The sequence below is a fragment of the Leuresthes tenuis genome, unplaced genomic scaffold (genome assembly GCF_036924035.1).
Source record: "Leuresthes tenuis unplaced genomic scaffold, fLeuTen1.0.hap1 SCAF_8, whole genome shotgun sequence".
Taxonomy (NCBI): domain Eukaryota; kingdom Metazoa; phylum Chordata; class Actinopteri; order Atheriniformes; family Atherinopsidae; genus Leuresthes; species Leuresthes tenuis.
This window is the reverse complement of record NW_027325362.1, coordinates 10,238,600-10,442,913: the sequence shown is the minus strand read 5'-3', so window position 1 is coordinate 10,442,913 and position 204,314 is coordinate 10,238,600. Positions and strand designations below refer to the sequence as shown.

Here is a 204,314-nt window from a genome sequence, read left to right as displayed (position 1 = left end):
AGTTTTTCAAACAAGACAGCCATCTTTACTGGTTTAACCACAATATGTGCAGGGCTGTATTATATTAATGAAAATGCTTAAATGGTTGCTTTCAGGAAAATACAATTTTTTTTAATTAATCTGGCCAACTGCTCAGGCTGTTCCAATTAACAGCACTCTGCAAGCAAGTCAATTATAAAGTTTTCAATGTTTTTTTTTTTTATTTTGGAGAAAATTATTCAAAACTCTCTCTGCTATAATAATAATATAACAAACTGTGACCCAAAACTGAGGTGCATATCAAATTGTGAATTTTGTTGCTCTCTATGGAGCAATGGCTTTGGGAAGATACCATCCATGTAGTCAGCCAGAGGGTATCTCCTTTTAATGCAGAATCTCCCACCTGCTTTCTTTCTATAGTATAAAAACTGTGACTCAAGTGTCTCTGCTGGAGAGTTTTTGTCCAATTCATCTTCATGAAAATATAAAATCATACTCCATTACTATTTTTACTCAATAGAAAAATCTGCACTTTGATGTCAACACAATCGTCTGGAGGAAAATGCCTTCGCCTGTGCACGTCATAAATCTAATGTGAAGTATGCAAGTTATGTGTTAAATAGAAGTATGTGTGGATAGGTGTGTTGGGCTGCTGGAAAGTTGAGACTGATGGCAGTGGTAGTCAACCTAATTAATAGTTATAATACTGATGTGGTTGCACTGCTCTGCTCATATATTAGCAGGCAACACAGAAGAAGCTGTCCCTTTGGAGACGAATCAGCAGCTGTTCCTGTTAAGTTGTACTGGAAACCCAAAGTTCATGTGCATAAATTTCTCGTAAGACATTAGGGACCTGAGCTCTGACACATAGGTAGAACTCATGTACTGTTTTTTCTTGTGTTCACACAGTGAGCTGACAGCAGAAATTCCAGAACAGAGTTATACTTCACAACCTAAACTACATCCAAACTGTTTGGCCTTGGCAATACTCAGCCATGAGGGGAAACATCGTGAAGACTAGAGGGGGAACTCTGGTAGCTACAAAACAAACATCCATCTTAACCACAATATCTTTCATCCAGCAGATGGGACGATTATTAACAGTCGGTTTATTTAATTTGGGTTACTTTGGAGGAATGATTCAATCTTTCATACGGACAGTGTTCTGGAAACTCAAATGCTTGAAGATAACTTCTGAAACTTCACCGAGTTTCCACCAGATCTTTTGGTGTGGAAAAACTGAAAAGAGGAGTTGGATGTTATGATTTTTATGCTCACAAGAAGAGGATGGATTTCCAAATTAAACAGGTTTTTGATGAGCGGTTTTCCCACATTTCCGTTCCTCTGGTCACTGGTGGACATGGCTGCTGATCAACTATGTTGGTCCTGTAGTTCAGGACCAGGTAGCAAAGACCCTTACGAAAACTCACTCCCAACAAAGTCTTAAAGGTGCTACTTCTCAAAGACAACACTATTATTGGCATGTTTAGCAATACAAGAGTTCCGATGCCCATTTAGAGATTAATGATATATTAGGATCCACTAGAAAAGTCCTCACATAAGTCAGTGTTAAAAAAAGAAAGTCTCTTAAAGACTGTCCATCTGAAAGACACAGTCGGTTTTGATTATTCAATTTGTGGGTCAAACATGACAGATAAAGATGCAGGTGTTTATACTTTGTTTCAGGGTGTGTATATCAAGCCACTATGCAGGTATAACACACACTCAACTGGTGGCGATATAAAAGATATCTGGTATCTTAATTCAATTTTCATCTCTACATTACAAATTCAATCCAAACAATCTTGATTGTGACTATTAATATGATTGTCTGCAATTGGGAAAGTGTATTACCGGGGATTTTATAGATTTTATAGATCCATGCAGCTGCAAATGACTTAGTAAGAGTTCTGTTTATCCAAAAAAAGCAATAATCCAATAAAAAAACATCTAACCTTTTATCTCAGCACCCATTTTTTTCCCTGGCTTTTCAGAGTTTTTCTTATAAGTCGTATTCAAGGCTGTGCATATTAGAAAGCTTAATTTTGTGGGCTCAGCATTCGACACACGTATGAGGACAATGTCTTTCAGTGGATCTCGCTTGGCCGTCATCCTGCTGTTAGACTCAGTAAATTCCAACAATTTGACAAAATATGCAACACTATTTTAGTCAATAGGGTACACCCGAGAAATCCCAAAAGCCTTTCTTGGCCATCAGAGAGAGCTGTCAAACTCATCATTAAGCTCGATGATCCATTTCCATGACGGTGCTTTGACCTGAGCAATGGCACATCTGCAGGCAAGTTACACGGTAGCTGATAATGAGAAAGGAAAAGATTTGAATGTGAGGGATGGGAGCAGAATGAAGAGAAAACAAGAAATAGGCACAGGAGGAGAGGAATCCTGAGGAGAGCACAACAGAGAAGAAGAAAGAGCCTCTGGAGACAAAGGAGAGTAAAAAGAGTAAATGCAACGGGGAGAATATTCATCTGGATGTCACACAGAGGGAAGGGATGGTAAGATGTGATTAAAGAGAAAAATCAGCTCTTTCAGAAAACAAAAGATGCATCTATCTAGCTAAATAAAGTGGGCATGAATTTGGATAGATGGCTTTGACTGTAACATTATGTACTGTCAGATTATGCCAAATACTATAACAGAATTAAAACTCGGAAATGAGGAACTTCAGAACATAAACACATGGTTGTAATTCTTTTATTTCCAAGTAATTTAATGGCAGTTGGAAATATTTATGTTCAAAGAAAAACAATCAGTCCAAAACTTAATATGTGAATAATATAACTCACTAAAAGTTAAGGTGATTTCCGTGAGTCACAATCATCAACCAAGACAGCTTCTGTGTAATATCACTATCTGGGGAGGCTTTGACTTCTTAGATTTCCTTTCATCCCAGTTGATCCTCGTATTGCTTACGAAAACAGTCTCCCACAGGAAAGAATTCCCAGCAGCGCTCCTGATACATTTTCCACACATAGGATTCCTGGCAAAGTCAACACGATATGGTCATTTATCTTAAAGTCACATCAAATGTATACAATTCCTGACGATGAACTAAAATAACTGTCCGAACAGTCCAACGGAAATGCAACTGAATTTAATTTCCCTTTTTTTTTTCTGTCCAGCAACCCTGAGAAACATTTTACAAATTCCACCAAGCAGCTTCCCTTTGATCTGAGAAGAATAAACCACTGGAGGAAAATACACAATATATCTCAGAGCAAGTCCCAATACCCAATTCAATTTGGAAATATAACCCAAATGTTCAGAATGTTTCCGGCTGATAAAACATTTTTTCTATTTTCTTCCACTGATCAATTGTGCAGCATAATATTGAAGAAGCATTGTGTGGCAGAATTCAAATTATAAAGGGAGAAAAGAAAATGATTTATCATTCTTCGTCTGAAAACATTTAGAATTAAGCACGTTGTTATCTTTCCTGATGCACATCCCTTTCATGGATAAACAAACGACCTGCGAGACACGTTAGAAAGAAAAATACACCTCTCTAAACGGCAACAAAACTGATAATGTTTGCTGCACTGAAGCTCTCATCTTTACCCTGTGCAACAGGTAGTGTGCAAGGTGTGACAATAAGAAGATAAGGGGCATTATTCATTAAAGTACCAGCAAACTTGCATTCTGAGCCCCCATCTTTACTGTCAAACTTAAACAAAGCAGCTGTTTATGAGTGCAAAGAGAAGCTGTAATCATAAGGAGTCTGTCTGTCGTGTGTTTTATCATTAAAAGTGCATACCAAGAGTGATATGGCTTCTTAGAGTCAGTGCAAATGCAAATTTTGCCTCATTTGAAAAGGTTACACTGCAGCTTTGTCATCATCATGGAAAATGCTTGAATTAATAGGTCACTGAGACACGAGGGAAGTGCTGCGGATGCATATATTACCGGTGTGATCTTTCCACGACAGTTAAATTGTTTCGGAGCAATTAAAGTGCCCCCCTAATTCTTGCCTTGATTGGATCAAGCAGTATAACAGCAGAAATAATTATCATACCTGCCCCGTGTGTTCAGTTTCATCTTTGTTAATAAGATACATGAGAAAAAACCTGCAAGGACACAAGAAGTGAGAATAAAGCATCAGTTGTAAATCTCCCACTCACACTTGAAAATAACACAGAGTAGAAAACATTTGTGCAAAAAACATCTGATTGAATATTCACATTTTATACAAGCAAATATTAGATGACTGACCAGTAACCCTGAAATTTACTGATCATTCTGTTTACCAAAGAATGAATACTGATGATTGAGACTGGAGACCTTTGCCAAAAGAACTCAAAATGTTACATGAAGCATCTCCAAACATACTTAGTAATGAGCAGGGAAAAGTCAATCACTCAGAGAATGCAAATGCTTCTTGCAGGATTCAGAGTAATTAAGCACAGTGAGCTCCTGCCCATGACAATTATTTGAGAAGAAGAACATTTTTAAGAATTAACTTTTAATGGAAAAAGGAGATCCTTGACTGGGTATAATCTGAAGTTACAATACTGTAATTTGTAATCTTGAAACAATTGATTGCTCTAATTCTTGTCATAGTTCAAACATTTTCCAATTTTTGTAGGTATTTCATCTAATTTTGATGATTTGTCATCTTTTATTGAGTCTTCATTTTCCATGTGCCCTGTTTTGTGCACATGTATCAGTTTCCCCCATCACATCAGGTGAATTCTACCGGCTTGTTTCTATATCTACATGGAAGCAACAATTTAGCCACAAATGCAGATAAAGACGTACTGTTAATCAGCCAGGATGACAAATAATGAATAGAATGTATAACAATGCAGGTTTAACAGCAGGTTTTAACATTCTACACACATTTAGAGACAGTCACTCTACAATGCTTCATTAGGCTAGGACAATTGCAAAGCTGGCCACAGAAGTGTCAATCAACTCACAGATAGTTGGCCAAGTTGTGCTCCTGCAGAGTGTGAGTCTCGAAGCCATGAGGGATGGTATCAAAGTACTCACTTCCTATTCCACATATAAAACATTTGGTCTGCAGAGGGAAGATGTAGGAAGTCATTATTCATGAAATATATATATGAATGAAACAGAGTGCATAAATAAATCTAGCCTTTAGTTTCCAAGTCCAAAAATCACATTACTTCTTTTGATCTTTTTTACTTCTTTTTCCTACTATTCCCTTCAGTATAGACGTGTAAAATGTTTGTTTAGGGTTTAATGCAATATGTGTGTTAGGTCACTTGTATTTTGAGACAAACTACGGGAGGATGGAAGTCGCAGCTGAACCCCATTAATCACTGCTGAGTGCGGTAGAGCATAATGCTGTCGAAACCAGACACAAAGGTGTAAAATCTCTTATTTTTGAGACACAGTGACAAAGAGAAAATGTGAAAACGACATGAAAGCAAATGTGAAATACTTGTGCCATGAAGGCCCTGACCAAACTGCACCATATGCTTAACATGATGCAGTGCTACTCATCAACATTTCAAAGCCCCTGCTTGTTTCTGTTTTGTTTAGCTCCCTCAGCAGTCTGTGAAACACTTTGGTTTTGCTTGAATTCCTTTTGAATCTGTTTTGCAGTCCACTGAACCATGGCTCAGTACTATTTCTCATTCGTTATCGTTTTCTCCGAGAAAGTAAAATGGCAGATGCTGACGGTTAAGAGTCGGCCAAATGTCAGTGACCATTACTGTTATGCATTCGGTGGCATAATGCGACTCGTCCTTGTAAGAGTAGAGCTAACCACTGGTTTGTCAGACCATCCCTACTGCACCGTTTCCTTTGATTACATGCCTGCCTCTCCTGCACCTTTTTTCCCCATTTGAATGTTACAAACTGCACCCGCTACTGAGTGTCAGCTTTTCTCTCTCTTTCCACTTGTCTTTTTTTCTTTTGCACAGTCTGATTCAGGAGGGTTTTATTTACTGAGGCTGCCTGGTCCTCCTGCTCCATCATAACAAACCTTACATATAAGTCTGGTTTAATGGCTGCAGGCGATGCAATTTTTAAGATCACTATTAGGAAGACAGGCATCTTTCTATATATTCGACTGCATCTACATTGTAAGTGCTTAACTCCAGCATTCAAACTAGAGTGAAACAAAATGTGAGATACTTAAATATACCAGCAATTAAACAGATGACAGAAAAGGATTATTAAAAAAATATATAATTTTCTTTGCATACCAATTACACTTATGCCACGTTTAAAAACACCAAGGATGTTGTTTAGAACTCTGTATAATGATTAGCAGCTAATTAACGTGAGAACGAGATTATGGTAATGTTTCATTTAGACTAATTGTGTGTAGACTTACTGTAACACAAGCTCTTAAAACAACTCTATTTACTTAATACTTTGCACGCAGGCAGCTCAAACTTATCAGGGACTCAAATTAAGTGAACATGCTTTTAAATCTAATGGTTACGTTAGAATAAAGAAACAATGGACACTGTCTTTTGTAGTAGTCTTTTGGAGTTTGACACATTAGAGAGTTGTGTAGTTGCAGGATGTTTATCCTTCAATTGTAATGAATATTGTTCAACTTTGACAGCAAGCTAAGGTTACAAAAATTGTTTGGTTTTAAATTAATTCGGTTTTGCTTGAGAGAATATTTGTGTGAAAGTAAATGTCAAAATCTCACCTCCATATCTTCCTTCACTTGTTCTTGCTGGTCTCGAAGTTCTCCAAAGGAATCAATGATCAAGCCTGGAAAAAGTCCAAATTGTGTGTTTGTTCATTATGTGTATGGCTGTACTTGCATGTAAATGACAGCTCTCAGTAAAACTGACAAAAAAATAAATAAATCTGTGCCTGTTTTCCAAACCCATATGAAAAATGCATGAAACAGTGTGAGCAAAACATATTTATGCCTGTTGCTTGTTCTGGTAAAAACACGCAGCATGTGTGTTGAGGCGTGCATTTCTTCAAGCTCAACTGTCTACGCAAAACAAATTCAGTGTGGGACTCACCCTGGATGATGGCCAAGAGGATGACAATGACGAAGAAGAAAAACGTAATGTCAAAGACAATTCGTTCCACCTCAAATTCATCTCCCGCAGGATCCTCGATCTCGTCACCGATGCCACCGCCTGCACGCACTCCCACATACATGTGAAACATGTAACACTAAGGGAAAAAAAGGTGCAAGGTAAGTGTTTGAGGTAAGGAAGTTATAGTGTAGTGGTGGAGTACAGTGTGTGGTGTAAGTCTGAGCTGGAGAGGACAGCAGGGGTAGATGAGATGAACTTTTATGCCGCCTGATTTTTGAGGAATATTTGAGGTACAAGCAGTATTTTTACACAATCTCATATTTTTCTTTTTTCTTTTCCAATCAATATTCTTCACCTCACACAGTGGTTACTTGCAAGGAATTAAGCAGTGTGTTTTTAAGTACCATGTTGATATTTTCCGCAATGGGATTCAACAAAGAAGAAAACAACATTTCCATTCAAAATATAAAAAGTCTTCTTTTTGGATTCATATTTGTTTTGTCCACTGTCTAAAAAATGTTCCCAATGATAGGGAAAGGACTTAAAATCATTCTAAATTAAGTGTAAGCAACAGTCAAGTATAAACAGAAATACAATGACTGTGACTGAGGATTCAATGTAATGTCCTCTGCCTCTAATGAATGTCACTATTTTTTTAAAGCTATCGCTGTCCACCCGCTTGCATATTTGATTGACAGTGAAATCCACATTGGAAAGGAGCAGGCAGATGGGTGTTAGCATTGTGAATAGGCAAACAAAGAGCTATTCAGAGGATTCACCAGCTGTCTTTTATCCATGTGTCCATCATCCTATGAAAAAGTATAGGCAGGACAGAAAGGCTGTTTTCACTTTAGAATTGGGATCACCATCAGAATCCTCCTTTACCTTACTTAATCTGGAGTCAGAAGATGAGGTCAGTGGCAGTGTTTGTGTTGGAAAGATAAACACAGAGAGATCATGAGGGTAGATGAGGGTAGAAGATAGATGTGTTGAAGTGTGTCAGTATCCACATTTAACTCACAGTGAGCATGTCATTGCACTTCATATCTTGGGTGTCCTTGTCATCGTCCTTATTGTAAAATTTCCTGAAGAAATTGAAGGCTACAACAGTGTAGAGATACACCACAACCGCCAACAGACCCACAGTCAGGACCAACTGATGAACACACAATTAGGAAAAAAAAGACAGACACAGATGAGCTTGACATAACACTGCAGCTTGGAAGAGAACATCAAGTGCATTGTAACTCCACCTATGAGCACACATTGAGCCAACTGGTACAGAATTAAGACTGAAACACACTTGCAAACACACGCACACACCTGTTTCCCATTGTGTGTGACAGAAGAAAGGATGGTACGAAGCGTCTTAAAGCCCATAGCAATATCCAGAAGGTGCGCAGCAAAGAAGAAGTTGTTATAGTGACCCAGAACCGACATGAGCATATACCAGGCCAAGTACAAGAAGGACTGAGAACACACACACACGAGCACAAACAGACACAACACAGCCAATATTAGATTAGGAAAACAAATGGAGACAAATGTGTACTTTAGATAAGGTGAAATAACAGGATATTGCCAACATCACCTCTGCAGGATGTGCATTTGTATCAAACAAAATCTTTGCACAGAAGACAGGTGGATTCAGTCATAAAATGATGGATATGTTTTATACACAATACTTGGTCTAATTACTTTATTAGTTCACATAAATCACAGGACGTGGCACCTTTACATCTGCATTGACAGAACAATGTGGCAAAAACAATCCAAGGAAAAAGCATAAATAATTTGACACAACCAAACTTACATTGTCAGTAAACACAACTCCTAGTTTCCAGATCTGGTACTGTACGTCAATGGAGTTATATCTGAAAGAGACAGCATTACCAAAACGACACATGATGGTAAGAACCTGGAAAATAAGCTGAAAATGATTATGCCTAAAATCATACCCTTGAGCTACAGTGTCTGTTATGTGGCTTCTTCTCAGAATGTCCTGTTCTTCTTCAAGAACAAGATAATGTTCTAATACCTTCTTTTGTCTGGCCACCCATTAGGTAACACGCACACACACACACACACACTGTACGCACATCCTCACAAATGCATCAACCAAATCAGTGAACTATAAACCCAAGCCAACACAGCAGCCTGAGGTGTTTATGTACATTGGAAATGGCCATTATGGAGTTCCATTCACCCCCACAGGAAAATGCAAAACAGAAGAGGTAGCGTTGATCTTGTCATATGGATGTTGTTTTTAAATAAATATCAGTTTGTCTAACACATTAGTAGCTACCCTCCACTGCAAACACAACTGTAAGCTAGCTGCTTAACTGTTTACTTCAATTAATTGTTTTTTACCTTTATAAAAAAAAAACAAGCATTTTTTACATGGAAAGCTAAGGACTAACTTCTGACTGTTTGAAGATCAAGTCCTTTCACATGTCATGATCACAACTTTGCCTGGGACAACATACTACAGACTACGACTATAAAAAAAAAAAAAGACGTGAGCATTTTTAATACTTTCTCTACTCACAGAGCACTCCAGCCACTGTCCTTTTTGAGCCTTTGGTCTTCTCTCTCAGAGCTGAAGTCTAAGGCAGCTTTGTCCAGACCTAAGAGTTCACTGATCTTCTCACAGCCATATAAGTTAGCATACTTATCCATCACCTGACAGAGCAAGAAATCAGGTTTAAACAATAGCTTCTTTAGTGTGACAAGAGATGGCAGAGGGTAAGTGGCTGCACTCTGCACAGCCTGTGCCATAATGAGACGGTGGTTTACTTCAGAAGATGGAATGATGGCGCTGCCCATAGAGTAATGACTACTTAAAAGAAAAGACTTTCTGATGTCCCGACTGGAGATACATGATCACAGTGGTTGCACACCATGTTGCAATTTTCACTGGGAGTAATTTCTGAAGTTTATCCTGTTCTCACAGCATTGATCCAGGCTTTTCTTTTACCCTTCATCATAAATTTGTTTGCACAGCACATCTTGGCACAAATTGTTTCTTTAATCTAATTATCTCATAGGACGGAGATTCCTTACTGAGCTGTCGTGGCTCTATGAAAGTTAATGTCACTTGATTAACTGAGTAAAATGAGAGCCAACCAAAGTCTAGCTTTATTACAGAGCCCACTTTGTATTACAAACAAAATTAATTTAAAATGCTGTTAGTCAATGCTGTTAGTCAACTTTTATGCTTAAAATGTGGATAACCAGAAAGGCACGAAAACATGATACAGTACCATCTAATTTACTGCAGCCTCTTCCCGTGATGCAATGCAAGTTTTTAAATGCAAGGTGTGGGGGATAGACGTACTTTATATGGACTAAGAGTCCAACCTTGTGGCAAAATGCCAAAGCCAAAGTGGAAGCTCCCTCAGATGTCAATCCAATTAGATTCAAAGTCAAAGCATTTCGTTCAGAGTACATTATGGGCCAATTCATTACTTTCACTCCTTTTAATGCAGGTCTTTGTAAAGCAACAAAGTACAGTATTCTACTTAAGACAGATTATGTCTTCCAGGAATAGTTGTGAGCTATCAAAATCAGTTATGGCAGTTGTTCCCCCACAGGAGCCCCACTCTGCTTAACTGCTTTATTACTGCCAACAAATACCAAAACATCCAGCTGACTAAAAGACACAACACTGTGTCTTTGCATAAGCTTTGATACAGACCAAGATTTTCATGTCTAGTTATAGGTCGGTCCTGGATATATTATTGAAATAATATACTTTAAAACTGCATAAATGCTTAGCTCAGTAGCACATCACACTTTCAGGTTTACAGGATTATCTTCCACTGTGCAAGAAAACATGATCACTGATTGTTTCCATATTGCATAGACCAGGATTGTCTTAGCTACACTGTACAAACAGCCTGCAGGCCAGGTTTTAAAAACATAATCAAAAATCTAAGCCAACCTATACATGTTTAATACAAGAACTACACACCTTAAGGTGGAAAGTTAACTTCCAACTATGACCTTTGAGTATCTATTTGTCTTTGTGCAGCTTGTAAAGTTGGACACTATACATACTACTGAATTAACAATTAAGTTGCATCGATAGAGTAATAACTGATTCTATTCAGTAATCCACTCGGAATGAGGGTGACTAGTGGACTGGGGACTTTAGAATTGAAAAAAACATTTATTATAAAACGTGGTATTTTAGGTTTGAATTAACACACCGACAAGCTGTATTTTCTAAAAAGGTATTATAGTATAGTAGGAAAATGTCAAAGTCAACTAAAATGGACAAAGCACTGAAAAGAACTTTTAACACAAAAGACAATCTAAAGGTGGAGATTTAGGTTTCTGAAGACAATAAAATCATACTGGTACTTGACAGGGGAATAATTACACCTGCCATTAACATACCTATCAAACTGGAATTAGTTAGTTAATGCACTGTGCACTGTACCTCAAATATGCATAATTACATAAATGTTAAAGCACTTTAAGCAATGCTGTAGTCAACGGGATACCTTACCTTCCTCTTCACAAATTTATCCCAGTAATTGCTCGGAAATGATCTGAAAAGATAAAGAAATGGTATTTCAAGCATTTATATGGAAAACATATTCTGTACAGCACCTTGGTTCTTGTGGTAATGTAAAAAATGTTTTTTAAATAAAGCTGGATTGGATTGGATGCAAGTAGTAATGATTCAACCTGTCAAATGACTTAAAAAGCAGGTTTCTCAAATTTTAAGTAAAGAAAATATAACTTTACTTGATATTAATATGACCTTAACTATAAAGTATATATACTATAAAGTATGTATAAATACACATACGGTGTATTTATAACCAGTCGGTCCCACTGCCCTTTGATGTCTTCCTCCGGAGGCTGCTCTGTCACATACAGACCATCAAACTCCAACCTTCGAGCCACGTCTTTCTCGCGTTTGAAGATCACCAGGGGTACCTTTCAGTCAAATAGACCAAAGTAGTCACTTGTAAGTTCTTAAGTAAACTTAAGAGGAAGGTAGTCAAACCTTGTCTTGATAATGATGAACTACTCTGCATTTATTCTAGAGTTTTAAAATGTGATCAACGTACAAGTGTTGGAAAAAAATACCAAGTAAAGGCAAAAGAAAGTTCATTACAGACGTGTTTCACCGAACTAGTATACCTTGAGGCAGTAATAACCAATAATACAGCAGAAGGAGATTATTGTGTGTGCAATTGCAAGAAGCCGAAGAGAAGGCTCCATATAACCACTGCTCTCTTCCAGCACAAAATAAACTCTGCCCCCGCTGTCGTCTTCAGGAGCAGAGTCCATCTCCTCCCAGTGAACAGATGTGTTCACTCCTCCGTTCTCTTTGGGTGCAGGCAAGGATGCTACCTGAGAACAGTGATAGAATGCAATGAATAATAACTTCAGCATCACAGACTGCAGATAGGAATACCAATTATACATTCATTGCAAAAATATAATTTTATTCAACAAATGAACCTTGTATCTCTGATATAATGGTAGGCTTTGACTTTTTAATCAGTTAATATCAGCAGGTTAATTATAGTTAATTAAAGGCTCACAACATCACTGTATTATATATACATATATATATATATATATATATATATGTGTGTGTGTGTGCGTGTGTAAATATTGCGCACTTATAGTTGTGTAAGAAACACTAAGAAGTCCTGCAGTTTACTTACACATGGTTAGAACAACGTTAGGAGAAAATGTAACTCGAGGATCAAAAGCAGAAGAACATATTATGTGAAAAATAACCCTTGTAATTAGCATCTTATTTAATTACAGCTTAGTTTGGTCAGAATGCTGCTGAAAACTTTCAAAGATGATATATAAATATATATATATATATATATTTGTCACTTGATGTTTGATTTTGTAGATAAAACCATTTCTTAAATAAAAAATGTCTGTGTTTGAATTCCGTAAAAAGGTAAAACACTTTTCTCTGAACTTCAACATCTCAGTAAGAGGTAGCATCTCAGAGGCATGCTCTCACCTTGTAGAAGAGAAGAATGAAGTTGATTGCAAAGGTGACAAACAGAGCCAGTAAGCGCATGTTATAAAAGTTTCTTGCAAAGTAGTTCTGGAAAAAAAGGGAAAAAACATTCATGTGTCTTCTGCCTTTACACTTTTGTGCTTTCGCAGGGAACCTGAGGTGTAAATAAGTATGAATCCTTATCGGTGTTGTTCATGTACATGCATAAACATTACCAGCAGGCTCTTGTTACGCCAGCTCATCATCTCCCAGACAGCAGAATGTTGGCTTGGTGGTTCTTTTGACTTATTAGAGGATCTCCTAGTTCTCCATTTTGCCTCCTCTGTCACATTCCCAGTTTTCTTCTCAGATTTCTTCCTTCTGCAAACAGTCCAAACACAAACAGACGAGAGGTCAAAGAGCTTTATTTTAACAAGGGAATATTCAGGATGGTGAAATTTTATGTGAAAGTTTATGTGAAAGTTAATGTGCCATCGGGTTTCTTTTTATATATATATATATGTATATACACATTATACTATTACTTGCACACTATTTCCACTGCTAATTCACACTTAACTGACTTAGAATTTAAAAAAACTCACACTGTGCTCTCGAACTCCGGCGTTTTCTCATCTTCAGCCGTGTCCTTGGTGCCCAGATTCTCCTTAAGCTGCTGTCAGGAAAATTCATGAACAACAATTAGGTTAAACTCAAAAGCACACAAACAAAAACTCTTGTGAGCACAGCGAGCATAAAAGATGAAAATACCAATAAAAATAAATCATACCGTACTCTGATGCTTCTCACAAATATCAGTGGTGACAATTGCTCTGGGGGCTGTGTTGAATAGGTCACTCAGACTGGCAGTGAGGTCTTGCGTTACAAGTCGGTACTGACCTCCCTCTTTCTTCAGTTTGAAACCAAATATATCTGAGAGTACGTCCACCTCTTTGGGGGAGGTCACGGTTGCCATCTGCCCAATTTCCCGCAACTCTGTCTGAGATGAGAAAGTGGCAGAGTACTTCCTCAGTCGATCCACACCACTTGGCACCTCCATGACCTCATCAAGAGTTGGTTCAAGGATACCACCAAGCAAGTCCGACATCCTCATCCTTTTAGCTCCCTCTATGAGCCCACCACTAACAAAAGCTATGTACAGCACATACATGATGCTGTGAGTGATGGCACAAATGCACCGGACCTGGGCCATGCAAATCCATCTGAGGAACAGAACAACTGACATGAGGATATCCTTTAAGGTCATTTTCATCAGTGCCCTCAGATTTTTTACAGAAAGCAGAGATGTAAGCAATAACCACCAGTGAAACATTAAAAACATTCCTTTGTGATCCAAGCCTTCATCTTCTTCATCTTTACTCTTTTGCTCTTCTTTTCCAGCAGCCTTCTCTCCAGTGTTTGAACCAGATATCTGAGCAGCAAGCTGCATCTCAAAGATGGTGTCCTCACAGAAGTTGACAAACATTTCCATTTTCTCCTTCTCTCCACCCTCATTCACCACATCAAAAATGAACTGCCTCTTAGACTCTTTAACCTGTGGTTTCTCCCACTGTGTACGACTATATTCACTGATCTCAAAGTAGACGCGTTCAAAGCGTTTCCCACTGCCAAGGATTTCAATCCGTCCAAGATAAGGCTGGAAGTAAGTCAAGATACACTCTGCGAGCTCCAAGAAAGTCTTCAGCCTAGAATCTTTGGGCATGTGTTCGGACAAATTGGTGAGAAGCACAGTGATGCTGAAACCAATGTCTTTTGCTGGCTCATGAAAGCGATCTACAAAGGCCTCATAATCCACAATTTCACCATCATTTGTCTCCATGCAGCAGAGCAGGAAGTGAATCTCAGCTTGGGAGAAACGCTTGCAGTTTTCCATGGCTTTCTGGAAGTCTTTCCTGGATATGCTGCCCTTACAATCGGGATCATACTCCCTGAAGGCATCTGAGGAGGTGAGGGCTTTAAGTTTGAGAAACATGTCAAAAAACTTTAGAATCATCTCCACATTTCCTGACGATTCCACCAACATATCCACCATCTGCTTTCCGATAGTTCCACTGATGACATTACCTGCAAGGAGGAGACAACTTGTAACTGATAAACAGTCAACGACTATAATGAGTACATAGATGACTGCCGCAGTCATCTGCTATGGAAAGTGAAGCCAGTATTGAAAGGCCAAGTACCAAATCTCTGATGCCTCTTTGTTGGAGGAAGGAATGTTTTGGAGCCAACAACTGACTAAACAACTAAAAGAATACATTTTCACACATGTCTTCACAGTGTCTTTCATTCTGATCAGTGTGCTGGAAGTCCTTTTGACCATAGTTCCCTAATCAGCTCGGAATGTGCCCTCACAGATGGGTGTTTGTGGTGTCACTGACTTAGCTTTCAAGCCTGGTTTGGGTCATGACTTTTATTTAGTCATCATTTGTTGGTGTAGCAGCTGAAACATATTCCCCAGACAATGCTGCTGTGTTAGATCGTTTTTTTTTTTTTATCAGCTTTCATTTCATTGTGTTTGTGACTGATTTGTTTAATTGGACTAAACAATTTCTGAAAAGATTATTTATTTCAAGGTATTTTGTTTCCTAATATCAATTTAGTGTGTAGGTTACTTTAGCTTTTAATTAGACAGTGTATTATGCACCCTGAATGTTGGTGTGTTTAGAGTAAAGAGTAAATTAGCATTGACATTGCTGTTAATTACAGAAGGCAATAACAACCAAGCCGCCACCAAAGTTTATTAATAACTAGGGTCTCCTCCCTCTCTTACAAATGTACACACGTATGGTACCACAAACCCACAATGCTTATATCGTTGTAGATAATTCTTTTAACATCGTAAAGGGAAAAAAACAGCAGCGGTTTACCTTCTAACATAGAAAGCAGAAAGACAACCATATCCTTCTGTAAATCCATCAACTCTTTCAGTAGTTCAATTTGCCTTGAGTCCTGCATAAGAGAAAATTTCTTGAGTTACATTTAAAAATGTAACGTTTTACTTCATATATTGGACATGTATCGTCAAAATACCGAGAGCTGCTGGAGTAGAAACCCTATAGCACCCAGAGCATCATCAACTTTAGGCTTGGTGTGTTAAAGGGAGAAATAGCTTGTACCTGAGAGAGCTTCATCTGCAGGTGTGCAAAGACATGGAGGAATCCCACCACAGCATCCCAAAGACGGCTGTGAGCCAGACTCTGTTGATTCCCAGTACATGGACCCTGATTGAAAATATAATGATGTAAGTAACTAGCCGATATACTGCAGAACTCAGGTTGCAGAAAAACAGATTAGTGACTCCTGTAAGGGACTTTAGATGCTTAAAGTTTGGACCCTTCACAGTTTTACCCAACAAATCGTTCAATCAGGGAGGCATCTTATAAGCCTTAAACTTTTCAACAGTGTTACATATATATGGTAGCTATTGTGCTTAATAGCATAAATAATTATACAGGAAAACCACTTTACGATGATCATATGTGATGGAGACTGACCTGTATGTACTCAGTGAGTGTGTTGAAGACCTGTTTGGCTACTTCGATGGCCTTTGAGAAGCTACGTTGTCCTTGTGCATCAATCACATCCTTCCCTGAGTAGTACCAATAGAAGTCACTGATAGACTCCTGTAGGCACACAAAAATGTTTGTGGTTCATGAGCATTAATATAAACTATAATAATATAAGAGATATATAATTAATATAAATCTAACTTAGATATATAATTATTAATTAAGTAGTAAATCTAATAGTGAATATAAAAAATGTAATGTAACTAATGTAGGATTAGATCATCTTTGATCTGAAAACATATTCATATGGATGCAAATAAAGAGTGACAGGGTACAACAACTAAACTTGGTCCTAAAATATTGGGCCGATTGCACAGTAATTTGATTTTCTTATTCAGACCAGCCTGACAAAGGAAAACCCATCACAAGAGGCTTACCTGTACCCTCAGTAAATAGTCCACAGTGGATATAATGATGTTGACAGTGGTGTTGTTCCCAGTTTGTGTTCTTAAATAGTTCTGGAAATCTAAAATATAAACCAAATTAATATAATGATCAGAACTACATAATTCATAATAATATTAATGCCCTATATGGACAATATAGCTGGACAAAGGACTTCAACCTGAGTTAAGACAAAACATTTCCTAACGTGTTACTTGATATAAGAAAGGGCAATTAACCTGCATTATGTCCTTCACAGAGAAGTTGCAGGAAACGGAATAGGTCACAAGTTAAGTCTTTGTCAGGCATCACCTTCTCTCCTAGTAAAAGACAGGCAGATAAAATAAAAATGGTGAAATTAGGGAAATACAACCTGAGAGGTTGACAGAATGAATGAAAGAGAAACAGCTGCTGATGATGTTGAAGATGAAGGAAAAATAATCTTTTACACTTTGAACTGAAACTATGTTCATGGCCAGGGATTTTTCAGCTTGCTCTTCTACTGTGACATGGATTACCAGTAATGGATTTTTTTTTTTTTTAATTTCCATTTGAATACAGTACCTGAGCTCTCTTCCGTGGCCATGCCTAATCCCTCTGCTTTGTTCTGCCTCTCAAATGCATTCAGATCCAAAACGCTGGATGGCAGAAGTCATGCATGCACACACACACACACACACACACACAAAAGGATAAGTAAAGTCTTTCTACTTTTACCATTTTTATCAAACTATTATAGTTCACCACCCTTTGTGACATCTGCCAGGACTTTTTTTTCTGCTGTCATTCACCTGCAAGACCGCATGAGTCCAGCCATGCTCTGAAAAAAGTCAACGTCTCGCTTCTCTTTAAGATAATGTAGCATTTTCTGTCGGAAAAAGAAGAGACATCAAAGACAAGGTCTGAGAAATGGTGGAACATTTCATATTCCAGTCATGAAAGAGTCAGCATGGCTTCAGTAATTGCAGTTTTAATATGTCGGGCTATTAGTCAGTTCATTCGGACAGCTAGCTGATCCACTGCTAGTAATTACTTTAAGATTATCATTTTATTACTGCAACTTTTGCTGCAGTAATAAAAGTCTAGGTCTAGGTTAAAAGTTCCTGAGATGAATTATACATGTTGAAGAGAAAGTGATTATTATTTATATTTTAGGTCTAAGTCCTCTATGTACAGATGATGATGAGCTCTTTATTAAATGCACACGGATTAACTAAAATATTTTGACCACTCACAGACTAACAGCAGTAATAGTGCAAGTTAAATCATTTGTTGTTTTAAAGGTGTTCGGTAAGAGCAAATGTGCATTTTTATAGACTTGAGGAATTTTGAAAAAACCTAAATCATTATGAACAGAAAACTCAGCTAGAAATATCTCTGAAATAGTAAAGTTTGTAAAGTTTGTAAGCTGCTCCTAGTCAGGGATGATTGGCATCTGGAAGAGGTCAAGGAAGGGCAAACCATGAACCAGTGACAAAGTGTGTGTCAGAGCCACTTAGACTATTCTTGGAAGTCAAAGAAGAGCAGCAGGTCTCAGCAGACCAGACATTATGGATCAACATAATAGGTAAAGATAGTCAAAATGTTTAAGCACACAAGTAAATGATTCATCATTCATGTTTGTAACACAGCTGCAACAATTTGTACTTTAAGATGTATGTTCACTCCAGCAATCTTCAGAGAAAGAAGAAGGGTACAATGTCAGAGGCACTAAATGTACCTGAGATGTTGATGAGACACTGCGGCCAAATAGCTTCAATAGTTTCAGAACAAAGCATTATATTACCTGCTGAACAGTGCTGTTCCCTCCATTTAGAATGGAAATACCCAGTTTTAAAGTGGGGGCAATCATTGAACCTATGGAGCCTGAAATAAATAAAAAAAACACAGAATGTACTGTATTTACTCAAATGAATAACTGTGCATGATTCACATTTAAAGGAAGGCATGAAGTTAAATTAACAAAACTCTTCAGGAAACTGAAAATAAGGTACTTCAAAGAAAAGCTTCACTGTCTTAACCACTGTGTGTCAGTCTTTATTTTCATTTTACTTTATTATCAACAGAGTAGCAACAGACCAATCCTAATATGAGTGATTTATTTCAGATGTTTAAGTATTTCCCACCTTTGCTGGCGCTTATAGTTTGCAGGACCATCTCTGAGGCTCCACGGCAATGCAGCCTGGCCTGCTGGTAGAGCAGCTTCTGTTTCTCCATCTCCTTCTCCTGAGACAAATAATATGTAATTTTAAAATAGAATAAAATATTCAGTGTTGTCATCTGAACAACATATAAACTCAGGATAAAAACTCAAGGCTAAATACTTAACAGAATGTCACATATTTACATTGAAATTGAGAGTCCATTTACTCACTTCAAAGCTTTCCACCTCCTGCTCTTCTTCATCATCAGCTTTTCTACAGCAACTCTGGGAAACCAAACATATGAAGCACGGCAGAGAATGCAGTAAGTCGATACACAAGAAATAAAATATTTACAAATGCACAGCACCATTTATTTCTGACTGGTATTATTACTAAGATTATTTTGTCATATACTGCTTGTGACATGCACCGGGACATCAAAGCAGACCTAAAAGCCCACGAAGACCTGATGCAACATTTGAAAGTATCTGTGCCAAGGTTTACAGAGCCCCTCGGATCTGAATGTGTTGAAAGAAACAGTAGTATATGGTTTGTGTCTCTGCAACGGAATTTATCATAGTTAGGAGCTGGTAACTGGCCTCCAACTCAATGTGTGGACATTTGAGTCCTTTCTATAATGCGTCTCGTCTTCCATGATGAGCTGAGCATTTCTCTCGCTTCCAGAACAATTATTTGAAACAAGATTATCACACGATTTCCTCACACGGTAATGCCACAATACAGGCATGGAGCCCAATCAAATGATTTGACACAACTAATAGGTTCTCCATTTGCAATTACCTTGGCCATAATAGCAGCGTAGGACTTATAGAGATTGTCACTTCCATGCTTACTGTGAACAAAAAAAAAAGGAGATAATATTAGTGTATGTAAGGCTATGGTCAAATGCATTCTGGATATATCTGATCAGTAACAGGGTTCAACCCATATATTATCCTTAAGATTATACTGCTGAGCATGGCATCATATCAAACATCCAAAGCAGTGTGCGGCACTGCACATGTTTCCTAAACATGGCCTAAATTATTTGATTACACCTCTGTAGTAACAGTACAGCAGTGCTTCCCAAAGAAGCCAATGGATTGACACCATCTTACTCTCTCATGACATATCACAATGATATTCCTGAGACTAGTCAATCAAAGCCCGATGGATTAAGCGGGTATAGAAAATGGATGGATGTATAGTCAATCAAAGCATGCATGGGGAAAAAAGACAATGCAAAGGAAATCCTCACAAATACTTCTTCTTGTATTTTGTTTTTATCGAGCAGAATGAAGCTGAAAAAATAACAGCAGTGAAGATTTCTACAAGACTGATGTTGATGCATGACTAAGCTGTAATCAAACATACAATTGGTTTAAATGGTATTGGCAGTAATTCAAATGGGTCTATTGTAAAAAAAAAAAAAAAAAACATCTCTACAGGGTGAACCAAAACTCAAGGCCCTTGAGGGACCTGAGTAACATTATAGATTCCTGGCTTTTAGATAATAATAGGTAAAGCTATAGAACAAAAAAAAAAACACTTTGGCCATTTTGTATTGACTTTCCAGGGGATGGATTTGACTAGTAATAAAAGCAGACTGGAGTTTTCACTGCACGTGATCTTTTATAATGAACACACACCTGCTCTCTGTCAGGGCGCTTCGACTGAAGAGTGTAATGAGTTGTAGGAGGGGATCGATCGGCTTGGCACCTTCATCCACATCCTTTACTTCCCCTTTGTCACCCTCGCACTGTTTCATCACTCCCCCCTTCTGCAGTCCAGGGAGAAAGGGTAGAGCAACTAATGTGTGGCCTTAAATGATATTACAAACCGGCTATCCAGTTTCCTACGGCTGACTAGAATTTACAAATAACTACTTTACTCCAATTCAAACTCAGCATATACAGAAAGATGCTTTGCATGATAATATTTATGTGCACAGGGAAGATACCAGCCATAATTTAGGGCTTCTGAAATATACTCAAAAGTAAATGGTTGAATTGTCATAAAACAATGCTGCATGTTGGTCACGGTAGTGAGGTGGCTCCAAAATTTGAAAAACAAAAGCATTACATATTTAGAAAAGAGAGCCAAGTTTTTCTTTTCTAGGTTTCTGAATAAAAGTCTGACTGGAAGCTTTTAAACATTTGAATAATTTCCTTTTGCAGCACAGTGATTTCACTAGTATAAAAACTGTTAAAGCTTTACAGAAAGGTATTAGTATTTAGTGTAATTGTGCTTAGTCTACAGTGGCAACACATATCAAACCCCACCACATGTCTATGAAAACACATGAAAAGAACATAGATGTTCAAAGAAAATGTGTATTTCACCTGTTAATTCTAAATATAAGGCTGGTTTACTCTTACAAGTTACAATAATATCTTTAACTGAGACGGATGCCAACAAGCCTCCTGTTTCAACTCACAGCTAAATCCCCCACAAGCATCTCCTCAAAGCTGTGGTCTTCAGTTGATATCCAGGATTTATTGTAGCCTTGAAGAAATAGGTTGACAGCTCGGTGCCTACAGGGAGGAGGTGAGGGTGAAGAAATGTGAGGGAAAACTTAAAATAACAGCAACCAGGACAGGAGAAAATTATTTATTGACAGAAGGGCTTTCATTAGATCCATCAGTACTCGTTCCTCAAGAGCTCAAGGGTGATTGTTAAAAAAGAATTTGTGCAAAACCTCTCACATACTTTAGCCCACGCAGAGCTTCATTGATCAGTTTAATGCATGAAGTCCCGAGTGTTTTTACCTGGGTAAGTTGTAGAGGGGAGTCATCCGAAGACAGGCCACCACTGCACGTTTCCTCTGTTTAGATAGCACCTTGTGCCATGCAGGTTTTTTATTTCTCTGTGGGTGTTCCACCTGAAAACCAAGAGACATTTAAAGTGCCCGTGACCCTAAAGTAACCTAATATGCTGTCGTAAATTAGGGCTCGGCGAACAGACGACACCATTGTCCCTTACCAGTTACTGACTAACATCATAATGTGCTAATTAATAACAGTGTATAAAAGAGGCTGTATACTAGCAGCTGTGCAACATATGTAGTGCATGAAAATACCGTGCCATGACTGCAGTCCACAGTGGAGCAGCCAAACAGAGGTTGCTAGGAGTCAATTCAAGAGCCATGTCTCAAGGCATGAACATAAACACATACACAAGAGGACTATATTAGCAGAAAACAAAAAAGGATGGTTTTACCACTGTAACAAACTGCAGGAAACCCGCTATTAAGTTAGCAAAGCTTTGAACTGAAATATAAACTGTGTCTGATCTGGTGCTGCTTTCATAATTAGCCACATTGTGCTAGTTTATGAAAAAAATCAGTTTCATTAGAAGTTAAATATAAAAATATGTAGACATCTAAACCTTTAAGCTTGATGAATGAGACAGGAGAGATCTGAGGTATTGTTGGGATGTCAATAACAACACCCCTCAAATTCAATCAGAAGTGAAGTGTTCTGTCATAATGACAATGCAGTTTGTACATAAAACACATTTCCATAAAAAATAATTGTCTTGACACTGCTGGATGTTGAGAAAGGCAGTTCAGCAGCACTTATTGCTTGCTTCATTTCACTTGACTTCACTTCACTGATCAAATACAATTCACTTCACAGTGTCTAATGATTGAGGAGGATGGATGCACTCAGTGTCACTGTATTTTCAGAGGCCAGGGAGACCAAGAACAGCCTTAATAAGGATTTTTTCTTTATAGAATGAAAACGCTCACCTGATCCAGGTAATAAAGGACACGAGCTATTTTTAGAATCCTGTCAACAGTTCTTTGTGTCTTGTTCTCAAGCTGGTTTTCTGCATTAAGTATCTCCTGCCCGATTCTGTTCGATGCCTGTAAAAACAGAAGAATGGCACATTTTCTTTCTATTGTTCCAAAAGAAAGGCTAATGGAGAGGTCCTGTTTATTGATCTATTGCAAACAGAAAAGAGAATGAACAAGCACCGTTACCAAGAAAACACATTTAAGAATAAATGCAAGAGTTTTGTATGCTGAAAAAAAAAATAAATAAATAAAGGTGTTGTTCTAAATCTCGGTTTCTTAAGTGCTTTTGACTTCCTGAATCATATCATCAAACAAGAAACAATAAAGACTCACTGTGCACAATCTAACAGAAAACATCAGTTCATTCAACCAAAGGATGAACCAAAAACCATTCAAAACTAGGATAACATTTTCGATTAAAAAGTTTAATTTTCTTATTACAAAGGATCGATTTTGATCACTGACTTATGAATAAAGATCTTTATTAACGGCTTATGCAAGCAGAAATGATACATGCATAATGTTGCATAAATTAGTCTCATTAATGTCACGTTAAAATCTCTGGTGAGGAATGAATCACTTAGTGATATCATTAAAATGACAGCTTTGGATTTCACAGGCTGACAGAGCAGTTTAAGATGCTATATATAATATAAGTTAAATGCATGTTAAATGCATTTCAGTAAAGGAAAAAAAAAACATTCAGAATATTGCGAAAATCAAACAAACAAAAGCCCAAATAATCTTTAGTCATACAAAAAATGAAAAATACAGACAAATGTTTATAAAACCAACAACAGAAATGATGTGACGGCCAATACCTGACTCTGAAGATGTCCAAGGCAACTTATAATATGCTCTCGAATCTCATCTTCATTGTTTTTCTGTAAGGAAGAAACATTGTTGACATTAGACACACAACTGTGTAGTGAAGATGCATTAGGTTTGAATATGTCAAAACCAAAATCAAAACCATGTATATGTGTGCATTTGATCTTGTATGCACTTCCCTGACATCAACCCTTCATTTACTGTGGTTTTTCTATGATTACATACATTTATGGCCATTTACATACGTATTTCTATGTCTATTTATGACTTTTTCTGAGTTTCCGTGTAATGTAAAGAGCGATATAATTACAATTTCCATTGTCATTCTAGTGAAAAATATCAATGTGCAAAGATCTTAACACATTTACATTGAACGAAGCAAATTTCTGAGACGGGGATTTTAATATGTTGATATCATCCTTATCTCCAACTGACCTGAGAGAAGCTGTCCTTAGCCAACACGATAAGACTTTGGTCACTTGGAAAACAAACCCTGAGGCCCACAGGGACCAGCCTCTTCATGGAAGCTACAATGAGAGAGGTGTGTATAGAATAACGATCCCCCTTCCTCTTCATCCTCCTCTTCTCAAGGTTGAACTAAGCAGCACGAAGCCATGAAGACATGCATGTTTTTGTTATTTCAACAGGACTACAAGTACTGTCAAAGCTATTAGAGATGCAGTTCCTGCAAATGGCTATATGCATAGCTCACCTTCGACATTTTGTCTTTGGAGACCAAGAAAGCCAAGTTGTTGATCTCATTTTGGACCACATAATTCTGTTCCTCCCATTTGAAATGCTGTTGTAAAAACACAAGTGAAGACAATGTACAAGGTTTATGTAGCAGAATATTCGCTTGCATTTTTCTGTAATGGCAGGTGCATGAATAAATAACACTGTGTGCCATTCTCACATGAGATTTGGCCCAGAATATAAAGACCTCTGCCACCATACTGAACAGCTGCTCAGCCTCAGGGATCGGATCTTTCAGCCATCTGGCTCTGGGACAAGACAGAACAAAACATATTAACATCAGAGAATTTACTCCTGGTAAAGCTGAGCCAAGCATCAAATGATAACTTAAATAAAAAATTTTTTAAAATACATCTTTAAAAAAAAGTTTGCTGAATTTTTATATAATTCACTACTAGCTGCTAAACTAATTCTACAAAAATGGGATTTTTCTCAATGAATTGCAGTCTTATCAAATGGAAAATTTGCTGTTCTATGGGTATCTCAAGGACTTCAGAGGACAGGCAATTATTACTGTAGAGGTAATATCATTATGTGATAGTAAATAGGTTTCATGTTCCACTGAGTCTATAAATGCTCCAGTTTACTCTTGAAAGTTTTACCCCCAGAAGGAAACCATGCTTCTTCAAACCTTAACCTCTCTTGTTAAAAACTTACCGATTAGAATCCACAAATTGAATGAGGAGTGGATAGAAGGCATAGAGGTCTCGGACCAGCACTGTGTACTTCTCCTGTATCTGCAGCTCTTCTTCAGATGTACAACAACCTTCTGCTTTCATCTGCTCCTCCTCTAGCAGAACACATTCTGTCCTCTTCCTCAGTTTCTCCATCAGTGGCAGGAAGTGGCTCTTCAGCAGCTCAGTTTGTGCTTTGCATATGATTGGCTGAGAAAAAACTGAGATAGGAATGACAGACTGCTTAACTGACTGGAAATCATTAAACATATCCACACAACCAGCACGACACTGTATATTATGGCAATACCTGCAAGCTGTTTCATCCAGTCCCCCTTGCTAGCACCCACATGGTTGTGGATGATGCGGAGGATGTAGCCAATTAGATCACTAGCATGCTGAGGATTGACAGAGGTGAAAACATGGCTTTCTGGCAGGCCTTCAGGGCCCCTGTGCCACCAATGGGAAATGTAGCTACACAACATGGGTAAAGTGACCTCGGCAACATGGATGTAGTGAGCCTGGTGAGCTCCAGCTCCAGCACAGGCCAACTCCTCTGCTTCTCCCAGTGCCTGTCCCAAAGAAGGCAGGAGGGGACACATGTCCTCCACTTGATCTGGCAGTCCCTGATCTAATGGAAGAGGGAGCTTATTGACAGTGCCGTTGTGCCCTTTAACTGGACAAATGTAAAAGTATCAATGCTTTACCTTTTATCTCAGTAGCATTCATGGTATTGTAGATGGAATATGGGTTATTTTGGTTTAGGCTTGGTTCCAGAAAGCATACAGGAAAAGCTCCAGTCAAGGCTGCAAGACATGCACCTGCTGCTGACCTATGCCTGTATGGAAATGAATAGTTAGGACTCAGATTTCAACAACCATATCTTGGACAATATAGGCATAGGCCCAGTTCCAAATCTTCTACCTGGCCCTTCCACATTCTGTTTTGCAGCAGTAAAGCGCCCCTTCTCTTTTGGGATCAAGCAGTATTGTCATGTAACAATACAAATGGCTCAGTGGAAGGGCAAGATGATCACAGCTTGTTGATTCCTTAAAGAGAAGGGGCACCTTAAGGAGAGAAATTTGGATTTGGCTAAAACTGTTCAGCTCATATCTTATGAGGTAGCTGTTCTAGAACAAAAGATTGTAACAAAAGCGACATTAGCATATCTTTTTTTTTTTTTTTAAATCATGTAGCAATACAAGCAGTACCCCTCCATGTAGATGCTGCTATTGGTTCCAAGAGAGTAGAGGCTGTTCAAGATCCTGTAACAGGACAACTGGATACCGTCAACTGGAAAGATAAGATAATGTTGAAAAGTGAGAAGTTTTCTCTCAAAAACAGCCAGTGACACTGAGCTAGCTGAATGCCTGATGGTTCAGGTGAGGAATGATATGTCGAGGGTCAGGATGTTAGTGATGGAGATGATATGCTCCTGCTGCTCTGTTGCCATGACTGAAACTCTTAATGAGAACTGATTTCAAAGACGAGGAAGGTCCCCAAATAATTTCAGGGGTGTGGATACCAGCTGTTCATCTTACTCCTAAGCATACAGAGGTAAATGGATGAGAGTAATGAAATCACATGAGGCGGTTGCATGTTTGTTATGCTGAGATGCTATACTAAGATAACTGAAGGTGTCTTTACAAGCTGCATTTGGAATTGTGTGTTTATGGGTGTAAACAGAATCTTAAACATTTTAAGAAATTCTTCCAACAGCAAAGCCAACACAAGAGTAGTCCTTACCCAGGAGGTCCACTCCATAGTTTTGGTTACCAAGATGATGGAAAAGGGAAGTGAGGGTGGGGAGAAGAATGGATGTTGTGTAACTGAGAACCTTGGCTACTCCTCGAGCCAGCTGGCCTCTACTCTGAGGAACGGAGACCAAGGTTTCAGAAATCTTTTCCACAGTCATCTCTAAATCAACAGCAGCTGCCTCAAAAAATGAATGCAGAGATGTCTGGATAGACTCTGGGGCTGACTTCACCAATGCCCTAGGAACAGAGGGTAAAAAACAACCTTTACCTTACAGAAATGTCTGGATATGGCGTGGTAAAATGAAGAATAATTAATTTAGACAAAAGTAGATATTGTAAAAGGAACAACATCAATGAAAGATGTGGAAAATTGAAATTCAAAAACCTATCATGTGGAGAAAGTTTTGGATTGTGAAAATGAAACCAAGTAAACTGACTAAAATAACTTGCTAATCTATTCATCCGACAAGTCTTAATGATATCAATCTCTGCTGAGCCAAAATTGGGCAAAGTCATGCTTCAGAGGCGTCCTTAGGGGGTTAAAGTGATATCCACCACATATAGATACCATCAGTGTATCAGTGGCTCAATTACACCAGACATGGTGGTGCAAAACTGATAAAACCGCAGGCAGAGTGAAAAGACCGATTTAGGCAGTGTGACAGTCGTGCCATCTCGCTACCTGGCATCCAGAGCCTGCGCCAGAACACAAAGGCAGCTTGCAACTGCTGGGGTATCAGTACCTGAGAAGACATTGGTACCCAGTACATTCAAATCATGAGAGAAAATACACAGACAGACTTGAAAAGTAGGACCATAGTGAACAACTGATGTATAAACAAATAAAAACAAGTGGGTTTTTTTCCACACCATCCTTACCAATGAGTGAGATCCTGTGTCTTACGAGAGATGCGAGCTTACAAAAGAGGCTAAATGTAAGTAAGTAATGAGAGAAATGGGAAAGTTATTACAAGGCACAAAATCAGAGGGTTGGCAGCACAGAATGATCAAATCCAATAAATAAATAAAACTGCTCAATTACTACGTTTTGTGCTTGTGTTAATCATTATGTTGTTCGATGACAACATAACAATGACAACTCAAGCACAAAACATATAAAATACTGCATTGTGCAATTTTAACTTTTTTGGTTAGGGGTGACGCATACCATGCAACCATCTCCTTTTCCTTTTTTAAGGCATGGCTTCTGTTGTCACTTGAGAATAATGAGTCAGACAGGAAATACTGACGATGGTTTTTCACATATTGTTCCAAAAGAGGAAGGACAACCTGTGGAGCAATGGAGTAACAGCCAACAGTCACTTATCAAATAAACATGTATTCCATGCATCTCCTTTGGATTTCTTCAAATTGTAAAAATAAATAAAACCACTATTTGACGACATCACACACATTATCTGCCAGTTTGCCCCACTGACGCGACACATTTTAAACACTTGATGAGAAATCACATTCTACAATAATTATTTTTTCAGGATTTCACCAAAACATCAAATAAGTGCTAAACACATCTGGAAGAAAATAGCTCATATTCTCTTATTAGATCCCCCATTTAAATTTGTCAGCTGAAATTGGCTGAATCCCAAACTCCAAATTAACAAGGCTCCCCCTTCTTTGGCATTCATGGTTTTGGAAGGGAATCAAAGTGTTAGGGGACCTGTATTATGACGATACTTTTAAATCCTTTGAAACACTCAAGCAATAATATAATTAATCACAGAATCAATTCTGAAAGTGCCTACAGATGAGACACCTGCTTGATGGAGGCAGCAGCCTTCCAGACGTAAACATAATTTTGTTGTCAGACCCAACATGTAAAACGCGCTGAAAATTTACAGATGAACAGAAAGAGAGACTAATTTAGAATATGCCTATTTGAATGCATGCGAGACTGTGACTGAGTGGGAGTTGCAGGGTGTCGAGATGAGAAGCATGACTGCTCACAGTCTTGGCTGGCTGGGTCTGACTCAGGGGGTCCCATCAATGAAAAATGAACCCATTTCATTGCTGCCTACTTGGAGGCAGAGAAGTGTGGGAGGCTTTAATCTATGTCCTGATGGCAATCGAAACGCCCACATGGATTTCCAAAATGGTTAAATAAATTATACGGCCACAAAGGGCTTTGCTTAGAGGGGTTGCCCGTGGCAACCATCTAACAAAACTAATTAGACGACATAAATGAGAAAAAAAAGGTTAATGAGAACAAATAAAAGGGCACTGGAAAAATTTAATTGAGGGGAGCTAAATCAATGTCAGAGATTTCTTATCACACAGTAGACTTTGACTGGGTTTAGATTTGCATTTGAGATGAGGCAAACCTTCTGAAAAAAAATGACTGGTTGTTGGTCTGGAGCCCTCTCTCCTTTAGAAATCTGACCTCTGGCTTGTATCACCTCTGAAAAGAAAGTCAGGACGATAAATAAGAAAAAAAAAGTATACATGACAGCATTTACAGTAGGTTTCAATGTAATCTTCTTAGATTAGCATATTCAGATATTACCCAAACTGCACAAATCAAAACAACCCTGGAGCAAACTTAAAGAATGAAGACTGAGGAGACAGTTCCCTAATGTTCATAAATAAACTGTGAAGCTTCAAAGCCCAGGCTTTTTACAGTATGCTGTAATCATACAGTACCACAAAGGGTGGTACAAGTTGATCGAATATATTGCAAAATTACTTTCACATTTTTCATTCATCATCATTTTTTTTTTTTGCCTTAACAATGCAGACTATCTTGTTACCAAGCTTCAACATGTTTTCTTGGGCCTCCTCAGTGTGAGACAGCAATCGTTGCAGCAGAGTGTATCCAAAGCAGTTAGCCATGGCTGGAAAGTCCTCCACAGTCTTCCGATCCCTGTAGAGGGGGTGCATTCAAACAGGACTATAACTGAGCGCACACATTCAATACTTTATAATCTGAACCGTGTGCTTTATTACAAAAAAATATGTATGTACAAGAATTTCAGTGCAGTGTTGCAGTAGGGGGACAAAGAGTCAATTAATTTATCTGATGCAGTGGTAGTGATTTAATTCAGCTTGTGACCTGCACAAGAGGGTGCCAGGAGTCTGGGATGTGATTGCTATTGTACCTGCTTCACAGTATTGTTAGGAGAGCAATACATAAAAATGGAACACCTTGCTTCTTCCCATTTCACACTCAATCATAAGCTTATTCTGTACAGCACTCACCGCCACACAGAGTAGCCATTGAGCAGAAGGAACCTGAGTATATCCTGGGCTCTTTCTCTAAACTTGGCCTTCTCCTTGGCAGTAAGGGTATCATAGGGTACCAGCACTGAATGGCCACTCCCTCCTGAAATGGGAATGGGTCAAAAGGAAAGAAGCTTTAATAGCCCTTCAGTGATTCCTGAGAGGAGAGGAGATTACAGGGACATTGTGGTTATTTGAAGTGGTGCTGTGTGAAGTACTTATGAGGAGTCATTGCTTACTTGTTGTAGACAGCAATAAGAGCACTCTTAGTTGGAGAAGCAGGAAGGGGAGCTGATAGTTTTTAAGCAAGCAGCAGCTCAAAACAGGAACAGTAGAAAAGGGATTTTTTTTTCATCTTCCAAAGCAACACAATTATGGATTTTCACTTCACCTCACCTTAACTTCTGGCAGGTATTTACACTGGCACTGTATTTCCTCAACTCAAGAATGTCCATGTTGCATAGATAATACACAGCCAATGTACAAGCAATCACTGACCAGTAACACCGAGGTTCACGGGTTGAGAAAATATTCTGCCAAAGAAAACAACCATCTGTTGCAAGGGTTTATGAGGTTTTACTCGTTTTAGATATCGGAAAATAACACTATTCTCCCGTCCCCATCAGAGTAGCTCTTAGCTGGGCTACGCCATCACAATTCCTCCGTTTCATCAAACCGGGAGTGCTCTGTAGGCTGTCTTCTGTAGCCAAGACACAGACTAATCATAAGTATTTCACATGATCCCATTTCAAAAAGAAATAAAAAAAAGAAAAATATCTTAATGATAATATCAAAGGCCATGATATACCTTTACTCTCAAGTTCAGATTTCTTAGTCTTAGCCCAGGCATTATGGTAGTTTTCAGCTAATTGTTCAGCCATAGCCTGGAGACAAGAATATTATTTTGCTAAACAACACAAAGTATACATTTCTTTTCAAATAACAGAACTTGCAAAAGGGTAAACATTACCCATTCTGCAGATCGTGAAGTAGAATTAAAGCAGGACCTAATTTCAACATGATTTTAAATTGAATAAATGGCAATTAATACGTTTAGAGCTTACACACTGGTCCCATGATAAGGTGATGCTACTCATGTCCAATGGTTTAGGGCTGAAGGTTGATGCTCCTTGAAAAGACAGCTTAGATAGACAACAAGCGGCTGGTTACTTAAAAGAAACTGGAGGTTAAATAAATGTGGCCTAGGGGTACACACACCTGTCCAGACTGGGAGACCCTGCGAGTACAGGTATGCAAGCCAAATGAATCTCCTTCTTTGGTCCTCTCTATGGTCCAACCAAAGGCCAGCATACTCTTTATCGTCTCTTTTATTGCCCAACGATATGCCTCCTTGTCCTGGTTTAGCACATAAAAAAATAGCAACTCTAATACATACAAACTAAAATCAGTGGTCATTAAATGACAGCCACCGAGCAAGACTCATTTAAACTTAGAATTTTTTTTAAAAAGTGCTGCTCACTCCTTGCAGCAAGTTTTGTAAAGATGGCAGGGGGGTAATAACTGAAAAACCCTGAACAGCATGAATATTTTATATAACACGCACCACATTTAGTATGCAAGTGCCTCTGGGGTAATACAGTTCAACACTTTCATTATTGAAGTACATTTGTCTATATGACAAACCATAAAACTGACTTCTCAATCTACCTTCTCAGCTAGAGCCCTGTATGGCTTGAGGAGTGGGTGAACTTTGGTGGTCTCACACAGCTGCTCCCCATGAACCCAGCCATTGGCAAACTGTCAGGCATAACAGATTCATTAAAAATAATACAAAACCAACACATAAGTTTTGACACAGTTTTAGTAAAAAGTTATTTTAGAAATGTATTTATACGTGGTTCAGGGCAGTCTATAAGATCAACTGTTAGCTTCTTGCTAAATTTAACATACTGTTAAGCTCTGAAGAACAGTAACTGAGATATTACCTTGTCAAGAGACCATTTCTCGTGAGTATGCTCTGCATACTTGTTCACAACAAACTCCAGTCTCTCTGGCACAGACACACTAATGCAGGGTAAAATACAATACAGTATTTAGTCCTATTATACAGCAACAAATCCGATGGCAATTGCACGTTATGACGGTCAAAGCACAATAAAAATGTTTTTAGTCACATGCTGTGACAAAGTTAATTTGGTCTAACAAATCTGAGCTTCTACTTCTAAAGCAGGTCGGGTTTGCTTAAAAACATCTTATAATTAACATGATCTCTCTCGTCTGCAGATAATGAAGATTTCTGGTCTGTATCTTACTAGGAGATATCTACAGGTTGGAGGTCGAAGTGTCCATCTGTGTCTATGGAAGATTTTCTGTCCATTTCAGACAAACAGCTTGGGTCCACATGGTCAGGAGGCAAAGCTCTGGAAACTGCAACAAGGCACTGCACACACAGCCTAAACAACTGAGGCATGTAGGGCTTCAGTCAGACAGTTTGGAAAGGAAGGGAAGAAGAGAAAGAACAGGGTAAGGTACGACAATAGAGGATACAATGGAAAATAGGTTTAACTTAAACACATACAGAAAGTTTAGATCTGAAAGATTTTTTTTACCAGTCTGTCATCTTATTCTACTATCTTTGAAACGGGGGGGGGGCATATATATTATAATTTGCAATAATAATAAGTGTTATTATTAAAAGTGTTCTAATAAGAACACTTATTAGAAGCTGATCAGTTATCAGATTTCTTCCATCCATCGACTCCTTGATTAGAGTTTGGTTTACTGCAGAACAGGAATACACATGCACAACACCATTAAAGGGATAAATGTGGGGTCATTTATCCATTTGGGTTGTGTTGGCCTGCTGATGAAGGCAATTTATTTAACTCGTGTTTATTAGGCTTTTGATTTCATAAACCTTTAAATACTTCTTCTAATGAGGCCTGTCAAATTCACATACTGGTATGCAAAAGTAGGGCTACATCATGTAGCAATCAAGGCATGTGGCCAAGAGTCTCATTTCTACTCTAAAATTTAGCTTCAACTCCTGGAACTTAATATGAGAAATTTCTCATGTTGTCGAGAAAAAAAGAAGTCAGCTTAAAGCAAAATGGCAACACGCTTTTTAACATTGCTGTAAATGCACAGCAGGATACCAGCTAACATAATTAGATAACAAATTGTCAAAGTTTTCCTCATCATTCAAATAAATAATAAGTTGAGCTTTAATCAGTACAGTACAAAAAAAATACCACACATCTAAGCTAAAGAGCATGGAAAAACCTGAGTGGAGGGAGATGTGTTACATCTGTTAGTTTTGTTAGGTGTTTAGTTCCTGGTTGAAGTCATTAGTTTTGCCGTAGTTTCCTTATGTCACGTCTGTTAGTTTTATTATGTGTTAAGTTCTTGGTTTAGTCATTAATTTTGCCATGTTTTCCTTTGGTTTCTTGTGTTCACTCACTTCACCTGTGCTTTCCCCCTCAGCTGCACTCCATCACTAATCACCTCCCTTCAGTATTTAGTTTCCAGGTTCCCTCATGCACTCTGCCAGATCCTCACCGTCAGGTTTTCCCTCAGTTACAGTCAGGTTTTCCTCAAACTCGCAGTCAGGTTTGGTTTTTGTCACAGTCATAGTTAGGTTTTTGTTTCCGTCTCAGCCGTGCCTCGTGTTGTTTTTGTGTTTGAATAAATCAAGTTTTACTTGACTGAAAAATATCTGCATCTGGGTCCAACTTTCATCACACCACGCCTTGCACCCAACCCCAGCATTTGTGACAGTATGGTATAATAATCAAACTTCACTTTGGTGTTTTCTTGTTCTGAGTCGTTCAAGTAAGCATCTGTCAAAATATTTTATTGTGTGCTTACTGTGAACTGAGAGAGCATTCATTGATTATTCCTCTCACAAATCTCCAACTAGTCCGTTTTAGAGTCAAGAGGTTTCATACCAGCATATGAATAATTGACATTCTCAAGAGTGTTACATCTCCCTCCACTCAGGTTTTTCCAAGTATGCTAAAGGAGAACTTTAGAAGTGCATTTTTGTGTTTCTCCTGAAATAAACTGGAAAAGGAGGAGAGCTGATGAATTAATGAACAGATCACTTTAAAGAGAAAAAAATATAAATGTTTTGGCCTCCTTTTTGGTGCTGAAATAAAATATTCTAATTTAAACTTATTTCGATACCATATCAATATCTCGTTAGGCATTAAGGATGCTTACCTCCTTTGCTAAGGCCTTACACACTCCCCAGAACAACTTTCTTGATAAGTGGAGTTCTTCTTCAGAAGCCAGAGTCTGGTCACCCTGCCTGCCAGCCTGGGAGTAGTACTTACACCTCTGCTCAAAATGACTGGTCAAGAGCTGAAAGATGAAAGAAATTATCAAAATATATGGGGGTTTTTTTTTTTTGGTTTTTTTTTTTTAAACCTGGGCAACTAATTGACATTTATATAAAACTGTAATCGAGTCCAATTTAAGTTTCCACCTTCAGCGGCAATTCACTGTGGTCTGTGAGATGAAGAACATCAAAGACAAGCCTGCGAAGAAGAGGCTGCATCATAGATGGCTGGAGTTTACTGGGAATATCAAAGAATGCAGAATTAATCACACAAAATCCATTTCCATCCCCAACACAAACACACGCAATGACACAATGAATAAGCGTAATAACCATATCTCTGAAGAGAGACAAAAATATTTTTAGCCGGACAAGAAGCTAATTAATTCAACATGTTTATTACATTTGCTATCTGAATTGTGAAAAACAGACTTCACAGTGACTAATTAAATATAATGACTGGATTCATGTTGGGTCACATGGGAAGGGGGTAATGTTTCCAGAAAGACTTGAAGGATCTAACAAATCCATTATGAAAAAGGGAGGATTTATGGTCAAAATGCATAAAGATTTATGAAGAGAATCATATATCACTGGGAATAACGGTGTACTGTTATGCTTAGATTGTTTTATCTGGTGGTGTTTTTTTTGTTTTGTTCTCTTTACGGCAGAATGAGATCAATGGAAAAAAAGAAGGTAACAGAATAATTCCTAATTGACAGGCAGCAGGGGGGGAAAAAAGAGAGATTATATTCACGGGTGCACTACATAATTATTCTTCAAAATGTTAGAAGGTTTCATGACTTGAGAAGGAAGTGTCCCGCCACAGATATATCATATGGTGTGACCTGATGCCCTTCAACCACAGCAGTGGCCCTTGTTTTGTCATTCAAGCTTAAGACCCTACCTGCAAAAAGCCAGCAAACAATCTTCAGTAGTGTCTCTCTGAGCTTTAGTCAAGCTAAGAGCCCTTGAGAGTTGGTAGACTGCCTGGATGAGAGAATCAACCAGCAGAATATGATCCTCTAAATCGTGGAACAGAGCTGAATATTTGGTGAGCAGGGGAAGGACAGCTGTGCACAAGTATCTATTGAGGGCCAGGGCCATATCAGTGGATCCCAGTTCAGCCTGCAATAAAAGAGAGGTTGTGTTGACAGGCAGTCCCATTGACCAAGAGAAACTCAATTTGCGATATAGTGAAAAGGCAAATGCATAACTGAAAACATAATGTTTCCCCATGTCAGATATAAATGTTGTATTTTATATACATTTATCTCAATCAGGTGAAAAGAGAAACAGAAACACTCACAGTATCAAGAGAGACAGCTGCCTGAAGATCAGGCAGAAAGCCGACTTCCAAAAGGTGAAGAAGAAAACTCTGGTTCTCAATGCCATAAACCCGATCCAGGAACAAAACCATTGCTGCCTTGTGGTCTGGGCAGAACACTGTAGATAGGTCCGGCTCCACCAACAAACCATCTAGACAAACAACAGAAAGTCACTTTGAGCGCATGCCTTATCTCCTAATAACTTGTAATGGCAATGTTATCGTACACCTCGATTAGACTTCCGAAGAGGTCATTTTCTGCGTACCCCTCAAAACTCCAGCATATTATGTAGCCACAATAATGTGGATTGTAGCTTTAATATTCAAAGACAACAAAATTAGTGAAATCAAATCAAATCAAATCCATTGATTCCAATCGGAAATCACAAAGACAATGATAAAAGGTAAAATGCAGGTCATTTCTTATTACAAACTAGTTTGATTGGCTGATTGGGTCCATTTAACCTTTAGATACTGAAGGCAGTTGAAAAGAGATGCTGATGACTCCTTCAAGATCCTGAACAGGGATGAGTGACCTCAGAATGGCCCTGATGCGTATGGCTTCTCCTTTGCCTCCTTGAATTAACTGGATAAAAAAAGAAAAAAGAAAACATCAGTTAGTCTTTTGAAGTCTAACGGCAATACAGAATGTATCACTGTCATATGCTAATGTAGTATCTTCACTGTTAATAGTGTATAATACTTAATAATAATGAGTTATGATCCTTTTTGCTTTATTGCCTTGTTTTCTGAAATCTTGTGTTCCGCCTGAAAGGAGTTTTTGTGGAGCACTATGGACTGCATTCTTTTATCGTTTCTGTGCACCTTTAGAGCCACTGCAACATATTGGTGAGAAAAATATAAATCCTGGCAGAAGATAGATATTTTTAGACTCTTATTCTAACAGTCAGTTACACATGCTCACAATCCCATTTGGGTTTAAGAATCTGACATACTGGACACTGCTACAATATGGGGAAGGTTTTCCAGGCTTAGGCTTCATGTAAGATCTATATAAATAGCCATACAAGAACAGTACATTGGCTGATATTTCCACATACAGTACTGTGCAAAAATCTTGAGCCGCCCAACATTTCTTTGTATTTAACCTCCAAGGAGACAGACTTTCTCGTCATCTATAACTCATTAACATCTAAAGCTTTGTTTAAAACCGATGTCATGAGAATATTTGGAAACCTTAACTTAAAAAAAGCTTTTATTTTATACAAGTGGATTTGCCCTAATGTTGCTGCCACACATGTTTCTCCAGGTCATAAAGGGTTGAAGTAGTTTTGAGCAATAGTCCCTCAGGCTTTCCAAAAGTCTGTGACAGTTTTTCTTTGGACATTCATTTTTGACAGGGGCTTGTACGTGACCACTTTGAGAGGAAGGCACCTTTTTGTTAAACAACTTAACACTGATCTATGAATCATTCGAGCATAAAAATCAACAGAGATGAACCAGTGATGTCTTCATACGTAACATTTTCTATTGTGTCTTTCGACAAATTTCAAGGATAATGAAGGTGTAAAGTTGCAGTTTTGCACCAACAATGTGATTCTTAATGAGCTGAATTGGTGAATAATATTAATTGCAGGCAATTAAACTGTATTATAGTATATATCTAACAACTTATATTTTAATGTGAACAAAAATTCATTCTGGTCACAGGTTGATGGTGAAAATAAACTGCACCAAAAAGCTTTGACTTTTATCTCAGATTTGCTATAAATTCACAGTACTTTGACACAATATACTAAATGTGTAAATATTTGCTCATCCTTAATTATTATTAACGACCCAAAAAAAGCTATTTTAATAGTCGACTCAAGGAAAAACTCACGTGCATCTCTGGAGCGCAGCACCCCAGCAAGTCGATAAGGGCAGAGTAGAAGGTCATGATGGCGTGGCCCATGTGAATGAGGTCGTCATCATTGTCCTGGACACAGTCTCTGTTACAACAGTCAATCATATCAGCAAAATGGGTTTTTTTGAGAGGCAAATAATTTGTCTCGATTTAAAAAGAATAAATCAATAAAAGGAGTCAGCCTTTCCAGTTAAATAGGTAAGCAGGATAGTGTGTGTGTGATTTGAAAAACTGTTGACACCTTCTTTACGTTCAGATCTTACATTATCTGTTTGCGTGTATCTAATACTGACAGTGTTCTGTTGGACTGATGAGTGGGCAAAGGTCCGTCCATCGAAGGGTCCTCAGAGATCTTGATGGCCTCCTCCATGGCTGCTAAGAGTCCATTTCCCCCATCTCCTCTCAGAGCAGGGCCAAAACACTCAGGCCGGCGAATCAACAACCTCAACACCACATAAGCATTCTCCTCTACGCTTTCACCTGCGGTCAAGAAGAGCAGAGCATATGACGATCAAACTCTGATGACCTTGTGAATTGTGTGTGAGAAAACAGTTTGAGTTTGCAATGCATCTTAATTTGTATTCTATATCCCCCAACTCTACCAAAAGAAGATTCTCACTGAGTTTGTTGGATAGGAAACTGATGAACAGAGAGAAGTAAGAAGATGAAAGCACATTAATATCTAGTGATACGGTACAACTCAAAGAATGTACAGATGAGGTAAAGGTTAAATTACTGAGTGGCAATCACTATAGAAAGCCAAAGCTTGGCTTAACTGTAAACACCCTCAAGGGCAATTTGTACAAATTAGTATTGGACGCTGCCTTAGAATGTGGAAAATAAATCGCAGAGTGAATTACTTGCAAATAGTTATGTTAATTGCATACATTAAATAATGCAACATTTTGAGGCATTTGAAAAAGGCTTTGAAAAATGGTACAAATCAAAAGTATAACTAAATGCATAAAGACTGCATAGATATCACAGTTGACTGGAATCATCAGAGTGATATTTTATTTCATTGTCTGCAGAGGTGAGAAGCTTATTTTTCATGTTCCTTTGAATCATTATTTAAATGTACCATTGCAAAAGACAGCAAAACGTAGAAAATCCAGATAACGTTCTCCCTCCACAGGGTTCCATCCAATATCAGTGTAGCCTTTTGCCACCACCATCAGACAGCTCTGGAGACCACAACCAGCCAGGTACTGAACCACCTGGATAGGACATGATAATATATCATCAGAAACTGTGCTTGGGTTGTTGTCATCTACATCCTAGTTTTAGCATTATTAAACATAAACAAAGCAATTTGAATATGCAGTGATCAGTTTCTCAAAGGTTTCTAGTCAGTTAAAGATTCTCACCTTCTCCAGGTCAGGTTCCCTCAGTGCTAAGGCCAGTTCATTGTTATCCATCACTGAGGCTGCTGCCACATCTAAGGGAGTGGATCCACGCATGGAAGGTGAAGCTAAAGGACAAAGGCATAAAATCATAAAAAGACAAACAAATGATGCATAATGTCAGGTGATTGGGGTTTTTTGTTCGATCAAAGGAGCATGATTTTAACATATTCTACATGGTTGTAAAGCCCCTAAATTACCATGGACATAATCAAAACAAATGACATAATTTACCCAGCCCTACACTGCCGTTTTCCAGTAAGTAGCTGAGGTGGTCAAACAGCGCTCCCTGGTTGTGACGGCTGATCCGACAAAAGTAACACAGGAATCGACAGCAGCTGGCCACCATCTTGGGAAAAGTGATCTCCTAACGGGAACAAATAAAGTAAAGCAAAGTGAAAGGGGGTAGATCCTCCACTAATGATGTACGTAATGTGAACTTTAGCTTATACCATCAAAATATGGATTAACTAATAAAAAGGTGCGAGTAACATCTGATGATATGCTTCAGTGATTACTTTTTATCTACATGACTGCATAAAAACTGGGATTAATCCTCACCTTTGACTCTCCTTCTCCAAGAACATTAACCATCACCTCCATCACAGTTTCATGCATTCCCAAAGCCCTCATTAAGTTTGGGTGCTGATAGAAAACTTTGTTATTCATGATGTCTCTGTGTTTATACCAAAAAAAGATTAAAAAACTGTAAGAATACTTTCCACAACAGAGTATATAATGATGAATATGTATTAAGAATTCACTCAAAATAAGCAATCAACGAAGATCACAAGACATGTCAAAGGAAGCAAATAATCAATGCACTAACAATCTTGACCTACCCAAGTCTACTGATCATGAGCTTCTCTTCTTCTTTACCCATGCGGACACTGAGGAGAGAACGGATTTGGCCTAAAGAGGACAATAGTGCCATAGTGTCCTCCACTGAAGACTGGCTGATTGTATATGTCTTTGAGAGTGGTTCCTCCATCTGGCCCCCGAGGCCCTTATACTGGCGATGCAACAACGAGAAGACGGCCCCAACCAATTCAGGGTCTTCCATCTCGCTCTCTTGAGCCCAGCGCACCATTGCCTCAAAAATCAGCTTTGTGAGGGACTCTGTAAACAAACAAGCATGTGACAGAGAAGTAAAACACTAAGATCCTCGTCTTAAAATAAAACAGTTTGGATTATTTATTTTTTGGACTATTTAGATGGGATGCATCCCTGGTGCAACCCTTATTTAATAAAATACAGGTTTAACCTACTCATTCATTTCAGTCATTTAGACATTCATGCATCCAAAACAATTGTATACATGTGTAGAGTTTGATCTTGGACATGCACATGTTTCCAGGTAAATAACAAAATAAAGTGAAACAAAACAACCAAAGCTCACTGGGACTGTGAGATCTACACTCCTCCGTTTCTGTGGATGTCTTTTTAAGTCCAGTGACTCTCCCCACAACATTGAGAAGTCGATCTCTTAAGGACATCTTAGGATCATCTTCATCCTCCGACTCACTGTCTAATTCAATGCCTGTACAGTGACAGCACAAGAAGATGAGATTTCCTTAGAAGCAATTATGTTAAGTACCTCCTCTGAATTTCTCCAAGGTTCCCTGACTCAGTGAAAATGAATACTAAATAAGTGAAAGATTAGCCACGTTCTCACTGCAGTGTGTCTTCAAGAGGTTGTGGAAGTCTTGCAGGAGCTGTTGGATTTCAGCTGGACATGGGCAGTTTTCTTCCTGCTCATCTTCCCTGAAGCTCAGCAGCATATTGATCTTTTCAAAGGTCAGAAATTATACAAGAATATTTCAACAAATACCAAAGGTGTGAACCATAGTGACTCACAATTTCAAATTCTAGTTTTTTTTCCTCTAAGAGTTCAGAAGTTTGGGTATATAGCACAAACAAAATGTCCATTCAACCTGTTCTTGCGGAGGTAAGCGGAACTCCTTGGTCTTGCGAGCAGTGAGCGCTGCGGACATGTTGAGTGCCTGCATGACCTGATTGTAGCGAAAACGTTGGTTGTCCTGTAGCTGATGCACAAAGTTGTCAGAGAACGCAATTACAGCTTCTACCCTGTGGCGCACCTGGCAATCGCACAGGAAGGACAGCAGATGGCAGAGCTAGAAATAAAAAAATATCAAATATTATGGTCAGTTTTTACCTGCTTGTGGAAAAATAACAACATAGCATCTGTTTATAAGTTAGAATGATATACAACTTAGGGAGAAGGAAAAGGAACATATCAAAAATAGCTTCACCTCGAGTTTGACAGCTTCTGGAAGCTTCATTTGAAGAAGTCCTTGTTTAATCATATTATCTTCCTTTTCTATCCATTTTTGCTCTTGTTCATCATTGCTTGCTTGCTCCTCTTCCTCCTCCCTAAGGGTTATGCTGCTTAAGGAGAAAACGCTTGGTTCCATTAGCCAGAGAACCTTCCCAAGGTCCTCATCCTCTAACACCCCCATAACCAAGAGACTGTGCAACAGTCTTAAAAGAGGAGCAAGCAGAAGTTCAACATTGCCTCCTGCAGGATCCCTCACAGCTTCACCCACAGCTGAAACTCCAGCAGTGAGCATCACCACTGTCAGACTCTTCAAAATGTCCAGAGGGATTTCTGGGCTGTACGCACAGGTTATTTCAACTACGCCCTCTCCTTCCATCCCGTCACCCCTGACACAACAAGGAGATGAAAAATGTATCTTTGGTTTAAGGGATGTGCAACGACTCGGGCTGGGAATTCCCTCTGCAGGAAAGCCATTAACAGGACTGAGATAAAGGGAGATTTCTCTGGTTTGGTCAGTCATTGGAACGATGTATTCGTGGTTCATCATAAGACATGCTGTGGTGTGACTGCTTAGGTAAACCTAAAGGACAAAAACAATAAATATTCATTAATAGGTTCTCCAAATAGCCACATTTATAAATTCATGTTACTTAAAAAGCCATGAACTGAGGCACCTGAATAAGCAGCTGATAATATGTGGAGCGGAGCAGACCGGGGAGGTATGGATTCTGAATGGCATAAAAGAACTGAGACTGGTCAACATGACTGCAGAGGGCATGGCAAACTCTGGTGTTCCCAAGCGCACATAATGAGCAGTAGAGAAGGAGGGTATTGTGGTGAAAGGTGAAGAGGTCATCAAATTCTGACAGTTCCAAAATGTCAACAGACCTACGAGAATGTCATCAAAAAGAAGACAATTACACTGTTGTTCTGTGCTCAAAATCAAATAAAAGCTCTTGTTCACAATTTGCTGCATTTTCGTAGATGTCCTCCCGAGTTCTCACAGATCACAGGGGAACAGGAAACATGTGGGATGACATATATTAAGCAAAAACATTTCCTGTCTATGTTTATCTGTAAACACAACTCCAAAAACATGAATTAAATCCCTCTTTAACCTGCTTTCATCTGGGATCTGAAGGGTCATGACTTGCAGGGGTTCATAACATTGGATTCTCCAACCATGGTGCTCATCTGGCCGATCTACCAACACGTTTAAAGCACTGTCTGGTACTCTGGTCCATAAAACAGGGCTCAGATGCTGGACCTGAAACCTTGGAGGACATTGAGGAGTGGGATTCCTTCTTTGACTGCGCAGCAAACCTGATGACAGTGGCATCACGTTCTGGATAGAGAAGATGACAAATACAGCCTTATAGACCATCAAACTATCTAACATATCATCTTACAACATAATCACTAATCTCATCTGTCCACATGTTAAAATTTTAGGTTTGCATATACATTTATGCTGACAAGCAGAAAAAAAGTGAAAAACAAAAATATACACATCTTAGGATCAACAATTACAAGTTTTGTTACCTTAATCCGTCCCAGTTCAAACTGAAACATGTTGCTGGTGGTGGGTTTGACAAAAACAGCAGGGAACAGCTTTGTACTTGCCTCAACCTGGTTTTAAGTGAAACAGTACTTTCCTCAGTTAAACAGCCCGTGTGCAACAAGCAAATCTCAGTATTGGAGTTTATTGTGTTATACAGAAAAATATCAGGTACAGAAAAGTAAAATGCACCAGATCAGATCAGATTGTTGCGTGACCTACTTGGTAGAAAGTCGACATATCCACTCCACTGGAGGTAAAGGTAAGCATTCCAGTAGCTGAGTCAATCAAACAGCCAATTTCCAACCCTGTACTTCTCCGACTCTGAGAAAGGCCCGTTGCCTCGCCAGCACACACCATGTAACAGTTGCATCGCTTCACACTGTGCCAAAGGAAAGGAATATGTACAATTTCTAAAGGTTTTATGCTAATTTAAAGCCCTTTGATTAGCACTGAAGCTAATCAGCATCACAGTAATATAATTCCACAGAAGAGTCTGTGATTTTGGTGTAAGAGGTATAATAATAATAATAATAATAATAATAATAATAATAAAGCTCACAGGCTTTTATGATGGAGGTGTAATTATAATAGTAATAATCTTTATATTAATCAACAACAACTGTGACTGCAATTTGGATTTTCATTTTCAAAGTAAAAATTCTCCTAACAAGATGTCTTTTTGCACACTAACCTTTCCTGAACTTTGCCGCTGTCATCTCCAAGGGTGATAGTCACAGTGTGGACACTGTCAGGGTCAAACGTCATGTCATCATACTGGTGAAAATCAGAGGTCACCCAGCCGACCCACACATTGAATGGCTCCTGACCTGGAAGAACTCTGACTGAGTAGTAATACTGAAACAGAGAGGTCAGTAAGTGTCTGTGTTTAGTATTTGCATCTTTCTATCAAGTTTTTCTGGGTTTTTTTATGTGGCTGGTAAAGCACTGTAGCCCACTGCAAGTGCACAAGCCTTAACACACATTGTTTAAATTTGCCCACTCTGAGGTATTTAAATGACAAAACTGGTGTTTCATCAGAAATTAGAATCCAAAAACTATTAGATTGTATAATTAGCCATGTATAGCATAATCATACCCTTATAATTAGGTATGATAATGAGAAAATCAAAGCCTTACTCTGGAGCTCTGGATAAGGTGATCATGGTCATCTTTATCAACAACAACTTCTTCGAGAAGTCGTGCAGACGAGTTGCTGCTAACCAACCCTGGTTTAGTCCTCTTCAGCAAGAACCTTACAGAGGACATAAACATGTATCAGTTACCACAAAACTCAATCACTTTTTACTATTGACAGTGGTAAAACTCTCTAGCCTGTTCACTGCCTTTGTTTCTTTTGACAGATTTCATTTCTTAAACTGGAGAATTAAAGCTGCAGTGCGTAACTTCTGTCGCCCCCTAGAGGATTTCTGCATTATTACAACAATGCGGCCGGCACCTCCAGCCAGAGCTTCACTAAGTCTGTTTTTTAGAACAGTGGGAGAAGCAGGCAAAGCATGATTGTGGTCCTAGTGGAAAGAGGGATGGAAATATATAGTGATGTTTTGTAACTCATCACTCACTGATGTAGCTGGCCCACATTCTTAATTTCATCCCTCAGTCCCATTGTTTGCACCCTGGATATGAGCAAAGCTGTCTAAGTCTAAGTGACAGGGACATAACACACTACATTATGTTTTAATGTGTACTCGTGTATTTCAGTGTGTCTAAAATGAGTGGCAGAGAGCAAATGCGACACAGGTTCTAATATGACCAGGGCCTTGATGTAAAATATTAAATGCAAATACAACATTAGAATGAGGTTCAGCTTCAGGGAAATGCTGAAGCGTCCACTGGAAGAAAACCAGCATTTTTTAAATATCCAAGCACCCTGTATCATAGCTACATGTGTAACGTTTTTAACAAATCAATTCGTTCGGAAATCGTTCCAAAATCCAGCTAATAATTCTACTTTAAGATTGAGGAGTACCTCTTTCCTTTATGCCCCGGTGCCTCTGCCAGTCCTGTACCAAGATGGCGGCGTTTTCGGCACACCCTTCCACAGTCAATGCAGCGTCTATGTATATATGTCTATGGGTGTAACCCGTGGCTTGGGTGGCTTGGGTGAAATGGATATTTATAGATGTAGAAGCTACGCACTGCAGCTTTAATTTATGACCGTGATGCTGTTACTAGAATCAAATGCAAAGAAAGCTTGAAAAAAAAACAAGTAAACAAAATCACCCTGGCTACCTAAATCTAAAATAAAAGTACAACTCATCTGTATTTGGTGTTCAATATTTCAAATGACCCCAAAATCTCCACAACCCACCGTTGTTTCAGTTTTGATGTTTTGTCATGGCTATGATCCTTATGATTGAGCTCATCTCTTGAGCCAGCAAAGCTGTGTGCTGACTTCATCAGGACTTCAAAGTCAGAGTCTATGTCCTCCTGCTCTTTCCTCGCTAAAAGGACAACAAGCATTAATTATGGCATGGCTCTCGGGAGCTTAATCAGAGCATTTCACCCAAGGTCACAAAGTAATCTAGAGAATGGATAATCTGTACGACTGTGGCAAGATCACACACAAATTGCAATATTTCACCCAACAGATCAACAATCTTTACATTCTGCATGAGGTATGATGACACTTGCTGCTCGATGACCTAAACAAGTTCTCAGGGTGGTCTTTTGTAAAGGCTTTCTTAAGTCCTCTCTGTGCCTAACTTGCACATACTTTCAATAGCATCACTGAAACTGAACCTGGAGTTAGAGAGTTGGAGGGCCCTGGAAGCACACCCTCTGCAGGGCTTCTGAGAACGGGAGCACATTCGATCGGCATGCTGAGTCGGTAAAAGCCCATTTCACTCCCTGCACCATGGTGTGCCAACAACCGCTGAGAGACTCTCAGGCTGGATAGCGAATCCATTGAGCCCCTGACTTTAGTGACCTTGAATGAGATTTGCACGTTGTTTTCAGAATCAGAGTTGTTCATCAACAAACTTATGTTCTACTCTGGGTCCCACAGATGCCTTCATATAAATAATGCAAAAAATACTGCACCATAGTATGTGAAAAGGTTACCAAACTGCTGGGAAAAGAAATGTTATTGACTGCTGAACTAACCTGTAAGTTGTGATCATCAGGCAGTATGGATGTAAACTGAGGCCGTTTCCAACTTATCCACAGAGCGAGGTCTCTGGCCATATTGACAGCAAAAGGTTTATAACCCTCTTGTAAGCCACACACTGTAAAGTATTGCAGAGAGTCAACTTTACGGCCTAAGTTCAGCCTCCCAACTTGGTTCGCCCCAACACTGACCACAGGCAACAAGCCTGGAAAAGACAAGTAGAAAAAGATCATTTAGTCCTTTAGACTTTCTCAATAAAAGGACAAAAATGATTTTGATTAATCGTCTTTCAGTTTAATAGAGTATCAGTATGCTATATTTTGTATGAAGTTAAGGGCGTTTCTTAACCATCTCTGACATCAAAGTCCTTGGCAGCCATCTCTGATCCTCTGTCATTAAACAGCAGCTCTCCATTGAGCGTGACCATCATGGTGCCTTCAACCATGTCAACCAAGCAACCCACCACATCGCCTCTGAGCCACGGACGTCCCAGAGGCTCACTGCCCTGATGGTACCACTGAGCCTGAAAAGGCAAAAAATGGTGGAAGAAGAAGTCACACTCTTCACTTCCATGTGGACTATTTCCATAAGGGCAATGTAAAAATACCCTATAACAACATCAAAAGTGATGAATGAAAAACTCCTCTTAGGTTAAAGTAAATTCAAATATTATTCTAATTAAAATGTGTTTGGTCCCACTGATATATTATCATATTATAATATTGCAACTTAGTTTAGAGTAGAGTATAATTATGTAATCAGTCTGTAACTGTTGCAGTTGCTAAAAGTGGAGCTCGTTTGAACTATTTCACATACAGTGTTATAGGCAGGGATACCAGATATATTTCAATATGTGAAATGATTGAATCAAAAAGGAAAAAAACGCTCTCATACAAAAATCTGTCCTCAATTTTGAGATTTTTTCTCCAATTTCACATAACTTTTAAGTTATATTGAATTATTGGCACATTTATTGAAATTAAATCATGTGAAAAGTTCAGAGGGAAAATCTCTGATGATCGGAGCGGTTAAATCCATCTGAAATGTGACCCTGACCGCCCACTGCTTTTTGTGAGATGGCCAAGCCCTGAGCTGCAACACCCTGATAATCTATTCCTGGTAAAGTAGCTTAGCATTTAAATACTGATGCATTCAGACGTAAATGTTTTGTAAGATCCTGTAATATTTCACACCTGCATACTTTATGAATAAATAAAATAAGTAGAAAGAAGGTAGAGATAGAAATATAGAACTGGTACGAACTAAGAACCATGTTTTATATAAAGCTTTAGAAAAAAGAAGAAAACAATCCAAAGTTGTTGTTTTTTTTCCCAACGTCACACCATGGTTTGGTCAGGGATCAACAACGCTGGTAAATGAGGTAATCGAAGCTCGTCAAATTTGAATGTCTCACCTCAAATCCATCAAAGACAAATGCTTGGTCGTCTGAACCGAGCTCTTTATCAGGAGCACAGCCTGGTCGTGCCCAACCCACTCTCATATTCCCTGTTGTCTGTACTTCATATTCAAAATACCACTTCCCCGAGGTCACGGCATATGATTTATCTGGTCTGAACACTCTGCACTTCTCCACAGAGAAGAGGCATGGCTTCGACAATGTCGCTGTCAGTCAAAGAAACAAAGCAAATACGGTTATCTCCAAAAACAAAACTAAATTGCACTTTTGTTATTGTTACTATTGTTAAACAGGGTGTGCATTTGCAATAGAATGCTGACAAATGTCACAGTGTTATTAAATAGCTTTTTTTTTAACTAAGTTGCAACTAATAGTGCATGTTTGTTTAACTTTATGAGAAAGTAAGCTATCGCTTAATCTAATTTACACTGATTACCTTTTGCTGTCTTCAATAAATAGAAGTGTGATAAAGTGCGCTGGTAATTTATTGAATTAATAGGACTTTGAGACATACTCCATTCCTGGTTGAGTGGCTCCAGGCTGTAGCCGAATGCCAACAGGATACAGACAGCCTCTCTGACACTCTCCCTCCCTGTTCTCCTCGTCCTGTCATCAAGAAGATCGTAAGGCACAAGGTGTGGACTCCGCTTCGCTTTCGCATCCTAAAAATGCAGATGAAGGTTGGAAAACCTGATTGATGTTTGACTTTTTCACATTATCTAAAAATGCTGGATAATACTGAGTGGAGCAACATTACATTTAATATCCAACAACACTTTTAGCATTGAAATACAAATCCCACTCAGCAGTGTCAGCATAAAACAAACACCTGTTGGAGTCCATATGTCCATCCATGTTTGATACGTTCTCTGGCCCACACATTATGCTCATTCTCTGCCAGCAGGTTAACCACTTCCTCATCAGCCACGCTGAGAATAACTTTGCTTAAGTCTATTGGAGCTGGCCTGTAGCCAGTGAGCAGCTCATATCTGAAACAGGACATGAAAAAAAATAAAGGCTTTATTCTGTGAAGATCAGAACTGAACGGAAATAGTAACTAAAGGTTATAAGTGGTTATGATGTGGCTTGGTTTTGTCATATTCACTGAACAAGATGAGAGGTTTATTGAACATGATTGCCCAGGCCCCAAAAATGCAAGGTCACCAAACAAAATGCAATCAAACATGATATTAAATGTTACTTGGTGTGAAGCCGCATGTATTTGACACGTTCTTCAGCGTGGTCATCTGTCAAACCAATATGGAAACCGAGCGCCAGCAAAGTCCTTCAATGGAAGAACAGAAACGTTCATTACTTCGGTCGACATGGAATGCAAATTACTCTGAGCACAAAATCTGAACTGCAGAAGATCTGCTGAGAATCAAGCACAGTATTTTCATTTCTTTTTTATTTGCATGATGCACTCACCTGAGGGTGTCCTGAGCCATCTGAAGATTCTGATTTCTTTCCTGCTCTGGCAACTTAGAGAATTCCACCAGACAGGGATCATGCCGTTTGCCTTCATCTCTCACCTGTAGTCATAAAAAAATATAATTTTTCATGCTGCAAGAAGACTCAAAGCACATGACATGGTATTATCTTCTTCTCTGAGAGGAAGAGAAAGAAAGGATTTCAGTTCTTAAATGTAGCAAATTATCATTGATGTTGTAACCCTTCTCTTACTGGTCCATGTGTCCATCCAAGATCAATCTTATCCATTACCCAGAGCTCATGAATATTCTCTGCCATTTTTTCACGAATGTCCTCCAGTTGTAGAGGCAACACAACCTGCAAGGGTAACATGTGTAAACACACTTCTGTGCATCTGCACAAATAAGCAGCTTCAAATTTGACGTAATATATATATATATATATATATATTTATGTATATTTCCTTTTTAATACTGACATCTATACTTGAAGATGTCTGACTGTACTAATTGTTACCTTGCTGATGTCAGTTGGTGTGGGAGTGAAGGTAACGGGAGTGACTGGCACGAAGGGGCCAATAAGCTCTTTTTTCCCGTCTCCACAATCCAAGACATATTTCTGACATGGCTCTACCTTCAGTTTGACTTTTGGGAGCAGAGCTTCAGAGCACGAGGCGTATCCTGGAGGGGGCAGGAAGCGAAACTCTCCATGCCGTCCACCAAACAGAAAGCGAATCCTGATTTTCAAGGAAAGTAAAGGGAGGGCAGTTACTTTCAAGACCTTATAGAGACAAAAACTTACAAACCACGTTTAATATTATTTGTCATTACTTTAAAGATGAGCTAATCAAATAAAAACAGTTTAAAGAATGTTTTCACTTCTGACCTGACTCCTGCAGAAAAACTGACCACTGGGTAAAGAAGTCCATTAGCAGTGAAGTTCTCAAACATGCCCTGTACTGGCAGACCGTTGACCCGGAATGAGATGCACGGAGCAGTGAGGTCAACACAGCAGCTAACCACATCATTATCTTTCAGCAGGTGTGGGAAGGCAGAGCTGACTTTACGGCACACCGAGCCTGAAATTCAGCACAGTAATCACTGCTTAGACTCTCTGCGCCTTCTAAGGATTATTAAACCTCAACAGCCTGGACAGAATAAAATATCTTTGTATTATTTAGGCGTTTGCATTTTATTCATACTACAGATACCTGTAGAACACAGAAAGATTCAAAAGATTGGTGGTAAATCTCTGGAACATGCCTTTGACCCTTCTGCAGGGCTATGATTGATATGTTGACAATATTTAATTGTGGCATTTACACTAATCACAATTTACAATCAGTGTTGCAACAGTACAGTTCCTACTTCCTGACCTAATCATAATGTTTCATAAACAAATCTAATTTCTGCTAAGTGCTGCTACTCAGAATGATAATCTCTCTCTCGTTTCTCTCTGTGCATGCTTTCAATAACAGATAGTACTGTGTTCCTGGATCTCTCGGGATAATTAAGTGCTGATGAAAAATAGGAGTCACTGCTGTTATTTCAAAAGCAACAAAGATTTCACGTTTTCCAAACAGGCAAATATCTATTCGTTTTGTACTTATGCATGTATGTATGTATGTTTGTATGTATAGTTTTGAATTTCAGCCCATGGCCAGCTGTAATGTCAGCCCTGTGGACACATTAAAGGTGGCGGTACTTCAAGATGTAGAACAGCTATCTACCTATCAGAAGGTCAGTGCTTCAATCCCTGGTTTATTTAATTTCCTTTACCATGACTTCAAATCAACTTTAGGAGGACCGATTGCGTTACCATATCTGATAACTTATCTTATAACTTACATATGCTAATACAAAGACATATGCTGTCATCTTCACCTGACCAGAGATGTAATCCATCAAAGCCATAAGAGCAGAGGTCGTCCCCCAGCCCATTTCCTCCCCAGCCCTCTCCTCCTGTGGGCCTGGGCAGGTAACCTTTGGTGCAGGCCCAGCCAACACGCAGGTGTGTCGGTTCAGATGTGAGGAAAGGGTCAACATGATCCACAACCAACTCATAGTACCACCTCCGATGCTGAGCTGAAGCCTCTCCCATAGCCAGGAAGATGTTTGGTCTCATGCTGTGGTGGAATGGTGCAGAGAGAGAACCAAGAAAACAAACAAAATAAGCAAAGAGGACAGAAGATTGTGGTGCATTATTTCTCTGTATAATACTTTGAAAAATGCAACAATATCATTTGGGTGCACTAATGCACACAGTGAAGCCTGGAGTACAAAACAATGAGGAAGCAGACTCTCACTTCTCGCTTGAAAGCAATATCTGTAACTAATAATAATCATTTTACTTAAAAGTTAAATATGTGGCCTTAGAAAACCACAGGGCGTTGTGCTCAATAAGTAAAATCTAATTACAAAAAACAAGCCAAGTCAAAGCCTAAAGGGAAACCTAACTGGAAGCAAATGAAACATCTTATAGAGTCTTATAATCAAGTAAAAAACAACCTTTTCAATCAGATGAAGAAACCTTTAAACTTTGCTTTCTCTGATAGAGATTGATGAGCACAATCATGCATGTTTGGTCAATGCTACTTTCAAAACATAGAGCTTATAGGCAGGAAATACGAGGCACACAGGGATAAAAGCTCTGGTAGGAACATCAATACACAACTATATCATCGCAAAGCACGCAGCTGTTTACTTATGTTTTAAGGTTTAAAACGTCAAAAACTGGAATTTTAATTACAGGATTAAACTGACCTCTGTCTATGTCAAGTTTGTGTGTTCTCAGCAAGGCTGTGAAGAGTCAGACTTCAGCACAACACCACTGTGTGGTCTCCCACAGAGGTTGATTGTACACAGTGTATAGGGGATACAGTGTAGACAGTGGACAGAGTGTTTGTTTTTCAGTGTCCATCTCTTTCCTAAGCTTCTCTCATTGTGCCATGTCAGTGTCTGCAGTATCCTAGTTCAACTGTTCACATCTTGTCAATAAGTCAAGCAAATTAACTTTGATTTCTAAATACAAATTTGCTACGATGGACATGATTTTTGTTAACCATAAAATTCTGGTTTGTCAGATTTAGTCAAATATAATATAACATAGGAAAAAGACTGGATTCATACAAGAGAGCATCTGGACAAAATTGTCAAAATGTAGTGGGTGAGGTACAAAAGATTAACAAAAGGAAGAAAAATGATGGGATTATGAAAGTCTAAATGAAAGAAGAGGTACTAAATGAACAATTTAGCTGATGATAAAATGGAAGTGAAGGACAAAGAAATGGATACAGGAAGAAGTGAGCTGGAAAATGAACTGAGCAGGTGTGAAGCTCATTATACAAAATAAGAACCAAGAAACCCCCAAAAAATAAAAAGGACTGCCAACAGAAAGGCCTGATAAAAGGATGCAGCTGCTTACACAGAGGGCAAATTGAAAAAGAAAAAAAAAAAAACACCACACAAGCTCAAAAAGAAGTGAAACAGAAAGAGCTTATAAGATCAGACGGGCACAGCCTTTCGAAATATTGTGAGAGAAAGATATGAAAAGCATGAAATCTGTTGGAACTAAGCAAAAAGAAACTGTCCAAAGAGTAACTCAGAGAATTAATAGAATCTCAGGCAGTAAGCACCTTTTTCCAAGGTCTCATTAGAAGAAACTGAACTGAAGACATTATCACTCTGACATTAACTTTGTCTGTCTGATCTATTCAGACAGAAGAGAGTGATGCCTCAGCCAATCAGCCAATCAGTAAACAAGAAAAATAAAACAACATGAAATGACAGACAGATGTCAGAGGAAGTGAGGTGCAAAAAAACAAATAAATCATAAAAAGTGTTATATGGAGAAAACTCGATGAAGTACCTGGTGACCTGATTAACCAGACGTGTTTGGAGAAGCAAATCTCTGTCTGGCAGCAGGCTGTCACAGATGAGGTTCTGATTGGAGCGCACAGCCACACTATCGCACACACACAGAGAGCACAGCACCTCCAGCACCTGGAACACAACCCGTCAGCACTTAATGCAGCAGTGGCTCAATAACTGGAAATGATCCAGCATCAAGCAACAAATTGTAAATAGCTATTAAAGCCGTTACAGCTGCCATACTTTGTGTTGTTGTATCGGCGGAACAACTGCATAAGCTCAAGGGCACATTTTAGGGAACATTTCAATCAAGATAATAACCAGTGTGTCTTTTCAACACAAATCCTGATTCAAATGACTTACTGCACCCAATAAATAGGTAACAAGAACTGCTCAGTTTGCTTTGTTTAGCGATGAAGCATGCATGGTACTTGTCATGACACTCATTCAAAACAAGCTCCAAAAATGTCCATTTACTACCTTGTGGTTATGTCCATGCTTGTCTAGAAACGAGATAATAGATTCAATGTGTCCATCTTTGATGACATTTAGTGCTTCAGGACTTTCCACTAGCACGCAGTGTAGAACCTCCAAGACTCCTGTAAATGCAAATTACCTCACATTACTATATGGAGGGTTCATGGTATTAACCTCTAAATTTTGCTTTGATGCTTCTCTTTGACATGAAAACTGATTCCAAAATCAAATGTTCAAGATGAGACTGAATATCTGGAATATTTCAATACAGAATAATTTAGGTAAAGCTTCTAAATATACATATTGTTTTGCGAGTATTTAAACTTTTGTTGTTTGCACTGTATTCAATACATACCAGAGGAGGCCTCGAGTCTGTCTAGCCGGCTAATGAGCCAGTCCACAGAACTTGAGAAATGTGCACAGTTTACACGGTTTCCTCGGATAAGAGCCGCTGGCGGAGAGAGAAAACTATTTTAAAGATGCTTTAAGTGAAAGCATTTGAATCGGTTATTTACAGATTGATCTGTTTGCATTAGTTTCTATTAAAAAAAAAGGTAGTACTGAACGGCCTATAAACGAGAAATTCTCACCCAGTAGCTCATAAAAACGGTTGAGGATGGCCTCCCACCCTTCTCCTGCATCACTCTGAGCAGCCTCAGCAAAATGAGAAGCACTGCTGTACTGGTGCAGATGGTCAATACAATCTAGGACCAAATCTATCACACCCTGAGAAGAAAAGGATGATTGGTACACTTAACAAACATTTAGAAGTCACAGGACTAATTTGCTCATTCCCACATTCACCTCTTCTTGAAACATATTCTGTCGTTTCTTCAGCGCAGTCATCTTTTTCTGTTTAGCTTCATTGCTCAGCCCCTCCAGTGACGGCTGGAAATAGTTGATTAGATCCTGGAGACTGCTCGTTATCATCTCCATTGGTAGGTTGATAGAAGGAATGTTTCCTTCTTGACTGAAACCATCCAGCTTCCTAAAGAAAAAGAGATTTTTCTTTCTTTTTTTTCACCCCCCAAGTCAAAATCTATCTGTATCATAACAAGACAGATTTAAAACTGTGTAAAAAGACTGGCCCAGGAATTTTATAGCTGGTTGAATCAAAGGTTCACGGACAGAGGGCTCTTTCATTAGTGTAAAATCCTCCCAAGAAATTGTGAGATTCTGGGCAACCAAATATCGTTTTCAATTCAAATTAAAAAACCGAAACAGTATCCGAGCCACTAGAAATGTCATCTTGAAGATTTTTCTCACGATGCACGAGTAGAAAATTCCAGTTTTATCCTTAATAATACTGACAGATTAGGTCATACAGTAGTTACAAGATAAGGCAGCTACTATAGTATGTGTTATATGTGTGTGAGTAGAAAAAAAGGTCAGGAACAAGAAAACCACTCTCATCTGAGCATACAGTGTAATATTTAGTTTCCAAACCCAACTGTAAGAGAAAACAATCCAGCCGTTCTAAAACACTAAAACTTTCATGTTTTCAATATTTCCCTGTCAGCTCGCCTCTGTCGGCGTGCCATCCACAAACAGCTGAACACACTGATGAGGCATCCAGTACCTTATAAAGCGGGAGAACAGGAGGACAGCACTGCGGATCAGGCTGGCAGTGTGAGATTCTTCCCTCTGAGAACGAGACAGTGTCAGTCCATCGTCCATATGACCCTCGCTGTGCAAAATGGCCTGAAAACACAACATTTCTGATGACTTCAAATTGATTCTGTCTTTATGTTATAATGCTGTAATTGTCTATAAATAAATGTCTGTGTGTGTGTGTGTGTGTGTGTGTGTGTGTGTGTGTGTGTGTGTGTGTGTGTGTGTGTGTGTGTAATGAGGTACTGATACTCTTGGTTAATCAGCGATGACTGTCTTCACTAAAAGTAAAATAAGAGTAATGCTGATTTTAGGGTTTACCTTCCGCTGAGCTCCTCCTATGCGACACTTGGTATCAGCAGCTTGGTATGTTAGCCAGAGCCCAGACTCAACATGTTGAACATAACAGACGGAGTCTCCATATTTGATCTCTGGGACTCCCATGCCATCAACAATGGTCTTTGTGCCAGTTTCAAGTTTCTCCTATAAGCAAAAGTGTATTCATACCCACACATTTTTTCTTTTTAATTCATTCACTTTCCAAGTCATAAGATGGAGAACATAATACACACGTTACTCTCAACTGTCCCATTGTGAACTAATAACACAGATCAAAAAGTTCCAAAACTGTGTGTTGCTTTTCACACATCACCCCTGACCTTTGATGATCTGAAGCAAAAGGACGTTGTGCTGATGTCAGCCTTCTCCCGATCAACTAGATGCAGGCCCTTCTCCTCTGTTAGACCCAGGTACCTCCCCGTAGTCACATGGCACAGTCTAAACGGCTGACCCCAACATGTATGTCTACCACTCCAACTAGGGACCATCAAAAATAGTGTTTTTTCACTTGTTTTCTTTTGAAGGAAAATTAACAGTCCAAAACATTTAGCTTTTCATCTTCATTGTTAAAACGCAAAATGGGCAAACAGGCTAAATAAGAGAGTTCAAGTATGAGTCCAGCCACTTCTTAGAGCCTCTAAAGCAAAAACTATATACATTTAATATATATATTCAAATAAATCGACAAATCTTCTGCGCACTTACGCGACACGCAGGATTTCCAGCCTCCAGAGGGAGCGGGCGTGACTGGACACTGATCCTGTCTCATAATGCATGATCCTAGATTAAAAAAGCAGGCATGGTCATAGAAGTACAGTTAAGGACATTTTTTCTATCTGACTTGAGAGGAGGCTGATCTTTTCAGCTGACCTTTGAAGCTCCTCTCCCAGTTCTGTGGAGGGAATAGTCAGACATGCGTCACTATGGCTGTGGAGCAGCCGCAATGTTTCGCCCCCCTTCAGGTATCCTGGAATCAGCACCAGAAAACATAAGCCACACACGTTCTACGTTAAAACACCTCTAACCATTTCATTCTTTACTTATTAGTAACATTAACAACAAAAGAAGGACATCACATCTGCATATATCTGTAAAAGAATCTCTGTGTTAAACAATATACAAAAGATTTTTCCATGTATAGAAAATGGAAATCACAAACTGATATGACTAATTCACAAAAGTATTCCGACCCTTTGCTGTGTGTATTCTAACTATTCTGGAGATTGGTTCAGAACTTGACTGGAGTCTACCTGTTCAATCAATTGGCCACAGTATTAAAAGGTAGATAACGACCAAAGAACTATGTGACAAGTCCTAGATAAGGACAAGTGTTCAAAGGGGCAGAGTGGCTTCTGCAAATATAAAATGGAGAAAAGTTTGCACATCTCAGAAATGCTTGTCTGGTTAAAACTGATTAAACAAACCTGAATGGCTTTGGACAGGGATGTGACCAAGCTCCCAACAGTCACGCTAACTGAGCTTTAGAGGTTCTCTTCAGAGATGAGCGAACCTCCAGAGGGCATGACCGTGTCAGCAGGCATCTAGTGTTTTTTTTATGGCAGAGCAGCTAAAAGCCATTCAGAACAAAAAGCATGGCGGCTCGCCGAAAGCTTGTCAAACAGAATTCATAGAAAGGAGATTTGTAGTTCTTGGTACAGAACATTAAGAAGAGCAGTATATCAAGTGGGCACTGCTCACCACTTGGCTAATATCAAACAAATACAGAGAGGTCACAGTTCATCTTAAACACTACAACCTACAACACTACGCCTCGAAGCACAGAGCAAAAACAACACTGAATTAGCTTTTTTAACCTTCCCCCGACAGCCAAGCTAAAGTGCAAACTTTGCACATCTGGGGCGACACACAGAGATGGCTGCCAAAAAACTTCTGAATGCGCTGAATTAAAGGTCTGAACACTTTTGTAAATAAGAGATTTAGATCTTTTTTCACTGTCTTCACTGTGGTTCACAGACGATAAATCAATCGGAAAAGTGTTACATTTTTAAGAAAAGAAGGTGCGCAAAATAGAAAGGCTTTACTTTCCCAAACAGCTGTATTTCTTCAATAAAACACAGTCAGTTGAACGATATACTTGAGAAGTGGATAGTTTGCTGAGTGACATGTTGAGAGCGAAAAGAAAAGAAACTTGCCTTGAACAACTGCACCACCAGAGCAGATGGGAGCAACACTCCACAGAGTCTGCTGGAAGGCTGCATTGACAATCAGACTGTCGCTGCACTTTTTGTTGTCAGATGCAGTGCCAAAGGACAGGTGCTGGGGGAGGGGGGGGAGTAAGCTAAATGCGCTCATCAACAATAAAAAACAAGTTCTGATTTTCCTACCACAAAAGCTGTTATCATAGACAATTATGCAAAACAACTCATCAGAGGCAGCAGAGAAAAACAGACTGGCATCATCTGAGTGAAAGTAAGGGAAAATAAATGAATTGCAGTTTAACATGGAAAAAAAAAATCAAGTAAAGATGGGGAAGAAATTAATTACAAGAGAAAAAAAACATGTAATCAATGATAAACATTTAATTTGCCAAACTGAATAATTTCTTTAACTGGGTTACAATGTTAAACTCTTGACAACGGTACATCATTTCCACTGGCTTAGCAACATACTTTGTCTTTTAAGAACAAATTAATTGACCTTTCTATTGACTCACCAGATATCTCTCTGAGGACACACTGACTAGTATGAGGTCGTCTCCAACACGCACTTTCTCGCCCTCTGATCTCTGTCTGGAAGCTGGATGGACTGTCCACCAACATGCCTCCCCTGTGCCACACGCAGAATATAGATGAAAGAAAACATTCAAAGCAGAAACACTTCCCTCACAAAAGGGAAGATCAAAAAAACATGCAATAAATCAAGTAAACAACGTACAGTGTGGTAGAAAAATAAGCACATCTCCCAACCAAATACCTGCTTTCTCCTGCTGCAGACCAACATTAAAAGCCAGTTTATCATTCGAAGACTTAGATGAGGACAAGCAGCTGAGATACTGATATTGAAATAAACAAACAGATATTTCAGAAAACATAGGAAACATTTTGATGTTAATAAAACCATTAGCAAACTAAGAGTGAAATCTTTTGAGCTAACTTACCATGCCACTGTATGAGTGCAGGAGCAGCACCGCTTGTCCATAAAGCAGAGTGCGATGGCTCCCACCAGCTCCCACCTGTAAATCACAGCCAGCATACGCAAAGTTAAATAAGAAGAAGAAAAAGAAGACACTGTGTCAGTTTTAATTACAGAAAACACTAAGAAGAAGAAAAGTAAAGCACTTATGTCTGTGTTCACTAGCTCTTTTATGTTAAAACCTGCCAGTACAAATGACACAATGACAATGTTTTGACACATTTTTAACCAATGAAACATACAATAATGAAACAATAAAGATGGACATTGCCCCCCTTGTGACATAAGCCGTGGGTTTGTGAATTTCCACTAAGGACACCCTTTAGCATTTGGCCATCTCCATCCTGATCTTTTTGGTCAGAAGTGACCATATATGGACAAGATGGTTGAACTGGACAGCTTTACTAAAACGCTAATCAGACTAAAATACTCCTCTTTGAGGGGAACTATAAATTCAGCTACAGAAGGACCATCAGCAAAGTGATCAGTAGACTGACTCTAGTAAACAACACCACAATGACATGTGGGGAAAATCTATATATTTTGAATTTCACAAGAGCAATTGATATTTGACATGCCTCTTTATGGGACAATAACAATATTCTGTTTATTGCAGCTTCATACTCTATAATGCATCATCTTGCATAGGCACAAAACATGGCAAATGTGTTTATCACTGGGTGAAATGAACACAACAGACTCTCACCGCTGCAGCCAGTTGTTCGCTGTGGGCCAGCATCTCCTGCAGGGCTCGGACAGAGAGACACTGGGCCAGGAAAAAGCCACAAACAGACAAGTCCGGGGGAACATTCTGGTAGAAAAACAAAGGCAACATACCGTGTTACTCAGATAGCAACACGGCAACTAATGGGAAAAGAGCACAACAAACTGGGTATTGGGAGAAAAAGGGATAAACATGGGGAAGATTCACATAATAACAAAAGGTGCGCAATATATACGTATGTCAGTGTAAATCACCATATGGTAAAAACAGGGAAAGAAACATCTAGGCCATTTAGAAACAATGTTCTCCCAAAAATTTAAATCCAAATTAAAATGAAACAACAATACTTTGACATGATTTTTCCTGGGTTTGAATATACAGAACATACAGCATTTCTTTCAATCACTTTTTACGTCACAACAACAAACAAACGGAATTATCTGGCAATGCTGAAGGACGGTGCCGAGGTGCTCACTGAGGTGGAGCTCTCTACCTTGCAGTTGGACGTGTGCTCAAGCCTGCAAAGTCTGCTGCCAAATCCTTCTGCAGCAAGACAGAGCTTTAAATGCTCCCCTTGGGTGGTGAAGGTACTCTGTAAAACCACCTCATCTCCCTGGGAAAAAAAAGACACACAGAAGTTATCATTTTTCCATTTAGCTTTTTAAGACACCGTCAACAAACCATAAAAACATCTAACGAACGTGTGTGTGGGTTGTATTTCACGCCCGTCACACTGGTATGACTTTCCAAACGGCAAGAAATGGTCTTGTCCCATTGAAACTAGATGTGCAGTAGATTTAAGTCACTTCACATTAATCTTATCTTCATTCAAATGCCACAGGGACCATGTCAAACTAATTAGGTGTCTCTATCTATTTAAGGAACTACCAAAAAAGACAACAGATGACCAGGAATACCAACACCTCTCTGTACCCAGGCTGCAAACCTCCATATTGGGAAGCTACAGCCCTATCTGACCCCTGATTCACCCCTTTCCACTCTTCATATCAGCAGTGCTCTGCAATCAGTCGAACACACCAATGCTGAGGCACTGAGGGCCACTCTGATGCCTAAAGTACTCAGCTCCTCCATAGTTTATGTGGCAAGTAAAAATACACAATGCCACAGGATTTAATCCAAATGTAAAAAGTCCTGACGGATGTAGCAGGCTTTCACATGTCTTAGGATGAGTTTAAGACTGATGCTGTACATTTCGATCGATGTATTTCATGATTTGTTGTTGTTAAAATGAAAATCAGCCACCTTGACCCAAAAAAAGATGACTCCCTCTAAAGATCGCAACTTTTTTAAAATCAATTTTTTTGTACACACATCAGGGAGCAACGTTATTTCAAGCCATATACTTAATTAAAGTATGTGTCTCCTAAATGCATCATGAGACAAGATTTGTCAGGATCCGGTGGCGTCCTGCCACAGCTGAGCCCAAGGGAAGCCCTGCATTTACTGAAATAAAGCATGGCAGGCATTTAATGGATTGATCTCGAAATTGATTTGCTCCCATCTAACTATTTGCACCCCTGATTAAGTGGTCCTGTCTCATTTGCATACCAGTCACCATCCTGTGCCTGGCTCATATCAGAGGGCAGAGATTACAAGCTGTGAGAGGACCATTTATAACTAGGAAGCAATGATAGCGTCGCTAAAAGATGAGAAAAGCCATCTGGAGGTCTTTCTTCACTTTCAGTAACTAAAAAAAGTGATTGCCAAGATAGCCAAGTCAACTACAGGGAACCGCATGCAGAGTTAAATTAGGCAGCATTTGTTATGTTTTTGTTTTTTATACTCATAGCTGGATACAATGTTGTCATTTAAATTATAAAGAAAAACAGGAAATGTACTATTTTAATCTGACAGCACTAGAAATTCATTAAGGTTCACTTATCTCTAAATAAACTATCTTTGTTATTTTAAAGTTAAATTTCACTGCAACATAGGTCAAATTATAAACTTGATCATGGAGTTGAACACTTTGATGAGCAATTTTTTTGTTACTTCAGAGACAATGCAAAAAACATCAAAACTTTATTAAACTGTTTTAAATCAAATTACATGTCAACTCACTTATTTTCTTTCTGAGATTAATAATAACAACAGTTTACATCTCAAAGAGTTGTTTAAATTATCTTACTTAATATAACGGCTTAATTAATAGCTTGACTAAATATTAGCTGTTAAATTTAGTTTGAAACGTGTCTGACTCACCGTTCGTAAAAAGTGGAATTCATCGTCGCCCTCTCCAGTGTCACTCATTGTTTCTAACAAACTAGCCACATTTGACAAGCTGTCACGTCTCTTCTGAGGATATGGAAATGGGTTTGAGGAGAAGGAGCAAGAAGATGCACGGCCTTCGGTGTGTGGGCGGAGTCGACGTTGAGCCATTGAGAGAAACCAGAGCATATATCGACGCCATTTTGTTTTTAACAACTCCTGTTGAAGAACAGCTGATGTAGCATGTAGCATTTTAGCCCATATAATTACACAGAATATCAACAGATTGCATTTGCTTTACTTGATGAAGGTTATTAAACTTAAACATTTATTTCATCTAAACTGCATTTTCCGTCTGGATTATTTTCTATTAATCCATGACAATAATCCATGCACAAAATACAAATAGGCTATAGGCCTACCTACCATATGTTGGGTAAATATTTTTTTTTTGTCTTGAGACTAAATTTGAACCTAATGTTGAAAAAGTTGTTCCAAAACAAAATAGCTCCTGAGCACCCCAAAAATGTAATTTGTCCCTTGTCCAAACATTACAACAAAAATGGATGTCAAATAGGCTATAGCTGTTAAAATTACTTAAGTCACTTTGCCATTAAATTTTTTTTTATATATGCCTTTTAGAATAGTTAGAAAATATATTAATTAACATCATATTTCAAACAACAGTATTTTTTAACTGTAAGGATATGTTTTTAACTTAATGGGATTTATTGTTCAGGTTTTGGAGGAGCTTATTAAGATATCTTGTACCTTTGATATTTAAGCTTGACCAATCTAATTATCTTTGACTGTTTATCATTTATCTTAAATACATAACAGTATTCCTTTCAAATAAAGCGTCAATTTATTTTACATTGTTGAAGCCTGAATTATCCTCCAATTCTGCCATGACCCATAAACATTCCCTCCTGATTATTTCCTCTGCTGACTAAGATGACAGCAGATTTGTGACAAAAAAATCAACTTTATTGACTCGAGTTTTAAATCTATCACTCTTTGTGGACGGCATTTAGCCAAGGAAAGTGGTATGGTTAGTGTAGAGAATTCTGGAAATTTCCTTACTCTATATGCACAATGATGTGCACACAGGGCAGATGCGACTTTCACAGAACTGAGCAAAGTAGCTCAGATCAAGAGACATACACAGGGAGAGTAACTACAACATGTGCTGTTTCCACTTTTATACCTTCACATAGGAAATAGTTGCTTTTTGCTGTGTTAAGGTTTGAAATATCTTACATATAGCATTTAATGAGTCCCTAATTGTCTGTCTTTAGATATCTACATTTTTAAGACTTTAACAGCGTGGTTGCTATTCATTTTTTAAATTTAACCACTTCAGATACATTTATTTTGTCAAACGCTGATCTGATGCTGAACTAGAGTTTACTTTATAAATCTGAACTCAGATGTATAAGTGGTTTAGGTAGATATTTGAAAATTGTATTTCTTAAAATAAGTTCCTTAAGGAGAAGCTCCGTTTTGTCTGTAGACCACACCACAATCTCTCACTTTCTTCGATCTGCTTTCCCAGTGTTCTTCTGTCTCTTCCTGTGCCAACATTATCACTAAAGCCCATCAAATGTGGCTTATTTAGCTGAAATAATTACAGGCACAGGAAAGGGCAATGAGGAATCCCAGACTCTGGGTTTCACAAGAAATTAATTATCTGTGCTTAATTGATTGGAATTACTACCAATTGCACGCTGTGCTAATGCTCCATAACCAGTACCTAATGCATTATTCTTCCCAGAAAACATTTTTGAAATGATGTGGTGAATATCCTGAGATGGCAGATCCAATAAATGATTTTTCCAGGGATATTCATCATCCATTTTGACCATTAAGCCCTGATTAGTGCATTTCTCATTGTCGCAATGAAGTAAAAATTTGTGATTAATTGCTAAATTCATCTAAATACAAAAAAATTAAAAATTGAAATAGACATATTTCCATGTAATTGTTGAACCTATTGTAGCACTGCTGTCTTTGCTGGCTGTAAGAAGCATACCACGAGAAAAAGATTACACTTCTTCACAAAATACAGCAGAATTTAATGGCTTATACCATATTTTTTCAATAGATGATCCCCACCATCCTGCTTATTTGACTTTTCCTCTGTACCTCTGTTGCACCAAAATTCACCAAAACACCAAAATGTCCACTCCTCAAGACATCCTTTGATGTTTTACTTTAAATGACCTGTTCTGTAATTATTTTTTCCGTGATAAGTCAACTGTAAATTAGTCCTATATACATTTCAAGTGTTGTTGGAGGATTTTTTTCCCCAAAACTGTGCTAAAGAAGAAAACAATCATTCAAATTCATCAAATTTTATTTTTTCTTTCCATCCAACAATGACATGTGACACGTTACCATAATCACATTGCACATCTCACTTTTAGAAGAATTGACCACTTTAATTTTGGTCTCTGAACTCAAACAGAATTCATGTAATACAATCAGAGAATGTACTACATGTGAACACATTTTCTAATAAAACTCTACTGATTTGCTATTCTTATACACACTTCTGATGCAAGTCGGGATTGTAAGTTGCTCTTCACTGATGGCCCATGCATTAGAATATCCAGCTTGTACAGGTGTAATAAGTTCTAGAAATCTGGCATCTAATTAGCTTCCATTGTGACAGGGGAATTATGGCTTTACATGCTTTCCAACATTGTGACAAATTGAAAAGGATAGACATAATTAAAGCAATAATTTAGGCTGAAAAAATGGGTTGAATTTGTCAGTTTATTGAATTAATCAATTACCCTGATGTACAAATTTATCAAACTGGTTTATAATGGAGCCAAATTGTTTCTTTAAGTTGCCCAGTGCTGTATTCTGCTCACAAAATACAACTAATCAAAGTTTTCATTAAAAATGAGATGTCGAAATCACTGTTTGTTAGTTGCAGTAAAAGAGATTCTTTAAGGTGAATTTTATTTGTTTTTTTCAATAATAGCCTCACAAAGTTTCTTTAATCAGAAAATAAATTGCAACTAATTGTAAAAAGTTGTGAAATGAGTAAATGAGTGTGTCCTGGCATGGTTTTATCATTACTATCATTACTAATACTGTATATTCAAAAACTCTAATTGTGTATGAAAATTCTTCAGCATTTTTATAACATGAAGAAACTGAAAGGAAACTATGCCAAAACTAGTGTATGTTCATTCAAGTATGTGATATTCTAACACAAGGACTTTACAAGTGTCAACAAGGAAAACTGGGAGACAAAAGTTTAAATGTTTAGTCGGCACCCTTCTTTAAAAGGAATACAACAGCAAGATGAATAATTACGTTTATACACAATCCATCAATTTGGAAGCCAGAATTCTAAAAGCAGCAACATAATAAGTTCTTACATATTAATCAAGGAATGCTATAGTTTGCATGTCATATGAGTAATTAAACATATGCATTACAGACCAGAGGTGTCATACAAATCCTTGCATTACCTAAAATTATGACAAAGCACGGGATGACTTCTTTTGTGTCTATCACTGCTCACTATAGAAAACAAGAAATGGAAAGAGGAATTTGACCTCCTTTGTTCTATTTGATTTTTATTTTCTACTATTGTATTGCTTTTTGGCCTTTACTTGTGTATTTTCTAGACACATGTAAGCACTTGTGCATTTGTTGCTGCCAGAGTAGCATTCGACTTAAATTTCTCCAAATATGAATATGGTACAAAAGACTAAACAATCTTCTGTGCTTTCTGCCTTTAAAGCACTGTAAACATTTACTTTTGCATTCATGTGGTTTCCCTCTGTTGATACTCCATATCTTTGCCCTTTTGGGAGCCCACTGTTTATTGATGGATAGCAGTGAGTCTGAAACTGCTTTTGCAAACTCTAATCCACTTTAAGCAGTTCAAATGCCTTATCAGATTTTTTTTCCAAAACAAAGGCACTAAGTGGAAACATGAAAACAATACAGGATATTAGAGGCAAAAATAGGACTACTTTCCTCAACTGTTAAAGCATGAAACACCATAATCTTACTGGTGTGAGTTTTATCAATTTGTACTTTTTTATTGCAGAATAATTTCCGTCCAATTATCTATATTATTTAATTTGATTGAGCAATTTCACCTTTTACACACAAGGACACAAAGAGTACCAAGAAATATGACACTGCTCGGTATGACAAAATATTGCATCAAAAGAAGAAAAAACTGTCAATGAATGCTTTAATTGCATTGAACATGTTTGATCCAATGTGCGTTATAGATTACTTCATTTCATAGACATATGGACAGCAGGCAGGGTGGGGGTGATGATGCAGGGGAAAGGTTATGGTCTGTAGATGAGAGGTTTTCTGGTCAGGTTAAAGGTCGCTCTCTCCATAGAGGGCAGTGGAGAAGGCAGTGTAGTCTAGTGCTCCTGGTGGTGCTCCAGAGCCAGCGTAAGGTGGCATCCTCATGATGCAATACTCTGCTTGTTCAGGAGGAAGCTCTCTCCTAAGCTCATCCACAAGTATGTAGGGCTGTGGTGGTAACAAGAAAACTGTATTCAGTATTCATCAAAATACTTCCCTTTTTCCATTTTGTGCTCGTGAACAAGATAGATCATAAAAGAACATGGCAAATACTTGGAAATAATAGGTAGACTAAAATAGCATTGGCTTAAAATATCGGCCCATATGTCCGCAAGCCGCAGTAGCCGAAATGCATGCACTTACCTTATCAGTTGCCAGGATACGGAAGGATGCCACAACCTGCTCAGCGGTGTCTGTATCAGCAGTCTCTCTGGTCATAAAGTCAATGAAAGACTGGAAGGAGACAATTCCAGTACCATTTGGGTCTACCAGAATCATTATACGGGCAAACTCCACCTCTCCCTAAGACAGATGTGATTGGAGAATGAGAATATGTGCATGCATGTACAGCAAATACCCTCAAACACCTAGTGTTAAATATCATACCAAGTCATAACCCATGGAGATGAGACAGGCTCTGAAGTCATCCGTTTCCATTGCTCCATTCTTCTTCTACAATCAGATGCCAAATTTCAAGTACAAGAAGGAAACGTTGAGTCAGAAAAGATTACAGTGAAAGACATCCAGAGCATTTGTCAGCTATATTTTAGGACTAAATCCTACAGGTTTTTGCCACATCCAGTTATTTTCTTGTTTCTCAAATAAAATGCTGCCAAAACTCTAGATGCAAAGCACCTGCTGTATGTTCAAATAGATATCATCAAGAAGCATTCTTTCTACTTTAAGCACCAAATGTATATTTTACAGTGTTATAAGGATATTAAAGGTGTAAAATTCCATGCAGAATGACATCTGCCAGCATATTATATGAAATTTTGGGTTTGAGCACACACTTGAAAATACAACAGGGTACACAGAGTCTGTATACAAATATATTCTTATCAGTACACAGCAATATGTTGCATGATTTTGACTGAAAATTATTATTTTTTGGGTGAATTATCAAGGCTGTTACACCAGCAAGGTGGAGCAGAGCCGCTGGAATAACAACAGCATCCATCATTGCGGTTCACACTCCACAGCACAATTGCAGCTAGTGTTAAAAAAATCAGTTTTTTTGCAATAACTTGTGATGCCCAAGGTAGAAGTGTTGAATATTCATTCATCCTCTCAATCAGGAATTACTTTTCAGGTCAGATGCAGAACAGTGCAAATGCTTGGTGTGCATTAGGATTTAAAACACACAAAGACCACATGGCTGATCTCGCTGCTTTTAATCCAGCAGTGTCTATTGGTGTTAAAAAGACACCAAAAGGCTCTTGTGACATGAAATGTTGGTAAGCTGTACCCTGTCAAAGTGGTTGAAAGAAGATCTGAACTCTTTCATCTGCTGCTGGCTGATGCCCTTGGCATCTCGGGTCAGGATCTGGGTCTCGATCTCATTGATGGTTCGGGCAATGGTTGTGAGGAGAAGCTCCCATCCAACACGGATGTGCTGTTGATGATGTGACAGAGCATATTGAGAAGGCAACTGTGGACCAGCTGACTTCATGCTGAATACATATAAAACCTAATCTGATAAATTTATCTATACAATATATTTGTAATTTCTAACTTCTTCCAGAACAGTGCATGTATGTTAGAGCTGCATGCAACTCCTGTTCACCTAAATATGCATAGCAACACTGTTCTCTACTGTCCTGTACCTCCATGGTGTAGTTTGTGTGTTTGTTGTCAAACACAAGTGATTCTTGGATTAGCTGGTGGTCTCCCTCCAACTTGTCAATGTTGGGTTTGTAAGCAACAATGACATGCTCAAATTGCTTAAGCTGGGTCATCTGGTCCTCCAGTGTGCCTCCAATCTCCAAGGAGCAGTGCCCAATTTCCTGTCAGAATAACACAAAAGGGTCAACTGAATTTTAGGAGCGATTTAGATCTTAAGATGCCTGTCTAAAGGTCTGATGCTTTGCTCCCTGATAATGGTATTTACTTGAAGCTGACAAATTTCTGACAAGATATACAGAACAATTATATATTTAGTTAATGAACTTTGCATAACATAGAACACTATAATCTGAAAAGTCACCATGACTACATCTCTATTTTGAATAACAAAATATTATTGACCAAAATATTATGAAATTATAAAATATTCAGAAATATATTATATGTAAATTGGATGTTAAATTTCTATATAACCAAAACCTCCATTCTTGCTTGAATCCAGGGTCCAATGAGATTAGCCTGGGCGGCAAACTGTCGCCTCAGCCTTTCATGGGCATGCTGGCGAGCCATTTCTTCCTGGAGGGCTCCATCTCTCTGTGGAACCAGCTTCTTCACCTAAAATGAAACACAAACACAGAGGGTTGGATATTATTGCTAAGCTGACTCTCCCAAACAAAGTCTGAGGCATTAAACAAAATTATACTTGTATATTTTGATTATTACACTTAAACCTTACTGACTTTGTAATAAAATGTTAGAGCCCTTATTGACTTTATCATCAAAACTGCTCTCCATGTTTCAAAGTTAATGGATTTTAATGGACAGAAACAATCTAAATGCCTACATATTGCATGTTTGTGCAAATGAGTTTTAAAAGCGTAGCTACCTTCTCCCACTTGTTGAGAAGTTCTTCTGTTGTAATGGTGCTGTAGGGGTTGTTAATGTTGGCCTTGATCCCATAGCTCTGGGAAATTTTCTGCACTTCATTGTGGATTCCCAAGATGGCCTGTCTCTCTGCATCTGCCTCAGGCAGAGTGGCTTTGAACTGCTCATGAGCTGCGATTAGACTCTGGAAGAGAAAGTGGGTTGAAAGGTTGTTACCTGGACTCAGCAGTAATTTAACAAAATTATACTATAATCTCAATTTTCAGGGGTAGTACTGTAAGCTTACCTGGACCTCTTCAATAGTATGAACTATGAACATATCCTGCAGATCCTCCATGGCTCCTTCCATCCAGTTGTTGAAAGGAGCTGACCTCTTGGCAAACTCTAGGAACAACTGATCAATAGTCTCCAGCAACTTCTCTGTGCGCTGAGAAGTTTAAAAAAATATATATATAAATATATGAAACATTACCTAACAAAGTCCTCATACATCTGAAATAAACATCCCCTGACCTGTTTTACAGAATAAAGCCATAATGCATCACATTACCTTAGCCATGTTAACCCCCCCCCCCAAAACTCTGGTTGTTCTGCCAGAGGCCTTGCCCACAGGCATGAGTATAATGTGGAGCAGACAGTCAGACCCCTGTCACTGTCAATCAGTCTTAATCCTTGGCACTTTTCCCAAGCCCTCACACATTTGCAAGTCTGGACTGACCATCAAGGACCAGAAGAAGTGGCTAGTGGGCTTTGCATCAGTCACTTCCCGGACAAAGCAGCATCTGCCCCCAATATGTGTTAGGGATTTTAAAGGGAGCCATGTCTTTAGTCTTCATGCTGAGAGAGCCAAATACATGTTGAGTTTTGGCATGCAAGGTTTGGAGAAAAAAATAAATTTAGGATTTGAGTGTTATGAACAAAGATGTGAGTCACCTGCCTGCTCGATACCCGTCAAGCTCTTTGATCATGCTAACCTCCAATGACTCTCTCCTCTTCTGAGTCAAAGTTCCTAACTTGTCCCAAGAGTCACAGATGCTCTGGCAGCGTTGGTTCACTGAAGCAATATCATGGTAATCCAGTTCACTGGAAAAATAAGCAAACCATTTTAGCTTTTGACATGAACATGTGGCCAAGCTATCAGCTCTGACACCTGCCAGAATAAAGGGTTTAAGGCATCCTCATTAGAACTTTCAAGTCAAGAAACAAAACCAGAGAAGTGTTCAGTTAACTTTTTATTGAACTTAAGAGCAAGCAAAAGACAGTAAACGGCAAGAATTACTGGAGCCACTTTTCCCTTTCAAGTTGTTTGACAAAACTAGAATCCTGCAAGTCCCTTTCCTTGCTGCCAGTCAATGGGTGCCTGGGTCTGAATGGGGTCAACGTTGCCTGAAGTTGAAGAGTGGTACGTATCATAACCAATTTCGGTGGCATGATCTTTGCTGGACTCGTAGTCAGACTGAAAATGGGTCACTTTGCCATGAGGAAGCTGACCAGTCAAGAAGAGGTAGAACATGTTGGGTAGAACAGGTCCATACGAGGGCCCTGGCGGCATGGAGCCAGCTGTGAAAGAACCTTGCACCTGACCTGGGGCAAATGGAACTGGAATAGGACTGTCATCTTCAGTTTCATGCTCAAAATTTCCATGTTCATAGAGGGAGGAAGAGGCAAGCAACTCGCCACCCTTATAAATAGATGGAGGGAATGGTAGCGGAATCATAGAGTCCAGTACCTGCTGAGTTTCACTGTTTGAGTTACCCTGGTCCAAGCCTCCTTGAAAGCGAGGAAGGTCACCTCGCTGATGGACAGGTGAGACATTAATAGGTCCAACTTGATTACCAGACTCCAACTGAGCAGATGTAGGGCCCGCCACTGGTACTGCACCAAGCAGAGAACTGGAAGCTGGAGTATAGACTACAGGATTCTCTTTACCAACCATCCAGGAGTCACGTGAGTAGAAAGAATCAGGCAGAGTTTGCGGGGAACTATAGGCCATCCATGAAGGACCTTGTGGATTGGAGGGAGGAATAGGAAATCCTCTTTTGGGAGGCTTGGTAAGCCATGAGTTGGTAGAGCCTTCTGGGTTAAGAGGAAAAGGCAGCTCTTTTTGAAGACCGTCAACAAGCCATGACACTGCAGGACCATCTGGATTAAGAGGCTTGTCTGGCAGGGCTTTCCGTTGGGGTCTAGCAACCACCCATGACACCTTATTATCAGCTAGTTTGTTAGGCCTAGGAGAAATGGCTGGATAGGGAGCATTTGGGAGACTAGCATTCACTATCATGCTGGATCTGCCTTGATCAGGATTGTGCTGGTTCCAACCTATTGGAAGAGGGGAAACAGTCAAGGTAGCACTTAGAGACAGTGGTAACACTGAATAAGAAGTCCAGCACATTAAAACCTGAGGAAAGAGAACTTACCTTTAGCAGGATAACAATAGACATTCCAGCCTAACAAAGAAATGAGGATCAACTGGCTAGAAAAGGAAGACAGCGTGGTCAAAATGTTAAAATGAGGAAACAATGAATGACAGAGCCAGTGATTACACAACCTAGCCCCCTGACCCACCTTGCAAACCCCCACGATGCCATTGTTCTTGTCAGCTGATTCACTTCCTTCCACCCACAGAGTGCCGGTTAAATATGAAACAGGAAACACTCAGCGACCAACCCAAGATTAGGAAGTTAACGACTGACAGGTGTCTATCATTGACAGCTGATTGAAAACTCCAGCAAGTGTGTCAATCACACCTCTCACCTTTCTTCTTAGAAATTCAATTCAGTGACAGGCAATTACATAAAAATATTTTTATAAATAAACACACTTCTTTCTACAGTGGTTTTGTGGTCGTTCTTTTTTATCCTCCGTTGTATAAAATGTGAATGCACAAAATGTGAGATGTTTTTGGACCAAAGAACTGTAGCATTCTGGTGGTGAAAGCTGTTAATGGTCATGTGTGGAATTTGGTCAGTCAAACGATGCTCTAAAAGCGATACAGTGGGTACAGCCAATTAACACTTAAAATAATATTGACAAGGACGAAAGAGAAACCAAGACTGCATCAGTTTACTTTGCTTTCCCTGTCCTGGTCTCGACATAACTATAAGCATCTGCTACAAGGAGTGCATACTTCAGTTCCTGTGCAATAGCAGCAATCTGCTCCACTCTGTCCTGATGGGCTGCCAAGTCACTCTCGAAGGCCTCGTGTTTTCGAAGCAATGCTCTGATTTCGATCAAGGTGGCTGTTTCGTAGTCCTTCTGGGAAAGGATCAGCTCTTTACCTGAATATCACACAGGGGAAAGGAACAATGTAACTAATAGGTTTAATCAAAACTGAGGCCTTATTTAGTCATCACAGATGTTGAGAATGTCCTGTTGCAAACCATGACCAGTTGATTGCATTGGACAGACTCTAAAATCTTTAATTACATCTCATTAGGAAGCCTAAACAAACCCCAGGGTTAAAAGAAACACTGAAAAGCAGGCTGAGAGGCAGAAATACAGATGAACGTAGATAAACAAAGACCTAATAAATCAAGATGAACAGATTAACATTAAAAATAGAGCAGTGAAAAACAGACTGACATGGATAAATAATCTAAATATACAAATAAAACTGACCACTGGCCCAGTTCTCGTGATTGGTGGCTTTTTGGCGGAACTTTTCTGCCAAGTGGTCCAGCCTCTCCAGCCTACGAATCTCTGTAAGGAGCCACTCCTCAAAGCCTTTCTCCGCTTGTTCCAGGCCCTGCCATGCACTGGTTATATCCTGTGAACACAATGAATGTAGAAAATCCCACTTTAAACTTACTCACATTAGATATTTTGAATTGTTCCTAAAAAATTTTTTTTTTTACAAACAATGATGATCAAAGTTGCAAAAAGTGTAAAAGAAAGTAAGTAAGCAAAGGCATAAAACATTCCCACATTCAAAAACACGACTCTGAATCTGTGAACCAAGGAGAGAATCTGAGCTTACAGAAACCATCTTTCCTTCAGAGGGCATAAAAGCAGGGCGATTGCTGATGCGCAACTTAGTCTGCAGGGTGTTAAAGTTAATCTCCAGCTGGCACTTCTCCTGCACTTTAGGGGGCTTGTGTTGGCGTCTATAGTCCCTGAAGTCCTCCAGCTTCCGCTGCATCTCTGCCATGGTCTTCTCTGGGGTCCGGTTCTCCAACCAGGGAGTGGTGCGGCGGATCCACTCCAACAGCTGGGTAAGACAATGACAATATGGGAAAATTCTATATTAAGGTAGACTTTGATGAATAATTTATGCTATCTGCCGATGGGTCTGCGCTTATCGCAACAATTTGGAAAAGAAAAATGTTTTTTAACCTAAATCTATGTTGGTACTTTTATTTTCAGCTTTTTACATGGATTGTAAGACACAAAAGAGGAGTATGTGCCGCTTTTATCACTTTACAAAAAGAATTTGACACTGAAAAATAAAGCTTTCATAACGAAAAGTGTCAGTGTGATATTTGTTTTTAAATAAACTTTACCTCGCTGGCCAGTCTCTCATATTCCTCCATCAGTTTCTCATTTTCTTGGTTTACACCAAGCACCTTACAGATCCTGTTGGCAGCCGTCTCTGCCTGAGACCACAGGGCAAGAGAATAATGTAATTAAATCAGCAGAGTAAGACAGCAGGACAAGCTCCCATTGATCCCTTATTATTATATCATCCAAAAACCATTATCCTCACAGCACATTTGATCAGTATGCTCTGTCAAATTCAGATTGACTGTTGGTTTTTGCACCTGACTGTGCTCTCAGAAAACATTTGTACAGTAAGTCATCTAAAGAAAACTGAATAAGTAATGAGACAGAGTCAATTTCTGTACCTGCTCGGCTCCAGCAAAAGCGTGGTAAAAGCAGGACACGTAGGTCATGATAGCTCTCTCATCAGGCTTGGGGGTGTTGATGATATCTATTGCAGAAAAAAATAAGAGAGATAAGGGAGAGAGAGAACCAAGTGACACTACAACTAACCTGAATCACAGCAGACAGAAATACAACATCTATTTAAACTAAACTTTGTTTGATTTCCAATTTGATGTGCTGTGGGTTCAATTATCTACCAAATGTCCCATTATGGTTATACTACAGATTGGAGTCGATATATAAAGATTATCAGTTGAAAAAAAAAAATGAGAAAGAATGTTTAGCTGCTGGTTATTCCTCAATAAAGGACACAACTGAAAAATCAAGTTTTTAGCAGGCAGTCTCACATCCTATACAGTACTTTAGAAAAGTCTTGAGCCATGTCTCATTTCTTTATTTATTCCCTGGAAAATGTGAAATAGGAGCAGTGATTTATTATCACAAACATCAAGCATAATTTGTACAGTTTCAATGAGCTTGAAAGTCTATATTTGGTATGAGCTCATTTATTCTTCAGCCTGAACCCTCTTAGACAAGCTTTCTTGGAATGGCTTTATTTAGTCTTCAGGAATAGTTCTCCAGGCTTCCTGAAGGACATCCCAAAGCTCTTCTTTAGATGTTGGCCATATTCTGTTCTGTTGCTCTGTAAAGATGATCCCACACTGCTTGTGATGTTGATGTCTGGGCTCTGGGGAGGATACATCCCTACATAAAACCTGTTGCCACTGATTTTCAGTTCACTTCTTGTTTTATTTGGCATACCTCCTTTTCTACCCTTTTCTCTCTGTTTCCCTTCCTTAAGAATAGAGTCTTGTGAGCTACCCTTCCAAGGAGATGAGGCTTCAGTGAAAAGTAGATGGATAAAGGTCCAGATGCACCTCTCAGGCCTTTGTCGGTTTTTTGCAAGACTTTTCCTGTTTCTTCACAAAATACGTTTCAAATAATTAAAAAAATAATTGAGATTTCAGTTTAGATTGACAATAAAATTTAGCCTGCCACTTCTTTTGTCCTTCACTTGTCTGTTTTTTAAGGACATACTGTTATCTTGGACTTTTTTGCTACCAAAGAAATAGAAATAAAACATGTGTCCTCATGAAAGGCTGCTAACACCAAAGTGTCTAAAGAACCCAAAAATTATTTTGAATCTTAATTTCCATTTAAAATTGGTTCCTTGTTAAGTTAGCTATAGCTAACTCTTAACAATCTGTAGACACAACTCAGAGTCATCCTCAGAGTTAGGTAATGTTTTCATGCTTGATTGAGCCACAGGTAAGTGATGAGTGGTTTAACAGACAAAAAACATGTTTCATCTGAAGATGGTCAGGTATGAAAATTAGTGAAAAAACTGCCACTGTCCAAAGAATAACTTTGAAAGACCCTCAGAGAAGCTAAAGAAATGTTGCTCAAGCTCGATGACAACATTAGAAGAAAGTCTAGCTCCTTGGAAGCAAATTATAAAGAAATGGGGGGTGGCTCAAGACTTGTGCACTCATATTGGGCTGGGCTACAGTTCTATCGCAGAAGACATTACCTTCTGCATCGAGCATTTTGGGAATGTCCAGGTGTTTTTCAGCTATGTCAAAAGCCAGGTTCAGGTTCCCCAGAGGATCATCCTAAAAAAAGAGAAACAAAATTTGACATCATTGCACAGCAGACTTAAAATGCCATTGAGTTGATCTCCATGCAGTTGAGGACCCCATACCGAAAGGTTTTTATACATCCACATGCACATTTGGAGGATTTCAAAGATCACGTTGACATTTTCTAGAGTCATAAGATTTAAAAGTCCAGTAAAACCAACTAAGTCTTCCGAGAAAAGGCAACTGTTAGTGGCTTTTTTTTCAAATCCAAAACATTAATAAAATATCAAACTAAAAAAATATATATTATCTAAATTCTTTGATCATTTACATATTTTGATAAAGTAATTCCTATTTCAGTCTTTAACACTTTTAAGTGATGCCTTAGGGGTGGGACTTCATGACAGAAAAGCATTCTGAATTACCTGCTATATTTACTTTACAAATTACTTATATGACTAACTTATTGCACTTGTTGATAAATCAAGTACTTTATCACTGCAGTAAATAATTAAATGCTGTATTGTACATCTTGTAATTTTATTTATTTATACAAGTGACAAATTTAATCAGATTTTCCACTCACACAAGTGACTCAAAAAACAGATACCAAAGGTTTTAACCGAGTGGGAGTGGTGCACTCAGCTTACAGCTGACATCAAACCTTTTGCTGCAAAGGGGGCCGTCAGGGAGAGCACATAGGGGTAAAAAGATCGTGCTATCATGCAGCTACTATTGTTCCAGTCCCTGTACCACTGTTCCGTAAAGATGGAGGGAAAGCCTCTACAGGACAGAGCCAGCTGCTCACAGATCCAGTGGGGGATATATAGATAGATGGATGAGTGGTAAACCAAAGCGATGGAGGAATTGAGGGATGGATGGACAGAAGAATATCCCGACCTTTCGGTGTTGGTGGGTGTGACTAGAGAGTTCTCAGCAGGCTGTAACAAGCTTTACAAATACACTCATCTGGAGCCAGACTCAACAGCTGCCTGGATCACAATGCAACTGTCTCCTGGCAGCATGAGCAGAACCGAAAAGTCGATGTGCGACTGTGTGAAAATATATGTCAAAGATAAAGACTCAGTGAGAAAAAAGGCAGTTCCTAATTAGCATTCCTAATTATGAATTTAATATAACCCTTGCAGAGACACCTAGGATTTGACTAAGAAACATCACAGTAGTCACTTCACAGACGTCTCACTGACATTTATGAGGGCCGGAAAAGCCTGTAAACGTAGGACACTGCGTGACTGCAGAGGTAAAGCTAAGCCCGAGCTCTGCAAGGACTAGTGCTCATGTTTCTGGGAATGTCCCGGGTCAAGTTCATGTCACGTCACTGAGTGGTGTGCTGAAAAGTGAGTGACTCTGTTTCCAAAACAAATAAAAACGTCACTCTTCGTAACCAGCCATGGTGTTCCCCTGCTATACATTTACAAGATAAGGACACATTTGGCGTGGGTAAAGTAAATTACACCATTTGTGACCAGCTATGCAGGCTCTCCTGAATGTACTCTTTGGCTCTCAATTTTGCTTTTCAGGCATTAATTCAATAATACCCCCATGAAACCTAACAGGTAACATTTTTATTGAGACTTGAGGAGAAGAAAAACTGTTTTATAAAGAATCACACTTGGAGGAGGAAGACTTGACACCTCAACTATTGTTGCAGCAGTCTTGGCCTTTCCATCTGGCTAAGACAGCGCCTTTTTCTAGGAGGCAAATTGTTATTTACATTCGCATTAATGTTTCCTGACAGACTTGGAGGGGCTGTCTGCGGTGCTCTCGAGCCCTGCAGCAAATAAGCAGCTCACTGAGGCCCTCGTCTGTCAATGAACAACCACTGACAATCCCGGGCATTCACTAAACCACATCGCTTCAGTTCTATACGCATACTGATATGCTGGAATATTATGTACATTTGGAATGCATGAGAAAAGTCACTTCAGGGTCAGTCAGTGAGGAGAGGCCACATACGCTCACCATTAAATCCAATCTTGTGATGGATACGGTGAGATGCGCAAAAACACACTTAAAAATAAAAGGCAGCAGTCTTTTTCATACCAATTATGAAATGCAATCTAACAGCTTTACTTAGGAATGATGAAGCATGAGGTGAGACTAAGTGAATGCGCTTGAGATAAAAATATTCTGCTGTGAGGACGAGACATCCATAAATTAGAGTAGCATTCTAACCATTAGCAAAATAACAAGCCAAAGACAGAGATGACTCCCTTTACACAGCTAATTTCTTTTAAAGCTACAATCTAAATATGTAAACAGTACCAACAGTCCCAACAAACAAATTCCAATTCAGCTGCTAGTTTGTAATCACCTCCTAATCAAACATTACATCACACATTGATTACATAGTCAAACAGGCAGGCAGGTGAGTTATTAGGATAAATAAAAGGAACGGGGTTTAAAAAAAGATGGCATACACCTCCTGCCATAAATACAAAGTTTTTTTCAGTGCTTCAAATGATCAGGTTCACAAACTTATTCCGTTTTCATCATGTGTGTCATTCAATCAAATTCACACGGTGCCAGACGTGTTAATTTGGTGGAAACCCGTGCGTTAGTGTGCTGGGGTGAAACCCCGCATACTGGTTATGAGTAAAACCACACGACACCTTGTTGAGCTTAGAGAAGTCGAGGAGGTCGGGTCTGTGCCTGTGAATCAGGGCGCAGAATGCCAGGCCGTCCTTCCAGCTTCACCAGCCAATAAGCAGAGAGAACCAACATGTCAGTTCAAAGAGGGAAGACTTCTGAAGTCCAGCTCCAACATTAACTAGAAAAGGTGCAGCCGCATTTGGTGGCAGCTTTCATCTGTGTCCTACTCAGGTCTTGATATCTGTGCTGTTTAAAGTCAGTAAAGTCATACGAGCCTAAACTATCTCTTCAACCAAAGAACAATTAAGCCTCTGAGCCTGAATTCAAGAAGCTGCACTCACCTGACATGGAAGTTTTGGACATTAACATTCCTGTAGGGGGCAGTCTTTCTCTGACACCACAGGAGAAGACCTTCCTTGGCAGATGTTTCTGATTAAACAGAGAATTCACTCAAATTCAAACACTGCTAGAATACAAGATAAAGCAATACTCTGCAATGATGTATGACGTCCAGGTGAACAAATATTCCTTTTCTTGGAAAACCGATAACCATATTTGGAAATGACATTTACTTACTTGTAAAATTTGTATATCATTATATGCAAATTTAAAATCATCTAAATCAAATTAAATACCTTTGTCAGTGATCTTCTCAACATTTTCCCTAAAAAACATTAGATAGTTTCCCTGAATATATCAAGATTTTAATGATTAAATGTGCTCATCTGTGGCACAGCTGCCCTCAGTACTGATAAGCTTTGTGTGCCTATCAGATGGTGCTATGTGTGGGATATTACTCAAGTGAGTTGTGAGTACAGAGACTGAGAAAATAAACTGTTTCACAGTTAAAACTGTCCATCTTGAACTGTATTTATTTAATCAAGAATCAGATAATAAAAAAAGCAATATTTAAATGAGAAAATTGGGATTTTTATGCTAACACACAGAATATTTTCCTTTAATTTTAAACATCCATATGTGTCACTTTTTTTTTTAAATGTTGACAGAAAGCAGATTTACATGTTCTGGATGGATTGCTTTACCTTCCACAGATATGTCCTGAATGGCGAAGCGGAGGATGATGGTCCAAATCATTCCAAGGGTCATCTTTACATTCCCATCCACAATCTCTGAAATACAAAAGAAAGCTGTTACAAAAACTTTGCAAAAGACTGAAATAAATGAAATAAAGACTATCTCAATACTGAAACCTTTATTCTTTTGAACTCGTGACGGTCTACAGAAAGTGTTCGGTTACCTTCAGCTCCGATGGAGACCAGTTTCACTCCTTTACTTGTGATGAACTCCAACGCTTTGTTGACGTTAGCAATCTTGTGAAAGCGCATCTTCCCTCTGTCTGGCTTGGGTAACCTCTCTCCTACAAACAGAATAAATGTTGAAAGACAGTCACGGAGCAAAAAAATAACTGTGAAGTGAAAACAGGAGGACTTGCTGGAAATATCCTCCTTTCGTGTGCTAACCTGAGATGACTTCCAGAAGCAGCATGAGTTTTAATCCATTCCTGAAGTCCTCCTCAATGTTTTCGATTTGAGTTCCAGCTTTCCTCAGGTGAGAGTTACACCAGGCTGTGAAGGTCTGACAGGAAAGGGATTTACACAGTTCAAATTTGACTGAATAATAGTCATACCAGTGCATGAAACTGAATGCTCAGTTCTGTTATTCTGTTATGAGCTTAAAACACAAGTCCTAAAAGAAAATAACACCTTACCTTAAAGATAACATGGATTACACTGTAAGCACGGTCAGTCTAAACTAATAAAACTGTGGGAGCTAACAGCTTAACAAGCGTTCATAACAAGACGACATACTAGAAGGATGTTAACCTCTTTGACCAGGTTAACCTTCAGTGTCACATCAGTGTCCAATTTCAACTTTTCCTATAATAGCTCCACAGCTAACACCAATCAGAACAAATGTACTCCATGTGGCATCCTGAAATACTGTAAATCAAGTTAAGACAGGATCATTATCATTCTCCTATTTTTATAGAGTCTCCCAATTGCCAGCAGCAGAGTTCACAGATGCTCAGCACTGTACAGATGAAAGCTGGGAGCCGACCAGAGCACATTCCTGCTGATATAAGGTGTTAAATTTAGACTGCTCTGCTGTGGCTCACGATAAGAGACTGAGAGGAAAAACGCCAAAACGTCACCCCATGTCAATATGAGTGAAAATGTCACATGGTTAGAGAACAAGTTTTCCTCTCACGTCACTTTCTCTCGCTATTTTACCACTTATAATATGACACTGATGGGCTACAGCCGCATGGAGATAGCTCTATCACGAAACACGTCTGCTCTTTATGCAGGGGAGGTATGACGACAGGCAGGTTAAAGAACTGATGGAATTGCCTGGTCATAAATGTTAATGTTTGATGCATGAATGCTGTTTAAATCAACGAGCTGCTCAACAGATTGTAAAGCTTTATTTACACTTCCTGGTGGCATTTTCCTTTTCAATATCTCACTTTGACACATAAACAATCAAATCTGAATGACAAGCAAGCACTTTAAGCTCAGTTGAATATGTGCCTATTGTTTATTACATAGTTATCAACAGAGAACAGTCATTCAGGAAAGGTTGGAGGCATATGCTGGCTTCACAATAGCACATTTACATTAACTTAAAATTTTATTTCATCAAACCATTTGGCCTATTTTAAGATTACTGTGTAATAAATCTGACTTCTAAAGTTGTATAAAAAATAAGCATAGAGGAACATTTTAAATGGGCAACTTTAAACTTTTCCATTTGTGTAATTTTACACTCATGGTTTTACTTAAGTGACATTAACCCTTTAATGTTGGCTATGAGAAAAACTAAACGTAATATTGTTTCTATTTTCAATTCGTTGGAACGATAATAATGAAAGAAATTGTTTGGATGTTGCCTCTTTTAAAAAGTACCAAAATGTGGCATGAAATAAACTCACTTTTCCCTTTAGACGTACAGTTTTAAACAGGTAGGGATGGTTTTCTCCCACAGATATTAATAACAAATAGTGGTTGAAACGGTTGAGCAGGACATTAGAGGATTAAACTATATTTTAGCCTTTATGCACCCAGTAGGACTGTATATGGGTGCCCAGCTCCACTCAAGCTTCTCCCTTGGGTGCTGGTGCAAAAGGGGAATATTACAGGCTTTAGAGTCAAGGCCATCGCATTCCACACTCTGAGCCCCCGGGTTGTATGTGACATTGTACTGTTGTCCTCCTTGTTAAAAAACGTGGCCTGCCAGTCCTCCAAATTGGACTCAGTCACTGTCGCAGAACACTCCTGCCCACTTTCCAAGTACCCCTACCCTCTCCAGCACTGCTGCCCGGTGACGATTAAAGCTAAAAATATTCATGAATCACATCCAGTGAGGATCAACCCCCTGTCACTGGACTGACTGATGCCTTTGGGGCCTCACTAGGTCAGAAGCTGTGTCCAGGAGGATGGAAAAAGTTAAACTAGATGCTTAACATGTTGGAAAGGCAGAGGACCATCAATGGATCTCCTCGCTTCCTCAAGCTGCTTTTATTCTGATTGAAAGTACAAAAGCGTACTCATTACTTATATTCATAAAACACAGTTCCCTGGCAGTGCAGTCTCTGGAACATGAATGGGTACCAAAGTAATATAAACCAGGTCAGGTGATTCAGGTAATAGATTGACAAAAGGTCCATATAAGCAACATTAATATCCACCGGAGGAGAGCTGCCATAAGTGTTAACAGGTTTTGAAACAAGCCTCCTGCATCACATCTTGATCAGGGAAATTTCAAAGCAACAAAGAACGGCCCTTAATGGAGCAAACAAAAACACTTTGGCAACGCTACTGCTCACGGTGAAGTCAAGCTGCAGCACAGAGCAGTGCCAAATTAAAGCACCACATTACTATTTCCAATCACTGGTGATGCTTTATCAACTCTGATCATTTTATACATCTGCTCACACAGGCAAGCACTCTCCAGTGAGCACTCTTTGATTCCAAATTATAATCAGTTTAAAAGATAAACACTGAAAATAAAGTTTTGTGTTCATGGAAGAGGGGCCTGCTATCACGTTGCTGGATCGTGTGACCAAAAATACACATATTGTCATCGCACAGGAGGTTATGGAGGGCATGGAGCTGATGGCCTCCAGAGGCGCAAAGAGCTGCAGTTTGAGGCCTATGCCAATTTTTAAAGCCCTAAAACCAATTGACAGTGTGGGGGGCCGGGGCTATATCGAGCTGAGCTGGTGCTGGCAATATTTCTGCACGGTGTCTACAAACAAAAGAATTCCGCGGCAAGGACACTGGATTAACCCTACTATAATGCCTTTTGGTCCCCAGGTTAAAATTAGATGCAGCGTCCATTCTAATCCCAAGAGCGTCATCATGTGTTAGAAGCATCTGTTGACAGCTCGCATTCCGCACGTATCAGTGGAGAGGCCGCAGTCTGGAGAGCCGCTGGAAGGCACAGCTATTGTTAGCTGGTACCCGTCGCATCCGTCCGTCAAGCCGCCCTCCCTGGACCCAGGCTGAGTCAAGTCTGCAGCACGCAGCGCAGGTGGAGTGATGCCATGCTTCAAAATAAAAGTACACGTGAGGTTTTTGATGGGTGAGGGTAGGAACCTGGAGCTTTCGAGACCTTTGGTCTGGCGATTGAAGTTTAAAAAATACTAGTTGTTTCTCAGAGCCAAGTGTATGGAGTAGATTTAAACGTGGATAATGAAAAAAAAAAGGCTCCTGGGTGCAGATGTAAAAGCCTTGTAGTGAGGATAAAGCATCCACATAGCAAGACACAAAATATCATTTGTGTTAGTGTATTTTTCAAATGTTTAGCATCACTTTATAGTCATCTCCTTTTTCTGAATATTGTTTTGTTGTTTTAATAGTTGCATTTTGTCAGTTATTCATTTTCTCATTGTGATTGTAATAACATATCTATTGTCATTCTATAATGAACTTTGGTTGGTTCACATATTTGCAATTTGTCTGGTTTGTGCAGATTAGTGGTTAAATGATATCTTCTTGAGTCACTTTATCACCTTATTTGCATCTCTTCTTGGTTATTGTCTGTCTCATCTTAGTTTGTCTCTTAGAGGCTGTTTGCATCTTATTTTTGCTATTTTGCATATTTTTTGCATCCCTTTTGAGCCATTTAGGGTCTCATTTGGTCATTTTCAATCTCTCTGGAAACTCTATGTCTCCTTCGGGTGATGTATCTCTTTCTCACTGTTCTGTGTCTCATTTTGGTCATGGTTTCTCTCATTACGGTCATATTGGTTGTTTTGTGTCTCTTCCTGGGATACATATATATGGAATAAAACCAGCAGCATCCAACTGTTTGGGTTCATTGGCCTCTTAGTAGTACCCTGTGTCTGTTGAGCAATTTATCCCCAATAGCTGCTGTAAGTTTATATTCACTATGAACTGCACAAATAGCTTTACAGATTTACAAACACACTGCTAAATACTAACTAAAAATACTAACTAAAAACTATTTTATTTCTTTGCCACACTTTATTAACTCTTTTTGGAGGTCTCTAGTGGACGTTTTATTTTGGTAAAAAAAAAAAAAAGAAGAACCACAAATACCGGAAGTTAGGTTTACTGCTGTGTGAAATTGACCAGTTTTAATAGTTGTGCGTGTAAAACTATGTTGCTCGATGCTGAGGGAAATACCTGCACGTTTTGTGTGAAAATAGGACAAATTTCTTCAGCCACACATATAATCATGACGAGCAACGACACTGGCAGAGTTTCCTCCTTTTTTCTTTGGCAGGTGTGTAAAGTTAGCAAGCTGACATAAAGTTTCATTATTTAAAGTAAAAACACATACTTTCCGTTGTTGCTGCTCCCAGGCCGGGTCCAGCAACATGTCCCTGTCCCATTCATCCTCCTGCAACATGTACTCCTCCTCGTAGCCGTTATCATAGTGCACCGATGTCTCCATCTGGGTCATCATCATCATTGTGCCGTTACTTTCTTTTCCCTCGAAACTCAAACGCGCGTTATCCTTGCAGATGTAGCTGATGAAGTGTAATGCAGAGAACGGGGTAGTTTCCTGACTTTCCTCTCTAAGATCCGCTGCTTGTTTCTCTTCTCCTACCGGTTGCCCTTGTCCTCCTAACCTGATAGACGTTTCGCCCCGGTTGCCACGGGTGAGCAAGTGACAGAACGTTAGTACTGGACAGTCACGTGATGCCCTCATACCTTCCCCCAAATTCCAGCACACACGCCCAGCCAGACCAACCACAGCATGTCAGTGTATATTCATGTCTTTATTATATATATATAAAAAAACCAAGATTAAACAACACATTTCAGACTTTTATTCGGGACATCATAAATCACAAAATTGGTTCGGGACTTATAAATAAAATGCCTCCTCCTTGGTAAAAATCTACATTCTCTCATGATAAGCATGGGCCGGTATGGACACTTACAAACGCACTACAATCATCGATCAAAAATGGTAAGACCGTTATAACTACGTGGTGTCCCCATCACCTTGTGTTCATGTTCCGTCGCGCCTTCAGAACAACCATCAGAATGAACACTACAGTTTATGCATCATTTGGGATGTATGTAAAATGATCAGTTACTGTGAGTTTATACACACTTTATACCGGCGTTTAACAGGCCACAGTGTAAACGTTCAAAAGGGTGAAGCAAACAACATGTGTGACATTCTATAAAATATTCTAGTCTTGGCTTAAAACCCAAATCAGTACTGATTATTCCCTGTAAGTTCTGTAGCCAGAGTTTCCACTTCTGTGGAGTGCGACCTCTCTCTCCTTTCTTTTTTCCACATGGTACCTTTCCTTACTTTCTTTGGTTTTCAATTCTAAGCTGTTGAGAGCAGGAACTGCTACCACATGCACGTGTAAACCAATTAATTCATTTCACCGCATGCATGGCATTTCATTGTAAAGTCATAAAACAGAGAAAGTCCATCTAAACAGCATTTCCGTTCAAGACAGAAAAAAAAAAAGAAGAAGAAGAAGAAGAAGCAGAAAAAAAACTTGGAAAAATGTAATCTGGATCTGCTGGACAGGAGGAGTTCTCCTCTCCACTGTCGCCTGCTGACCTGTGCTGGCTCAGAACAAGGGACTGAAACTAAAAAAGTTTTGATGCTATCTGTTAAGTGTTAATCAGTACGCACTAAAGGGAATACAACTATAACGTGCTTGACTGCACTTAACAGTACTTATTCCCAGCTTGTTTTCGTTCTCTGTATGGTGCCCTGAGATGACTATTATTATGCGCTGGCACTATATAAAAAACCGGCAACTTTTCATTGTTCAAAACATTTAGAGGATTCTTCATTTCTCAAAAGACTCCAAGGCCCAAGTGATATATCAATGAGATCCGTGGAACAGAATCAGTCAGATGGGCCTTTTTAAATGTCAATTGTCCCTTAAAGGTTCAAACCGAGGGAGAAATTGCTTGTCCCTGCAGCCGCTACTGAAGGATGACCTCACCACAGAGCTGTGGAAAGAAGTGCAAAGGAAAAGAAAAAAAAAAAAGACATGGGAGTGAAAAATTCTTGAGTGTTTCTCCAAACCATCCTTCAACCTGAAGAACATGTTATCTGTCACTGTGATGCTGATCCAGTCCAGTAGCTCAGCCTCAACCGAAGCAATCTCTGGGCTCAGAGACGACGATGAGGGGAAAAATAGCGAGCGTTTGCTGAGAGGGAGCAGGTCGTTTGGACCCCATGTATCATCTGTGATCCGGAACAGTGTTCTTTAGCCCTTGGTGGTTGGAAAAGAAGTGGAGAGAGGGTAAGGGATTGGATGGGGTTGTTATTTTCTGTCATTCAGTTTCACTCAGGCCACAGGATCGCCTCCACTCCTGGCCTCGTTCATGAATCCACTTGTTTGATACTAAAAAAGAAAGGGAAGAAAAGACAGTAAGCTTAATCTATGTCTCTGACTTCCTCAGACACAGAACAAAAGTTTACACTTTCCATCTTATGACTTACAGACCAGTTCTGGCATCAGTTGTGACACAAAGTTAAGCAGTTAATAAAAAACAATCATGTTCTATTGAGTAAATGCAAACTTCACTTATTATGTTTCCACAACCAACGAAAACACTTACCCCACTTATTTCCCACCAACACTGGACAAGCTGCATGCCGGGTGCTGTAGTCTCCCTCCCCACTGGCAAACAGATTGTACCAGAACACAGCACTGCCCTGGAAAACAACAGACAACAGCGGCGATGAGCTCTTCATACCCTCCATGAATCCCAGTGAGTCAGTCGTACTCACGCTGCATGACTTTTCAAGACATCTGGCAACTAAAATGATCAATTCAATACCCAAGTGTGCATTTGATAAAATGCTGACACGAATGTACAAATAGGCCCTTAATTAGTCAGCATAATCCTGTTTTCTGTGGAAATTAATCCCCACCAGATATTTGGAAATGTGTGAATGATAGAGCTTGTGTATCGATGAGTGTGTTTTTTGTGATGCAGACTTTGTGTTTAGTTGGCTATTTATAATGTGGAATTACTGTGGCTAAATCAGTACTGATAGATGTTCAGAAGTGTTGTTATATTGTTACCTTTTGAGGCCAAACTGATGCACCTACATCAGGGAATACTGTAGCTCCACCTGCAGCTACATCACTCATCTACAACAAAGAGACAGGCAAAATGCTGTGTTTACCCATTTTCCAGGGGAACATCATTTTGTGATCCTTCAGAGAGACTCTGATGAAAGGTGAGGAGACATTTGGCTTCACTTCTTATAACCATTTACAATGTACTGCATACTATAGTTTGGAATAATTATCGACCACAGTGCTACACCTGTTATGTCAAGACTGGGTCAGATGGATTTAGCTAATTTGGGTAAATAATTAAAGTATTACAGCTATGGGGGAATATTTGATCAAGTCACACACATCTATACATCATCTATGCATCTAGATTTTTGGCACTGAAAAGGAGAAGTTGTTTTTTTTTCAAATTCTGAACATCAATTACTCAAGAGAAATAAAAAAATTAAAAAACCTGGTAAATACATATTATTTCTGTTATCTGCAACAAATTTTTGTTTGGCTCGGAACACTTTGAAGGGCAAAGGCGGTTAAGCCTGGCTGACACTGGGCTCTTAAGATAGCTCAAGAATTCAAAATATTAGATTTTGCATATCTGCAAACAAACAAAACCAACACGGGGCCAAAAAGAAAAGAAAGCGGGTACAAGAAAAAACATTAAGTTCAAGTCCCATAGAGAACGCAATGTGGTGTACAAGTATAAAAATCATGGATTTTGAATTATCCATGAATTAGGTTGAATTATATATCAATACATTTCAATTATATATCAATACATTTCAATAGCTGTAAATTCACCCTTTAAAAAACGTGTAAGAGTTGTTGTAAAATATGAATGCATACATTTAAGTAAAGGGAATAAGATAAAAATGTTAAAGGTGTCACCTTTAGCATCACCACAGTGGGATGTGAGTGTGCTCAGTTTAAGTGCTGCATGTCAGAATAAACGTATTTGTCATTAACTATATTGTTCAAATAACTGATTTAACAACTCATTCAACACTTAACAAAAACTAGAATATAAAAATAAACTGTGAACAAACAGTCTACAAAATATACATAGACATATAAATAAAGACTCTATGGAACCACAAGAAAATCTACTGATTACGCTCATGTAATTATTATTATTATAATACCAAATTTTACAAAGCAACAGCAGCCCAACATTGTCCAATTGTCCAGTTTACTTACATAAAAAAGCCAAGTTGCAATACGATTCCCAGTGCCCAGTTCTTTGAAGGCATCCGGCTCATCTTTCTGTACAGAGATAACCAACAATAGGGTAAATGCTCTGTCATATCGATTCCACTGTGTATTCACAGAAGTTAACTTCACTGAGATGTGTAGAGCGTACCCTTCCAAAGTCAAAGTGAGGTTCGTATTGACCTCCAACACCATAATTTGCAACCTGCAAAGACAAATTAATATTAATTTCACAAATGTCAGGCTCAATAGGTCAGGCTCAATAGATAAACAGAAAAACAGAGGTTTAGGAGACAGGGGGACTCAGTTTTCCACATAAAAATATGATGGGATTCATACCACAACCTTCAAATAACTCTTTACCTGCAGCTCTTCAGCTGTGTCCATTTCCAGCCCTGTGAGATCTTCAATTCTCTGGTTGATCTTATCAATTACTGGATCTTCATAGCCAGTGAGCCAAGCACTGGAATACAGGAAGAAAGCAGAAATTGAATAAGGAAAAGAAGATTCTCTGTTGCAGTTCTTCTGGATACTTATTTGTCCACTAGATGGCAGTAGAGATTTCTTCTCAAAAGGCAACAGAGACTTGCCATGCTGGCAACATGCTATAAAAAGCTTCTGGAGAAGTTCTGTTTTTTTTCAGTCAGATGATAAAAAGGAAAGCAGAAAAGGGAAGCAGAGGTGTGAACAAAATGGAAAAGGCCCGAGATTTGAGATTTAGAATCTCCAATCGGCTCAGGGTACAGGGTTGTAGTGGCAAAAATATTTTCATGGATTTAACCTTTTGTTTTCGCTCTCAAAACCCTGCCCAATTCCCTCTGCATGAAGGCAGACTTCCTCACAATAACTGCAGACACACTGTGATGCATATATAACTGATTACATACAAGATAGAGAAAGAGAATTTGGTATGCAAGTTTCATTTTTGCAGGGATGTTGGTCCAGATGTGAGCCAGCAGATTCTTTTACTCAGATTGTCAGTTCAAAGAGAGGACAAACAGTTCTTCAATCTGTCTGTTCTCTCAGCACTGATGTTAACCCTGTTTGGAAAGACAAACTAGCTTGCACGTACACATACGAAAACATCATAGTGACACCACACCCATGCACATTTACCACAACCCCACACATGTAAAATAACTCCCAAGAACAGTAAAACCAAACAGATGTGGGGATTTGTGGGGGTTGTTGAGCCGGCTAATTTTAGGACGGTTTTCAAATTCAGCATTGAGCAATGTAATTAATCTAAAAGTTAAACAGTCATTTGTCTGCCGTTTACGTCTTTGTATTTCAAGGTTTTTGTGCATCCCGTCTACAGCCATGGAGGTTTCTTCATCTCTCCTGCTAATACTGAAGTTCAGAAAGCAGAGTAGTACCGTGTAACCGGATATCATACCTTGAAATGGGATATTGAGATAATTTGGTAAAAATGTCTGGAGAGAGGAAATACAGGTTTAATAAAAGCTCCATGAAAATACCCAATCAGCCTGGTAAAATGAAAGATGTTAGCTACAACAAAACCAATAAAAGAGGTTTGTTTATCTTGATTTAAACTATCTTTTCCATCAGTAATCACTGAAAACCTCTTTTTGTTAGTTTTACACGTGTAGCTAGCCATTTTCATTTTTTCTGGGTGCAAAGCCAAACAGCTGTTTCAGCCACTTCACGCTGATAAAGATGAAGTTGGATGAAGAGGAGGGGAAGGCAGCGACGCCTTCCTGGTGACCTGTGACCCCTTACCTCTTGGAGACTCTGTATTGGGCTGTGGTAAGTTTCCCAGTTTGGGGGTCATGCACCGTGGCTCGCCTTAACTACAGTGGTCCCAGAGGCACACCAAAGAAGAGGAAAAGAAAATACAAAAAAGGAGGAAAAAGGACAATGGAAGGTGATACACAGAGGAGGGTGGGAGGAATAAGAGGTGGGAAAGGGAGAGAAAAGAAAGGCAGATCCGGTCACTAAGTTTCAATGTTAATCCTACGAAGGACCAGAGTGTTCCACGAGACAGTGCTGGAATCCTGCTCTATATTTAAAATAATCAATAATTCAATCAGTTATCCATCGACTGCCCCTGATACACCTTCTGGTCCACAAAAGCAGCTATGTTAATATCAACCAGCAGAACAAGTAACACATTTCCCCTCCTCTATTTTCTTGTGTTACGTTTCTACACCAGACCCCTGAGCCAAAAACATATCCACAAAGACATCCTGAGAACATGCTGTAAGCCAAACCGGGTTTTTTTCCACATCCGAGCCGTTTGTGAAACTACATGAGATAATATGATTGCACTATATTTGCTTTTCAAACAAGTAATAGTCTACAGATGTCTATATAAGCCGTATAAATCCTTATTCACAGTTGGATTCAGTGTTTTAAGCTCAAGGGCCTTTCAGCTTTGAAGGGGCATAGAGATGAGGCTCTGGACAGACGGGAGTACAGAAATTAAATGGGATGAGATATTGAGGGGAAAAGGAGAGGAAAAAAATCCCACTTTCTCCCTCTCAGTTTTCTCCAACATACTCATGTCTATGGCAGCTTCAGGCTCTGTCTTACCTTTTGCTGATCCTGTAAGGAGCAGTCTCCAGCACTCCAGTGACGGGGTTGGAGATGGTTGCCCTGCGTAGCTGCGAAGCCAGGGACATGATTTACCCACACACAGATGCACACACATATAAACATGTGCATGCCTGTGTGCTTGTCTAACTAACGACCAGCCTCACAGCTTTGACCTCCCAACCCTACACATGCTAAACCTACTATTGAATATGTTAATCTACTCAGAATTACTTACTCTTGGTTTTGCCAGCTGCTTGACTTTCTCAATTTCTGCATCTGAGATGATGTCAAGGTAGCGAACGATATAGGGCCTGTCCCATTCATCTTGCTGTTTGACAGGTGCCAGCACATATTGGGGATTGTGATTGTTGTCATAGTAACGGCAAAAGAGCCTGCTCTGTCTGCGGGGTGTCTGAGAGACAATGGAAGGAGGAAACCAAGGGTTAAAACTGAGCTCGAGTTTGTCTTTTTTTCATCTTTTCTTTTTCTGAGATAGCATCATCTTCCTCACCATTCTGATACCTTCCCCCCGACAAAGCATCTCATACTTCGCCCTCTCAGGAATAAGAGAGGAAGCCTTTTTGGACTTCTTTTTCTTCTTCTCTTTCGTTGTTTCTCTCTTCCCTTGCTCCTTCTCTTTGCCGGTTTCCTCCTCTGCAGCCTTTTTCTGCTTCTCCAACTGGAACTCAAAGTATTTCAGGTTGCCCTTGGCACGCTGGTGCTCTGGGTCTGAAAATGAGTGATAAATAGAAATGACAGCAGTGATGATGAATACTGATGATTGTGGCGATGTCACCTAATACCATCACACCAAATGCAATCAAAATAAAATAAAGATTGTATTCCATTCATACATTTTGCCCTTAACTCAGAAACAAGATGTACTATTATCTGAATTAGAACAAAAACATTATAACGTGTCTTTTCAGCAGATGATACCACCCAATATGTTTGTGAAATTTGGAAACACATTCTTAAATGACATTGTAATTCTGAAGAGTGCAGAGGGACTCACCCAGTTCAAGGAGCATCTTAGTGTACTCCAGTGCACGCTCTATCTCTCCCTGTTGGTAGACAGCGTAACTGAGGTAGTCGAGCACAGTCACCTTATCTAAAGTGGACTCCTCTCCTTCATCAAACTGTTTCAGGGCCTGAGCCATCCACAGCTCTGTGTGGTAGTAATCAACATCAGAATAGGCAATTTTCCCCAACTCATAACAATCCTCCACTGTCATCTGGCTCTTGTGTCTTACTCCTGGTATGAAGAAGAGGGTAACAATGGCATATTAGATTATAACAATCCTTTTAATGAAGTTATCACTCCACACAGTGTTATTTATACTGAGGATGAAGGTTCGTCATGATAAAATAGGTGTCGTGTAAATTTTGCATGTGATGTGATTTACAGGTTTTACCAGGCAGGTTTCCTGTAGAGATGGTGTTGGCATCCAGTCTATATGTGTCTTGTAACCGGAGAAGAGCTTTAGCAGCCCCTGTCTGATCCTCCTCTGTGGGAAAGTACTGTCTCTGGATGGTCAGGTTGGAAATAAATCCTGCAAGAGTTGGACAGGACAGATGAAGTATTCGGCAGGAAGTATGGAACAATTGGCCAAATGAGCAATAAATACATCTTGGGGTGACTTTGACTTCTACGGTGACAAATGTATTCGTATGTTGTCTGATGTAGACAAAATGAATGGCAACGACGCGCTTCAATTATTCTGTGCAAGGCTTCCTGCTGCTAAAACATATCATAAATGTGTAGCACAGCGTTGCTGTCAACAAGGAAACATTGCTCTACCCCTTTAAAAGTCCTGGGTTTAGTTTATTGTTTTGAGCTTTCAGCAAAGAAAAACACAGAGTGAATCCAAGAGTCAAAGTCAATCCAAGGTCATTTGGAATGCAGTCCATCGACCAGTCAAAACAAAACTTTTGGCGCAATGTAGCAGCTGAGAATCCTGTGGATGTCATTATTTGAACCACATCTTCTTTGTTCATACCATCAGTGGTGTCCTTAAGTACAAGACTCTCCAGGTCCCCCCACTCCGTGTTCAGCCTCTTCATAAGTTTGAAGGCATTAACAGGGTGGCCCAAGAAACCTTCAGGGTCCTGAGTTGCTGTGGCTGTCAAAGAATCCAACTTATCAGCCCACCTGTCACAAAGAGGCCAAGTTAAGTGCACTGATTACTGGAAAAAAACCACAAGTAATAAATTATATGTCATCATTGTCAAAATATGGGTTGTACAGGAACTTGCATAAGACCCAACAAATTTGGGCGTCACGTTTGGCAGCATAGTTTTGGCTTATTGTCAGGATATGCATCTCAAACCATCACTTATGATCCCTTTACAGTGGGGTTACATACTAAGGAGTCGTGTTTTTATCTGTTTGGTGAACATAAACGTGAAGGTTTGAACCACATATGTTGAATTTTGGCTGCCACATCTCTCCATAAGACTGCTCTGGTCATTGTCAGTCCAGTGTAGATGCTCCTTATCCAACTTGGTCTGCTCTTCATTTTTTGGGGTTGTTAGAGGGTTTCTCTCTGGAAACACTGCCACACAGGTCCGCTCACTTCAACAAAGGCTGTGATGATGAGCTTGGAAATGTTCAGCTTGTGCTTGGATGGCGCTGTATGTGTGCAACACTGTGGTCACAAACTCACCGTTTGACCTGGTCTAGTTTGTTCTCCTCTGCTCTGATGTAGTCCTTCAGAGATGTGACGAGGTCTTTTTCTGTGTATAACAGATCTGTCATCTGGCCTGAGGGGAACAAATCAGAGGTGTTTGAACAGCAATATGTGCAGCTACACAAAAAGCATTCAAACCTGTATAGATTTACCTATGGAGGTGAAGAAGTCATTGTGGGCTGAGAGCGACTGCAGGCTGCTCAGCAAAAATAAACACCAACATGGTAGCTCCATCCTGAAGAAAGAGAGACAGAATTTGATCAATTGATTCAATTGTCTGTACCAACATCGTTCCATCACAGCTGATGAATCATGGTGACACCTGTCAGGGCTCCATGGGATGCTGTCATATCTGAGCCTCATAGTCAGCACAACTTTCAACTTTTAGTCATCTAGTGCCTGTTTTACTTGAAATAAACATGAAACACCTCACATTACAAACCAGAACACTTTTTTCTCCCCTTATTAACGTCACTGCTGCCATATTGTTGTCTTCTCTAGTTCCATCAGTCCTGTTCACACTGTACTAAATTTTGGTCTGACAGACCTTGACAGGTATCTGGGCTGAGGGCATGTTACCCATGTAATTCTATACCATTCGATCATTCAGAGACTGATTCCAATGCAAAACACTTATTTCTAAGTGTTTAAAAAGACATATTCCTTAAATATAAAGTAACAGGTGACTCTAAATAAGATCTAATACTCAACATTAAACACTCAGGTAACAATAGTGATATGAAGAAGCCAAATAAATAAATAAAAAAAATCAACACAACACACCTCAAAGTAAGGGCTAAGTACAAATATATAGTACATGACTAATAAACATATGAAAGTATATGGCTGCTTCCTAAATGTATTTCTTATGCGTTTTGAATTTAAATCTAGCCTGTGACTATAGGCAGGGAATATTAGTTTAATCCTTTTAGAGATCCAGTCTCTCAGGCTCCCCACAAATCCAAATATAAGTCAGTGGTTTCTGTTACTATGTCTGGTTTAGGCCTGGATTTGGCTCGGGCATAGATCCTAGAGGACTTTTCTGCACATGTGGGCACAAATTAGAACAGAACGACACACAGTGGACATAGAATTTAAAAGTTTTTGAGATAGTTCTATCAAACATCAAACAGGACTGACAGTCTATCCAAACCTGAACCTTTGCTGGCCCTACGGACAAGCACGATGTGAAATGATCTGAATAAAGAAAAGTTAAATAAACAAGTAGCTTTAACAAAGCAAGTGGAAAGAAATCATTTTGAAAATATTCACATACTCCTGTTGGCAAAGCAAAGGTCATACAAGAAAAGCTTATAACTGGAAGCAGACAACAGGATCAGGCAGGTCCTGACTTCTCACAAGTTCAAGCCTGGAGTGAAAAAAAAAAAGGGGGGGGGGCTTATGGTATTTCAATTTAGGTCAGCAGAATGCAGCACAGAGGAATTTACCCTAGAATCTCATACAGAATTAAAACTAAATGAAATGGCAAACCAATGCATCTCAGTAAAAAACTGCAATTAAAAACAAAGCTTATCATTATACTTAATAACAACTGCTGCTTTAAAAAAAAAGCTTTGGTGTCACTCAGTGCAAAAATAAGATAAAAACAAAGGGAATGTGACTATTGTAATCGCTATAATGACAAGGTGACAGCTTCTGTGTCTGCTGTAACAATGTTGCAGAAGTGGAAAGTCAGGATTAAATCTGAATGAGTGGCGGTTATCATTCTGATCTGCGCCTCAGGCCACACACAAGAGTGAGCGACACTGAGATTGTTTCTATTCATTAAAGCTTGTGGATGACACCGACATTATCCCGGTGACCCTCTGTTCAGGCACGCACATCAGCTCAGAACCAGTTTAACTGATTGAAAAAACTATGACACGCTTGAATCTTCTGCTGAACCAGTCTACAAGTACCCAACTTCCCTCTACCTGCCATGACCCTTCTATCATTCCTGACTTTTCCTTCAAGAAATTACCTTATTAAATGGCACAATTATTTGCCAACACAATTCATCCCTGACAGTGTTCGATGTTTGCTGATGGATACTTTGTATGATGATGCTAATGTCATATAACAGCCTACACCACTCAACTTGCTCTCTAAATAATTGCCACTGGCTACTGAAAAACCTATATTTCACCAATAAAAGCAATAGCTGCAGGGAGGGTTCAAGTGTAGAGGAATGTTTTAGCAGATTAACAGAATGGCAAAAATGTGATTTTGTCAAGAACAAATGGCTCAAAAAGTGCTTGTACGCTTTCCAAAGTCCTTTCTTGTATTTGAAGACATTTTTTCGAGGTCTGTCCATTGCTCTGACAAGATAAGAATCTGCTAATTCACACATTTTGGACATTTCATTGACATAACTATCAGCGGTCTATCCCTAGAAATATCATTCAGCTGGGAAAACTCAGATGAAACCCCCTTTTGTTTTCTACTCACTATACATATTCATATTCATATGTATTCATATGTATCATTAATACATATATTAATAAAGCTTTTACTACTCTGTCAAATCATAAATGCAATTGACAGAGTTTTTCATCAGCAATCAGTCCTTCCGAAACACAAAGAAACTTCATAAAGAAATCCCTTGGAAGCTTATAAACTGAGTGCCATTCGCATAATAAGCAGGCTTTTAAGTGCAACCATGCGCATGTGCTTTTGCACAAAATGCATGGCTGTTTCTGTTAATAAGAATAGTTTTCCAGAAGCTTCTTCGCAGGGAACAACGAGGCGCCTGACAAATGTCTTCCTTCAGGTTTTCACAGGGAGTGAAGCTGTGGAGTCAGATAGCACAGGATGTGGATGGAAATGGACTGCCACGTCTTCGCCCCTCCCCGCCGAGGAAACCCATGTGAGGACTGCACGCTGCCCAATGGAGTCTGACTTAACCTGCACCAACCCGTTGAAAACCGAGCAAATATAACTGCAATAAGTGGGGGGTGTTACACACAAAAAGGCAGCTGGTGTTGTTGCTTTACGCCGAAGGTAGAGAGAGGTTTAATCACCCATGACGAATATTCAGTATGAATAACGTTTCTCGTGAATATTTCCTTTTATACCATTAAAGTCGTGAATACGGCAGGCTCACACCAGCAACCTACGTGGTTAGAATATGTGACTAAATAGAACAGTTGTAAAGAAAAAAGCAAAAAAAAAGCTGTAAATGATCTAAGAGGCGCTAGTTGTGTGTGCAGCATCCCACGCTGCGACGCACAGGAATGCAATAACAGTGAAGTCAGACGTAAACAGGACAACGCTTGCACTCCCGTCTCTGACCATTTTCGGCTTAAGCCACAAACTTCTGTCACAAATCACGTTTTACTAATCATAACTGCTTCCAACAACTATTGAAAAAAGTTCAAGCTGCAGCGGCCTTAGCTAGTTTCCAGCTAAAAGTCTGAATCGCCGCTGCTTACGGCAAAACTCGGTGGAAAAGTGAGTCTTTAACTGTAAGTGGACGTTATAATGGACTACAGCGGGCACAGGCTTGCTTTTCTTATCTTATCTGTCTCAGGAGGCAGTATTTACCTTGTCCACAGCATCCTGTTGCAGCAGAAATGTGTTCGCACCCGTTAGGTCCTCTGAAGTCTTCCTTAGATCATACTCGGGGAAGTTAACGGATTTTAGAGGATTCCGGCGGTTCCTCCTATTTGTGATGTTTCGGTACGCTGTTGGCCATCTGATGGTTAGGGCTGGATTTCTGGAAGGCTGGACCCGAATGCTACGTGCAGACTCATGCGTACAGTTTCCCACTAAAATTGGGGGTTGTCGTTTGTAAGTTAGGGGAGGTGTCTGTAGCTGTCTTGACCCGCAGTGACACGACCATGGAGAATTGTTTTGGGGTTTGTCGAAGAAATCATGCAAAACTAACGTCACCCATCTGCCACGTGTTGAAAACCTCTTGCAAACTCTGAAGTGCTCTCGTTGGCCGTGAAGTCAGCCTGACTCCTCACATTTTTAATATTTTTTCTACTACATGTTTTTTATTGAGATATAATTGTACTCAGGACTTAACAGCTTATTCAAACTGATGATTTGTCGAGGTTTGCTCTATGTATTTGCATATTAATCTGCAGAATTCTCCTCTTCCCACATTCCAGACAACTGCCTCCTCCCACCTGAAAAGTTTGACTGGAATGCTGCTTAGATTAAACAGGGTGGAGCATGAGTATTCGTGTCTGAGAGAAGAAACGGTATAAATTTTCTTAGTTAGTATATCTTTACTAAAACACAACATACCTGTTCACATATAATGCAATGGTGTTTTTTTGCATTACTTCAATAGTTAAAGCTTTCACCACGGATGTGTCAAGCATGCAGCATGACTCAGCATAAGAATATCAGCCTCACTTGAACTAACAGTGAAGTATTTTCCATGAAAGAAAAGTTACATTAAACAAATTTAAATAGATCTTTTAACAGCTATCACAAAGCTCAAGAAAGCACTTTTAGAGCTTCTCAAACAGGTAAGACTGGTGTGAAATTCATCCAGTCTTTAGGAGTCACAGCACTGGTGGACAATATCGTCTGTGAATTATAGAAATAACCATTATACAGTTTATCATTTATAACGTGAGTCTGGACTCAGATTGCTGCTTCATAAGTTGGCAGCTGAGGTTTGCATATGGTGCTGTGCACCCCCCATCATTCCCTTCAACCACTGCAGAGTATGAGGCAGTGACCCATGTTGATTCTCTTTGAGGACGATCAGTGCAGAGCTGCAACTTCAACCAGTGCTATAGAGGGGCAGCACACTTCTGAGAGGCTCAAGCTTTAGCGTTGGGTTGATTAATCTGAATGTTGTCACTATGTCTCCATGGAGATCCATCCTCAGGTTCCACTCAATGTTGGAGGAAACATCAGGGCGGTTTGTAGTGGCATCGACCACATCTTTATGATGTTTCATTCTTGACGTTGCATTTGTCAGATGTTTGGGAGGCAGCACAGTGCAAGGCAGCTTCTTCCAGGATCTCCGCAAGAGACTATTGTAAAGGTTTACCGCTCATGTTAAAGTTAGATATGTGGTGAGCAGAACAAAGGAAGGCTTTCCCCTGCAGGATGACAATTCCCAAAGAACCGAACTGGGACAAAAAGGTGCTGGAGTTCTGGGAAAATTAAGAAAACAAAAAACCAGCAGAACTATTGACGTCGACAGCACAACACCCATCTCCCTAAAGTAATTCGGCAGAAGACCATAAGGCCTTTATTGGAAAAGCATGCAGCATGTTGACATGGCAAAAAGTAGTAAAAAATATTGAAAACCTTTTCTGAAAAAGCCCAGCAAAGTGTAATGAGGAAAATAGAGTCACATGGTCAGTAGCTGTGAAAGATATTGAAGGATAAACTGGATAAAAGGCATACTTCACTCCAGCCAAATTCCAAATGCTGCAGTTTACATTAGGATTTGGTCAGGATAAGATTCTAAATATCTCTGAATACACAACTTAAGGCTGTATGAGGCCACTGTTTAGCTATTGCATACGATAGCCATATAGAGACGTAAGTGTAATAAATGTTGTGTTGAATAATAATAATGATGATAATAAGGCAGAAAAAAACCTACTGTTTATAAAAAGAAATATATAATTCAAAACTTACAGAAAACTATGTAAACATACACATCCTTAAAGTAAATCGAAAGATATATTGGAATTTGATGAGTGTAGTTAAAGATGAAAAAGGAACCTGAAAACTCAGATGCATTGCTGAAAGATTCTGGGGCAAGTGTAAATGAATTGATCTGGTGTAGCTAAAGGGTTAGGCAAAAAAGAAGGAAATGTTCTGCCTCAAAACCAGAAACAAGTTGAGATTTTAACTGATTGACAGCTTCACCTTTAAAAAAAGGATTCATTAGAACTTGTCAGTAACTGTTCAAAAGCATAATTTTCTAAAGAAAAATGTGCAAGTTGTCATGAGAAAACCATCACAAGTATACAAAATCTGAATGTGTGATTACACTCAAAGTTTAATGATGATTTAATCTTAGTTTCCACATAGAAACTTTTGATATTCGCTGTATTTTGACGTAACCCTCATTTCTTCACAATACTCTCCCTCCGTCTCAGCCTTCGACTCGCCTTCGATGTTTTCGGTCAGGACCCCTGAAGCGTTGCAGTTTATTGGACCTGTTCCCTGTTTGGTTGTGTTATTGGTTTGAGTGCTCTCTAAAATCTAAAATCTCTATGGCCATATGTCAACTAAACAAACCTAATCAAACAGAGTGCAGCTGGTCTACAGTATTTTACTGCCTTGTTTTTCCATCACATACTGAACATTTCATGCCTCCTGCTGTGGTCACTTTGACTATATGCTCATTGTTGGGTGTATTTGGTGGATTACTTTTATTCAAGGCTTACACTATTTAAACTTTAAACTCTTTAAACTTTTTATTAATTATTGGTCAAGGAACACCGCAGCTCGCATGAACCTAGATAAAGAACTATCAAAAGTAAATATCAAGTTTATATAGTTATTACCAGCAATACAAATCCCTGATAAGATATTTAAAAACACACGGGCTAATTCAGAAATGCCTGCAGGAAACTGCAGTGTTAGATAACAAAACAAGACCTCTAATAAGGACTGTCAAAGTGGTAGCTAGAGAATTGCTTGGAACAAGCTTGGAATGAAACAAAATGTAGAGAATTAAAATATTAACAACAAAAAGCAATTTGTAAATATAAAAAGAAATGGAAATTAAAGAAAAAAGTCATGATTGAAAATGGGTTAAAAGTTTAAAGAACAAAAACTGAGGATATTTAAACAATTACTGCAAGAAAGATCAGTGAGTTACATATAAGATATCTCTAAATTATAGGTCTTAAACGTAGAAGCAGAGCTTAAAAGCAGAGTGGAAAAGGCTGGGAGCCAGTTCCACAGGAGAGGAGTCGAAAAAATAAAAACTCTCACTGTAGTCCTTGAAACTCTGGGACCCACAAGCAGGCCTGCAGCTTGGTCAGTTGGAGCTTTATAGACAATAAGGAGCAGAACAGTTAGATATGACTATGACTCCATAAAATGGTTTATGTTCCACAAATGACACCAGTTAGTAAATGTATAAGAGTAAATGTATAAGAAAAGTTTAACATTTTAAGTATTACTGAGCAGAAAACTAAACTATTTAAGTAAACTGAATGTCATTTGAGTTATTATCCGTCAGTGGAATACAGATAAAGATCTACTGTTTTATTTGCCCGGCACCTGTTGATGCTGCCAACCTGTGTGGCAACAGTTAAAGATTAAAGTTTGTTTATTGGCAGCAATAAAACAGCATATGACTGCCCCCTGCTGTGCTCCTGGGGGATTTCATTACTAATTTTGTCTATAGTTCGAGAACGGTGAAAGAGAAATATTATGCCGTGTACACATTAGGCATCACTTATATCAGTGGTTTATGTATACCATATATATACATATGTAAAAGGTATACTTATGATCCGTCACCATCCTCCATCTGGTGTCAGCGGAAATTATTCACATGACAGACAGACAGCTCTCTGCTGCTCTCAGGCTGGTTGCTATAATACTCTGGATCAATCAGAGGTCCTCATTGTATGCTGCTGCTGTGTTTGTCTAAGCTTCAGGGTGCACACACTGCATCCTCTCACTCTAATGGCTCTGTTTACCCATGTAGCTTCTCTCCCATGCAGTTATGTGTGATCCAGTCAGAGAGGGGGTTGGGAACATAAAGCTGGGGGTAGGTTGGTCAGGAATGTTACAAACAGGTGTTAAAGCCAGAGAAAGAATTTTTGTCTCCTCAGGAAATGTGTACTAACAAATGTAAAATTGCATAATAATTTGTGATAATAACTTATCAATGTAGGTCAAATTCCTGTCATTAAACTAAAAGACACATCATGCATAATGATATATGTCGTAATGATATATGTAAGCAAACAGATATCTTAAATTGATTCCACAGATGTTATCTGCTCGGTGAGGAAAGGGACTTTTAAAATTTGTCTGGATGGATTGCTTCTCTAATTATATGAAGACAAACAGAGCGAGGACAAAGTTCATCTGGTCCCTTGATAAAAGCAAAGAGGTGAATGTCCTCAGTATACAGCGCATGCTAACACAGAGTGACACAGAGCAGAATGGTACACAGACAGGCGTATATTGTAAATGATTTTTAATAATGTCGGCGTATTATCTTTGGAATTGGTGTTGTGTACATAGTTGACATATGACTTTACGAGGAATTACAAATGGTGAGTCAGGCTGCTTTTTTCTCTCTACTCGTGCTGCTTTTGAATAGGAAAATTCATAGTTTGGTTACCTGTAGGTCAGCTATATTTGTGTCTAACAGGATGTCAGAAAGAAGAAGAAACAACGAAGGCGAAACAAACAATGAAAGTTTTCACAATATTTCTATCATGATAGACTGTGCATATTTAATTTGTTTGAACTTGATAAAAATATTCATCAAGATCTATTAAATACTTTTAGAAATCACCTGCAAAGTGCGTGTTGTAAACGACACAGGTTCAGGTTTACACCCCCCTTTTGTTCTTTGAAGACTGAACTCCTGATGAGGTGAATTCCTCTTCTCACCTCTGCAGATATCTCACACTCCAGAACAGCAACCTTTGCACAGAATGACAGCATGTCTTTTAGGTAAAAGGTAATCCTGCCCAACACAACTGCATATCTTGTATTGCTAGTACTCAGTTATATTTATATTAATGGAAATATACAAAGTCTTTTGCGTCATTCAAATAACAGCTTGTGTTAATGCATGACAAGCGTTTGTAACTTCCTATTTTGTAGTTCAGGCAGATGGAGGAAAGGGTGGTGTGCGACAGTGGTAAAGAGTCTTTCATCAAATCCTGCACTGAAGCCCTTGATTGCCACCTTCTGCCTGGCGGTTGTGATTATCTATGGCCTTGCTGACAGACTAAGAAACTTTGTGGTGGGCATCTTTATCCCACAGTATCACTACCCATACGCTGTGGCTCTCTGCTTCGCCCAGGTAGGTATCTGCAATCATTTCAAATATTACATAGAGCGTTTAGGTAAATACATTTTGTTGATGGTTATCAGCATGTGAAGAGAGTGAACAAAGACATTTACATACCGGCTGGTTCACACAGAGTACTTTGTGCTCTGACACCAGGCCGTTTGTTTATCCTGTTTATCCTGTCAAAATGTATAGCATGTTGGCAAACATATGCAAGGTAACACAGCCATCAGTTATTGAATTCTATACTGGAATAAAAGAATATCAAGAAGTATTAATAATGTCTCTCTGTAATTTGCTTTGTTAGACTGTCGTTGGCTGTTGTTGCGGTTAACTTTATACAGTACGGTGTGGTGTCAGCTGGGTTTTGTAATTTTGTTAATGTGTGTGCTGGTTTGAAAAATTGAGCAGAAGTAGTTTCACTTGAAGGTTGGGAGAGACTGAAGGTGTTTCATGTTGATAAACATATGCCCACGATTGATGTTTAACCAAATGGCCGTCCTAAGAACTGACATGTGAATGTGACCCAATCCAAAGGTCAACTTCAGTCACGTAAAGTGTGCAGGTTGACTTGTACATTGCAAAAAACCTGAAAATGTAGGCTTCATGTTTTCTGTTAGGACATTTTACATCTCACTGTGGCATCGCAGATGAAAGGTTTAGGATTTAGAGTTTGACTGACAGTAGTTCATTGAATTACACTGCACTAATCAATGTGGCAAATTGCTCACAGTGACGTTGAGGAATCACAGAGGCTGTGTGGATATTCCATTTTGTCATTCACACACCCTGTGTCAAAGTCCTCAGTATTACTGTTTATTGATGATTATGGAACTTTTGCATCATGCTTGAAGAAAACAAAATAAGAGAGGTTCAGGAAGTAGGTTTGTGGATATGAAACTAATAAAGGGAAAGATTTTTTTTAAAAGAACAAATGAGCAAATTTAAAGCACAAATCAAATCTACAAATGGACAATTACGGGTCAAGTGTACAAGTACGAATCAAATCTTTGAGCAAAATGTACAATATCTTCAAGTATGGATATAATTGCATTGTGGAAATCCCTTAAACAAATATGGATTGAAGTACAAATCAAGTATGAATTACTTGTGTGCAAACACTTTGCCATGCCTTTCACATGCCAAACTCAATATGAGGTGGAGTTGGATTTATCAGTCAGATTTATGTAATGATTTATAATCCCTTTCTGACCCATGGCAGTAGGATTATGTTTCCACAAACTATACTATGTTAAAGTGATCACATGAATCTGTTTGGTAAGTCAGTCTGAGCATCTGAAGTGGGTATTCAGTTAGGCCTGTAAAGGTTTTTTAACTTGCAGAATTGGCTTGTTTTTTTTTTTAGATTTCGAGCATCGATCTTTGAAGATTTGATTTGTCATTGAAAATCTGATCTGTACATGCAGACGAGTAGATTTGATACTTGTTTTGGTACTTGTTTTCATACATTCAAACATTCTTGCTCCATCTGCACAAGTTTGAAAAAAAAAAAAACTTTTAGAAATGTTTTAAGAAATAACACCAAAAAAACCCCAACAATCTGATTTGAAATAGAGCAAAATAAAAAATAATCAAGAATAAACTAATTGTGTCAAAAATAAACAGCGTATTGTTTGAAATTTTAGATGAGTAACTCTGAGTGGTTTTGATTTACATTATTTGCATGATTTTTTTTCTTTTGTCAAAGATTAGACTAAATGTGGTGCCTTTTATGATCTTAACTCTTACCCATCGCGTACGGCTCACAATTACATAACAAATTACTTCTGCTTTCTTTCTGAGAATTTAATGTTTATGATCTCATTCTTTTCAATGACATGATCTCGTTTCTTTCAGGTTCTGGTCTCTCTCTTATTCTTAAATCTCCTTCATGTCCTGCATCTGGTGCCTCTCAAACATTACTCCAGATCCCTGGGTGAGAGGCTGCTGCTGCCTGCTATCTGTAACAGTGTTCAAGCTGTGCTGGCCACGTGGGCCAAAGCCAGCAGCTTGTACGCCAGCCTCTTCCTCTTCACCGTGCCGCTGCTGCCCCTGGTAACCGTGGGCTTTAGTTTCACCCTGAAGCTGGCATCTCCACCATCGAAACACTCCTCTGTCTTGATTTCCATTTTGAGTGGGACGTTTATTGTCCTCACAGGTAAACATTCATATGCCATTTGCAGGTCAAACTGTGGGTTTGTCACCTCAAATCAAACTGATTTTTAATCACCTTCCACTCTCTCTACAGCATCCGAGGGTTTCCCAGCTATTGAGCCTCTGGAGTACTTGTACGCACCTCTGGCTTTAATCCTCCACAGTCTCTCTCTGATCATCCTGGCTAAAGTGTCTGAAGCTGAGCGAAACCACCCTCCTGATGCCCAAGCCTCCATATTTGACATCTATTACACTCAGCTGGTCAACCAGAGTGTGGTACTGGGCCTCCTGTGGCTGCTGCACCTGGACAGTCCCTGGCAGGTGTTAAGACATAGCAGCTGGCAAAACCTGCTTTTCCATGGATACCTGCTCGCTATTCTCCTGCTGGGGATGGTTCTCAACTTCTTTGTCTGCATTTCTGCTCTTTGTGTCTCACCGCTAGCTGCTGCAGTGCTTTTCTCAGCAAGACAGATGGCTCTGCCATTTTTCCAGCTTTTATAGTTTCACCGAACTGTTAAAACCTTTTGAAAGTAACACACCAACTGAAGACCCTGATTTGTTCCCACAAAGTTTTAGCCTGTTCCTGAAGATCTCCAGAAGCTGAAGGTGTGTTTGTGCACAGAACTTTCCAATGAAATATGTTGCCATTCTTGGATTATTTAGTTCCTGCCAAGTTTCTCCAATTTCTTCCATTATAGATTTTACAGAAAAGTAAAATGCTTCCCTGCACCAACATTCATACAGATACAGATTTGAGATGATCAAATCAGATTTTGTGTCAGCTTCCTGTAATCAGCTGCCAAGCTTTTAAATACAAAGTGAAGTCTCATCTCAAAAGTTTGGTTAATGAAAGCTAAACTTGGTACATGGACTCTTGAACCCATTTTGAAGAGACAAATCATTTCTCACCTGACCACTGTGCTGTAATAAGCAAAAATGTGCTTTGCAAAATTGCTGTTAATGTATTCCGGTAAGACATTACTGCAGTTTGTGACATGTTAACTTTTGGAAAGGTTTTTAGAAATGTTTGTTACATTTTAACAAATCTTTTCTAATGTTCCTCGAAATTAGCATGGTTGTTTTTGCAGACCAAATCTCATCAAAAGATATCCAATGGATCGTTTTGGTCCCAGCCAATCAAAACCAGCAGCAAATTTGCCAAACAAGTAGCAAGATCCTTTCGTAGCAACTGTCTAATGTATTGAGTATAAACATGAGAGGACCGTCCTGAGGCTGTCCAAAAAACGCAAATACACAATCTGTATTTTACACCTGGGAGGCACAGCAAAAATCATTACAGCTACAGGCTGAATAAGCCCTGCTGAGCCTGTTACTGGCCCTGTCTTCCATCCTTGTAGCTACCTGTTTATTCTGAGATTACTGAAGGAATTAGGAAATTATTTAAGTGGTGGCTTTTACATCTCTCCCAAAACATTCCATATTTCTAATGAATGCAGATGCATTATGAGTCTCTTACTAGGAACCACAGGGACTTCTGTTGTAAAATATTTGACATGACAAAGCAGGTGCTTTGAAGCTGAAGTTGCCACTCTAGTACCATGCAATATTATTTTACAGATGAAAAATAAAACATTTAATAATTGTGGCTAATTTTCAAAAACATAATTTTCTGATTATAAAAGTGAGTATTTATTTAGTAGACACAGACATCTCGATTCCTCCATATGTAACATAATTAACAGTATTTGCCACTTTTCTCCTCCACCGATTATTCCTTGAATGATTCTGATAGATTTTTCAGATGAAAAGGAATAGCTAGGAGTGGGTTGCTCGCACGGGACAAAGATGGTCAAAGTCAATTTAGTAGACGTTTACTTATCAGTGTTATTAATATTTAAACTTATATCTCTAACCGAAGTAATCGTTAACCAGAGGTTGGTTAAAGATGCCCTTGAATGATTCTGACGACTCAGATGTCAGATGAAAGAGGGTCACGGTGAGAAAAGCTGTCGTGTTTAAGTTATTTCCACAGTCTAAACCGTCTCAAATATCGATAAGCTATAATTACTGACATTTATGAAAATGTGAACTTGTATTATATTTTTCCCTTTTATGCAAAACAATGTGGAAACTGCTGTTTTAATTGCTGCACATATTTAATAATGTGAAATGATAATGCAATAAAATTATTAAGAAAATGGATTTATTCTGTGTAACAAGTACACCCATCATCAATACCCACATCTATCGCCGCTTTATACAAAAGCAGCAGGCATCAAAAATTCATGATAGACATTACAGAAATAGTTAAGTGCTGGAAGGAGCCTTAAATATCCCTAAACTGGGCTTTTAGATCACAAGACATACATATATATATATATATATATATATATATATATGTGTGTGTGTCTTTTGACAGGACATTAATACAGTTTTACAGTAAAAACAGAGTTTGAATGTAAAATATATTCTAACCATGAAGCTCCGTTATGAAGGCATTTGTCAGCTGAACTTTTGTTGATTCTGGCATTTGCATCATTGTGTTATTCATCACCTCGCTGCCAGCTAATGCCTCATTCATATCTCAACTCTTCTGCTGTCCTCTACGAGGGATCAGAGTTGGGTGGTAGATGTAAGCCCAGACTCTGCAGCAGGTTAGAAGCAGGTCCGGCCAGCCCAGCCTGGCAACTGAGAGACTCCAAAAGGTTTGTGACCAAATTGACATCCACGTCTAAAGGCTGGATCTCTTCTTCTGTCTCTTCCACTTCTCGCTCTTCTTTTGAGAGACCATCTCCTGCAGAGGAACCATTGCCAGAGCTTGCCTTGTCATTCTGTGAAAATAACAAATATGGATTTAAAGATGAAGCAGGTGCACGTTTTTTCGCTCCACTATTTCAGAGCAAAAGAAAGCATTTACCACGAAGAGGATGTAATCATTTTGAGAATTTACCGTTTGACTGAAGCTTTGTCCTACATTAGTGCTCATCAACTCCTCATCCATTTGGTCCATGTAGCTTTTGAGGCTGTCCAGGGTCTCTGCCCCCCTCATCTCTGGATGATCAGAGGAGACTCCCTCTTTCTCGTCCACCTCCTCCTCCTCCTCGTCTTCATCATAATCATCATCATCATCCAGATCATCTGAGTCTAGCTCTTCGTTTTTGCTTCCTGAAAAACAGATTTGTTAAAGAGAGGAAAACTTGCCAGGATTTTAAAAGGGACATATTCTGGTGGGGAGAAAATATTTTTAAAAATCTCTGCTTGAGAGCATATGCTTGGTGTCTGAAGTCACTACCAACTCAAAAAGATAACCCTGACATCTTGTTTTGGTGCCCCTACATCTGAAAATACGTCATTCATAAATCTCCACCTAGCTTCAACTTCAGATGATGCTGCGTTTGCTGAAGTGGGAAGTTAGCTCTTGAGTTTTCTTTTGCTCTTAACTCTCATAATTAGCCATACAGTTTACTTCACTGAACAAACAAATGAGCTAATCTATAAAGTAATTTGTTTATTGCTCTTCTAACTTCTAATAGTCAACTTCCTTTTTTTTCCCTTTTCTTTTTTTAAACCAATTAGAAGTTACAAATACATTTTCCAATTGGTCACTGAATACACAGAATCACACTTAACTGCCGTTTCAAAAGCAAACATTAATGTGTTAATGTTAGTTGCAAAAAACAAAACACAGGAAAGGAGCATCAGAGTTTGTGGAGTCACTGCATGACGGAGGAATTATGATGCTAAGTCCTAATTAGTGTTATTAACTGACCAGGAGCTGTTACATGTTTAAACATAATGTGTGTGTTTCAACGATTTGGGCCAGTTCAAAAACTGACCTGCAATAGGACTGTATCTCAAAGAGTGATCACTAGCCTACCAGCTGTCTATGTAGAAACTGCAGAAGAAATTGCAGGAGCATTTTTTTTTGTGGCTGAGCTCCCTGTTGAAGGGAAGGGCAGAGTGGAGACAAGTGAGTCACTCTACACCCTAATACAGTGTTTCTAAATTCCGGTCCTCATGACCCACACCCCTCCATGTTTTCGAGGTTCCCTCCTCCACCACACCTAATTCAAATGATCAGTTGTCATCAAGCTCTGCAGAGCTTGAGAAACACTGCCCTAATACGACCTGTTTGAATAAAGGTGTAAACTAATTTTGACCAAAGTTTGTCACGGACAGTTCATTAAGACCTAAAGAAACTGTGTCAGCTTGTGAGAAAAGGGCATAATATGCATCCTTTAACTCTCAGACATACATGTGCTACATACCTAGTAGTCTGTCCAGTGCATTGGCCATGGAGTCTGGGTCAAAACTAAAAGGCTGTGTTGCACTGCTCCTAGAAGACAAAGTAAAAAATATGAGATGTGAAACAGAAGGAAAAGTTTGGGGTATCAGTGCATTGACTTTTACAATTTAGACAAACCATATATACATGGAGTAATATTGTCAGTTTGTCTCACCAGGGCAGTTCAGCCCCCTCATGTGACGACATGGTGTTGAGGAAATTCTTCATCCCCTGACTGACTGCTATCAAGCTGTAACTGGCTTCTTTTTCCTCCTTGTCCTCCGTATCCTCCCCTCTCTTCTCTGCATCCACAACGTCTTGTGTCTGTTTGGTGGAACTGGAGCTTTTGCCGGCGACATCAGCTCTGCCCCCGCTTCTCTCCTGCAGGAGCCGTTCCAAATCCTGAGCTGTGATATCCAACCAGCTGTCACCTGGAAATAGGCACAAAGAAAAAAAATTATTGGATGTGCGCCAACAGGAGAGAAAATGAAAGGAATAACTGTTTGAAATTATGATAAAGGCAAAGCCTGCTTTTAAGCAGTGTCATAAACACCCAACATACAAACGTTTAAACATACAAATCCTTACAGGCAGACTTAATCCAACATGGTGAACTGAGAAAACAACGCATAAAGAAGGGATTATTCCCCTAATTCAAACCAAACATAAACAAGACTAACTCAAATAGTGAATGTGCAAACTCTGTAAATGCCTTTCTGGCAAGAAAACACTGAGCATTTTGGTTTTTAGTCAGACTTTTCACTTACTGTCCTCTTTGGGGAGCTGTGACTCGAGAGTCTTCAACTCCTCCATGTTGAGGGGACTGCAGCTGTGCAACAGCTGGAGAACCTCCTCCCCTGGGGACAGAACGCTGAGACAACATACACAGCAGGCATATTCAGGCAGATATACTTGGGTGTAAAAGCCAGGTATATTCACACAGTTTAATTATTGTAAACACAGGTCAGCCACAACATTTAAACCAAAGACAAGTTGATAAGATTAATCATTGACAAAGCAATTTTGAAAAGGGAAAGCTAGAGCCTTGACATACATATGTATTAACTGTGACAGCCATCTCCCATCCAGCCTGCAAACACCCAAAATCCACACAATTCTGACACTCCCTACACAGTATTAGGCTTTAAGTTTAAGCGTATTTCTCACCTTGACTCTGAGGCAACAGATTGTTTGAAGAAATTTTCTGCGGATCTTAAAAGTTCCTTGAATAGGGCCGAACCTTCCAGCTCTCCCTGCATTTGACAACAATAAAATTATAAACAGCTCGTTAGAGGAAAAAAATAGTGAGCTCTTCTCACACTGCACTGCTTTTATTCACAACGAATGAGCAAATAAAAATGTGCAACTTACCCGGAAGTAGCCATTTCTTTTCAGACTTTCTATGAAGCCCTTCCACTGAGGATTACAACTGACTGGCGCATCTGGCTCTGAAGATGGCAGTCTGCATTTAGAGCAAAGGATCTCAAAGCCATGGGCCTGGGAGTGGGGCACAGACACAATTTCATACAATAATTCAAACACCATCTGCACCCTTGCTTGCAGTAAGGCATAAAGGATGACAAATGCAATTGTTCACCAGTTTCATGCCAAGGTCATGAGCCTTGTACTGTGGATGAGAGCGGGGCGGCAGGGTGAATCCACTCCTCCGGTCTGGGGTGAAATGTTGTTGCTGCAGCTGTGCATACAGGCAGCGGGTGAACGTCACCTGGAAATATATACCGTTACTACTTTGATGAAGGATGCATTTCACAGCATGTTCATAAAAAAAAAATTAAAAAAAAAAATTAAAAAAAAAGTTAAAAAAGTTAATATTTCCTGTATAAAAGTTTAACCTGGTTTCTTTGTCAGACTACAAGACTTTGTTTTATGTGCTTTATGTGTGTTTACCAAAGTGAAGACTCTCGTATCAGGACTAAACGTCTTAAAGCTTCGGCAGGCCTGTAGATCCACTGGATCGCGCAGGTAGAAAGCCGAAACTGCAGGGGCGATCAGGTCTGGACGCTGTGCCAACACAGTAGCAATACCTGTAGGTATGAAGCAGTGGGCACGGTGGAGGCTACTTTTAATCTTCTCTGGGTATCTGTGTGGTAAATACAGATGGATAGACATTTTTACAGAGCCAGTATGACGGCAGGTATCTGAAGCTACCCTTGTTGTTATCATCTAGTGTTTAACTTGTCTCTACAGCAGAAAAATATTGAAGTTGTGTTCAAGAATATTTATAAGGCTGCTCTTTGGGGGTTTCTAAGACTGATCTCTATTATTTATTAAACCTTTCTCACCCTTCTAGCCTCTTTCTCAAGGCTGAACATATCTTGGGTCTCGCCAGACAAGCTTCTGGCTGAGAAGAAAGCAGTGCCAGAGCTTGTGTCACACTTGGTACCACATCATATGAGAAACCCACTGAACTGGATTCGGAGGGACAGGGCAGGATGTGCAAATCTCCCCTATAAAAGAAGACCTGCAAAAAAATAGGCAGTGTAGCAATACAGACAACATGGAGTGGAAGATAATAAATGAGATAGAACAATAGCTTTTAGATGTATTTTTTTAACACCTACATAATTTGATTAATGTAAACTAATATTAACCATAAATACCTAAACAATAAGAATAATAACAGTGATTGTATGCTCAGAAATAGAAACCCTAAACAAACAAATAAGATCTATGAATTTGAAGCAAGAGCTGTTAAAGTTGAAATATCTTTTCAACAATCAACAAGGTATTTTGCATGCCTGACTAAAATAACCTCTAACAAAATCTCAAGATCTTAAATAATATGAACAAGAAAAAAAGATGGTGCCTTCCAGCAACAATAACATAAGGCTAAAGAGAGCTCTGGAATATAATCTATAGTTTAATTTACCCTAAATTTAGAGTCTATACCCTCAAGTTCGGGCCTGTGACACATAAAAGACAAATAAAATAAACATCAATTCAAACATGATGTTTAAAAGAACATCATCATAACTGTTGTCTGATTTGAGTGACTCACCCTGTTTTCACTGGTGTCTGGGTTCAGCCACTTCGGAAGATAATCTGCAGCTTCAATAAGAAGAAACTCCCCATCGTTGTCCTCAACTCTGTACACACAGACATTGAATGGAAATTGCAAACAACAAAACAAAAGAAAAATTAACTTGGGAAACATGCTATCCCTTCACCTTGCTGCAAGATCTGGAAAAGCTTCTGTGATTTGCTGCAGGAGGTAAACAATAAACCACTCGTCCTCAACATTGTCTCCGAACTGAGTGCTGCCTCCAATGTGACCAGGTACATCTCCTGTCAATGAACAGAAACGGACCAGTCCTCAGTCTGTCTATCTGTCTAACAGTGTCAGTATCTAAACTAATCTATATGTGTGGTGTTTACAAGACTTTACCTTTCTCAGGATGATACTTGAGCTTAAATGGCTGATGCTGCCAGATATATTGTGTAAGCAGTGGGGCAACTTTTGCCAAAATCTCCTCTATCAGGTGTTTGATACGTTCCTCTGTCTGCTGATGAGTTAAAGCGTGTGATGGGATTAAAAAGAGTTTGTACTGGACCATGTCCTCTGGAATCATCCTTCTCTGTAGGGCATCCATGGCGATAGATATTTTTCAAACCTGGTGAAAATGAGACAAACATACAAAAGCAGGGTCGACATTTGGCCTGTAACTATATAAACTGTTTAGATTAAAAAGCTAAATTGAAGTCTGCACAATCTACATCACAGTTAACTTCTGTTTATATTTATTGCAGATATTTGCAAAAATCCATTGACAGTGTCAGTCACCCTTACCTTGTCTTGTTTCTAATTGTAAAATTTGATGTCGATGTAGCGCGAAATTATGTCAAAGCAAAATGAAAAAGAGGCTTTAGTCATATTTATGCGCGTTGCTGTAACGCCATCTGCCACTATTTAGGTCCTTCCACAATTTCTGGTCGACTGCTCCATGCACCTATTAAATAGTTCCTACTATATATATAATGATCAATTATAGATGTTATAAAGATAAATAGGTAAATACAATTAATTAAAATGTTGAATAGAATTTTTACCTACTGTATTTATGAATATCAATCAATCATTTATGTACAACAATATTTGAGTTAAATCTGTGTCACAGTCCACTTGAGACAAACGGATATAGTTCATGAACGTTATCCCGTTACCACAATGAATGCTGGGAATTATAGTGAAATCATATGTGTAGTAATACTATCATGTGACGGTTTGAAACCAATTTCCCGTGAGACAGTGCGGTTACGAAGCTGCGTATCCATGACAGCCGCGGCGCATTATTGTTGTCGTTGTAGGTGCTAACGTTAGCGTTAGCTGGTGTTACTACACAAATCTATTTTGAGTGATAAGCCGATGTGACATGCTACTTTCAGACCACACGTGATTATTATTTGGTGTCGCAAGCTGAATTTATCGGGAAATTTGTTTTAGGGAGTTTCACAATGCTGCTCGTGCCTCGTTGATGTTTCATGTCACCGTTCATGTAACGCCAGTTAGCTTATTTTTGGCGTAGCCTCCTGTTAACGTTATCTACAGTTAGAAATAACGTTAGCTTCTGTACCCGAAGACCTATCCAATATTTCTGCTCCGAGGGCTTTTATGTGTGGACTAATGTTTGAGGAAATGGAGTTCTCTTTAAACTGTCCTCAGAGAGCATTGGAAGCGGAGGCAACGATGAGAGAGGAGGGCTTGAGCCCATAAAGCGTAGAGAAAAGGATAATGATTTCACGATACACCAGGAGACCCGTGTCCCACAAACTTGAGATGTGAGTACTAATCACAAAGGGGCTACGCTGAGTTTACCAGCTGTTTGAAGCTGAATGGGAGAAAGTTTGATAGGTTATTGATTCAGTGACAAATTACAAATAACATTAATGTCGATCCGATTATACAAACATAAAGTGCAAGATTACATCCAGCCACTCATTTGAATGTTAGATTTATTTATTTTAACCTACCAATCGCAATGTTTTATTTTGCTTTTAAAACCAGATGACTTCATATCCTCACTTTCGTGACGATTTAACAGATGTAGAAGTTTATATTGTTATATTGGTGTCTTTTCATCAGAAATTGGATTGGCTCTGAGAATTTCCATTTTTACAGAAATAATTATTTTGGATGTATTATGCATCATGCAACCAGGAACTGTGTAGTGAAATTACAAATTAAGACCCTTTTATATTTTGGTGACACACACCAATACACAAGCGTTATAAATTACTGACTAAATAATCTATTCTAAAAGATAAAACTGGCGTTGTTGGTGGAGAGTGGAGCACTGGTAGTTTCACTGCCTGAGGAAAGTTGCTCTGATGTTTCCTGGTTTACTCAGTAGATGAAGTTTCAGTCATCCTGCTATGGAGCTGTCACGTCTTCTGACAAGCATCATTCACCCTGTTTGTGATGTTTCCAAGTTACTATACTTTTTGTTGCTCTCTTGTAAAATTAAACAAAAACTTGACAATTTCCCAAGAATAGTACTTAATTATAGTTTCTGAGTATCTTTTTTCCAGGGTGGAGATTTGTAATGACTAATAAATTCTCTCTAGTATTGATTTCCAGGTACTGAAAACAGTCGATGTGCTACACCTCAGCTCTACTGAAGTACACAAAGGTGTACAATATATCTTTGCATTTTTCCTAAATCATCCTTAAGCTGTTTGGTTTTGTTGACAGCAGGTTACCTGAAGGCACTACACTGTAAGATTGTTGCCTGCTAGATGAACTGATTGATAAAGGTTTCTGTAACATAGCTGCAGAATTTCACATGTTTTATATAATTTGCTTCACTAGTGTCAGGATGATCTAATGTTTTTATAAAAGGAAACACAATAGCATACTTTCATGACATCTTGTATCACATTTTATGTCTAAACTACTGGGCATTTGACATACCACTGATGATCACTCCAAAATGTGACATGCTCACTTTGTGAATACATCTTTTGGCAAATGCTCTCAATGTGTCTTTTGTACAGTCGTGGGCTTTCTCGAAGCAGCCTCGATCACCATCCTCTCCCAGAAGAAGCAGATGATAACGAAACACCTCAGCGCTACCTCCATAACCTGCAGGAAGCTTTGTCTGCACACAACAGGTAACTGCGTCCTGGCATGTCTGGGTTCCTCTGCAAAGAGACCAACCTTTTGGAGATCCTGTGCGGGGCCCCAATAAAATTATATGCAACAATTACACACACACACACACATAGACACTCACACTTGCCTGTGTGTTTTGTAATTTAACACCGTCTTGAGCAGACAGCTGATTCTCAGGACTCTCAGGATGCTATGTGACACCCAGACGTAGTGCATTAATTAATATCATATTGCCTCCTTTAGATGTGCAGTTAAAAGAATGAATAATGAGGCAGTATGTTAGAATATTCAATGACTTTGACTTTTGCCCTTGATTTTCCACTCTGATTATGTAAGCAGTCGTACCCAGTTATATTTGCTCAGGGTCAAAACCGACTTGCTCTACATTGAGACGGATACAAAGTGTTGATTTTTTTTTAATACACATAAAAAAAAAAGAAACCACAACCACATTTTTCTGTTTAGCTCACAGACGTCTGCTGCTTCAAGTCACTCTGACTGCCCCACCGTCATCTCAGTAGACTCCACCCAGTCCTGGTCAGGTATCCACAGCTCCACAGGTACTGGCATCTCCACAGAGAGGAGCTCTGTTTTCTCCTGGGGCTACGATGTAAGTCTGCTCTTCAGAAGATTTTCTTAACACGTCACAATAATGTCACATTTAGATTAACTCGCCAACATTTGACATCTTTTGTGTTATAGACACACAAAAAAAAGGATGATTTGTTGTCAAAAGATACTGAATGGAAATAAAAGCAGCAGCTTTCAGTCATGGAGCTGCTGTTTAAGAACAGAGGTAACGCTAAAATCCTTTGCTGTGTTGTTTGACAGGAGTTCGACAAGGCAGCCTCTCAGCAGGTGCAGCAAATGTTTGAGGAGATCGACAAAGAGCTGTATGAGGGGAGAGGCAGTGGGGCAGGGATACTCCAGGGGCTGCAGGATGAATGTCAGCAGTGGACCACACGCTTTCCACATCTTCGGTATGTAGTCCACAGTTTCCCTCCAGTTCACAGTCAATTTAGGTCTGCGTGAGACAGTGGGATCAAAAATCAATTCTAATTGTAGAGAAAATCCTGGAAAAAACATTCCACTCATGAAGGTAACGTCATTATTTGACATTTTGTGTGTCTTACTCAGGATCCTGGGGACTCAGCTGCTGTGCCCCACTGATGAGGGCTTCCAGTGGTTTGCTTCTTCAGAGACAGACGGCCCATCAGCAGGCAAAGCAAGCACTGTGAAGTCCCAAGAGAAGGATAAGGGTGGTACTGAGTAAGTCGTTATTGCACTGACTCACTCATTTACTGACTGATTGAGTTTGACCTGATACATTAGATTATTCTCATGTGTCTCTGTCCTGAGTAGTCATTGGCTGGCAGTTACAGAGTAAGCCGGGCTGACAGTGATTTTGCGACCCAAATACTCTGGCTTATTAATTATGTGGGCCAAAGTTATGTTAGTAACTGTGATGAATAGATGCAATGACTGATACTCCAGACTGGTACACACTGGGTAGAGCTACTATCTGACTAGTTCACCTGTAAACACGATGAAGTTGACATCAAATTAGACATGCTTGTATGGATGCAGTAGTGTCAGTTTGTGCCAGGATTTTTTTACTTTCAGCAAAATTGAAATGACTTGTCATTTATGTCTTTGTTTTTTCTTACAAAAAAGGTGCTTAACTGTGTTGTCTTGGTGGGTAAAGGTTGAATGTGGAGGGCAGGAGAGCCGCACTTTTCAGGTCCACCTCAGAAGAGCTGGACGGCCCTCCTAATAACTCCAGCAGCCATGACAAGCCACGAGTGATTGAAGTAGAGGGTCTGATGGAGGAGTACCTGGCTTTTGACAGCAAGGACTTGTGAGTTACTCACTTTCCAGAGTTATTATTTAAACCCCAAAACGTGTGAGATCCTCATGCTGGTTACGGTTAGAATCATTGGAATCACATCTGTCTTCCACAGGGATGATGAGTGGGACCAGGATTGTCCGGACTCGGTTCGGAGGCATCACTGTTTGCCTCCTGTCTCACCATACCGGTGTCGTCGTCAAGCTGTTCTCGACTTGCTGTTCGATGATGTGTGGCAGGAGCTGGTTGGCTGGATGAAAGAGTTGGTCCAACGCCACTGGGAAAGCTGCACCTCAAGTAAGCCTGAAATTTACTACTTTGCACACACAAGACTGAAATCTCCACCAAATACTGTATATATATTCTTATCTGCTTTATTTGGACGTGAATCTACATTTGATGATGTGATTTGTAGGCGATGATACGATTTCTGGAAACTTGAGCCCCGTGCAGTCAGACTCCCTGAATCCTTTTATGCTGCTCTCCTCGCTGCCCATGATGCTGCCCAAACTTGGCCAGAGCCGAGTGCCACCGCTCACAGTTGGCCCGCAGTTCCAGGTCAGTGGACTGAACAGGACTTCAGGTGCCACAGGGCATCTTGGGGAGTAGACTGGGAGCTTTGTTTAATTATCATCAGTATTTGTTGGTCAGGAGGTCGATTAAACAAAGATTTATCTATTCAGAATTATGACTGCAGCAGGTGACATGAATTAATTATTCTTTTTATATAAACATGATTAAGGTTGACAGGTATAGTGTTAAGTAATACAGAGGCAGTGTGGAGTCCTATGTCTGCTCCAGATTTAACTCCAGATTATTATTACCTGTTTTTCACTCCTGCCTGATTCTCTTCAGCCTCTCAGTTCTTCCAGTTCATTAACTTATATCACTGTTTTCTTCCCTTCCCTCTTCACTCTCTACCCTTCACTTGAACAATGTGTTTGGTAAACCCTATGTTTTGTCTCCTTTTCTTTTGTTTGATCTTGTCATATCGTCCTCTGTTTTATTCTGTCTTTTCTTATTTCTTTGTGCTGTACCCTTTCCTCCCTCTGCTCTTCTATCTCCACTATCTGTCTTTGGATGTTCTTTTCTCCCCCCCTAAAGAACACAAAGTCAAGGGGCTCAAAGCACAAGTCCAGACGGAAATCCAAAAAGCAGAAAAAGCCTTCCAGTGTATGTAACTCCCTCACTTAGAGCCAAAATGGGGGTGTGTTGTGTGCACACTGTCCGTAGAGGCTCATTATAAATAAATGTGCTTGTGCCTGTTGATTAACACTAAAGCATCCTCACTGTTTATCTTTAAGTAACTGCAGAATATTGTCACATATTTACTTTGCTTTTATTCAGCTCCTTCTTTAGGAATGTTGCTACACATTCTTTTATCTAGTTACTGTCCTCGTGCATTTTAAGTGTTGTGACTTTTTTATTGGTGGCATAGCATATGGGGTCCTCCTTACTGTACACCACTGCATGATGAGTAACCTTTTTTAATGAGATTATACTATGTTATAAGTATGGAAATAACTAACCATGTGGCTACTGGGCCTCCCTTCTATATTATGTCTCCTCTCGTCTCTGTTCTAAACCCCTTAATCATTCTCATCCTTTGTCATCTCCTGCCTCTCATCCCACCTGTATCATTGCTTTTACTCACCCAATTCACACCATTCATCAGGTTGGTAGGGGGCCTGTAGGAGCAGCAGCAACTCAGCACAACTTGAACGACCTTATTGTGATCCACAGCATCCCCCTGCAGCAGAGGAACCTGGGTGTGCTGGAGAAAAACCAGTATGGACACAGTTTACTCTTCTCATCAACAAGCTTTTGTCCCAAAGTCCCATTATTGGTGATATTTGTGACATTAAACAAACAAAATATTGTGTTGATAACACACGTCCATAAAACAAAGATAGATCAGTCTGATGGCAACATGAGTAAACATGTTATATTTTTAAAACAAACCTACTTTATCCCATGGTTTTGTCGCTGGTTTTTACACCTTTCTTAGCAGAGAACTCAGCCAGTTGCCTGGTTGGAGATGCTCTATTCATCTCGTGTGCTTCCCTCTCTCCCTCCATTCCCACACAGGGAGCCAGAGGAGCGTTCCTCTCACAGACCTGGTTCCAGTGTGGCCCCCTCCAGCAAACCTCGCCCTCGCCGAGCCCTGGAGCAGAGCTTTTCCTCACTGTCCCGCCCGGCGCAGTCGGCTCGACGCAGAAACCCTCCTCCTCGAACACTTCTGCCACTGGTTCCAAGCTTCAGTCAGTCCAGCACAGGAGTATCCCTGGATGAGGTCGTCCGTGGGACACGTCTGTGAGTCAAAGCATCACAGGAACTCCACTGAAACTCATATCCTTCTTTTTATTCTCTCATTTTCAAGAGTTTGATGCTCTGCAGAGGCAGTGAGAGATTACTTTGAAACGGACTCTTTTTCAGCGTGTTCCTCGTGGGTCTGTAGATTCAGTAATAGAGATTGGAGGTGATAGAAGTTTGATACATGAAGCCTGCTAAACAGATTAAATTGTCATGAACTGTGAGTGTAATAAATATATAATCTAATTACATCATGGAGAATCCAGCCAGCTTTACATTTTAGGAATGACTTTTCTAGCTGAGAGTTTGGGGAAATGTCTGTGGTTCACAAAGCCAAATCCTGCCTGTAAAGAGTTGGAAGTGAAACCAGGTCTGATTTGACTTTCATCCTCACTATTAAAGCGTGAGCTTCATAGAACTTCCAGTCATTGCTTTAATTCGAAATAAAATGCAGCACAGATCAAACAAAGTCTACTTCCACTCACACAGCGTGTGATTTCTTCCACAGACCAACAGCCAGCGACTGTCAGACGCCTCCATTGTTGCCCCTGAGCAGAAACACCCTCCTTCCTCCTATTGGCACCGGGGACTCAGAGTCATCTCACTTGGGGCAGCAGTCCAGATTTGGACAGGTACAGATAACAGAACCAACTAGATGATGGGTTTTAGAAACTATCCCAAAGATATCGCATGAGATGAAAAGCTTGGATATCTATTAAATGCGTTCTTCTGGTGTTTAAATGCAGTAAATTCCCTGTCATCAGCTGCATGTGGTATTTACGATATATTGATATCTTGCCAGCGTCAGAAAGGCCCGTCCAGCCGCGCCCACAGTGCTATAAACGACGAGGCCGGCAGTTCGATACCAAGGGACCGTCACCACCTGCTTGACGTCTTCTCTCGCCCCAACACAACTCATACATACAGGGTACGATGCCTCACAGCAAAAGACAGACAAAAAACTTAGTTATTCTTTAGTTTTTCTAGTCATCAGGTTAAGTTTGGCCTTCATCAGTTCATTAATGTCACGTATTCTGTGCCAACGTGTTTTACCCCTGGCTTCGTTTTCAGTCAGACACTCCATACCGTCGCTCCTTCACGGTACTGGACAACATCGGGCAGGGACGGCCTGGCAGAGCATCTGTGGCCACAGGTCAGGGATTCATGTTTTGAATAGCTGAAGAGAAATCGTATCTGTGGATGTGAGATATCGCAGAGCTCTCGTCCTAATTTTAAATCAAATGTGTTGTAGTTTCGAATAACCATTTCTTGGCATCTCATTTGTCTTTTACCTTTGATCTACATGCAGCTCTTAGTTGGGAGCGGATACTTTATAATGACTCACCTGCTTTTTCCTGTGGTTGTCCTTTGTTGCTTGTATGGAACGTACAATAACAGCCACAAGTTAGAACATTTCTATTGATTAATTTTAAACTGCAACTATATTCAAACTTTCACAAGATGGACTTTTTTTTTTTTTAGCCCATCTGTTAATTAGTTATTCATTAATGTATTCCTTCATATCACCAGACTCTTTGGGAATCGGTGTGACTGGCATCAGTCTTGGCATCAGCAGCTCATCTTTCTTGGACTCATTTTCTCACCACCCGCTGGGGCACTTGTCCATCAAAGACGAAGAGGAGCCAGACCCACTAGCCTCCACCCCAGGTCAGTCAAATAAAGTGACTGATGAAAATCTCCCAGGCTCGCAGAAACAGTCTAAGTAGGAGTTTCTAGTAAAATTTACCAACGAGAGAAGGGTTGAGGTTGTTCATTAACTTCACACATTTTTTCTATTCCCCGCAGCTTCTCTGGTGCCCGCGTCAGTCCCGCCTCGGTCCTACACCCGCGGAGGCGTTTCATCCAGAGCCAGCAAACCTGGCTTGTAGTTTGCCTCTGATCTCCAAAACTTCCAGCCATTCATGTGTTCACAGCACAACACTCTGCAGCATCTGTGCCCACTGAACACTTCTGTTTTGTTGCTAATTTTATTTTATTTTCTTTTTATACAGTGCTACTTGGGTTAAAGTTTTAGTTAAATGCCTTTATTTTTGTATTTAAGAAATCAGCTTAAGTGGCTGCCAAACACAAATCAACAGTAACTCTGTCTTCATATACAACGTGAGCCGTCTGTGAGGATATTACTATAATGTACATATGATCTAAATGTGTATATATCTATTTATATGTGAATATTCCCTGTGGTGTTTGCATAATGCAGGGAATAACACATCCACTCAGAGACGGAGAACAAAAAGCACTTTTTTCCCCCTCTCCAATGTCACATCAGAGTCTAGTACTGTATCTTTTTTCACAACCTGTGTGAACAGAAATATTTATCCAGAGCTTCTCATTGTATACAGGAACCAGTGATGAGAGGTGCTACATTCTCCCATCTCAAGTTGATTTGCATTCACAACAGGAGAGGATGCAGTGATTGTACAGACTGAACATCTCCACAGTCCCGGTGCTTCTACTAAAATCATCCTACAGTGTAGGAATATGAGAGGACTTAAGAGAACTAAGGGAATTTATTCATCATGTGTACAAACGTACTGTATTTAATGTAATCCCCTCCTTATTTGAGCATTTGGCAAGCTTAGGCAGGTAACATCAGGGTCACTGCATAAATATGTGTCCATCTTTAAGATAATATAACAGACAGCCATTGCCACAAAGGCAACAAAGCTTGAAAATGTTTTCTTTGAATTTGTTTTATACAAAATAATAATAAAAAAACTATACAATTATCTGCTATTTACATGGATTTATTAACAATTTATGAAAACTTTAACAGCAAACAAGAAAAACAAGAGGCTTTGACATTTTTGTGTCGGATTAAAACCTTCTGAGGCTGATGAACACTTACTGGGAAGTACAGAAAACAAGTTGCTTCGAATACATTTAAATCCTAAACAGAAAACCTTTTTTGTTCTTTGACATTTCTTTATTTTTTTGCTTTTTTTCCCTTTTGGGGTTTTGGACTCTTTTTGGAGTATTTCGCCTCCAGGTCTGACAGGAAACTATTAAAATTGTTCTCTCTGGACTGCTGTCGCTGCTGCAAAAGAAAAGACAAATTAAAGTCAGCATTAAGGGGGGAAAAAAACAGGCACTGCCGGAATTATACATGTGTAGACATTTGCTACCTTAAGCATCATGACAAGACTGTCATCCTGACTACCGAGCCCCATCTCTTTTTGCATTTCTTCTGCTTCTTCTCGCTCTCTATCGGCCTGGAAGTTCAGAAAAAAACATAAATTGACATACCACCGAAAATTAAAGGTAGATTATTGGTAGTTTAGTGGCAGGTTTTGGCCACACAACAACATAAGGGGAAAAAAAGAAACCAAGAGTTAAATACACTTCTCACCCTCTTCCTACGGGTCCTCTTCTTCTTGTCACTCTCCTGCATAAACGCTGGGAAGGCTTCGACTTCTCCGCTCTCGATAGCAGCTTGGATGATGCCGCACAGCCTTGGCTCGTCTTCATGAGAGCAGCACAGAACTGAGGCCATGATGGCGTCCATGTCTCCCTCATGCTGCACATAAATCCGGATCACATCCTCCCGCTCCTCGTCAGTGCCCTTATACTTCTTTTCAAACTGAAGAATGTCTTCCACTGTGATCTAGGAGATGGATGGAGAACCAGATTTCAGGTCATTGTAGCTACACTGCAAAGTGCATCTTCGGTATATCACCTAAATTGCTGGAACATAGCTGATTTGTTTCAGGTTAGACTTTATTGAATGTGCAACTCCAGCTCATTATGCTTTGTGGAAGAAGCAAAACACCTGCTGTGCTCAAATACCTTTGGGAAGAGTAGTCTCCAGTAATCTTCCCAGCAGCGGTCTTGGCTGAGGACATCAGACTCTTCATCCACCACTCCCTGCTCATCATAAACAGCCCTCTGCTCCTTATCGGTCAGCACTGCATACAGCTTTCCCAACACCTGGAGGCCAATTTTACACAGATGCTGCCTTTACTAAAACGTCATGTATCATATCTCTGATATGAATATAGGATGTGGAGATTCATGTATATACTTATGTAATAAGAGCAACAGCTTTTGGCATGAAATTTATCACGTAACATTATCTGTTTTTGCCTTTATATGGAGGCAACTCCTTTGGTTTCTATAGTGACCAACACAGCTATTACTGTGCTGGTATCCTTTAGTGACAGTTGTTATCCGTTAGAATGAACGTTATAGGATTTAAACAATGACAACACTAGCATTAAGAAAATGTATGGCAACTGGAAAGACCAAAAGTCTTTCAAAACGGATTTATCGTTTTGAACTACGCACACAAGCGTGAGCTTTAGCCTATGTATTTGCTATTCAGGAAAGTTTAAGTATTGTTTAAGTACGACAAGCTCAGGTCAGAATCCCTTAATATTACTGTAATAAAGTTTGTGTTTATCCAACGCAATGAAAAGACTGGTTGCAACCACCGAACTGAAGTTAGCCGTGTTAGCTAGCTTGTAAACCTAATTTATGTTCACTGCGCGTGTGCAGTCTGACGGCTAACAACAAGATAAGCTAACCTGAAATTTCTCCGTCGCCTGCGGGTCTTCAGGAGCTCGGTCTGGGTGTACTTTTAGCGACACTTTGTAGTAGCTCCTCCGGATATCAGCGTCAGTCGCTTCCTTGTTTATTCCCAACACCTCATACAAGTTGGAGGTATTGAAGAGATCCTGACACTGTTCGAGCAAACCCATCGTGACAACGCTCTGGCTTAACCTTATACGACTTCTAACTGGTGGAGTGTTTGCTCTTGAGCGCCTACAGGAGCTGTATTGTTTTTTCTTTTTGGAACTACCAGTGACAAAGAAGGTCAACCCTGTTCTCTGCTCTACCTTTGTTGGCAATATCAATTTGGCGCGCTGGCTTGTCACATACATCCATACGTACAGCGACGCGCTTACGTAATAACGCAAGCGTCCTCTCATTGGTTAAATCTGTCTGACTGGCGGAGTTTTATCACTGACTTAGTCGTTTATTGTTTTCGCTAAATAGCCAATAGACTGTGCTGAATTTGAGGTGGATTGTTATAAGATTGTTTGAAGAGGAATAAAGAATAAAATAACTTAATTTAAGAAATGTCAGAATATAAAGAATTTAATAACATTTGTCATATTTTCATTTGTTCCCAGATATTTTAAAACACGTATTCATTTTAGCATGTGATATAGGCTACTTTATTTTGTCAGTTAATTTTCAAAACAGCTGTCTGATGTCTCTATAACTTATTTAGTTGGAGAAACACTAAATAAAAAATGTTTGTGCAGTATATGAATAAACCAATCAACAAATGTGAAAAGAAATTATTTTGTTTGTTGGTAACATCTTATGTTTGGTCACTTAATCTCGTATATCCACCTTTTTTTATTTACTTTTTTTAGTCTCTCATTTATTCCTATTTATAATTGCTTATAATTTGCTTTTACAGATTAATAATTTTTAATCTGCTATCATTCCACATAAGGTGTCACATTAAAATAGTCTTTAGACCGGGGGTCGTCAGTGACTAAAGATGAGGAAACATTTAAATAGATTTTTTAAAAAAGGATACGTTTTTTATATTTCAGGAAGACAATGCTGAACTGCAAACTGCATCTATTCCAAGAGCATAGCTTCATATTACAAGAGTCTGGGTGCATGACTTGTCTGCCTGTAGTCCAGACCTTTCATTAACTGTTAACACTTTGAACATTATAAAGTACAATATACGATAAAGAAGACCAGCAACTGGTCTCCTCAGTTCCAAAACATTTATAGACCATCGTTAAAAGAATAGTGGTAAACATGGCCCCATCCCAACTTTTTTAAGTGAGCTAATGTTTTTTTAATGAGACAGAGAAACATCTCATTAATTGATCTCTCTTGTATGTTTTTATTGTTAATAGAAATGTTATCTTATGAGGTAAAATCATTGCATTTTGCTTCACTTTACATTTGGCAGTGTCTCAAACTTTGTGAATTGGACTTGTACAACCTAAATGGTATTGTCTGAGGTGGTATTTTGTTTGTATTGCACTTTATGCACAATTACATTTGCAAACTGGAGTTGCATTGCATTGCACAAGCCTAGGAATTTATTACTGCTTGGTTACAGATTTCAGAGTCAGATTTACATACAAATTTCACCACTCAGTCAAGAATTTCCAGACACCCCAGTATTTATTGGTGAGTTTGAAGCAGCACAATAATACATCAAAGACAATGAGGCAAGTCACTAAGTATTTCTCACTGCTTCATGCGAAAGCAGAACACAAAGGTACACACAGACTTTGAAATTAGAATGTTTAGATTGCACCAACCTGTGTTTATAAGCCTGTACAATATGCAGATATACACTGCAAACCGTCCTGTCTCAGATGTTATCTAATTATTGCCCCATGTGCTTCATGTTGCATATTTGGCACAGTCTCTGCTGTTGTTTATGTACTAACTTTCTGTCATCACAAATCTCACCTGCCCCTTGTACTCAGACACAAAATAACCACTTGGACAACTGACATGTCATTAGCATGATCAACGATGAGAAATAAAATGACAAGAGTACAAGAGTTGTATTGTAAATGTTATGAACTTTTGCTGGTGTGCAGATCCTTCTAAAATGCTTTCCACCCGCTTGCACTGAGAGTGTAAGTGGAGTTCAAATGTAACCACTGGTCTTCCAGGAGATCATTTCCTTGTTATACTAACAGTCTCTCCACAATCATCAAATGGCTTCGTACTCTTGATCAGTCTTCACAGCATGTCCACGGCTGATGCATTTTTCCCCTAAACTGGGACCATTTAAAAACCTCCTCTAGGGGGCAGCAGCTCAGCATTCCTTTCTGGTTTTCACCATCTTGCTAGCATACTTGATAGGGATCCCCCAGCGTCTCATTAGATAGACATCAAACACATAGGCCGTTCCTGGCTCCAGGCCCCCAATCACAGCTGTAGTAACGGCCCGTCGAGGATTCAGCTCTTGGAAATACTTGCAGAGAACCCTCTCAGTGTCAGAGCGGGACTCTGGCCCCAGACAGGGTGCTGTTAGAGTTGATACTTCCTCTGCCTCCAGCTTTTCAAGCTTTCTACGGTACACACAGTACAGGCTTCTTTCCTCTGTGCCCATCCAAGCCAGGGTGGCGCTGCTGCAACCACGCAACCGGTTGAAGGATTTTATCTGCAGGGTGGAAGGCAGAGATGGGACCCCTCTGCGGTGATAGGCCGATGAGATCTGCATTTTGACTGAGGCCATTAAACCCCCTGGTAGAGTTTGGTCTTTAACTGAAGAGATCTCACCAGCGATAGATCCTTCTCGCTCCAAATGGATGAGATAGGAAGGACTTCCTTGGAGCCAAATATGAACCAAATCTCCCCCCACACCCTGAGAGGTTAAAATCTGCCCTTTACTTGACACAGTTACCTTGACCTTATCACCTCCACCACAGCTCTGTAAGGTGAGGAGGCCACTCTGTTGCCAACCTCGAGGACGGAAACTGAAGAACTGCTCTGAGTTTGAGCCTCCGTCTCCAAAGGTCACCCACCTCAGCTCTCCCTCTCTCAGAGAAGTGATTGCAGGTCGAGCCTCCTCATGTGTCTGAGCAAATGTTCCCTTGTAGGCTGCATTGGTCCCATTCAGCCTGTCAATCACAAACACATCAAAGTAATAAGGGGTGTCAGGCAGGAGCTCGGAGACAGTGCAAACACTGTCTGTCCCATCGCACACGCACTGGAGATCATCATACTCATCCTCGAGGGAGGAAGATGGACTCTGGTCTTCAGGATAGGTGTCCCATTGCCGCCACCACCACTCTTTCAAAACTGGCCACACAGTCACTCTCCTCTCTTTTTTGTCTTGTTTCTGATCTTTCTCTTTCCTCATACTCTCTTTCGCAGCACAAAGACTGGGGTAATTTTGCAGAGAATTGACAAGGACACAGTAATTGTAACTGTTCTCTGCATGTTGGAGGCTGGTTGTGGAGGGACTGGGTGCCCAGCTGAGGGTGACGCTCGTCATGCCCACACCTAATGTGTGAACCTTCGAGTCAGCTGGTAGCAGAGGGAAGGTACCTGAGGGCCCTGGGCCTTCGTGGAGGTACACTGTAGCTCTGGTGTTTTGCTGTTTAGAACGCAGCCTCAGGATGTAAATGGAAGTGCGAGGATGGGAAGGACCGCTGAATGTGTTTACTGCATCACCGGTGAAGCTGTGTATTTTCTCTTCAGTCCCAGGACCTCGCCACCACACTTCGGGCATGCTCTTTTTGGTGGTCCCTAAGACGAAAGAAAGATTTGATAACACAAAAGCATTTAATTGAAAATGTGCAGAATGTTACGCAGATAGATCACAATTTGTAGAAAAAACATCTCAAGTAACTTAAGCAGTTCTAACACTCTCTCAAGAGTTCAAAAATCTTCCACACATGCACCATTGATGTGCTGTGAAAAAAATACCTCTACAGCAACAACTTTTTTGTATCTCTGCAATCTACCCAGATACCTCTCAAAGGTCTTGGAGTGCTCCTGGGATTTGTTTCAGGTGTAAAAATGGCTTAAGTGAGGTGTTTAGTTTCAATGTGCTGCCAGTGCTTCATGGCATTTATCCAGCAAGTGTTTAGAATCCTGCTGGAGGGCTGGAGCACCTTTCCAGAAAAAGATATTATTTTAGTGCTAGGAGAGAACATGAGCCCAAAAATCTTTTTGTTGAAGGCAATAGAGTACAATTAAATTCAATACTAATTCAAACTTTTGGTGACCTTACACATTCTCAGGCATTTAGATGATTGATTTTTAATGTGTTAGCGTTAGCATCTGTTTTACGTATTATGTTTTCAAAACTGCACTGTTTTTTTTCTGAAAGCTATCGCAGGAGTTTATTTTTCTGTATTTTTTCTTGTCTGTAGCTCATGGTGTGTTTGGTAGTTTAAAAGGTTCAACTTTTCAGACAAGAACAACCAATCATGAGTGTAAAAGTCTTGATTTTTTAGCATATTTCCAAAAATTTCAAACTATTTATTAGTTATTTTGGGACCGCTTTTCCTGAAATCATGTTGTGATTTCTGGTCCAGCCAGAACCATGATGGAGATTAGGTTAAAGTAAAGTATTGAAATTTAGAGACAGTTCCTGCTTTAACTGAACAAACAAGAGCAGCATGACCAAAAATCAACAGCACACTGTCTCAATATAAGAATACACAATACGTTCTTATCTTTGAAAGCATAAGTTCTGCTAATTGTATGAAACAACTTACAAGTTACATTTGTTTACAGAAAATCTTTTGCACTAACACACAAAATGGCATTTGCCACTTCATAAACGATTACCAGTATTTTCATTCACACATAAGTGTTTTCATGTTGAAGAACAAACTCTTCAGCTGAATGAAGCAACCAGCAAGTAAACACAAAGGACAAAAACAAACAAAGAAGTTTTTACACTATTCATGTCTCCTAGTGCTGAAAAATTGCTCCTCAAATGAGACCAAATGTTACAGAATCAAAGTGAATAATTCAAGCTGGCGATGGAGACCCATGAGCTCACAGTCTGAATGATTCATGTGTCATTTCATGTCTTCATAATGTTATTCTAACATATAAAAAAGCTTTTGTAGGTAAACTGGAACAAAAATCTTTGCCTACATATGTCCAGAATGTGGTTACTGTAGTTTGATTGTTCTGTGTGTAGTTTTGACTCAATCTGCATTTGTGCTCTGTAGTATGTTTGATCCTGAAAGTTTATTTATTGAGTTCGGTTTACTAGCTACAGATTACTGCAAAGCACAGTTTTATTTAATCGCTCTTCCGTGTTTGAATTGTGAGTTGGAGGCCCTTTTCATGTGTGTGCTTTGAGATACCTTAAAATCGAATGTCTATTCTAAAACTTATGACAGATACCAGATACAATCACACAATCACTGCCTCTGTCCAGATTCTGTTTTGAACTTGAACAAACTGGTATAATGTACTGATAAGAAGATGTCTGGAGACAAAGTTTAGGGACAATCACTTTTCAAAACACATAAATATGACCAGGCTGCTACGGTAAAATAAGTGTTTGATTAATATCTGTTTTGTGGTCTTTCAGTGTGATCGAACAACAGCAGTAAGCTAAAGCTGTGACCTCCAAGTTGCAAATGTAAAAAAATAAAAAGAATCAATCCGAAAACTCTGAAAATACACACATAAACACAAATACGAAGTGAGGTAAGATTAGACTCTTTGTCCTTCAATAATCCCTAAATGGTCATGATAATATCTAATTGATTGCCTCAGCTTAAATGGATGTACAGATGATCCTCAGTGTATGTGGAGGTGCAGTTTGTGGCTTCACTGTGTGCTCACAATGCAGGCTTTTTAGGGGTTTGTCCTTCAGGGTGCGAGCGGCCAAGCTCCATTCGATGGGAAGGTCACAAGGGCTGACAGTCACAGACATTGCAGAGGCCTTCTTCAGCGTAAAGTAGAACCTGTGAACAGACACCAAAGATAACCACAAAATGGGGCTTGATTCCTTACAGTGAATGTCAAAAAGATAACGTCCTATTTCTATTCAGCTGCAAAGTGATGGATGAGAAGACAAGATATCTTCGCGTGCACACCATGTACAGCATTTTTTCATTTAATTTGATGGCTTTTGGATAAGGTGGGCTGGTTTCTAGTTTACCAAACCATGATGATTTCAATGCTGCAGCTGTTTCAAGCATTTCTAGTTGCTTTGTTTAATTTTACCTACATGCTGATCAGTCACTGCAGATCAGGGTAGGTGACCCGCAAATCTGTAGATAAGGCTGCATTTAAAGATGGATATCTTCCACTTGCACGACTGTCAATATCGGATTACAGATTTGCATATTCATGCTGTTGTGGTCGGGTTTTTTTAAAAATGGATTCAAACAATTACTATTCTTCCTCTGTCTCTTAGGTAGATGGTAATATTTACCAACCTTTTAACAAAAGTGTCTAGTAATATCATTCGACAGTTTGTTAGGCTTCATGAGAATCTGCTTACTGCATGGTTATTCCTAATAAATATTTGTTTGCCTTCTGCACAAATACAATTATTCATAATCCTGTGCAGATGGTGCCTGTTTCAAAACAGATGTGGGACACTGTCATTTTCAAGGGCACGTTGTAGCTTATTAAACAGTGTGATTAATTTCCAAATCAGTGTTTTTTCTCCGTTATTTGCAGTGTAGTTCTGCATGACTGCACTTGTGGACAGACTGCAGCACACAGTGAGATGCAATTTTCAGCTCTCACTTTTCAGAAAGCAAGAACATGCACTGTTGTGTAAGGTTCAGGCCCTACGAGCACCATTTCATCTTGCTCTCTGTCAAGACTCGCGCTGAAATCAGCCTCTGTCTTCCCCAAGGTCAATGGCAGGTTATATGTGAATGAAGGGGGAAGGACAGATTTTATTAGCATTTCTTTACTGGTCTTCAGAGAACAAAAATTAGGAAAAATCTTCAGTTTTTTGCTGTTTATGGGTCAATTAGTGTGTTTTTCAGTCAGTGTTGTTAAATGCAGACCAAACAATGCATAAATAATTAAAATCTCACTTACATTTTAAAAAGTAAATTTATTCTGGAAGAGGTGCAATCTTATCATTTTAGAACATTAATTTGATTAATGAAAAGGACATTTATAAAGGAAAAAGGGCAAAAATTGGATTGTGCCAGCTTCGAAGTATTTGGATTTTGGACAGGCAAATGAATTAGAAGAACTCAAGAAAATTATGACTGCTCACTGTTTTCTCACTTTATACAAAGTCCATTGGTTCCCTGTGGTGCCACAACACTTGCCAATGAAATGAGCTCAAGTAAATCCACAAGAATGTGTCTTTGTTTGAATAAATTTAGATAAACTTAATACTTTTTTCTTCTCTCTAATTGGTTCTTTTTGCTTTGGTTTTAGAGTTGCATTATCCATGCTTATGCTTGGTCTCTTTCTTGCCTCGTTTTATTTTAAATATCCAGAAAACTGCCTTTGTTGTCTAAAAAGATGTTCCATTTGAAATATTTAGCCATTCATTTCTTGCAATTATTTGCGCTCCTCAGCTCTTTTGCTAACAATATTCCATGGGCTTTTGATTAGGGGACAACACCTCAAAGTAAAACCAGGGGTTCTTTTCCTATAATATAAGCCTTCTTCACGACATTTCAAAGTGCAATAATATACTTTTTATATTTTTCTTCCTAATCAATGTCATTTTTCTAATCATACCCAAACCTGGAAAACAGAAGATTTAGTTAAAAAATGCAAAGTTAATTTCTTTCCATCCTAACAAATTAAAATGATTGTAACTGGACTCTGGATTGTTTAGTCAGCATGGTTGTGATTTTTTAGATGTCTGACCTGTTCTGCACAGATGGTGGCAAATGGAAGGTGCCCACACGAGACTTCATTTCCATGATTACAATTTTCTTTCTGTATGAAAAGCCTTCTGCACACTGGTGGAGTTGCATTTCAAGAGACAGGGTATCAGTTGCTCGCTCTTAATTTACAAGAAGTTGAGTTCCACGTGACTTTATGTAAATAAAGACTGACAAATGTAGACTTGCTGAATTTTGAGAATGTTTCCAAATGAGTCTCCATGTTCATCTGAGTAGAAAATCCAGTAGCGTTCATCTGATCTGATGCGGCTTGTAGTTTTTTCCTGTCTCATGTATTGTGGCACTGCCTTGTGCCTTGTTTGGTCATCAAGCATGCAGTTATTGGAAGTGTTGTGATACCTCTTGTTCAGATACATCCCTGTGGACACTTACTTAAGTGTTTCCTGATTGGAGGGTCTACCTAATCTGGCACATCAGACATCTTTGCCAAAAAGTTCAATTGGAAAACCTGTTTATTATCCCTAAGTTGTATTTTTGTCAAGGCAGACGATAACAATTTCTGTTTCCCTAAATATTTGTTTCTATTTCAAGATTTAAATTGATAAGGTTTCACTGAACTAATCCTGTTTATATACATTTACCAAAAACAGGCCAATCTGTATAATGAGCACCTTATACTTTTATATTTTGATACTAATCATTTAGCTCTTTCATTAAATAAGAATTTGAAGGCAACACTATTACTTGTACTCCTTTTACCACTTTGGTGCTGCTTTTTCCAGAGTAAAAAACAGTATCTTACACATCATTATTCAGAAACATCATCTAAACATGATTCAATTTTAAAAATAAAGTTACTGCAGCACCAGTGTCAATCAGACACCAAACCAAATGATACATTCCCTGTATTACCTGCGTGTTTTTCCTTTAGGGAGCGTTACAGAGGTGATCTTTCCCTCTGGCAGCCATGTAGTTGGGCGAAGAGGAACCTCATTCTCAGGTGCCAGAGCCGAGTGCATTTTGGGCCAAGAAGAGCCACAAACAAGTGCCAAAGCTGCACCGACACACCAGGACAGCAGTGTGAGTGCCATCGCTTAGTCTCACCCTCTGTATCGTATTGTAACACTTTTCTCAGTCACTAGGTCGTGGATATGTCCTAGACTCTGAAAGACACGGCGAAAAGGTCAGTAACATCAATCAGAGCCCACCAGCAGCACACACACACGCACGCACACACACAGAGCAAAGCACTCAAACACACTTAGAAAGACTTCTACGGTACCATTCACACTGACACTAAAGAGCTTTGCTGGCTGATGATTCATTGATATGAAGAAACATCCTATCTTATTCAGACAGAATTATTCATGTCGAGGATAAGTAATTGCAGTGCTATATTACTGTGAAATGTGTGCATAGCACAGCTTGACACTCACTGTAAAAAATCACCCATCGCACCACTTTTCAAAGTGTGAAGTGGGCTGCAAATATGGCTCTGAAGTCAATGCTTTTAAATCTACATTTCTATTTTTAGTTGGAGGGTTCAAATGGGTTCCTCCTCCAAATATGCTTCATTATAGGTATTAACAGATATTCTATGAGGAAAAAAAGGGATGCCAAGGTGATGTGCCGCTTAGGCAACACCTGGAGCTGCTTTGATGCAGCCAATCAGCCTAAATGAATGCAGTGTCTCATAATAAGAGTTTGAATCAGACTTTTCAGTGTTTTTGTCTTAATTTTTCTCTCACTCTATTAGAGTTTCACTGTCTTTTTTATGTGCACATCTACATGTGGGCGTGCTATTGTGTGTGTGTGGTTGTGATGCACTGATAGTGGATAATTACAGGTCTCAGTGTTCTACCGTCTCCCCGGAGAAACACATTTGTTCAGAGTCAGAGAGTCTTCACAAACACACTCCCTGCCTTCACCTAACAAGGTGTATTATGTGCGGTGCCCTATAGATCAGATCACAATCGCAGTGGAACCATGGAGGCAGCTACAGAAGGTACATCAGAGACTTTTGGGTCCTGGGATCCAAACTCACAAACAGTCGCACAGCTACAAAGTCACACAGAAACGCCTGCTCATTATCCTCACACAGAAAGAGGGGAGTGAACGACCCATAAAGCTTTAACTGAGAGTCATGCAGGGGGAGAAAAACAGATTGAAATGGGAGGCAAGAGAGGAAGGGGAGGGTGAGGGAGCACTGGAAATGGAAAGTAAGAAGAGGAGGATGTTGGAGTAATTAGAGGGGAAAAGATGGAGAGAAGCAAAGCAGAGAAAGTGGTAACTGAGAAAGAGATGGCTGGAGTCAGAAAAGAAAAACATCTTTGCAATGCAGTAAGACCTCGGTGAATCTGCTTCTGAGTTTTATCGAGATATATGAAGCTGATTGGTGTTTACTTTAGCCCCCGTGCCAAATGTCCAGTGTGCCACACATAACCAGACGGTTTCACAACCTCACAGCCCCTCTCACACACTCCCCCCTCAGTCAGTCTTGATAAAGATGAAGACACAAAAAAGCTTGGCGGGCTTGCTTCTTCAAAACACGCCTGCTGATAAAAAATGCATACGGCTCCTCAGCAAATTATGGCCAATTGAATTTTCATAAGGCAAAAAGGCTGGGTCTTAAACAGAGAGGGAGCTTCATGAACTTAACTACCGCCCTCTATAAATAAACACACACTTCACTTTAAACACAGGAGCTCCTGGCTTTGATGGTCCCACTCACTCTCTGCTCTGCTAGCATTTTTTTTATGAGTTTCCTCTTTCTATTATGTTTATCCCAGACTCTCAAATGACTGCTTTTATTTGGGATTCTGTGTTTGGGTTTTAATTAACTCAAGCTCTGCTCTTTTTGCCTTTTTGTGTCTCTCTTTTCCCTTCTTTTTCTTTTTGCTTTTCACTTCATTTGGTCCCCTTATTTGGAAGTTGGTGCAGGCTCAGTTTCAGTGGGACAGGTTGACTGCTGTGTGCTATCTGTCTGCACATTGTATTAGCTATCTTCTATCTCCCTGGGCTCTGGCAGGACCATCTGCCTTCTGTTATCTGTGGGCAGGGACAGATTAAATGGCATGGGGTGGTCCCTACAGGATCCGTTGTCCACCCCCCCAAAATCTACAACGGGCAAAGAACTGGCCTGTGATTCAAGGTGGGGGTTGATGAGATGGTGGCGGGGCAACACGCAATGACCGTGGAACTTGATAGGATTTCATGCCTGATTTTCTACCTCGCTGCATGTACATTTGAATATATTAATGCATTTTCTGTCCTTAATACTTTTCACTGTCCCTTTGTGTCTGCACCTCTCATTTTCCTTGTCCTATGCATTGCTGTTTTACACACTTTCGTACAGTACTGTGATATTTTAGTGATATATTCTGCATGCTCATTGTCTTTGACCACAGTCCCACTCCAGAGACTCCACACACTTTTCTAATTAAAAAGTATCATAATCCATGCAGTCAGAAAGAGAAGACACATGGCCACAACCTTCAAACACCCCAAACGGGATTCTATCAGGACAAAAACATAGTAAAAGTACCCTGCATCTATCTCCTCCGGGGACCACAAAAACGCTCTCCCACAAAAACAACTGATTCAAGGAAACAAGTTGCTGACTTACTCAACCAGTGGAAATTTGATACACTCACACACACACATCCACATGCTCTGCAAGGACAACATGAATGCATGCATCCCCCTTACCTTCTCTCAGCGCACGTTCTCCCTCTGTGATGCAGGGAGTGAGGGATGGGATCAAATGAGAGACGGAGAGAGGATGGAGGAGGAGGAGGGGGGGTGGTGGGGGGTGAGAGCCGGTTGTGAGGAGAGGAGGAGCGACAGCAGGTTGTTGTCGGGTGTTCCACTGACTCCTTCTCCCATGAGGTGTTGTTCACTTCTGTTCTTCAGGGGGTGTCTCTTCCCAGCTCAGGTGTCCCTTCAGGGCTGTCCCAGCTCCTCTGCGCCCTGGTGTGGTGCAAGGCTCCCCAGGTGCTCCCCTCACTCTGTCAGTCTCTAAGTCCTTCACACGTGGAGGCTTGTCCTACTAAACACTATGTGAATGTCATTCGGTCAGTGAAGCCTGAATCCTGTCTTCTCCTCTCGTTTTACCCTCCCTCCTGTTATTTTCACTTGTTCGCACCTCCTCCTGGTAGTGAACAGAGCTCACTTGCAATTCAAATGGGCTCAAGTGTGACTGTGTGTTTGTGCATCTGTATGTGCAATCTGAGAGTGAGGGAGCGAGTGGGTGAGTGTGAGGGGGCTGACGGTGAGGTCGGTGAATGGGGGAGGTGATGAGAAGACGGAAAGAATGTGTCAGGAGCAGTGCGAGGGAAAGGGTATATCTAAAAGTTAAGTCCATTCATAGTTTATCAATCTTAAGCTGATCTGATAACATCTGTATGCAGTTACGATGTCTTTGTGCCATCATTCCTGTTTCAGTCTGACATTTAGCCTGCCTTTAAATGACCATAATTAAATGGAGGAACTCCTTATCAGACCCTTTATTGATTCATGCAAATATTTTGTGCACAGAAAGTGAGTGCCTTCTTAACAGTGGAAAGAACACAATTATTCCAACCATACAAATACATTCTACGACTTAAAGGTTTGAGGAGAATAAAGTTAATGTTTTATACTGGCAAATCAAAGTCTTGACTTTTATCTTATGAAAATGTTGTTGAACAATCTGATCCAAAAAGCTCAAGTGAAAAAAATTGCCAATAATTTTTAGGTGAAACTATTTTTTTTTTATGGAGGAACAGCCTATAAACTTGATGTGCAAAAGTAATTAATAGTTACTGGAAACATTTGGATCACTCACCTGTTTCAGTCACATATATGTGGGTTGAATAAATTTCCTGAGTAGATAAATGACAATGTGTGATGAATTTGCTTTATTTGTTTAACTGGGTTTTTGATATCCACTCTTTTTAAAATTAGGGAAAAAATGTAGAAAAAAACATTTGTTTCCTTACCAGTTTAAATTCATGTCATTCAAGTAATTTTCCTTTGAAATTTGCTGCTATAATTTTGAATGAATATTTCCATCGCTTTGGCCCTGTGATGGGCTGGCAAACCGTCCAGGGTGTACCCTGCCTCTTGGCTGGTGGCAGCATGGATAGGTTCCTGCTCTCGCTGTGACCCTTGCAGGAAGAGTGTGTAAAAAAATTATAAATGTTCAATTAATATTGGCAGGGCGTCCTGTCCAGATGCAACCAAACAGGTCTAAACTATGACACTATCACCACCATGTTTCACAAATGGGATAAAGTCTTTATGCTGTAATCCGGTGTTTCTCATTTAAACCAAGAATTTCTACTTTGGTCTTGTTGTTCCACAAAACATTTTTTTCCAACAGCCTTCTGAATGGTCTTCACCAAACTTCAGACAGGCAGCAGCGTTGTTTTTGGAGAGCAGTGGCATATTGTTGTTGTTCCATGTTCTGCTGATGGTAAATTATTTAAGAAAATTATTCTTTGCACACCTCAATAAGCGACAGGTGTACCGAAAGGGAGATATAACTGGAGAACAATAAAACGCCTTCATCAGATGCTGTTAATGGCCAGAAAGACTGAAACGTTTAATTAGAAATCTTTAATAAATGAAACAGTGAGCGTCAGCCAGGACTATTCAGGACTAATGAACATTAAATATAAGAAAGGTCTTTATGTCCTTACTTAAGCTGGAGGTTGACCAACTTTTGTCACACAGTTTTTTTGTTTGTTGTGTGTGTGTGTATTTTCATGAAAAATATGTTTTTTTTTAGCTATGAGTCTTGAAGATGATTGATCTTTTATATCACACTACTAACATCTTTAGTCATCAAATTTGGATGCTGATTTTTGAGTAGTTGGATCCAAATTTGGAAAAATTATTTTTGAATTTTGAGGTTAAAAACACTAAGAAATAAAACACATTAGTCGATAAATAAATGTACATGTACCTGTAATTGTTTTTTTATGGCTACTGAATATATCAGACTGAAAGTGCCTTCTTTGTTTGTTCTTTGTCAGGGTTTCACAATAAATTCTCCATTCCATGAAACTGAAATTACAATCTTACCTTCATACAATTTGCTGTGAGAAATTTAAAGTCTGTAAACAGGATACAGCCATATTAAAGGCGTCTTGTCCTCGACCTACAGATCAAGTGCAGATCTCAGAGGACTGGAGGCTTTCACATCAGTGGTTCTCCAACCCCACCCTCTTATCTCCACACAATAGTGGGCCTCATGTAACCTGCTCTTTCTTCTGAGCTCTTTAATCAATATCATCAGGAAAATAAAAAGAGCTGTGAGCTAACTCCCCCTTTTCCATTTTTTTGATGGGGCCTTTTCTCTCTCTTTCTCTTCGCACTTCAGTGTAGAGCTATTGAGGTCGCTCTGAATAGGACCCACTCCACCCTGAGGGAATATTGTCTGACCGCAGTCGAGAATCCGAGAGACCCCTTCTCTCCCTTCCTCTCTCTGCCTCTTTTTGCCTGCACCATCACTTCAAAGAAAAATACAAAAATGTGGCACATGAGCTCTATTAATAAATATTTGGTCTTTTTTTTTTTTTGGAGTGAGGACCTTTCCGCCACTAAACTTTCTCTTTCTATTTCTCGTCATTCGTGTCCCATTTTGCAGTGTCACGGAAGTTGTCAAACTCTGCAATCTGGCAGAGCACGATATGGTGGCTGCTTTTGAAGCCTAGTTGGTGATTAACCTTTAAGAGATTACTACATACTCATGGGTTTGTGTTTTGAGCTGTGTTTTGGAAGAATTTGGGATTCATGTCTTCTTATAAGACATCTGTAAGACATCTGTCAGGCCGGGGATGGATGAATGAGCTTGTGTGATGCAAGCTCACACAACAGCTTTTCTCTGTTTCACTGCCATGATGACCAGCCTGAATATTTCTTTTGATTCCCCCCCTCTATGAGTCACCTTTTAATAATTCATCAATGTATAGACACAGGACAAATTCCATTTGCAGAAGCAACGAAAAAGTGTAAGAGTAAAAATGCAATTATACAAAATTACATAAAAATATACTGCAAAATTGGCCTTTTCATCTATAATTGATTCGTGCTTACAAGCCATTCATTATGCAAGGTGCCGCCTATATGACAGCCATGTATGAAATATCATATTCTGGGGTTTGGGGGGTCTTGTGCAGCATGCTTTCAGTGCTACAGTTAGGCTGCAAGCTAAAAGCAAAAAAATAAAGAAGAAGTGATTGATAGTGTGAGAAAATGGAAAAAGATTGGCAGAAACAGATGAGGTGAAGTAAAGGGATATGATGGAGGGCGTGCAAGCTGACAACGGGTTAACAGGAATCTTTATTCCTAACAACATGTCATCACCAGCTGTCCATCTGCTCCTGAGCTGTCAGAGTCCATTGGGAGTGTGTACGTGTGTGTAAATATGTGTTAGATATGAGAGAGATGCATTCAAGCCCATCAGAGACCACATCATTGATCAGCCCCCAAACAAGGAGCAGGGAGAAGACGAGGTTAGAGAGGTGGGGAACATAGATATCTCCCTCTGCTAATATCCAAGGTGAACGGGTGCGGGTCTGTGGTTGTGTATGTGACAAGAAGGAGGATTAGTTGGGTCAATCTACAACTGCCCTTTCAGTGTTTGGATGGGGGATGGAAGGAGGTGGAGATGGTGTTCCAGAGGTAATGAGAGGGAATCTATTAGTAGAGGGGGGTATGAGGACACACAAAGAGGGAACAGCGATGAGAAGGCTATGCTGTTTCAGGGGTGGCCCTGGAGAAATTGTTTATTTCTGTCTGGTTAAAGGAACTAGTCCCTGGGGAAAAAGAGACTGACTGCTGCAAGATGTTTATGAGTGAGTAGTGGGGGATGGACTTTATTCGAACCAACAACAAGCCGTTCCGCTGGTCACTCATCATTAACAAATATAGTCTTGCCTCTATAGTAAACTTAATCTATCTGCTTTTATTATTTCTTCATGCCTCCTTTTTCTTTCTTCCACCGGGTTCAGACTTGTTTTTCTCTGTGCATACCAAAGCAAACGGCATCCCTCCAGTGGTCCATTCCACTTAATCAAAAGTTTTGAGTGAAAATCTGATGAAATAAAAACATCTTGTTTTGATATCTATAAAGATGCACAATATTTATGATGATGTACTTTTTTTTTTTTTTAAGTATGTGCCAGCCTTAAGTCCTCATTTGTCTCATATGTGCACTGAATCTGCATCTCATATAAAGCACTGTAATCTCTCCCACTTCCAGGGTTTTCTTTCTCCCTTCATCCTTCAGGGATGGTAAATTTGAAGGCTAATTAGTCTAGAGAAACCAGTCAAGCCAAGCAGGCCACACTCATCCTCCCTTGGAGGATCTGGAAGCAACAACATCAGCTCGACCTCACAGAAGTTCACTCACAGCACAGCAAAAAACAGAAGAAGTAACAAAAGTTTTTATAGCAGTATGTTTTATAAATGGTGCACACACACAGTCAGCAAGCTCGGATTATGTAAGTATTTTTTACTTTGACAGAGGTCAAGTGTGGGAAATATTCTGCATCACACTCCATGATGCTATTTACAGAGCTGTCTGCTTCCTGGCTGCGAAGGAAATATTTTGCAGCATTTTTCTTGCTTTTCCTCTTCTCCTCAGTTCCCCCTGCTTTCTCAGTCATCCCTTCCCCCATCTCACTTTCTGTTCTCAGTCTTTCCCTCATTTCTGATCCATTTTTTATGCATTACTCCATTACTCTCAACTCCCATTTACAGTGCATTACCTCTTCCCATCTTTCACAAACACACTTTCACTCTCCTTCCTTGAGTCTCTTTGCGTCCTTTTTTCTTTCCTTCCTCCCTCACTTTCCTCCATTGCATTATAACACTTTGCTACTTCTTTGCTTCACCCCTTTTACAATCCCTTATCTCTGGTCACGTCATCTCACACTAAGCGTTTCTTCAATCCATATCTTTCTTTCTCATCTATTTTGTCTTTCTCTGTAGGCCTACATTGCGCTGTTTGTCTGCACTGCTGCCATCCTCCCTTTCAATTGGTTATTCAAAGCATGCCATGTTAATTTGGTTTCAATATAGGCTATTGTCCCTGCTCCTTTACAACATAATTTTACAAATGTCAGCAAATGTAATTAGCAGTAAATGTAACTGGCAATCAGTCTGTTCAGACATTTAATTGTCCTGTTTGAGCCCACATATGATTGCACAGAGAACAATGAATAGACGCTCAGTTTTGATGATGTCATAAATCACTATATCACAAGGGGTGATACAGATAGGCGAGCTGTGTGTAGAGATCCTGTCATTTCTAAAGCAGGTATGATGATGTGAGTGCTAAAGAGAAGCAGGAGTTCAGGGCTGTTTGTCATCATTCTCTTTGATTGCAGCACATAGCTTGCTGGAGCCCATTTTCATGGCTGCGGAGAAAACACAAAAACAAATTATCTTCATTTTGAACGGCCTGTACTTTAAGTAAGGACATTCAAAAATGCTGTAGACAATTAGTTTTACTCAGTCAGAAAATAAAGCTTTTTAAAATAAATGTTTCAGGAATGATAGGTCTGAAATGATTATGTTGCAGAAAAAAATCAATAACATTTTTTTATGATATGGACAGCCTAGTTATTTAACACTTACTGGATGATTACTGTGAATATTTAAATGCTTGATATACAAGTGGTTGTTTTTTAGAGTAAAGTCCAAATTTCTATTGTCTGAATTTCCCTCTTTTGATTTTTGTTTTGACTTGTCAGTTTCAACACATTATTTCATATAAATTTCTAACTACTAACATCTGGAAATATTTTCCCAAACCCAGTAAAAGTAATTTATTTGATGTATTTATAAACAATAGTTGGCATAAGAAATTACATTAAGTTTGTAAAAAAGTGGTAACTAACACATGAAATGATAGAACCAAGCCTCGGAATGATCCACCAGACAGGTTGTCCACTCTTTCAGGGTCACCTTTTTGTTCCTGTTACTATCACATGACCTGCAAACAACAGAAAAAAAAAATCTAAAACTCATGTTTAAGCTTTCAAACACAAAAAAAATATAGAAGGACATGTTGGAATGAGACACGTTGAAATGGGACTCCACAGCTGACATTATCTGTCAGTTCATGGTGCAGAGCTACCTCTGAAGGGTACTTCTTCAATTTGTGTTAATCCATGGGCAGCGGGACACACAGTGGGTAATAAACATTATCATTGCTGGGAATGGCTTGACATTGACACAGACAGCTCTACTCCCACAAAACCTGCCACTGCAGATTGACACAGGAATGGGGGTGGGGGTTGGGTGAAAGCATGGATGGAAATAAAATAAGAGAAAATGGAAGGATGAAAGAATGACAAAAGAGTGAAAAAGAAGGGGAGCTGACAGAGAGAGGGGATAAATCTCTTTGTAGGAAAAATGAAAGGAAGCTAGGAAGGAAGCAGACAGAGGGAGCAGAAGTGTTTAGAGGAAAAATAAGTTAACGGAGAAATGGTCTGGGAGATCGGAAGGGACACGGACGCAGGAAGCGTGGACTGGCATAGAGGATGGATGGATAAATAGCGGGTAGAGAGAACAGCATGGTGGGAGGTGCAACTTGATCAGAGCGGGGGCGAAATGCATTGTGGTGTGACATTTTTAACCCTTGAAGTCTCAGTAATTAGCTGAAGAAAAACATATTGCAAGCGATAGAAGGCTTACACCATGTAGCTCTGCATGACACGAAGTGATGATAACATGAAGACATGAGTAAACTAGTCTCTTTTACTTTATTCATCTAATTATAGTTTAAGCCATGATCACATTCGTTTTACTACGAATATATTTGGTTCATGCAAATACATGTAACACAAATAATACTTGAGTATCATTATGTGCATGGTATGATGGTTAGGTGTTTTTTGCCAAAAAATGTTTTCGTAATTAGCTGATGGAAGTGGAACTAACTGGAAGAACGGTGTGGCACAGTGCTCCAAAGGTATCTTCTTGTAATGTAGCTTCCTCAGGTCCCTGCGGCTCAGCTTACCATCTTTGTTCTTGTCCAATAAGGTGAATCTTTGCTACGGTGGGAGACAGAGAGATAAGAAAAAAAATGCAAAACTTGATTTTGTTTGCAACTATTTCATAATTTCATGTTGCTTTGTTCCATACTGAATTATGGCATTTCTTTCCAAATTTGCAGAGGATGAATTGTAATTCATTCATTGGTAAATAATTCATTTTGATTTCAAAGTTTTTGTCCTCTGTTTTTAAACTATTTCACACTAACATGATTGACAATAAAAACTGCATTTTCTAACATCAGTATGTTAGCATTTTGCTTAGCACAGCTGCCAGCATGGTTGTAGACTGCAGTGCTATTTCTTCAGAACTGACAGTAATGAGAGCTGGAAATGCATAAGTGCCTCCCTGCAATAACTGGGTATCTGTTTTCATGTCATCAAAATATTGCACAAGCTTTAATTTAATGCATTTGAGGATGGTGGTTAAGGTGGCTAGTGAGAGGTTGTCAAGTTACTCCTCCTTCACTATCTTACTGAATTATTTAGTGATTATTGACCAAGTCTTATTCATATGTGGCGTTCTTGAAAGCCTCTATCTCAGTTTGTGGACAGCCACACCGCAAAGCAACATAAGAACTTGCCACTTACAGTATGTTGATAATATCGACCGGTCGCTAGCCAGTCTGTGAAGAGTAGTTTATACACCAGCTCGATGATGGTGTCTGGTGTTAAAAACATCTTTATGTCCTGTGTAAGGTTACAGTGAGAGGGAAAGTGATCCCTTGCTACAGTCTTCTTCTGGTTATGGTTTCTTTAGCATAATATTGATTTAATTTGCTTCATCATTAAGTGAGGTCATCAAAGATCATAAATCATGTTTGTTAGTTTATAGTGACCTGCTTCTTCTATCAGTCCCATTTCAAACACAAAGCCTGACCTGGGCAAGCTGCGTCCTCTGGGCGTGGCTGAGGCAGTTCTGGGGCAGAGCTGCAGGTGTGTAGGACTCCCCCATGCGACTCAGCAGCAAAAACCAGTCCAGGAGACGATATGGAAACTGGCCTAACTCCTCCTCAGTGCATTTAGCCTTGGGGACTGTTCAGGAGAAATAACTGAGCTGATATGAAAGGCAGCAGTGCACAACTGAAATTGTGTGTCATGTTTAATGTTGTGTGTTTACCCAGACAGGGACCTGTGTGAGCCAGACCGATGCGGCGTCTCTTTCTGCAGGCCTCTTTGTGTAGCAAACATTCATTCCCATAGGTCTTTCCTACCACACTGCACACTGGTGCCCTCTGCCTGATTACATGAGTCAGTGCCAACATGTGAAACTGAAAAACTGCTGTGCTTCATGATTTTATATGATTTTTTTATGTGTATGAGTATGAATTACAAATGAAAAGACAGAAAAAAAGCTTGTATATGAGAATGAATATTTTTTGTAGAACCAAAAACTGAAAATAATCAGAATACCAGATGGACTGTTGGTCAGTTCAAATGCTACATGGTGTTTACCGTGGACATGACCCAGGACAAACACACTTGGGGACGAGGGCTTCATTTTCTTGAATTACCTGGCACCAGGATCCCATTGGACTATGGCATTTCAGCAGCTCACAAAGCTTTTCTGTAACAGTAAAAAACATCAGTGTCTTCTTTCTCCGATTACAAGCTTGTTGAACTTTACAGGTTAAATGCATAGCTGATGACAGAATAAACAATAAAATAGACTGACACAGAACCTTGAATTAGTAATGAAATAAATTCTTTGGTTGCCATTGTCTGAAAAGAAAATGCATCGCTTGTCAATGCAAGAAAATCCAAAAAACTAACCCCAAATCAAACAGGAAAGGGGGTGAAAACAAGAGACTGATTGACATAGACAAGCTGTGATGATGATCTGGCAAAGAACAATGAAAACCAAGGAGGATGTGTACTTGCAGAGGGTGATATGAAGAGTGAATGCAGGTGATTGATGAGTACAGGGAACAAGCATGATGATCTATTCAAAGGCAACTGAGGGCTTCAAGAGATGACAGATAACAGATAAAACTCTGAAACAGACCACAGCAAAGAACTAGAAACTAGACAGAATAAACAAGAAATAAAGCTGTACAGAAATAAACAATAACTTTCAGCTTATGACTAAACATACATCGAGAGCTGAGCAAAGGCAGACACCAGTAAAGCAGGAATAACCCAACAAAACCCACAGACCATGGCATTGCTGTTTGACTTCTGTTGTCCCTGCTGTCCCTTTTCTTGTGCACTCATTCAACATACTGAACAGCCAGTCAGAGGGATCTCTCCCACTGACAGATGCACCACTGGTTCTAGAGGTTAAATAGGCTGCAAAAAGACATCGCTCGAGTCCAACAATGGCTGTGAGGACAGACACCAAAGAGTGACAAAAGTTCACTGACACTCTTGATGTGCCCAATAGCAAGTTGTTGGTTTAGTGTATAGTAGCCGTATAATTGCAAAAAAATGTATGAATCTTGTCATAAAAAACATTGTAAAAAACATTGCAGTTTTACAATGAAAGATTGAAAATATTACAAATACTACATCTCCATACGCCTTCCTATCTGATAACATCCACTTTCCATGTCTTGCTAATATTCAATGTTCAGCCTTTTGTAAGGAGGAAGGAAGGCAGAAGTATCTAATTCATGGACCCTTATGCAAGAGATTGTTAGTTTTCACATTTTCCATTGTGCTTGCACATCTTTACTTTACTTTCACTAGCAATTCCTGACTTTTCTACTGCGCTCTCAGCAGGAAATTATTCATCTTAGGAGTTAGAAGTACATGATTTTGTTTAAAATTGATGTAAATAAAAGGTCTATGTGTTAGAAAAAACATGGTTAGACATGATACAAAATAAAAACCCTTCAAAGATCAGAGAATAACTCCCAGAGAAATAATGGTCCCAGAGAAACTTTGCATTAAGAAAAGAAACTTTTTTTTTTTTACATGAAATTAAACCCATACCATACAATGCATGCAAATTCTGCATGCCTTACACAAGCAGTGATTCTGATGAAATTATAACAAAACGCTTTGGGTCGACTTGTTGAAATGCTTGTCAAAGTTTAAAATGATAATCTGCTTTTCGACATCAATAAATGAATAAAGAAATTAATCTTAAAAAGTTGCCATCTTATGTGTTGTCTGTTCAGTTTCCCACCACATATCACAGTGTCACAACATTTGTGACAAATAACTAACGGTTTTACCTGGCTTAACTCTGCCAATGTACGGTCCCAGGCTCTCCTCAGCTTGTCTCTGTCGGCGCTGAGCTCTGCCTCCCTGAACCGAACACACACAGTCACATATTTCTGAAAGTTCATGCTCATCATGCTCTGCGATATATAGTGAAAGTATATAGTGAAAGTATCGTGTGTTTTGATGCCATTGCAGAAGCATCACAGGCATGACCTAAACTCAGGTATGAATAAATCTTTCATTGAAAACTTACAAGTTTATTATCAGCCTTTAATCTAAATCACATTTTGAATTTTCGGAAAACTTTGTAGTCTGTGCCAGGTCCACATCTGCCCCCAGAGTCTTCCCAGATCAAATGCAAAACAGGTGACCAAAAGTGCTGAGGCCACATGACCATAACTCAGGAATTTTTCTTTTTAACACCTATAACAAACCAACCCTGGTGACTACAACAGCAGGTGAGGGATGCAGAGAATCCAGAAGTTCCTTGTGTTTTGGCTGAAGTTACAAACATGCTCAGGAAGAAACCTCCGATCGCAATAACATAATTACTGGCTGTGAATTCAAATGCACATTCAGGAATTTTCTCATGGACAAATTCAATTATAGCACAACATACCATGGCTGAATAAGGATGAATGAGGAAAAACAAGGCAAGCATCAAGCTCAGGTTCATGGTGGAGACATCAAATGGGCTAAAAGAGGAGAATGACAAGTTTTGCTTCAGGAGAGAAACTTTATACTCTGCTGTGGCAAGCATAGCTACAACTACTGTGACTCTCTGAACATGCAACAAGAAACTAATTGAGAAATGTAAATTCACATATTTTTTGTGTCATTAGTTTTCCTTTTTATTAATGAATAGAAACAATGATCAGTTTTTGCTTATTTTCTGTTAATAGATGCATTTTCCTTTTTTCTGCTGTGGTGTAATTTACAGACAATTACAGTCATTCTGATAGCATACCAAGAAACAATGTAGCTCATTGAGTCTCCAGAAAGGTTCCTTAAAAAAATGTTTTTTTATGGTTTGAATTACAACCAGAGAGCACCCAGCTTTCAGTTGAGTTATTTGACTCAAACAAGTCCATTTCTAACTCTCTTACAGCTTAAAAATAAATAATTAAATCAATAAAAAACTTACCTGGGGCCTCTGTCTCTCCTTATTCGACTGTTTTTCCCTTGTTAGTGCTCTCCTTCTTCTCTCCGTGTCTCACCACCTACTGCCAGGCTATATGCTTTCTTCAGACCGCTGCAGGAGAATTTTCTTTTTTTTTCTATGGCATTGTCCTGTTGAGAGCAGATGAGCAGACTGGTATCTGATCTTAGTGTTGGCTAAAGAAACAGAGAACATAAGATGCAGAGGATGAGTTTCTTAAGAGGTGGAATGGTTTTTCTTTGAAGCTGGCAAAAGTTCATGAGTCAGAGCGATGATTTATGAACCAAAGAACACATGTGGCAGTGCCTCCTCCTCTGTCTTCGCTTTATCCCTTTTTTTCCTCATGCTGGAACTCCCCTCCAGGGAGGAGAAGACAGTGAGTTTGAGAAAAGGTGCTTAACAAATGATGAACTTTCACAGGCAATAAAAGGGTAAAGGCTGCTCTCTAGTGGTTAAAATAGTCAGTAACATTGATGTGCAACATCTGTGGGGTATCAGGGGAAAATGTCTTAACAAACAAGTTGTCTGCTACTTGTGTAATTTCCTTCTGGAATGTGAGTTCTTTTCTTTTTTGAAATGGGCTTTTTGACTCATTTCAGTCTGATGAAATATTCACTGAAACCTTTCTCGAAACATTCTTCCTCAGCAAACTCCTCTTGTTGTGCAGACAAGGAATTGAATATTAAATTAGGAAGAAAACACAACACAAAACAAATGCATTATTAAAGTAAAAGAAATAAAAAATGACATACAGTGTTGAAGAAAACAGTTTATGTAACTTGTTGGTAAAGTAACTTGTTTGTTAGTATTCTTTTTGTTGTGATCAAAGTATGACACATTGACAACTATGCAAAGCAAGTGGGGCCCAAGGCCCTGAGGGACTTTTATAGTCATAGCGTATCTTTTTATGGAGTTGGATTTATTCTAGTAAGGAATACACAGTATCGATGAACATAATGACAGCTTAGGTACAGATTTGATGGGTATACAGATTGATAATGAGATTTCTCTCACTGTAAAACATGAGTAAAAAAGATCTAACCTCTTACATTACCCAAAGCCACTGTTATAGGTAATTACTCTCCCTGTTCTTTGTGTATGACACTCTAATGCTTTGTTTATTTTTGAGGTTGCACTTAGTAAAGCGATGGCTAACTGAACTGCAATATATTTTTGCAATAATATTTTGTCCATCCAGTTAACATTCATAAAAGGGTAAAATATAAGGGGACTTTACGAGCTTTCTAAAAAATACACTTCAAGGTAAGCCAAGGCAAGTTTATTTGTAGAGCACAATTCGTACACAATGCAATTCAAAGTGCTTTACAGTTACATAAAATCACAAGAAGGCAGATGAAATCATTCAAAAAACATAATTAATTAAATTGAAAGTGAAGAGTGCAGATAAAATACTTTCCGTTGTCAAATGCACAGCTAAATAGAACTGTTTTCAGCCTGGATTTAAACATTGTCAGAGTTGAGGCATCTCTCACATCTTCTGGAAGACTGTTCCAGATTTTTAGGAGCATAAAGCTGAAACGCAGCCTCACCTTGTTTAGTCCTGACTCTGGGCACCAGCAGGAGGCCCCTCCCTGAGTTCTCAGAGTCCGAGTTGGGTCATATGGCTTTAACATGTCAGAGATGTACTTTGGCGCTAGACCATGAAGAGACTTGTACACGAGCAGAATTGTTTTAAAGTCTATTCTCTGAGCGACAGGAAGCCAGTGCAGAGACCTGAGCACTGGACTAATATGGTCGTATTTCCTGGTTCTGGTCAGGACTCGAGCAGCAGCATTCTGGATGTACTGCAGCTGTCTTACAACCCGTTTAGAGCCCAGTGAGCAGGCCGTTACAGTTGTCCAACCTGCTGGAGACAAATGCATGGATTAGTTTTTCTAAGTCTGGTTTAGACACTATTTCTTTAATTCTGGCAATATCTTTTAGATGGTAAAAAGCCACTTCATGGAACAGCTGCTGTTTTGTCTTGTATAGATGGTCCTAAGAAAGTGTTTTGTGGGTGTATATTTCAGGAGTAATGCATCCAAAAATATATAATTGTCTGATAATTACTCACACACAGAAGTGAGATTAACTATTTTCATTTAACTAAAAATTGATTCAATGACTATGAGCTGTGAAGTATATAATCGCACTCAGTTCATACCTTAAGTAACTCTCTCTAAAAAGGTCCCTTTTCCAATGGGTTTATAAGGTGCAACCAATGCCTTTGTTAAAGGTTTATTAGTCATTTTTATTGTACTGATTCATAGATCACTAAACTGGGAAAACACAATTCAGCTATTCTCTTAATCATGTGGACAGTTTGTCTTGCCCTTTGGCAAACCAAGTATTTTCCTTTAAATGATTTGTTAACTGCCCTTATTTAATTAGAAAAGATTTAATTAGAAAAGATAGCTTTTAAATCCATTATGATATACTTGATAAAGCATTATTGGCTATGGATGGATTAGTAAGACTTCAAAGGAGGACAGGCCCAGAAGGCTCAAGGAGTCAGTAGCCACTAATGTTATCCCAGAAACATATTTAATAAAAGACACACAAATTAACAAACTGAGATGATAAACCAATTCAAAGGAAGTCACATATAATAAGAGAGCTTATTAAGGACACATAATAAAACCACAGAAAAGACAACAAAGACATGCAAATGGACAAATATGAGACATAAAATTACCTAAATGATCATAGAATGTATGCAATGTGATCCAAATTAGAAACAAATGATCAAAATGGGACCTGGCACAGCCAAAAGTAGATGAAATGAGACGTTCAATGACCAAAGAAATCAATAAATGATCAGTTTCAATCAGAAACACAAAAATAATCAAATGTGTGGCACAAATCAAGCACAGAAATGCAAAACCACCAGAATATGACACAGAATGACTGCTATGGGATAGAAAAAAAACAAACCGTTCCAAAAAGAGACACCAAATGACAAAGACATATGTTGTATTTGAATGGTTTGAGGTTGTTATGTGCCTTTTAAGGTCTGTGTTTTCTAGTCCCTGTAGCACAATATTTTAGTCTGTGCAGGAGAAACCATTCTCTTATAGTTTGTCTACAAGTGCATACACCTACAACTTAAAACCAGTGCTACTACTGGCTAACACTGACCACACGGCAGTGCTTTTTAATAAATGGGTTCACGTGCTCAGATTTAACCCAAGTCTGCACGCTCACCAATTGACGTCATATCAGCGGCCAGCACTACGCTTCAGCCTGAAGTTGAATAGCTTTTCAGCTTTCTGTGTTGGAATCTACTACCTTACGAGACAGGGAGAAAGCTGTAATAATATAGGTGAAATTAAAGTGGACAAACAAAACCACAAATATACACACATGTAGGTAAACAACCGGTAGGAGATTATCGTGCAAAGTCACCCCTCGAGAACCGGTGACAGCAACAAGCTCCGCCCCGCAGTTGGAAACGAGAGGAGGGAGAATGTTGGAATGACGAGCTGCCATGGGTAGTCAGTCTGTACCCTGTGTCGTGTAGTCTCCTGCTGTGGGTAGTTTATCAACAAAGCCAGGAGTTTTCGTGTTAGGGTTTTTACTTCGTTTACTTGATCATATTTTGTTTACTTTTGTTTGTTTCTTGCTTTTCGCACCAGCTTTTCACTCGGTAGTGCGCGGACAGTTTTGTGTAACTAACGGTTCAGAGACACAGTAGTTTGGGGCTTTTTCAACCGTTACATTTCTCCTGGAAAAGCGAGTTACTCTCGACATTGCCCTGAACTTAAGCTTTGCTTGTTTATTTGTTTGGTAGTGAAACGCACGTGACGTGTCCGGAGCCAGGAGCTTGTCAGTGAACTTGTGTGATGGCTACAGTATGGGCTAGCCTCAACTTCATCAAAGCACCTCACCGTCTTTTAAACAGAAAGTGAAACATTAGCTTCCGTTTCTTATTTACAGCACGTTATTTACAAGCAAGTGGACTGTTTGGTGACACAACGCTGAAGCCATGAATGCGCCTTTGAGCGCTATAATTCAGGTAAGTGCAGCATTAGTTGTGCATCTACTTCGATAAGACCTGTTATCACTTTAAAGCAATGAGAACAGGACTTGCATTGTTTTATTTGTGTGTGACTTCCCATTTATTTGTGCAGTATACCGTGTTTGTGTATTAAACTAACTCCAAATGAGCCTTTGACGAACAGTCAGTGGTGAGGCGGAGGCGGCCATCTTTCCCAGCATCATCACCCCCCAGGGTCACAACATGTCCTGAAAGAGTACCATGAATGAGCTTGAACCAGCCTTTATGTAATAAGAACACAAGGAGATACTGATTATGAAACAGAACAGAAATTGTGCAGACTGATTTTATATTGTACAATCTCTGTAGTATTGCTTCTTGACAAGCTTCTCAGTCTTAACATATTTGGAGGTAGCTCTATATGCTGTGATATTCCCAGCTGATTTACGCTGTTTGTGCACATGTTATCGGAATAAATGACAACTGAGGATGACTTGCACTGTCATAAAGTTAGGTTCAGCTGACAGGAGAGAGTTCAAATTCAACCAAGGTTTTCATTTCATTCCCTGACTGTAGCCGCACATAATTATATTTTTACACCACAACTGAAGTTGCTGTCAGTCCCTACCATGGCGTCTGAGTATGCATGTGCGTTCCATTTTTAGCTGCAATCTATAACAACCCAGACAGTGTGAAGCGCCACGGCATCAGTGCACCAGTACACATTGGAATAACGTGACTGACTGTCCTGAGCGTCAGTGAGATGGACACCCCTGTGGTTTCTCCAGTGTTAGGGTGGGGCTGCACACACATGCAGATCCATGCGTGTGTTCCTCAAGCACCTGTTGGCAAGAGTCCTGGAGCGCCACCTTGGCGGAGGGTGTATTTACTATCTGATTCCTCTCAACAACAGCTGACCGTATACACTGCGCAACTGCCCACTAAAGACCACCCAAAAAGCAGTACAATAAAAGAGGGGTTTTTCCCATCTGCAAGTCTCACGTTGTCTGCTTTTCCTCATTCTGGGTCTCTGTAATGTGTCCATGTGTGAAAACACACGCTATTCTCACAACGCTGTGCGTTGTCCTCATTCCAAGACGTTGTGGTGCCCATCAAGGGTACCCTTGAGGCAGATAAGAGTTAGAATGTGCTGTCATCCAGCTTTAAGGGGCTTTTTACAGCATAGAGACGAGTTGAATTCACAGGCTGAAGGAGTCAGCAGAGTGAGTGTTGAACAGTTCCCCAGAATACCGGAAATGAACTGTATACAATCAGACTTTCCTCCTTTTTCTGACTTCTGTTATTGAGGCACTTTATTGATGCATAATTGTTTTAACGATAGTGAAGATAGATGAAGAATTTGATAGCTGAGTACCTAAGATGTCCAGAGATGATGTCCGTCGGTATCATCGTGGTTATGGTTCTGCCTTCATGTGTGTGTTGTGATTTTGTGCTCACAGTGGAGTGACTTGACTTTTCTTTTATCCTCTTTGCCCTCTTCTGTCTCTGCATGTGGCCCATCATTAGAGCTATACTTAGCCATGCTTATCAGCACTGTCAGTCCCGTCGGTAAGACCGCAGATGTTTAAAGTCTTGGAATAGCTCAGTACTCAGAATGTAGCCACAGGATCTCAGATAAACGGACACAGGGTCAGAAACTGATAGGCACGTGGAGCTTAAGTGTTCTTTGGAGATCAGGAAATAATGCTGGAATAGAAAAAACAGATCGATAGGTAAAATCTTTGCATGCTATCGCATTCAGATCACCCTGTGTGGTTGCTTTTCATGTTTATCTGGGTTAAATTTGGTTTTATCAGTTGAAGTTTTTCACCTGACAAGACGGCTTTTAGTGCACTTGAGCTACGTCTGAAGACAGCTGATCGATGCGAGATTGATCAGAGACATAAACTACTAACAATAAAGTGAGGAAGTAAGACAGACATTGCACAAATATTGTAAATAGACTTTCTGTGGCAAACCACACCCTGACTTGTGACAGTTTAATGATATTTTCCTTTCTGTACTTTATTAGAAAGAAGTAATATGGAATCGATCGAATTTCTCTTAGTATTTTGTGAGAGTAGGAGCCTGTCTGCTTTGTCTGAATCATGTATTTGCACAGGGCTCATTATGAACACAAGGCATTGCCGATTTATTGATAAGATACTGAGCTGCCAGCATGATCGTACTACACAGCACGTATTTTCAGTGAAGGGCTTCACGGTGGTATGGTGGTGAGCACTGTTGCCCCACAGCAAGAAGGTCCCTACTTCACATCTTAGCTTGGGCCTTTCTGTGTGAACTTTGCATGTTCTCCCTGTTCTCTTAATGTAGTCTGGCTTTATCCCACAGTAACAAAAAACCATGCATGTTGGGTTGATTGACAGGAAGTGTTCAGGAAGGAAAACGTGTTCTTTCACTCCTAATCTTGATGTTTGACAGTCATAATCTGTCTAAAGCTTTCATACCTCCATAGGGTATGTTTCACTGTGGACTTCAAGTGGAAAGGATGAGAGAAGTTGATTTTCTAGGCTTATACTGTATGTGTTAGCATCAGGTAATGTAATCGGTATTAAACTTTCGCTGCGATAGGTCGCAGGGTCACTCGTCTTAAAACCTTTAAGTCTCATTGAATAATCCATCAAAGCTTTGAGTCATACGATAAAGCTTTTCTGTCCGTCGAATGAGATACCGAACAGGTGCTGAAGACTGTGTGCTCTCTGATAAGACTGGATGTTTGCTTTCAGTCTCTTGACTAAACACTACAGAGTCATTCTCAGTCACCATATGGGACCTGCTGTTATGTGCAGTCTTTTGCTCAAAAGAGGTGCTGTGACCTGCGTGTCATTAAGTGCCTCTGACTCATGTTTCTGAACCCATTTCATTTGGTTTTATTTCTATTTTTTCTTAGTCATTGAGCGCTGCCATGTGATATGACTCCTATATTTGGATTTTACTCAGGGAATAAAATGTCCTTCCTGCCTAGTATGGCCTTACAGACTGTAATTCTCTGGACAAACATGTGAGGCTTTACCTCTGCAGACGATGCTTGAAGTTGTTTTAGACTACAAGGTGCAGTAACGCTTGACTCATTACTTGTGTCTTGTCCAACAGAAAAACAAATGCTGTCCCAAACCTGCGCACTCATGAATGTGATATTCAAATGCCGTGTTTGCATGGGAGACTGAACTGCAGCGTCATCTAACTTTGGCTCGTAATGGAATTCATTGTGTTCAGATCAGTTCACACAACAGGGAGACACTCAGGCACACTAGTCTCTCATCAGTTCAGCCCAGTGGGATCCTGAGGTGAATGAAAATGTTAGTTTTTCACCCGAGGCACTCTTTTGGATGTGTTCCATTCTAGTTTCATCAGATGACCTAATAGTTTGACACAAAGGCACAGCATTTGATGGCTATTACCCACCGAACCTGGCCTGAATTAATGTAAGGGATGCCCTGTTCTCCTCTGGCCTCATGTGGGACTGGGAAAAATGCTCTGCCTTACAAAAGTTGCTGTGACATGGAGACGTTTTTATTTAGAAAGACCGTCTCCTAGAATCACTGGAAAAGAATGAGGCACAGGAAAGAAGGAAGTGGGACAAGGAGGAAGTTGACCTAATTATAGAGTATTGTCCATTCACAGAAGATAAATCCGCGAGGAACATGATCTATTAAAAAGTAGAGCCAGACTTACAGTAAGTTTAATTTTTACTGCCCTTACCCAGTGTGTGTGTGTGCTGTAAGGAATTTGTGCTGTTCAGTGTGGCTGGAATGAAAAAGTCCGATTAGAGTTTGCATTGGTTACATCAAACCAAATGCCCAATAAGCAGCACAGTATTAGAGCGAGAGATATTCCAAACAAACTCACGTCATCATGAAAAGTTGTTGATACAGCAGAGAGTGAGGTCATTGTTCTTTTATCAAAGACTGGCTGGGTAAAGCCAGGAGGTTGCTCAAATAGTCACGAACTCTGCATGTGACCAAGAGTCGAGAGTTGTGTTTAAATGGGCTTGTTTTCGTTTCATGAGTCACATGACGAGTGTAATAAAAGCTTAATCTTTCGGTGCATGATGACATGGCTTTACTTTTTGTGATTACCCATGTGGAAATTCATTTGAATGCAACATTATGCTTTATATCATGCTTCGAGGCTCTGTGTTGTGTTTGCTTATGAAAAGTTTTTTGTGTTCTAATCTGATATCATGATGGACATCTCGGAAACTAATTAACTTTACAATCTTTATAACAGATCAAAAAATGTGCTTTTGCAACAACAAGAATTGCTTCCCCTGTGCTGCTGTTTCATTTATTTATTTTTTTTATCTGGTGTTATTCTGACTGGTTGTTCTTCTAAATCAGGAGATTTTTGGAGTGTCCCACTTAGAAAATCTAATCAGCTTCCAGCCTCCTCAAGCGTACTGTTGTGGTTTGCTGTATCCGCAGACCAACACCAGTTTATGTATGCAGTTCGATTCCAGCTCATGAGCTCACACAAGTCATTCAGTTCTATCTTTTATAGCAGGAAATGGTAAAAAAATTGAGAGGACGGACTAGTGAAAAAATTGTAACATACTCTAAGAGCAAGATATGCATACATTTATATTAAGAGCTGGCAGCTGGATTTATGTGACATTCACTTGATTACAATTATGATTTGCAAATCCATCTCATTAGGCTCCTAGTTATCCATTTTGGTCATATATAAATGTCTGGACCAATCCCCATGTGAATTTTGGCAGCTGCGATTGTTTTTTAAATTTTTTTTTCTGTTGTTAGCCAGATTCATTGGAAGCCCAAAAACAAACCGGAGAAATCTTCAGTTCACAGACAAAGTATTTATTTTGGTCACAGGTAAAGTATGGCAGTGCTGGACTCGAAGTGACAGAGCTTTTGCAGGATCTCCGTCAGAACGAGCCCTAATCTCTGGAAATAGTTCATATTTATCTTCTTCACATTTATCTTACAGAGGTTTGACGCGACCGAGTATAATTGGCCAGTTACTACATGAACAGGCCAACCACTGCCCACGTCATGTTCTTGCAATGTGATAAACAACGTGTGTGTTTGTGTGTTGTTTTCAGGCGTGTATCTAATGTAACAGACCTAGCTGACAAGATAGAGAAGCTTCATCTGTCCCTGTTATTCAGTCCAGTTCTAACCAGTTATGCTATCTTAAAGTCTTGGACGTTCAGAGACATATATTGTGTAGTATGAGCAGAGTGGACAAGTACAAAATGGGAACATAAACTTATTACATAAAAATACAGAATATGAATACATAATGTCTAAATCAAACCCAATTATAACACTGTGTATCATCAGTTGACTATGGAAGCTCCTATTCACAGACAGGATCCACTGATTATGCTTTGCAGACTTTAATGGAAAAACTTTTGTTTTTTTTACTGTCCACTACGAAGAAAACAAACAAAAATTGTTGCTTGCGTTTGTGCATACTTATCAACAGTCTGTTATCACGCAGCCTTTGGCTCACATCAACATAAACAGCTCTGATGACCTTGATTAACACCTCATCTGTCACTTTGCACACTTGTCAGTCACTATTTCCCATGTGGCTAATCAGATGTTGAGAGTCAAATGGGAATGTCAGATGCTCATACTATGGTTCAAGTGTAGATCATGTATGGGGCAGGGAACATATGGTGACACGCCTGTCCCTGTGTGTCACACTCAAACGCTAAAAACCGAACAAACAGTGTGGTGTTGGTGTATCATGATGATGGTGGTGAGGCTGGCCATCCGGGCTGCTAATTAGATTTATTTAAGGGCTGCCAAGACTTTCACCTCTAATCGTCACACCTGAGAAGAGATGAGTCAGGGCAGATTATGCAAACTTTTTAAACTTTCTCACCTCTGAGCTCCTGTGTCGTGACTGCTCAGTGGTATGACTCATATTGGACAGTGTTGCTTGAGGATATATTCCAAGTGCCACAAAAGTGTCTTTCTTTCCACCATTCAGTCATATTGTAGAAACTATTCCTTGTTAGAGTAAGCTCTCAAAATCCTCACATGGCAGAACTATTGTATTTATATAAATGGAGAACAGCTGATTTTGACTGAGGCGTGTAATTGAAGCATTACATAAAACAATATAAAACCAAATTAGCCCTTAGAAATTCTGTGTTTAGCCTTTATTCCTGCTGCTAATATTACGAGTGCTGCTTCAGGGAGAGTGGCATCACAGACACAGCATGAGACTTTGAGGAGCTGGTAATGCTTACATGGTTTTACTTCACGCATTTATAAGAAATTGCTTGACTGATTGGAACCAGTAAGCTGTCAATCATATAATGAAGGGAAAATTACATTCTTTCTAAATCGTTATGAGAAACACAACAAATAGTTTATTTTTATGTGCAGCTGAATGCTACAAAGTGGTCTGTCTCTGTGTTTATCCCCTCTGGTGGTCTCAAGATATCACAGAGCTGCACTTTGCCACCTCAGCTTGTAAAGTTGCTGGTGTTGGGAGGATTACACGAGGAGTTTGTATTTAGATAATGTACAAATATTATGAGAAAAAATAACAGAATTTTACTTCTACAAATAAAAAGTTGATAATAATGAATGATTTTTCTGGAGCATTTTTTCAGTGATCATTCTCTCTTGCTGCATGCTGGGTGGGGTTCCTGAAAGATACCCTTTCAAATATTAATGCACTCTTGAAAGCTGTGTTCTCTCCACCCACACACCCATCTTCACGGGCCACACAACTTGCATTACACGCACACAACAGACATACTTGGCAAGATAGAGCCAGGCAGCAGATAGCACAACCTCTGAAGTGTCTTCCTTTTCCTGTGCTCTGCTCTCTTTGTGGGTGCAGCGTTCTGAGTTTAGATGATGGAGGAAACAAAGTGCAGTGGCTGGGTTTAGCTCTCATCCTTATGAATGATCATGACATGAAAGTGATTGGAAAACCAGCAGAAGTTCATACAGCTAAGGTAATATTCTCCAACACATTTTTTTTGTTTGTAAGTAAGTAAAGAATGTAAATAACTCTGAAAGACGCAATCATGTGATGTGATCTCTTTGGTGAATGTGAATAAAACATGCAGTATATACTTACAGAGCAGGTTGCCACACCTTAACTTTCTCCACTTCTGTCTACTCATTGTTTTCTACTGTGGCTCTCTGTCATTTGATCCACCTCAGCTGGTATAAAACATTACAGAGCCCTTCATGCTTCCTCATTGGATTAGCATATTTTAGCATCAGTGCAGCTATGCCCAGCATTGCTTTCACTCAATACACATTTGTCTAGCATCAGTGCTGCCTTTTATCCCTGTCTCATTCTATTAGCCTGCTATAATAGCACTCTGCTAATCTCTTCAGGGAGAGAGCTTTGTCCCACAACTGCCCTGTCCAGATGACTGGCCTAGTTATTACTCTACTGAGTCACTCGACTGTGTCAATGAATGAGGTTACACTTTGGTTTGGATTCAGTATGTTTTAAAGTCACTTTTTTTTTTTTGCATGTATCTATTATCCCTTTATCCACAACACTCTTTGGATTAAAAAGCACCTGGTCAATATATTTGTTTCTTAAGATGTGTCTCTGACTTGACTGGTTAACTGTGTATTCAATGACTGAACAAAGTGACAGAGCTCGGTCAAAGTGGCTGTGGGTTTTGGATGGCCAATAAACCTTCAAACAAATCTATTTCCTTAACATTTAGCCACCTAGATGACATGCTAAGCCTGGTGCTGCACCATGAAAGACAGAATCACAAAGATGGATAGGAAGATAATATAGAAAGAAAGAATTAAACAATGGAAAGAGGAGATGGCTTCCAAGTTCCCTCCACTGTATCCTCCCTCTTCAGTTTTTTTGCTATTGTCTTATTGTCCAGGTGGACTTAAATTGCCCAGTTTACTTGCATACTTAATCTCTTCAGTTATTAACACTGAGATTATGTTTAGAAAGCTATTTTATAATGTAACTGTCAGCTACAAATTGCTCTTCATAAGAAATCTCCCGTGCAGGTCTACCGCAGATAAGAAAAAGTCCCTGTGTGCAGAATTTCTGTGTGATTACTAAATTTTTTCTCATCCTTTTAATGCATTATCATGGTTTTATTTGGTCCTATTTGCTTTTTTTTTAAATAGTGGTTTCAAATGAAGCCTCTTTATTAAGTGCCCAATGATGCAATGCCTATTCTGTCTCAGAAAAAATAAAGATGATAATACCCACAAATTGGCAGACAAAGTGTCTGAATCTAAATTGGTTACGTACCGCTGTATCTTAAAAGATAACACCCCTTAAGTCATTATTTAAAGCTGAAAACCCACAAAGCTCCTGATACATTTAATTTCACAATCAGTTTAGATGTTTTTAACGTGTCTATTTTTTTATGAATGTTTGTTTCATAAAAGTGTGTTGAGTTTTTTTGTTAAAATTTTTTTTTTACTGACAATAGAAAATATTTGCCTTTGTTTTTCCATTTTCTGAATATCTTTAGTTACTGTAGTCCTCTTCTTTAGTCCTCTGTATTCTTCTAGTGTGTGTTTGAATTTACTTTCAGTTACCATTATGCAGATGATACTTGTATAATTCAACTTGAGTTGTAGCCACTCTTATGTTCCTCATAAAAAAAGGAATAAATGGTCACGTTGTGTGATTTCCCACAGCCTGAAGAAAGAAACCGTTCATAAATCTGCTAGTAAAACAGCAGACACTTAATCCAACCTAGAAATTCATATCCTCCTTGTCATTGTCCTTGGTTTAGAAGTCAAATGAAAAGTTAATTTAGTTTGATATACCACCCAGCAGAAAGACCGTACCAAAGCTTTGTAATGATAGGGAACCATGAGCACTGTAAGATGGATATAGACCAGCTAAGCAGCAGGACAGGGGATTTACTATGTAGTAAAGCACCTCCATTCATGCGTAGCTTCAGTGACCCAATAGATCACAGCCCTCAGGTTGTCTCATCTCATCTGCACCATCCTGTTACTCCTAAAGAATAGATAGTAGTTTGTGTTCATGTGTGGTACAACAATGAAAGCTCTCGCAGAAATGAGCTCTCATTCTACTGCCGATTTCAGTCTTCAGCTTTCTTTTCCCAGGTACTCTCCACCTGCTGTTCTCTTGAGTCCGAAATGAAGTAAAGCCTTATCGCCTCACTGTCAGGAAGAAATAGAGTAAGAAGACGATGTCATCTCACTTTACTGTTCATTTCACACACAGTGATAGCTGCTGAGCTGCTAAGCTGCGGGTCTGGCAGAAGATATTTCAGAGGGAAGTCTGCTTGTCGACTTGTCTTTCTGCCTCTCAGAATCACTCTGTTCAACAGAATCTGTCTGTCTTTGTCTGTGTATCCCCCTCATTTATTCTCTCCTCTCTTTTCAGCCCGTATTTTTTTCTGGGATTTCTTAGTGGTAATGAAACAAATTAGGATCCATATCACTGAGAAAATCTGTAACATTGTCTGATCTCGTTAGACTTCACTATGTATCAAGTTGAAGGTTTTGCTTCCTGTAATCCAAGTGTTACAATATTGTGGATATTGTTGTTTTTAAAAAACATAATCTTTACAGAATACATATAATCCTGACTTTGGTTGGACTGATTTCCTTACATTTTATCACGTCACGTGACAATTATGGGGTTTTATGCAGACTTCGTACTTGATATTATTGAAGCTCTTGGATATCTAAGCTATTTGCAGCACCTTACTTTGGGGGAGGGGCAGACCCATAGATATGAGAGTCTGACAGATGGCCTGCACTGTTTACTTCTATAACTCTGAATATGTGCCACTCAGTCAGCATCATTCTGTTTATTTTGTGGTACGTTTGATGCTCACCTTGGTCTTTGTACTAGTTTTAGAAATAATACAGTCCAAAATGTTCAGTAAGACAGAGAAAAACTGAAAGCAATTGTTGAGTAATACAGATTTACACACAGATTTGTTTAAACTCAGACAATATCAGGTCATTTTAAGCAGCAGTTCTTTCATGCAGGCCAAGACCATTTGCCTTCAGAAAAATATGCTCTGTTTATGAATGAATCCTATGGCTCGTTTTACCTCACCACCGCAATGCTTTAGTTTGCTTAAGTGCACATAAACGCTTTTAATATACATTAAAGACATTAAAGATATGTTTAAAGTTGAATTTCTTGTTTACTTGTTTTACATCTGCTGATTTAGTGTGCCTTACCTGATATTTACATGAAGTTAATACCTCGGTTTTGCATTTCTGTTGCAGCACTCCAGTAATTATGACTACTGCTATAATATGACAAAAATAGCAGTTGTGTAGTGTGACTTCTCAAAGAAGGCTTAAGTGGAAGAAAGATAAATGATCAAAATGCCATGGACAGATATCTTTCAGTGGCTCGTAATGAGAGAGAAGTTACTCCAAGTGAAAGTGCTTCTGACAGTGTGTGCTGCTTTGTAAAAGTGATCTGCCACTTTGGATATGAATGAAACTTGAAAAGTTATGGGAACTGACTGTGGTAACGCCCCATCACCCCACCCTACCAGTCTCACTGTTAAAGATGTAGACATACAGTCACTACCCCCTTCCCAGGGCAAAGAGGCTTTGGCTGCCCTGCTTGCACATGTTGACCTGATTTTGTTTGTGTAGCTGTGTCTTTTTTGTACTTATACCCATTTGTGTGTATGAAACAGATTAAGTGGTGACATAGCCAGACACTTGTGTGGCAGTGGTGTATTTTGATTGTAAGTACGTGTCCCTGTGTGGGAAAGTAGGGCAGTGGGAGATGTTTTTCTTTTTTTTTTTTTCCAGAATAAGAGACCCACATTGCGACACAATACCCATCCTCCTTCTCTTCAAAAGCTGATTGACTTATTGCTGCAGTGTCTGCGTTTGTGTTCTTGTGACAGTTTGTCAAGAAGTCAACCTTTATTAGTTTAACTGCTTGCTAATACTGCGGACGTGGAAGAGAAGGATATTTTCCGCTTGTGTCTACAGACAGCTCGAAATGCAGAGTTTTCAGACTCCAGCTTGCGTCCTCATGCAGATGGTTTACTTTCTGCTAACCACAACAGCCATCTGGATATTAACAACTTTGAGTTCATGATATTCCAGCTCTTGCCAGATGGATGGAACATGAAGGTGTACAACATACAAATGTACACTTGTCACATGGATGGTTGGAACTGAATGAATCTATTGAGTGAAAAAAATTAGGCTTGTGTTTTCCCTCCATTTGCTTTTAATAATGTATATCTCCCTTTCACTATTCTCTGCGTGCTGGCAACTTTTCCAGCACGGCTTTCCCGTCGTCCCTCAGTTGTGTCATGTGTGAAGCACCTCAAAAATGAAATCTCATTATTTTCTTTTAACTTCTTCCTCTTAGTGAATGTCCTGTTTTTCTCTTTTTATTTAAGACCACTGATTTGACAAAGTCAACCTTCGTGGTTGTCATGTGACCGCATGGCAGCCACAACGTGAACTTACAGTCATGCTGAAAGCCTGTCAGATGAATCCTAAATGCTACTTGCAGTCAAGTCTTTTAAAAGAAGTTAGATCATGTATGAAGAAGACAGATCTATCTTTAGTATTATTACTGGTTACCATTGTACATAATATTATCATTGTTGAGGATGTTTTTATTGTATGTATGACTTTATGCTTTCTGTCAGCCTTTTAATTGACTTTCCTTATTAATGTTTCTGGATGGGCGGGGGAGAAAAAATACTTTGCAACAATAGCTGCTCAAACTGAGATAATAGCATTAGGTCATATAAAAAAGGCAGTGCACAGTACAGCAGGACAGCATGAATTTAGTAGAACTAAAGATGCAACATAGATGTTAATGATAAAATACACAAGATAAACCTATCTTTGTGTAAGTAATAATTCCAAGCTTTTTACAATATAGTTTTTCCATCAAGTACTGAAAAACGTACACATAATGTGTGAGCTTTACTATAGATATTTAAAAACATTTGACATATTATGAAAAACATTTGAAGTTCAGTCATGCACACATACAACTAATCTTCTCTTTTTCTGTCCTTTCTATTCTCTTCCCAGTTGTAAATATTTCCACTCCTCCATGCCTTTGTTGGCATCTAATGGATGAAAAAGCACCCGTTGGGCCTGCCATGGTATCCAGGTTGCCAAAGTTTGGTGGACGCACATCGACTGGTGGCACCAGCGTCCTTTCCAATGGTTCGACACAACCTACTACACCTATCCAGGATAGCAAGACTATAGCCTCAGGAACACGCCCAAATGGTTTGATCCGCCCCTCTCCCCTTTCCCTGAAATGGAAGAGAGATGAGGGGATAAACTCTTCTTGCCCCACATCCCCCACCTCTCCCAGGGATGGAAGTGAAGACCAGGCTCAATCACAGCTTTCCTCATTGGTTAGGGAGATAAAGAATAGCTCTCCAGCAACGCCTAAGATGCGCAGGTCAGGTTCTTTGATGGTGGCTGTCTCCAGCCCCAAAGCCATACCCAAACAATCCTCAAAGACGAGTCCCAAAGTAGGGACCAAGTTAGGCCAAAGTCCGCTGAATGGAGTTTCTAAAATGGGCTATAATGGCTCTAGCATTCCTGCTCGAACAGTGTCAGAGTCACGCCTTGTGCGACCAACGTTAGGCTCCATCTCTCCCAGAAGCAGCTCTCAAGACAGCCTGTCCCAGTCCAATGAGAGTCTGAAGATCATGAACCTGGACAACATGGTGCGTTCGAACAGCTTCACTCACTTCAAACAGATTCCCTCACCCACCAGTGAGCCTATGACACGATCTTTCTCCTTTAATCGAGCTGTGGAGCTAGCTAAGCCTCTGGCCAATACTCAGCTCCGGCCCCCTCGGAGTGGTTTTCTCAAACCTCCTCAGCTGAGCAATGGAAGAATTGGTTTAGGACTAAATGGCAGCCTCGGAGGTTCTGGTTATCTTGGTGGAGGACTAGGGGGACTTCAGCACAGCAGGACTCCTCCAGCAGCATCCTCTCTACCCAACCCTTCCATCCCACCACCACTCGGTACTCCTCGGTCTCTGAGGAAGCCTCTGCTTCCAAGTTCTGTGCTGAACAAGTCATTGGCCAGCAATGGGGGGTCTTTTGGTTACAGACTAGCTCAATCCACACAGGCCAAGCGACAGAAACCTCTTTTTCCAGATGGTGCCAGGAAGGGTATTAGATCTTCAGCAGAGCTGTTAGGTACAACAGGAGACACTGAGCCAACTGGTGAGGCTGGAAAAGCAGACACTCACCATGACAGTGATGAGAACTCTGGAAATGGAGTTGGTAATGGTGGAGAAAGTAGTGAGAGTAGGCAGAGTTCTGGCCAGGCAGCAGGCGAGACCCTAGAAGACATGTCCTTGTCTTCTGTTTCATCGCTAGACATATGCGACACCAGTGAAGAGTGTCTCGATGACTTTGACTGTGTGGGAGATGTCTTCAGTGATGGGGACGTGCCTGATAACAAGAAATCTAGCAGCTCTTGTGAAAGCCCCTTACAGATGTTTGTCAATGAGACTGTGGATTGGGAGTCTGTGAATATGACTGGTAAAAAAATAAATATATGAATAGATAAATAAACTCATAATTTTGACTTTGTTAATTTGTTACATTTATATGACAGTTCTGTGTATCTTCTACAGAACATAAAGAAGATATCCCTCTGCAGGACTCCCAGGTGCCATTGGTGTTGTCCCCAGAGCAGGTTGATGCCCCTCAGGCTTCATTTGTTGAGATGTCACCTTCCAACAGCTCTAGTGGAACCTACATGTGGGACGAAGAGGGTCTTGAGCCCCTTGGGGGGTGTGGAACTCATCCATTAGACAGCTATGATGACTCAGAACTCAACAGTATGGTGAGTCCCATATTCCACTTTGGCAAAATAATGCACAGACACATGTTTTTGTTTATTAGTCCTATAATTTGGTCTTTGCAAAGACAGTTGTCTCTGGCTCCACTTTTTCCTATTCTGGAAAACTGCCCAACTTAATTTCACTTGTGTCAAGAAAGTGATGTAAAAGATCACTCACTTTCTTTCTACCTTTAATATTTTAAAGTATAATTTATCAATTGATGGAAAATTACAGCTACATCTAGTCAGAAGGATCGGCTACTCTAAGTGTGCAGGGGCCATTTACTCCCTTATTACCATGCCAATTCTCTGTGACTGAATTTTGCTAGATGCTGGCTAGTCTGTGACTGGTTGAGGCAATTCTAAGTGGCCACATCTTTGAGCACCCTGATTGTTTGCCTCTGCCAAAAGGCTCTTGAGCTCTCAACTTTTTTGCCTTTTTTCATCTTGTTTTTTGCATTTTTTAGAAAAATGTAAAGGATGGCGAGCAACTTAAACCCTTTAGTGATGATGCGGTTGTTGCAGTAAGGTTAAAAAACTTTAAGAAACACTTAAAGCTGTTATATCTTTAGCTGGTGGAAAGTTTGTTCTGAGATGGCTTGTGTTACTGAAAATTTAGTTTGTTTTCAGGAATATTATTATCTTTACATATGTATACTATATCTACATTTTATGAGTTTGTACATGTTATATTTAGTTTGAATTGATGCTCATTAAACATAGCTGGCTCAAAAGACTTCTGAATATCTCTACCAAAAAAAAATTGGGCTTACATTAAAGTGCAGTATAGGTAATGTTAACCTCAGATGACCTTTTGTCATACATACATATGACATACATACTACACATCCTTCAGCCAAGTAATGGCTGTTAAAAACTTTGCATTTTTTATGCTGTCTAGTTTCATTCTCTCTGTAATTGAATATTTACTCATACTCTGACATATTTAAAAAACGCTTACATCTTCAGTAATTTATTGCACCTTTGGCTATCAACCCATTTTGAATAATTCCAAATCTGTCCCTTGAAATGGAAAATTGATTACTTAAGGCTGAGTGAAGGCTACAGTTGAAAGCAAATTTGTCAGGATTTTCCAGCCGTGAGTTTTTTAGTACTGCTTTGATTCCAAGTCCTCTCTCCCCCTGAAAGAAATGCTGACCTGCCTGCCAACTGTGTGTTAACAGCATCACTGGCCTTACTTTGGTTCTCTGTATTTCTGTACCAGGGCATTTAATCTCAGGAATGCACAAAGACCTTTAAAATGAGCTGGATTAAAAATTATATAACAAGCTTTGTAGGTTAACTTCTTTCATTCTGTGATGTTGACACAGGCTTTAAGGCACTGAAAGTTTGATGTGCTTATCTTTCAACAATGGACTTGTAATAACTATAAAGCAATTAGCAGACAGTGTGTATGTGCATGGGCTGCTTGTATTTGCTCAGTGCTGCGATTAGTAGAAGCACATGCACATGGCTATGTCTATCTGATTAGGAATAATTCACTCTTCAATCTTAAGAGTGTGTATGCTTGAGCACAGTTGTATGGTTGATTTAACTGTCATCATGTGGGAAACCAACATTTGAACAGGTGAAAGATATCTTAATGTCCTTCTAAACTAATCGAAACTATTCAGATAACAATGCTACTCAAGTATTTACAGGAGCACACTAGGGACACCAGGAAGGCATTATTAGATATTTATCAGAGGGTTTTAATTAGTCCAAGAAAAAGATTATTCTACTTTACTGATATGCCATCTAGAACTGACTACAGTCCAAAGCCTAATGTTTTTATTTGATTTTATATCATGTAAAATTGTAATTAGAATAAGTTAATAAAAGGAGTAGAAGCTGGACCGGAGAGGAAAAAAAACCTAGATATCATATTCTGTCTTAAAACTGCCAGTGTGCTGCTAATTTGTTTACCCAGACAATGAGAGCCCCCTGTGGGTATGACTGCAGGCTGTTCCTGCATCAGTAGCAACCATCATTTACACTCCTGGGTGGTGCCGTGAAGTTCAGCACCCCAGAAATCACTGGAGAAATAATTTAATGCAGTAACTTGTCTTTGTTTGGTGCAAATCCGCAGTCAGAGAAGAAGACAGTCCTTGCTGTAAAGTGGGGAAGGTCTGATGAGTAAATAGGAGTTAAAGGAGAAACACAGAGTGAAAAGGAAAAGAGCAGAAGCACAAAGAGGGGAAGAAAAAGAGAGAAAGATGCTGTGGCTGATTGCTGATGTGTGAAGATTAGCTCTATGGGAAATGTGCCTCTGAGATATTTAACTGAGCTATTTGATTAGAGGAAATGAACCCACTTACTGTAATTGGAAGCGGTGGGCTCCCTCCATCCCCACCCCTTTTTTTTTTTTCCTGCCATTCCCCTCCATCTGTTTCATCTGTGTCTCACTTCCCATTCTTCCCTTGTTCATTGAGTAAATAGTTTCCTGTCATGAGCTGAAGAAAGCGACAAATGTAATCCTGTCACAAAGCAGTGTCTGTCCAAAATGATTGGCAGTCCATGGAAATATTCAGCATAAGGTGATGGTAGTTCTAGTTGTGACGCACCTAAGCTTACTGTCAAGATTTCATATGAAATGCTCTTTGCAGCAAGAATTATTTCTTCTTTGCAAAAAGAGCCAATTTTATTGACACATAAAAACACAAGTCATTCGATGATGGCTTATGTATCTGAATCCTGTTTTTCATGTTTCTTACTTGTATCTTACCTGTTCAGTCACATATCTCGACTGCGGTTGCTTTTTCAGGCCACTTGGAGGCACTGTGCATCCTTAAGATTGCACAACGTCGATGTGCTTGAAAGTGTTTCTGGTTTGTGTGTCTTTTTACCGTGTTAATTTGTGGCTTTGTCTGTATTCATAAACCTCAGTGCAAAATCAAGGAGTGGGCTACCTGAGCTTATAATGACATTCCTGTGATTTGCCATGCTGATGAGCACAATTCCAGCTTTACTAAACTAGCAATGAAATTGAGGGCCACATCTCGCAATCACTGCATGTTTTTTTTAGGCCTCAGCTCAATGTATGAGCAGCAACAGCAGAACTGGACACATTCTGTGCTTAAACTTTTGAAAGTTTTTGAGCTGATGAGATTACTTATTGAACTTTTGTTCAGCACCAATGACGAATTATGATTGTGTTGGTTTGGAGCACATCGACTCAGTTCTGGATACATTAGCAACAGCCGGAAAAGTAATAATATTGTTTAAATATTGTCGAGCAGATGATAGTTATGATTTGATATGGTAAACCTATATATTTGGCCTTTCATCTACACACAAACACAGCCTTTATCAACTGAAAACAAACCTTTTGAAAATCTCCCTCTAGGGTGAAGATAATCAGAAACTGTTTTCAGACTTGCTGTGTAGATGTGGAAAACTTAAAATTTAGTGCAAGTAATGTCAGAGTGTGCACTATTCTTCCCATGAGGCAGTTCCTCTGTTTGGGAAGACAGAGTTGCACATAATAATCTACATTATAATCTTCCATAAAACATAAAAAGCTTGCCTGTTAATTTGTCAAGCGTTTGACAGTGCCTCAAGTTAGTTTTTTTGTTTTAATATGAATGTAGTCTTTTCTTTTTTTTATATAATATTTTCATTTAAGGAAAAAAGAGGAAAATCCAGTTTCCAACAAAGTACCTGTGTGGATTAAGCCTGAAGGTCTGCTGATTTCATTAATCATGCACCTTGTCAAGTTTCTCATTTGCCTTAGAATTTCTCCTCTTGGAGTCTTATCATTTTTATCCTGTCTATGGTCACCTCCTGTCTCGGGTTAAAAAAATAAATGTCTCCAGCTGTTGTATAATACTTTGGTTTCCCCAATTGGACTTTTATCAAAGCTGCAGAAGTGCTGCCATCTCTCATCCTTATTGTATTTATCTTGTCTCTAATTTTTGGCTTTTATGGAGCCAGACATTTATCAAACATGCTGCCAGTGCTGCCAGTTATGCTGTTACAGTAAATGCTTAAAGCTAACCTGCTTTTGTCTGTTGTGTTGACTGACAGTGAGCAACCTTTTAAGGTAAAACTCAGAGTGCACCTCCAGTGATATCATTCAAAGCCCATCATTGGTAGCAGCTGGGTAGAATGAAGGTAAAAAATGGCAGCAGCTTGGCAAGATAAATCCAAAATGGCTTTCACAGGCAAAATTAGATAAAAAAAGAATAGATTAGATTAAATGAATATATGGACTTTAACCTTTCCTGGCATTGCTGTGATTTGCTGTCCACACAGTGCATCTGTTAAGATTCAGCAGAGCATTAGCCTGTTCATGCTGACAGTAAATGTTTCAGAGGAAAAATTGAATAAGAATGGTGAAACTTGATTACTGTACTCAAACTAGAATCTCGTTTGAGTCTGGATTTCCTGGTAACTACTTTTTAGGTAGTGGATGTCCACCAGTCAGCAACACCATTATAACCACTGTCAGTTCAGGTGATTAACAGAGATCACTGAGTTACATCAAGCATACTGCTGGAAAGTCCCACCCTCACCCCCAATCAATCAATGGAATAAGTGACTCATTGTGTTTCTGTTTTTGATATAATAGCCTTTCAAGATAAATCACTCATGCGTACGTGAGTAGCTTGTATAGTACTCCTAAAACCCACTGAGAATTCTTCTTTGGGCAATTCTTCCAGTATACAGAAAAGTAGAAAGCGTTTGATCAGCAGATAACATTCAATTTTTTTGTGGAAGCTTGGCCTGCATCATATTACGTATGAATAAACCACATTGAATATTATATTAAATAAGATAGATATATAATTAAAAAAAAAGACATTCATCCTTGTTGAACAGAGCTGTTGCTAATTACTTAATGTACACACTGCAGACTATGATCATCTTTTCTACCACAAGTGCAAAGAGTTTCCTGAGTTGAAACTGTCTGTTTGTTTTAAATCTTAAAGGTTTTTTTTTTTATTTGTTACCAAGGTTGTTTCTGTTATGTCAGTAGATGTGTGCCTTTTTACAGTTACACACAGGATATTCAGTGTGGCACAGATAGTACATTGTTATTCTGTCAACAATACATGCATCTTTCGTGTCAAACAAAATGGGAAAAAAGATCAATCTTGGTTAAACATACTGCTGATTCAAGGGTTTTCCAACTCTGTTTTGCTCTTCTACAGCTGTCATCACTCATTTAACAGTCTCTCTCAGTGGGCCTCCTTTGCACTGCCTGTGTCTGTCCCTGATTGTTTGCCTGTGCATAGCAAAACAACGGAAATAAAAAATATTGTTATTTTTAGTAGTATCAGTGTTCCCATGACAAATGTGAACGATTCAAATGAGAAATATCTCCTCTCTAAACCCTTAATCATCTATAAATCTATATATCCCAACAACGTTTCACCCGCTGTGTTTTAAATTCGCCCTGTGGGTTGCTGGGGATCCAAGAAGGCTCACACAGACAACTTCAGTTCTGTGAACTGGTGAAATATCTCTTGTTTTATGCTTTCCCACTTGATGAAATTAGATTGGATCAGCCAGGGAGATGCTTTACACCCTTGTGATTGGTATTTCCACTAAGAAGCTGTAATTATTTATTTTGCTGTCCACAGCTGCCTTTATGATGAAAGGGTCTTATTTGAAATGGCTTTCAGAGCAGTTCTTATAGCTGTCCACTTTTCTAGCAGTAACGTGTGAGCGTTAGCTCTGCTCCTCAGACTTATTTTGTGTGTTTTTTGTTATTATAGCAACACACATACACACACACATCTGCGAGCAGCCAGAGCCTGTTTATCAAGTGTGAAATTCTGCAGTTCAGTGGGTGCATCCTTACACGCAGGGGGTTACATTGGGCCAGAGTCCACCAGAATTATTTTTCTTCAACTCAAAATGTGTACCACAGCATTACTAATTCACTTACGAATGTTGAAATTTGCTTTCAGGGTTTCTGATGCTGAACATGGAATGTCACTATCCTTTCCTTGCCTTTATTAAACTGCAGCAGTCTTCACACTGAGTAGGAAATCTTTTGGTGTGCCATTGTTATCTTTTGCAGTTTTATGAACTGAAATGATTTTTTTCAAGCAAATTTGCTGTTTCGAAACTACAACTTTTGAGAACATTGCATTTGTTCAAGGAATGAATTTCTCTTTTAAGCAAAAGTTCAAATATAGTTTCTTCGTGGAGAATCGCTTTGTTATTTTTCTGGTACTCAGTATTTTCTGAAACATCATTTAAATGCAAATGATGATTGCTACATCTGTGAAAACAAAAACAACATCTTGAAAGTCAAGCTGCACTCTTTCTCTTTACAGAAACGGTGACTTTTACTATTGATAGTTTACATCTACAGGATACTATCAGGATACTGTTTTCAATACAATCAAGACATGGCCGATTTCTACCATGTACAGTCAATGCATATGATGTCATCAGACTGCAATCAAGTTTTCAAGTCAATCAAGTCTTTGCTTTGAGCAGCTAAAAGATAGCTGTCAATTCAAGTGCTCAAGGTTTTTCTAGAATCTAGATAGAAGAGTGATGTTGGTGAATACCCTCTATATTACTCTGTATTGCTCACCATTGCTTACAGGTGATTCAGTATGGTGTGTGTCTTAGCTCTGCTTGTCAGGATCACTTGACACAAACACTACTTTGTTCCAACAGCAACATATCCGGCTCAGTAGACTTGTGGGATCTTGTGGGAATCAGTGCAGATATACAGAGGGCATCTAATCCTTGAAATGCTGCGCCTGAAAATCCAGTTGTTGATATTTTTACTGAAAAGTCTATGGGATCCACATTGTGCTTTTATTATCTGCTTTATGATTTGCTTTGACACTGAGAATGAAATGTTTATAATTTATTGACGTTGTTTAGTTGCTGTCCTAAATCACTCACTACTCATTATATAGAGAACTTCATAGTAAGCTTGCCATTCATTAGCGCTGACTGTATGTGTATAGTGAGATTTTATATATTTTAGTGTTCTTAAAGTATCCAGTAACACACTGAAAAGTAGTGTATGATCAATTAGAACTAACCCAGCAAATGTATGCTATGATTTACTGTGCCAAAGAAAAAGGGCTGACAATTAAGTAGACCCAGAGCAGCACCAAAACATATCATATCAATGTAAGTCACTCCTTTTTTTTTCTGTATGAATAACAAATTAACATTGTGCATATTATAAGAGCATGAAGTTTTGTTTTCCCCTTTAACTGCAGGCCAGAGACAAATACGCATGATGTGTTATGAAAATAATGTGTTGAATGCAATATTTATGTGAACAGAGCAAAACAGCAGAACACAAACGGCTCAAGTCATTAAGTATTTATGTATTCAGGGGAAAAAGCTGAAATACACTTAATAGAACACAAAAATGCATACCTGCGTTGACCTCCTGCGTTAAATTGTGGGACAGCAGCCACATCATTTATGGTGCAGAGAAAATATGCAGAGTATTGTCCAAAAGTGTTGTTATTACAGTTATTATTTGGATGTTTTGATATGCATCCAGAGTCTATAGGAGCATGAAAATAGATCAGTTTTATGAAAACTACCAGTAATTCAAAAGATATAGAATGAAAAACTATACCCCTAAGTGAGACTACTAATGTTACATGAGAGATGCATATCAGTGGCGCCAACACCTTGACCCTCAGAGCTTTGTTCCTTTGTCGGAGGTTTAGAAAAAACAATTGCAAACACAAAACCGTCCTACTGTTTACTTTTAATTCTCCAACAGCAAAAGTCACCTTTAAGAAACCGTGCGATTACCAAAAGCGACCAAAACCAAATATGGTTTTGAGGGAAATGCAAATCTCCCTGACTAATAATCACACCATCACAAAAGCTTCATGTACACCCAGGTCCCAAATGGTGAATCGCAAAATGCACAACAGCTGAACACACACAAGCAACTCAATTACATTTCTGAGAGCAGGCACAGGCCAAGCACCGGCGACCTGTCATCACATACAGTTGATTGTTAATTTATTATTAATATTAAATTGAAACACCAGCTCATTAACACATGTCAACTTTTAATTACAGAAACAGATATTATATAGATTTGAGGTAAAAGTGCATGATGAACTTGATAAGTTAAGCACTAATTGAGCATAACAACCGTTTTCCCAAATAAACTTTAACACAACTTTAAGAGTGGATGCAGCAATCAGAAAAACAGCAGCAAGGTGGTCTATGAGATTTATTATAACTTATCATCTAATGATAGCATTACTTGAACACTGGTGGAGGCTGTCTTGGATAAACTTTTTAAATGGATCAAAACCCATACTTCCAAGAGGCAAACAATACCAAGAGGAAAGCTTTTGTGCTTTAGTAATCCTGTTATTTTGGAGAGCAACTGGAGTTGAAATGCTTCACAAAAGCCTTGATTTTCTGCACCAAATTCAGCTTGGTGTTGGTCTTCTCGTGAAAAGTTAATCATTGAGAACTGCATTGCTCATAAGTTGGCAACAATGTCCATTCTTTTTCTGCTGTCATCATGAGTAATGGGCTACCTGGCTATTCTCTGGAGTTGTTCTCTAGCTAAAACATACACTGGAAAACCTTCATGTAGCCTGTGATTTGTGGTCCTACAGCAGGCGGACCTTGTCTTATATTTTGTGATTACACAGTAAGCCTTTATAGGAAAATACATCGTAATTTCTAATAGATCCCTGGTTGCTTTACTATTTTTTTTTTTTAGCACTCTGCATCTCTACAGAGGGCCAACCAATCACAGAGCTAAACACATTTTGTTGCCTTCTTAGCAACACAGAGCTGGAAAGATTATGATTGGATGACAAACCCGCTTCTTTTATTGAACCCTTCACATTCACAGACCGAATGGACCCATTGAAGGGGTTTGTGTCATCAGTAACATTTGGTTAATTTAAAATCAAGTATATGAAATTGATTGGAACTGAGAATTGTAAAATACATTAAACCCTCTCTGAGACTCTGACTGTTCGCCTCCACTTGATGCTCTCTGACTTGCGCTCACTTTCTTAAAATGACATGCTTACACAAATACAGAAGTAGTTTAGCATACATTTCTCTGTAAAGTAAGTGGCCTTCAAAAATCATGAGCTTATGCGCAAGTTTGCCCAAGACATTTTGTTAGAAAGTGATAGAGTTACTGGGTTGAATATAGCCGCCTTCTTTATGTGAGTCGAAATGATAGTGAAGGACAATAATGACTATGCAACACTCCTCCCATGGAACATATTGATTTCCCACTCTTTTCTACAGCTGAAACTTGTGTTTGAAGGTATTGGTGTGAGCACCCACGTGTGTGTGCATATTTTATAAAATTTTCTGATTGAACTGAAGATGAGCTGCCCTTCTTAGCTATTTTCCCTGATTGTGTGACATGGTGCTAATCTACATTCTTTACACAAAAACCCAGTGTCTACCAGATGTACTCAAAAAACACTTTCAAAGAAGACAGTGGCTAGTTTTGTGAGTCTGTTATTCGGGTTGTTTGAGTGTTCATTGGCAAACTCGATGAGCTTTAGCCTCAAAATTTAGCCACTGACGGTTTTGATCAGTTTATGATCCAGTCATATTTGTTGAAGATTCGGTCGATGTTGTGTTGAGAGTGGAGAGAGTGTGCCATGAAATAGACTGAGGTGGAGGACCTTCGCATAGAGTTAGTTGTGCTGCAGGATTTGTTTTGGGTTTTGTACACTATGCACGGCATGTGTCAGGGAAATCCGCTACAACAGCTACTAAGCTAACATGGCTGTTCAGATGCAGCTTGATTGATTTCACTGTTTAATCTGAAAGTCCCCAAATGAAGTAATTCGTATTATTCATTATTCAGAAAAACATTTTTTAAAGTCTTCACGATAGAGGGAATTTCAATAACTCCTACTCAGCTCAGCAATAATAATAATAATAATGATGTGATGTTTTATCGCCACACACAGACCAAAATTTAATTTAGTTCAGTTTAATTTACTTACTTACTATATTGCACCACTTCACAACAGAAGTCTTGTAAGGACATTTAACAGAGATGTCTGGTTCATTATTTTTTGCATTTAATTTTTGCTTGATTTGACTATAGAGACAAACTTAACAATTTTATATTGACTACACTGCCTTTATTGAACATTCTCTACATTTACTGGGGGAAAAACTACTTTCTCTCCTGGATGTTTGTCATTATGATCTCTCTGCAATTAATCGAAGGTCCGTGTGTGTGCAAGAGAAGGATTCCCCTCACTGTGTGAAGACTTGGGGGAGCTGTTCAGGGTGCAATTGATTTATCAGTGCACTTACCTGGTGTCCTGCCATGGTGAAATGGATTATTCTCCTCTGCAGGATTGCTGAGGTTCAGGCACTGGAGCTCAAATTGGGATCAAATGTTAAATGAAAAAATACAGTCTGGATTACGGATACAATTATTGTGGTTTTCTAAGCAGATTAAAATTTTTCAAGTCAAGTTTGACTTGACCCTCAGATTCGTGTTGACTCACAGCCAGCTGCACTAGAACCTGAATGATTTTTATCTGCTGAGCGCAGAAAACTATGTGTGTCCGTATTATTTAAAAAATGGTGTTGTTTGTGCTTTCTAAAATGTTAAACTTTAAAGTTTGTTTGTTAGGGTGTGTGACTCTGATGATGTTTTTGTTTTTGCTGTGTGATCAGCTGATCATGGCTGGGGATTCTGAGAGCCAGATGAAATTGATCACCAGCCGATAGATCAGTGCATCTCTAATTTGAATATGTCCAACAATTATGGTATTATGACAAGCAATTTGACAATATCGTGCAGTTAATTGTTTACAGAGCACAATAAATCTATATATTCTATATAAACACCATATGGATACACATGGATATATGAGGAGATCCATGAAAGGGTAAAACCAGTTATTAGACTGATCACAAAATGTGTATTTACTGCTATTAATCTAAGTCAGTATTTAGAACATATTGAGCCTGTGACGATGTGTAAACAAGATGCATTTTAGCAAAATCTTTTAAGATCGAACTAATGCATCAGAGTTATGAGGTTAGGAGGAAGAGAGCAACAGGGTGGAGGTGAACGGTGAAGATGGTGAAGATGACCAGAGGACATCAGAAGATGAAACGGGTTGATTTCTTTACGGACTACAAAAAAAGAAACAAACATTCCACCCATGTCTTTTCACATGCTGGCAGCATGTGAAAGACTACAGAAGCATTTCCAGTTCCATCATTATTATTTCGTTGTTAAGTCTGAAACACGGAGCACCAGACAGTTATTGTGCAACGCGGGAGATACTCAATAATGACTAATTTTATGCTTGTGTCTTCTAGTCGAAGCTTGTCAATTAAGTTTTGTAAAGCGCAAAAAAAATAAAAAATTCTTGAAAAATAAGCTTTGAACTATTGATTATTTTCAGTGCTTTTGGGTGTGCTTTGAAATATTTGGTACACGGCAGCACAGCAGTCAGACTAGCTTCAAATTCTGAGGCTGTTATGAGAAGTGTTTTTGTTAGGTTTTCAAAGTGTTATTGGTTGATAATTGGTTGATATTTTTCTGAAAGCCTGTTCTAATTTTGTCTTGATGTATGGAAGAACAGCATCCTTTGTTGTGCTGTTGAAAAGGGGCGGGACATCTTTAAACTGCTTTACAGAAGAAATTAATTGATATGGCCAATTAAATACCGGATTAAATGACAAGTCACTCAAAAATATGCGTGCAAGGCTCTATTAATTGCAGGCAAAGATTGCATCTCTATTTATGCTTTTTTTGTGTGTCATGTATTACTTTTGTCTTTGTGGAGTTTGTCTTGAGCAAAGCACTGTGCCCAGAAGCAAAAATCGTTGAATGACTAATGAGTCACAGTAAATGTATTATGCTATCGAATGCTGTATAATGAAATTTGTGTTGCCTGCAATTTTGGTGGTTCTCAGGATATCCTGAACAACCTGGAGCCCTCGGGACCTGGAGATTTAGATGATAATGACCTCATGCTGGATGTGGATCTCCCAGAGGATGGCTTGCATGGTCAGTACACACACTCACACACAGTTCTTCATGCACTTGCAGCTATCCCATATAAGATTTAAACGGATGAGGTCCTAATACTTAAGTTTCATGGACTGGAGGTTGTCCATTATTTCTGCAAGAGAGCCTACCTCGAGCAAAACTGTTTCTATCATAATTGTAAATTAATGAATTACCAAGGTCTCCCCTTTCCGTTTCCTGTGAAATCCTTCTATGGGATATAAAGGCTTGAACAAATTAAATCCTGTTTTTCCTTGGGTGAAGATTTTGCCTCTGCAACATCTATTAAATTTCTTTAATGGATAATTTAGCTAACTCCAGATTTTCAAAAAGTGTATTAAACTAACTTAAAACAATTTTCAGCCAGCTATCTGGCTTTGTTTATATGAGCAGATGCCTACAAGAGTGTGATGTCCAAAGACAGACTTTCCCATGACAAGTGTAGCGTGATATTGGGATGAGTACTGCAAAAGCTTATTTATTTTATTTTAGTTATTATTCATACACTACACCATTCTGTCTAGATATTATATCTATATAATCAAAGTTTTCTGTCACCCATTTTCACTTCTCAAATGTCATAAAGTGTCAGTCTTATTAAAATGGAGTAAAATAGCTTCTTTGTAGGTCTTAAAGGTAATTCTGTAACATTATTAACATGTAATAATAGTGTTGACATCATTACGGCTTCTTGAGGTCATGTGATATTGTGTTGTGGGTGAGACGGGGAGAGGGGGGGGGGTTGAAGACTGACCTCTCCTGTCAAGAAATATAATGAATTCTTGGAAGTAAATTTTCCCTTGTCAGTCTTGAAGCCAATTCTCTCATAGTACCATTTATTTCTAATGGGTTTAATGCACTAGTTTGCTGCAAATGTCTCTGTCTCTTTGAATTTACAAACAAGGCTCCCTTCAGCACCTGAAAATGCAGTGAACCGAGTACGTAAATCTGCCGTCAAGTAGAGGCATAAAAATGGGCACCGGCACACACCACTTTATTGAATACACTTTATACACAGCTCTACCCTTTTAAAACCTACTGTACCTTTATCAAGTCCACGATGGTCAGCTTTTAAACTGCAAAGTTATTTTTAAGGCTTTAAATGTTTTCTGCTCAAACCAAAGGTTAATTTTTTATGATATTGTAAACATTTGAGCAGGTTAGGTTTCATCTCACATTACAATTAGGCAAGCACACTAAATAACTGGCCTGTTGTCATCACCTACTTGATATGGGTTTGGATTCCTTAGATTTGACATTGATCTGTTTTTTGTCCTTTCAGTTGGTAGTTTATGGCCGTCCAAATGAATGGAAAAATGTAAGTGAGCAGATAAGGACAAATATAGATTTACTTGCAATTTTTGTTCAGATCGTGGTTAAACTTCCAAAATTCTGGATCAAATCATTTTTGTTAAAGAGTAACAGTCGCTAACAATTAATGACATCCAGCAGTCAAGTTGGAGACAGCAACCATCTCAAATGCCATCAACCTGCTATTTACCAAAGGACTCCATCTGTATATTACCTGTCAAGGAGAAAATGGGCAACTTTGGTACTACACCGAAGACCTTAGTGTTTCATCAACAGTTATCTGGAAAAAGCCGTTTGTTCTTGTATTTTGCCTTTGCCTACTTCGAATTTTCTTCTTCTCTTTGTCTTTACGCTTCTTTGATGAAGTTGATTCGCATGCCATTCCTGTTCTGGAATTATGTAATAAGAATGACCCCACATTCCTCAAATGTATAACCTCAAACTTCTCACAAAACAGCAGCCACAACAGCTAATCCCACTAATACTTCTTCTTCGTCGACCCTCTGAAAAGTACTCTTCTTCTATGCTTCGTTTATGGTGGTAATATGGCTTCTGTGGAGGGAGCAGCTACACAAATTGATATACAATGTTTTTTTCTAAGTTTATGAAAACAGAAGAAATGATTTAGCTACTCATTCACCAGAAACTTAGCTGGACATACTGTACTTCATAAACTTTCAAGCAAGTATGGTGTCTGTAAACAGGGATGCCCTTGTTGCTGAGAAAGGAAGATGAAGTGAGGGAGAGGAATGTTCCCTCTAGAGGAATGTGGACTGTCATCCCTTCCTACTCCTTTTCGGGTAGGAGCTTTATTTATAGCTTTCTGTCATGGGTAGTGTTAATGTCACAAGAGGCAGAGTGAAAGCAAGGCACACTGAAGCCTCCAGTTAGACCCAGCCCACAGGGCAGGCCCTGAGATGTGGCAGTCGGAAGGGTGTTTCTCCTAAAGACACCCTGACTCTGCCACAAAACAGGAAGAAGGAAAGGGGAGAGGAGAATAGCGGGAGACTCGTATAGTGTTTTCATCCAGCTGCCAGTGTCCCATGACAGGAGAGGGGCCACAGTTTCCCCCTCTCAGCTGCTGACTTCCTTGCTTGGACATGAACCAGTCACCTCAGTTGCTCTCACACCAGCACCACCACAGTCCTCTCTCCCCAGCTCCTGTTCCTAGGGAGTTCCCAGAAAAACAAGGCTGTCAACAAAGACAGGGCCAGGCAGGCTGCGAGCTGGGCTGACTTTCTCTTTGGCCCTTTAACAACTCATCAGCTGACCAGACAAGGAGTCGTCTCTCTCCACTGTCCGTCTGAGTTTCTTATGGACCTTTTGCAGTTGGAACATATTTTATTTGTATTACTTCAGAGGACTTTTTCTGAGCTGAAAACAAGTCACTGGAGCACCTAAGGTTCCTGGAATGTAACAGGGTCATATGAAGCGGACTGTGCTACTGCGTTATGTGGTGACTCGCAGGGTAAAGTATTTTAACTATAACTGCTGAATTCAGTTGATTGGGTCTTTCAGTCTTTTTCTGCTTTTCCCCCTTTTTTTTCAATTCTAGTATTCAAGTGTCTTGGGTATAGAAAGTCAAGGGCCCTTTTGATTTCCTGGGGATCATGCTGTGTTAGTTGCCAATTTTGTTGCAGTCATGGTTCATTTCACAGTTCTATGCTACTGAATGTCCCCAAATACTGTGTCTCTTTACATTGCCTCTTTGAAAATTAATTGGCCTGTCACTGTGTGTGAGCAAATGTTTGCTTTGGATGGTGGTAACGATTGATTAAAAAAAGAGAGAATGAATTTAATCAGATCATGATTTTTATGCGTTACAGGTTAAGAACAAAGAAGAGCCAAATCTGACTTGTGTATGCTACGTTTCTTATCTTTTGTCATGGCACTATCAACAGAAGTATTATTCTCTGTATTTACATTACATTGCTTTCAGAAAATATCTCTTAACATTTTAAATCACATTTAATTTTAGGACAGAAGTAGTTTATATGCTCTTTCCTCTCACTTGCTGCCTCTTTGTTTCTGACATGTGTTGAAGGCTTTACTGTTGCTCCACATTTTTTTTTATACAGACTTTAACAGAATGTCCCATAATGAGCGTACAGAGCGGGCTAGTCGACAGGGACAGCGGCGTAAACAGCAACGCTGGAGTGGACCAGATCACTTCCACAATGATGGCAGGTTGGTCAGGCTTGCGAGTTGCTAAAAAGAAGTCAACAGTAGAAAAAAGTCAAAGAAATAGTACACAAAATAGGCAATATCATCCACGTTTTCTGTCTGTCTGAAGCTTTTTGACTGTTGGTTCTTTCTTAGGGTCCATGTCTTCCAACATTACGAAGGTCTGAAAGCTTCGAGGACCTCTTCACGGCCCCTCCAATCCGAAGGCCGCCAACATGACTGCAGACCAATGCTGGATGAAATCACACTGGAACACATGACTCAGGATTGCAACTTACTTAAGAATCAGCTGCTCAGACTCAAGACATTATTACAGGTTTGAGCCACAATTACAGAGTGATGTGAATAGTTTAGAAAATGGTATTCTTGCATGTACCAGAGTTGAGAGAACTCAGTGCCCCTTATGTCCTTTGTTATTTTTCTAATGCATCACCCTGAATACACAGTTAACAGGCAGATCTTGTCTGCATGCTGTTTACTGTTAGGATTATAGATTTGAGCTGCTCTTTTTTTCTGTTAAACACAGCTTTGTATCAGTTTGCCAGAGAGCTAGTTTGAATAATCTTCTGAAGTGTGTCGGGGCACATTGTATCTTTGTGTTCAGGTGTGCACCATGAACAACATGAAAAGTATTTTCTGACTAAACTAAAGTGGGCTCTGACTGATAATGTATTAAAGACTGAAGGATGTTCTCACACATTTTTTGGTAAGAGACAGTCTGTTACTTAATGACCGTACATTTGTTTACACATGTTTACTTGCATGTGTATTTATCTACATACATACTGTAAGTGTATTATACATACATTCTGCCAATGAGAGGAAAAAAATAGGATGACCTGGTAGAGAGAAAATAAAAACTAAAAGCTTATAAAAATTTGCACTTAAATGTGAGATGAACACATGAAACCTGCAGTATAGAAAAACTCTGAACCGCTGTAGAACTGTATAGATATCAGCCCTTTACCCTGCACATTCCATCGAACAAAATTATCTTAAATGTATTGACTCAGTTTAGCCAAACAAATATCTCCTTGAGATATATTGAGCATATTTGCTGCAATTCGGTAAAACTTGAGGCCTCATGAGGAAGAATTTGTATTTTAGCCGAAAACTGACTTTCTTTCTAATTAGGTGTGTGTGCTTTTTTTTGAATATATGATATTGAACTCAAGGCATAAACTGCAAAACAAATCTCTTCTTGGTGAATACTAATTTATCTTTCATCCATTGCACTAACAGTCAGACAAATGAGTCTAGCTCACCTCTTTTAACACCTCTAATTGGATAATTCTATGTAACTTTTATGAGCATCAGGTGGAATATAGGGGTGAAATAAAATTTCTATCCTAGGCAGCTGAGCATTAGTAGGAGTTATACTGAATGCACTTTAGTGACTTCTGGCAATGAAAAAAAACCCACTATTTCCAGCCTTTGACTGACATCTGACATTTAAATTTGAATTTTAATGGATTATTCTTTAACTGTAATAACAAGCAGTGGAAGCAAACGATGAAACCTTCACTTGTTGAATATATGTAAATAGAAATATACTTAAATTGATGCACGTATTTTACTCACACTGTGAGGGCATTTTTCTGGATTCACTAGAAAAATAATATATTGAATGCGCAATGACTTACTGTGACTCCGGTATATAACACTGGTTGCTGACAGTTCAGGGTCAGTGGAATGTATGTGCAAAAGAGTAAAATTCCTTCACCGTAGTGAAATATTGCTCTTGAGGCATGCCTAAGGCAATTGATTCAGCTCACTGTGTATTCTGCATCTGTGTGTGTTTTGTTTGTTTCCAGCTTGAGGAAACCGATTCTCCAGCAGATGTTTCTGAGGAGTCTGAAGACACGGCATCACAGGTAAGAAACTTTGCGTTAGGTTTATAGTGGTGTTTACTGGAGATGCTATATATATCATTGTCCCACATTACTGCAGCTTACTTTTTGTGTGTGCTTTCAGTTGGAGGCATTGATTAAAGAAGTGCAGGTGCTCAGAGAGGAGTTGAGGAGTCGAGACCAGACTATTGCACAGCTCACTTTGCAGTGTCAACAGCTGCAGCAACATCAGCGGGAACAAATGGTGAGTTTGTTTGGATAAGAACTGCACAGTATATTTCATGTTGAATATGCTTATAATGTAACCATTGGACTTAATTTTTTTTTTAATTAAAGCTCAAATTCCCTGTAAAATGTTGATTGACAATTCAGTGATATGCAGATCTTTTTAATACAAATTTGATTTAAAATTGCATGAAGCTAACATATGAAATAGACAACTAAATAAAACACCTAACTCATTAGTGTAAATAAGGGAGGGGTTCACCATGAGTGTTCATATAGTTCAGTGTTTCTCAATTCCAGTCCTCATGACCCCCACCGCCCTGCATGTTTTCGATGTTTCCCTCCTCCACCACACCTGATTCAAATGAATGGCTCCTTATCAGGCCACTGCAGAGCTTGATGACGAGCTGATCATTTGAATTGAGAATTGAGGCATCGAGAAACACTGATATAGTTAAACAATTTAAAGATCATATCTCTCAACATAAAATTGCAAATAATTTTAGGATATTATTATATATAGCAGCATTTTGAGAATCCAGAAATAGCTCCAGGGGCAAGACTAAAAATCGCATTGAATGGAAGAGATTTTGTGACAATTTTACAGTGACTGCATTGTGTCAGGAACCCTTATGAGAACCTTTATCAGTGAGCACAGGTCATTGCCACATCCATAAATGCAAGTTAAAACAAACAAACAAAAAAATACAAGAACCGCCACCATCCATTTGTATTATATTGCCCTTTGCTGAGGTGAGTACATATATTAGAAATGCCCTTAAAGAAAGTGTTTGTGACTCTGTGTTGCCTTGCCAGAATGTTTATTTGCAGTTGTGAGTTTAGGGAACATAGTCTTTTTTTTATGATACAATGTACATTTAGTCCCCATTTTGCTTTTGTGTAGCTTCTCTTCTCTCAGTTCAGCTCGTTGATCTAAGATCTTTCTGGAGATCTCAGTTAACGTGTCTGCTGCTGCTTAATGTACTGTTTTCACCAATTCAATGTTAATTCGATTTTACAAGAAGAATTTGTGAAACGCCAGAAATGCCATGCGACAGGTTGATAATGTATGGATGTTCTCACTCTTTAGCTTTATTGTGGTAAGATAAGACCTACTATAATACTGTTCATCGTGGGTGGGAACGCAGCTTCTGATGGGTATTTTTTTTGTAATCCTACATGCTCTTCAGTGTGTTATTTGTGCCAACAACGTCCATGCTGTTTCATCTTGACTTGCTCCGCCTCCACTTTTCCCTTGTTAGCCAAAAAAATGTATGCCTAGTTGACACTATTCAAATCCCTGCCATATTGAGAAATGCCAAAATGTCAAAGAAAAGTCTGTCCACCAGCTTAGCAGCCGCATACTATCCGTCCAATTAGAATTAACACCCACCTACACCACAATCTTCAGATAGCCCAATATTGTTGCACCCTTATACCCAACAAGCAAGGAGAGAGTAAGCCAGGACATGTTTTCAGATCTGTGGCTGACTTTAATGAGTAAAGAGGTTGTAAGAGTGAAAGTGTAGTGAGAATATAAGATGGAACTAGTGATTCTTATTCCACTGACTCTGTGCTAGAGCATCTTGTTGAAATCCAGACTTTGAACAAATCACAAGATGTTACATCCTCTCTTGCTCTACTGTCTATGAAGTACAGCAATAAAGAATAACAAGAAAAAAGGACTACAGACAGGATTTAACAAACATATGATAACATATAAGGCTTAGATAAGTTTAATTAGCTGACCTACCCTACAGTCAACTTTGTGATTTAATAGTAATTGGAGAACAATTGGTTTGAGGTCTGTAAAGACCTACTGTTAATGTTTATCTGAAATTACACAGCCAGAGACTACTGAAGCTGCTGTTTGTCCCTGAAATTGGTTTAAAGACAATATTAACTTTGGCTAAGGGTTAAGTACACAGATGGAAGTGAAGTGTTTGCAACTGCTCAGAGACTGAGGTGGGAAACAGCTGAATTTAGCATTATGGAGTAATGAGAAAAACAACAAAGGAGCTGTGTGTGACACTCCAGTGTGTGTATTTTGAGGGCTGAGAAAAGAACATTGGAAAGAAAGGTACACATTAAAGACTGAGACTTGATTAGTCAGGCCTACCTGACAGAAGCAGCTTTGGATGCTGCTTCATCCAGAGTTGGAGCAGACTGTTTCTGTTCTCACAAAAAATAGTCTATATAAGTTTTCCTGATGTCTATTTACATGATGATTGAGATATTCCATTCCAGAAATGGATTGATCTGAAAACTGAAGTAAGAAAAAGGTCAACCCAAGTGAACTGTATATAATATTGGATGAACATGAGGGATGAAACCGATGGGGTTGAAATTCATGTTATAGAGTTTAATTTTCTGCAGTATTACAATTAGATTGTGATGAGATCTTTTTCTTTTTCTTACAAACCAGACTGTATTTAATTTGGATTACATGCATTCTAAATAAGACAGATTACATGCTGCTTGAAATTTCTGTTCTTGTATATCGTCATGGGCAGTTCTGTCCTTCTTGATGTTTTTTCATTTCTCGTAAACATATTTTAAGATTGTTTGGACTAAAGCAAGTAACTTGAGTTTCATGCAATGGAGATTGCTGTGCTGTGGAGCATTTGTCTTTGATGTTTGGAGAATAGGATTGGTTTTACACTTAGCCACTTCCTATTTAAAATGGCTTCTGATGTTGAAAATGAATTTCCTGGTGAGGGTTTAGAACCAACACATTAAGTTAGACAATGTGCAGGGGTTCATTCTGGTCCCCTACAATAATTTTGTGTTCTAACATATAATCATAACTATTATTCAGCTTTTAATCAATTTAGAATCACCAATTAACCTAGCGTGAATGACTTTGTACTGTGGGAGGAAGCTGGGAGAGTACCCGCACATGCACAGGGAGAGCATTTATTCCTCACACAGAAAGGCTCCACGCTAGATTTGAGCTGAAACCATCTTCCTGTGAGGTGACAGCCCCATGTTATAATATGAAATATTTTATGTTAAAATGGCTTATTTATTTCATTATTGACAATATTATTTTTTTGTTTGTGAATTTGTAATATTGTGAAAACATGTCATCACATGAATGCCATTTTTCTGTCTTTCTTTCTGTTCTGGTTTTGATCATTGCTTCGTTCCTACCTTACCTTCCTTCCTTCCTTCCTTCCTTCCTTCCTTCCTTCCTAGCCTTATCAGGGACGACAGGTCAGGTGTCAGTGCCACCACCAGAGGGCTCCCTCCTCACTAAGACAAAATGACCGACAGATGGACAAACGGATACTGCACCACTATGACAAGGCTACCCAGACATACTGGAGACCACCAAACCATGCTGTAAGTCCAGACATTACTAATTTCACTTCAGTATTGTTTATATAGTCCCAGTTCACACACACAAAAAAGCACTTTATGCAAAACCATTCCCAACTCCCAACAGTTTTACTTTGAGTGATTGTTTGGCTGCATTTTTTTCCAGTGACTCAAGCAAAACAATATTTTTCAGAAACATTTATCAGGTGCAGTAAACATTGGCAAGGGACCACACAGGTGACTAACTGCAAGTGTACAATGTGGTGATCTGCTGTGCACTTTTCCAGTGGTGCACAACTGGAAAGAGCGTTAAATCGCTGTACCATGTCCTCTCCATGGAATACAGTTTATCAGACTGCCAGTGTGGTTGTCACGCTGTCTTCCACTCCTAACACTCAGATCTCACAGAACATGGAGGCTGGCGTTCATGTTGAAGTGATGGAGAAAGACAGAGAGAGATTTAAGGGAGTAATGAAGCAGGCAGAGAGCAGGAGTAAGATGAAAAATTGATAGATACGTCTTCCATGTTTACGGAATCATGCTACAATAGCATGCAGTGTGGCAGCCAGTTATTGATTTCATAGCGGGAGTGCCACAGGCAGCATGCCTACTAAACACTCTCCTAATTGACCTGCTCTTGGCTAAAAGGGCGACACGGACACACACAAAGCAGGCGGATGTAAGCATTGTCACGAGATTCCACTGAGAAAATTCATTAAAAAAAATTGTATCATAAAGGTTCTCGGCTATTTTCTCAATTGGATCGTATTTGATAAATGTATATTTTGCTGTATCACATACAGACGACTGGTGAAAAATAAAGGACAAAACCAGCAAGCTCACGAACGACGTTAGGTCCCTGCTTGCTGCAAGAACATATGGTTTAACTGTTGCCATGGCAACCATCAAAGCAGAGCTCCACTGGATGGGAATCATCTCTGTGGTGGGAGCATCTATCTTTGACCTGTAATGCCTGGTGCACAATAGTGCAGTAAAACACATTCAGATTGCTTCCCTGCTTTTGCCTCTAGTCTTTATGTTGCTGTTTTTAGATATTGCTTCATTCACATCATCCATTCTTCCCTCCTTCAATCTACATTACTGTGTCATCACCAGAGTACAGACCATTTGCTGGACTCTGTTTTACTGCACTGTTGAGATAAATGAATTATATTAATAACGTTTTATTTTTCCGAGCATGCAGTTGCACTAAAAGCCTAGCTGGGAACTTTTGTTGCGGTTTTTGATGACTTAAAAGAAGAGAACATTTTTGATTGAAAGTATTTGCCATGATTGTATATAATAATCCATTTTCTATACCGACAGTCCGTTAATCGGGTAGCGGGTGGGCTGGAGCCTATCCCAGCAGTCATCGGGCGAAAGGCGGGGTACACCCTGGACAGGTCGCCAGTCCATCACAGGGCCACATAGAGACAAACGAGATGTATATAATAATAATAATAATAATAATAATAATAATAATAATAATAATAATAATAATAAATGGATACATAAATGAATAAATTTGAGGGGAAAAAAGTCAGCAGTCGCTGTTAAAAAGCCTTATGGCTGTTGGGACAAAGGACCTCCTGAACCTCTCTGTCCTGCAGCACAGTGAGATGAGCCTCACTGCAGCTGCTCCTCTGTCCTGCCAGAATGCTGTGGAGGGGATGTTTATTGAGCTCTAAAACAGAATATAATTTCCTCCACATCTGTTGCTCCCTCACAGCACTGAAGAGGGTCCAGCCTTCTGCCTACATCAGAACCAGCCTTTTTTATCTGTTTGTCCAGGCGCCTACAGTTTTTGTCTGTAGTGCAACTCCCCCAGCAGACAACAGCAGAAAACAAATCTTTCAAATGCTTTGAAATGCCCTTTGCTGTTGATTTTCTTCACTTCTGACATTTACTGTTCTTCTGTATGAGAGCACTACAGTAGCTGTTGCCCTCCGATAGTATTTTTCAATGCTACGCTGAAAGGATAAGCTCAGATTAATGTGGATGTCAAAGGCCAACAGCTTTAATCTTTTTATAGCCTTACAGTCGATATGTAGTATAGTAGCTGAGAGGTTAAAATGTACACTGGGAGGTCTGGAGTCCCTTGCTGTGTCCTCCCAGCATATTGGTCATGAATTTCTTAGAGTTCTTAGTGTGCTTTGAACTCACACAACAAAAGAAATAAGCTCACAGGCTATAACTCTTTGACATGGCTTATTAAGGGTATTTACTTTCCAGTGTACAGTTTTTAATACACATAGTCTCTTTAAACAGTCAATGATTTCCTTGTAGAAGCCATCCATGCCCATTTTTCTTTTCAGGAACCAAAAGGGTCGTGGGCTGTTTCCCTGAGGGCTGCTGTAACCCGTCTAATCACTTTTATCACAGTCTGTAGGAAGAATTTGGCAACAGAGCCTAACCGACTGCTTTAGGCGCTAGCTTCTCATTTTAATCTGCTTCTGATCCAATTTTTCAGTCCAGCAGCAAGCTCAGGAAAAAGGCCTCACAATAAGGAATGAGTATGTCTCTCAATGTTGAAAATACACAGAATATTGGTCACGCTTGTCATGACTAGTCACATACCAAGTGTCACATTAGAACCTACTTAAGTGTCACTTGTAGAAAAATAATCTGTGTGAATAGCTCCCAGAGCTGCAGAAATGTTTTCTCTGCTTTTTGGTTTTGCAGCAAATAAAATCTGAGCGGTCTGATCTTTCAGATTTAACACAGTAGAAAACTCTGCAGCCTTGTGTTTTGTCTGCTTGGGATTTTGTTGTGTGAGGGCAGGATGCACCACATGTACCTCTTGTGCTCGAGTGTGGAGCACCCACAGTCGGTGTGACTGAACAATGATTTCATCTGACTGAGGACCGGGGAGTCGACCTCTCTTATAACCCAGATAAACAAACATGCAGATGAGCAGCCGCAGTGAAACAATGGCAACACAATAAGCAGCGTTACATCAGTTGCAGACAGAGGATAATTACAGCTTGCCTCCTTCTCCCCCTCTGCCTCTTTAACAAGCTCTTCTTCATCTCCTCTTCTCCTCTCAGAGCTCCCTTCATGTTTTTTTTTATCACTCCCGCTCTCTCCATTGTTTTCTTTCTTGCTTGCTTGCTTCAGTGATTTCTCTCTTTTCTTGTGTTTATGTGCCTGCCAGTATGTCTGAGATTGCTACTCTTCCTGACTTCTTACCTCTATTGTAATTAGATCAATTTGATGGCACTGGGATTGAAAGGACAAGGCAGAGTGATCAGTATTAAGCTGCAGGTTGAAAGTTTTCACCTCCCAGATCCTGACATTATCTCTACACCCACATTCTCTGTCTGCTCTCCTCCTTCACAGACAAGCCATCACATAGGGACACTTATTTATACACACACTTCATTTTGGACAGGTGAGTATTTAATTGCCAAAGTCAGTGAAGTGAGAAATGGCAGCCAAACTTGAGTATTAACTGTAGTCTGCTACATAAAGCTCTGTGTAGTGGGTTAGAGGATCCAAGCAGGGAGAGGGGCATGACAGTGATCTAAATACTGTTGATAGAATGGTTGTGGGATCACAAAAAAAAACTTTTACTTGACTTTTAAATTCTTGTTTTGCCTTTTCCAGTTTCACCATCTGCTTTATGGAGAGAAGATGTGTACTAAAAGGAATCTTGGGAAACATGAGAGAATGCATTTAAAACCACCAATGCTAATGTGGTTTTAAGTACAATTTCTTTTCTTTAAAACTGTTCCGTCCCTTTCTAGATGGTCAGATAAATGACATTTATTGAAGACCATGTGGAGGACCTGTTTTGTTATTCACAAACTTGAAGATGACACACTCGGAGATAAATGTTTCCTAATAAATCGTGTTACAAATGCACAATCTTAATGATAACCTTTTTCAGTTTACTGTCCAAACTGATTTCAAACCATATTTGCACAGAGGGGACATCGTGTTGTTAGGGCATTATGTTCTACCCTGAATACACCTTTTCAGAAAAAATATGACATTAAAATGGCACAACAATGATAGTGAGATCTTGAAATTCTTTTAAATTATAAGGCACTGCACTTTTTCATGTACTAAATTGGAAGTGCAAACTTATCTGGTTCCCAGCTTTTAAGAAGTTTGATACATTTAATTTATTTTCAGAGGATTTTTTAACCTGTTTTATTTTTCAACTGAATTCCATGTCCACTGCAATTGTTGTCATCGCCACTTTACTGAGAGGGCTGGACTCTCGTCTACTACATAAAGAGCTCTACAGAGTTTGCCAGCGTTGTTCCCCCAAGGCCAGAGCAATAGTTTATCCCCTACTGCACAGGTCCAGTCATGAAGGCAGCAGTAAGGATGACAACCCTATCTCACCTTACTTAGGAAGAGTTATGTTTGTTGCAAAGAACAGAGACACGATTGCGTCCAGTCAATGAACCCAGGACCTGTGTGCTTGTGGGCAAGAAAAAAAAACAGTTTTCATGCAGTCGATAGATGGAATATATGAAGAATAACTTAAATATTTCCCACTTTTTGTCTCACTGCCTGTGCAATGTTCCGTCAGTCCTTCATTTGAGTGGTGACGATGATTGAACATGTAAAAATCCAACTGGCTGAGCAGCTCCACAGTTCCACAAAAGCTACCAGATTCTGTCAGAATTGTTCACAAGCCCTCCAAGCTAACCTTATAGTACTCATTGTCTATTCCATTCTGCAAACGAAGCCTCAACGGGAGGCTTCTGCCAAGGCCTCCTGCTAAAACAGTTGTTGTTTTTTAAGGAGAGACACGGACAAATCCAGTTCAGGAGAACTCATTCCTCTCTCTTACGGCGGTCTCACTGAGAGGGCTTTGAAATAACCTTGGCTGTACCTGCTGGGAAGTTGCAACCTTCCACTTCTCGTCTTTGCTCTCTCTCTGTGACTAACAGAATTTATTTCCTCCTCTTCTATATTAAAGTCCTGTTTGAGGGTTGGCCCTCTTCACAGCACAGAGTGAAGTTGCATTTGCCACAGTTTTGATAACACAATGGACCAGCAGCATCTCCACTCTGGCTCCCTCTGTAAAAGCGTGGGAACTTGATTGCTTAACCTCAAAATACAGTTCGTGTTAAGATAACACAACATAATGGCACAGATGAGAGAATAAAGTCCATGAATTGTGCCAGGGGAGAAAATTGTACGGTCTATATATGTGTGTATATATTAATTTTATATTGGCTTTATGACATTACTATTTGAACGATAACAAGAACAGATGCCTTTGGCTTTCCTCAGCATCTCACTTCTACAAATACAAAAAATAAATAAAAAAACTACAAATCCATTGAAAATCTCTATAATTTCCAGTTTTAAGTGCAGAATTTTATTTTTGGGTCTTGTGTAAAAACAAAACAGAAACGACAACAGAAGAAGACATTCAGTTCATATGAATTATGTACATTATCAAAAGGCTGCAGTCAAGTTGACCATAGTTTATTCAAATGAGTGAGCTCAAAATAGTAAATGATATTTCAGGTATACCAGCCTTTGCCTTTCTTTAGAATGATTCAGAATTACATTGCTTGGTGGGCGAAAAGAAAGTCGCTCTCAAAGAATTAGAAATGTGAATTTCATAGGCTTCACTTCTTTTCCAGTATCACTGCAATAACTCATGAACTAAACAGTTCTCACAATCAAAACTTTAATGTTAATGGTGCCCACATGTATTGAAAATTAGCTCCCAGAAAGGAAACTAAGATGCATAACAGCTCCTTTTGGAGAGATAACAATAGTAGATCATGTGTCATGGGTGCCCGTGAAGCACTCAAGCAACCTGGGCAGAGTTGGGTCAAAACAGAGGAAGTTTTCAACTGCTGGGCCTGAACTGTCCTGACTGCAGCCTTCCGCTTCCTGCGAGGTGTTGACTTCATGCGACATGCTACCACTACCGGCAAGATTTCTAACTTGCGTGCAGTGTTTCAACACCACTCTGCATCGCATCAAGTCAGCGCAATATTCAAAGCAATGCTTGATTATTTTCATCCAGGAATTCATATGGATGAATAAGAGGTCAGGAGGGTGAGTGTGAACAGCATGGCTGTGGAGCCTGTCACTTAACTTTTACTTTTGTGGCTTTTTATTTAATTTCTTAAGAAGAAATATTTTTATGTTATCGTGTCGATATTATTTATATAACAAAGCCTCTGTGAAACAACATTATCAGATTGCATTAGACAAAGCATTTAATTAGCTTTTTTTTGGAATATCTTTTGAACAGTTGTATCTTCCTTTCTGCAGACCCGCATCACAGCTTAGTGTAAGTGTGGTTGGAATGTTGTTGCAGCACAGTCGTCTCTTTCCTTAACCCTTCAATGCCCTGCTCCACAGTTTGATGGAGCATATTTTTCAGTGACTACGTTGTATCTTATTGAAAGGTAAACCTAAATCTCTGTCACTCAGTTAACTGAGTATGGTGTATATAATGCTCAAAGTGACCGCATGTTATTTTTCAGAACTGATATATCAATCCTTTAGAAAACAATAAAAAAAACTTTATTTTTAATATTAAGAAATGCAAAGAAACATTTCTCCATTGCGTTTTTGCTCATGACGGTTTCCTAGAGGGTCACGAAAAGGTCTTAGGAAAATAATATTGGAGGTATTTTTTTTATTATTCAACCATATCCCTTGACATTCAGACACAATGTCTTCAGTGGGGTAAAAATCCTTGCTTAGGTTTGACTTTTGCCAACCATTTACATACACAAAATATAAAAGATATGAAGGAGAAGGGAAACCAAAGCAGCATAGAATAGCTTATTCAAACAGGGCATTTATCATGTCAGACTTTTTCCACATGTAAGAAACTTTTTATTCAATGTTCCCCTGGTATATTTGTGGCTTGGTTGAATATTTGTCATATTCTGACAATTAGCTATGAGTCTTTTTCAGACAAAAACTTATAGAGCAAAAGTAAGGGAGAAAATTGATATTAGGAGCTTAATTTAGCAATTTAATTAACAGTAAGGCTGAGTTTTTGATGTAACAAAACTTCAGGAATAATGGATTTAACACTTTATGATGATGAATCAGTGCCTGCATGCCAGTTTATGTGTTTTTATATCCTGTACTAATTGGGCTTTTCATTTTCTAACAATGCCTTTTAGGCTGAGTGTTATTACTGTGTGCATGGTTTTCAGTTTGTGTGTGCATGTGTGTGCGCTGTGGTATGTCATGCTTTTGTCCTTTGTGTTTTTCTTTGCGTAGGGTGTGCTGCCCACCCCCTTGCTGTCCCCTTGGCAGGCGCAGCATCAGGGCTTGACCCGTACCAGCATGCCCCAGCGCAGACAGAGTGAGTCACTAACATTCTTTCCAGCCTCATCTCAATCCTGCTATAACACAACATATCCATGAGTTTGTACATAGCATGGAAAGTTTAACTGTATGTCAAACCTAAACCTTCTAATACACTGAAACATCTCTGCTTCAGGTATTAAGATTTTTTAACAAGATTTGTGGAAAAAATGGGTCTTGTCAATTGTTTACTTCCTGTCTGACTATTCATTTTCTGGTTTCCTTTTTCGTAGCCTACCTTTATGTGTCAACACTTTACATTTATTAGTTACATTAATCAGAAATTGGTGAACTTTGTTGTCTCTGATTGACCCTGCAGATTCCTCTATTTCTCCACTCCACTATGAAAACTCTCACAGTCTGTAAATACTCATAGATGAATCATTTACTTTAGTTTACAGTGAGGATAGTATCAAAATACAAAGCCTCTGTATGATATACCAGCATCCCCTTATCAAACGATGTATGTTCAGTCTCTGAACAGCAATTCTCCCATTGCATTATTTGCTTTTTAAATAAAAGGAAACTCTGCAGACTAAAACAGGTTGACTTCATTGAGACAGACAGAGCTGCAGTACCAGTGACAGCACAGTCACAACAACATCACCTATGTTACTGGGTTCAACAACAAAGCCTTTGTATTATGCCGTGCTGACGAGGTGGCGAGTAGGTGAGACGGGTAAAGGGAATGACAATGCGTGAATAGACTTCAGAAAATGCATATATGCGAGAGTGAGGAGCACAAAGTAAAGGGAAACAAAAGGAAATAATTCATGCTCCGTTTCTTTGATTCATGTCGCTGGGGCTCAGTGTTTGTATCGATACTAGGTAAAAAAAGAAATGTAACACGGGTGCATTTGTCTGTATATTTCAGGTCATTTCAGTATCAAATAATTTTGTGTTCATTTGTGACTATTTTCACAAACAAGTGAATGCATCCTAACTTTCAACCTGAGGTGCATTTTGCAGTCGGTCTAATTAAGCTCAACTGCCATTAAAAAGAGATAAGAAAAATAAAATTAAGGAAGAGCATCCTCACAGTGGAAGAGAAGTAGTTGAAGGAAAGCTTTGAGTACATTGAAACATACTAAAATGTAGTCAGCATGTTGTCAAATTCGGGTCTAAGATACGTTTCACTTGATAATACACTGAAGCTCTGAACCCCTTGATTGAGAGCATTGGCTGGAAACAAACCAGCAACTTGAGGTCTTGCCAGTAAAATAAGCTCCTTAGAATAGAAGACAGACACAGCATCAGAATGAATGGAGGTTGCAATAATTATATTTGACATTCAAATGGTTTGTTTGTTGAGTTAATTTGTGACCTTTCTTTGCAAGCGCAGCCTTTGCCATCTCCTCTCCTCTCCTCAACTCTACAGTCTGTCTCTACAGCAACTTAAACCTGACTGATTCACTGAATCATTCTCTCCTCTACCTTTGCCTCCTCATGCATAATGCCTATGGCAAGGAGTGGAACAGCTAGTGCAGTACTTCACTGATACAGCGTGGTACAGTAACCCTTTATTTAACATGAAATGGACTTGCTTCCCCTTCAGACCTGCTCGCTGGGCTGTGGTCTGGTGACACGTGGCATGACTCAGCATGCCCTTTTACTTCCATTTGCATGTCTTTTTTGCTTTTGGTTTTCTATTTTGATTTTGGACTTTGGTCTGTTCTTTCTTGGTGGATGAAAGTTTGAGTTAATAAAAAAATTTTTTTTTTTTTTTCAAAACCATCTGTGCTGCATTTTCGAAAAATGCTTTTAGTTTTTTGCCATTTTATTTTACAATAGTTGTCTTTTTAATTTTATTCCATCCTTTCACATTAGGCCTACAGAAACTACTTTGCATGCTTTGGAAAATCCCTCTGCGTGGATTTGTTTTTCTGTAATTAATTTATTCAACAGGTGCGCTACCATTCCAGGTGTATCTAAGGAAGTAACATTTAGAACCTAACTTTTTATTTGATGTGGATGCATATTTACTCCTTCCCTGAGCAGATGCCCTCTTTTCAACTCTATCAAAAGAAGGAAAGCAACCATAAGTCAAATGTCACAAATCACACACCCACTCTCTGCACAGCTTATATTTGAACATACTCAACTACCAAATGTGACATATAAGGTCTGATCTCGCCTTGAAACGGTATGCCACTACATGGAAAATCTCATCTACTCATGTGGTGCAATCGTACCATCTTCCTGCGAACCCTTGTATCCTTTTAATCTATCCTTTCACGTTCTTGCTTCTTGTTTTTTAATCACAAACCATTTCTCATGATGAGAGAAGTGGGAGACGAGATTGATTGTGGTGGGCCGTGACATCTACCAGGTGCCACAAATTGGCACATAGTTGGATTTCTGTTAACGTGATTGCTATCATTAGGAACTGAGATATTCACTCCATGGCAGTGGGATGATGAGATCAGTATGATTGCTGTAAATTATTAGTATGCTTAGTAGACATCTGTAGATAAAAATTGTTACTGGATGCAACCTTTTAAACATGTGATGGCACTTTTACTGACTGCCTTCCTCCAGCGAGGAGTGGTATAAATATGCTTTACTCATTACAAATCTCACAGTTAAAGATGCCACATTCCTGTTACACTTGTTAATAGACATTTCATGCTGTATTTATCATTAAACACACTGTCCAAACTAAAATATTAGTACTAACCCTGCCTTAGTAGTGTCTTAGTGTGAATGAAACAAGAACAAAATAGAAAATAAAATTAAACTATAAGTGATGATGCTGAATTGATTTTCATTATTGACTTTGGTAACATCACCTGTCATTGGCAAGTTGAGTCATAACAGGAATTAGTTAATAGCTTTAAAGCATGCTCATGGCTTGATTGACAGAATTCTGAGTTCTACTGTAAGATGTGCCACAATTATTAATTTATAGGAGTCTTTGAATTGTAAACTTGAAATATAAAAGCTAATGGGGCTAATGGACGCACTGTGGCAGTGGACCAGGAGATGGAGCTGTGGTGCTGGGCATCTAATCCCACTTAAGAGTATATATGAGCAATGGTAGAAATAGAGCTCCCTGACCAGTACAGCTATATTCACATCCTTTGAGATTCTTTCACTTCCCACTCACAGTATGTTTGTGCCAAAACTGAGTTCAGAGTCATTAGTAGCTGCAGAGCTCCAGGTGGATTGAATTCTGTAGGTCATGCTCAAAAGAAAGATGCCTAAAGACACATGCTCGGATTTATTATGGGGGAAAGGAAACATATTTTTAAATGTTGTGGTGCATAGGTTAAATAGAAATTAATATTTTATTCGGGTAAGATTTCCACATGTGGTGAGAGTGAGCATTGACTTTTTTTCCGACGTGAGCAACTTGGCTCTCGCTGGCGGTTTGATAGATGTAATTATTACTGTCTGTCTGGCATTGTAATGCGCTTCTTATCTGTAAATGTGGTACAATATGGTAGTTATAAGAAGGCTAACATTATCTTATTGCTCTCTTGTCTTGTAAAAAGATATAGAGTTGAGCAGTTGTGCAGAGTAATAGCAAGAATCGCTTTGCTCTTTAATAGATACATCTAAACAAATAAAGCAGGAAGTAGATCGATATGTCATGAACACAAGTAAAAGTCAGAAGAGTGTTGCAGTAGATAATGAGTTTGTGTCTAAGAACACATCAAAGGTTGAATATAGAACAATAACATAGCTGTTTGTGCCCTTGCTGTGCTCTGAAACTGCATGTCCCTTAGTGCAGTGCAGCACCATGGTTGGTTCGAATTTCATGTGTTTCAACAGCTCAACATGTTCTAACAAAGGCTGCAGGCATCGGTGCTCTCAGTTTGAATTTATTGAAGCCCCACTACAGCAGCAACCACAAAACAACGGCAAAACTTCAGTAGATTCCAGGCACTCGCACATCTTTCAGAGCTTGTACTCTCTCATATTGGTATTAGTTTAGTGACTGTAAATGGGAACATGCTGTGATATTAAAGAGTAAATAAACAAGTGGAAAGACAGATTTTTTTTTTGTTTGCTTTTTGATTTGGAATTTCTGTCAGAACTGTGAATTATTCAAAAAGATGGATTCTTTTGGGATCCGAGACACTTCCCTATGCATACTCACTGCTCGCTGATTTAATTTTTGGTTTATTTAAATTTTTTTTCTTTTTTTCTACAGCCTCAAATACTACAGCCTTTCAACCCCTGTCTCAACGAGCACCCGCACCAGGGAAGACTGGTAAAAACTCCCCTCACAGAGGGCCACAGTGAGCTCACAAGGAGTAGTTCAGGGAAAGCAACTCATAAAGATGATGATCATCCTCCTGAAGCTCTTATGGCAGATGTGTCTAGGGTAGCAGGCCCTGATGGGCTGAGTCTTTTACCCAGCACCAACCGGCACTGCCTGACTTCTTGCGCTCCACAGGGGATAACAGCCAGAGACAGTCCAGCTTTAGCAGCTCAGGCTGCAACACTGCACAGGAAGAGTACTCCTGCTGTGATGCTCCAGAACTCTGTCACTTCAAGATCTAGCGGTTCAACTTGCCCTCTCACGGTGCAGCCTCCTCGCCTTAACAAGCGTATGTCTCTTCCTGCAACCAAGCCAGGAGGCACTGCTGGCTTTGCCTCCCTGAAGCCAGGATGTTCCTTAGGGCTGCTGGCTAACCAGACCAAGCAGCTGCCACCTCCATCTAGAGGCCTTCCCTGCTTTAACACTGGACCCCAGCTGCAGTCTACAAAACTGTTTCATTCTTCACTCCTTCAGCCTCTCAGAACATCAGAGACCAGAAAAGATCCATGGTGCACCAGGCCCAACTCCCTGGAGGAGCCCACCCCAAAGACACTCAAAGACCAAGGGTCATCTGAGATCCTGATCCCATTTAGTCGTACATGCCTCCCCAAGCCAAAGCTTCCCTGAGGATCATAATTCTGCCTTCCCAAATTTCAAACTGGAATCACTTTGTTGTTGACATTCATGCGCTTCTCCTCCATAGCCATAATAACAGTGGGATTGTTTTACCTTTTGAGTGTCAAAAAACAAGCTTAAATTGCCACAACTTGTTCACATAATATAGTTAATCATTAATGGAAATGTAGTTTGTCTTTACATCATTCTACAGTAATACGTGACAGTTTTCAGATTAAGGGGATTTTATATAAGACAAATCCAGTTTATTAACGTTGCACATGTATAAGAATGCTGCAAATGGAAGAAAATTGTGAAACAACTCAAGAAAATTCAGCATTTTGTTTTCATTTGTAATACCCAACTGGCGAATGTCACATTCTAAAGACTAAGATGGCTTGTCCTCAGGCAGCTGTGCCCTCTGGTCCACAGGTGTGTTTGGTTTTAAACATAAAGGTGATGCGATTGTGACCTCTGCTGTGTCTAAGATGCCCAGGGGAGAATAGAAGCAGAAAGTGTGAATGAAAGGGAGGAAAGGTGAAAGTGAAATGGCGGGGAGACTGAGGGGCAAATCTTCAAAGTGCTCTGAAGGTGGTCACTTCCGGAATGAAAACATGTACATGTGTAAATCTGCGGCTTCAGGTGTGAATGTCTTCTAATTCTAATTCCACTCACCACACTATGTTTACATCCTGAGTGAACCTACAAACCCTGCACATATTAGTAAAGGGGTCACAGACCTTCTCACTGAATTTACTATACCGGTTATGGAGAAGTAATAAACTGTGAAACTGTTTATTACTGAAACTGTGAAACTCGAAACTGTGTTCGAGTGAGAAATTCATAACAAAGCAGCATAATAAACCACTCAACATGTCAGTGTGTGTAAATACAAAGGAAACTCATTCATATCTTTTGTAAACATTCAGAAAATGTCTCTTTTCAGTGAGAAAGCACCGAGGGGTGAAAGGTAATACAATGGCAGAGGAGACAACATGTGACAAAAAACATTTTCTTTATATATGAGATATAAAATCTTTACTACAAGGCAAATAAAGCATAAATGAGCTGTTAATGCTGTTCAAAAGAGACGTACCGGTATTACGCCATATCCATGCCTGCGTGTCTCAGTTTGTCAAGAAACTCATGAAACATGAGAGAATACAGGTCCTTTGTTTCTGTTCTTCCAAAATCACAAACTGTGCCTCTGAAGAAGCCCCCTGTGACCTCTTAAGAGGAAATGCTGCAAACTTTGGCAACATGGAACTCAGTATTTACCAATATTTTAGGTAAATAATGTTACAACAGAAAAAGCTTGCATTTAAATTTGTGTTGCTCACTAAAGATTTTGAATACTTCCCCAAAAGGGAGCTTCTGCAGCTTATTTTGATGTTTTACCTCTCATTTCTTTAGTTAAGCAGAATTATAAGTCTATTTGCAAGCAAATGTCAACAGTACCATAGTTTGTTACTGAGGTACAAAATTATAATATTTATGAATTCTGAGGTCCTACTTCTGACATACATTGAATGCAGCAAAAGCACCAACCCTGGAAAGCTAACTTTAGATCCATCCTCCTAAATTCCAAATTCTGGATGAGCTGTTGTGCTCCCATTGGCTGCTTCTCTCTGCGACTCACTGAACGCTTCCATTCGGATTTAAAGTCCCCATGAAACCAACATGATGATTGACATGATTTTATGTTTAACTTTAATACAATCTTAATTTTTTTTGTATTTCATTTGTATTTGGTATGTTTTGGGTTCTTTGTCACCTACACACCAGTATCTGATCAAACAATTACAAGAGAGCAGTTTTATGTGTTTTTAATGGTATTTTAAAAGTTTTTCTTTTTCTTGGAAACTATACAAAAATGTTAATGACTCATCCTTAGCTCGGGGGTGTACATTCATTTAGCATCAAATGAAATACTTATGTTAAATTTTTCACCAGAGCTTATGCAAAAAGATGGTTGGTGCCTATCAGACCACTGGGACTGCAGATTGGACCTATTTTTACCAACAAGTGCAAAAATGCTTAAGCAAATGGCCCAAATGATTGTTGTTTCATGGGGACTTTAAAGCTAGAGAAACAGTTTGAGGCAGGTCCCAAGTTGGAGGTCTTACAGGCATGCTATGGTGAATAGGAAGCATGATATTCTGAGCAGGAATTTGAAGGACTCAAATGATATGAGACTTGTATTAAATTCCTAAACAGGCTCCCCTTTATTGTCACTTCAAACCTGCACAAACAAATTTTTTAAAAACATAAAAGGCAAGAACTTTCAATGAAAATTGAAAAGTGAGAGATCTACCTCATTCAGGAGGTGACAATATGGAAGAAAATCTAACAAGTCAGACTCAGCCTGAGAAAAGTGACACTCGATTTAACAACAAAGAATATGAGTTAATTAAAAAAACTTCTGTAGAGGAACATTTTTACCATGCACATTGTCTTACTTGAAGGGACTTTTCACCGCAATCGCCCACGTATGAAAACAACTAACATGGGTTCATTAAACATGAGGCTGCTACCTGGTGTAAATGTGTGCGTGTCTGAGATGTTTTTTTCCCCTCTTCGCTCGTCCTCTCACTTCCTCGAATGTCTCTTTGGGAAGATCAAAGGTATTCGTGCTGTATTTTCAGGTAGGGAGCCTTTGGGGCTTCGGGGGTATCTCAGTGGGAGTTTTGGAGAATTGTGTTTATCTCTCCTTCACAAGTCCTTCTGCAGTCAAACGCTCCAGAAATGTCCCCAAACGGAGAGCACCAGTGTGTTAAAAAGGCCTTCTGACAGCTACTCTGCTCTTTTCTCTGTCACGCAGCGTGACCGCTTGGTGTATGCCTCTGGCACTGTCCGGTTTACTGCTTCCAATAATGCAGCCTACATAGACAAAGTGAGACAGACACGCACACTCACACGTCCAGCCATGCAAGCTTTAGAGACACATATGGACAGGAAACTCTGACAAAACTCAAAGAGATATGAAACTCAAAGGGAAAACTCACATCAATTCACACATCCCCAGCTGCCACACAAGTGCCCCAATATAAACGCACGCACTGAGAATTTATAGAAAAAGGGCATAAAAGTCTTGTTTTGTTAGCTCTTACAAAACAAGCTCTCAAAGTACACACAGATCCATCTGTCTGCTGCAGCTGACAAAAAGATGTGCGTCTCGAGATTATCCTGGAAATGGGTAGATGCTTGTGTGTGTTTGTGAGCAAGGATCCACATGGCTGATAAAGCATGTTTACCTGTTGGATGGCTCAACATTGTGCCAAACCAGCCAAGCAGTCAACGCCGCTCAGTGAAGCCAGGAAAAACATTTTTTTTTTTTATGAAAACCAGGACCGCAAAATGCACGAGAGACGGCAAAATGGAGCATTAGGAATAAGCGGAAGACAAGTGACAAAACAATAGAAGTGGTAATGATCAAGATAAGCTCTTTTTTTTTTTTTAGAAGACATCACTAGGAATGTTTGAAATGTTAAAATGAGTGTCTGTTTGTCTGCACTGTGGTCCAGAGAGTAGCCTGATCCTCTCTGCTCACTCCCTGCTCAGTAATGCCAAACAGGAAATCAATGTTGCCTGTTTTGTGTATGTATATGTGCATCTCTAGACACCTCTGGCAGCCAGGATTTCCCTTGTTGGAGAGTGAGTGTGCATGTGTGTGAGAGTGAAATGTGTATGCCCAGGCTAAAAGGTAAACCCATGCCAAGGAAACCAGGGCAGTGTCATTTTGTTCTCCCCATCTTCAAATCAATGTCCTCCATCAAATCAGCAGTCAAGCCAATCAGTCTTGCTGGCCATGCTATAACTAAACCACAACTGGGTTGAAAACTCCCAGCAGTAGCTTGAATCAGTTCTAATCTGGGACGTGAGCTCACTTTATTTTGTGGGAGGACCCAAAAAAATAGGACTTTACCAAGGTGAAGAAATATTGGCTCTACAGACACAACCTCAGTTATTTCCTTTTGAAGAATTGGAGCAAGAATTAGTCTGCTTTGCGAACTGTTCCTAATTGGCCAAAAAAATGTAAAACTCAAAGCTTATTAGACTATTTCTGGACGAGCTCTGTTGTTATGCTTTACTTGTGGCTTCACATATTTGCATCAACAGAGTAGCAGAGTTCACTGTATATTTTTGTAGCAATTTCAGATTCACCACTCGAGTGTTCCTCTTGTCATGTTTCACACAGCTGAATTACCAGCCACACATTTGCAAGGTTAGCAGATAAAGCACCGTAGTATAATGGTTCATATTTCTTCCTATAATATGCAAGGTCATTACACAATCTTGTATAAAACTGTCTCCGGTAGCCTGTGCAATACTGAGTGAAGGAAAAAGATGTGGTACAAAATATTCTAAAGAAATATATTAAATGAGATTCTAATCAAAAGCACTTTTAATTACATTAATTGTAAATTCTGATAGAGCATAAACTGGATTTAGTTTTTGTTTTTTTTTCTTCTTTTTTGTCTTTTTGTCTGTTTTTTCATGACAAAAAAAATAACTGCAGTTGGAGCTTTGTCACCTTTTGTTTCCTTAATGTGTCACCTGTGTATGTGTTATACAAATCATCTCCTGGTGTGTTCACTGTAAACTGGAACTAAAAGGCAAGATGATGCAGCAGCAGCAGCAGCAGCGAGAGGCCACAGTTGAACGCACACCGGTCCTTAACCACAGAAAAATAAAGCTGCTGATCTCAGCTCAAGACAAAATAGAAGCCTCACTCTCATTTTCTGCAGCATGTATTTCTCTGGAAATAAAGTGTGGTTGTGAAATTAATGTGGTTTTGTCTTATGTTTAACTAATCTTCACATTAATTGTCATCTTTTTTTCTGCACACTTAAGTTTCTGTTTGTCTCTACTGTTGACAAAAGGCAGCACAAGTGTATGAGATGACATTTTAAGTTAAAGCATTGGTCGGGTCAGTTAGAAAACTCCAGAAGTCTGGGTGGAACAACAAATAGTGATTCCAGCCATCTACGATAAATAATAACCATCGTTTAGAGAAAACATGAGTGTGAAAATAGGACGGCTAGACAGACTTGGATAGGACTCTTTCATATCATTGACAGGTCAAATTAAACTAAGTGGCATGACTCATCTCTATTCATGACAAACCACACAGCCTCTTTTGCACCTTGCATATAGTCCATTTAATAATGAAGTAGTTACTTCAGAGATGATGGGGGTAACAGACTGCCAAACGTGAGGAGTACAGCGACACTGTCATTAACTCGGAAAAGTGGGAGATGCAGTGCCAAAGGTTTTTTCTTGAAAGGTAGATGAGCTGTTTTATTGCAGACTATAAAAATATGTGTTGAAGGCTTTCTCTGTTGTGATATTAGAGTGCTGCAGGTTGCCACCCAGACAGCGGGGGTTTGGATGGGTAATTTTTATGAAAGATTAGTGTGAAGAGGAAATACACAGAGGGATCGTTCATGTGGAAGAATATAAAACACTACTAAAACACAATAAAACTGATTTTTCTGAGGATGTTATGTCCTTGTTGGCAACACAACTCAACTGCATCCTTCATGTTGAATAAGAAACCATGTACAGGCTATACTGTAAGACTATATAATTTTTCCCCCCCAATACAGCTTAAAATAACCTAAACTGCTTAAATTTAACGTTCTGCACCTAGTTGATCTGGAAGTGTGGTTTATTTCCTCCATTCTTCCATCATTTCCTGTGTGATCTTTGAAAACACCACAAAAGCACTCATAACCACCAACCCCAAATGAAAGTGTAAAGAGACACTCTTGTCAGACACAAAATGGTCAGTTAAAATAAAACACTCAAAAATCAATGAAGAAGCAGATATATTGTACCACCCCCCCCCCTTCTTAATATTCCCCATGTTTTCAAAAGTTGGCTCCTACAGAAGCCACACTTCACAATAACATGATTCAAGGCTTTCTGTTAGTAATGGCTGACATGGACTTAAGAAAAGAGGAGTCTGGACTGCTTTTCATTTCAGCATTTTCACCATCTAGTAACACTCAAAAATAAATTGACACTGGTTATGTCTTTATTCACTTATGCACCCATTATTTGCTTGTGACAGGCACTACAGCTCTCGACAAAAACAGCAGTGATGATGGACCAACCTTTTTCAAACCAGAAATCTTCCTTTGTTTCTCACCTCAAGAGCTGAAAAATAGACATACGGTGAACTTATTTCAAACCAAGAGATCCAAAGCAATCTTAACTAACTTTAATGCATATTTAAAAATTCCAAAAATCACACATACCCGAGTGATTATTCTAAATTATCGTTTCTGTATTCCAGTGATAAATTCTCACATGGCTTCCACAGAAGTTGGGTCATAACACAGAATTGTTTTCAATAAGATACAGTAATGCTGAAATGTCAGAAGCACATAGGCCTGTCACCTAAGTCAGTCTTATTCCAGAAATGCAACCTACCTGTGCTGTCCAAAAAAAAAAAAAAAAAAAAAAAAAAAAAACATGGTGTCAAATGTCCAAAAACCACCTGTTAAGAAAATTCACAAGCTGAGGTATCAAGACTGGGCCAAAGACAGACCTAGACACTAACAGACACCATGGGTGGAGAAGTTGTGGCAGTTATTGAAAAGAAGACTGGTTAAAAACAAACAAAAAAAGAGAAACTAATCATTTCTTGGTTCTCAAACACCCTTACAGACACTTTCCAGAGATGAAGTTTGAAGATTTAGCAGCTGCAAAAACAGATGTATTATTGAGGTTTGTCCTCCAGTGAAAGGGCCCCTGTTTCTGTACATACCAAGCTCACAGTCCTTGGCTACTGTGGCAGTGAGCCATCATTTATGTTATTGATTGCACCTGTGCCCCTCTTACACAGACAGGCTGCGACAAAAGTCTGTTACCTGGGAAACCACCAATTAACTGATTAGCAACCAGATGGAAGGAATGGCAAAACTTGGCTTGAAGTTTTGTTTTTTTTTCCTGCGTGAAATTACGATGTCTCACCAGTTTACTTATCTTTAATCTGAGCTTTTTGCTGCAGACAGTTGCCGCTAATATTCATGGACAGATACAAACAAACTCGCCTGCCAACGCGAAGCTTCGGAGACGTTGTTAGAGGAATTAGGATATTTGGACTTAAATTGAAGCAGCTGTGGCCTGAATACTTTCGCGCAGGAAGTAGAGTTTCCCGGTTATAATATCGGCGGCTTTGGGGACCAAAACAAGTCAGAAAACACCGCATGTCTTCACCCAGGTAAGTTCGTTATCACCCGCATGTCTTGGTGCTGCTTTTTAATGACGCTCGGCCTTCACCAGGATGCAGTGTTTGTGTGAATTATCCACACGGTCCTCTTTGAGTTGGTTTTAAGCCATATTTATCCTTTACTCCGATTGCTGCTTGTGTTTTTCTCATTGGCTCGTTACAAACCTGCCAGAAGATAATTATGAACGCAGCTCACTGATATGATAATTTTACGGTAATTATGGCCTTATGACATTCTAAATGTAACTTGGAGTACTGAAACAATGTTTATGTTTGTATCATAAGGTTTAATGCCATTGCTTGCTCTACCATTTATATAGTAATTTCATGTGTGCAGCTGTTGATTACAGCTTCAACTCAGTGTTGCGCTCATTCTGCAGCTCTGGATGTTTA

General features: G+C 39.3%; 10 protein-coding genes across 17 annotated transcripts; 3 read left to right on the top strand and 7 right to left on the bottom strand.

The window, feature by feature from the left end:
• Nucleotides 1-2,689: 2,689 nt before the first annotated feature.
• On the bottom strand, nucleotides 2,690-61,313 carry ryr2b (ryanodine receptor 2b (cardiac)). Its single transcript, XM_072390794.1, has 104 exons — nucleotides 61,261-61,313; nucleotides 59,531-59,650; nucleotides 59,005-59,124; nucleotides 58,279-58,353; nucleotides 58,095-58,173; nucleotides 57,835-57,947; nucleotides 57,314-57,437; nucleotides 56,031-56,127; nucleotides 55,866-55,940; nucleotides 55,481-55,637; nucleotides 55,143-55,304; nucleotides 54,790-54,911; nucleotides 54,015-54,198; nucleotides 53,801-53,936; nucleotides 53,566-53,661; nucleotides 53,214-53,332; nucleotides 52,732-52,865; nucleotides 50,748-50,989; nucleotides 49,750-49,942; nucleotides 49,381-49,600; nucleotides 49,117-49,221; nucleotides 48,862-48,965; nucleotides 48,635-48,718; nucleotides 48,263-48,422; nucleotides 47,948-48,095; nucleotides 47,431-47,639; nucleotides 46,365-46,539; nucleotides 46,013-46,221; nucleotides 45,650-45,836; nucleotides 45,219-45,351; nucleotides 44,027-44,141; nucleotides 43,581-43,744; nucleotides 43,109-43,268; nucleotides 42,871-42,957; nucleotides 42,447-42,673; nucleotides 42,003-42,216; nucleotides 41,303-41,908; nucleotides 40,964-41,164; nucleotides 40,705-40,816; nucleotides 40,429-40,569; nucleotides 39,872-40,148; nucleotides 39,591-39,705; nucleotides 39,264-39,396; nucleotides 38,994-39,097; nucleotides 38,708-38,843; nucleotides 37,920-38,106; nucleotides 37,603-37,711; nucleotides 36,225-36,345; nucleotides 35,742-35,911; nucleotides 35,340-35,560; nucleotides 34,580-34,670; nucleotides 34,315-34,455; nucleotides 32,406-32,569; nucleotides 32,079-32,157; nucleotides 31,801-31,890; nucleotides 31,351-31,488; nucleotides 31,197-31,274; nucleotides 30,941-31,016; nucleotides 30,112-30,235; nucleotides 29,664-29,776; nucleotides 29,238-29,314; nucleotides 28,067-28,188; nucleotides 27,778-27,827; nucleotides 27,581-27,641; nucleotides 26,888-27,135; nucleotides 26,353-26,434; nucleotides 25,849-25,979; nucleotides 25,452-25,772; nucleotides 25,125-25,362; nucleotides 24,628-24,715; nucleotides 24,427-24,513; nucleotides 24,150-24,311; nucleotides 23,705-23,767; nucleotides 22,836-22,952; nucleotides 21,853-21,965; nucleotides 21,522-21,618; nucleotides 20,734-20,864; nucleotides 19,886-19,937; nucleotides 19,315-19,368; nucleotides 19,067-19,166; nucleotides 18,727-18,806; nucleotides 17,732-17,808; nucleotides 17,505-17,578; nucleotides 17,180-17,260; nucleotides 16,934-17,022; nucleotides 16,482-16,610; nucleotides 16,104-16,208; nucleotides 15,855-15,936; nucleotides 13,757-15,051; nucleotides 13,574-13,642; nucleotides 13,203-13,340; nucleotides 12,988-13,074; nucleotides 12,138-12,350; nucleotides 11,800-11,930; nucleotides 11,494-11,536; nucleotides 9,529-9,662; nucleotides 8,794-8,854; nucleotides 8,304-8,450; nucleotides 8,002-8,136; nucleotides 6,960-7,116; nucleotides 6,632-6,696; nucleotides 4,917-5,017; nucleotides 4,013-4,064; nucleotides 2,690-2,980 (listed from the first exon to the last, which is right to left on the bottom strand). The coding sequence occupies exons 1-104, from the start codon at nucleotides 61,306-61,308 to the stop codon at nucleotides 2,885-2,887; spliced, it is 14,859 nt and encodes a 4,952-aa protein (XP_072246895.1). The 5' UTR covers nucleotides 61,309-61,313; the 3' UTR covers nucleotides 2,690-2,884.
• A 3,219-nt stretch (nucleotides 61,314-64,532) lies between these two features.
• Nucleotides 64,533-83,591, bottom strand: actn2b (actinin, alpha 2b). Of its 3 annotated transcripts, none has more exons than XM_072390790.1 (21): nucleotides 83,253-83,591; nucleotides 78,905-79,019; nucleotides 78,682-78,801; nucleotides 78,467-78,553; nucleotides 77,765-77,852; nucleotides 77,444-77,522; nucleotides 74,762-74,843; nucleotides 73,191-73,276; nucleotides 72,849-72,941; nucleotides 72,326-72,556; nucleotides 71,968-72,115; nucleotides 71,477-71,627; nucleotides 69,324-69,432; nucleotides 68,636-68,776; nucleotides 68,351-68,533; nucleotides 67,945-68,079; nucleotides 67,446-67,625; nucleotides 67,088-67,234; nucleotides 66,226-66,291; nucleotides 65,983-66,141; nucleotides 64,533-65,787 (listed from the first exon to the last, which is right to left on the bottom strand). In XM_072390790.1, exons 1-21 carry the CDS (start codon nucleotides 83,382-83,384, stop codon nucleotides 65,629-65,631), a joined length of 2,691 nt encoding a protein of 896 aa, XP_072246891.1. In that variant the 5' UTR covers nucleotides 83,385-83,591; the 3' UTR covers nucleotides 64,533-65,628. The 3 variants fall into 3 exon arrangements, with proteins under 3 accessions (XP_072246891.1, XP_072246892.1, XP_072246893.1); XM_072390791.1 differs by having other exon boundaries at nucleotides 68,642-68,776; XM_072390792.1 differs by lacking the exons at nucleotides 77,444-77,522; nucleotides 78,467-78,553; nucleotides 78,682-78,801; nucleotides 78,905-79,019; nucleotides 83,253-83,591 and having other exon boundaries at nucleotides 77,765-77,838.
• LOC140312907 (uncharacterized) lies at nucleotides 69,443-71,466 on the bottom strand. The gene is made up of 3 exons (XM_072390793.1): nucleotides 70,915-71,466; nucleotides 70,767-70,822; nucleotides 69,443-70,668 (listed from the first exon to the last, which is right to left on the bottom strand). The coding sequence occupies exons 1-3, from the start codon at nucleotides 70,935-70,937 to the stop codon at nucleotides 69,665-69,667; spliced, it is 1,083 nt and encodes a 360-aa protein (XP_072246894.1). The 5' UTR covers nucleotides 70,938-71,466; the 3' UTR covers nucleotides 69,443-69,664.
• A 139-nt stretch (nucleotides 83,592-83,730) lies between the features above and the next one.
• Nucleotides 83,731-96,225, bottom strand: p4ha1b (prolyl 4-hydroxylase, alpha polypeptide I b). 2 transcript variants are annotated; one of them, XM_072390789.1, is made up of 15 exons: nucleotides 95,982-96,225; nucleotides 92,591-92,673; nucleotides 92,415-92,511; nucleotides 91,749-91,900; nucleotides 91,164-91,301; nucleotides 90,764-91,003; nucleotides 90,260-90,477; nucleotides 89,984-90,160; nucleotides 88,933-89,003; nucleotides 87,556-87,655; nucleotides 87,344-87,397; nucleotides 87,181-87,246; nucleotides 85,990-86,058; nucleotides 85,520-85,616; nucleotides 83,731-85,302 (listed from the first exon to the last, which is right to left on the bottom strand). In XM_072390789.1, exons 1-15 carry the CDS (start codon nucleotides 95,993-95,995, stop codon nucleotides 85,232-85,234), a joined length of 1,647 nt encoding a protein of 548 aa, XP_072246890.1. In that variant the 5' UTR covers nucleotides 95,996-96,225; the 3' UTR covers nucleotides 83,731-85,231. The 2 variants fall into 2 exon arrangements, with proteins under 2 accessions (XP_072246890.1, XP_072246889.1); XM_072390788.1 differs by lacking the exon at nucleotides 88,933-89,003 and adding an exon at nucleotides 89,746-89,816 and having other exon boundaries at nucleotides 95,982-96,224.
• A 4,222-nt stretch (nucleotides 96,226-100,447) lies between these two features.
• LOC140312903 (uncharacterized) lies at nucleotides 100,448-105,713 on the top strand. Of its 2 annotated transcripts, XM_072390786.1 has the most exons (5): nucleotides 100,448-100,663; nucleotides 101,015-101,069; nucleotides 101,223-101,424; nucleotides 103,270-103,570; nucleotides 103,661-105,713. In XM_072390786.1, the coding sequence occupies exons 1-5, from the start codon at nucleotides 100,639-100,641 to the stop codon at nucleotides 104,065-104,067; spliced, it is 990 nt and encodes a 329-aa protein (XP_072246887.1). In that variant the 5' UTR covers nucleotides 100,448-100,638; the 3' UTR covers nucleotides 104,068-105,713. The 2 variants fall into 2 exon arrangements, with proteins under 2 accessions (XP_072246887.1, XP_072246888.1); XM_072390787.1 differs by lacking the exon at nucleotides 100,448-100,663 and having other exon boundaries at nucleotides 100,680-101,076.
• Nucleotides 105,712-111,748, bottom strand: ecd (ecdysoneless homolog (Drosophila)). The gene is made up of 14 exons (XM_072390785.1): nucleotides 111,621-111,748; nucleotides 111,219-111,444; nucleotides 111,001-111,118; nucleotides 110,832-110,919; nucleotides 110,116-110,294; nucleotides 109,721-109,913; nucleotides 109,410-109,538; nucleotides 109,184-109,309; nucleotides 108,980-109,065; nucleotides 108,580-108,683; nucleotides 107,988-108,243; nucleotides 107,796-107,863; nucleotides 106,478-106,692; nucleotides 105,712-106,358 (listed from the first exon to the last, which is right to left on the bottom strand). The coding sequence occupies exons 2-14, from the start codon at nucleotides 111,421-111,423 to the stop codon at nucleotides 106,131-106,133; spliced, it is 1,995 nt and encodes a 664-aa protein (XP_072246886.1). The 5' UTR covers nucleotides 111,424-111,444; nucleotides 111,621-111,748; the 3' UTR covers nucleotides 105,712-106,130.
• A 347-nt stretch (nucleotides 111,749-112,095) lies between these two features.
• On the top strand, nucleotides 112,096-120,834 carry fam149b1 (family with sequence similarity 149 member B1). Of its 2 annotated transcripts, XM_072390782.1 has the most exons (16): nucleotides 112,096-112,609; nucleotides 113,825-113,941; nucleotides 114,408-114,552; nucleotides 114,774-114,922; nucleotides 115,080-115,211; nucleotides 115,648-115,800; nucleotides 115,904-116,085; nucleotides 116,204-116,346; nucleotides 116,893-116,961; nucleotides 117,464-117,576; nucleotides 117,877-118,101; nucleotides 118,610-118,733; nucleotides 118,904-119,029; nucleotides 119,173-119,254; nucleotides 119,632-119,769; nucleotides 119,908-120,834. In XM_072390782.1, exons 1-16 carry the CDS (start codon nucleotides 112,563-112,565, stop codon nucleotides 119,988-119,990), a joined length of 2,028 nt encoding a protein of 675 aa, XP_072246883.1. In that variant the 5' UTR covers nucleotides 112,096-112,562; the 3' UTR covers nucleotides 119,991-120,834. The 2 variants fall into 2 exon arrangements, with proteins under 2 accessions (XP_072246883.1, XP_072246884.1); XM_072390783.1 differs by lacking the exon at nucleotides 116,893-116,961.
• A 26-nt stretch (nucleotides 120,835-120,860) lies between these two features.
• Nucleotides 120,861-123,013, bottom strand: dnajc9 (DnaJ (Hsp40) homolog, subfamily C, member 9). Its single transcript, XM_072390784.1, has 5 exons — nucleotides 122,646-123,013; nucleotides 121,909-122,049; nucleotides 121,472-121,726; nucleotides 121,248-121,334; nucleotides 120,861-121,159 (listed from the first exon to the last, which is right to left on the bottom strand). The coding sequence occupies exons 1-5, from the start codon at nucleotides 123,000-123,002 to the stop codon at nucleotides 121,049-121,051; spliced, it is 951 nt and encodes a 316-aa protein (XP_072246885.1). The 5' UTR covers nucleotides 123,003-123,013; the 3' UTR covers nucleotides 120,861-121,048.
• Nucleotides 123,014-124,262: 1,249 nt separating this feature from the next.
• On the bottom strand, nucleotides 124,263-134,464 carry ndnfl (neuron-derived neurotrophic factor, like). Its single transcript, XM_072390342.1, has 4 exons — nucleotides 134,133-134,464; nucleotides 131,337-131,587; nucleotides 128,437-128,558; nucleotides 124,263-126,369 (listed from the first exon to the last, which is right to left on the bottom strand). The coding sequence occupies exons 2-4, from the start codon at nucleotides 131,513-131,515 to the stop codon at nucleotides 124,931-124,933; spliced, it is 1,740 nt and encodes a 579-aa protein (XP_072246443.1). The 5' UTR covers nucleotides 131,516-131,587; nucleotides 134,133-134,464; the 3' UTR covers nucleotides 124,263-124,930.
• A 14,793-nt stretch (nucleotides 134,465-149,257) lies between these two features.
• ccser2a (coiled-coil serine-rich protein 2a) lies at nucleotides 149,258-199,081 on the top strand. Of its 3 annotated transcripts, XM_072390780.1 has the most exons (12): nucleotides 149,258-149,814; nucleotides 161,826-163,307; nucleotides 163,403-163,614; nucleotides 175,504-175,597; nucleotides 178,987-179,095; nucleotides 179,228-179,408; nucleotides 180,907-180,966; nucleotides 181,067-181,186; nucleotides 184,366-184,512; nucleotides 191,713-191,797; nucleotides 193,267-193,306; nucleotides 195,956-196,110. In XM_072390780.1, the coding sequence occupies exons 2-12, from the start codon at nucleotides 161,867-161,869 to the stop codon at nucleotides 196,017-196,019; spliced, it is 2,553 nt and encodes an 850-aa protein (XP_072246881.1). In that variant the 5' UTR covers nucleotides 149,258-149,814; nucleotides 161,826-161,866; the 3' UTR covers nucleotides 196,020-196,110. The 3 variants fall into 3 exon arrangements, with proteins under 3 accessions (XP_072246881.1, XP_072246882.1, XP_072246880.1); XM_072390781.1 differs by lacking the exon at nucleotides 193,267-193,306 and having other exon boundaries at nucleotides 195,956-196,130; XM_072390779.1 differs by lacking the exons at nucleotides 191,713-191,797; nucleotides 193,267-193,306 and having other exon boundaries at nucleotides 195,956-199,081.
• Nucleotides 199,082-204,314: the final 5,233 nt, after the last annotated feature.

Excerpts from the sequence above, each read along its gene's own strand:
- ccser2a (XM_072390779.1), top strand. The coding sequence starts at position 161,867 with ATGGATGAAAAAGCACCCGTTGGGCCTGCCATGGTATCCAGGTTGCCA. Across the intron at positions 163,308-163,402 it reads GGAGTCTGTGAATATGACTG|AACATAAAGAAGATATCCCT; the intron begins GTAAAAAAATAA and ends TATCTTCTACAG. Across the intron at positions 179,409-180,906 it reads GACTCAAGACATTATTACAG|CTTGAGGAAACCGATTCTCC; the intron begins GTTTGAGCCACA and ends GTTTGTTTCCAG.
- LOC140312907 (XM_072390793.1), bottom strand. The coding sequence starts at position 70,937 with ATGGCATCGTGGGGGTTTGCAAG. Across the intron at positions 70,823-70,914 it reads GCATCGTGGGGGTTTGCAAG|CCAGTTGATCCTCATTTCTT; the intron begins GTGGGTCAGGGG and ends TTCCTTTTCTAG. Across the intron at positions 70,669-70,766 it reads CTATTGTTATCCTGCTAAAG|GTTGGAACCAGCACAATCCT; the intron begins GTAAGTTCTCTT and ends CTCTTCCAATAG.
- ecd (XM_072390785.1), bottom strand. The coding sequence starts at position 111,423 with ATGGATGCCCTACAGAGAAGGATGATTCCAGAGGACATGGTCCAGTAC. Across the intron at positions 109,310-109,409 it reads ATGACCTTGGCATGAAACTG|GCCCATGGCTTTGAGATCCT; the intron begins GTGAACAATTGC and ends CCCCACTCCCAG. Across the intron at positions 108,684-108,979 it reads TCTGTTGCCTCAGAGTCAAG|CGTTCTGTCCCCAGGGGAGG; the intron begins GTGAGAAATACG and ends ATGTTGTCTCAG.
- ryr2b (XM_072390794.1), bottom strand. The coding sequence starts at position 61,308 with ATGAGTGACACTGGAGAGGGCGACGATGAATTCCACTTTTTACGAACG. Across the intron at positions 47,640-47,947 it reads GCCACTCAACCAGGAATGGA|CGACATTGTCGAAGCCATGC; the intron begins GTATGTCTCAAA and ends TTTGACTGACAG. Across the intron at positions 31,891-32,078 it reads AGAAATGGTCTCTTGACAAG|TTTGCCAATGGCTGGGTTCA; the intron begins GTAATATCTCAG and ends TATGCCTGACAG.
- ndnfl (XM_072390342.1), bottom strand. The coding sequence starts at position 131,515 with ATGGCACTCACACTGCTGTCCTGGTGTGTCGGTGCAGCTTTGGCACTT. Across the intron at positions 128,559-131,336 it reads CCTAAAGGAAAAACACGCAG|GTTCTACTTTACGCTGAAGA; the intron begins GTAATACAGGGA and ends GTCTGTTCACAG. Across the intron at positions 126,370-128,436 it reads ACCCCTAAAAAGCCTGCATT|GGACCACCAAAAAGAGCATG; the intron begins GTGAGCACACAG and ends CTTTCGTCTTAG.
- LOC140312903 (XM_072390786.1), top strand. The coding sequence starts at position 100,639 with ATGACTTTACGAGGAATTACAAATG. Across the intron at positions 101,070-101,222 it reads AATGACAGCATGTCTTTTAG|TTCAGGCAGATGGAGGAAAG; the intron begins GTAAAAGGTAAT and ends CCTATTTTGTAG. Across the intron at positions 101,425-103,269 it reads TGGCTCTCTGCTTCGCCCAG|GTTCTGGTCTCTCTCTTATT; the intron begins GTAGGTATCTGC and ends CGTTTCTTTCAG.
- actn2b (XM_072390790.1), bottom strand. The coding sequence starts at position 83,384 with ATGATGATGATGACCCAGATGGAGACATCGGTGCACTATGATAACGGC. Across the intron at positions 66,142-66,225 it reads TCTCCATGGGTTATGACTTG|GGAGAGGTGGAGTTTGCCCG; the intron begins GTATGATATTTA and ends CATCTGTCTTAG. Across the intron at positions 65,788-65,982 it reads GTATCCTGGCAACTGATAAG|CCCTACATACTTGTGGATGA; the intron begins GTAAGTGCATGC and ends TTACCACCACAG.
- p4ha1b (XM_072390789.1), bottom strand. Across the intron at positions 87,247-87,343 it reads CTCACTTTGACTTTGGAAGG|AAAGATGAGCCGGATGCCTT; the intron begins GTACGCTCTACA and ends ATCTCTGTACAG. Across the intron at positions 85,617-85,989 it reads CATCAGTTTGGCCTCAAAAG|GGCAGTGCTGTGTTCTGGTA; the intron begins GTAACAATATAA and ends GTTGTTTTCCAG.
- fam149b1 (XM_072390782.1), top strand. The coding sequence starts at position 112,563 with ATGATTTCACGATACACCAGGAGACCCGTGTCCCACAAACTTGAGAT. Across the intron at positions 115,212-115,647 it reads AAGGATAAGGGTGGTACTGA|GTTGAATGTGGAGGGCAGGA; the intron begins GTAAGTCGTTAT and ends TGGTGGGTAAAG. Across the intron at positions 116,086-116,203 it reads CTGGGAAAGCTGCACCTCAA|GCGATGATACGATTTCTGGA; the intron begins GTAAGCCTGAAA and ends TGTGATTTGTAG.
- dnajc9 (XM_072390784.1), bottom strand. The coding sequence starts at position 123,002 with ATGTATGTGACAAGCCAGCGCGCCAAATTGATATTGCCAACAAAGGTA. Across the intron at positions 121,335-121,471 it reads AGAGGACCCGTAGGAAGAGG|GCCGATAGAGAGCGAGAAGA; the intron begins GTGAGAAGTGTA and ends CTGAACTTCCAG. Across the intron at positions 121,160-121,247 it reads GTCTTGTCATGATGCTTAAG|CAGCGACAGCAGTCCAGAGA; the intron begins GTAGCAAATGTC and ends TTTCTTTTGCAG.